The 281687-nt window shown below is 49.6% G+C and overlaps 10 protein-coding genes, 1 long non-coding RNA gene and 1 pseudogene across 17 annotated transcripts; 4 read left to right on the top strand and 8 right to left on the bottom strand.

The window, feature by feature from the left end:
- Positions 1 to 2690: 2690 nt before the first annotated feature.
- LOC310917247 (schlafen family member 11-like) lies at positions 2691 to 5471 on the bottom strand (annotated as a pseudogene). The gene is made up of 4 exons: positions 5387 to 5471; positions 4592 to 4720; positions 3797 to 4116; positions 2691 to 3014 (listed from the first exon to the last, which is right to left on the bottom strand). The product of its transcript is annotated as a schlafen family member 11-like (transcript).
- A 9235-nt stretch (positions 5472 to 14706) lies between these two features.
- Positions 14707 to 26544, top strand: MKS1 (MKS transition zone complex subunit 1). 2 transcript variants are annotated; one of them, XM_083875437.1, is made up of 16 exons: positions 14707 to 14820; positions 15371 to 15745; positions 16126 to 16223; positions 16417 to 16545; positions 16865 to 16969; positions 17688 to 17796; positions 18664 to 18720; positions 19644 to 19686; positions 20181 to 20243; positions 21304 to 21374; positions 22117 to 22180; positions 23682 to 23789; positions 24320 to 24453; positions 25131 to 25213; positions 25304 to 25401; positions 25862 to 26544. In XM_083875437.1, the coding sequence occupies exons 3-16, from the start codon at positions 16183 to 16185 to the stop codon at positions 25966 to 25968; spliced, it is 1212 nt and encodes a 403-aa protein (XP_083731563.1). In that variant the 5' UTR covers positions 14707 to 14820; positions 15371 to 15745; positions 16126 to 16182; the 3' UTR covers positions 25969 to 26544. The 2 variants fall into 2 exon arrangements, with proteins under 2 accessions (XP_083731563.1, XP_083731562.1); XM_083875436.1 differs by lacking the exon at positions 14707 to 14820 and having other exon boundaries at positions 14848 to 15745.
- On the bottom strand, positions 22130 to 34545 carry LOC310917312. The gene is made up of 3 exons (XR_014591429.1): positions 34501 to 34545; positions 31669 to 31762; positions 22130 to 22240 (listed from the first exon to the last, which is right to left on the bottom strand). It is a non-coding gene; the product is annotated as an uncharacterized lncRNA (long non-coding RNA).
- A 67-nt stretch (positions 34546 to 34612) lies between these two features.
- STX1A (syntaxin 1A) lies at positions 34613 to 106266 on the top strand. 2 transcript variants are annotated; one of them, XR_014591403.1, is made up of 10 exons: positions 34613 to 34679; positions 49636 to 49713; positions 50832 to 50931; positions 86607 to 86681; positions 89875 to 89948; positions 94129 to 94237; positions 100168 to 100241; positions 100538 to 100675; positions 102211 to 102427; positions 103019 to 106266. XR_014591403.1 is itself a non-coding variant. In XM_083875192.1 (10 exons), the coding sequence occupies exons 1-10, from the start codon at positions 34650 to 34652 to the stop codon at positions 103094 to 103096; spliced, it is 867 nt and encodes a 288-aa protein (XP_083731318.1). In that variant the 5' UTR covers positions 34613 to 34649; the 3' UTR covers positions 103097 to 106265. The 2 variants fall into 2 exon arrangements, 1 of the variants encoding a protein (XP_083731318.1); XM_083875192.1 differs by having other exon boundaries at positions 102317 to 102427; positions 103019 to 106265.
- A 214-nt stretch (positions 106267 to 106480) lies between these two features.
- On the bottom strand, positions 106481 to 112191 carry BUD23 (BUD23 rRNA methyltransferase and ribosome maturation factor). Its single transcript, XM_083874976.1, has 12 exons — positions 112129 to 112191; positions 112003 to 112040; positions 111599 to 111694; positions 111324 to 111406; positions 111148 to 111244; positions 110021 to 110117; positions 109591 to 109641; positions 108956 to 109041; positions 108697 to 108742; positions 108083 to 108141; positions 106975 to 107064; positions 106481 to 106849 (listed from the first exon to the last, which is right to left on the bottom strand). The coding sequence occupies exons 1-12, from the start codon at positions 112174 to 112176 to the stop codon at positions 106795 to 106797; spliced, it is 846 nt and encodes a 281-aa protein (XP_083731102.1). The 5' UTR covers positions 112177 to 112191; the 3' UTR covers positions 106481 to 106794.
- Positions 112192 to 112276: 85 nt separating this feature from the next.
- On the top strand, positions 112277 to 116427 carry DNAJC30 (DnaJ heat shock protein family (Hsp40) member C30). Its single transcript, XM_083875045.1, has one exon. The coding sequence runs from the start codon at positions 112311 to 112313 to the stop codon at positions 112938 to 112940; it is 630 nt and encodes a 209-aa protein (XP_083731171.1). The 5' UTR covers positions 112277 to 112310; the 3' UTR covers positions 112941 to 116427.
- Positions 116428 to 126523: 10096 nt separating this feature from the next.
- On the bottom strand, positions 126524 to 129282 carry VPS37D (VPS37D subunit of ESCRT-I; the record flags this gene model as incomplete). Of its 2 annotated transcripts, XM_083875439.1 has the most annotated exons (5): positions 126524 to 127186; positions 127268 to 127417; positions 127549 to 127631; positions 128141 to 128312; positions 129160 to 129282. In XM_083875439.1, 5 exons carry the CDS (start codon positions 129280 to 129282, stop codon positions 126914 to 126916), a joined length of 801 nt encoding a protein of 266 aa, XP_083731565.1. In that variant the 3' UTR covers positions 126524 to 126913. The 2 variants fall into 2 exon arrangements, with proteins under 2 accessions (XP_083731565.1, XP_083731564.1); XM_083875438.1 differs by having other exon boundaries at positions 126524 to 127417.
- Positions 129283 to 131790: 2508 nt separating this feature from the next.
- LOC310917364 (fibrinogen-like protein 1-like protein) lies at positions 131791 to 136272 on the bottom strand. The gene is made up of 3 exons (XM_083875520.1): positions 136226 to 136272; positions 134164 to 134226; positions 131791 to 132797 (listed from the first exon to the last, which is right to left on the bottom strand). The coding sequence occupies exons 1-3, from the start codon at positions 136266 to 136268 to the stop codon at positions 132163 to 132165; spliced, it is 741 nt and encodes a 246-aa protein (XP_083731646.1). The 5' UTR covers positions 136269 to 136272; the 3' UTR covers positions 131791 to 132162.
- Positions 136273 to 142982: 6710 nt separating this feature from the next.
- Positions 142983 to 146362, top strand: LOC310917001 (fibrinogen-like protein 1-like protein; the record flags this gene model as incomplete). The annotated part of the gene is given in 4 exon segments (XM_083874932.1): positions 142983 to 143000; positions 143002 to 143101; positions 143958 to 144074; positions 145457 to 146362. Coding segments are annotated over 4 exon segments (876 nt in total). The 3' UTR covers positions 146098 to 146362.
- A 1786-nt stretch (positions 146363 to 148148) lies between these two features.
- On the bottom strand, positions 148149 to 150421 carry LOC310917030 (fibrinogen-like protein 1-like protein). Its single transcript, XM_083874977.1, has 3 exons — positions 150375 to 150421; positions 149778 to 149906; positions 148149 to 149205 (listed from the first exon to the last, which is right to left on the bottom strand). The coding sequence occupies exons 1-3, from the start codon at positions 150376 to 150378 to the stop codon at positions 148577 to 148579; spliced, it is 762 nt and encodes a 253-aa protein (XP_083731103.1). The 5' UTR covers positions 150379 to 150421; the 3' UTR covers positions 148149 to 148576.
- A 2147-nt stretch (positions 150422 to 152568) lies between these two features.
- SPACA6 (sperm acrosome associated 6) lies at positions 152569 to 155027 on the bottom strand. Its single transcript, XM_083875293.1, has 3 exons — positions 154639 to 155027; positions 153268 to 153418; positions 152569 to 152718 (listed from the first exon to the last, which is right to left on the bottom strand). The coding sequence occupies exons 1-3, from the start codon at positions 154811 to 154813 to the stop codon at positions 152625 to 152627; spliced, it is 420 nt and encodes a 139-aa protein (XP_083731419.1). The 5' UTR covers positions 154814 to 155027; the 3' UTR covers positions 152569 to 152624.
- Positions 155028 to 193852: 38825 nt separating this feature from the next.
- On the bottom strand, positions 193853 to 269488 carry CLIP2 (CAP-Gly domain containing linker protein 2). 3 transcript variants are annotated; one of them, XM_083875349.1, is made up of 17 exons: positions 269395 to 269488; positions 253196 to 253416; positions 232744 to 233282; positions 222262 to 222386; positions 217702 to 217915; positions 216605 to 216802; positions 215378 to 215481; positions 213780 to 213840; positions 209955 to 210059; positions 207478 to 208422; positions 205035 to 205092; positions 203608 to 203691; positions 203121 to 203277; positions 202481 to 202640; positions 201380 to 201565; positions 198327 to 198389; positions 193853 to 197871 (listed from the first exon to the last, which is right to left on the bottom strand). In XM_083875349.1, exons 2-17 carry the CDS (start codon positions 253305 to 253307, stop codon positions 197860 to 197862), a joined length of 3123 nt encoding a protein of 1040 aa, XP_083731475.1. In that variant the 5' UTR covers positions 253308 to 253416; positions 269395 to 269488; the 3' UTR covers positions 193853 to 197859. The 3 variants fall into 3 exon arrangements, with proteins under 3 accessions (XP_083731475.1, XP_083731473.1, XP_083731474.1); XM_083875347.1 differs by lacking the exon at positions 209955 to 210059; XM_083875348.1 differs by lacking the exons at positions 209955 to 210059; positions 253196 to 253416; positions 269395 to 269488 and adding an exon at positions 233961 to 234060.
- Positions 269489 to 281687: the final 12199 nt, after the last annotated feature.

Raw genomic sequence — 281687 nt, forward strand, 5'->3', positions numbered from 1 at the left:
AGATAACTTCCTCTTTGCTAAACAATACTTTATTGAATTTGCTCCTCTAGCTACACAATTCTCTATTCATTAAATTTTCTGGGGTGTTTAAGTCTATGGAATAATTCCCTGCAGGTGCAGCAAGGTTACTCCTTAATTTTCTGAGAGTTTTTATCTTGTTCTATGGACACTAAATAAAACATAGGTGTCCTGGGTTGCAGTGTAAGATGTACACAAAGTATTTATTCTATCACCATCTTCATGAACTGTTGAAACCAGGTGGGCTAGTGTTTTCCCAAGCCCCCTGCCTTTTCTGCTAATGGCCTTTGGAGTGTCTTCTGCTAATGGCCCACTAACGCCTTTGGGGGTGTCTTCTGCTAATGGCCCATGAGTCACAGGTAACTCCCTCCAGGGGTTATCTCTGTTAATGGGCCATCAAGGACCCATTTCACACTTCTCATGCTATTGTGAGATGCTCTGCCCAGGGGGAGGAGCCAAGCATTCTCACCTGGATATAAGCTGGTATGTGGGACAGTGCAAGAGCACTTACCCACTGGATTCCCAGAGGACCAGAGCTCCCAGACCTTTCTACAGGATCACTGCTTCAGGAAGAGCACTTCACCTGGACTGCTTCCACCATCCTGCTCAGGTTGTATTCTGACCTTGTCAGTGATCCTTTGTGTTATTGCATTTATTTTATTTTACTTTTACCTTTTTGCCTTTCTTCTTATTAAATTATATCTCTGACTTGGAGCCTCTCACTCGTTTTGCTTTCAAACCACAACAATAGGTTTAAACTAAGAAAGCTAAAATAACAAAGACCAAAACAACATAAATTCCTTAGCTAACTAAGGGACAGCACCTTGCAAAATTTAGGGGACCAAAAGACTCCTGGCTAAATGCAATGTAACTTCTTTTCAGAGACCAAAAGAAATATAAATTATGTTCTCATGCATCTTACTTCTCAGGTTTGGTAGTACCTTCTTTGACATGCCATTTTGTTTGATTTCTGTACGGTGTGTCTTAGACCCTCCTCATGTGCCTGTGTTAGTTCTGTAGGTTCCATTGCCTGAAAGTGTATTGGGTTCCAGAATAATTCTTGTACAGAGTTATCTTATGTCCTGTGTCATCTTTGTTTATATTAGGTGCACTGTGTGTCTGCGTGCCAGTTATGCTTGGAACTGCCCTGCCCCAGTATGTGGAGGTATGATTAGGTAGAATAAGAATAACTCTCTATGGGTCATCCATTTTATATGGGTCTTGGATACAAACTACAAAACAACGTGAGACACTCTACAAGCAGCCATCCAGCACCTACAAGTTATCCCCACACCCAGCTGATTTGGAACAAAAAGGACATTGGATATCACCAGCAGGATACTGAAATACCAACCTGCCTTAGTGGAACAGAACAACGTCAGACTTAAGGCAACCACTATTTTGAACCCAGCCATGTTTCTCCAGGCTTCAAAGGAAGCCCAGAGACTCTGTACCATGACTGCCAAGTAACCATTGGACAAGTGTGTTCTGGCAGACTTGATCTCAAGAGTGATCCCATGCAAGACCCAGAACTGGACCTGCACTCTGGTTGGAGCAGCAAGTCATGAACATGGAAGATGAGCAGCTGGGTATGCAATGGTAACCCTAACCCAGGTAACAGAAGTCCAGGCTTTACTTCTTAACAGCACAAAAAGCAGAATTACTTACTTTACATTGAGTGCTAAAAGTCACTAAAGGAAAAAGGATAAACACAGGGACTGATTTAAAATACGGTTTTGGAATAATACATACCCATGGAGATATATGGGAGGAAAAGGGACTGTTATTGGCATAAAGGTCTCCTGTTAAGTACAGAGAAGAAATTAGTCACCTACAACAGAGTGTACAAAAGCCAAAAGAAGTGGCTGTGAGGCACTGTAAAGCCCATCAGGTAGGAAATGCTTCAGTTAATACAGACAATCAATTAGCTGACAAAACAGCTAAAGAGGTTGCTGAAAAAAGGTATCCTTGCATGAAAATCTAGCAGAGTTGAATGTCTTGGAATAAAAACTGAATTATAATAATCAGGACAGGGAGTTGGCCCCACTGTTAAAAGCTACAGAAAGAAACAGCAGATGATTGGTGACCTCATGTGGGCAAATAATTCTACTGCCAAACATAATGTAAAATTATGAAAAGAGAACTAAAACATCAGGAAACACATTAGGAAATAGAAAATATGGCAATCAGTTTACAAAGAAATTTAGTAAGCACAAAAATGATAGAAATTAATAAGTAATTTCTTGAAAAATATGTTGCTTGTTTGTAAAATAATCACAAGAAAGGGAGAAGGCCACCTCCAGAGCTAGTAAAATGGGAATTCACCAGGTGATTGTTGGCAAATTGACTTTGCTGAACTGCCCAGGCAGAACAGGGACTGGTGTATTTTGGTATTGGTACTTTTTCTGGATGGCCAGAAGCTTGCCCATGTTGCACCTACAAGGCAGAGGAAACCTCAAAGGTTTTGCTGAAATTAACATTTAATAGCACTGGAACTAACTCTTTTAAGGCTTAAAAGGATGTCATTATCAAGAGATCGTTGGGACTAGACTCACATGTACATCCTTTTCAACCAGGAGATCCAGTGTGCATCAGAGCCTGAATTTTGGACCTACCTCTACCCTCTGTGGGCATAGAGAGTGCAATGATAGAAAAAAGAGGAAGATGGCTGCTTACCCCACAAAACCCTTCAAGGGTTGATTTTCACAAATGCAAAGTATTTCTTCCTTTGCAGAACAGCAAAAAATGTTTTTGTTATCTCAATAATCTTGAAAGCCACAATTGTTTTCCCAGTTCCAGGAAGACCAAGGACAAATTGCTTCCTGACTTTGTGCAGGTTGTTGGTGTTTAGCTCATGTTGTTTGAGAGTGAAAAGGTTGAAAATCTCACAGCTAAGACTGTCACTCAACTACGACTTAAATCACAGCACAATTACCAGTGCTAGCAGGAGGGTGGGGATGTTCCTGGAGGTGAGGATGCAATTCTTTGGGTACAAGCTGGTGGAATCGGGTTGGGCTTCTTGCCAGGGAACATCATTCATCAACACCTATCTGGTCATTTGTGCCATTCAGCTGCAGGATTTGGGGAATCACTGTGACAGGATGTCTCATCCACCCCTCACCACTCCCCCAGACAGCTGGTGCACATGGATGAGATAACCCAGCAGACAGATGCCCAGCAGGGGTGATCTCTGGTGCCAAGAGGGAGAGACCCTCAACTACGAATAAACATCTTTGGAGAGCAAGATGTAGAAAGAGATAAAACTTAAATATCATTGACTGAAATACACTACTTTACACTATAAAAACTACACAAAATTTCATGGCAATAGAAGCCTTCTACACACTCCCCTGTGGATTTCTCCCAGAAAGTTTGGATGCATCTCTGTAGATGGTTTTCCAGAAACTGAGAGGAAGGATCCTATGTATGCCCAATCAGAAAATGGATGGTAAGATACATTGAATCCCAATCTATACTGTTTCTTCACTAGCTGTAAAATTTGGTACCTTAATCCTGCACTGTATGATATCTACTAGTAGTGTTTCTTTGTTTATTTTGTGTAGTAAGTAATCTATTGAAGTCTTAGGTCTGTTAAATCTGCCTATTAAATAAATAATCCATTTGTAATAGACCTAATTGGCCATTATTAAGAATCTGGGAATGAGAGTGGGTTTTGGGGTGCTGGCTGCCTCAATAAAGCTACTGTCTACTGCCAGAGGCCTGGGTAGAGGCAAAAGCTTGTTTAAAACTCCCTTCTCCATTCATAACAATCACACACACTCTTGAAATGTATCCCCCATCACTGACAAATTTTTGCTTTAAGGCATGAGCAGTTTCTTTCCAGTTTCCTGACGTAACACAAGAGGCATTCCTGACTACAGTCAACAACACTGGACACTCACTGTCAGCTACTAAGAGAGCATCACACACAACATCCTGTTTTTTCTGCAATCCAATGTCAACCATTCAACTCCTGGAAAGTATAAGTAGCCCTCTGGTAAGACCACGGAGTTCTTTTCTCAATAAATCCTTTAAGCCAGGATACTCTGAGAACAGATTGGTGCAGATGGCTTCTGGATTTGGTTTCATTAGAACCCACTAGGAAAAACAAAACAAAACAAAAATGAAAAGAAATGAAAAATCAGAAAAGCAAAACACAGCAAATTATTTACTCAACACACCAATTTCTAGGGGAAGATGTTATACCATGAGGTCATTAAAGTGATTCACATTGTTTTGATTCAATTATGCTCAAAATAATTTATTGTCTCTTTTTCTTCCCTGAGAAGACTTTTGAGCATAAGAGGGGTCAGACAGCTCTCAAAGCCCTGGAACACCAGATATATTCTCAGCAATTGTCTGCATGAGGGATTATACTTAGTGGCAAAAAAAGGAGAAAACATCAAAAGAGCTGAAAAATCAGGGAAATCAACATTCTTGGTGTAGTCCTGTCTTTTAAAAATACCCTAACAGTGCTTTGCCTAAAGTCTGGGATTTATTCCATGCTCTCTTCCTTGAAGTTCTGTCAAATGCAAGCTTAAATGAAGAAAGAAATCCAGAATCAGTATCTTACCTGGGTAGAGACATTCTCGGAGTTCAGCCACACACTGGAGATCAGCTTTGGCATAAACTGGCTTGACTAGAGGAGGGCCATTTGCCAAGCTGAGCTGAGTCCTAAAATTGTCAGCCAGATCTGAGAGATCTTGGGGGAAGAAAATTATGTTATACCTTCCATATGAACTTGTAACTCAACACTAAAGAGTAACTAAAATGTTTAATTTAAAACCTTCATTGCAGTCCTTCCCATGAAAATGCTGCCTACACTGTTCAGAATGATAGACTTCAGTGGTGAAGCCCTGGCATCCTGACCCCCTTGGGGGTCCAGCTGTGACTACTCTCAAATCCCTGGAAGTATCCGAGGTTAGGTTGGATGGGGCTTGGAGCAATCTGGTCTAGTGGAAGTTGTCCCTGCCCATGGCAGGTGGGTGGGACAAGATGATCTTTAATGTCCCTTCCAACCCAAACTGCCCTGAAAACCTCCGCCCACCCGCCCCGGGCCTGTCCCTCTTCCGACGCCGGCGCCGGAGGCGGCCCCGCCGAGCGCTGCTGCCGGCTCGATTTGGGTTCGGGGCACCGGGCAGGCGAGTGTGGAGAACCGGGTCTGGTCGCTGATCGACGTTCCCAGGGGAAGCAAACTCCGGACAGGTTAAGTGGGCGCGGCGAGTTCCAGCATGGAATTCTCAGTACAGTCCGGTCGTGTGCGAACTTTAAAGAACCAACTTCCCGCCCCGTCCGTCCCCGCCCCGCGCACAGCGGTAGTTGAACTTGTATTTCAAATCGTTTATTCAGTGCTAAAATAACTTCCCACTTCCTGGGGCAGCCGAGCCTTCGCCAGGCTCGATCATGGACTCGACGGGGATCGGGCTGGGGGGAGCGGGTGTAGGAGCATCCATGGACGGCAGGGAGAAGGAGCTCTGCTGACCTGAGGTACTCTAGAAACACGTAGTTTTATTGCAAGGGTCGTGGGTAAAAAGGGCTTTGCCTTCAGCCACCAGCCTGGGCTGAAGGGAACCCCAAAGAGAGGGAGAGAGAGAGGGGTATGTAGTAAGGGAGGTAAAAGAGCTAAGAGAGCTAAGAGGGGCAAGAGAGGAAGGAAGAGTGCAGGGATCAGAGCAGTAAGAGAGCGAGGACCTTATTATAATACATTTTATCTCTTTTTGTGTTGAATATTCTAATTTACAGCAACCAACTGGCGCGAGATACAAAACTTACAGACTTTGCATGCAGCCTATGAGAACTGCTATATTACCATATCATCCTATATTCTAAACTCTAAAGACTACTTTTCTTATCTACTTTTTCCCTGATGCCTTGGCAGGGTGGAGAGGTGCTGCATTCTTGGGTCCTTTTGTTTTCTGTCCTTCAACCCATCTCCAGCTAATCACTGTCTTCCTGCCTGCCGTGATCACAGCTCAAAACTGCCCTTCATTTCTATTTCACTCACAGGTTTTACATCTCCAGTATTTCTTACCAGGCAATCATATCCACAAGCCTTTCCTATCCCATCTTTCCCCACAAGCAGGATTTGGGGGGCAGCAGAGCCGTGGGGCTCCACATCCACAGCCACCAAACCTCCATTCGAGGGAGGTGCCATTGTTATAAATACATATTATAAAGTTGGCTTTTTGCAAATGTTAAGATGAATGCTGTATGTATAATTTTAAAATAACTTTGCTTTTATTTCTGCTATTAACAAAACTTAGGGGTAGTAGTAATAGTAGTTGATATAGTAATACATAAACTGTCTGTTGGGATAACATCCAGAATATATAATATAAAGACCCTGCTACTGATATGCCAACTATCAACATCTGCTGTCTGAAGAAAGTATAAACCAAGGCCCAAACTAGAAGTAATAAAGAGAACAGACTAAAACCACAGCCAAGAAACATGCATGCTCTAAAAAAGCAGACTCAAAGAGTAGCCATGCTAAACAATTCCTGGAATATGGAAATTAGTTTGTATAAAAATATAATATACATAACAGCCTATGAATATGCAACAGGCTAATGTAATGAAAAAAATTAAAGAATATGTCCAAAAATAGTAAGTGTGCTCTTAGCTAAATGCCAAGCACCCAACTGTTTAACCCCTTGCATTATCTCTGTCTCCTATTGTCTTTTTATTAAACTTTTAATTTTTTTCCAAAAAAGTAAATCTCGTTTTTCACACCCCACATCCCACTGTGTGAGAGGGTTCCTTCAATAGGGTTTTGACAATTGGAATTTGAAGAGCCAAACTGCTGATGTCACATTTGACATGACAGTAAGAATCGAGCTGTCAGCACACACTGTCTATTGCAACAGCTGGGGGCACTTCAAGCCTTTAAGAGTCCCTGTTAGAGTGAGGAAATCTTGGGGGTCCACTGCAGGTTCTGATTGTGATATTGTATTTATTGTGTGACAGCACATGAAGCCTAGTGTTGGCTCAGGATGCATGGTGTATATTGGGAGCATTCTGGTTTTGTGAAGTGTCAAGGTGGATGAGAAGCACAATTTTCCTCAATCAAATAAACATGCATTAGGTAGGTGGGTTTGAGAGGGGAGATGTGTGCTAATGTCATTACAAATAATTTGATGGGTGAAGGTATGGGTATTAACGTCTTTGAAATGGGTTTAATGTCTCTACTAACTTTAAGCAGCAGGTTTGTTGCAGAGCCAATACAGTTTGGTTCCTGAGATAGACAAGAGTCTGCACAAGGCTGAACTTCTGCACTTTGGGGTAAAATGACAGGTTCAAGGAGGGAATATGTGGAAGGTGGTTCAGGAAGGCTGTACCTTCCTGGTATCTTGGCAACGGGAAAAGGAAGAGAGCAACACGAACCCGGGAGTTCAGGATATAAAGGAGGCTGCACCCTCCAAAACCCAGAGGGAGAAATCTCTGTGGGTGTGTGCCCTGGTGGCCTCTCTCCCTTTATTCAAATTAAGTGGAAAAGATCCTCTGTCTCCTTTTTGGACATAAAGGTCTGGCGTTGGTGGATTTTCCTGACAGGTTCATGTGTATTTTACTGTAAAAAAGATGTAACTTTTAACCTCTTTTTGTGGAAACCTCTCTGCCACCTGCAGAGAAGAAACAATGTATTCTTTCTTAAAACAGATTGTGTCTGTGTTTAGTGAGCTCCTAAAATTGGCAACAGCATGAGGCTACTGGTGGCGTCCCTGAAGATACAGGGGCAGACTAGGAAGGGGGTAAGAAATACCTCAGGGAGGGGCAGGTTCAGGTGTCTCCTTACACACAGGTGTGGGCCTGGAGCTCCATCCACAGTTGCTGGAGGCCCCTCAGCATATCTCTGGGGTTATTGGTATGGGGGCTTTGTCCTGGGGCCTCCTGTGGAGGACCCCCTCACAGAGAGGCTGTGTAGACCTTCATATGGAGGGATGAGGGAGACCTTTCCCTTGGAGGCTCTGGGATGCCTGAGGGGCTGTGGGGACCCTCACACAGAAGCACATGGAGACCTCCCTATGGAGGCTGTGGGGAATCCCCCCAGGGGTCCTGGTGTGAAAAACGAGGTTCACTTTTTAGTAAATTTTAAGGAATATGTTTAATAAAATAATTAAGACAATTAGGAGATAAGAAAAAACCAAAAACGGCCGGCCGGGTGACTTGGCACTCAGCCAAGTCCACACCTTGCTTTCTCAGAGACACTTGTTAAATACCCTTCTCGTTATATCGATATAAACTAGTTTCCATATTCCAGGAACTGCCCTGCATGATCCCTCCTTGGATCCGCCTTTTTAGAGCATGCGTGTTTCGTGGCTGTGTCCTTCTTATCGCATCCAGCTTGGGCCTTGGTCCGTGCTTGCTGCGTGTGATAGATGCTGATAGTTGGTGTTATCAGTAGCAGAGTCTTCTTTACATGTTCACTGGATGTTATCCCAACCAAACAGACAGTTTAAGCAGCTGCTACATCAACTACTCCCTTTATATCTAGTCTTACCAATAGCAGAAATAAACTTATACCTTTATATCTTTACTATGTTATTAATCATATAGCACACATCTTGCGAAAAGCCAATTTTATAATACACACATATAACAAACCCCACCTCTTCTTTTTTATAATTCATTTGGCTTTGAGCCATATTCCTTGTTTTCTAGCTTCCATTATTTCCTCTTATAGACACTTACTTTCCAACCAGTCACCACTGGTCCTTAAGTTTTCCACAATTTAATATTTTCCCAATTATCTAATTTGGATGGGTTATAACAGTGACTGTCGATACGGATATGTGCAATAAGAAAGGAACCTCAGTGTCTTTTCATATAGAACTTTCAATAGTATCTGTAGCATGATTTTGCCAATATCCTATAAGGCAAAAGACAAAGAATGAGTGAAGTGACAAAAAAAGGAATAACAGAGGTCTGGTATGGCTTATACCTCCACCCTCCATGCCTATGGGGTTGCTACCCACAGCAGGAGTATATGATCTTCTTGGTGGCAAGTACAGCGGCCAACCCAGTCTTGCCCTCTATTTCCTTGTTAATTCTTTTTGTTTGTTTGTTTGTTAGTTTTCAGACAAATTGCCTTTGACCTTTTTTTTTTTTTTTAAAACCGTAATTCTCTCCACTGTTCCTCAGGTATTTCCCACTCAACAGGCACTGGTAATCCCCATTTACTGGGATATATGTACACATGCATCACTAAAAGGCAGTAAAGTCTTTTAATCCAAAGGCCAGCTGCAAAGCCTTTTTAGAACTGACAATTAATTATGCTGGCCATAGCTGCACTCCGAGTAAAACTGCATCTTTAGTTCAACTATTCCATGTCACTTCTGATACCATTTAATTTTTGAAAGCTTCCACCTTTTTAACTGTAACTAGGATTGAGGGACAGGTTAAAAAGAAATTGAAAGAGAGAAAAAAATTTACTCAACAAAAAATAACTTAAACTACAGAGTGAAAAGAAGAAAGAAGAGAAAAAAACCAACAAAAAACAACAGAAACTTCTTTTACCCCTTCTGATGTTAGAGTTTTATCATATTGAAGGTTTCTGTTGGGCCAATCCTCTGCTCAGCCTATTCTTAGGGCAGGAAGACAATGAATTCTTGCTATTCTAGAAGATTTTCCTTCACTATTTAGGAGAACTCAGAAAGATACATACACTATAAGATTTATTTCTATCTAAGGCAAACACACTCACTCAATTTGACATGCATTGATTTGAAAGATTAGATGCTCCTTAGAAACTTCGATAAGAACCCCCTTTGACAATCAACACCACCAGTTTTGTGAGCTAGGTCTTATCTGCAGCCAGCTGGAAAACTAAGAAAAAAACCTTCCAAAACAGTTTCTGCAAAATTCATAGTAACTTATCAAGCAGGGAAATAAATGAAACTACTAGAAAAATTTTGCATATACCACAATAATATTTCCAAGCAGCAAGTATCTTGTCATTCATACTATCTCTCCTTATATTCCACAAGAAAATCTGACATCTTTTTATATAAAAAAAGAAAACCAAAACACCTTCAAAAGTTTCTTAACAAAGACACACAAAGAACTGCCCATAGAAAAAGAAAAAAAACAAACAAACAACAACAACAACAACAAAAAACTTCTCAACCAATATCTACATCTCAACCTCTGTCTAAGAGGCGAATGACAAAGTTTTTCCACCTTATAAAGTTATATAATTAGTACCTTAAATTATTTTTGATCCACCCATTTGAAGAACAAATCTTTATATCCCTTCTCATGACTTCTAAATAGTAGAAGAAAAATTTGCTCTTGAGAATAAACTTGACAGAACTAGATTTCTATCAGTAATTATCTGTACCTTTTTGTGGGGACAACGCTGCCAGCGTAACTGAAGAATGTCCTGTATTGGTTACAAATGTTGTGTGTGTACACAAAGGAATCACAGCTCCTGTATTAACTTTGACACAGTACCAGTTTAGTTGAAAACTCTTTCCTTAGTTCCCACTCTGTCGGGTAGTAGTTCACCCTATATTTTGTGAGCACTAACATATCCTCTTGGTATTTCACATAGGCGCTCTTCTCTGCCCTCCTTCTTTAAACAAAACAGATTAATAAGTAATAAAATGCCTTTAAGTTAGTATGAAAGAAGTACCTTAAACACACACAAAAATAAAAAAAATAAAAGAAGCAAAAACATATTGTTTGTTCTGTAAGATATAAAACCTAAAATAAATTAGCCAAAATGTTAGGGATATGGAGCCCGTCTTCTTCTTGTGATTTTCATGTACCTGCAATATTATACAGTGGAGTGAAAAAAAAACCAATATTACATATTTCAATTTCAACTCCCCACACTAGAATTACTTGAAAGTCCATTTCCTTTGTAGCTGTGAAGAAACAGAGGTAGCATTTGACAGACCGGACTGATTTTTAGGTGTTATGCAGAGAAGTAAAACAGAGAAAGTCCTTTGTCCAAAACTTCCAAATTTACTTGAGTCTTTTCCAGTTCATGACCACTCAGCTCTGTTTAAAATTCAACTTTGTATCACCTGGTTTAGATGCTACAGTTCATTCTTGGGTTCTCACACCGGTCTCTTGATTTTGCTGACGTTGATTTAAAACTTGCAGCTTTAGTTTTTCAGCCATACCGCAGCTTCAGTTGCCTGCAATACCTGAAAAAGCATCTTCCCACTGTGGGGTTAAAGAACTTCCTCTCCCATTTTTGCAATTGTAAAGCTATACCCTCTTAACATTAATTTCTCTTTATTTCATAATTTAAACATTATCTCAAAGGGTGTTACTTTCAGGTTCCAATCTGGGTTGCATCTGGACTCCCAACATACATTTTACTCATGGCATTTGAGCATAAATTTTGTTTAAAAAAAATCCCCAATAACAAAAGATCTAATTTCATCCATAATTCCTTCTTCTTCTAATTCCTTCTTATCAAACACCAGAACTCTCACAACTCTTTTGACTCCAATCTCCTGTTCCATTAAAACTATTCCTTCCTATTTCTGAGGTCACCCCCCAGCATTTGATGTCTTATAGCTATCTCTTTAGGCAATTTCAATGCACTCCAAAAAAAACCAAAAAACCAAACCAAACAAAAACAACTTCTAAGACCTCTAAGAATTTCCAAAATTCTCAAAAAACTTTTCAAGACCTCTAACATAAGACTCTCCAAGCTTCTGTCCCACCTTCAGGATTCCATCCAGTCACTGCCTGGTCTCCTCTCTGCCATCCAACAGCCTGAACATCACCCCCTCCTTTTTTCCCCCGAGGCACAGAAAACTCATCAGCTCAGCAGCACAGCACCATGTGCTGCATAGACCATCTTTCAAAACAAAAACTCCTATTTTACTTCAGCAGTCTATATTACACATACATTCACTCAAGAACAACAATAACAACAACAATAAAAACTCTTCAAAATGAATTTCCCCATTAATCTGCAAAACTGCACCAATTCTCTTTTTAGACAGCCCTCTTGAACTTGAATTCTTCATTAATTCCCTTGCAGTTCCCCCTTTTCCATTCAGACATTTTAACCGTTTCAACAATTCACTTCCTTAACACAAATAAACTCCACAACAATCACACCTCTTCAGCTGCACTTACTTCCACTTACACAAAGACAACACAAAAAGATTGGTACCCTTTTTTAAAAAAAAAAAATTGTTAGTTTTTACTCATAGGTATTTGACTAACCCCCAGATGTTCTTAGATTATCACACTTTTCAAGCCTTTAGTATTCCTCAACCTGGCAGCCTTTTCCAAAGCCCAGGTGTCTTGGACCTTACACCTGCAAGGCTTTTTTGTGTTTCTATCCTCAATCTGGCAAAAACCCAAAAATACCTATATTTGGCCAAACCCTAAATGCTCTTGGGTCTTACGTAACCCTTTTAATTCAACAGCAAGTCTAGGTGTCCTTTGCTTTCTTCCTTTAAGGGGTTGAACCCCTTTTCCTGGGACCCCGTCCCAGACCAGGGGGTTCAAACGTTTCCCCCCAACAGTATCCCGTTTTCCCAGTGGGTTGTATAGGAAAACTATCGGCTCCCTTCCTGAGGGTCCAAACCCTCCCTGGGACCATCCCAGCCACCCGGGGTTTTTTACAACCCCTCTTTCCTCTGGGATCCCGTCCCAATCACCCGGGGTCACATTCACACTTTTTATCTTTTGCTTCACCTCTGTGCTAGTCGTTTCCCTTGCGAGATAACGAACAGCATGAGAAGCCACACCACACTCACTTCACCAGTCTGAGGTACCCAGCCAGTGTCCCATTCACACAGCACACAGACCCCCCTTTTAACCCGCTCCCCTGAGAATTACTCACAACCATTTTCTTCCTCAGGTTCTTCGTGCACGAGGTTTTTACGGAGCAAAAAATACTGCAGTTTTAGGGAGCCTTTTCCCTTTTCCTTACTTGCTTTTTTCTTTCTCCTTGCTTGTCTCTTTGGATGTTTACCTGCAATCCCCAATTCTCACCAGGAAAAACAAAGTTTTGGGCCGCCAAAAACCAGGCGGGGCGCCTCCCTCGCTCTGCTTTTCATGGGGTTTCAGGGTCGAGGTATATCCCGGCAAGAGCCCCCAAATTGTGAAAAACGAGGTTCACTTTTTAGTAAATTTTAAGGAATATGTTTAATAAAATAATTAAGACAATTAGGAGATAAGAAAAAACCAAAAACGGCCGGCCGGGTGACTTGGCACTCAGCCAAGTCCACACCTTGCTTTCTCAGAGACACTTGTTAAATACCCTTCTCGTTATATCGATATAAACTAGTTTCCATATTCCAGGAACTGCCCTGCATGATCCCTCCTTGGATCCGCCTTTTTAGAGCATGCGTGTTTCGTGGCTGTGTCCTTCTTATCGCGTCCAGCTTGGGCCTTGGTCCGTGCTTGCTGCGTGTGATAGATGCTGATAGTTGGTGTTATCAGTAGCAGAGTCTTCTTTACATGTTCACTGGATGTTATCCCAACCAAACAGACAGTTTAAGCAGCTGCTACATCAACTACTCCCTTTATATCTAGTCTTACCAATAGCAGAAATAAACTTATACCTTTATATCTTTACTATGTTATTAATCATATAGCACACATCTTGCGAAAAGCCAATTTTATAATACACACATATAACACTGGGAATCCTCACACGGAGGGGTGTGTGGGACCCTCTCTCATGGACCCTGTGGGGAATCCCTGTGGGGAACCCAGTGGCCACAGGAACTCTCACACAGAGGGGTGTGTAGGGTCCTCCTTCACACGGAGGGATGAGGGAGACCCTTCCCTGGAGGCCCTGGGACCCCCTGGGGGGCTGTGAGGACCCTCACACAGAGGCTGGGGGAATCCACCCCGGGGCCATGGGGACCCTCACACGGAGGGATGTGTGGGGTCCTCCCTCACACGGAGGGGGGTGTGGGGTCCTCCCTCACACAAAGCCTGTGGAGAACCCACCCCGGGGCCATGGGAACCCTCACACGGAGCGATGTGTTGGGGTTCTCCCTCACACGGAGGGGTGTGTGGGACCCTCCCTTACACAGAGGCTGTGGGGAATCCTCCCAGGGGCCACGGGAACCTTCACACGGAGAGATGTGTGGGGCCTTCCCTCACACCCAGGGGTGTGTGGGACCCTCCCTCACGCCGAGGCTGAGGGGAATCCTCCCAGGGGCCATGGAAACCATAACACGGAAGGGTGTGTGGGACCCTCCCTCATATGGAGGTGTGTGTGGGTTCCTCCGGCACACGGAGGGGTGTGAGGGGCCCTCACTCGCACGGAGCGGTGTGCGGGCCCTCGCTCCCAGGCCCTGCGTATGGGGCCGCCTCTCCCGCGGAGCTCGGCGGGCTCCGTGCGCGGGGCGGGCGCGGCTGCTTGGGAGGCTCCTGCCGCGCGGGGGCGCTGCCGGGCCGTGTCCGCCGGTTTCCCGGAGCGCGGCCATGGCGGGCGCGGCGCGGGGTGGGGGTAACGCCGTGTGCCGCTCGCGGGACCCCGCCGTGTACCGCTCCCGGGACCCCATCCGCAACCTGCGCCTGCGGTGAGCGCCTGCCCGGCCCCGGCCCCGCTCCGCCGGCCCGCACAGCCCTGACGCTCCGCTCCTTCCCCGCAGGGTCCGTATCCAGCGGGTCTCGCCGGCCGGGCCTCTCCTGCCGCGGGCGCCGCCGCCACCGCCGCCGCTCGCCGAGCGCCCGGGCCGGGCCGAGCGCGCCGCCGGCGGGGAAGCGGTGCCGCTGCGGGTCACGGCGGGCTCTCGCGCAGGAGCCCAGAGAGTCCCGGAGGATGAGGAGGAGGTGGTCGAGGTGGGGTGGCAGGAGAAGCTCTTCAGCCAGGTGGGTGCACGGGGGAGGGACTTCGCGGAATGGGTGAGATCGGAGGGGATCGCTGGAGTCATCCAGTCCGACTGCCCTGCTCAGGCAGGGACCCCAGAGCACACTGCTCAGGTTTGTGTCCAGCTGGCTTTGGAATAGCTCTAGTGAGGGAGACTCCACGCCCTCTCTGGGCAGCCTGTTCAGTGCTTGGTTACCGCACAGGGATGAAGTTCTTCCTCGTGTTCAGGTGGGACTTTCTGGGCATCAATTCCTGCCCGTTCCGCTTGTCCCGTTGCTGGTCCCCACGGAGCGGAGCCTGGTCCGTGCTCTGACCCCTCCTTACTGACAGACAGGGATGAGGTACCCTCTCAATGTCTCTTGAGGCTGAACAGCCCCAGCTCCCTCAGCTTTTTTATCGTAAGAAAAGTGCTCCGTGATGAATTTTGTCACCCGATGCTGAACCTGCCCCAGGAGCTCCATGTGTCTCCTGTCCTGTTCAAAACTGGACAGGCTTGGGAGAGCTTCCTGGCACCCCCTTTTCTAGACCTCACTGTGGGATTCCTTGTTTCAGGGTGAGCTACTGTGCCCAAGGCTTTCCAGGTGGGCATCGGTGGATGCTGGCTGCCACATGCCTGAGCAGTGTTGGAGCTGCTCTGGAGCTTGGGTTATTTGCTGGGATTCCCAAAGGGTCTTATCTCTGAGGTGGCTTTGGAAAAAAGCTGAAAAATACTTGTGGCTTTGCCAAAGCTGGTGAAAGGCAGCTGTTGTGCTTTACCTGTGGTGCTGTCAGTTTGAGGTGGATCTGTACGTAAAAGAGTCAGCCTGCCAGACTCCCCTGGACTGGCAGTACCGTGAGGAGATCCAGAAACTGGAGAAGGCTGGAGGTCGGAAGAACTGCCGCATCTTCACCTACACTGACCACGACCAGTTCACCAACCTAGAGGAGGTACCAGCTCTTAGTTACTCTGTGCCTGTCAAAACTTCCAGTCCTGCTGCAGAGGGAACATTTCTTGGTTCTCAGCCAGGCAGATACCCTGAGTGCAGGAGAACACATTGCTGCAAAGCAGTTTCCCCTGGTGCCCCAGACTTGGGGTGGGATGTCCCTGGTTCAGAGCAATGGTCGGGACAGCCAGAGGGACTTGGCTCTGTAGGAGGCTTGCTGGGTGGAGTGAGCTGTATTTTGCCACCAGAGCAGTGAAGGAATTCTGCAGTCATTTAGCAATTTGTCCTTACATGTGGTTGTGTGCGTGCCTGTTCCCTCCTCCAAGAGGAGAGCTGTGTTTGGGAAGGATGCCCTGTTAAGGTAGTTCCTGTCTGTCCTTCCAGCTCTGCCAGAAGGTAACTGACTCGGATCATGAAGTGCCATCGTATCTGGTGGAGAGGATGGCCAATGTGAGGAGGAGAAGACAGGACCGTAGGCCTGTGTGAGTTCAAACGCAGGCTTGGAGCTTGTTCATGCAGGTTTTGTGGTGCTGGTGCCCCAGCTGTGGATCAGCCTGGTCTGTGGGAGCTGGTGGCTTCTCTGTGTCACACATAATCCAGCAATGTGACTCCTCATTGTGGTGGGTTTGGTGCTGCTGAGGTGAGCTGTGACTGGTGCTGTTCTGTTGTTGACAGAGAAGCAAGTTCTCTGAAGTCAAAAATCATCACCTGGGAACCTTCAGAAGAATTTATAAAGAACAATCATGTAATTAACACACCTGTTCAGACCATGTACATCATGGGGGACTTGGGACCTTATGGGAAGTAAGTAAAATCCTGAAGTGATTGTAATTTACCAAAAGAAAATCCTTCTTCCCTCCTTACTCAAAACTCCTATTTCTTTCATTAGTTAAAGGGGGAGAATTCCAAGAGCTCAGTAGCATGGGCTGGAATTTCTTTCTGCCTCTTTCTTCAGTTGGGAGGTAGCTGAATGTATACCTCCAAAAGGCTTTAAACCAGTGTAGGAAAGCGTGTATGTGTTCCCTTCTGTACCCCCAAGTTCCTTTACTGGCTCTGCTGTTCCAGAGCATGAGAGTGTCCATGTTCTTTGTTTAAACTGTGTTTTCCTGGTGTCCTCCTTCAGGCTTGGTAACAGGGAGTATGAAAATGTGCTTTGTACAATCAAGGTGGATGGCAATGGGGTGATCACAGTGAAGCCTGACTTCACTGGCAACAAAGGACCCTACCGGTGAGTGGGACAGGGCTGGGACCTCTCCTGGGACTGGGGGCTGAAATGGCTGTTTCCTGGTCACCCTTTGGGCAGGGGATCAGCTCTTAAATTAAGAAGTATTTCATTTATTTCAGAGATTTTTAAGAAAATATTGTTGTGCTTACTGTGCTTAAGCTCAGTGTCACTGAGTGTGTGCTGTGTGGGGCTTTAGTGCAACTTTCTAGGGATGCAGGTTATCATGGAATCAGGGAATGGTTTGGGTTGGAAGGGACCTTAAAGCCCATCTCATTCCACCCCCTGCCATGGGCAGGGACAAATTCCACTAGACCAGGCTGCTCCAAGCCCTGTCCAACCTGGCCTTGGTCACTTCCAGGGATGGAGCAGCCACAGCTGCTCTGGGCAACCTGTGCCAGGGCCTCACCACCCTTAGAAGGAAGAATTTCTTCCTAATATCCATCTAACCCTGCCCTCTATCAGTTTGAAGCCATTTCCCTTGTTCTACATCCCTTGTAAAATTACATCATCCATATGTTGGACACAAGCAAGTCCTCCGTTTTGAGGGAATGATGCTGGCAGGCACTTGGGAGTGAGGAGAGGGCTGTGAGTGCTCACAGCCTTGTCTCACTGCTCAAGCTGAGTAGAGGGGACCCTGCTGTGTCAGGAGGGCCCCATTGGTACCCGTGCCTATTCTCTGCATGATGGGGGAGTTTTTCCCATGTGTTTTGGAACTCTGCAGGATCGAGCTGGACGGAGAGAAGCGAGAGGTGTGGGAGTACACTATTGAGAATGCATCTGCCCAGGTGCAGCCAGAAGAGGAGGAGCGTGAGCAGCGTGTGTTCAGAGATGTGAGTATTGCCCACAGAGCATATTCACTAGTTCTGAGTAACAGAGGGAGCTCAGATCGTCATGGAGATGTAACTGCGGGTGCTCTGCACACCTGAAGTGACTAAATGTCACTGCCCTGAGCCTCGTCATGCTCAGGGATCTGAGAACTACAGCAAATACTCCCTGCTTCATCCCTTATTCCTTAAAGAGACCCTGTCTGTAGTTGTCCTAACTCTGGCTGCAGTGCTTTAGGGAGTGTGAGCTGATGCAAGAAACCACTCAATTGCATGCCTTCCTAGTGTCACCTGGCAGTGTTTTTCCTTCCCTTTTGAGCACTGGGAAAACCCTTTCCTTAATCTTCCCTCCTGCTGCCTGTATATTTATTAAATGATCTCTTGTTACCTGTGATGTCCCAGGATCTTGGGATTCCATTTCCCATCTCGATTTTTCTGAATTTCCTTCTTCTCTCTTGACAGTTTATGAAAGTTTAGTTGGTTTAGATTTTTATTTGTGTATTTCCTTACTGATTTTGTGGTCACCAAGGAAATAATGATTTCACTGTGCTGATCTCTGCCTGGCCATTCCCTTGGAATAATTTCTACCTGCGTTTTTCAGAAATCATGTAAGACCTGATTCTTCAGAGCTTCTTTTCCCTTAAAACTTGCCTTGGAGAACCAAAGCTGAAGTTCTATGCAATGTTAGCAGTTATGCATCTTTGTTCTGTTAGATACTTACATTCTCCACATTTGCTGTAACAACCCCATGTGTGCTAAACCCAGTAATGATTTGAGTTTAAGTTATATATAGTTGAAGTTTGGCAGTACATAACAGCAGATATAATCAAAATGCCACTTTTTTGTTGTTGTTGTTGTTTTGTGTGTTCCCAGCTGTACGGGCGGCACAAGGATTACCTCAGTGGGCTCGTGGGCACAGACTTTGAAATGGTGAGTTCCAGAGGCACTGGCAGGGACTGGAGCTCTGTTGTCTCTGGGATCTGGTGACCTGGCTCACACAGATTCCACTTGCAGCAAAGTCTCCAAAGACTGTTTTGCTCTGGAGGGGAGTTGGCAGCTTTTACCTTGTGGTGTTGAGCAGAAAATAGGGTCAGAAGGGGCAGTTTGCAGTGGATCTGGGGTCTGCAGAGATCCATTCTGCCTGTTCAGGGCCTGCTGAACACTACAGTCTCTGTGAGGCTGCATGCAGTGTCTCAAGGCCTGTGATTTTAGTACTTTGAGAAGGAAGTAAGGTTTGTGTCTTCAGGGACAGTGATTGCTGTTAACTTCTTCAGTGTCAAACAGCTCTATGTGCCACTTTGTGCAAATAAACAGCCCCTCTCACACTCAGACTCCTGCAGTTTCCATTCTCACTGAATTATCTGCACTGCAATCTTTTTTTTTTTTTTCTCAAATACTGTGTGCCAATACAGTGAATACAAATCAGTGAAATGCAGTACAAAACAGTGAAAGTTGTGCTTTCCAATACTTTGATAGAGTGTCTCAGTGCTTCCCCCTGCTCCCTTATCTTGGCAAAATGCAGGAACATGACAGAAGCAGGACTGTGATTTGTGCAAGTGACTTCTCACTGTGTTTAATATCGATCTTGACACCTGTAAGAGATATTTACAGGACAGTAAATTCCTGCAGGCTGAGCTTTAGGGGATTTGGTCTCTTTAGAGCCTCTTTCTAGAGAGACTGTTCACTTCTAGAAGTGATAGGACAAATCATGCCTCCTCACTGGCCAGAATCGTAAATTATTCATGTCCAAAAACCTATGAAAAACCTGTGTGAGATGCTGTTGGGAAGGAATTGTTGACGTTGCGTTAGTAGCTGTTGAGCTCTTTATCTTGTTTATCTGCTAATTTTTCCAGCCTCTTCCTGGTACTCTGAGACTTTTCGTGAATGGAGAAATAGGTGAGTCCTTATTCTAAACAGTAATAGGGGCAAATGTGGGGGTGCTGGGATGGCTGAGGGTATGATCCAAGGATTCTTGAATCCCTGGATTCAAGAGGCCCTAGAATCCTTTACTTCCTCCTTCTCCTCCCTGTTTCCTGCAGACTAATCTCTTAAGAGGCATTTACACGTTGGAGGTTACGAATGCTGTAGCTGTTCTAAGAAGACCTAGATCTGAAAAAAGGAGAGCAGACTGCTATAATCTCTATTAACTTCCCAAAGAAACCAATTAAATGTGTGAACTCCCTCATCTGGTTAGTGATACAGGGACAGGGAAGTCTGGAGAAGAAATCTTCTCTGCTAGTCATCTCCTGTTGCTTTGAAGACGTATCCCAGCTTCCAGCAGTAACTGATTTTCCTTAAGGTTATTAGTGGAGGCTCTCCCAAAAACCTACAGTGAATGATGGAAGAATTTGTGTGGAATCAAACATCTCAAGTTCATTCTCTCTTCTCAGTTTCAGCTCAAGGCTATGAGTATGACAACCTTTATGTTCATTTCTTCCTGGAGCTGCCTAACCGTGAGTATTCACATTCCCACCCACATCACAGCAATTTAAGAGATGAAACAGGCTTTGGCTGGTCCATCAGACCAGCTCTTCTGGGAGTCAGCAAAAATTAATGTTGGAGATTCTAGTCAGAGGCCTTCAGAGCTAAAATGGCAGAACTCAGGTCAGGCTGGGATGTAGACGTGGTGGTGAGCAGTCTGTCCAAACTTCATTCCTTATCTTGCGGAGAACAGCCTTCCTGTGCTCCCCACCAGAGTGACCTTGTCTGATTTTAGTGCTTGCTATCAAGTTTTGTGCTGATATTAACATATTAAATGCTGATGGATAGATAAGGCTCTGAGCACTTACATGCATATCCTGCTACATGTTTAGTTCTCCTAAAGCTATGGCTTTGACTCCACTCTCTGGATATATCTGTCAAGATACCACTTCTGTTACTCAGTACATTTAGATATGGCTCTGCTTTTCTCTTGACATGAGTTGGTGCTTTTCAGGGACAGTTCAGGGTGTTCTAAAGAGCAGTGCCTGGAATAGGACAGGGAAAAGTCTATGAGGAACAGCTGAGAGAGCTGGGAGGGGGCTCAGCCTGGAGAAAAGGAGGCTCAGGGAGGATCTTCTCACTCTCTACAACTCCCTGACACGAGGATATACCCAGGTGAGGGTCAGCTCTGCTCCCAGACAAGTAACAGGACAAGAGGAAGCAGCCTCAAGTTGTACCAGGGGAGGTTCAGGTTGGACATGAGGAAGAATTTCTCTATGGAAAGGGTGGTCAGGTGTTGGAAGGAGCTGCCCAGGGCAGTGGTGGAGCTCCCATCCCTGGAGGTGTCCAAGGAATGACTGGATGTGGCACTCAGTGCTCTGGGCTGGTTCACAAGGTGGGGATCGGTCACAGATTAAATTTGATGATATTGGAGGGGTTTTTCAACCTTAATGATTCTGTGATTATCTGAATGTCAGGGTGGGGGATGTTATTTTTTACCCCAGTCATCAGGGACTGACATTCTCCTTTGAGCTGCTCTGGTTTGTGAGTTTGGCCTCACCCCAATCTTTCATCTTCTCCTGTCCCCCCCAGAGTGGTCAAGCCCCCCATTCCAGCAGCTCTCGGGAGTGACGCAGACCTGTGCCACCAAGACAGTGGGCTGGGTAAGGACACTTTCACACCTGCAGAGCAGTTTGAACACATAGTCTCTGGAGTGGAACATGTGTAACAAACAGATATATTCAGCAAAGGTCCTGAGTTAAAGGCTCCTTTCAAGACCAGAGAATATTCAGGATTCTTCTTATTCGAATTATACTTGTCATTTTTTCAAGGGGCCACTGTCTCCAAATAAAACTAAACCAAATAAAACTACTCCCAAGCATTTTCTGGACTCTCACTTTTGTATTCATTCTTGCTGATTGCCTTTGGAGCTTTAATTTTTGTGCTCTCTAGTGCTCTGAGTTAACCAAGCATGGCTCCAGCTTGCCTGGGGCAGAAATGGGCAGAGACTCTACATTGACTTAGAATTTTATTAGCTTTTAAATGTATTTTATATGTTTTCATATTACAAAAATAACTATCATACAACATTTCAGTAATACCATTGTTTGAGGTATTGTGCTTGGATAGGCTCCTGTAGTTATGCAATTGACTGAGTTTTCATTTGAGGTGTGTCACTCTCCTTTTCCATTATTTTCAACATCCCATTCCATCGACATGGCACTAGGGAGTGTATGCAGGTCCATCCTGCAGTCATGTTTGTTAGTGGGATGTAATTGATCTTTTTGGGCAGCATCACCTGCTTTCTACCATTAGTTCCTTTCTCCCAGCTCTCTATGCCCTCTGCAATGCTGTTGATGTATTCTCTTGCCCAGGAATCTGATCTCTGCCCTGTTCTTTTTCTAGGATAATGTGGCATATTTCTGCTACCCCTTCACTGTGGAGATGTTTTACACCCAAGAAGATGAAGGTGTGTTTCCTTGTTACTCTGAAATCCTTTGGTCCCACTGTAGCCATCATCCTGTCTGTCCTGTTGGAGAGGAAAAGAACAGGGAAATGTTTCTGGTTCAGCAAAAGTTCACCCTGACACCACACAGCCCCTGGACACATCCTGTGTTTGCCCTGCTGAGGAATCCATTAGCATTTTTATGGATTCATTAATGTTGCTGTGTTTACAGGCTGTAGGCAGCTTTATCTGGTTGGAAAACTACTTGGATCTTGGTTGTCTCTTAAACCCTGGTGTGCAGGGCTATGTTGCTGTGCCTGGTGTGCTGCAAAGAGCCCTGGGATGCTGCAGCTGGAGAACCAGGCAGCTTTTTTATACATAACTAAAACTCTGTGCTGAGTCTTACATTTGTAGACGTGCTCAGTGACCTGTATAATCCCTAGATAGTTCATGTCACTTTGAAACTTCAGCTCTATTTTAAGCTAGGCTTCTCTGCTGCCTGTTCCTGCTGCTTCCTCACCAATCCTATTGCTCTGTGGATACAATTGCTAGGGACAGCACTGGGGCATGCCTTGCCACTTGAATCCAATGTACACTCTGGATCTGGGTATTCAACCAACACTAATGAATTTTCAGACTAGAAGGAACACAGTGAGTTTGCTTCACTCTGGAAAATATAAATGCTTGTAGAGATGTAGGACAATCCAAGTTAATATTCCCCCAATAGCAGTGGGAAAGGTCAGAGATAAACAGGTTCTGCTGTTTGGCTTCAGATCATTCATGAAAGATTGTCTTGTCTGCTCAAAGATAATTGACAGCCCAGTCTGGAGTTGCTCTTAAAGAATTTTCCATAATTTTTTATCATCAATAATCCTGTTTTCAGTCTCAAATCAGAGGGTTCAACTTTTACAGGGGAAACTAATCAACCACAAATCGTTGTTAGTTTAGTCATTGTAGAAGAAATACAGAAAGAGGACAGTGGTGGAAGGTGCTGGAGTGTGTCCAGAGAGGGAGCAGAACTGGGGAAGGATCTGGAGCACAAGGAATGGCTGAGGGAGCTGGGCAAACTCAGCCTGGAGAAAAGGAGGCTCAGGGAGGACCTTCTCACTCTCTACAATTCCCTGACAGGAGGGTAGAGCCAGCTGAGGGTTGGGCTCTACTCCCAGAGCACAAAGGGCAGGACTAGAGGAAACCTCAAGTTGCTCCTGAGGAGGTTCAGGCTGGACACTAGAAGGGATTTCTTCACAGAATGGGTGTCAGGCACTAAAAGGGACTGCCCATGGAGGTGATGGAGTCCCCATCTCTGGAGGTGTCCAAGGAACAACTGGAAGTGGCATTCAGTGCTCTGGGCTGGATGACAAAGTGGGGGTTGGTCACAGGCTGGACTTGAATATCTTGGAGGTCTTTTCCAAGCAAAATAATTCTCTGATTCTTTGGCTTCTTATTAGTGGAGTTGGGCTTTTAGCATTCTTTTTCTCAGTGATAGTCTCCTTCCCAAAGCTGTGACCTGCTCCCCATCTTGCAGACAGCCTCCCTCAGTGGCCTGTTCTCTACTTCGAGGTCCTGTCCCTGGATTTCTGGCAGAGGTATCGTGTGGAAGGATATGGGTCCTTGGTGCTGCCAGCAAGTCCAGGTAAAGCATCCTTGGGACATGGTGTTAATTGTCTGGGAGAATGAGTTGAGTGGTCCTCTTGGCAAGTGATTCAGCCAGTTCCAGGGGTTTGGTGCACTGAAGGGAGCAGTCAGCTCTCTGGGGTGCAGCACAGAAGGATGTGAGGCACATCTTGAGTTGTTGTCCTTGATCCTTTGATACTGCCATCACAACATCTGGTGTAGTAAAGCTCTGAGGTGGTGCTGTGCATCCATCTTTACAATGGCAGTAATCCTCTGTGTCCCACATGGGATCTGGGAGTGACCCCTGTGTGTTATGAGGAGATGCTGCTACTGGGCAGAGGGTACTTTCAGCATTGTGTGTGTGACTGTGTGACTAGAATGGGCTGACTCAATGGGAACATGCTTTTAGAACATTTCTGATGCTGTGCAGTGTTTCCATTTCTAGACACTTTGGGTTGGGTCAGCAGGTATGCACTGGCCTTTGCTGTGCTCTGTGACTGAATAAATCACAGGTCACAGCGGCTAAGCTGTCCTCTTGTCCTGGGCCAGGTGTTCACATGCTCACCATCCCTACCTGGCGTCCTGTGGAGCTGGGAACTGTTGCTGAAATGAGGAGGTTTTTCATTGGGGGATCTCCCGAGCTGGAGGACTTAACCTACATCCGGATACCATCGACCTTCAAGGTGGGCTCAGCTGCAGAGTAGCCTCTTGCCAGGACATGGTGCATTTTACTCTTGGTTCAGATGTCCATGGTCAGCCTGGACCAGATTTGAACAAGGATGGTCCTGTCCCTCTCACTAAAGAAACGTCTCCTCTGTGAGTCTTGTGATTCTGAACAGAGGAATGACCAAACACTGAGGCAGAACTGTGCCTTCTGAGGGGTGAGCAGCTTAGAGAAGTAGGGGAGCATGGACCAAAGCCTTGGCTTATCCCTGCCTATAAAGTGTTTGTCAGGTCAGCATTTGGTAGCAGCTGTAGCCTTCTCCTGGGTTTCTGTGAGGAATTTGGGCTGTATTATGCCTGGAACAGCTTCCTGAAGCAAGAAGCTGATGGGTGTGAGGCAGGTAGAAACTTAATGTTCTTCAGAAAGTTGCAGAGGTGGCTGCTGTTGTAACGAGCAGGACAATGTTAGTGGCAGCTTTGTGTGGGAACAAGCCCTGATGCAGTTGTTGAAACCCTGCCCCAGCACTGCACTGTCAGCTTGCAAGTGTTCAGATCCTGCCCTCAACACAGCCTGGAACTATGTGCCCTTCCTTCCAACCTTGCAGGAAAGGGAAGACTGTGCCCTCAGGAGTTTGTGCTCTGGTGGAACACGCTTGTTTTCACAGTGGGGTTACTCTAACCTGTGCCATCCCTGCAGGGAAAGCGCTTGAGCCGCTTTGGTTTCCGGACAGAGACTACAGGGAGCATCACGTTCCGCCTCTATTGCCTGCAGCAGTCCAAGTGAGTGCAACAAAGGGAATATGAGCTCTGTAAACTCCATCTCCTGTGCTGGTTTTGGCAGCCCTGACCTGCTGGTGTGCTTCTGTGCAGAGCCTTTCTGGAGAACAGTGCCCTGAGGCAGCGCATGCAGAGTGTACTGGACCGGCTGGGAGGCTTCAGCCAGCAGAGCTCTGTCTACAATGTTTTGGGTAGGGCCTTCAGTGTCATTCTGTCTTGGTGAGCTTTGCCTCCCTTTTTACAGAGGTGGGCAGGATATATCAGGATGATCCATTACTGTGGGAGTAATTCCCCTCTCTGTGAGCTCTCAGAGTCCATGGCAGAGGTTTAATGTTCTGCACTGAGCTGCAAACTTCAGGAGACATCAGCTCTAAGCAGGCAGGAGGGATAACCACTGTGTAGGGGCACAGCCTGGACTGGGCTGCCCAGTCTTGCTTGGCACTGGGCAGAGCTGGTGGCACTAAGGCACAGGCTCTGTCTCTGATTCCTTCCATTGTGTACAGAAATCAGAGAGCAGCAGGTGGAGCAGCACCAGGTGCTTTGGTGGTGTAACCTATTCACAGGGAGATGATGTTCACTGAAAAGACACATCCCTCCCCTTCCCTGGGGCTGTCTCATTCATTGTGGCCTGCTGTCCCCTCTGTGTTGCAGAGGCTTTCCAGCGGGCGCGGCGCCGGATGCAGGAAGCTCGGGAGAGTCTTCCCCAGGACCTCATCAACACTTCTGCCTCGGCTGTGCCCCAGCCCCCAGAGCCGTGAGCGTCACCTCTGCTGTGTGAAGCACTTGGCATCCTCCCTCCAGCACAAGCCCCCACCCCTCAGCAGGAGTCCTTGTGCTGGTGCCTGGAAGCTTCAGGAGCCCTTCCTTTGTTGTTTTCCTTGGATGGGGAAGGGAGCTTGTTGTTACCCCACGCCTTTAGAGGGGCAACATGTTGTGACGTGTTGTCCCTCTAAAGGTGTGAAGTAACAGCTTGTAGCACCTCCAGACCCAGGATTTGCATTTCCACAAGTATCTATCAAGTATTCCCACAAGGAGCCCTGTTTTTCAAGCCCCTTTCTTACCAGGGTCTGACAAAACAGATGATTTTTTACATTTCTTCTGAAATACTGATGTGGAACCTGTGAACTCTGTAACACCTTTTCAGGGATTGAAAAGGAAATAATGAGAAAAATCTACATGACCTGGTAAATTTAGTTTTCTTCTTAGAGAAGAGTGTGATGTTGAAGGTCAAGGCATGGATGCTCTTTCAGATTAATGGAATGAGTAGATAACTTCTTGAGAAATACTGATAATTGTTTTTAGCTGTTGTGTACAGGACAATCAATAGTAAAATTTATCCATCCACCTCTACCTTAAGACTGATTCATTCCTCGAGAGAGAGCTCTCTGCCACATGTAATATATGAAATTAAAGCAAAGGAAGACAGATGGAGAACTGGGCAAAAGGGTTACATTCTACATTTCCTTATGTGTGCCCATGAGGTCTATCTCTGCAGTGGTGAGCAGGAAGATTCTTTGTTCAGGAATACAAATGAAAACACACCTTCCCCTTAGTTCACCACAGAGCTTTGGCTGCGGAAGGTTTGCAGACAGTGAGAGCAGTTGATAACATTTGCACAGCAGCTGAACTTTGAACTGTTCAAGCTGTTCATTCGAGGTTGATGTTTGTTGGTGGTTTGTTGTTGCATCTCTGATTGCAGAGTACTGTGGTGCTTCCTGGGGAAGCTTGTGTTGACCCATTTTCTTCTGTTCTTTTCTCAGTTTTTTCCCCTATTTTTATTTCTGTCTCAAGTTCAGAAGAACATAGCTCCCTGCAGACTGACAGTGCTGTGCTGGTTTGTTCATGAGTCACATTTCCATGTGTTTTCTGTTCCAAACAAAGGATGGGAAGAAAAATCTCAAGCTCAGACCATGCAGGTTTGAATGTGTCTGTGAGTTTAGAATTCAGAGGCAGGATATGAAATATGAATTGGCCATCCTTCTTTTGCTCTGCATGTTCCTCCTTCACAGAGAACATGAGACTTAGGGTTGCAGCCATGTGTGTGGTTATTAGAACATCCCCTTATTCCCTGGTGCTCTATTGTTTTCCTCACTCTTTTCTTGCCATTTTGATGTTGTCCCAGTCTTCAATGAGAAAACAAATTCCAAAAAGAATTTAGCAACTCTCAGAGTTTGTTTTGCTTGACCTTTGCTGTAATTCCTAGATCTGTCTGGCAGCTTGAATCTATCTGGCAATTTCAATTTTAAGGAGACTTTTGTTCACCTTCCTTGCCTGTTGCCCCTCATTTTGATGGAGGAGGCTACCAGGATGTTCTGGAAGTGTGGCCTGGGCAGCAGAACAGTGTCCTTGGCCTGGAGCTGGGTGATGTGCCTGCTGCTGATGTGGTGACTCCACATCTGGTGCTGGAGCAGCAGAACTGATCTCTGCGTTCTTCATGGTCTGTAATGACTGACCCAGGATGAAAAACATTCAGTGAGTTTGTAGCACTTGTTATCTCTTTATTTTAATCATTATTCGTGTTGTGGCCTTGTGTGTTTATCACACTCTTCTGGGTGTTTTGTGATGCTTATCAGCAAGGGCTGCATCTCTCTGAGATGCTTCTCAGGATGGAGTTAAAAGGTTATGAGAATAATTTTTTAGTCAATAATGTAACAAAATTGAGATTTGTCTTTTTAATTGAGATGATGCCAGTGGCAGATCCTGTTAGAGTGGATTTTTCTGATGAGGTTGGGTTCCTGACCAGTTATTAGGGCAGAGTTTAGTGTCCTCAGTGTGAGATGCACTAAGATTTACATAGTTATATTATTTTGCTACTTAGAACTCTGGATAGAGAAACTTGAGAGGAAAAGTTTAAAATTTAAAATTACTAAAAGTAAGAGACTTTGCAGTTCTTCACTCCCATGCTTGCAGCCTCCTTGGCCTGACAGTGCCAGTAGTGCTGGTAAAAGCTGGTTTGAAGAGACCTCTCAGCAAATGCTCTTTGAATTTGCAATTTTATAAATAAAACTAGCAAATTTCCATACACATGTACACAAAAGAAAATGTCCCTGACCTTTTAGTCACAACTGGCATTTGTGCTCTGAGCCTGCCAAGGAATCTGGCCTGGAGAGGAGGTGTACACAGCTGGAATTGGAGATCACCAAATTGATTAGAGGGTTGGAACACCTTTCCTATGAAGAAAGGCTGTGAGAATTGGGATTGTTCAGCCTGGAAAAGAGAAGGCTTTGGGGTGACATAATTGTGGCCTTACAGTTCCCAAATGGAGCTGACAAGGAAGATGGAGAGAAACCATTTACAATGGCCTGGAGTGACAGGACAAGGGGGAATAGCTTCCCACTGACAGATGGCAGGGCTAGGTGGGATATTGGGAAGAAACTCTTCTCTCTGAGGGTGGGGAGGCCCTGGCACAGGTTGCCCACAGCAGCTGTGGCTGCTCCATTCCTGCAAATGTTCAAGGCCAGGTTGGACAGGACTTGGAGCAACCTGGTCTAGTGGAATTTGTCCCTCTCATGGCAGGGGAATGGAATGAAGTGAGCTTTAGGATCTCTTCTAACCCAAACTGTTCCATGAGTCCATGATTCTATAGCTGGAGTGAGGTGGTACATTTACCAGCTGTGAGGAGATGGAACAGGAGATGGGCCCTGGGGACAGGCAGGAGGGGAGAGCAGTGTCCTCCCTGGAGCCATGAGGAGGTCACTGCATGGAAGTGTACCTACACTTCTCACTGGAGGGGTGCCCATACAGGGAAACAACAGGACAAGTGAGAGGAAGGACTGTTGTGTATGCACAAGAGCTTGAGATGGGTGGGCACGAGTTAACAAGATGGGAGCCCTGAACTGAAAGGGGGGGGCAGGAGGAGCCTGCAACAGGCACAGGCCAGGAATTGCTGCAGATTCTTGGGGGTCCCAGAGTGGGTCTTGCAGTGAGACTTGGGGGTCTGTGCATGGCTGGCAGCCCCCCAGCTCTGGCTACACCAGCTGCAGCAGCATAGATGGCTTCTCCGGGGCTTTTCTGCCTCTTCCTTTGAGCAGACTGGAGCTATGATAGGTTTTTGAGAGCCAACTGAACTTCCAGCTGAATGGGCATCTGTCCGAGGCTGAATCCAGCAGCCTCACCGGTGCTTTGGGCTTCATAGGGGCAGGACTCAGCCCAAGGATCCTCAGGGCCTTCCAGGGTCAAATTAAATGAGCTGTGCAAACAAAAGGGAATGGCAGGAATGATAGCTTGGTGGAGGAAAAGGCTGTGGGCAGTTGACAGAGCCTGCATGATGCAAATACATCCATTAGAAATTCCAGTGTAAATGTAATAGAAAAAAACCTCAAACCCTAGAGATGAATCATTCATATGATTGGAGCAGCTTCCCACCAAAGTCAGACTGCAGGAATGGGTTCTGGTCTCATTGGAGGAAGATTTGGGCTGTGATAACTCCAAACTGGTGACTTGCCAGCAAATCTCAAATGGTGCTTCAGCTTGGCCCTATCCCAGGGTTGGGAATGTGTACCAGGAGCTCCATCCTTCCTTTGTGAAGGATGCTGGGATGTAGGGATGTGTACCAGGAGGGTGTTTGAGAAGGACATTGGGATGTGCACAAGGAAGAATGTTGGAGAAGGCTGTTGGTGTGTGCACCAGGAGGGGATTTTGGGGAGGACACTGGAATGTGCACCAGGAGGGGTGCTTGGGAAGGACTCTGGGGTGTGCATCAAGAGGGATATTTGGGAAGGATGGTGGGAATGTGCACCAGAACAGGTATTTGGGAAGGATATTGGGATGTGCACCAAGAGCGGGGATTTGGGATGTGTGGAACTGCCAGCTCTGGGCAGGAGGAGTTCTACAGAGATTTGTCCTGCCCCTGGCTGGTGTGTGGGGAGGGGAGGAGGATTTTATTTGCACCACCAGGGTTTAAGTGGTTGTTATTAAATCACTACTGGAGGTTGATTGTTGGATCAATATGTTTTAATTTTAGCCACGGGATTAGAGTGGCAGAGGGAGGCTCCCAGCAGCAAAGGGCTGCTTTGCCTCTCACCCCCTGCTGCTGTTTTATTAACGCTTATTGTTCTCCCAAGGTGCAGCCCACGTTCTCTGCAGTTAATGCCAGTATTTCAATGCATGGCAGAGTAAAACTGACCTGAGCATAATCCCACTTCATTGGATCAGTCAGGAAATAAGTGTCCATGTGCCCTGCTCCTGCACTGAAATGACTGCTTTGGTTTGATTGAATATCCCTCACCGCTTTGGTTTGAGCAGGTTTTTAAGTGAACTCTAGTGCCATGTAGGCTGGAGATGCTTCCCTTTCTCTCTTATCTGTCAAAATCATTTTCTAGAGTAACACAGAATATCAGAAAGGACTGATGGAATCAGACTTCTCTATAATTTATTCACAAGTTCTTGTGCTTAAAATCAGCTGACTTTCAGAGCAGTTGGCAGGATTTCTACAATGCGTGAAAGTGGAACTTGTCTTGGAGGTGTGTGATTTCAGGTTGTTTCAAGCTTTCCAGATCTGACAATAAGAGGATCAGCTTTTGGGAAGGTGGGGAAGGTGGGTTTCCCATGATTTAATATCACGTTAGAAAGACAGAAAGGTCAGGCTGAATATCAAGGTCTAATGCACAAATTTCTTCAGGCAGTGTAACAGATGACAGATGCTCATCTGTGAAAAACCTGAGAAATGTTTTTCAACTTGTTCCTTACATAAAGACAGAGAATACAGATCATCCCTATCATGTGTTTTCTTTTTTTCTGCAGGAAATTTTCCTGTTCAGGGCATTGGCAGTGGCAGCTTGCACCTGAGTGTGTTGTCAGGCTGCTGCTGGAGGCATGAGGAGGTGGAGAGAGCCTGTGATTCCTTTTAGGTGGTTATTGTTTCTCTAGGGGGTTCCTGTCTCACCCTGCCACTCCCTGGGAGATCTTGTTCCCTGTGCTGATGTTTTTGTGAGCACCATGATGCTCTTAATGCTCTGAACATGGGATTGGGAATGAGAGATGAGACAAGGGAATGTCCACTTTTCCTACTGCTGCTGGAAATACTGAGTCCTTATAATATCTGATTTTTTTTCTATCACAGGTGTGTTCAAAAGGCTGAATTGCCTCTTCTCCTTGGTCACCTGTTTTTTTTTTTTTTTCCTTTGTTTAACCTTCTTCTGTCCCATTTTGACTTTTTTTAGCCACAGCAGCTTGGGTCTTCCCAATTTTTCCATCCCCATCCAATACCTTTCTGACTGCCCTGCCTCAGCTTCTCCAAGTCATGGCACAGTTCCCCTTCCTCCCAATGTCATTTCCCTGTTTGCTGATATGAACTTACCCCAGAGTGGGGACAGGAGTCCTGTCCCTGGAAAGACCATGCGGCAGCATCTTCCCATCCTTGGACACATGGGATTGCTGCTTGTGTTAGCTGTCCAAAAGCAACTTTTAGTGGCTGTTGGCATGGAGACAAGCATTTGGAACAATCACCACTGACATACCTGCTTCCCTTGAGTAGAGAGAGAGAACCTCCAGCTGGATCCACTTGTGCCTATGGTCATATGGACCCTTCCCACTGCTGCTCCTGGCTTCTCCCTGTGGGCATTGAGTGGGATGAGGGGTGAGTCTCCCTTGCAGGGAAGTGGTGTGGAGTAGCCCTTCCTTGCCTCTGAGGTCCTGTTTCTCCTATGCCACAGGACTTGGCCCGTGTTCTTGGCATGGAAAATGTCTCCCTGGCTCCCTCAGCACTGACGTGCTCTGTGACTCTGGTCTGTTCCTCCATGAACAGCTTCCCAGCCTAATCCTCAACAAATAACTTTCAGCAGCTGTTCCAGGATCTCTGTCTTGTCCCTCCAAAGTGAATAGTGTCCCTGAAGTAATAGCAGTGACTGAAAATGAATGAATGAGCAGCTTGAGGTGGTTTCTGATCCGCAGCCAAGCTGCCAGCTCAGGGCTGCACTCTGGATTTCCATAATGTTCACACTGTCAGCCTCACTCCGTGCCCAGCACTCGCTTTTCTCTGTGTTTCTGTCGAGGATTTATTCTGCAGCCCTTGTGTGTGTCTCAACTCTTCCATTGGCAGTTGCAGTTCTGTCTCTCCTGACAGAGACAAGTCCTTGACAATGACAGGATCGATATTGGATCTACTGCAGCTGCACCAGCCCTCCTCTGCAGCCTCTGCCCAAAACACCTCTGTAATTCCTCATGTGTCCTCGGGTTTCTGTGGTGCATTTTGGGCTGCCTAAAACCTGAAAGTCCATCCATACACAGAGTGCTGCAGGCACAGGCACCGTTCCAGCAAGCTGTGCTTCTGGCTCCCTGGATTTGCAAGCCCCTGTTGCTTGTAGCACAGGTGAGGAGCTGTGTGACCCTCTCCATGAGCCCCTGCAGCCTGGGCTGTGAGAAGAGCTCATGGGGGTGACAGCAGTGGGGGTGATGTCTTTTTTGGAAGTCCACAGTACTCCTGTCATTTGAGTGAATTCAGCCAGTACCGGTTGCTGGGAACTATCCCACTGTTGGGATGTGCAATAAAGCTCCTCTGCCCATCTGGAAGGGAGGATGGGGAGATACTGGTGGGAAGGGAGTCCAAACAGTGCCTGGCTGGGTCCCTTCCAGGACCAACCCACCCCACACAAGTCCAATCCACACAAGCCTGGGGGAGCACAGAAGCTCGAGGGTAAGTAAGGGCCTAAATGAGGGACTCAGAGGAAGAGACACCTTGCCCGGGTAGAGCCTCAGCCCACGGCCCCGGTGTCAAAGCACCATTCGAGAGAGAGAGGCTATAGCTGTCTGGAAGAATGAAATGCATTTGGCGTGTGGAGGAGTGCACAGAGTTTGTTATGGGATGTTTTACAGAGGAAGCAAAGGCGGCAAAGGGATGGATACGGGTAATTTGGGGAAGAACACGCATGGGATACTATGGGAGTATTGGGGCGGCACTGGTGTAATCCGACGATGCTGTCCCAGGGGGATGAGCTGTCCCGGAGGAGCGGGAAGGGAGCCCGAACCCCGCCCCGGGGGCAGCGGGAGTACCGGGGATACCGGATGTACCGGGGGTACCGGAGATCGGCTCCGCAGGTTCTGTCCGGAGCCGCCAGGGGGCGGCGCGCCCCAGAGCCTCGCTCGGAGCCCCCGGCGGGTTCACCTTTGGGGGGAGGGAGGGATGGAGGGGCAGAGCGGGGGGAACGGGGCAAACGGGGCTGTGCGGGGTAAACGAGGCAGTGCGTGATAAACGGGGTAAACGGGGCTCTGCGGAGTGAGCGGGGCAGTGCGGGGCTAGCAGGGTTTTGTGTGGGGCAAGCGGGGCTGTGTGGGACAGTGCGGGGTGAGTGGGGTAGACTGGAGCCGTGCGGGGAGAGGGGAGCCGTGCACGGTGTGTGGGACAGTGCGCAGTGAGGGGGCTGTGAGAGGTGAGCGGGGTGAGCGGAGCCGTGCGCGGTGGGTTGGGTGGTGTGTGGGGTGTGCGGGCCCGTGAGGTGTGAGTGGGGCCGTGCACAGGGTGAGGTGCGTTGGGTTTGGCTGTAATACCCAGAGGGGAGACCCCCAGCCTTTGCACCAGGCGTACCCCAGCACTGGGCACCCCAGGGATGCTGGACACGTGTCGGACTGCGGGCACTGTGGCCCGTGGCCCCGTGGCTGGATCCAGTGCCCCAGGACCTGCAGGAATCTGCAGGCCCCGGCTATGTGAGATCCCGCTCCCTTTTATCCCTGGCAGCGGAGAGGGAGAGGGGTGTCTCCCCGATACTGCCAATGTCCGCAAAAGCGGCAAACCGGCAGCATCTTTCTGAGCCCTACTGGCACTTCTGTGCTCCCTGCGAGCCTGGTTTTGGGGTCCTCGGGGTAGATCCCCCAACATGCCCTGCTTATCCCCAGGCTGGGGTCAGAACTAGCTCCTCTTATTGGTGCCCCCAAACCTTGCTGTCTGCTGGACCCCCCTCACCACTGCCACCGCCTCAGAGACACCCAGGGGTGACCCTGCTCTTGGGGCTGCCCTGCTGTGCATCCCTCCAGACCCTTAAGAGCACCGTGATGTGATGTCCCACAGGAATGACCTCCCCAGGTGTGATCCCTCCCGATGTTATCCCCAGATGTGACTTCCTCCTGTGGCCTCGCTCAGTGTGACTCCCCTCCAGTGTGATGCCCCCACGTGTGAGGTCCCCTGAGTGTGACCCGCAGCTGTGACACCTCATTTCCCCCCCGGTGCGACCCCCCCCCCCCCCCCCCACTCCGATGACATCCCCTTGTGACTGTGACCTTCCTCGCTGTGCGCCTCCCCTTATCCGGCCGCCTCCCCGCGATGTGACACCCCACGTGCCGCCTCCTGCAGTGTGTACCCGAGGTGTGAGTGTCCCCCCGCGTGTCCCCTGCTGATGGCCGGTCCGCCGGTGTCTCCCCGCCCCTCTCCGCAGCGCTGCACGCATGCTCCGCGCCCGCCCCTCCCCGCGCTCTGGCCGTTCCCAGCGGCAGCGGCAGCGGGGCGAGGATGAAGGACCGGACCGGGGAGCTGCGCGCTGTGAGTGCGGGGCGCAGCGGGGATGCGGGGGGTACGGGGGATGCGGGCAGCCCTCTGCCCCCATCGGGGACCGCCCGAAGCCCTCTCGGCCCCCCTCCCTGGGCAGGGGCCGCCCTGCCCTGAGCGGCGGCGGCGGCGAGGGGGTTGGGCGGGGGCTGGGAGCAGGGGATGACCCCCCTCGGCCATCGCCGGGATGTCGGGGTAGGAGTGGGAGAGTCCCCGGGGTTGCACCCTCCGCACCGCTGCGGACCGCTCCGGTTCTCCCCGGCGGCGGGCGGTGCGAGCGGCGATCTGCGCGGTACCGGGGGCCGCGGCGGCCGAGCGCTCGGGAGGACCGGATACGGACGTGTGTTTGTGCCGGTGCGGGCGGGGGCTCCCCGCGGGCGGCGGGGTCGTGCCGTGCTCACCCGGGACCGCGCCGCGCCCGCCGCGCTCCGCTCCCGTTCTGCGTATTCATCCTCCGGCGCAGCCGCTGCGGCGGGGCCGAGGAGCGCCTGCGGCCGCTGCACCGCAGTGACCCCGCTGCGATGACCCGGCTTGTCCGGGGGGCGTCGGGCTTCGTGTGCGGCCCTGAGCCGGTCCCGTGTCCCTCGGAGGCCCCGACCCCCCCGCGGTCCCGGAGCGCGGGCGGTGAGAGGCGGCGGCGGCGGCGGCGGCTGCGCGCACAGAGCGTCGGTGCGAGGAGCCTCCGGTGCCCCCCGCTGCCCATGCCCTAAAGCCCTCCTGCACCCTCGGGGCTGCCGTGGGGCTGCTGCCTACGCGTGGGGCCGAGCTCTGGGGATAGCGGCAGTGGCCGGAGGGGCAGAGCCCGAAATCCCGGAGTGCAGCTCCAGCCCCCACCCCGTACCACCCCCTGGTCTTCCCTCTAGTGCTTTTCCTTGTTAGGTTGGGTTTTTTTGTGGATTTTATGGTTTTTTTTTTTTTAATTACTTCACGGTTGGCGCTGCAGAACCGCCTAGGATTGCAAAGGGGGGGGTCTGTCCCCTGGGGGGGGGGACTCTGCCATAGAGCGAGGGGCAGTGGGGACCACTGTGGGTGTCCAGTCTGGTCGGGCATCAGAGCTCCATCAGGATCACTTGGCTGCGAGTTTGGTCTGCTCTGAAAACTGCCAGGAGGATGGAGCTGGGGTGATGCCAGCAAAGGGCTGAGGAGGCTGTCGGGGATGATGGGGTGGCTCTTGGGGTGATTGGGCAGCTCTGAATGCCCGGGGTTGGCTGTAGATGCTCAGGGGTGGCTGTGGATTCTGGGAGAGGAAGAGGCTCCCCCAAGAGCTGCCTCCCCACTCTGCCTGGAAAGCACCCAAACATGGGGCTCTGTCTCCACCACCAGCAAAGGCTGTGAAATGGGATTGGAAAACAGGCTTTTTAATAATAATAGTAAAAAGAAGCCTCATGAATGTCCTTTTGGCAGCCAGCGCTGGCTGAGAAGTGATGCCATGGAGTATTTTAAAATTTCTCTGTTCCTTTAAATATGCCTTAAGAAAAATAAAATGTGTTTTCGCCTCACTCCCGCTGCTGCTTCTTATTCATCAGCCTCATGCTGAGGGTGCAGCATTCTTCCTGGGGACTCCTGGGGATGGAGGAATGCTTTTGAGCATCCAGTTGCCCCGAATATGAGTAGATGCCCCCTGACAGGACTGCAGTGAGTGAGGCAGCGTGGATTTACACCCTTGTGGCAGACACAAGGGAGGAGCGAGATGCTGCAGTGGACACAGAGTCAGGAGCGTTTGAACTTGTTTCCTTTCTGCTGCCTCATTAATAGCCTGTGTTGGTTCTTCCCATGTTAATACTGTATCTGAATTCTGCCAGGGACGATAAAAAAGAAGGATTAATAAAAAAAAGAGCTGGCATTGTTAGAGAGGAGGAGGGTATGCAGGGCGGTCACTGCTCTACAGAACTCCATGTCTTAATGGGATTTTTTAAATGGTACTTGATATTCAAAATGCTAATCCCAGCTCTTTTCTGAACCTCAGCTCTGGTTTGGATCAGACTTTCTGGAGCTTATTCAGTGCCCTTGTGGGAGTAGTGCCCCCAAGTCTGCTCTGAACCAGGGACAGGAAATTTAACTTACAGATGAAACATGTTCTCTTGTTGTGGAGGTGAACAGCTGAGGATGGGCCGTGCAGGATGCCTTGGGTAAGGCCGAGCAGAGCTTTGTTTCAAGCTGCTTCTGTGCAGGTGTCACAGCTGTGGCTATGAATGGTCTTACCTGCCCATCTGGAGTGGATCTGGAGCTGATCCTGTTCCCCAACACCCCCAAAAGCAACCTCATGAGATGCTGTGCACATGCAGGATTGTGAGAGTCCTATAATACTCCATCCTGCCATAGAGCTGACAGCTCAGTTTAAGTGAGACATTGGGATTTTCAAGATGGGACACAGGTCCAAATGGCAGAATAATTATGAATGGTGTTTTGACAGTGGGAGGAAGTGAGGGAGATGTGCCAGTGTTATAGGATCACAGAGTGGTTTGGGTTGGAAGGAACCATCCAGTTCCAACCCCCCAGCCATTGGCAGGGCCCATTTTTTGGGGTGCGCTTGTCTCCTGTGCCCATTGTCCACCTCCAGCAGCTGTTTTTGTGTGCATTTCTGCAGTGATGTTTGCGTGTTTGTGCTGTGCCACTGCCCTCCCCAGCTGGCTGAATCCCCACTCCTGACAGCCAAGTCCCTGCTCCCGGTGCTGCCTCCTGCCAGTTAAGAATAAAGGGAGAGAGGAAGCCAGGTGGGCTCCAGGTCCGGCTCTGTGGATCCACCTCTCCCCTCCTGCAGCAGTGAAATCTGCAGCAGTTCCAGGACTCACAGCCCGACCTCACTCCATCCCTTCCTCTTAATTCCACTGTTCCTGCTGAGGCTTTCGCTCCTGGGGGCACAAATGTGAAGTCGACCACAGTTGCCGTTTGCAGAGGTCGGGTCTGGTGTGTGTCTCCATCTTTTCCAGAACCCCCCAGCTGCACAAGTCCCTGCAGACCTTGGACATGAATATATTCACTTGTTTAGATGCCATCTTCCTTTCCTTTCCTTTCCTTTTTTTTTTTTTTTTTATTTTTTATTTTTTTTTTTTTTTTTAACCCTGTTCGTTGCCATGAGTGCTTTCGAGCTCATGGTGTTGAGCCAGAAGGGTCACGTAAATAATTCATCTGTGTCCTCCGTCTCTCCCCGTCGGGAGCGGGGCTGTGACGTGCCGGTGACAGCCGGTGGCTGTGGCGCGTCCGCAGATCGCGCAGCCGCCCGCTCCGCCTGAGCCTGGCGGGGTTCAGCATCCTTGAAACGCTGAGGTTTTTTTCAGGGTGGGGAGGAGCAGGGCTGCCGTGGCAGGTCAGACATCATGGCTGCTCTCGCAGCATTCCTGGTCCCGCACGCACTGGGGCGGGGAAGCTACTTTGCCTGCTCCTTTGGGGTCGTGGAGTGGGAGGGGTGAGATGCTGGTGAATCCTCACTCCTGGGATCTGCTGGGCTGGGCAGCTGGGCAAGGAAGAAGGTGACAGGAGTGATGTAGATGAGCCCCACATGATCCTGTGTGAGCTGTTCTTGTGCTCCTCAGCAGTTGAGGGGTCCTGGGTGTCCCTGTGTTCACAGCAGTGGATGCACACCATAGTAGGGCAAGCCAAAACCTGGGAAAAGCCTTTTCTGTGCTTTAAACATGGCTGTAGGCAAAGCCCAGACCTTAGGGTCAGCTCTGGGTGGGGTGTCACATCCCCAGCCTGGGAGGGACCTGGTGGGGTGATGGGTTTGGGGTACAGACAGAACTCAGAGGGAACACCCCAGGGTCTCTTGGTATGTGTTGGGGACCTTCAGGTCTGGTGCATGGGGGTTTGGTGGTCCCACTGAAGTCAACTTGAATACAGGAATACTCTTGACCCACTGAGAGCTGGTGTCACTCTGTGGGCACCAGAGGGTGGTGAAGGTGAGACTGAGTGCAGCCAGATACATCAGCTGTGCACTGGGTGTCTGAGAGGCTGGAGCCAAAAGGGTTCAACCTCATCTCTGTTGTTTTAATGGAAGTGTCTTTGTGTGTGAGCTGCTCGGAAGCTGTACAAATGTTTGTTTTGCCATGTATCTTCCCGTTAACAAGATTTCTCAGGAAATATACAAAATTATCACTACAGGCAGAACATGTACAGTAAGGCTCATTAAGCTAAGTACTGTGATAAATTGCTTCTTCCAGAAAATTATGTATATTAGCAAAAAGGAGGAGAGTGAGCCCGGGTGGAAGACCAGGAAAACAGAGTGTGTGATGTTGTCCTGGCTCCAGGATCATCCTGAGCACACCTGCCTCAGGGGAGTGTCCTTGCACTGTGGTGTCCTCAGGATGATCCTGGAGGAGATGCGTGGGGAGGGGAGGGCAAGCAGAGGACAGCATGGGAAATGGAGATGGAGCAGTGCTGTGTCAGGACCAGACCAGGCATAAAGCCAAAGAGGCTGTCTTTGCTTAGGAAAAATAGCAAACGAGGCAACCGTGGAAGCACAAGAAGTAGGAAGATTTGCTGAACTGAGAGAAGGGGAGAGGGCAGGGGCAATGTGTCACAGGCTGCTTGCACCTCTGCACCTCTGCCCCTGCCTGCAGTTGCCAGAACCAGGGCTGATGCTGGAAATGTGGGCACTACTTTTGTCCCCCAAATCAGGGAGCAGATTTATGGCTGCGAACAGGGGACAGGCTGTGGCATGTGGTGTGTCATGGGCTCACAAGGTGGTTTGGGTTGAAAAGGACCTTCAAAGACCATCTGGTTCCAACACCTCTACCGTGGGCAGGAACACCTTCAACTGGACCAGAGTACTCTGAGCCCTCTCTGGCCTGGCGTTGAACACTTCCAGGGATGGGCCTGACACAGCAGACTGACTTCTGGGTGCTCAGGTCCCGCATGAGAGATGTTCTGAAACATCTTTAACCTTTTTCAGTGATACTCTGGGTATTTTCTGTAGTAATGCAGCTGCTCTCCCCTGGCAGAAGGGTGTCCCTTCCTTCCAGAAGTGTCAACCTTCTTTTGCAGGAGTGATGGAAGTAGTGAATGGAGCCCAGGACATCTACTGGCCAAAAGCTCTTCTTGGGGACATCCAGAGGAGAACAGGAAGTCCTTCTGCTCCAGCAACCCTGGAGAGCTCAGGCTCAAGTAAAATTTCCCCTCAGTTGCCAAGGAACCTTCAAAGAACCATATCATCCAACCCTATTGCCATAGGTTGGGGCATCTTCCACTAGGCCAGCTCCTGACTGGTTGTAGAATTCCAAATCTCCTGCCCAAATTGTGTTCATTTGCTCCTAGGCCAGCATATTCTTTCTACAGGAGAAGGTTCCTCCTCCCTGCTTCCTCCTCTTCCTTAGGCATCTGTGGGCCCCTCAGGATACACCCCAGCACAGGGGACACACCTGGCTGTGCAGCATCAAAATCTGCTGCGGGGGGGACTGAACTTTCTGCAGTGTTCCAGATTCTAGTGAATACTTGCAGACCCAGGTTTCTTTTCATGGGGAATAGCTAAAAATGAAGTTTTCTGCTCACTGTCCTGTGAGTTTTCAGGAGAGCACTGCCACTGTGGCCATTTCCATCCTGCTGTACTTCTGCAGATGTGTCCTGCAGGTTTTCCATTGTGAGCTCTGCCTTTTTCTCTGCCACTGCTGGTCTTTCATCAGGTTCTGTCAAACTTTGGGTTTGTGTATGAAATGATTGTTTTGGTTTTCCAGAGGACCTTTGCCTTTTGGGAGGATCAGTGACCCACCTGGATGGTGCTGAGGTTCTTTGACAGGGTCTAGACAAGAGCACCAAAGAAATGTCATTGAGCTTTCATGACCATGTGAGCAACCTGGTTTGGTGGAAGGTGTCCCTGCCCATGACAGGGGGCTGGACTGGAGCATCCTTGAAGGTCCATTTCAAATCAGTATATTCCATGAGTGCCTATTGGGGCACTCATGGAATGGGTAATCCCATGTAATGGGATTTGAAGGATAAACATTTTGCAGACTGTGTTAATCCCACAGCCACAGGAGTTGTGGTGCTGCCTGTGCCACCTTCTCTGCCTGAGGCTTTCCTTCTTTTTCCTCTGACAGTTTTCTAGGACAGATTGCAGTGTCACTAGTGGGCATCAACAGGGCTTGGTGACATTGGCAGACACCAAAGCATGGTGATGGTCCCAGCAGAGACCTCTCTGAGTGCTGACCCTGGTGAATGGAGTGGAGATAACAGATGAGTCCTTCTGCTGCCCATGGGAAGCTCTGGTCTGCACAGGGGCTGTAACAATGATGATGCCACTTAAAGGATGTTAAGAAATTAATTTCAGATTATTTAAGTCTGATTTTAACCAAGTAATTCTTCAGCTATGACTGTAAATTTATAAAGTACTGGCTGTAAAGTATGGGTGCTTTTCCAGTAGGTGATAATGCTGTCCACATTTCAGAGCTACAGAAGGAGGTCAGTGAGTTCAGCTCATTGCCCTCTCCAGAACTGGTGGCAACTCTCTCACCTCTGACACTTGTTCTTCAGAGTTAAGGAGAATTTTACCTGTTTGCTTTTAAAACTGAGCTTAAGAGTGATTGTGGTTTTGATAAAAGGCTTGGACTTTGTGCCAAAAGCTGGAAATTATTTTGCAGGAATGCAAACCAGCACCTAAGGACAAAACTCTTGGAAATCATGTTCTCCCTTGCGCTGCTAGTGTTGGAAATTGGAAACACCACCTGACTCATGCAGATGTTGCTGAATGCTGAAGTCATCATCTATACCTTGGATTTTTATTCATAAAAAAAGTTAATGGGAAGGTATGAGCTGGTTCTGGTGAATATTAGAATTCTAGAATTGCTTAGGTTAGAAAACCCCTCTAAGATCTAACTATTTCCCCAGCACTGCCAAGGCCAGCACTAACCCCAAGTGCCACAACTACACATCTGTTAAATCCATTCAGGGATGGTGACTCCACCACTGCCCTGCACAGCCTGTGCCTTGGCAACTGGGCTGGACAGCCCTTTCCCTGAAGGAACTTTTCCCAGTATCCAGCTAAACTTGCCCTGGCACAACTTGAGGCCGTTTCCTCTTGTCCTGTCCCTTGTTCTCTGGGAGCAGAGCCTGACCCTCACCTGGCTGCACCCTCCTGACAGGGCATTGTAGAGAGTGAGGTCCCCCCGAGCCTCCTTTTCTCCAGGCTGAGCCACACCCCCTGCCCCGGCTCCATCAGCTGCTCCTGGTGCTCCAGACCCTTTCCCTGCTCCATTCCCTTCCCTGAACATGCTCCAGCATCTCAATGACCTTCTTGTTGTGAGGGGCTCAGAACTGATCCCAGGATTTGTGGTGCCTCAGCAGTGTCCAGCACAGGGGGACAATCACTGTCCTGGTCCTGTTGGACACATTAATTCTGGTACAAGCCAAGTACCATTGGCCTCTTGGCCACTTGGGTTTATGTTCAGCTACTTCCAGCCAGCACCCCAAGGGTTTTCCCAGCTTTTCAGTGACCCTGCCCCCAGCCTGGGGCATTCCATGGGGTTGTTGTTACTCTAGTGCAGGACTCAGCACTTGGCCTTGCTGAATGTCATAGAATTGGCCTTGGCCCATGGATTCAGCCCATCCAGATCCCTCTGCAGAGCCTTCCTGCCCTCCAGCAGGTCAGCATCTCACCCAGCTTGGTGCCTTCTGCTGGGAGTGCCCTCAATCCCCTTGTCCACGTCATTGATAAAGCTGTTAGACAGGAATGGCCCCAACATTGATCCCTGGAGAACACCATTGGTGACAGGCTGCCAGCTGGATTTAATACTGGACTAGGACACAGCTGAGTTTGGGGTCAGTGTGCCGTGGAATGGCCAATTTATCATGGTGCACAGCTGTACTCTATGGTCTGCAGAAAGGGCTGAGGATGAGACCAGAGGTAGTTTAAACCATGGTTTTGGGTGGTTCAGCTCTTCAGGGCTGGGGGGCATTACCCTCTGGATGTCCTTATGCTCTGCCTTGACACCACCTCACTGGAAGGCTTCAGGAGCAGGACTTCAGCCCTGCTTGAAGGTCTTTTAGGCTGCTGCAGATGCCAAAAGCAAACCCTGAAGTGTGGGGAGGTCAGGGCAGCCCCAGGGTGGGGGACTCTTTGGTGGGTAGGAGATCTGTGGGTGCTCTGGACCTTGTCCAGGTGAGGCTGTGCTGAGCTGCCGTTGTGCTGCCAAGCATGGCAGAGCCAGGCTGGGATGTTCCCAGAAATCTGGGCTTCTGTATGTACTCCTATGTGTCCTTTAGGCTCTGTGAGATGGCTGAGATGTCAGTGCTGCTCACTGCTGAGTTATTCTGACCTTGCCCTTCCTTGCACAGCTGCATGCCAGAATGAGCTGCCCTGGGAGCTCTCAGTGTCAGCAGCAGTGCTCTGGGCTTGGGGTTTGGGTGTGGGGAACAGGGTGACTGTTCTTGGGTGTTGAACTCCCCTGTGCCACTCTGTGTGGGGACACGATCCCAGACGTGACCCAGGGCTGCTCAGAGGCATCCCCAGGAGCAGCCTGAGCATCCCACTGTGTTCTGGTCTTGCTGCAGAAAGGGCATCATTTTACAAAGCAAGGCAAGCCCAGATGGCTGGGATCTCTTCAGCTGGGCAGAGCAGCATGGAGGTGTTCGTCAATATAAACAAACAGATGCAGCCTGGGAGTGAAGCCTTGAGCAGCCTCCTGCATCTCAGGGATGAGGCCTTTCTTTGCTTCATTGAGCAGTCCCTAAAAGGGGGATGGCAGCTGGTGTGGCTTTTTCTTTCCTTTGTGCTTTTGTGAGGCTTGCCTTGTCTCTGTAGGTTGGGAGGCAGCATGGCCTGGGCCCACAGCCCCGTGGGGTGCTGGAGGCAGGCAAAGGTCACTGCCTGTTTGGACACAGATGTTTCCTAGGAAAATGTGCCACCAGGGCTTGGTAGAGGGATGTGTCTGGGTTCAGGTGGGCCCAGCAGTGACTGAGCCCATTGTTCCTCTGCTCTGCCTCTGCTGCCTGCAGCAGCTCTCTGGATGCATCTGGACATAGTCAAATCCATCTGCAGCACTGACAGGAGAGGACAGGAACTTGGGGCTGCCTGTGGCCACTGCTGGGGTGACAGAGAGCTGGTTATGCCCTGCACAGGCCACCCTGCCAGCTTTGCTGTTTGGAGGAGAGCAAGCATCAAGTCTTTTCAGATGTTCTGTGCTCCTTTGCCTCTTTCAGAAAGTGCTTGGAGAGGGACTGGGGTGGGTTGGAACCACGGGATGTAATTTGCTCAATAATGAATTTATTAGCATGCACTGGTTATAAAACCTACAGAGCCAAAGTGCTCCAGGGCTTGGGATGTCTTCCCATCCACTACTCCTGTTTGTCAGGGATGGTATCACAGTTTGTCTCTGCCTCCACTTGGCATTTTGGCCCTCGTGGAGGGCACTTTGAACCCTGTGAGGCTCCAAAAGCTGCTGGAAGAGCTCTGACTGGCCTGCCCTCCCCATCTAGCTCCCACTGCTCAGTGGCAGTGAAGAGGCAGCAGCTCCCAGAGCCATCCCACAGCCAGGACAGTGCCCACATGGTGCCACTGCTTGGGCTCTGGTGGGCTGGAGAAATAAAAACCTTAAAAAAGAAGGGTTATCCTCACCTGCCCTGTGTGGGGGGAAAAGCTTGGAAGCCCTGGCTCCTTGGTGCTGCCTGACAGTGCCTGAAGCAGAAGTGGAGAGGCACTGGGAGGATGGTGTGACTGACATTGTGAGTTCCTGGGCTGGGGAATTGTTTGCTACTTGTGCTGAGCAGCACCTGCAGGTAGTTTTGACTGAGACAGGAGCTTTCCATGGGACTTTATAAACCCAGTTCACAGCTGGGATGCATGAAGCCAAAACAGTGTTTGCTGTGTGATGCTTTATGTTTCCTTTGGAAAGTTTTGGTCTCGTTCATACTTTTGTACTAGAATTAATCATGGGGGGACACCTCAAGCTTGGGGTAGAGCAGTGAGGGCCAGAGTGGAGGGAGATGCTGGGAGCAGCTGATCCATCAGTGCCCTGCAGCCCATGAGTTCTTCTTCAGTGGCATCTCCTCTGGTTCCAGCCCAAGTCACCCATTAGAGGCTGTGGCTGCTGCTCACTGGCTCAGGGGCTGGGGGTGATGGGGTGGGATGATTAGCCTGACACTGGGGATCAGAGGCAGAATGGCACTGAGGGTGTTCCCAGTGACGTGGGTTGGACAGATGGTGCCCTTCTCCAGCCCAGAGTGACAAGTGACATGTGCCCTCCTGACCAGCAGGCTCCATCTGTGTAATTTCCTCTTCATGGGGCTTCTGGCTGGGCTCTGTGCCCCTGTCCAGTGCCTGCCTTAAATAACATCTCTGCCTGTCCATCAGCCTCTGCCCTCAACCATGAGTGCCTCTGACAAGGTTGTGTGTGGATTTGACAGAAACCCCTTCCATGGCTAGTGGGTCCCCTTCCTTTGGGATTTCTGGGTATGGCAGGGTCCAGTGGGCAGCATGGATAGGACTAGGCAGGGATGTGGCATCCTTTGGGCGGTGAGCCAGGCCTGTTTTGGATGTGGAAAGGACAAGCAAGAGGTGACAAGGAGAGAAGCATCTTGGCAGGTACCCTGCTCTCCTGCTGCTCTTCCTCTGCTGCCAATCCCTGGCCTTCCTGGTTTCCATACAAGCCTGCATTTAAAATTAACAGTGGGAATACTCTGCTCACAGGCTTCAGAAAGGGGCTCAGAGTTCTGGCAAGTTGAGATCTTGCCAGAACAATGGCAAAAAAGCTTGTATAGGCTTGTGGGGAAGCTGTGTTGAAGGTGTGTTTTTCTGTACAGGGCTGCAGGGGCTGATGGTGCTTCCCATCCTGTTCCACCCCCTGCCATGGGCCCAGACACCTTCCACTATCCCAGATTGCTCCAAGCCCTGTCCAGCCTGGCCTTGGACACTTCCAGGGATGGGGCAGCCACAGCTTCTCTGGGCAACCCGTCCTCATGGACCAACATTTCTTCCCCATGTCCAATCTGACTCCACTCTCCTCAGTCCAACACCGTAGTCCTGTGCTGGCACCCCAGAGCTGGAGGCAGCTCCAGGGAGTTTCAGGAGAGCAGAGCAGAGGGAGAACATCCCCTCCCTCCCCTGCTCCCCACACTGCTGAGGATGAGCCCAGGAGACACTTGGGTTTCTGTGCTGCCAGCACCCATGGCTAGATCACATCTCATCAGAATCCCCTGATCCATCCTCACAGGGTGCTCTCAGCCCCCTTTCCTTTGACTCCTTCCTGTAGATGACCACCCTGTTGGGCGCATGGTGAGGTGTCAGGAGCTGCAGGCAGGACATGTGCCCCTCCATCTGGGGGGGCTGGTGGATGTCCTTGTCCCTGAAATAGAGAGGCTTAGCAGAGTGGGGGAAGGAAGATCCCCTGTGTTGCAGCAACCCTCTCATTAGAGGGTAAAAATGAGCCGAGGCACAGACTTCTTGTTAAACACAGCATGAAAAGGGTCCTGGTTTATTCCTCTTCACAGCTTCGTCATCTTCACTCCAACTGTTCACTGACTCTGGCTGCAGCAAGATCCTGCTGTGGGTTTCCCTTGCAGCTTTTGACTGCTGATTATTTCCTGCTAAACTATGACTGCAGGTATGAGTTTGCAGACTGTGACTGCAGCTTTTACCCAGCTAGACTGTGACTGCAGGTTCCAACAACAGGCTCTAACTGCAGACCCAGACAGACCTTGGAGCAGTCATTCTCTCTCTCCCCAGGATCCTGCTTCAAGATTCTCTCCTTCATGCTCCTCAAAGTTCCATAACAATCCTCCCCTCACCACCTCACCCCTTCTTTTATCTCACTCATCCTTATTGGATACAGTTGTTACTCATCAGGGGTGAGGCTGTATTGGTTAATTAACACAGCTGTTACTTGTCAGGGGGGTGGTCAACTGTATTCCCTTCTACACCCTGACACACATCCAGGGTGGTGTTTACAATTGGCAGGTGCATCTTCCATCACTCACAGCGTGTGTCTCTGGGATCTGTTGGTATTATCCAAGATCCTGGGGGGTGTAGGTGGGGATCTGCATTGTAACTGCCCATCCAGTGGGCTCTTGGCATCAGAGTGTGTGATGTTTAAAATCAAGCGCAGCACAAACCTAGCAGGCATGTGGGATATGTGAAGTGGAATGTGAACGTGGATGGTGGTTTTATCTCTGTAGCAAAAGTCATGGTTCTTAGTGACCTCCTTGATGGTGAGCCCTCCTCCCATGTGCTGTGGATGCTTGGGATGCTCTGGGAGCAATGGAGCATATGTGGGCATTGCTCTGGAAGCAGTTGTTGGCCCCAGGTGGACCTGAGCTTACAGCCAAGCTTGCTGCTGGCTGAAGGAATGGCACAGTTGGCATTGGGTTTGGGATTGGAGAGTGACAGCTGTCACTGTGCTCAGATGGTTTTGAGCAAGGCTGGAGCAGTGATGACAGGGGAGGGGGAGGGTCTGGGCTGTCTGGTGGCCCTGGTGTGCAGGAAGGATTTAAAAGAGCCTGCGGCCAAATCCTGCCCTTGGCTCCAGGGAGGTGTGGGAAGTGTTGGTGTGGTCATGGATCCAGCTCTGCCTGAAGCCTGAGCTGTGCACTGGCCCTCAATGCCAGTCTGTGACTGCTGAAGGGAATGGGAGAGGTGGTGTGGACCTGGTGTGAGCAAACTGCAGAATTTTGGAAGCAAAAAGCTTCAGGGGAAGAGCTGGCCCTGCCTGATGCAGAAGGCAGTGCCTGCTGCAGGGACTGTACAGCCCCAGCCTGTACCAGCACACATGCTGCCAGTGGGACCAGGACAGTGACTGTCCCTGGGCTGGGTACTGCTGAGACACCTCAAATCATGGGGTCAGTTTTGGGCCCCTCAAAAAGGAAGACATAGAGGGGCTGGAGCATGCCCAGAGAATGGAACAGAGGTGGGGAAGGGTCTGGAGGACCAGGAGTGGCTGAGGGAACTGGGGCAGCTCAGCCTGGAGAAAAGGAGGCTCAGAGGGAACTTTCTTAACTCTCTACAGTTCCCTGACAGGAGGGTGGAGCCAGGTGGGGGTCACTCTCCTTTCCCAGGTTATTAAGGGACAGGACAAGCAGAAATGGCCTCAAGTTGCTCCAGGGAAGGTTTAGGTTTGATGTTAGACAAAATGTCTTCAGGGGTTGTCAAACCCAGGAACAGGCTGTGCAGGGCAGTGGTAGAGTCACCATCACTGGAGGGATTTAAATGTACCAACCCATCCCCAGGCTGGCAGCTTTGGCCATGCCCCAGCCTCACTGTGCCAGCAGCTCCTGGCCTGAGTGGCTGTGCTGCAAATGAGCACAATTTCAGACTTCAGGGCACAGTTTTCTGTGCCCACTGAGTGGTGGGTAAGAGCAGCACCATATCTGCTTTTCCTTGTCAGGGTGAGATTTTTACCAGATTTATGGGAGTTCTCTGATCACAAAGGCTCTGGATAACCATGAATGAGATAACTGTGTGTGAGTGAGTGACCCAGGCAAAAAGTGCCACAAGTGGCCAGCCTGAAAGCTGAGATCTCTGGATGATACTGCTCAAATCAGTCACTGTAGGGTGGGAAGACAACTTTAGGGGGTAGGATAGATATTTCATCTGGCTTATTTCAATATAAAGAGGGCTCTCTCTGGAGACTGTAGTGGCTGCCTCTCTGCAGATGCAGAGGGGCCATGGAGTGATGTGTAACTGTCTTCAAAAACTGCAATCATAATGAGATGAGCAGAGGCAGTCCTGTCTTAAATCTCCATTCCACTGGCTTTTTCTCTCTTGTGAAGATGGAGTAAGAAGAAACTTTTCCAACCTGTTAATTTTCCATTTCCCTCCGTCATGCAACTGCTTTGGATAATAATCTTTTAAATGTCTCCTTATGTGGAGGACTGTAATTTTTCCTTCCCTTGAGAGCTTGCATCCCCCGCCTTGCTGGGACAGGAGGTGTTTTCATCTCTGGTGACAATGACACACATGCTTCTGCAGACAAGGACAACCCCTCATTTGCCTGCTGTGACTTTACTAGTTCTGCTGAATTATCTGTTTGCTCCCACCTTTCCTGCACTCTGCAGCGCTCCTTTTATTTTCCCATCACAGCATCCTTTGTGTTTCCCATTGCAGCTTCCCTCGTGCTTTCCCGTGGCAGCATCCCTTGTTTTTACCATCATGGCATCCCTTATGTTTTCCTGACATGGCATTCCTCCTGTTTTCCCATTGCAGCATCTCTCATTTCCCATTGCAGCTTCCCTCATGCTTTCCTGTGGCAGCATTCCTTGTGTTTCCTGTGACAGCATCCCTCATGTTTCCCATTACAGCATCCCTCGTGTTTTCCCATCACGGCATCGCCCATGCTTTCCCCTGTGGCAGCATTCCTTGTGTTTCCCATGGCAGCATCCCTCGTGTTTTCCCATCACAGCATCCCTCGTGCTTTCCCATGGCAGCATCCCTCGTGTTTTCCCATCACAGCATCCCTCGTGCTTTCCCATGGCAGCATCCCTCGTGTTTTCCCATCACAGCATCCCTTGTGCTTTCCCATGGCAGCATCCCTTGTGCTTTCCCATGGCAGCATCCCTTGTGCTTTCCCAGTCTCAACATCCCTTGTTTCCCATCGTGACATCCCTCATGCTTTCCCATTGCAGCATCTTGGTGTTTCCCATTGTTGGAATCTGTGGTGTTTCCCATTCCTGCTCCTTGCAGAGCTGGTGTGCTCACACAGGGCTGAGGGTGCCCTTGAAGCTCCCACTCCATGGATGTGGGGTGTCCTTAGCTGTGTCCCATGCTCACTGCTGAGGTCAGGCCATGAGTCACTGGCTGCTGTGGTGTTTTGGCCGTCCCTCACTGCTGGGTGTGTTTGTTCTCTGCTCTCTCAGAGTCCTGAGGGCTTGGAGTAGCAGTGCCTGGGGTGTTCCACACTCTGGCTGGTGTTTGCCCCAGCTCCTTGGAGCAAGTGAGCACAGGAGAAGGGGAAGGTGCCTCATAGGAGCTCCTGAAATAGAGCTGTGAACTCTGCAGCAAGCACTCATTGATGCCTCTCTCTCTGTGTTGTTGCAGGCAAAGGACAGTGATGATGATGATGAAGTCACTGTCAGTGTGGACCGGGATCGTTTCATGGATGAGTTCTTTGAGCAGGTGAGAGGTTTGTTCCTCCAGTGTGGCTTTGAAGCTGGTTCAGACCTTTCTGCTGGCACCAGGGCAGGTTGTGGATGATCCTGGCTTCCTGCAGCCACTGGGAATGGGGGATGAAGGTCCTGCCCTGGCTGGTGCTGCTCAGCTGATGCTCAGGGTTATGCTGGGTGCTGAACATCAGGAATCTGGCTTCCCTGCAGGCCTGAGGCTGTGCTGCCCCGTGCATGTTTTCCTGCTCCCCCTGCTCCTCCAGAACCCAGTGAGGCCATTTCCCAGGCAGTGGGAGCAGGGAAGCCTCACATGCAGCTCTCAGGCCTTTCCCCAGAGCACCTCTGCAGAGCAGCAGTCTCTGCATGGGACTGATTTAATTTTGTGCCTCCCATTCCCAAACAAGAGGTTGTCTTCTGGCATGTGGGTGGCTGTAAGATCTGCTTGCGGATTTTTAGCACACCCTTAGCATGGCATGTGTGTGGGGGGTGTTAAAATGGATCTGTGCAGGCAATGGAGTGGGAGCTGGGATAAATCTGATGTGCAGGTGGAGGAAGATGAGCAAAGGGGTGGTGTGAGCCGAAGGAGAAGACTGAGTTAGAGGATAAGCAGCCTGGCAGGCAGAGAACACAGGAGAGGTTCCCCTTCTTGGGTGATGCGGGTGTCTTCCTCTAGCACAGAAGTGCAGGGAAAATGCCAGAATGGATCTTTTGGAAAATGTGGCCTCCCTGGAATAGGGGGTGAGGATCAAATTGGGAGTTTCTGGAGCTTTTTCTGGAGCAAGGAGCTATGGGGGTCTGAGCTGCTACCAGCCTGGCTTGTGCAGTCTCAGCAGTATTCTGCCAGAAGCTCAGAATTTGGGAATCAATCTGATGGTGATTTATATAAATCCTGAAAGTTTCTCAGTGTATCATCACAAAGAATACAGGATATACAGTCTGTATTACATTGCTGTGACTCAGAGCTGGCTGGTGGGATGGAGAAGTCTGATTCCACACTGGTGCTGTAGTTTCAAGGTGGAAAATATTTATCTAGGAGGATGTCATGGTTGCTTTGGAATAGGGTATAATAATCCCTTCACTTTCCAAAAGTCCAGGTCTGTCACAGACCACATGTCTTTTCTCACTTCACAGGTGGAAGAAATTCGAGGCTTCATTGATAAAATTTCAGAGAATGTGGAAGAAGTGAAAAGGAAGCACAGCGCCATTCTCGCTTCACCCAACCCTGATGAAAGTGAGTGAACTGTGAGCTCTGTGTGTCCTGTGGGCATGTGGCTTCACTTATGGGGTGGCTGGAGTCAGGCAGCATCCGCTGTGCCTGCAGGTGCCCATGGCTGGATGATGAGGGAGGGCTTGGACTAACCTGGTGGCTTTAAGACCTGGAGAGGTGGTGAGAGTCCAGTGAGGCTGCCAGAGGGAGATTACTGAAAGGTTGGGGCAGTGTAGAGGTTGAGAAGAACATGTGGCTGTTTTTGTGGTGGTTGGCTGCTGTCTTGGCCTGGGCTGCCTGGGAAAGTCTGTGGATAAGGCAGAACAGACCAACTGTCACCTACATGGGCCCAGAAATGTTAGAGCTCCCCTTTGAGCCAGAGGTGGGCAGTTGGGATGTTGCGTCTCTGTCCTGGGGACAATTTGTTGCTGGCTGGTCGAAGAGTCTATCCCTTCCAGACCTCTTTCTTCCCCAGCTTTGTCTTCCAGAGAAGAGGTCTGCTGCCAGGAGCTGGAGTTAGGGATTTGAGCACCCAAGGGGTGGCAATATTTGCATGTCTGGGGCATCTGGCAGAGTGAGAACTGTGAATGCTGTGGTCCCCTGTTCCCAGGTGGGAGCAGTGCTCTCCCAGGGGAGCCAGAGGAGCTGGATGTGGGGCAGGTGAGGTCAGCAGAGGCTTTCCAGCTTCAGTGTCTGCAAAGCCCTTATTGTGTAGGGGGTGGATCCGAGGGCTGAGCTGTGTAGGGAGAGCAGGGCTGAGCACTGAGGAGTGCGGCTGGAGCCTGCCCAGGCTCCCCTGCAGTGCTGGAACAACTCTGCTGCCCCAGGCTCCACCTTCAGTGTAACACTGAGCCCAGGTGGCTGTCCTTTGCCCAACTCCATTGTAGTGCTGCTGTCACAGGGGTGTTGGATGCTGCAGGTCTGACCCTGCAGGATGGCTCTGGGCAAGTGATACCCCTCATTTTGGCAAAGGTGTTGCTTCCTTGGGCTGAGTGCTGCTCATGCTCCCAGTGCTTAGAGGCTGGAGAGCTGAGACCAGGTCTCTGGTCATCTACCTTCTTCCCATCCACTTCTCATTCCATGTCTGTTTGTGGAATTGTGCCTAGAGGTCCCAGGAGGGTGCCCACACACACCCAGCCTTATGTCAAATCAGTAGATATTGTAATTACTTGAAAGGACTGGCCCTTCCTAAATTGTCCTAGGCTCTGCTTTCCTGGCAGCTGCTCCTCAGCTAAAATTTCCTTGGCCAAGCCTGGAAGCAAGGGATTTTCTCAAGGGAATTCACATGTCTCAGGCTCAATCATCCTCCAGGCTCTTGTGCTTTCACTGTAAGATGTTGCAGTGTTCTGTTTCAGAGTGTTCAGAGAAGAGCTGCTGTGCTCCTGGCTGCTGCAGTGGCATGGAGTCCACTTGGGGCTGCAAAGGGCACTCATGGCCTAAAAGCATAATAATCTATTTAAAAGTCTAAGATCTGCAGTGAACAACATGTGGTGACATTGCCATGACTTCCAGAGGCATCCAGGACATTGGAAGTGCTTCTGGTTTTGTTTTACAGCATTACTTTGCCTTGGTATTGTGGGTAAGCCCACACATTAATCTGAAATTAGTGATTGGTAGCATTGTGGTGTGCTCAGGAGGTGTGGCAGGGCTCAGCAGTGGACAGACTCAGAATCACAGAGTGTTTTGGGTTGAAAGGGACCTTCAAAGATCATCCAGTTCCACATCCCTGCCATGGGCAGGGACATCTTAAATCTAGACCAGTGGACCACTTGCTCCAAGCCCTGTCCAATGTGGCCTTGAACACTGCCAGATATGGGGCAGGCACGACTTCTGTGGGCAACTTTTGTCAGCCCCTCACCCCTTTCATAGTCTGACATTTCTTCCCCAAGTCCAATCCAACCCCACTGCCCCTTGTCCCAGCCCTTGGACCATTTGGGTGGCCACCTCTTGACCTGCTCTGCCAGGTCTTTGTCTGTGCCGGCAGCCTCACCCCCACCCTCCTGTGCTCCTGAGCCCAGAGAACCTGCTCATTAATGCAAAGGCTATTTGTAACCCAGGGCTGTGAACTTATTGAGATTAATTTGGAAATTCAGAAACAACTTCCCCTGAGGCATAGGAGGGGGATGGAGCCAAAGGACACTAAAATGTAGGTTGTGAGAGGCTAACTTTGGGATGTGCCCAGTGAGGTTTGCTGTTTAACGTGGCAAGGAGTGGCACCTGGGATGGCCATCAGGGTAAGATGTTGCTCTCTGCAGGGATTTAGGATGCTGCTTGTCCCCTCTGGAACAGCACCTTGCTTATTTCTTAGTGATCTCCAAGTACTTCAGTGTCATGCGGAACCTTCACTGCAATATGATGGGGAATGTTCCTCCAGGAAACAAGAGAATGTCACGGACTTCTCGTCCTTGTCTGGAGGCACATGTGCTGTGCAGCTTGGTTTGGTGTGGGTGTAGCTTCTCCGTCAGAGACACAAACTCCTTGAACACCACCAGTAAGTCCTTCCTGGAGCTGGAGGACTTTGGAGTGGGGCTTTAGACTGGGACAGAGCTGTGCTGGTAGTCTGGGAAATGTATGGGCAGTGATTGGCATTGCTGTTGGAACACTGAGTGAGGGATGGATGGAGAGATGTGTAGTGGCTGCTGGCGAATAGCTGCTTTTTCAGCTGTTCACTGATAGTAATAGGAGTAATTCATATTACTCAGTAATATCAATTCATATCAACTCAGTAATATTCACTGAGTCAGTAATAGAAGAGAGGGACTCCATGGGCACAATCCCAGTGGAATCTGCTTTTTAAGTGGTTGTGCTTAGGCAGATGCGAGCCCTTGGTGTTCTTTGTTTGCAGGAGACAGTGAGGTCCAGTGTCTGTGTGAGACCTGGGTTTACCCATCTGCCTGGTGTACGGAGGTGCGGGATCTGTGGCTCATGGAAGGGCTCATCGCTCCCTTCCTGCTGATCCTTCTTCTGGCTGCACAGACTGTTTTTGGATCTGGCTTGCCACTGCTGCCTGGGCTTATTTTGGAGCCCAGTGGGTGGGCAGCTGGCTGGCTTTGCCACTGCAACAGTGAGGTGACAGCCCACGGCTCGGGCAGGTTAGGATCTGGCTGCAGGGGCACCAGGAGGGTCTCCCCACCTAGCTGGACACTGTCCTGGTGGGACTGGGGTGGGCTTCCAAAGCTACGGGGCTCTGTTCCTCCTTGGGGTGGGGCCATCACTGTGATACTCCAGATTTGAGTCACAGCTCCTGGTAAACCCATTCCTAAGATCCTTCCTAGTGAGTGCTGTGACTGCTGTTTCTCCTGGCACTGGAATCAGCTGCTCCTACTTGGCCCTTTGTCGCTCTGATTTTTCAGCCTTTTGATGTTTCCATTTTCTACTGAGGCTTTCTAACCCATTGTAATATAAGCAAAGAGTGATGTTTTGTAAATCATGCATTCCTTTCCAGAAAGAAAGACAAATTGATAGACTTCTAAGTTAACCAGTGGGGTCAGAGAAGTGTTAATCTCATCCCCCAATCCCTGATCAAACTCCAAAGACTATATAAGTCAAGATCCCAAAAATAAACTTCTTTCTTTCTCGTCTTTACAACCTGACGAGTGAGTGCAGTTTTTTCATGTCCATCTAGTGACAGCCCTTGGTCCAGGCCCCATCCCAGAGGAGGTGGCTTTGGGTGGCATTCCAGCCAGCAAGAAGTGAAATCACGTTTGTTGTTTTCCTGGGGTGGTCAGGAAGGGCTTCTCTGCCATTCCTCTTTTCTGAGCATTGCATCCCTCCAGTGGCCGTGCTCTGTGGCTCTCCAGCTCTGTGTTATGTAACAAAGGCTGTTTGCTCAATGAATTGCCTCTGGGAACAAAAATCTCCAGATCCCAAGTTGTGTTTCTCAGCCTGTCAGCTCAGCCCATCTCCGCAGGCTTTGGGAGACCCAATAAATATTTCAGAGCTGGAAGCTGGTCCATAACAGCTGCACCAGGACAGAAGGGGAGGTTCACTTCCATGGATACTTGACTTCCAGCTTCATAATTTTAGCTGTGCTAGCTCAGGGTGGGGGTTGTCAACACCAGGGTGACTTTATTGAGTCTTCCTGGCTGCTGGGAGTTCCTTGGAGAGTGACCCCTATTATTCTTAGCAGACCATTTTCTGGTGAAGAGATGTGCCAGGCAGGCAAGGAGATAAGCTGTAGCTGCTAATTTCTGTCTGATGCTGTTGAGGTAGCACTGGTCTGTGTAAAAAAAACCAGTTTGGAGCTCTCTGGGTGCTGAGGTGCTGAGCACAACCTCACCTCTCAGCAGGTCCTTTGGGAGTGTGTCCCAGCGGGAAGCCCAGTGTGCTCCAAGGAGTTGCTGCTCTGGTGGTGCTGGAGGAGCAAGGCTGGGGCTGGTTCCTGCTGGAGCTTCCCCCCTCAGACATAGCTTTCTGTGCCCTCCCAGCTCCACTCACCACTGTGAAGTGATTTTCTGGGGCTACTTTCCCCTGATGCCTGGTTCCACCAGGGCAAGGAGGAGGGTTTCATGGAGATCAGGAGTTGCAGTAGTGCTGTGTTGGAGGCTGCAGGCTCAGGACTGAGATGCTCCTTTGGGAGGAGCAGTGGAAAGGACAGGTGAGGGTGACTTTGCTCTCTTGTCTTCTCTTTGCTCCTTCATCCTCTCCCAACCTCCCTTGGATGGGAAATCAGAGATAGCCCAGACTTCAGACTTTGAAGATGAAGCAAGTGTAGCCTCAGCAGAGCAAGGGATCTGGGAAAAGGTGTCTGGGCATGTCCTGGACACAGAAAACAAAAGCACCATATCCTCCCTATTCATCTTCTGCTGTCACCCTTCATCTGCAGCCTTAATGGAGCTGGGAGCTGCCCCTGCCCAGGCAGTCTGGGCCTGAAGCAGAGATGCATTCACAGATTAGCTTGGACTGGAAGGGACCTTAAAGCTCTTCTCATTCCAACCCCCTGCTGTGGGCACAGACACCTTCCACTAGACCAAGTTATTCCATGCCCTGTCCAATCTGGCCTTTAACACTTCCAGGCTGGATGGGGCAACCAGCTGCTCTGGGCACCCTGTGCCAGCCCCTCATGGTCTCACATTTTTTCCCCATGTCCTACCTGGCTCTACCCTCTGTTCAACACCACTGTCCTGTGCTGGGACCCCAGAGCTGGAGGCAGCTCCAAGGAGTCTCAGGAGGGCAGAGCAGAGGGGGAACATCCCCTCCCTCCCCTGCTGCTCACACTGCTGAGGATGAGCCCAAGAGATATTTGGGTTTCTGTGCTGCCAGTGCCTATGGCTAGATCACGTCCCATTTGTCACTCCCCAGAATCCTCCAGTTTTTCTCTGCAGGGTGTTCTCCATCCATCCCTTCATCTCTCCATCCATCCCCCAGTCTGTGCTGGCGCTGGGGATTGCCCTGACCCAGGTGCAGGACTTTGCCCTTGGCCTAGTTGGCTGTCAGAATGTGGAGTGGCTTTCATGGACATAAAATTGTGAGTGTCCCAGGGAGGCTGGATGATTCTGGTTGCTTCCTGCAGCTCCTGGAGTGGGACTGAGGCTGGAGGACACCCCAGTGCAGCTGGTGGATGTTGTGGTCCTCACCAGCAGCTTCAGTGGGGTAGGAAGGCCATAGTGTGGCAGCAGAGCCATAGCAGAGCAGGCACTCATGGGGACAGCAGGAACAGGTGCCATCTGCCCCTGTGGCTCACAGCATCCTGCCTCTTTGCTTCCTGCTTCTCCCTCCTCCAGGCAGGTTCCTAAGGGATTGTGTTCTCAGGCTGTCTTTTCACCCAGCTGTGGCTGCCCCTTATACCAAACCTAGTGTGTGATGGAGAGACTGGAGGGGTGTTTGGTGCAGGGATGGGGGTTCTTCTGCCCACTGGGGGGTCCAGGATCTTCTGAACTGTCTCCAATACCTCCCTTGGCCTGGCCATCCCTAGCAGCATAGTGCTAATGCTGTCCTTATGGTAATGCCACACTGTGCTTGGGTTGCCTCAGGTGGCTTCATCCTGTCCCTGTGTCACACAGGTACTTCTGTTACCCTTGCACACACTGCTCCAGCTCCATCTTGGAGGAGTTTTGTTTCTCCTTCCAGTAATCCTTTTTAAAGGGCCACTCTAGGACATACCCTCCAGCGGTCTTCTCATTTCCAGCCAGAATCTGTTTACAATCGATTTCCATACCACCGTCAGCCCAGGAACAAATATATTTTCCTTAAAGAGCTGTTTGTCCTTCTGGCTTCATCCTGGCAGGTTGCTGCAGCAGCTCAGGTGTTCTGTGTAGGCTTTGCACAACCCCAGCCTTCTCAGGCCCCGGCACTGGTTATAAAGAGGTGGAGGACCCCAGGGTATAAAATTTCTAGGACTTCTGACCTAGGTGCTGGTCAGCTTTTCTTGAGCTTTTCAGACTGGGTTGCCCTTCAGTTTCTCTGTGGAAGTTGGAATCTGTCTGTGTGGGGTGGGCTGGGGTTTCCTGTGTTTGGGTGGTGGTGCTGCCCTTGGGTAGCCCCAGGCAATATGTGTTTGAAGGACACGGGTAGAGCAAGGGCTGGCAAGTCACAGCCACTCCTCTGTGTGTCAGCAAGGGACTCAGCTATATGTCAGCTTGTGGACACAGCTGTCCAGGGAGTGATTTCTCCAGCCCTCCCCATGGTCTCTGGGAGCAAGGTGGCAAAAGGCCACTCTTCAGATCTAAACCAGCCCAGTTCCCCCTGGCACTGGTCCAGTGGGTGCCATGGAGTGCAGGCAGAACAGGGGCGAGTGTGGTTGTGAGTGTGCTCAGGCCATGGGTGCCAGGGTTGCCTAGGCTGTGAGTTTAGGGATGCTCAGGCCATGGGTGTGGGTGTGCTCAGGCCATGGGTGCCAGGGATGCTCAGACCATGGAAGCAGGAACACTCATGCTGTTCCTCCCCTTCCCTTTGCCACCATCAGTGTGAGGCTCTGGCAGCTGTGTTGTGCCCAGCATGGTGGCACCCATGGGTGCTGCTCACAGGAATAGGACACGTGGACTTTCTGTGCATCATCTCAACACTGCAATGAGGGTACCTGGGACATCTCTGTCCTCCTCTCTTCCTGTGCCCCTGTGGCTTTTTCTTTTGTTTCCCCTTAATGTGTTATCCCAGGTGAGATTCCCTTTTCCTATGCAGTTCTCCTGCATACCCCAGCTCCATGATCATCAGCATCCATTGTCTGCTCCATCACCCTCAGCAGCACTGGGTGACCCACCACACTGAGTGCAGAGTTAATATCAATTAGCTGGACTCTGATTCATGGCAACATGAAAAAAAAAAGCATCAAAATCTTCTGCTCTGTAATTATTTTGGGCTTAATTTAGCCTGAAGGGTTAGTGGCACTCCTGGAACCTGTGTTATTGCTGCTGCTGGAAAACTTTATCTCCTTTGGGCTGCGCTCCCTGTTGGACCCTGGAGCCTGTGGTGTGATGGGCAGTGAGGAGGTGACTGTGGAGCAGGAGCCCATCCTTACTGCTAGAGGTGCTGCTGCTCCCATCTCAGTGCAGGAGGGACCTGTGGCTCCTTGGCTCTGTGTGGCTGGCAGCAGTGTCACCCAGGACAGTACCTCAGTCCCTATTGTGTGTGCTGGGTGGCTTGGGATAGAGAGGGAGGCGAGGAGCCCTGTAGGTGAGGGGACACAAGACCATCACTGCCCTGAGCTGTGCTGCCTGTGGCACCCTTGTCTCTCTCTGCTGGTTCATCTTGTGTGTGTGTGTGAATCTGGTCCCACTCCCACTGTGGTTTCCAGCCTTGGCTGGTCCTTGAGCCCTGGCTGGGGTCCATGTAGATGGATGGGTGAGCTGAGCTGGCTGTACAGTGAATCTGTTCTCCTGAAACCTGAGTCTTTTTGTCCAGGGAGGTTACAAAGAGGGAGGAAGGAGAGAAAGGAGCCAAAACGTGAGGGGATATGGCAGCTGTGCCCCTTGCTGTCTGGACTGGCAGAGCTCAGCTGAAGTCCAGGGCTCTTCCAGCCATCACTGGATGCAGTGGGCTGGGGGCCTGCCTGTGGCAAGTGGTGTCCTCAGGCTCTCCTTGCCTCTTCCTGCTGGATTTGGAGTGGTTCCCAGCTGAGCCCTGTATACCAAGGGGAGAAGAAGAGCCAGAGATCCCTCTGTAGCATCCAGGAGCCCTGCTCTGGTGGGCAGTGAGCTGGGCTGTGGCATTGTCTCCAACAGGTGGGATGCTGGGTGGCAATGTGGTGGCATCAGTGGCACAACTCTTGGGTGTCACAGACACTGGTCTGTGGTTGAGTTGCTCTCATTTTCTTCCAGCAGCCAGGATCTCCCCCATCCCCTCCCCATCCCTTCAGTCCTCCTCATGGCATGAACATGACTGGGATTCCTCATGCTTTTCTCTCTCAGGTTTGGCATTGTCAGGCTGAGGGGAGGTTGTTAAGGGGGGTGTGAAGATCAGAGGGTGAAGAACAGAAATATGGGGCTGCTCTGGAAAGTGCTGGGAGAAGGAAATGGCAGGATCAGAAGTGGCAGCCTGGTATCTGTGAGGTGAGGAGGCCAGCTCTGCCCTGTGCAGCTGTGTCACCACAGCTGGCACACCACTGACACCCCTTGGAGCCACATCTCTGCTGGATGGGCCATGTCACCCAGCAGTGTGGATTCCTGGGGTGCTGCCTGTCCCGGCAGAGAGGGGCTGGGACTCTAAGGTGGGGAGGGTGCTCTGCAGCACACCCCCTCCAGCCCTAGCAGTGTTTCTTTTGCAGCTGAAGCTCTGCCTTCTCTTGCTGAATCACCATTGTCTTGGTGCTGACACTGGGGATAATCCCTTATCTGCAGAAACGGGTTTAGGAGGGCTGAGCTGAGCAAACCCTAAATCCTTTTGCTCTTTCCTGGGATTATTCTGACATGTGGGAGACTGGTGCTTTCTAGGCATGCTGAGAGCAGGAGCAGCAGGATCTGGTCAGTAGAGCTGGGCAGCAGCACAGGCAGGAGGAGGGTGGCCAGAAGTCCTGGGATCTCTGGGACCTCAGCATCACCCATGGAGATCTCATTGTGGGTGCACCAGGAGCTGCTGCTATGGGCATATTCCAAGAACTGACTCTACAAAGCTACAGCTAAGTTATTGAGACAGGGAAAAGTCAGGGATAGTGAGTGGAAAACTGCTGGGAAGAGCTTGAGGAGGAATTATTGGTGAAAATCCATTTGGGTCTGGGAAGGCAGTGGCTGTGTGTGTACTCTGATGTGGCAGGGAGGTATGTGGCTGTGCTTCAGGTGGGAGGAGAGGGAGAAGAAGTCAATTAAAAATAGAGAGTTCAGGCAAGCAGACTGAGGAACTGGTAGCCAGAGCAGGAAATCTGAGTGCTGAAGGACCCTGGGGGCTCTGACAATGGGTGTACAGGAGCACAAGAGAGCACAGGTGGGTTGGGTCTGGTGGAGGGCTGGGACATTGCTGGGTGGGTGCATGGGCACCTTTGGCTGGGCGGGAGAAGTGGATGGCCACATGCCAAAGAGAGGAGACCATGTGTGCAGTGTGGGAGACCTCATGTTGGACAGGGCTGGAGCCTGCCAGAAATGCCTCCTCTTACCCCTTGAGTTGTGTCATGTCTAGGCTGCATCCATCAGAAATGGGGGTTCTCTGGATTGGTAGTGGGATGCTCTGGTATGAAAGCTGCAGGTTTGGCTGCCCACGGTTTGCCAACATCAACTGATACGACATTGAGGAGAAGCTGGAAGAGGAATTGAGGGGTGGACAGCCAGGATACCCAGTGGGAGACGAGACAGCCTGCTGGGAGAACAGGTTGGATGGTGATGGGACCAGCTCCAAGACACTCCTGGAGCCCTGACAATCCTGGGCAGCAACCAGGTGAGCCCAGCTGGAGAGTGGGTCTGACATCAGGGTGGGAATGGGTGCCTGTCCCATCCCTGACTGATCAATGCTGAGCAGAACTCACAAAACCAGCTCAGGGATGAGTGACCAGTATCTGAGGGTTCAGGCTGGGAATTGGCAGGAACTGGTGAAATGAGCTGTTCTGCCTCAGCCCAGGGCAAACCTGGCACTGTGCACATCTGCCCTGCTGTGCTGTCCACTGCCCTCCTCACCACTCTGCAAAGCTGACTGCATTCCTTCAGGAATGAGGCTACAGCTGCTTCGAGTTCAGGCCAAACCAGTAATGCTTCTGGAGTGTTTCTGAGATACATGGCACCTTTTTCCTTCTGAATAGTGATAAAACAAAGACCACTGCAGGATGTCCAGTCCAGTGGTGCTGGCCCATGGCATGGCTGTGGCGCTGTGCAGCACATGGTTCTGCATCCAATGTTCTCCCCAGTGCTAAAAGCAGCACTCAGCCTGGAGAAAAAAGAGGCTCAGGAGGGACCTTCTTGCTCTCTACAACTCCCTGAAAGGATGTAGCAGGATTGGAGAAAATTTATTCACAGAAAGTGACAGACAATGGGGCAATGGTGGAGTCGCCAACCCTGGAGAGATTTAAGAGACGTGTGGATGTGGGTCTTGGAGATATGGTTAGTGCTGGGTTAACAGTTGAACTCCATGATCTTGGAGGGCTGCTGCAGCCTAAAGGATTCCATGATAATCCTGTTCCTTTTTGGAGACAGTTCACACAATGCTGCCGTATGTTTGACAAAATCACCGCAGTAATTGAGCGTTCGGCTGCCGTTCTAAATCTTTTCAGCACTTGTTTTAGGGGAAAACACTCAGACAGCAAACATCTCCCATTTCCCCTTGAACTCCCCCCAAAATCCTTGTGTTTTGTAGACTCACAGCACCACCCACACTGTGCCTGAGGCTGCAGCCCACTCTTCCGACATGCCGTGCCAGCCCCTCTCTGCAATGTCCCTGCCCACTGCCCTCCTCCTGCACCCACGGCTGATCCAAGGGTTCAGCACCAGCTGCACAGAGGGGTGGGAAATAATGATTCTCTGCATCCCAGGAAGATGATTAATCACCGTGGGGGCACTGCTGCCCATTTGCTGTTCCTGGAAACCCTGCAGAGAGCTGCTTGGAAGGGCTCTGCCTCCTGGAAGTGCCTGGGAGTTGCTGACTCGAGTGGTTGCTGCTCGGGCAGCTACCAGCCCAACCCCTGCAGGCTGATCCTTGCTGCCTGCCCAGAGCTGCCTCCCTGCCATCCAAGGGCTTGGAATCCCACTGGCAGGGCTGGGGCTGGCACACTGGTGTTCACCAGCCTGGCCGCCCACACACAAGCACATGGCCTGGACATCTGTGGGACGTTCTTGAGTATCACTTGGACCTCCTGTTTCCTGAGCTGGGCAGTATTTGGTGTCATGAGCTGCCCAAAAGCTCATTCAGGACTTGGGATTTATTTTTGTTTCTCCTCCTGGGTTGTCCCAATCTCCTGTGCCCAGCTTGAGCTGTTGGCAAAGGGACTGAGGGAGTGGAAGGACTTAGTGGTTGGCTTTGTGCATGTTCCACAGATCAATGTCAGTCTCCTGGCTTCTTCCCCACCATGAATGTGAACTCTCTCTAGCTTATCTCAGGTCCTGGGGAGGCTGTTTGCTCAGAGAGTTTGGGGTGAATAACAGCTTGTGTGGGTACTTTGAAGGCCTTGAATGGCAAAGGCTGGGGACAGTGTGAGTGGTTCTGGGTGTTAGGGCCACAGTTAGAGCTTCTACAGACAAGAGAGAGCCCACTCCAGCTTAGGCTCTCCATGAAGTCACAGCTTCCTTATGGACACATTCACATGCTCTAGCATGGCATCCTCCATGCCTGCAGGGGGACATCCTGCCTCACCATGGTTTTCATCACAGGCTGCAGGGAAAAGCTCTGCTCTGGTGCCTGGAGCACCTCCAGCCCCTCCTTCTGCACTGGCCTCAGGGTCTGCAGGGTTTTCTCTCTCACATGTTTGCATTTCTCCCTCACAGCTGCTGTTGGACATTGTCCTGTAGCCTTTATCTGAGGCACTGTCACTGATGGTCTCAGCTTTGGCCAGCAGTGTCTGTTTTGCAGCCATTTGACACTGGCTGTGCCCTGCAAAGGGGCAGTTCCTGGTGAGGGTCTTCTCACAGAGAACACCTCTGTAGCTCCCCCTCTGCAATGCCAGCAGCTCCCATAGAAATAGGTTTGGAAGTTCATGAAATCATGGATTGGCATAATGGTTTGGGTTGGAAGGGACTTAAGGGCTAATCTTGTTCCTTCCTGTGCCATGGGCAAGGACACCTTCCACAATCTCAGATCCCTCCAAGCCCCATCCAGCCTGGCCTGGGACACTTCCAGGGATGGGGCAGCCACAGCTTCTCTGGGCAGCCTGTGCCAGGGCCTCTCTACCCTCACAGGGAAGAATCTCTTCCTAATATGGAATCTAAATTTCTCCTCTTTTAGAGAACACAGAATGCCCTCCATTCCTCCATCCATCCCTTCTGCATCTTCTCCTGTTCTGTCATACCTGCTGCAAAGTGTTTTATTGGCCAGAGTTGAAAAGAATTCTAGAAAATGAGGAGAGGGTTGAGTCAGCATGTGATGGTTTTGTTCTTGTTTTCCTCAGCTTGAATCAATAAGCTGCAATGTGAAACTCTGAGCTCTGTTTCCAAGAATAAATGTCAGCCTTTGGGAAGTGAAGGACTGCACAGAGGTCACTGATGTCCTAAATCTCTTTTGGCAAATGGGACTTCAGCTGGAAAGTCCTTCTGCACGGAGCTGTTCTCCATCCATCCATCCATCCATCCATCCATCCATCCATCCATCCATCCATCCATCCATCTCTGTACATCCATCTCTGTACATCCCCATGTCTTTGCTGGCACCAGGGATTGTCCTGATCTGGGTCCATGACCTTGCCAGGCCTGGTTGAACCTCACAAGTTTCCCATGGACCCACTGCTCCAGCCTCTCCAGATCCTTCTGGATCCCTTTCCCTTTCTCTTTCTCTTTCTCTTTCTCTTTCTCTTTCTCTTTCTCTTTCTCTTTCCTTCCTCCACAGCACCACTCAGCTTGGAACCATTCACAGACTTGCTGGGGGTTTGCTTGATCTATTGCCTGTGTCCTGATGGATTTAGGGACTAGTTCTGGTCCTAGTACAGACCTTTGGGGGGCATCATTTGTTTCTTCTTGCACATTGAGCCATGCACTGCAACAATTTAGACACAACCATCCCACTCATTCCCTATCCATCCATAGTCCATTCATCAACCTCCTCTCTTTGCAATTCCAGTTTCCTCAAGTCCCCCCAGCTTTCCTTCTGGCAAGAGCTCCTCCCCAGTGCCTCCACAGCTCAGAGCAGCTGTGATTCAGCAGCCATGCTGGAAGCTGTCTTGGGTCTGCCAGTGTCTGTCTCATTTCTGTACTGGTTTGAACCTCCAAGGTCATGGCCAAGCTTCCAGCAGGCAGTGAGGAGCACAGGAGAGGAGCTATTCCCATCAGGAGCAGAGTGCTTTAGTTCTCCAGGGGAAGATTTAGCCTGTCAGATAGCCAGTCCCGGGACAGAACTGCTGTCTGCATGGCTGGGCTGTGCCTGCTGTGCTGGGATCCACTTTGGTGGGTGCTGGCTGGAGGGAAAGGACCCACAGTTGTGTGTGGCCACTATCACTGGGCTGCCTACCACAGGCCCCCCTCCTTGCGTGGTCATTATGTGGATACTAGTCCTGGATTTTGATTCTTCAACTAGAGCAGAGCTGTGGGAAAGGACCCTGAGGTATTTCCAAGTGAATTCAGCAGTCACGTATAAATAATAGATACAGGGAGCAATTGGAAAGTGAAATATCATGGAAAGGTGCTGCTATTCCAATGGGACGTTGCTGCTTATGAGCTGGAGATCATTCAGTAGGAGAAAAAACTCCCCCTGATGTGTCACTTGGCTTCTTCCCTGGCAATCTGCTGCTGAATTATCAGTGCTGGGATCCCCTGCCTGTGATCTGTGGGTACTCAGCAGTGTGTTGCAGATGCTCCCACAGCTCTGTGTGTACAGGGTGGGATGGAGCCATGAGGCTGCACCCCAGGGCTGCCCATTCCCTGGATATCCCATTGCTTAGTTGGGGCACTCAGCCTGCTGAGGCTGCTCCAAAAGGGATATTCTGGCCTGGGAATGAGTATGGATTCTTGGGATGTGGTGATGCTGAATGACTTTTGTCACACCTGACACCTTCTACCTAACATAGCTGGCTCATGGATGCAGTTCCTGCATCAGTGGAGTGCTGGGCTTCCCTTTCAGACGTGTCACATTGTTAACATGCTCCAGTTCCTCTCCAGTTGGTGATGATGATGTGCTGTGTTTGGACCAGTCTCCTCTGGAGACGGTGACATGAGGACACGTGGGCTGGGGAGGTGTGACCATAAATCCTGGCTTGTGGCTGAGACATGAGAAATGGGCTTTGGGCTGACATTCCAGACAGCCTGAATAGGAGATGTTTACAGATGCTGGCTGAGAGGGACAAAGAAATTAGTCTGTGCAATGCCTGCAATGTGTTAGTAACCGTGACAGCCCATGGCTTAGGAGGGACCTTCTCCCTCTCCACAGCTCCCTGACAGGAAGGTGGAGCCAGGTGAGGGTTGGGCCCTGCTCCCAGGGAATGGGGACAGGACAAGAGGAAACAGCCTCAAGTTGCATTAGGGGATATTTAGATTGGCTGTTGAGGAAGATTTCATCCTGGAGAGGGTTATCCAGCCTCAGCAAGGGCTGTGCAGGAATGGGGACATCCAGGAGTCCCCATTCCTGGATAGATTTAACAGATGTGTGGATGTGGCACTTCTGGACGTAGGTTAGTAGTAGTGGCCTTGTCAGTGCTGGTGGAATGCTTGGACTTCATCCTCTTAGAGGGCTTTGCCAGGCTAATTGATTCTGTGATTCCATGGTTGGGGAAATGGGATGAATTATTGGTGTTTTGGGCGTGATGGCTACGAAGGCTCTGGCTGGGCAACACTAAGGCCAAACACTCTCAGAGGAGAGTGTGGTTTATTAATGGCTCTGTCACTTCCCCTGGTGACATGTCTCCTCCTGTGCCCCAGAGCCCTTTCCCCTGATCCTGCCTCAGTCCCTGGGGTCTGTTGGAGAGAAATGATTTTTGAGAGCAGGCAACAAATCTTGAACTTACGTTTAATGCCAGCAGAGCCTGCTTAATAGGTTTATGCATCTTATCTCTCAGCACTGTTAATGAGTTTCCAGGCCCCACAGAGGTGGAGCAGAACTGAATTTTCCTAATCAAGTTATCAGTTTATTAGCAAAAATGCAAATAAAAGAGTTGCTTTGGATGCAACCAAAAAGAAAAGTGCTGTCTGGAGAAGCACAGAGAATCATAGATAACAGGATTGAGGTAAGGCCCAAGAACTGTCAGGTAAAGAAGATAAAATGCACCTGGGACGTGGCCTCTCAGATGTCTGGGACTCTCTCATGGAAGATTTTTCTTCTTAATCATGTGAAGCTCTAAATGGTGGAAGTATTTATTGAGTTACTCTGTGAATATACCCTGCTGGTAGAAGAGCTCACCAAGAGTTAATGGATGATTAATTAGCTTTGAGGTAAATAATTAATCAGGTGGTATAGAATCCAGCAGGTCAGGATTTGGCTTCTGATCTGTAAATACTGGTGTGTGTGCGGCTGAGGACCATCTTGTGCAGATATTCTTTATTACCAACCTCCTGTGAACCACTTCCCTGTGCACCTTTAATAAGGGGAGTGATCCATCATTGTTCTGCTGACTGCCAGGGGTGCTCAGGGCTGGAATTAGCCCTTAGGTAGCAGCACTTTAGATATTGGAGAGAAAATCTTCTCTGTGAGGGTGGGGAGGCCCTGGCACAGGTTGCTCAGAGCAGCTGTGGCTGCCCCATCCCTGGAAGTGTCCAAGGCCAGGTTGGGCAGGGCTTGGAGCAACTTGGGATAGTGGAAGGTGTCCCTGCCCATGACAGGGGGTGGAACAAGATGAGCTGTTATGGTTGTTTCCAATCCAAACCACTCTAGGTCCATGATTCCATTAATCTGTGAAATGCCCTTGATGCTGTTTTAGTCTATTTTGCTGAGCACCATCTCCAAGTCAGCCATTGTGTGTGTGTGTAAGGACATTTGTACCATTTCCCATAACCCAAAGGCTTCTTTTTTGGTTTCCTGGAGCTGTCACCTCCATGGTCCCAGTCTGAATCTGGTGGAAGCCTTTTCCTCTTGGGTCTGGTCAAAAGTGGTGGGTATCATCAAATCATGGTACCACAGAGTGCTTTGGGTTGGAAGGGCCCTTAAAAACTCATCTTGTTCCACCCCCTGCCATGGGCAGGGACACCTTTCATTGTCCCAGGTTGCTCCAAGCCCCATCTGACATGGTACCAGATTTGAAACTTTTCCCTCTGCCCTTCAAACTGCAGTCATGAAGGGAACAGCTTCTGGGCAAAGTTCTGATGGAAAATAACCAAATCCTGTTATGTCCACTTACCAGAATGAGTGTGTGTCAGTTCTGGCCTTTCTTTAGTGCCATGATATGAAACCATCCTTCATTCCATGCCTGTGGGCAATGGTTTGAGTACTGTTTGACTTTTTATTGCCATGGGAAAAGGTTTTGAGTTGCATCAATATTTCAAAACTTGCAAGAATCAATTGGATATTACAGCTGGACAGGTTGTGTCAAAGGGTTTCCAGTTCATTGTTTCCAGTACAAATGATTATTGGTCTTTAGTCTCTAAATGTAAGGGTTGTCTTAAAAGATTGATCATACAAAGTCTCAGGAGAAGGAGGACCTCAACCTGAGGTAAAGAGCCCCTGGGTTCAAGAAGGAGCTGACCCTGAGGAGTCTCTGGAGCTCTGAGGGCAGTTAAGGCAGCACAGGTGCATTAGCATTTATCTAGAGCAGAAAAGCAGAGGTGAGAAGACAGTGCAGTTTGTATCTGTGGTTGTTTCAATAAATCAATGGACAGAGACCCATATGTTTCTCCTGAAAAGTTTCTGGGTTGAAAGCAGAGCAGGGGCAGACTGGCTGGGAGGGTTTTTCTGTGCTCCTTTTGCCTTTGGCTTGTTGAGCAAGCTGTGATGCTGCCCGCTCTTCTCAGCTGCAGGGAGCTGCAGTTCTCAGGCTGACAAATGCTCTCTTTAAAGCTTTTTGTTGAAGAAACAAGGCTGAAGGTCCAAAGTTCTCTGTCGGCCAAAGCCACTGGTGAGAAACCACAGCTGGTGTGACCTCTGCCAGTCCTTTCCTTTCTTGTCCTTTTTAGCATAGTGAGAAGGGTTTTGAGGAGAGGTGGCAATGTTAAGACTTGAAAGGCTCCTCTTTCCATGGGAGGAGCAGCAGAGCCAGTCAGATGCTACATCTCTGAAGGCAGCAAAGCCTCGTCCTTGTGTGGTGGAGAACATTGTCCCCAATGTACTTGGACGGATCCAGAAGTCTCTGTGTCACTTCTTGTCACCCCACCTACTGTTCTGTGATGAAAGGCAATTTGAACCTCATGCTGATACCTTGTTTTTAGGACCAGCTCTGTCCTGAGCTCAGAGTTCCCTGTAAAAACATCCTCCTGTGGTGATGGTGGAAGGTGACTCCTCAGTGCGTTGGGCAGTGATGTGGAGTAACATTTTTTTTTTTTTTTTTCCCATTGAGGGCTTAAATGTTTAGAATCATGATGATAAAACCAGCATGTTGTTCATGTCTTTGTCACCACTTCCTGATCAGGTTGGGTGTGTGAGAGAGGAGGTGGGATTTTTCTGTACAGGTGTGGGCTTTCAGGAGGATGCAGCTGAGTGACTCATGTGTGTTCAGCCCAAGTCAGAAAGTAGGACACGTTTATGCAAGGCATGTTAACATCTCTTAAAAATGCCTCAGCTATAAGAAGTGCCTTATTCTTGGCATCCATCTGGGTTCTTGCAGAGACAGTGCTTAGAGTGGGTAATGGCACCATGTGTGGATTATATATCTCACCAAGACCAAAAGGAATCTGGAGCTCCCAATCTGGGAGATAATTCCGTGCTCTTGAGACTACTGCAAGGGCTTTTAATAGCTTCTGGTGCTACAGGAAAGCAGCCTGGTGGGAAAGCAAGTTGGAGAATGTAGGCAGAACATCACCCACCTTATTTTCTTCGGAATTTTAAGAAGATCCTGCTTAGTTCCTGCTGTTCCAATTCTGCAGTGGTGGAGCCACATCAAATGGAGCTGCTCTCAAGATTTAGCTGGGGAAGGATGTGTAGAATTTGCTCTTAATTGAAAAGATAATGAAGTGACATTTAGACCTTCAATCTTGTTCTTTTTTGTTTGCCCTGTTGTTCAGTTTTACATGAAAAAAATTGCTGATAAAAAGACTTGTCAGTGTTTGCCATTGTAGCTCCATTTCCAGGGTGTACCAGGTCTGAGCAGGACACAGCACCAAGGCCCTGGGGAGCTCCTCCTCTCTCACTAGAGAAGCTCTGAGCTGCTTTTTCCAGCAGCCTGAAGGGAAGAAATTAGTCATTAACTTTGCTGGCGAGGGGCTTCCTCTTGGGACCAGCCTCTGAAGCCACCACTGGTGGGAAGGTGGTCATTGATATGGATGGAGCAGCTGGGAATGACATCCCATCAGCTGTCAGCAGCAGAAAAATGGGGGAAAAAATTCCGTATTTTTATGATTGAAGTAATTTTTCATGTGAAAAATCCAAATTCTTGTGATGTCAACAGGCTTTTCCGAGCCCCTGGTGGGATCTTCTTGCAGTCAGCTCCTCTGACACCTCAGCTGTGGGGAATGCTGCTGCTGCCTTGCTCCATCTCTAGCAGGAGGACCATAATCCCACAACCCCCAGGGCTGGTATTCCTATTTTCAATTTTGAATACAGTAGGAGAACAACTTGAGTTACCTGAAGGCACCAGGTTCTGAACTGTCCAAGTTTGTCTCAAGCACGACCTGGAGTTTTACACAGCAATTGTGGCTTGATGGGACCTGGGACTTGGAAAACTCTCCTTCCTTATGTGTGCCTGGGGCTCCTAATTAACATTTCAGGATGAATGTAAATTGAAAATACCTTCATGCTTTGCATACAGGCAAAACTGTGCCCAGCAGGGCTAAAGCAGGACAGCCCCATGCTGGCTGACCCCTCTGCCCTGAACTATTCTTCCAGGCTCAGTTCCTGGTGGTGAGATGTGCTCTCTGACCTGGTCCTGCACAGGGAAATGTGGAGGAATCAAAGGGCTGGAGCCCCTCTGCTCTGGAGACAGGCTGAGAGAGCTGGGGGTGTTCAGCCTAGAGATGAGAAGGCTCTGGGGAGAACCTAGAGCTCCTTCCAGCCTGAAAAGGGCTTATAAAAAAGAGGGAGAGTGACTTTTCACATGCAAATAGTGACAAAACAAGTTTTAATCTAAAAGAGGGGAGATTATATTAGATATTAAGAAGAAATTCTTACCTGTGAGGGAGGTGAGGCCCTGGCACAGGGTGCCCAAAGGAGCTGTGGCTGCCTCATCCCTGGCAGTGTCCAAGGCCAGGTTGGACAGGGCTTGGAGCAACCTGGGATAATGGGAGGTGTCCCTGCCCATGACAGGGGGTGGACTGGTTCACCTTTGAAGGTCCCTTCCAACCCAAACTGATCCATGATTCTGTGATTCTCTGAAGGGCTGTGCAGGCTCCTGGTGCTGCTCTGGCACAGGCTCAACCTGTTCCTGTCCAAGGTGGGATGTGCAGGTCTTGCTGCATCTGGAGGTGGTGGAAGGGGGTTGGCAGGTCAGGTATCCCCTGTGTGGGGTGGTTCCATGTCCTCCTTCAGGACAACTCTGTGGAGTTCCCCAACTCCCCAGCCTGGGGCAGGCTGGAAGCAAATCCACCCTTCACTCCAGCAGCCTGTGTGGGGCCGTGGGCTCCACAACATGGGTGGTGATGCTGATCTGTGCATTGCCTGGGAGGCTTCTCCTCCTGCATCTCCCTTGCCTCTCCCTTCCTCTGGCTGCCTGTGTCAGAGTTCTGCCCTTGGCAGAGACCAAAATAGCTCCCACAGAGCTACTGAAATGTCAGGATGGAGCAGGCAGAGCTGGGCCACAGTGGTGACAAAGTGCCCTGTGCTGTGCCATGGAGATGTGGCCCCTCCTTCAGTGTCACCAGAGCGAGCCCTGGGGAAGCAGTGGATAAAATCTGCTGCAGAGCTGTCACCCTTGCTTGCTGACCAGCCTCTCACTTGGGTCAATCTAGGGAAAGCACTGGTGCTGGAGAAGGGTCTTGGCCTTTATCTCTCTGTAGTTGGGGTGTTTGGGGGCTTCATCTGTCACCTGGCATCTTCCACAGCATGAGGGCAGAAGTTCCACCTTACCTTGGCAGGAGGGAGATACTGAAACAACTGGGAAGAGCTTTGGAATGAGCTATTCAATCCTTATAGGTTCCTAATACGTAATAATTAATGGTAGCAGGAAATGGACTTGTCCCTAGTGGGATGCTGGTGATGCCAGAGGGAATCAGCTTTGTGGCCAGTGTGTCTGTGTGCAATCCTGCTGAAAGGCAGCACCAGCCCGAACTGTTATTTGTTGATATGGTGTCTTCAGTGTGAAAGACTGGGATTTCCTTCACAAAAACCTGATGGAGATTCACCTTCTCAGAGCCCTCTGCCCACAGCAGCAGCACTGCTCCAGTGTTGGATTTTGTGTTCTTGCTGCTGTTTATTCCTGGTTGTTCCTTGGTCCTTACAGAGTGTCTGGGGGAGGAGATTAAGAGCATCCTGTGTTGCAGGACATGGACAGACAGATAATTCAGAGAGAAAAGCAACTGGCTGGTGTCATCAGACATGGGTTGAGGATGGCTGGACTTCCCAACCAGACACTGCTGGTGGTCCAGGACCACAGTGCTACCTGGGCACTCCTGTGCCTTGAGCTGGGTGTGTGTCCTGGTTCTCCCTACCACTGAACTTGGTACCTTGAGTTTGACACAGGAGGGGGTCCAGGAGTTCAAGGTTTTCATAAAAGGACATGATGGACACTGCCCAGCTCTTCAGCTTCCAGCATTTCCTCCCTGTAAGGTGAGGGCAGATTGTAACAGCCATGTCTGTAAGCCACTCTATCTGTAAGGCATTTTCTCTTGTTCTTGAACAACTGTTACTCGTAATGCCACCTCCTTGCCTTCCTGGGTCTCCTCCCAGCTGCTTCAGCCAGTGTCCAGATGGGGAATTTCCCTTTGTGTGTGCCCAGCAATGGTGCAGGCTGTGCCCCTCTTACTCCAGCCCTGTTTGGGAGTGCTGCATGTCCCATTTGTTGCATGGGACAGGTGATGTTCTGCAGACCTGTGACCTCCTGTGACACCCCAAAACACAGCACAGCAGCCTCTTTTGTCTGCTCTGATGCATCACGGGGCACTGCAGCTCCTTATTGTTACACAAGCAGATTGGTTGAAGTGGGAAGTGACCTGGTTTAAGCTGGGTCACCTGGAGCAGGTTTGCCAGGGCTGTGAATATCCCCATGTGTGGAGACTCCACAGAGTCTCTGTGTGACCTGTGGTCAATCTCCATTGTAGTAAAACCCCTTTCCTTACACAACCACAGGTTGGTTGGTGTTGGCACATACCTCTGCTCCACCCCTGGAGGCTGTGTGAGCTCAAAAGCAGGAAAGACTGAAATCCTGCCCTGCCAAAGGGCTCAGGGGATGTGTCCTCCATTAAAGGGATGAGGCCTCGGTCAGTGGAGATTTCTTGACAACCCAAGTGCAGATTTGGTGCCTACTTTGGTCCAGAGAATGTGAACTTTGGGCCAGAGGTGGCTGCTTGAGAGCACAGACCTTCACTATCAAGTGGGCCATGTCCTTTGATGGTTAGTGTAATGTTCTCAGGTATTCAGTGACCATTATTGGCTCCTGAGGCGGAGGCCAGAACCCGTCACTGACCATTGCACACTGGTGTGGTACCTGGAACAACTCCTGTCCCAATTCCAGGCTGGCAGTCCTGTGGCATCCCTGAGCCTGGAATGGGAATCCTGAGCCTCCCTCAACCCAGAAGGAGGAGATTCAATAACCACAGAGTGCAAGAAGCTGGCAAGCCAAGCATTAGTGATCACCAACTTCTCGAAAATTGGATTAACCAGATCTGCTGGCATTGGGTGGCCTTGAGGCTGCTGTGTATGGGCAGCACCCATGTGCAGCAATCAGGCAGAATCTCAGACCTCCCTTGGGTTAAATCCTGCTTTCCAGACACTGTTGCACTTGATTTTCTCATGGTACATCCTTGTCTGGTCGGTGTGGGAGCACTGTGGAGACTCAGGGTCAGTGTTGTTTTAGGGGCTGGGTTTACAGACCTCATCTGAGCTTGGGGAGACTCAGTATGCCCAGCTCCTGCTCAGATTTACTCTTTTGCAAGGAAGGAAATGCCTTTGATCCCCACACATAACATCCTGCCATTGGATGCAGCCTTCCTTGGAAGGCTCCTTGGAATGGCTTCTCCCAGTGTATGAGCAGATCCAAGGTTCTGGAATTGTATTTGGCTGTTAGATTATTGTTATCCCTAGGAACCAGCTGAGACTTGTCCTTCTCCAGTATGTATGTAATTGACTTTAGCCTGGATTTGAAATTAATCAAGTGTGCCATTCGATCAGATATGTGAGGCCAACACAGCTCTCCTGTGCCACCCCTGCAAACTGGTGGGTGGGTTTTCCTCCAGTCTGTAAGCTTTTAATGAAAAACTGAATGGAGCTTGCCCCAGGATTGACCCCTGCAATGGGACTCACAGATCATTTTGTTTCTATCCCACCCCAAATCTTTAATCATCTGGTCCTTGTGTCCAGCTTGGTAGCATGGGTGAGATATACCCACATGTGCCTGGCTGCTGTATCCTGCCATAAAACCAGAGAGGCTCTTCTTTGTGCTTCTCCTTCCCTGATCATCTTGCTCTGAGGGACTGCAAATGTGAGAAAGGGTAACTTGCAAAAAGGCAGTTGTTGGGGAAAGCCTGGAGGACCAGGACATACTGTGAGTGTGGTGTTCAGAATACCCTGGGTACAGACAAACATGGTTGGAAGATACCCCAGTGCAAGATTTCCCCAAGGATTTCCCCAGAGAATATAAATCCTGTTCTCTAAAAGGTGGAAATATCAGAGTGAAGGACGTGCAGACAGGCAGAATGCAAATGGGGGAGGGGGAGGAGGAGGAGGAGGAGAAAGAGGAGAAGGATAAAGAGCTGCTGTGATTGTGTTGGGGTTGCTGGTATCTGGGGGATAGAATCATGGATTCATTATGGTTGGAAAAGACTTCCAAGATCATTAAGTCCTACTGTTTCCCCAGCCCTGCCAAGGCCCACCACTAACCCATGTCCTCAAGTGCCACATCCACACCTGTGTTAAACCCATCCAGGGGTAGTGGCTCCATCACTGTCCTGGGCACCTGTGCCAGGGCTTTTATGAACAAATTTTCCCCAGTATCCAAACTAAATCTTCCCTGACACAACTAAACTGAAACCAGGATTGGAGGGAATGGGGAAGGCAAATCCTGGTGAACGAAGGGATCTGCAGAATGAATTGGCAGAGGAGAGTGAATTGCAGTGTGAAGATGGAGCCATAATTAAAGGAGACAGACAGCAAGAGGATCCAACATAAGAATGGGGAGAAGGGCTTGGGAGGAGGCTGCAGGGATGTGGGGCCAGGACAGAGTGGGAGAGTAGATGCCAAGGGGGAAGCATGGGGAACACCAGCAGACAGTACACGAAATTATTGCCTATGCAAGAGCTGGGCAGGGCGAGTGAGCCCTTTGCAGTTGTTCTGTGCAATGCCAGACCTGCATCCATCCCCTTGCCCCCCCCTTCCCATCCAGCCCAATTGCATCATTGCCTTGACGTGCAGGAATTTTTAGCGTTTCTGTCATTTTCTGTTCATTCCAGTCGTGTGATTTCATCTTCCTTGTTAAAGATATGTTTGGGTTTTCTCCCACACACCTCCCTCATTCCCTCTGTCAGGGGTCACCTGCCCTGCCGAGAGCACGGAGCAAGGACACTGGGAAAACTGGGGTGGCGAAGAGGGGAAGAAAGCAAAGGTTCTGCAGTCCACTTGCTTTTGGGATTCCCTGTTCTCCATCAGACGGGAGCTTTCCCCTCCAGTGAATTCCTGAGTGCTGTGGAAGAGGCAGCTGATGACAGAGCGGTGACGCTGGCGGTGACGCTTGGTGGCAGGGAGGAGTGGGAGGCTGCAGGAGCGTGCCGGGGAGCACGTCGGCACTGCTGGCCTGGCCACGGCCAGCGCTGTGCGGGGCTGGAGGGGGCACAGCCCACACACTGCTCCGGCTGCACACGGCTGCCCTGGGGTGTGGGTCCTGTGCCACACAGCTCCCCTGGCATATGGGTCCTGTGACACACAGCTCCCCTGGCATGTGGGTCCTGTGCCACACAGCCCCCCTGGCATGTGGGTCCTGTGCCACACAGCTCCCCTGGCACATGGGTCCTGTGCCACACAGCTCCCCTGGCACATGGGTCCTGTGCCACACAGCTCCCCTGGTGTGTGGGTCCTGTGCCACACAGCTCCCCTGGCATGTGGGTCCTGTGCCACACAGCTCCCCTGGCACATGGGTCCTGTGCCACATGGCTCCCCTGGCACATGGGTCCTGTGCCACACAGCTCCCCTGGCATGTGGGTCCTGTGCCACACAGCTCCCCTGGCATGTGGGTCCTGTGCCACACAGCTCCCCTGGCACACAGCTTCCATGGCATACAGCTCCCCTGGCACATGGGTCCTGTGGTGCACAGAATTGCCGTGGAACACAACTCCAATGGCACACAGCTCCTCTGGATCAGATCTCCCATGGCACACAGCTCTGATGACCAACATCTTCCCTGGCACACAGCTCTCATGGCACACAGCTCTGATGACCAACATCTTCCCTGGCACACAGCTCTCATGGCACACAGCTCCAGTGGCACACAGCTGCCATGGCACATGGATCCTGTGGCACACAGCTGCCATGACACACAGCTGCCATGGCACAAAGCTCCTCTGGCATACAACTTCCCTGGCACACAGCTCTAGTGACACACAGCTCCCCTGGCACATGGGTCCTCTGGCACACAGCTCCTGTGGCACACAGCTGCCATGGCACCCAGCTCCTCTGGAACAGATCTCCCATGGCACACAGCTCTGATGACAAACAGCTTCCCTGGCACACAGCTCCCCTGGCACGTGGCTGCCATGGTATGTAGTGCCTATAGCACACAGCTCTGATGACACACAGCTCCTATGGCACACGGCTCCTTTGGCACATGGCTCCTCTGGAACAGATCTCCCATGGCACACAGCTCCTCTGGCACGTGGGTCCCATGGCACACAGCTCTCATGGTACAGACCTCCCACAGCACATTACTGCCACAGCACACAGTTCCCACACAGCTCCCCAGGCAGCCAGCTCCCACAGCTCCCAGAACATTTGACTCCCTCACCACACAGCTCCCACAGCGTGCAGCTCCCATGGCACATGGCTCCTGTGGCATCAAGCTCCCACACAGCTCCCAAAACGTGCAGCTCCTGAAGCACACAGCTCCTTATCCCACACAGCTCCTGCACAGCACATGGCTTCTGCAGTTCCCATGGCACACAGCTCCCACAGCACACAGCTCCCACAGCACAACAGGCTCATGGGGCATGTGATGCCCATGGCACACAGCTCCCAAGCAGGACCTGGAGGGTGCAGGGTCAATGGATGGGGAGGTTCTGGGCAGAGCTGTGTGCTGGGGGAACTGGGCAGAGGCTGCCAGTCGTTCAACTTGCTGGGGGAGGGAGGTCCCCAACCAGTGGCAGGTGTGTTTTCCTGCTCCAGAGCTGCATCAGGAACAAGTTGTTTCTGACTTTGGTAAATTAACAAGCCAGAGATAGAGGCAGTGAGTCACCCTTGGGATGGGGGTCATGGAAGAGGGCCCAGCACATGTAACTCACATGCAGGCATGGAGCTGGCTCACTCCTGTGTTTGGAGCCAGATGTGCAGTGGGGATGGATGGACCAAACCCTGCCCTGCTGTTGTCATCTGCAAAAAAATGTGGGCTGGACATAAGGAAGAAATATACCATGAGGATGGTGAGGCCCTGACACAGGTTGCCCAGCTGTGGCTGCCCCATCCTTGGAAATGATCAAGGCCAGGTTGGATAAGGCTTAGAGCAACCTGGTCCAGTGGAAAGTGTCCCTGCCCATGGCAGGGAATTGCAATGAGATGAGCTTTAAGGTCTCTTCCAACCCAAACCACCCTGCAAGTCCATGGCTGTATGAAAAGATTTTTGAACAAGCACCCAGCACTGTGAGGTGGATTTTTTTTCCCTTTTTGACCTTTACTGAGAATCAGCCATTTGGCTCTTTCAAATTTACAGAGCAAGCTGTGGGTTATACCTTCTTTCCAACTTTGAATTTTGGACTGTCCCATTTCCTTGATTTAGTGGAGTCTGAAGAAGCTGCCAGACAATCACCATGCAGGGATGATGGCTGCAGCTGACAGTGACTTCAGGTGACAGTGGCTTGCAGGATGTCCTTAAAGCCCTTCTTAACTACTGTGACCTGCCTGTGTGTTGTCCTCACTGGGACCTGACAATTTGAATGAAATTACTCAATTCCCTGAAATTCAGTCAGTGTTTAAAAATATAAATCACACCTTTTTTTTGGTTTGGTTTGGTGGTTTGTTTTTTTTTTTAGGAAAAAAAACTGGATTCCAGGTTCAGGTGTCTGAATTCTGTATGGGTGCATTTTGAGTCTTTATTTCACACTTGTTGCTTTGGGTACCAACTGCAGCATCTCAAGCACGCTCCCAGCTGAAGCTCTGGGAGGTAGGACTACTTCCGGTCAGTTTTTTTTCTGCCAGTGCTATAAAAAAATTTCAGCCAGAGGTAATACTTGCTCTTTATCATGGAAATGTGCAACTCTAAAAATAACCTTTCCACAATTCCCCAGCTGACTTCCTTTCTGCACAAAGCCCTGTGTCTCTCTGTCCACATGGGCTCACTGTGTGTCACCTTGTGCAGGGGTGAAGGACTTTGTTCCCTCCTGTGCTGCACCCAGTTCCTCCATCAGGGCCTCCTCCTCCCCCATCCTTTGGGATGCTCAGTCACAGGGCCCCTCATGGGCACAGACTCACTCTCATCCAGAACAATTTGAATAAAGCATTTGGGGCCTGTCTGATTTTGGAATGAGCTGTGGTGTGTCCTAGGACCTGGGGAGGGATGGGTAAAATGCCTTAGGGTACTGAAATACAGAAATAAAGTTACCAAAAGCATGAGAGCCTCACGGAGTTGAACTAGACCAAAAATATGGATCTGGGCTGGGGCAATCCCCAGTGCCAACACAGATTGGGGGAAGGATGGATAGATGGATGGATGGATGGATGGATGGATGGATGGATGGATGGATGGACGGACGAGGGATGGAGGGATGGATGGACGGATGATGGATGAGGGATGGAGGGGTGGGTAAATGGAGGGATGGATGGAGGGATGGATAAATGGATGGATGCAGAGAAGAACTGGAGGATTCTGGGGTGTGACAAATGGGACTTGATCTAGCCATGGGCAGTGGCAGCACAGAAACCCAAATATCTCTTGGGCTCATCCTCAGCAGTGTGAGCAGCAGGGGAGGGAGGGGATGTTCCCCCTCTGCTCTGCCCTCCTGAGACTCCTTGGAGCTGCCTCCAGCTCTGGGGTCCCAGCACAGGACAGTGGTGTTGAACAGAGGGTGGAGCCAGGTTGGACATGAGGAAAAAAAATGTGAGACCATGAGGGGCTGGCACAGGGTGCCCAGAGCAGCTGTGGTTGCCCCATCCAGCCTGGAAGTGTTAAAGGCCAGATTGGACAGGGCATGGAGTAACCTGGTCTAGTGGAAGGTGTCTGTGCCCACAGCAGGGTGTTGTTCTGGATGATCTTTGAGGGTCACTTCCAACCTAAATTACCCTGTGAGCCCATGATCCTGTGATTAAAGCTTGGGACAAAAAGGAATTATTTAATTCCTGCAGACATCTCTGTTTCCGAGACCAGTTAAAACCCTACAGAATTGCAATTGCTTGTCTGTGATCCCAAATTCAGCCTAGTTTGTGTTCTTCAGACCTGGAAGAAAGATTTGTTTGGATGAAGTATGAAATATCTTTGTCACAGCCTGGGAGAAGGACCCTTCAAGGGCAGGTCTCAGTACCAGGGACGCTCAGTCATCTGGATGGTCCTGTCTTGCTCCTTGATATCAAGTGCTCCCAGAATAAATTTAAAGCACTTTATCCCTCCTGCATACCTAAGTGTTTCTTACCACTTCTCTGTGCCTCCTACTCTTGGAGTTTCACTTGCCATGGATTTACATTGGTCTCTGTTTTCCCATGCGTGGTGAGGAGGAGAATATTTTCCCACCCTCTCACAGTGTCACAGAAACTGGAGCTGGGAGTCACAGGGAGCCAGAAAACCGACCTAGCAGTGGCCTGAAGGACAAGCTGAAGTTTTCTTGAGGTGCTTAAAGAAGAGTAGAACCTCTCGACCATTCTGGGGCATTAGTAAAGGAAAATGGGAGAATAATGCAGAAAGGACACAAATATATAGGAAACGCTTCTTTTTTTGGAACAACATTATGTATCTTATGCTGATTAAATTCCAACATTCCAGCAGTAAATCAGTTTGTTGCTAAACAGTTGGTACCAAAAATAGGCACTGCTGGATTCAGGCTGCCTGAAGGTATCGATCGGGAAGTTTTCCAGGAGCTGAGTAAGACAGTGCCTTTGCCATTAGTGTTGATTTCCAATAATTTCTGGCATACCTAGTGGCCACTGGGAGCTTGGGAGGTAGAAGAGAGAGAGGGAATGAGCTGGGTAATTATTGACTGATTAAACCGACCTTGAGTAAAATAATGGAGTATTCGAAGTGGAGTTTGATCGGGAGAACTAAATAAAGGAGGTAAGACAATTAGTGCAGTCAGTGTTGTAAAAATAGAGCTGAGGAGTAGTTGGTACCTGTGCCCTCAGTGTCTGTGGGAGGACTGGGGCAGCTTTGGTCCCTGTGAGCTCCAGCACTGCATTTCAAGTGTCCATCCTGGAGCTGCCAAGGGTTTGTGTGTGGCTCCAGGTAGAGTAGGAGCAGGCAGTGGAAGGATTGGTTTCTCTAGTGCTGCCCTGGAGCTAACAGGGTGAATGGAAGGGCTTGGAGGAGAGCCAACAGGAAGACAGAAGACCATGGAAAGGGAGGGGGAGTTTGCTCATCAGCCAGCTAATTGCTCCAGGAGAGCAACTTTGGGAATGATGCTGCAGGGCTGAGAAGCTCTGACAGATGGGCACGTTTGCAGCAGGTGGGGCAGCCATCCACAGCCGTTTGTTTGCATAAATTTTGCTGTCTTAATTGGGTACCCCTCGTGAAGGTGGGATGAGTCCCAGGGGGTGCAGCCACCTGCCCTCGCCCCCACTGCACTCCCTGGATCCTCTGCTTCCATCAGATCCATTGCCTGCTTTTAATTAAAAGATCTCCTGAAGCCCCTCTCCCCTGAGCTGCTGATCCTTGCTGTTTCCTGCCAGCTCAGTGACCTCCTGCTTTCCCAACAGCTGCTCCAGTGGAGCTGTAAGGTGGAGAAAGGCAGTGTGGGATGTGTTGGGCTGAGGATGCTGGAGATGAGCTGAGGGTCTGGGTTTGCTGCTGGATGTGAGGCAGGAGGCTCCATGAGCCCTCTGCAGGCAGGATGGGCAGCCAGTTTTGGGAGCCATGTTGTTACAGGAGTTGGGTTCAAGCTCATGTCAATATACAGACATTAATTTACATTTACACATGACTCTCCTTCATCCCTCACTGTTTACAAACTGTTGTTTTAGTGTTAATTGGAAAAAAAAAAAAAAAAAAAGAGAGATGCAACTTTCTCTGAAAACAGGAACTGGAGCAAGGCACTGCAGTGTCTCTGCTCTGCCACCCTTGCATGGAGTTGTCAACACACCGAGGTCCTTTGGTGTGAGCACTGCAATCCCCTCATTTGTGCTGTTGAGTTATAAACACCCAGCAAGTGGCTGCACAAGAGGCCATTGTTACCAGCAATGTTGGTACCAGGGCAGGGACCATCCCTCTGTGCCCTGCTGAGGCCACACCTCAAATCCTGTGTTGGGTTCTGGGTCTCTCACTCCAACAAAGACATCAAGGGGCTGGAGTGTGTCCAGAGAAGGGCCTGGAAAACCAGGAGCAGCTGAGGGAGCTGGGAAAGGGGCTCAGCCTGGAGAAAAGGAGGCTCAAGGGCTCTGCACAACTCCCTGACAGGAGGGGACAGCCAGGTGGGGGTCGGGCTCTGCTCCCAGGGAACAGGGACAGGACAAGAGGAAATGGCCTGAAGTTGTGCCAGGGGAGGTTTAATTTGGGTATTAGGAAAAAATTATTCACTGAAAGAGTGGTTGAATCCTGTCAGAAGACTGTGGTGGAGTCACCATCCCTGGATGTATAGTGCTGTGGTTTAGTGGGCATGGTATTATTTAATCAAACGTTTGACTTGATGATCTTGAATGTCCTTCCCACCCTTGATGATTCAGTAACTCTGTGGTTAACACAAAACACAGCTCTCCTTTTAGCCTGAGATTGGCCTCCTGTGGGAATTTTCCAGCTCTGAGGCTACTTTGGAGCAGCAGGAACAGTGGGAGGAAGATGACCACGGAGTGAGAACATCCTGAAGGTGCTCAGGGTGGCTGTCTCACCAAGAGGCTGTGGAAGGGCTGAGCTGGGCTTGGTGCACAAGGGTGCCTGTGGCCACTCTGGTGTTACAAGCCCAGTTATTGGTGGAAAACCCCCTCAGACTCTGTCCTTCTGGGCTGGACTGGCCTGGCAGCCTGTGGGGATCATGCTGGGAGTCCAGAGTTTGGGAAACGGGATCCATCACCACTGGTATTCAAGTGGTTTTATATAAATGCAATTCCACTGATGGTACCAGCTTTTAATTACTTACAAATATGTTATAGGAACTCACTTAAATGCCCCATCCCTGGAAGTGTCCAAAACCAGGTTGGACAGGGTTTGGAGCAACCTGGTCTACTTGAAGGTGTCCCTGCCCAGGTCAGGGTGTGGGAATGATCTTCAAGGTGCCTTCCAACCCAAACCACTCTGTGATTCTGGGATTCTGTGGTGTCACCTGCTTCCTTTTTAATGATGTAAAAAGTCAAAAGCTGCAGTTTAATCTGTTCTGGATCACCCCAAAACACAGCCAGGTGGATGAACAAGGGGTGTTTCAAGATGTAGCTTTCATCCCAGTAGATCCCACAAGCTCTTCAGACCGTTCTGTGCATCATCTCTGTTCTGTTCCTGTGTAAAAGTCTGGACATTTTGCACTGACCTTGAATCCTGGCAGTCTCTCCTTGCTGCACCTTTAACAGGATTTGTTCCTGGCATGCAGGAAGTTAAAAATCCTGGGGCTACTGGTCCTTCCTGACAGTACTGGTTGTCTCCTGTGCCCCGATCCTGGCAAAGGCAGGTGGATGGCCTTGCCATGTCCTGTTTCTATAGCTTGGCAGGCAGATGAAGCTCCCTGTATTGCTCCTGCATGGCTGAGACAGAGACAGAGGTTGAGCAGTTCTCCCCTGTCCCCCTCTGCCTGTTCCCCATTCTGTCATACCTGCTGCAAATAGTTGTGTTGGTCAGAGTTGAAAAGAATTCTAGAAAATGAGGAAAGGGTTGAGTCAGCATGTGATGTTTTTGTTCTCATTTTCCACAGCTTGAATCAATAAGCTGCAATGTGGAAATCTGAGCTCTGTTTCCAAGAATAAATGTCAGCCTTTGGGAAGTGAAGGACTGCACAGAGGTCACTGATGTCCCAAATCTCTTTTGGCAAATGGGACTTCAGCTGGAAAGTCCTTCTGCACGGAGCTGTTCTCCATCCATCCATCCATCCATCCATCCATCCATCCATCCATCCATCCATCCATCCCCCAGTCTGTGCTGGTACTGGGGATTGCCCTGACCCAGGTGCAGGACCTTTCTAGCCAATCTCAACACTAGTGGCTTTTAAAACAGATTTAATTTGTATTGCTTTAAGGCCATGAAACACTATGGAAGATGTTTCTGCCATAGAGTTCCTAGGAAGTATTCTTTATTATTTGCTCCCAGAGACCAGATCCTTGTGGGGCTTTCAGGTCTGTGCTTCCTCCTCTTTGCATTCACCTTTAAAAAATACTCAACATTCCAGAAATGAAAGTGCCAAGATAAACAAGAAAGGTTTATTTGTTTAAGATTTCCTTCAAGGAACTGTTCCCAGGATCTTCTTTCATTTTTTATTGAAAGAGCTAAGTCTTTGCCAAAAAGATCTTTCCAGCTTTGCCTGGTAACTCAGCTGGGAATTAGCTTGGAATTGCACTTTTCTCAATGATGTTGATTGCTTATTGTCAGTGAAGACTTGCAAGTTGCCAAGGTGAAGTTTTTTAGTCCCAGCAAAGAGTGAGTGAGGCAGCTCAAGGGCTGAGCACCTCGTAAGCAAAGTCACTGTCACCACGATGTTCAGAGAGCTGTAGTGACAGTGCCTGCACTTACCTACCTGTGAAGGGTGTAAATCTGTGCCTGCCAGTACCTGCCTGCTCTCCTGCCTGCTTTTTTGCCTGCTCCTTCCTGCCTGCTCCTGCTTGATCCTGCCTACTCCTGCCTGCTCCTGCCTGTTCCTCCCTTCTGCCAGCCTGCTCCTGCCTGCTGCTCCTGCCTGCATGCCTGTTCCTCCCTTCTGCTTCTGCCTGCTGCTGCCTGTCTGCTTCTGCCTGCTCCTCTCTACCTGTTCCTGCCCGCTTATTCCTGTCTATTCCTGTCTGCTCCTGCCTGCTTCTGCCTCCCTGCCTGCTCCTGCCTGCTCCTGCCTGCTCCTATCTGCTTTTGCCTACCTGTTCCTGCCTGCCTGCAGTGTTACCAGCCTGGGCTGAGTGTCTGCTCTCTGTCACTCGAGGGCCTCATTAGCTGTTGGTAGAGGGAGGAGGAAGAGTTTGTGCCCCTGTCTGCACCTCTGCCTGCTCCCTGCACTGCCTGGGCTCCCTCCCAGGCAGGTCACAGAAGGCCCTGGGGCTTCTCAGGGGGTATAAGACTTGACCTTGGACCAAAGACTCCTCCCTCCCAGCAGAGACTGGGGACACGTGGCCATGGGGATGGACATCTCTGCTCTCGTGGTGCTCAGTGCCAGTGGGAATGGAGCACACATCCTGGGTGGGCTGTGGGGAGCTTGACTCATCCTCTAAAACATCCCATCTGTGCCCTCAGTGCCACTCTGGCATGAAGGGATGCTGGCCATGGCACGGCATTGTTGTGGCACTTCAGCCTCCCGTGGCTGTTTGTCACTTGTTGTGAATGGTTAAATAGATCTCAGTGAGTCACTTAAACAGACACTGTGGATGTGAAAATAATTGTCTGGGCAGCCTGTGCCTGCCAGGCCGCCAAGTAATCCTCACACGGCCTGTGACTCAAATCAAGCCAGAAGGAGTGTTCTTCATGCTGCTCAGTTGGAAATATTCTGAGGGAAGGCATCCAGGCCTATTCCCTGTCCCCTACTTCCATCAGTGTGGTCTTGTCTGCTCCCTGAGTGCCCAGCATAGGGCTGTGCTCACCACTGGTTGTGTGTGTCCTCAGTGGCAGCTTCACAGCAGTGTGCCACAAAATCATAATGGGCCTTAAAGACCATCTCATATCTCATCTCATCCCCCTGCCATGGGCAGGGACACCTTCCACTGTCCCAGGCTGCTGCAAGCCCTGTCCAGCCTGGCCTTGGACACTTCCATAAATGGGGCAGCCACAGCTCCTTTGGGCACCCTGTGCCAGGGCCTCACCACCCTCACAGTGAGAAATCTCTTCTCAATATCCCATTTAACTCTGCCCTCCTGCAATGGGAAGCCATTCTCCTTTGTCCTGTCACTCCAGGCCCTTGTCCAAATTCGCTGTCCGGCTCTCCTGGAGCCCCTTTAGGCCCTGGAAGGTGCTCTGAGCTCTCCTGGAGCCTTCTCTTCTCCAGGCTGAGCACCTCCAGCTTTCCCAGCCTGGCTCCAGAGCAGAGGGACTCTAGCCCTCACAGCATCTCTGTGTCCTCCTCTGCACTTGCTCCAGTAGCTCCACATCCTTCCTAGGCTGGGGACTCCAGAGCTGGAAGCAGGTGTGCAGGTGAGGTCTCACAAGAGCAGAGTGGAGGTGGGGATCCCTCAGCCCGAATTGACAGGGAGAAGGGAAAGCACCTGGCACTGAGTTATGTGAAGCTGATCAATAGAATTGAAGGTGGATGTGGGTGGGAAGGGACCTTGGAGGCCCCTGGCAGTCCCCTCCAGCAGGTCCAGTGCTCAGCCTTTCACCCAGCCTTGTGCTGGATATCCATAAGGACACACCCCACGGCCCCTCTGCACCTGGTATTTGACCCCCATTATGGCCTGGTTTTCTTCTTAATACCTAATTTGCATTTTGCTTTTCCCAGCTTGGTCCAGCACTGCTTGTCCTCTTCCTGTGCACCTCCAAGCTTCAGTAGGAAACTGAATGTCACCTCCAAGGACCAGCTCCTCTCCACCCTCCTGCAGGGTGGTCTCAGACAGCAGTAGGAACCCCCTTGGCTTTCCTCTTTCCAGGTGGATAATCCCAGCTCCCAGCCCATCCCCGTGTCCATAGCAGCCTGTTGTCTCCAGCATTCCTGATCCTTCTCTGCATACCCAGCCTGGATGGCTGCAGGGAGTTACTCAGCCCAGGCTGGTTTATTTCTTTATTAAGAAATAATTATTAATTCCTTCTTATTACAGTTTTTATTTCTTATTATAACAGTTTCTTATTGTTTATTACTTTCCTATTATTGCAAGTTCTTTCAAGAAATTTCTTCATATTATGACTTCTTATTATTTCTTTATTTCTTATTACTACAAGTTTTTTAAGAATGGGGAAAAATAATTAGTCACTTAAATGAGAATTTAAACTGAAAACATCCTATTCCTGTCACTGCATTTGTGCCCATTCTCCAGCAAATATCCTGGGGTGAAGGACTTCACAGATATGTTCCTTCTCTCCTTTTCCCAATAATGCTGAGGCTTGTAGCTTGGGGATGGGAGTGTGTACAGCCTCCAGAATTATGGGACCTTCCCCCAAAACATTCCCATCATCAGGATTTTCTAATTATGGCTGTGACTGGCAGCTGGCATCAGAGCCATTGACATGAGTCAGTCAATAGCCTCAGCTCTATTAAACAAAAGTTTTATTTAATTAAGTCTTGATCTCATCAAAATGAAGAGGGAGTGTTGGAGTGGCAGCAGGGAGAGCTGCACTGGCAGACCACATGTGGCTGTGCCCCTGCTCCAGCCCTGCTGCTGTGTGCAGGGGGTTCCTGGAGCACAGATTGGTGAGGGGCACATCTGCAAATCCTGGTTTCTTTTAGACACACTGGTTTCTGGGAGAGGAGCCTGTATGTGATCACAGATTCACAGGATGGTTTGGGTTTGAAGGGAATTTGAAAGGTTCCACCTCCCTGCTATGGGCAGGGACACCTTCCACTATCCCAGGTTGCTCTAAGCCCCATCCAGCCTGGCCTTAGACACTTCCATAAATGGGGCAGCCACAGCTTCTCTGAGCAGCCTGTGCCAGGGCCTCACCACCCTCATGGTCCAAAATTTCTTCCCTATGTCTAACCTGACCTCATTCTCATTCAATTTAACTCTCGTGCTGGGGCCACAGAGCTGGAGGCAGCTGGAGGTCTCAGGAGTGTGAGGAGAGTCCAGCATGGAGCATGAGGTGGGACTGCTCCCAGCCTGGATTATGGGAGTGTTCCCAGTCTGGGGATGGAAGTGTTCCCAGTCTGGATTGTGGGAGTGTTCCCAGTCTGGGGATGGGAATGTTTTCAGTCACGGGTTGGAAATTCTTCCAGTTAGGGGGTTGAAGTGCTCACAGCTCTGGTCTCTACGCTCTGCAGAGCAGCAGATTTCAGTGGTGTCTGCAGCACATCCATGTTTGCTCTTTCTTCTCTCCCCAGAAACAAAAGAGGAGCTGGAGGAGCTGATGTCTGACATAAAGAAGACGGCGAACAAAGTGCGCTCCAAACTAAAGAGTGAGTGTTGGCCTGTGATGGAGCTGTGAGGCTCTGCTGGAGCTGTGGGGCTCTTCCTGGAGCTGTGTGACTCTGCCTGGAGCACTCTTCTCCCAGGCTGGAAGTACTCCCGGGGATGAGCATCACCGTCCCTCTCTGCTGTACCCTCCAGATGTTTTATTTGCCCTTTGTGAATTTTCCCCCTCGTGCCCCATTCCCAGAATGGAATTGAAGGAATGGGGCCACGAGCAGCTGGTGGGTTCTGGGTAAGTCCTGTGCCTCACCACTGGCAGGGGTTGGACGCTGGGCAAACCCCCAGCTTGGCTAAAGGTTCAGTTCAGGTCTGGTGAGTGAAGAGGTGGGATGTGGGATGTGACCTTCAGTTTCCACTATTGGGTTGACAAGTCAGTCAGTCTCTGAGGTGTGAGAACAAGATGACTGTCAACCCACTGGTGGTCAGGGTTGTGCTGGAGCACTCACACAAGCCCAGAGCTCCAAGACTGGACCCCAGGGGAAAGAGGATGGCAGCATCTTGAGATGGGAGGCAGGTCACCCCTGGCACCTCAGATTTGCCTGTGGTGGTCTTGGACATCAGCCTGGGGTTTGGTTGACGTTAGTGCAGAAGACCTGGCTATGTCTGAAGAGTAGGAGAGGAGCTGGAGCTTCCCCCAGGGTAGCAGTGTCCTCACTAATCCCAGGGTTTTGTGGAAGTCTCACAGTCATGGAAGGCTTGGATGTGTCTGGGGCCCTTTTTTAGGTAGGTCACCACTGGTGTGGCCATATGTGGGCCAGGAGACCTGTGCCTCTGTTGTTCCCATGCTCCCTTTGTCCTCCTAACACATGATCTCAACTAGAGCCAGGAAGGAGAGCCAGGGGCCATCTATTATCTATTCCATAATCCAGGGGATCCATTCCTATGGCCCTGGACACACTGGGATCCCTGGTGACAGGGTTTGGCCTTAAGAAAACAAAAATCCTTTTCCATAGGTGTTTTTGTAAGGGACTTTGAAAGCCTGAAGGATTGCAGGACAGGCTCCTGTTTCCTGCTTCCAGAAAAGCCTCTCTGGTATCATATTTACCTGGAGCAGCAGATGACTAGTCCTTGTGCTTTGTCCCAAATCACCTAGTGGCCAGCATGATCAATGACAGAAAACAGTCAGGACTGTTCAAAAACAGCATCTGCTGACAACAAACTGACTTCTTCAGGCCAGACATTACTCATGCAGGGGCTAATTCTAATTACTAGCTTCTTGGGAAAATGTGATTCCACTAATTATCAGAAATGCCCAGTGTTTGCCAGTGCCATTCCTGGGAATGGGGAGTGGTTTGTGACGAGTGTGGAGGGAACCCAGTCACTGATGAAATGTGCTGAGCTGTGCTGGAGGGTTCTGTTCAAAAACAGGACTGTTCAAAAACAGCATCTGCTGACAACAAACTGACTTCTTCAGGCCAGACATTACTCATGCAGGGGCCAATTCTAATTACTAGCTTCTTGGGAAAATGTGATTCCACTAATTATCAGAAATGCCCAGTGTTTGCCAGTGCCATTCCTGGGAATGGGGAGTGGTTTGTGACGAGTGTGGAGGGAACCCAGTCACTGATGAAATGTGCTGAGCTGTGCTGGAGGGTGAGGGGGCAGCTCCAGGGAATGGGGAGCCCCTGCTGCAGGAGGAGCCTGCCCTGTGCTGGCCTTGAGGGACCTGCCCCAGAGTGGAAGGTGCTGGGGACAGCCAGGCTCTGAGAGCTGTGGGACATCAATGTTGGGAATGGGGTCTGCAGCCAGACTCCAGGGATGCCTCCAGCTCACACCAGGTGGTTTACATGGAGATGTCTCTGCACACTGGCCAGCCTGCTGATGGGAGCTTTCTTCCAAGTTTTATGAGTCCCTGAATTTAAGTCTTTGAATTACTATGTCCTGAGCTGGCCTTGAGGTGGAGGTTTCATAGAATCCTGGAATGATGGAATGGTTTGAATGTTGCTGTTGGACACAAAAGACTCCAAATAATTCAGAAGGCAAAAGTATAGAAAAAGAAGGCTTTTTATTGTCTAATTTTTACTACTTTTTATAAGGTGTTCCCATACAGACTTAACATAATTGGTGAATAGGAATGACACCTCTTTAATGCTTTTGGTTAAACTACAAAAACAGCAAACACCAGCTGGACAAAGATTGTTTTGAGAAAAAGATTTCCTGAGAAACTTTTCCTTGGGAAAGTGTTAGCAGCTGCTAAAACAGGCTAAAATTCTCTCAGGCCCACAGTTTGAATTGGAAGAGGACTTAAAGGTAATCTCATTTCACTCCCTGCCATGGGCAGGCACACCTTCCACTACACCAGGTTGCTGCAAGCCTCGTCTAACCTGGTCTTGGACACTTCCAGGGATGGAGCAGGATTGCATTGTCCTGTTCTGTTCATCCCCCCTGTGACCTGCCCCTCCCCAAATCAGGTGGTACATGACAGTTCTCCTCCCTGCCATGATTCACAGACTTTGGGCAGGGAGGGCTTCATGTCAATTATCTTCCTCATTAAAGGGGCAGCTCCCTGCCCTGCTACATGGATGCTCAGCACAGTGCAGGGATCATGCCTGGTGGGTGTGGTGGGTACTTCCTGTGCCAGTCCAGGCAGCTGGAGGAGCTGCTGTTTTTAGGTTCCCTGGAGGAGTCTTGAGGTTTGGTATTTTACAGAGACACTTCAGCTCTGGATTTCCTCCTCCTGCCTCTCTGGTGGAAACAGCTCTCCAATTTGTTTGAATACTGGCAATCAGACCTAAGTGCCACATTGATTTTATGTGAAAATCCTGGCTCACTGGCCTGGGGGTGACAGTGCTGCCCTTTCACCTCAAATCACAGCCACTGGCCAGGCACCAGGTGCTTTGCAGTCATGAAACAGGGCTCTGCTGCCAGGCTGAATGGTGGAGTCAGGATTTGGGAGCTGCCCAGTACCAGCTGCTCCTTGATCCAGTCTTTCACAGTCCCTTTGCCAAACAATCTCTTTCCTTTGGCTAAGCACTGGAACAGGTGCTCTGGCAAAGTGCTGAAGTCACTATCCCTGGAAATGTTCAATAAATGAGTATTTGGCAGTGAGGTTTAATGGGCTTGAGGTAGTTGGTCAGAGGTTGGATTTGATGATCTTGGAGGTCTTTTACAAGCTTAATAATTCTGTGTTTGTTCTCCAAACAGCACAAAATAACGCATTTTCCCTTCTCCCCTGACCAGGCATTGAGCAGAGTATCGAACAAGAGGAAGGACTGAACAGGTCATCGGCCGACCTGCGGATAAGGAAAACTCAGGTGAGTTTGCCCTGGGGCACCAGGAAGGGGAAAGTGGCAGCTCAGAGATCCCAGGAAATGCTAGGGGAGGAGAGCTGTGCTTGGCTGTGGAGTAGATTTATCTGTGTGCAGCTCTGCCCTCCTGCCCAGCCATGCAGAGCTGTGTGTAATTTTTACCTTCTGGTGATGCTCTGGTGAGAGAGCACCTGGTGGGATGCAGCCGATGCTCCAGCCTGGAATCTGTCCTTGCATCACTGCAGAGCTGTGTCCTCTGTACTGAGGGATGTGGGTGAAGACAAGGCATCTCAGAGCCTTGCTCTGCAACCAAGAATGTGTTCTAGCAAACCATTTGAAGGGATGAAGACAACAGGAGCAGCCAGTGCTGCCCTTTATCACCTGGGGGGAGGGATCCAGATGCAGATCTGTGGCTCTCACAGGGAGTTTCACACACACTGATATCTCCATGCTCTGTAGTGGTGCTGGAAGAGTTTTGGCTTTTGTATTTTATCTCCTCCTCAGCCTGGGAAGCCACTCAGGGAGTTGCTCTCCCATCTGCAGTTGGTGCCAGATCAATATCTGGCTCCAATGCAATGGCAGCAATGGTAATGGATCCAATGCTGCCAATGGATCCAGTGCTGCCAGTGAAGTGGCAGCAATGGTAATGCATCAGCTCTGCAGATGCAGCTCCCAGCTGGAACCCCAGCACCCTCCAGCCCTGCAACAGCAGGGAGATGCTGTCCCAGCTCAGCCTGAGGCTGTGGGGTAGCCATCCTCTCCAAAGCTTTGGCTCTGCCATGCCCCAGCAATTCCCTGTCCCTCCCACCCTAGAGACACAAAGCTGTCCTGTGGCAATGGGAAGCCATTCCTTCTTGTGCTCTCACTCCAGGCCCTTGTCCAAAGTCCCTCTCCAGCTCTCTGGGAGCCTCTTTAGCATTGGAAGTGACTTCAAGGCCTCCCCAGAGCCTTCTCCAGGCTGAAAAACTCCTTCAGTTAGAGAGGTGGGAAGTTTTCTTGCAGTCTGGGCATTTCTGAGCATTTCCCAGGGTGCAGGGGAGCACCTCTGGGCCATGGCACAGCCCTGAGGTGGGCAATATGACACTGCTCCACTTTGGAACTTTGGCTTCTGACCTGGCTGGTCCCTGACTCTGAGCTCCTGCAGGTGTTTGTCTCCCCAGTATCCAGAGGGATGGAGACACCACAGACCAAGGGTCCTCTGGGCCCTGGTCCAGTGTTTGACCACTCTTGTGAAAATTTCCCCCCGCTTAATATGGGAATTCCGTGTTCCAGCTTGGTCCCTCATCTCTTTTCCTGCCCCTGTGCACTTCCAAGATGAGTTTTGCTCTAGCTTCTCTCTTTGGTCTTTCTGGGTCATTGTAACAAAAGGATCTCTCTAAGCTTTGTCACCTGCAGCTGACCAGACCCTGCTTCTTTCAGCCTGTCCTCACTTGTCCTGTGCCCCACCTGGGATCACCATCACCTTTGTCCTTGTGCAGTGACCCTGACCAGTTCCAGACGCTCCTGGGCAATGTGGCTGTGTGTTCCCAAAGCCTGGCCTGCTCTTGCCTCCCTTCCCACATTCTGTATGAGATTTGGGATGACCCAGACTGGAAAGCTGATTTAGACATGCATCATGCTTGAAGCTTGGTGTTCCTGTAGGTATTTGTGCCATCTCCAGTTTGTATGGACTTGGTATTGACAAAACACTGAATAAAAGAAGGAATGAGGAGCCAATCCCCCCTTGTTAATGTGTTGTAAACCAGGAGTAATTGAGCATTAAGATTATGGATTTATATTCTGGCTTTGCTATGGTCATCTCCAGCCAGAAGAGTCTCATCAGGTCTGGACCTGCCTGCAGCAGATCCAGGTACAGGGAGGGGGCTTGGGGTCACAGTTCCTTGGGGCATCTCAATCCAGAAATGTGGCCAATGATGCAACTTCCCAGAGGTCTCGACTGTATTTTCCACATTTCTGTATGTAAATATAAGTATCTATTTTAAATATAAATATAAATTTTATGTATTACCCCATGGGATAAACACTTCAAAAACATCATCCTGTAAATCACATGAAGGACAAGAACCCCAGTTTCAGTGTGCTTTTTCAGGGGCTTTCAGGGCCCACTCTGAATACCCAGAAGCTTTTATCAGCTCTTTGGAAATCCACTTTGGGCTGCTTTGCCCATGTTTGGAGAGTGAAGAGTTGCTAGACCTGAGTGAAACAAATTCTTTTCCTAACTTGAGTTAATATTTTCTGTTTTAATGAGTTCAATCACAAGGTATATTTTTATATGCTTTTTATTTGCTCTGAATATTCAGATAGGTTTATTTAATCTCTGAAAGCCATTTAAGATGCTTTTTTCCAGCCAATTTTGCAGAAAACTCTGTGTTTTTCGAAAATCAAATGCATATTGTAGACGTGTGGGATGCCTATGGGAACATAAAACAACAATCTGAGAAAATAAACACTGAGTTAAATAACTTCTTCAGCAAAAGAGGTGTAGCATGGTGTGCTGCTGAGCAGGAAGGGTGTCACTCAGCGCCCAGGCTATATTTGGCTCCAGATCAACATATGTTGATAGTTTTTCAGCTGAATGAGAATGAAGTGGATTTTAGGAAAAACAGTTTCGGAACAGCAGAGGAGTCGCTTGGATGGCACGTCATGTCATTGCTGGATTTTGAGCTGAGATGTTTGGGAGCTGTTCTGACCTTGCTCTGAGCCAGCACCTCTCGAGCAGAGGATGGAGCTGGAGCTGCCAGGGGCGTCTGTGTGAGGTTGTGGTGGAGGAGGGAGATGAGCTGAGGCTCTCCATAAATACTCTGCTGTTGCTGCCTTAGAATAGCAGCAGAGCCAGTGCAGGCATGCCCTGGAGATGTCTCCAGTGTCATCTGGAGGTGGGGCTGTGCTGGCTGGGGCTGCTCCAGGTGTACAAATACCAACACATCTGAGTGCTGGTGGTTCCAGGGTCTGACAGTCCCTGTTCCCTCACTGTGCAGAGACTGCAGAGATGGGAACGGAGCTGGGGAAGGGTCTGGAGCACCAGGAGCAGCTGAGGGAGCTGGAGGGGCTCAGCCTGGAGAAAAGGAGGCTCAGGGGGGACCTTCTCACTTTCTACAACTCCCTGACAGGAGGATGCAGACAGGTGGGGGTCAGCTCTGCTCCCAGACAAGTAACAGGAGAGGAGGAAGCAGCCTCAAGTTGTACCAGGGGAGGTTCAGGCTGGACATGAGGAAGAATTTCTCTGTGGAAAGGGTGGTCAGGTGTTGGAAGGGGCAGCCAAGGGCAGTGGTGGAGCTCCCATCCCTGGAGGTGTCCAAGGAATGATTGGATGTGGCACTCAGTGCTCTGGGCTGGTTCACAAGGTGGGGATTGGTCATGGCTGTGACGTGATAATCTTGGAGGTCTTTTCCATCCTTAATGATTCTGTGGTTGTGTCTGTGAGCAGGGCTGGGTACTGTTGCCCCCAGCATTGCAGAGTGATCCCTGTGGGTCCATCCTGTGCATGTGCAGGGTCTGGCATGTCCTGGCAGCACAGCAGTGGCAGGCAGGGCACAATCCAGGGCACTGCTGTGGCCTCACCTCCAGGATTTCTAGGCACAGGTAGTGCAAGGAGGGTGCTGCCAGCCTCTCAGGGTGTCTTCCTGGGCTGGAGCCTGTGCTTAGGTCAGGCTGGATGAGGAGTGCATCTGATCCACCCCCTTGGGGATGTGTCACCTGCTGCCACCTGCCCCCCTTGTGCTCTGTCACACTCTCTGGAGCAGCATTTGGGCTGGAAATGCTTTTGGGATGGTTGGAGGTGCAGGAGGTGCTCAGGGCTGAGCCTTCCCTGCTGCAGGGGTGATGCTGTTTTGCACCACAATAACACAGACTCTGAGCTTCAAAAGGCTGAAATGACTCCTTTATTTTTGGGATGTGTCTCCCTTTTATACTATTTTACACAGACCAATTTGATTGGTCACACAAAGGCAAAACCTCTTCACTCACATTGGTCAGACCAGAGGGACATCAAGAAGAAGGGAATTAGGGAAAGGAATGAATAACAGTTACAGTTACAAAAACATTTTTCCTGTTTACAAAAAATTCCCTGGGAAAAGAATTTCAGAAAACCAAAACATCTCAGGCATGAAACCAAGGCTACAAAAGGGTAGCAGGGCTCTCCCTGTCATGGAACTCTCAGCTCCCTCTCTCCTTCTCTCCCCCTCAGCACTCCACTCTGTCACGGAAGTTTGTGGAGGTGATGTCGGAGTACAACGCCACGCAGACCGACTACCGGGAGCGCTGCAAGGGCAGGATCCAGAGGCAGCTGGAGATCAGTGAGTAAACCTGCAGTGGGAACATTCTGTGCTGTGCCTGCCATGGGGCCACATCCTGCTCTGGCTCCCAGTGGATCAGAGCTGCTCCCACAGCTGGGCAGAGCTTCCCGGGAAAGCCCAGGATGCACAGGAGCAGGTGGGAGTGTCGCTAGAGGACATGAAAGAGCCACACTCACCCGTCTAGTTGGGAAGTGAGGAGAGAAAGAGAAACTTTATTATGATTTGGGGTTTTTGTAGAGTTTGGAATTTGTTCAGGTATTGGGGGACGAGAGTAACACCTCTCTGACCCCAGTGGTCAACTCAGAAGTCCATCAATTTGTCCTTCCCCCTGGAAGGAATGTGTTATTTACAAAATATCAGTCTTTGTTTTTGTTACAAGCGTGAGAAAGCTCCAGTAGAAATGTGAAACAATCAGAAGGCTGAAAAATCAGGGCAACATGGGAGTGACTGGAACACGGCTTCTGTGGGACATGGGCTGGTACCTTGAGCTCCACTGGCAGAGTGCATCCAGCAAAGTGCATCCCAAAATGCTGCAGAGAGAGCACAAGGATCACAAAGGGAGGAACTTTTCCTGTGTTTGCAGCTAATTTTTAATTCAAAGAAGCTCATGGGAATTCCTGATTCCTGTGTGTACTTGTTGTTCCTCAGGGTGCTCTTCTTCATGGATGAACTGAGCTAAACATGAAAACAGAGGAGGGAATTAATGAGATGGGAACACTCCCTGCTCCTGATGGTCTCTCTTGCACAGGAAGAGCAGGAGTCTCAGTGCTGCCCCAGGCACCTCTCTTAGCAGCCATTATGTTGTGGCCAAGGGTGACACCTCTGAGGCTGGTGACACCTCACCCAGGTGACACTACTGTGGCACTAGGATGTCTGAGTCATCCAGAGCCCATCACTTAGAAATCCAGTCCTGCCTGTCTATAAAAACACTCTTCTTATGGTTCTTCTGGGCAGTTAGTGAAACTTGGATAGTTTAGAGCAATAGGGTTATCTCCCAGCAAAGAAGAACCATGTAATTAGGGGAATAATCAAGGGGAAAGTCAGGGCATGCAGAGATTAAAGGAGATTTTTGCAAATAATCTCACTGTCAGACAGGCTGTGGGGTTTGTGCTCAGAATGGAAGGCTCTGAACTTAGTCCTTTTTTTTTTTTTTTTTTCCTAACAACTAATTGATGTTTTTCTTTCCTCCAACAATTGACTGTGAGTAATGACAGGAGATCTGTGAGTCAATCTGGTGCCCTTGGTGGTCACCTGTGGGAATGTGCTTCATTGGTCTGAGAATCTATGTGCTGTGGGGTGTGAGAATTTCTGTGGAGGGCTGGAAGAAGACACAGTTGTGCAAACCTTAATCTTTGTTCAGAGTAGTCTTTCTGATGTCTGATACTAATAGGTCTGGATGGGGAAGCTGACTGACACGGGGCTCAACAAGAGCTTGCCAGTTTGCTGTAAAGCAGGATGTGTCACTGCTCCAGCTGCCTGACTCATCCCCCAGCCAACATCACCCTGCAGTTGACAGCTGAGAAGTGACTTGTCATGTGAGCAGGAATTTAAGGCGTCCCTGTGCCTCCCTCTGAGAGGGGAGATTTGGAAGGACTCAGCCATGTCCTTGACTGGATGCAGACCTGAAGGAAACCTTCCTCTTGTTTTCCCACTGGATTTTGGGAGGGCTCTGCTGCTCTGCTTAAATTCTGAAGATACAGTTATTCTTGTATTGCTCTGTTCATCCTGCCAGGTTGTCAGTGCCTGACAGAGCAGGGAAAGGTCAGTGCCTGATGGGTGCAGGGAAAGGGCTGCTCAGGAGTCCCCATGGAGCAACGTGTGGTGTAGGGGAGGTGTCCCAGTTCCTGATAGCAAGGGACTCTGGTTCCCTTCAGGATGGAGGTGTAGGAGTGTGGGAGAGAAGTGCATTTCTCATTGCTACAGAAGAGATGCAGAGATGGGATGGGGCTGTGCTGGGGAGGGATATAATCCTCTCCACAGCCCTTTGCCAAAGCTGAATTCCCCTATCGGGAATTTCCTGGCAAAAAGACTCATCAAAAGGAGCAGCTTAAGGGTGTTTTACCAGGACAGGGGCTCTGCTTGGCCTGGGGTGTCCCAGGCAGTGCCTTCAGTCCCAGCTGTTCCAGGGGCTCCTGCACAGGCTCCTTGGAGCAGAGCTCAGCTGGGATGTGGCGACTGCACAGATCTCCTCAGCATCCTCAGCTCTCCTTTCCTGCTGGGGAGTCCAAAGATAGAAAGTGCTGGGAGCTCTGACAGCAGAGCCAGTGAAGCACTTGGGTTTTCAGAGTGTGAGAGCAGGAACTTCTCAGCTGCTCTGGGCAGGCTCCCCAGCACCCAGCACGTTTCTCCATCCTCACCACATCTGGCTCTGCAAGTAGGACAGTGGCAGAGTTGGTAATGTAGAGTCACTGCCCCGGGCTGTAGCCACCCCCTGGGGCTCCCCACAGCCCTCTCAGGATCTGTTCCCTTCTTGTGTAGGCACTGCTGTGTCTATGTGTGCCAGAGGTTGTGCCTCAGTAACTATCAGCACCACGCTGCCCACCCAGGAGCTTTTCTGAGGGGATGAAGTGTATTTAGGTTTTGCTCCCAGAGAATTTAGGTTTGGAGCTTGGAGGAGCAGCTCACCATGGTGGGTGTGCAGCTGAAGCTGTGGAGGTGCTGCACAGATGCTGCTTGTTTTTAGGGACAGTTTTGTTACGTGCAAAACCAAGGAGACAAAAATAAAGTATCTTCTGTATCTGAGGGCACAAGAGATTTCATCAGGCCCTGCTGTGCCAGACCAAGTGAGCTGGTGTGCAGGACAATGAGCTGTGGGTGCATCCTACCCTGAGCCAAGAGAGTCTGGGGGCTGCTCTGGCCCTGGCAGCTCACCTGGGCCACCCCAGAGCTTATTTAGGATTCCTGTAGCACTTTCATCTCAGGAATGACCATGAGATTTACCTTGAGTGCAGATGCTGAGGGACAAGGAGGTGGGTGGCACTTTGTGATATGCTGAGCAGGGTTTTATAGCTGAATCCTTCTCATCCTGATACCAGCATGGGCAGTGCCAGATGTATCTGAGCTGGGTGACAGCCAAGTGGGCCAGTCACTCATATCTGTTACCTCACATGCAGGTGGACAGGACAGTGTTATCCATCTCTCCATGAATTGTATGGATCTGTGTCTAAAAAAATCTTAAAAGCCAGCTCCAGGCAGAGGATCCCAGCCTTGGAAAAGTTCCTTGTCTTCAGCATGTCCAGAGTGAGCCCAGCTGTGGCTCTGCAGGTGCTTGTGCAGCCCTGCTGCTGGGAGGAGGAATGCTGCCAGCCCAGGGATGCTGCCAGCCTGCAGAGCCCAGCTGAGCCTTGTTTGGCCATGGCATATTGGACTCCTTCAGCCCTGAGCTACCTTCCCTATTTATAGACCCTCTGCATGCAGAATTGGATAAACTGGCATCCAGTGTCAGCTGGGCTGTGGGACTGAGCTGTGGCACCAGAAGCTTCCCTGGGAGCTTCCCCTACACCCTGACAGGGTTGCTCCTGCCCCATCCCCTGGGAGCTGGTCTGTGGGGATGGTCACTCTGTCCAGCTGGGCATAACAGGGCCAAGGACTGTGCGTTGAGGTAGGAAGTCTCCTCAGTGGCTTCATGTTTGCCTGTCCCAGAGTTTCCAATGGCTCTGCAGCAGTGGGACCTGGGCACTGTCTCTTGCTGGTCTCTCCCTGCCAGCTTAGGGCTGAGGTTGCTTCTCCAGCTTCCTCCATGCTCTGGGCTTCTTGTCTCATTGGCAGAGCTGCTTCTCCCCAAGAAACTAATTGCTGGAGATGCCAAGAGGCAGATGTGCTCTGGAGCTCTCTGGGGAGGCACAGGTCCAATTCTCAAGATTTTCCAGTTTCACCAAATTTCAGGGCAGGAGTGTTCCCCCAGGCTTTTCTCCCTTAGTGCTGCCTTGCAGTGGCTCCATCCTTTCACTCCCATTTTTAGCCGTGCCATGGCCCTGTGGGAATGTGAGCAGCACATCAGGAAGGTACCCAGGACACCTTGAGCAGATTTTACTGCTGTGGAGGAGCTAATGACAGAGCAGGAAGCCAAACTATGAAGCCTGGTTAGGAGGCAGTGGCCTTCCTGGGAAGACCTCTGAGGTCCTGCAGGTTGGTTGTGTTGTTGGCAAGTGCTGTACTGGGCAGCCAGGGTGAGATGCAGCCTCCATGCCCCAAACTTTGGCTCAGCATTAAGGCAAGTTCTTCCTGAGCAGCTGTGGCCCTTGGCCAGGCCAGCACTGCCTGCCAGGTGTTAATCCATGCGATGCCTTTGCTCTTATCCCTCACCTTGCCACAGCTTTTAGCAGCTCTGTGCTCTGCATTAGGGGAATGAGGCAGCAAGGACAGGATGAGGACATGTATCCCACATCCCATCCCACCTGTGCCCAGAAGAGACATGGCATCTCCTGGAGCTGATCCCACTGCTTGTACTTGAGGGCTGGCATTTGGCAGAGCAAGTGGCTCTCCATGCACAGCATTTTGCATGTTCCTTCTTATCACTTGGGCTAGTGACTGCTCAGAGCTGGGCACATCAACAGGAGGGTGTGTAAATTTGTGCTGCTTGGTCCCTTGTTCTGCCTTTTTGGGAACAGGGCAGTGTCAGCCCAGAGCAAGGAGCCAACAGGCAAGAAAAGCTGGCAGGGGGTGTTGTGGGTCATCCTTGGTGGGGATGATGCTCTGTCACTAAAACATGAAATGGTGTCTGGAAATGGGCTGTGGACCCTTCTCAGAGGTGGGGACCCTGGGGACCTTGATTGATCCTGAGATCCATGAGTACACAGGTGGCAAAGTTCCATCCTCACATGTATCTGTGAACCCCTTCAGGTTGTTTTTATGACTCAAAACAGCAGCTTCTCAGGGCTTTGGGGTCACTACCAGGTTGTAGTTGTCTAGATCATCTTTCACACAGAACTCCAGCCTCTGCCCACACATTTGAGAGCTGTGCTCCACTCTGCCCCATTTCCTTCACTCTGAAGTGCCCTGGACTCATCCTGGAGGATGCTGTTGTCCTTTTCAGTACCACTGGCTGCAGGCAGCATGTTACAGGGGAACATCTACGCACTCCAGCCCTGCTCTGCAGGTTTTGGTTTCATCCAGCTTGGTGGGGTCACTTCATTAGCTGTTCCTGCCTGACTGCCCTGTTTGCACCAGTGGGGTGTCACTTCCCCTTTCTCAGGTGACCTCCCCATCCCACTGAGCAGCCCCAGTGCCCTGCCCAGCATCTCCATCTGTTTGGCTGTGATTCCATGTGTCCCCACATGGCTGCTAGCCCAAGAAATACACTGCAGTTAATGAATGCAGGGGTCAGGGCCACCCGTGCAGTGATCAGCATCGCTCTCCACTGTCTGGGGTGGGGAAGGGAAGAGAAGGAACCACATAGTGTGTGTGGGTGATTTGTTTTTAGAGGAGCCATGGGGCTGGAGGTCCCCAGAGACATGGAGGGTTTTACCACAGGGGGAAGGACAGAGCCTGGCTTCTGTCCCACAGCAGCTGAGCCCAGTGTCCTCATGGCACTGAACTGTCTGGGACAGGGTGTTTGTCAAGAACGTACCTGCTTGTGGCTTCTTCCTCATCCCTCCTCCTTCACACACACCATGGATGCTGGTGGCTGCTGGTCCCTTAGCACTGCTCCCTGCCCCACAGGAATGGTTGGTGTGTCCAGGAGGGACAGGTGGGCATTCCTGTGTGAGCTGAGCCAAGCTGGCAGCTTGATGTCCTTAAAATGAGGGGTGTCTGAACCAGGCTGTGAGAGGGCAGCCCCTCAAACTGCCCTGATGCTCTTGGGGCTGAAAGCTTTGCTCTGTTGCGCTCATGGGAAAAAATACCATGGAGCCAGCAGAGCCCTGTGGTCGGGCAGTGGGAGCTGTGGTGGGGATAGGGGGCTCTGGGCTGACCTCTGTTTGTGGTTGCAGCTGGCAGGACCACCACCAGCGAGGAGCTGGAGGACATGCTGGAGAGTGGCAACCCGGCCATCTTCTCCTCTGGGGTAAGCAGTGCCACAGGCTGCAGCTCAGCCAGCCCCCTCATCCCAGGGGGTGGAATGTGCTGCCACAGTGGCCTCAGCAGGGAGTAATGGACACACCCCATGTAGGAGCGGGGTCCAGGGGCTCCGGTCTGCCTGAGGATGCTGTTAGAGCAGAGTCTGAGTTCCAGCATCCTGCTGCAAAGTTGGGGTGGGTGGAGGGGCTCTGCAACTCCTGCTCATCCCTCTCTTGGTGCCTCCAGTCCCAGCATCAGAGCTGGGTCTGAGCATGGTGCTCAGTGGCCTTATTTTCTCTGCAGATCATCATGGATTCAAACATCACCAAGCAGGCGCTGAACGAAATTGAGACACGGCACAGTGAGATCATCAAACTGGAGAACAGCATCCGAGAGCTGCATGACATGTTCATGGACATGGCCATGCTGGTGGAGAGCCAGGTGGGGAAATGGTGCAGCCCAGGGGCTCACCTGAAGGGGTTGGAGGGTGATGGGGCTCCCTGTGGTGGGTGGGGAGGCTGGAGAACAGTGCTCCCCTGCCTGGGTGGGTGCTGAGAGGATAAACCACATCTAGGACCAGCATGGCTCCCAGTGGGGCTGAGCTGGGCTCCCCAGGGCTGGAGCCACTCGCCTGCACCTCAGAGCTGGGTGCTGTGTATAGGGGGTGGGAGGTTCAGTGAGGGGCTCAAAAGGAGGGCAGTGGGTGGCTGCCATGCAGGGGGAGATTTCTTCCTCTTCCCTGGAGCACGGTGAGCTCGGGGTGCCCCCTGGGCTGAGCTGCCAGCCCATGGCACCAGTCCCTTCAGCCAGGCACGTGCCCCTGTGTCTTTGCTCACCCCCCTTCTTGCCCGCCATGCTGCCATGGCCCGAGGAGACATCACTGGCAGGTAAAGGCCCACTGGCCGAGCCCCGTGGTGCTGCATGCTCTGCTCTGCTCTGCATGGCTGCTCCTGCATGGCTGCCGCTCGTGTGGTGGTGCTGGAATGGCCAGGACGGCAAAGGTCATCAGGGCACGGTGGTGTTGGTGGCCTGTCCTATCTGCAGTGGGGGTCATTTGTGGGGAATTCATGATTCCATGCCCTGCTGTAAGGGCTGGACAGTGCCAGCACCCTTGTCCTGTGGGTGAGAAGCTTGGAGCTGGTGGCACTGGGAATACTTCTGCTGGCAGCTCTGCTCTGCCCCAGGCATGGCACAGGTAGGAAGAACAAGCAGCAGTTTTATGCCACAGGGAGCAGTGGGTGGAGCTCAGTGCTCAGTGCTTGGGGCATATCTGGGCCCCAAGGTTTGTCCTCCCTGTGTTCTCCAGCATTAGGTTGAGAAATGGGCATTGCAGAGTTGCTGGCTATGAGCCCGTGGGTCTGTGGCCTCAGTTTGCCCCATGTCATGCAGGAGGACACCAGGTTTCAAACCTCCCACTCTGCCAACCCTGTCCAGCTGCTGCAGGATTTGGCTCTTCCCCAATCATGATGGGGCCAAAGGAGGTGAACAAGGCTGGAAGAGCTCACCCCAACCCATGTGTCCACACCACAGGACCCCACAATCCCAGCCTACCCCTGCAGCAGGGCCAGGAGTCCCTGCAGGGCTCTGCAATCCTGGCTGGCCTTGTTCAGGACCCTCCTGCCTTGGGTGCAGTGCTTGTGTGGATTGGAGCAGTGGTCCCTGGTCCCTGCATGTGCATGGTTTCCTGAGCATCCCTCATGGTGTTACTGGTGCTATCCTTGCCCCCTGCCATGCCTCCTGTTTCAGCTGCATGCGGTGTGGTGCTGGTGTAGGTCCTGTTGTGGCTTTGATGTCACCTGAGATATGGGACAGGTCAGGACCAGGATTGGGCTGGGAACTCCCTTGTCCCTCGCCCTTGCTTGTCTCACTGTTGGGATGTGCACAGAGATCCTCTGGGATGGGGCATGCAGTCCAGAGCTCGCACCCCAGGGAACACCCAGTGCCCACAGCAGCTGATAGTGCTTCTCTCTGTGCAGGGCTGCTGGGCAGGGCAGCGTCCACGCGGAGCCAGGGAGCAGCAGAGCAGGAAGGAGCTCAAGTCTGCATGCACGTGGGTGCGGGGGCTGTGTCCTCCTCCTGCAGGGAGAGATGATTGACCGCATTGAGTACAACGTGGAGCATTCGGTGGACTACGTGGAGCGGGCTGTGTCCGACACCAAAAAAGCCGTGAAGTACCAGAGCAAAGCCAGACGGGTGAGTCACAGCTCTGCCCCTGCCTGCCCTGCTGACACCCCCATCCCAGGCACACGGCCTGGCTGGCACCTTGCCTGCCCCAGGCTTTGCAGGGGCCACATTACCCCACACCACTGAGAGCAGCCCAGTCCTGAGGGTTGCACAGCTGAGGCAGAGCTCCCAGCACAGGCTGTGTGAAAGCTGACAATGAGCCATAGGGCAGGGGTGCTGCTTGGGTGGAGGAAAAGAGACAAGGTGGATCCCTGGACCAGGCATGCTGTGAGAGCCACATCCCTTGTAAAAAAATAGGGAAAGATCATGGCTCAGCTCAGACTGTAGCACAGTGCCAGCTGTCTGTCCTGCTCCAAACACCTGGTCCTTTATCAGCTTGGGGACCTGAGGGGCACCAGCTCAGCTCTGCCAACCCAGAACAGAAGCAGGAGCATGGGTGTCCCTCCCTGCCCAGAACTGCCAGAGTCCTTCCGGCTCCCAAGGTGCTGCTCAGAGCCCACCACGGGCCAAGGGGAACAGGACAGACTGCTGTGCCAAACTCCTGGGTCCATCCTGCCCCAACACTCACCATCCCCTCTCCCCTTTCTCCCTACCGAGCAGAAGAAGATCATGATCATAATCTGCTGTGTGATCCTGGGCATTGTCATCGCCTCCACCTTCGGCGGCATTTTCGGCTAGACTCACCCCACAGGACTGTTTGTGTGCGATGGACGGAGCCGCGCGTGCCATGGGGCTGCAGCCACACCGGAGCCACCCGCGCAGCCCCGGAGCCTCCCAGCAGCATTTCAGTTTCTAATGCATGGTTGTTTGTGACGCTGTGTGTGCGGTGCGGTGCGTCTGTGTGGAGGGAGCTCCAGCCCCGGGGTGCAGGCGGGGGGCGGGCCATGGTGATGGGCGCAAGGGGGACCCTGCGGGGGAAACCCGAGCTCTCATCACTGCTCCGGGCTGGGCGGCTGGCTGGGACCGGGTATGGGGGCAGAGGTGCCCTTTGGGCACTGCTGCTCATCCTGTGATGGGCAGCCTGTGTTAGTGACAGCTGAGGAGGAGGGAGGGATGATGGGTGTTAGGGGTCCTTGGGAGCACGGTGCCCAGCCAACCTCCCAGCTTGCCTATCACCTCCAACTCTCATGTCTGTCAACCGCATCTGTGTTTGCAAACACCTTCCCTCGGGCTGCTTCTCTTCAGGGCCCTTCCCCAGGGGTGTGCTCTGCCCAGCCCTGCCTGGCCAGTGACACTGTCTGGTTCTGGGGCTCCATCCCTGCCACTCCTCCTGTGGCAGGGCTGTTCCCTCCCTATGCGAGCCCTCACCCCAGTAGGGTGCCAAAGGCTGGATGTGCCACTGCAGGTGGTGGGTGCCTGATGGAGCAGTGTGGAATAAGGAGTTGCTGCCTGGGGCCAGCACAGTGGGTAGGGACAGGAATAGGGTATGTGGGGGCCAGTGCTGCTCCAGGATGCTGGCCTGACAGGGCAGGATAGCACGGATAGTCTAAAGCCAGTGAATTTCACTGGCTGTTCATCCTGCACCACAGCCTCATCACAGTGCTCTCAGCCCTGGCACAGGTCCTGGCTCCTCTTGCCCACAGGCCTGGACCCTGCCCACCAGGGTTTGGGGCTGTTGCTGATGTCCACAGCCTGGGGCAGCACTCATCTGCAAGCAGGGCTGCTCCAGCCTTGTTTTTCATACCCATGGCCAGGGGTTAGAAGCAGCTGGGCTTTCTCCTGTTGTGGTTCCAGGAGCAGCCCTTGCTGCATCCAGCCCCCTGCAAGCGAGGAGTAGCAGCCTTCCTCCTTTATTCAGTCTGGTTCTAAACAGGCCAGTGCCTGACTGCCTGTTTGCCACCTCCTGGCACCCTGCTGCTCCTGGCACCATGCCCTCCTGCCCAGCCACCAGTGAGGCACCTGCTCTCAGTGGGGTGCTGTGGGACAACCTGGGTGCCCTGTGCCATGCCCATGACCCAGATGCAGCTGCTGTGAGGTCCAGGCCCACTGGCAGCTCAGAGGGGTCCAGTACTGCCATTGCCTGTTTCCCTAAGGTTAGGGACAGGGCTCTGCCCTTACCTTCCTCTGCAGACCCCAGGGCTCTGGCTGGCCTGTGCACATGCCAAAGCACCACAGAGGAGTCCCAAGGTAGGCTTGGCTCACTGCCACACTGGGACAGGGGCTGGCTGTCAGGTGCTGGTAGCAGAAAAGGACACTTGATGGCAGCCAGTATTCCAGCCTCGGGCAGTGTCACCTCACAGCTCCCACCAGCACCAGGACAAGGCTGCTCCACAAGCTGGCAGGGTGCTGTGGCTCAGGCACTGGCTGTGTGTGGTGCCCCTGGGTACAGGAGGAAGGCAGTGGCTGCAGGCACAGTGCTGCCTCCCCCAGGGCCAGCCCTGCCCAGCAGCAGCCCTGACAAGGCTTCTCCTCTGCCACTGTTAGCCAAGGTCCCCCCACACAGCCCCTTGTTGCATACAGCTGCCCTTAGGAAGTGGGTCCAGCCTGGTTCCCCACACTGCCCAGTCCAAGCCCCTCAGGGTGCAGCCATGGGAACATCCCAGACCAGAGCCCCCTTCTTTCACAGTCCCACACCAACTGATGTGAGCTCCACCACTGCAGCCTGCGTGCACTGAAGGGCTTGGGGCATCAGGACCATGCAGGCAGGGGTAGGAGGCAGGCAAGGGCAGGGTCTCTGCTCCAGGAGGACATGTCTAGCTGCAGGAAAAAGGAGTGGCCATGCTTCTGTCCCTCAGCAGCTCCCTGCCACTGCCATCCCTGCTTACTCTGCCAGGCCAGCAAGAGCCCCAGGGCCCCTCCAGGAAGCAATAACACTGGACAGGCAGGAAAACCCTCCTCCCAGGCTCCTGCCCTGCAGCCATGTTCATGCCCTGCGGCCATGCCCACTGCTAGCACAAGGTGACTCTTTTTTTTCTTCCAAGGCAGCGGCTTTAGTGGCACAAGCTCACCTGAGATCAGGGCTGTGGCATCCCTGTCAAGGCACAAGGCCAGGAACTGCACCAGGGGGGGATTCTTGGCCCTTGCTCCTTGTTGGCACCACCACTGCCAGCAGCCCCCACAGCAGCAGGAGTGGGATGGGGTCAGTCAGGGCCGCTGGCACTTTGCTGGGATCCTGTGGGCAGCAGCAGTGCTGGGCTCCAAAGCAAGGGAGACAAGGAGCAGGCTGCCACTGCTGCCCCACAGGCAGGCTCACACTGTCCTCGCTGTGAGGGGAGGGTGTTTTGGTGCAATAATTACCCCTGCACTACAGGAAGCCCCACTGAGTTCCTTTTCACCTACCTGTCGTTGCATGTACAGACCAAATCACCGAGTGTGGTTGTGCTTTGGGAAGATGTTTCACCTTTTCTTTCCAGCCCCCGACCTGCACCCGCTTGTCCTTTGGGTTCCACCACCTCTGTTCCAAGTGCCACCCGCCCTCCCCACGCCGGGAGCGTGTCGATGCAGTATTCCATGAGCAGTGTGGGGCACGCACAGCTTGCACTTGAACTGGGGATTGGGTTTTTTTTGTAATTAATGTACTTGAAGGCTTTCCGAGCCCCCCGTGGAGTTCTACTGTTGCTGTACTGTGAGCTAAGTGTCCTTGTTTTCTATGTGGATCTTGACCCTGGCTTGCTCTGTCTCAGTGGGCTGGATGACACTGTATGTTGCCTCTCTTCTCCTCTTCCCTCTTTCCCTCCCTGCTAGCATTCCTTTCTTCTCCCAAGGCTTTGGGTGCAAAACAGCTTCCCATTTTGTGGAATTTTTATGTAGAATAAACATTTGTAACTGTAAAGCTCCGGGTGGCACCACTCCTTGTTTCCAGAGAAGGGAAGGGGCGGGGGTCCAGTCAGCCGCAGCACCCTGCAAGCAGTAATGCAAACAGGGTGCATTTGGTACCAAGCACTGACAGGAATAAATGGCTTCTGGAATAACACTTGTGCCAGGAGCAACTTTGTCCTCATGGGTCTACACCTTGACACTGGGGATCCTCTGCAGGTAGAGGGGAAGCTGGCAGGGTAGGAGGTACCATATTATCACCTCAGTACTCCCAGCACCAAGGGAAGGATGCAGGACACCAGCAAACACTTCCAACTCTTTGACTCTTTAGTGAGGAACTGGATATCACATCCTGGGTTACCTGCAGCTCAGCTGGCTCACTGCACTTGGGAAGGTAAGAGATGGCACTGCAGACCCCAAGTGCACTGTCTGCACCTCCACCAGGGAAACAAGGCTGGAAGTTTTGTTGTTTGGCAGCATCTGAGCCAGTCTGTACCTTTAAGAGCCACAGTGACCAGTCCCAGCAAGTCCCCAGGCACGGGGTGCCATCTGTGCCATCCACAGGAGGCTCTTGGAGGCACCCACGTGCCACCTTCCATGCCAGCAGTGTCCAGAGCAGTTCAGAAGTGAGGACGGCGCTTCCGGCCCGTGTATTTGGTGTCTGGTCGCACCTCCCTGTGGGAAAGGCAGGAACAGCTCAGCACCACCTGCAGGTCACTTCGGGAGGGGAAGGAGCAGCTTTGTGGCAGCAGTTTGGACAGGCCAGCCCAGCCTCTGAGGCAGGACTCAGCTGAACTCACTTGCCCTGGCGTCGTCTACGCTCCTTCTTCTCCAGGATCCAGTCCCGGCTTTTCTTCACAGACTTGCCCTTGACATTTCTGAACCGTGTCCTGTGGGGAAAGTGGACACCAGCTGGAGAGGAACTGAGGTGTGCGGGCACGTTTCTCTGCCCTAAAGGATTGTCACCCAGAACTGGGTCACAAAAGTAGTTAATTTCCCTCCCACCAGCCCTGGGCAAAAGGCTCAGCCAGCACTGGGGCAGATGGACAAACTCCAGACACACTGGAAGAGGAGGAGGAGGGTGATTCCAGTCCTGGCTCGGAGCTGAGGGATCCTGACCTATGAACTCCAGCAGTCCAGAACACCCCAATGCCATACCCTGTGTCACACAGCAGCATGCTGCACTCTGGGACCTCAGGGGATGACAGGCTCATGCACAACCACCTTCCCCTTGTCTGTTCTACTGCAAACAGGGCAGATAAAATCAGGCTTCCTACAAAGTTCCCAGTTCTGCTACTGCCCTCCAAGACCAGATACCCTTTAGACTAAATGAGCAGAGAACAGCAATGTAAGAGGCAGGAAAACATGGCAGCCACAAGCTCCTGGCAGCCACGACAACTTTCCTCTGGTTTTTGTTTTGTCTCTCCCACTGGCTGCAAAAGGGGCTCCTCCCTGCACCACTGCTGTGGGAAGAGACCTGGCCAGCAGCAGAAAACCCCAGACCACAGCTAAACAAAGCTGAGCAGAGACCTGCACAGGAGGAAAAAGGGAATGCCAGGACTCAGGCATAGCAGCCTGTCTCCATGGCTCCATCATGAGCCCTGTAAACATTCCCTCTCCCACACCACAGCCCTCAGCTGGAGAACCCAGTGCTGGACAGAAAGCACACCTGATTGCTCAGCTACAGCTCTAGGATGAGCACCTAGAGCCCCATGGAAGAGCCCTGGGAACTAACTAGTTTAGTTCCCTGTGTCCAGGTCCTTGGGAAGATAAAGCAGTTATCTCCTGGGCTGCTGAGTCCTCCCTGTCCTTCCCCTCCCATTGCTTCTCACACAGCAGCAGTGTGGTCCCCAGTAAAACTCAGCCCTCAAAGCCCCCCATTCCTGCAGCCTCACCCCCACACAGTACCTCTCATTGGTGAACTTTGCCTGCTGCAGCTCTTCACTGGCACACTCGGTACCAAGGCCCTGGAAAGCAAAATTGGGAAGTTGTGTTCCCCTCTGGACCAGGCACAGCTGTTAGTCAGCCCATCAAAACGAAGGGGAATGCAGGGATCTGCAAGGGGAAGGACCAGAGCAGGAACAAACTGGTCTTCCAGAAATCATGGCAAAGAAAAACAGATGTCAGAAAAAAAAGCTTTAAAGAGGGAAGGGTTAGATTGGCTATTGGAAGAAATTCTCCCCTGTGAGGGTGAAGAGGCCCTGGCACAGGTTGCCCAGAGAAGCTGTAGCTGCTCCATCCCTGGAAGTGCCCAAGGCCAGGTTAGAAAAGGTTTGGAACAACCTGGGATAGTGGAAGGTGTCCCTGCCCATGGCAGGGGGTCGGAACAAGATGAGCTTTAAGGTCCCTTCCAACCCAAACCAGTCTGATTATGTGAGAGCAGGGCTTGGAGACTGGCAGAAAATGTACAAATGAAGTCACATCTGCACTCACAGAGCTCTTTGGCTCCCACACTGCCCACAGCTCTCCCACATCACCCAGCAGCCAGAACAGCAGCTCTGCTGCCCCATGGAGGCCCTCACCTTTGGTAATGTGCCAGATGTCCCAACAAAGAGACAGAGGAAGAACCTGAAAGAACAAGAATAAGGAGCATGAACATGAGATTCAGCATGTGAGTCTCAGTCCTCAGGCAAGACTGAGATGGTTTATAACAGAGTCAGATCTAAGCTTTAACCTCGGTCCAGGACTGGATAATGGGAGAGAGAACAGCTCAGGGGAAAAAAAAAAATCACCACTAAACCCGGGCCTCACCCCAAACACACACAGAGATCCAGGACTCACTTCTTGGCTTTGGCACTGTTGGGGTAATCAACCACCATTCCCCCTGTAAATCCAGCTTTCATGGCTTGGGCTGTGATGAGTTCCAGCTGGGAAAAGCAGCAGGTACAAAGTTAATTAGCAGTCATCCATCCCCCAGGAAAGCCCAAGAGACCTCTTGGAGGACCCCCTGACTGGGCATTCCCAAGACAGATTCCTCCTCCTGCTGCTAAACCCTGCACCTATTTCCTGGTTCTGCAGCACCATCCAGACACCAATTCCCTGCCTGTGTTGGTTCTCCCTGCTCCTCAGTCTAGCCTGGGTTAGCTGGCACAGCAGACTCTCTAGGAGAGGGATGCTGGGTGTTCCAGACCTGAGTTAAAGTGCAGTGCTGATAACTACAGCCAGTCTTCAAACTGTATTCAAACTCATATTGTGTCCTGCCACTTTAATTTGAAGGCTCAGCCCAAGACAATCCATGAAACAACAGAAATTGCACAAGGCACCCTCCTTACAGGTTACATTTTGGGGCTCTTGAAGAGCTTTACAAGTGGCAGGCAGGGCAGAGGCACAGAGCTGATGTGGAAGAGCACAGTGAGCCCCAAACAGTATATGATTTCCCTGCCTGTAGCCCTTCCTGGCTGACTGATGGGCTGTACCTGCTCTGAGTTCTCAGGGTACAGCTGCAGCACAGCTCGGGATCCTCGGGCCTGCAGGAAACAAAGCTGATCACACACCTGCGCCAGTGCAGGCAACCCCTCTGGGGCAGCCTTCCCCAAAGGTCTCCCTCCTCCCCAAAACCCCCAGGACAAAGCTCCCAGGAATGCTGCTCAACCCACAGAGCCAGTGAGGCATAGGGGGAACATCAGGTACCACAGAATCATGGAACTATTAAGCATGGAAAAGACCAAGACCATCAATGCAGCCTTGGTGAGAAGCAGCACCAGGCAAGAAGGGAGGCAGTGGGTGCTCCTGCCAGCCTTTCTTCAGGGCAGCATTGACTTAAAGCAACCTGAAGTATCTTGCTAAAAAAGCCCCAGCAAAGACATAAGAGCAGCAGAGACCTGGCTGGCAGAGGGTGGCACTTACCAGGGCAGTGTAAAGAGTGGAAAAGAATCTGTAGAGGCGTTTTGGGGGGCTGTGTGATTTCTTGTCAGCGTTACAGAGCCACTGCACTGCAGAAATACTGAGGAGGAAAATAAGACCCCCAGGACACTGAATCATTGGTTCCTTCACAGAGCCTGACACCTCCCTCTGAGCTCAATTCCTGCACTAGGCATGTGCTGGGCCTCAGGGAAATCATTTAATTTCCTCTGTGTTGCTTTGCCTTCCGTTTTGCAGTTACACAAACCCCTCTGGAGACTCACTATGCCAAAACTTAACAAGGTCCATAAGGACAAAAGCATCACCAAGCATCCCCTTTAGTCTGAGTGCTCAAATCATAGAATGACAGAAGGGTTTGCGTTGGAAGGGACCTTAAAGCTCAGCCTGTTCCAGCCCCTGCTGTGAGCAGGAACACCTCCCACTATCCCAGGCTGCTCCAAGCCCTGTCTAACCTGGCCTTGGACACTTCCAGGGATGGGGCAGCCACAGCTGCTCTGGGCAACCTGTGCCAGAGCCTCACCACCTCACAGGGAACAATTTCTTCTGTGTATCTCACCTAAATTTTCCCCCTTTCAGCTTGAACTCCTAGTCCAATCATTACAGCTCCTGATGAGAATTTGAGAGCTCAGCTGTGTCCCTTGCCTGGCCAAGCTGGTTTTCCCAATGAACAATCTAAACCAGAGCTTTTGGCTCAGCAATGGACAGTCCCTGCTTCTTCCCAGCTGCTCTCTAAGCAGATAAGTCCTTCTGTCCCCTTCATCCCAAAACCAACCATCAAATCCTTGATCCAGGGACTGACTTTCCTAAGCAATGCCACATACTTTGTTCTTCTCCTCCTTGGTGCAGGTCTCAGCCATCCTGACAACATCCCCAGCTTTACTTTATTTTCTCCAACAAAATTCCCAGCTCACCAGCACAAAAGGACAAGCACCACTTGGGAAACAGTTGTCACAAGCTGTTTCTACCATCCAGAATTTTGGAGGTTTGTCCTGGAGTGATGGAGAGTGGCTGACAAGGCCAGTCCCTCTCACCTGTGACTGACCAGATGTGCACCAGGTGCACTGCGCAGTTCTGTGGGCCACAGCAGGACTCAGCCCCGGGCACAGACTCACCTGATGCAGCCATCAAACATGCCAGGCCTGAAGGGAATGCCATGACCCACATCTGCGAGGAGAAGGTCTCCTTCCACCTCCCTCTCCACAGCCACATCTGCACAGACAGAGCCCAGATCAGGCAACCAGCTCCCACCTTTGGGGCCCCTGAGGGCCTCAGGGCAGGCAGTGCTCACCCAGCATGGCAGGGCTGATGTCCATGCCAATCCAGTAGTGACCCTCCTCAGAGATGTAATCCCCACTCAGCCCTGAGCCGCAGCTGGAGGGAGGAAAAAGATCAAGGGGCTGCTCTGAGGCTGCTGCTGGCCAGACGCAACCAACCTTACAGCAGCCTGTCCCTCTTCTCCAGCCCACTAAAGGCACTGTGGGTGCTGTGGGACCTGGCTGCCCCTGTGCACCCCCCAGCCCCGGGTGCTCCGTGTGCCAGGGACCCGGGCAGAGCCCCGCTCACCCCACGTCCAGCAGGAGGCACGGCCGGTCCTCGGGCAGCCCCAGCAGCTCCACAGCGCGCTCCGACATCTGCGACTGGATCTCCACCACCCGGGAGCTGAGGCAAAGGCAGAGCGTGGGCGACGGGCGGCCACCCCCCAGCGACATCCCCCCACAGCGCTGGATTTGAAGGCACAGCGCCTCACCTGAGCACCCCTGGCCTCAGGTCAGAATGTGACCCCTCCCCTCCACCGCCCCCACCCCGCCGCTGCCACACGCCGGACCCCCAGACCCTCACGGCACCGGCCCCACCACGCCCCGCAGGACCAATCCTCCATCCCCGCTGGGTCCCGGCATGTCCGCCCCATGAGGAGAGCCCTCCCCGCAGCCCCCCTGGGGCACACCAGGGAACCGGTCCCGCCGTACTTCTGGGTGTACTTCCGCGCCTCAGCCTCATCGTAGAACTGTAACGAGAGAGCGGCGGGGGCGGTGAGCCCGGGCCCGCGGGCGGAGCCGCCCGGAGCACCCCGGTTCCCCCCGTGTCCCGCTCACCAGCTCAGGCGGCCCGCGGTGCTCGGGCCGGCGGCCGCTGCCCGCCATGCTGCCGCACCGTGACGTCACTGCCCAGCGACCACACAGCCCCGTGACGTAGAGCGCTGTGGGGTTCCTGGTGCGTGACGTCACTACCCCGCGCCGCCCGCTCCCCATGGCGGCGGCCGGGCGCTGAGGCCGCCATGGAGCCGGTCGTGCTCGGGCGGCTGCGGCGGCTCCTCCCCGCGGCCCCGCGGCCCGGCTGCGCCCCGCCGCCTTCCCGCGCCGCGCGGACGGGCGGGCCCGGAGCCCCGCGGCCGCGCTCCGACCTCTACGAGCTGTTGGGGGTGCCGTCCACGGCGACGGCGGCGCAGATCAAGACGGCGTACTACGAGCAGTCGTTCCGGTACCACCCCGACCGCAACGCCGGCAGCGCGGCCGCGGCCGCTCGCTTCGCCGCCATCAGCGAGGCTTACCGGGTGCTGGGCTCCGCCGCGCTCCGCCGCAAGTACGACCGCGGGCTCCTGAGCGCCGAGGAGCTGCGCGATGCGCCCCGGCCCTCGGGCCGCCCTCCTGCCGCCGCCGCCCCGCCGCCGCCCCGCTCCCCCGCCGCCCGTCCCGGGCCCGTCCCCCTGCCCTTCGACTTCGACGCCTTCTACCGGGCTCACTACGGGGAGCAGCTGCAGCGGGAGCAGCTCCTGCGGGCGCGGCGGGAGCAGCTGCGCCTCCGGCGGGAGGAGGCCGCGACACACGGACGTCTCAGGGCCCTCTCGGATCTCTCCATCGGGCTCTTCTTCTTCCTGGGTGTTGTCATCCTGTACGGCCTCAAGTGACGGCGGGCAGCCCCCGGGCTCCCACCCGGCTGCTCCACAGCCTCACCGAGGGGGGGGGAGTTGGCAGCGAAACCGCGTGTGCTGTTGAGGCTGTGACATTGCACTCTGCCCGTGTGACCTTCAGGGACGGTGTGTGACCAGCAGGATTCACAGCTGAGATCTGGCCCCTCTGCCAGCGTGACCTTGAGGCACACAGTGCCCCAGGCTGGCACAGGGTGTGGCCTCTGGGTACCCTCGGTGCCCTCTGCCCACAGGCAGGGCTGGGCTGGGCTGTGCCACACTGCCTGACCTCGCAGAGGAGCTGCAGGAACTCTGCCCCCTCAGCCAACACCCCCTGCAGACACAGTGCCTGACGAGTAAACACAGTTCCTGGATTCTGGACTGGGCTGTGTCCCCTGCTTTGGCACAGCTGCGTGACCCTGGTGTGCCCCAGGTGCCTGTTGTCAGGCACAGCAGAGATTAAAGGCTGTCAGAGGTGTGTGTGCTATGTGTTTTCAGGGCTGCACTCACTCATGGCTCAGGTGGGGCTCTGGTTTCTGCTGATCCCACACCTGCCCCCTCTGTGCCACCACACCTGCTGGGACTAGAATACCAGCATCTCTGGTATTCTACATCTCTGGGGGTCTTTTGATGTCCAGACTGCACCACCCTGCCCAGAATGGTGGGTGTAGGAGTCTTAGATTCAGATGTGAAAAATGACACTGAAGCCCAGGGTGGGTCATGCCCTGCTCAGTGTGTGACATTGCCTGGAGATGCAGCCAAAACCTTTTGGTGTCTGCAGTCCTCTGTCCTGTCCAGGGCCTGCCAGGAACTTCACACCAGCCCCTTCCTCTGAGGCTTTTGGCTGTGGTGCACTGTGAGCACCGAGTGCTGCTCTCTGTGTTTGACTGATCTGAGCATCATTTGCACACGTGTATTTGCCTATTTAAATGCTGAAGTGTTCTAAAAACTAAAGATTGTGTTTCTCAGAAGCTTCTCTCTCCTTGGGTGAGGATTCACCTGTGCTGCTGCTGCTGCCTGGAGGGAGAGCAGCTTCATGGCACTGCCAAAGGCTGTGTGCATCACTGGATTTGCTCTCAGGGGGTGAGCAGGACCCCAGCCCTTGTTCCCTCACAACCCTAGGTCATGTTTTGTCCCAGCACAAGAATGTTAAAAGTGGATTCCCTGTGTTTTCCACTATGGATTTGTGTGATCCTGTGGGGAGCGTGAGGCTGTGGCACAGTAGGGCCCACCAAGTCTGCTGGTTGTGCAGGAATTGTTCTCTACCTGCTCTCAAAAGCCTTGTCCTACTTCCAGCTGCTCACCAGAGGAGTAACCGCAGCCCAGGGGCAGAGGGAGATTCCCAGGATCCTCACTGGCTGCCAGTCTGTCCCTTTAGCTGGGATTACAGCACTGGAATGTCATTGTGGGAGACACAGGGAAAGTCTCTGCAGTTGTGGCTTTGGCACTTGCTGATGCATTTTCATGCTTATCTTCATTCTGTAAACCAAATCACTCAAAAGATCAAAAGTAGCTTTTTTTTTTTTTTTTTTTTTTTTTTTTTTTTTTTTTTTTTTTTTTTTTATTTGGTAGGAAACATTACTTTCCAGGCTGGAGAAGCTAGTGCTGTACATGGGAAGCAGAGGGCACTAGGGAGCAGTGGTTCGGGCAGTTCCTGCTGCTAGTTCTTCCTGCCCAGGTCTCCATGATGCATCTTGAAGATTAAAACCATCCAGCCATAAATTGGTGACAAAATGACACATCTTTCTTTGGGTGGGCATGGGGGTTAAATATTCCTTGCACTTGCTGGAAAACAGGGCTGAGGGACAGGGAGGTGTTTCACATCCTGACTTCAGCCAGTGCAGAAGAGGATAGGGAGGAGAGTTCTGTTTGCCTTGTTGGGAGCAGCCTGCAGGGCAGGGTGGCCTCTCTGGACCCCATGGCCTTCCCAGCTGCTGATGGAGGTCCTGTTCTGTGCTGCCTGACACCCAGGGGTGGCTGTGCACTGGTGACATCCCCTGTGCTCTGCCTGGACAGATGAGGATGCCCTAAAGCTCTGCAGTGTCACCTTTACCCCTGGTCAGGCCTGACTGCTCCTCTGCTCTGGGAAGGATTTCAGGAGCTTGGGCTGGAGCTGGTCCAAGTGCACAGCATACCACTGTTCTGCCCCTTTTTCTCCTTGTGTCAACAGTGTCACTGTGTTCTTGTTGTTCCCCAGTTGTTTCCCTGAGGGAGAAGTGCCAGGAGCAGCTGGGTTTTGTCCCTGTTAGGGACATGAAAGAACCACACACTCACCTGTCAGGTTGAAGTGAGGAAAGAAGAAGGCAGTTTATTATGATTTGGAGTTTAAATAGGATTTGGAATTTGGTCAAGGATTGGTAGATGAGAGGAACACGTCTCTGACTCCAGTGGTTAATTCAGAAATCCATCACAGAGAGGTATGTGAAAACAATCTACTTGTTTATGTTACATGTGTGAGAAACTCCAGTCCAAGAATGTAAACAATCAGAAGGCTAAAGAATTAGGGTGACAGGATTTCATGCTGCTTTCCTTTAGCCGGGTAAGCACAGCCTGTGCAGGTGCCAGGGGCTGCTGGTGACAGGAGTGAGGTGGCAGGGGCTGTGAGCCGGACACAATGGGAAGATCAGCAGAGGGTAAAGCTCAGTAATTCCCTGTGGCCTTCACTGTGTTACATCTCAGGAACCAGGACGTGTCCTTGGGGATGCTGACACACAGAGGGTTGTTCCTGTGAGAACAGGGGGCATAGCAGGGAACAGCTTATACTCACTCCCAGGTCCTTTTCTTCCTTTGAGGATGTGTCCAGTCCCTACAACACAGCTCAGTAACACACTGCAGCAGCAGCTGTCCACAGCCCCTCCTGGCCCGTGCCCTCAGGGGAAGGTGAGGTGGCAGTTTCAGCTGGGGACATCACCATGAGCATCCTGAGGCCTTTGCTGGGAGGAGTGTGATGTTCACAGGAGGGATTTCTTCCTCCTCAATCTCCAGCCCACTGGGGCCATTTTTACACATATTCTAGCACATCCTGCCCCTCCCTTCCTCCCTCTGTGGCTCCTCATCTCATTTGCCTGCAAGTGGTGTGTTGTATCCATGTTGGATGCTTACCCCTCTCCCTGTTTTAGGGCAAATTTGGGAGGAAACCTCCCAATGGGATCCCTCTGGGAAGCAAACTCAAACGGCCCCTCCCTCCAGCTGGACCAGGAAAAGAATTTCCTTGGAGGAAAGTGGAAAAAACCTATTTATTTAACAAACAAACTGCCCACAAGCATAAAGAATTGTCTTAGTTTGAAAAGACAGGAGTCTGTAAAGGAAGGCAAAAGCCTCCTGTGAAGTGGAAAAGGTAAACCCCCTCCCTCCCTCCGAATTACCACAATTTCAAAATAAAAAAAACAGCTCTCAGGCAAAGGTATGGGAATGGGAATAATAGTTATTTACTAGAAAAACTAAAATAAAAAAAAAAGAACAACACATGTAATTAGTACAAACAAAACTACTGATACAGTCAGAAAACCTGACACCCTGAGGAGTCAGGGTGTTGGTAAAAGTCCAGTTGGATGGTGGCTGTGCCTCCTGCAGTGGCAGATGAAATGCTGCTGAAGCAGAGATCCTGTAGAAGGGTATAGTTCTCTGTGAAGGTCTGGTGATAGAGTAGATGGGCCTGGTCCTCCTCTGGGAATCCAGCAGGGAAGAAGCTGCTTCTCTGGGAATCCAGCGAAGATGGCTGCTCCTCTGGGAATCCAGTGAAGAAAAAACTGGGGCGATGGCTTAGACCAAGCTTATTTTATGCAGGTAGGAATGCTTGGTTCCTCCTTCTGGGTGGAGCATCTCACAATGGGATGATGTACCTTATCAGTCATGCAGTGAGTCACTTAATGGCCCATTAGCAGGAGACATCTCCCCGGAGGGAGACATTGTTCTTGGAAGAGATAAGATAACTGCCCCCCACCTCCAACAGATGGCAAATAGAATACATTCTTATCTCACAAATCCAGGACATTATCCACCCCTTATTCTATTTCCATCTGCATCACAATGAAATCTTACACCCATTTCTCACTTAAGACTAGGTTTCCTTGTGGTACACAACGGGTTTCTCCATCTTTCTGCATTACCCACCAAGTATAACCAGGTCCTTGAGCAAAAACAATCCCACGGATGGGTTTGTCTTTGCCTGAGGTGGGATTAATCCAAACAGTTTTTCCTAAAATACCTTTCATATGTACCACAGGGACTTTATCTCCATCTACTGTGTGCACGGGTTCAGACTGGGCAGGACCGGCTCGATTGATGGACCCTCGGGTGTTGACCATCCAGGTTGCTTTTGCCAGGTTCATTTCCCAGTTTCTAAAAGTTCCACCACCAAGTGCCTTCAGGGTGGTCTTAAGGAGTCCGTTGCACCGTTCAACTTTGCCGGCAGCTGGAGCATGATAGGGAATATGATATATCCATTCGATACCATGTTCTCTGGCCCAGGTGTTGATAAGGCCGTTCTTGAAATGGGTTCCGTTGTCCGACTCTATTCTCTCAGGGGTGCCATGTCTCCACAGGACTTGCTTTTCCAGGCCTAAGATGGTGTTCCGGGCGGTGGCATGAGGCACAGGGTAGGTCTCCAGCCATCCAGTGGTGGCTTCCACCATGGTCAGCACGTAGCGCTTGCCTTGGCGTGTCTGGGGCAGTGTGATGTAGTCTATCTGCCAGGCCTCCCCATACTTGTACTTGGACCACCGTCCACCATACCATAGGGGCTTCACCCGCTTGGCCTGTTTGATGGCAGCACACGTCTCACAGTCATGGATAACCTGAGAAATGCTGTCCATGGTTAGGTCCACCCCTCGGTCTCGTGCCCACTTGTAGGTGGCATCTCTGCCCTGATGACCTGACGCATCATGGGCCCATCGAGCCAGGAACAACTCCCCCTTATGGTGCCAATCTAGGTCTATCTTTGACACCTCTATTCTTGCTGCCTGATCTACTTGCTCGTTGTTTCGGTGCTCCTCATTAGCCCGACTTTTGGGGACATGGGCATCTACATGACGGACTTTCACTGTTAGTTTCTCCACCCGAGAGGCAATGTCTTTCCATATATCAGCAGCCCAGATGGGTTTTCCTCTGTGCTGCCAGTTGGCCTTTCTCCACCTTCCCAGCCACCCCCACAGAGCATTGGCTACCATCCACGAATCGGTGTAAAGGTAGAGCCTTGGCCACTTCTCCCTTTCAGCAATGTCCAGGGCCAGCTGAACAGCCTTGAGCTCAGCGAGTTGGCTTGATCCACCTTCTCCTTCGGTAGCCTGTGCAACCTGTCGTGTGGGGCTCCATACGGCTGCTTTCCACTTTCGGTTTATCCCTACGATGCGACAAGAACCGTCAGTGAAAAGAGCGTAGCATGTTTCCTCTGCTGGTAGTTGGTTATATGGTGGCGCTTCTTCAGCCCTTGTCACTTGTTCCTGTTCCTCATCATCAGTGAGACCGAAGTTTTCACCTTCCGGCCAGTTCGTAATTATCTCCAAAATCCCAGGGCGATTCGGATTTCCAATATGGGCACGCTGGGTGATAAGGGCAATCCATTTGCTCCATGTAGCATCAGTGGCATGGTGGGTAGTGGGAACCTTTCCTTTGAACATCCAGCCCAGCACCGGGAGTCGGGGTGCCAGGAGGAGTTGTGCTTCCGTGCCAATCACCTCCGAGGCGGCTTGAACTCCTTCATAGGCAGCCAAGATTTCTTTCTCTGTTGGGGTGTAGTTGGCTTCGGACCCTCTGTAACCTCGGCTCCAGAATCCCAAGGGTCGGCCTCGAGTTTCACCAGGCACCTTCTGCCAAAGGCTCCAGGACAAGCCATTGTTCCCGGCTGCAGAGTAGAGCACGTTCTTCACCTCTGGTCCCGTCCTGACTGGGCCAAGGGCTACCGCATGAGCAATCTCCTGCTTGATCTGGGTGAAGGCTTGCTGCTGTTCAGGGCCCCAGTGGAAATCGTTCTTCTTGCGGGTAACCAGGTAGAGAGGGCTCACAATCTGGCTATACTCGGGAATGTGCATTCTCCAAAATCCTATGGCACCCAGGAAAGCTTGTGTTTCCTTTTTGCTGGTCGGTGGAGACATCGCCGTAATCTTGTTGATGACCTCAGTGGGAATCTGGCGGCGTCCATCTTGCCATTTCACTCCAAGGAACTGGATCTCTCGGGCAGGTCCTTTGACTTTGCTCTTCTTAATGGCGAAACCGGCTTTCAGGAGAATCTGGATGATTTTTTCTCCTTTCTCAAACACCTCTGCCACTGTGCTCCCCCACACAATGATGTCATCGATGTATTGCAGGTGTTCTGGAGCCTCACCCTTTTCCAGTGCAGTCTGGATCAGTCCATGGCAGATGGTGGGGCTGTGTTTCCACCCCTGCGGCAGTCGGTTCCAGGTGTACTGCACACCTCTCCACGTGAAAGCAAACTGAGGCCTGCATTCTGCTGCCAGAGGAATGGAGAAAAACGCGTTAGCAATGTCAATAGTGGCATACCACTTTGCTGCTTTGGACTCCAGCTCGTACTGGAGTTCCAGCATGTCCGGCACGGCAGCGCTCAGCGGTGGAGTCACTTCATTCAAGCCACGGTAGTCCACAGTCAATCTCCATTCTCTGTCGGATTTGCGCACAGGCCAGATGGGGCTGTTGAAGGGTGAGTGAGTTTTGCTGACCACCCCTTGGCTCTCCAGCTCACGAATCATCCGGTGGATGGGGATCACAGCATCTCGATCTGTCCGATATTGCCGGCAGTGCACTGTCGAGGTCGCAATTGGCACACGTTGCTCTTCCACCCTCAGGAGTCCTACTGCAGACGGGTTCTCTGATAATCCAGGCAAGGTGTTCAACTGCTTAATGTTCTCTGCCTCTACAGCAGCTATTCCAAAAGCCCACCTGAGTCCCTTTGGGTCTTTGTAATAGCCGTTCCGGAGAAAGTCTATGCCTAGAATACATGGAGCGTCTGGGCCGGTCACAATAGAATGTTTCTTCCACTCCTTCCCGGTCAGGCTCACCTCGGCCTCCACCAGGGTCAGTTGCTGAGATCCCCCTGTCACACCAGCAATGGAAACAGCCTCTGCCCCCACCTGTCCCGATGGTATTAAAGTACACTGCGCACCAGTATCAACTAAAGCATCATATTTTTGTGGCTCTGATGTGCCAGGCCATCGGATCCACACTGTCCAGAAGATCCGGTTTTCCCGTGCCTCTCCCTGGCTAGAGACAGGGCACCTCTAACACTGGTTATTATTCCCTTCCTGGGCATACATACTAGAGGTTCCTTCAAGGGGATCTGACACATCATACCCAGCAGTTCGGTCATGGGAGGTCGAGGCTACCTTCACCTTGGTGGAAGTTCCTCGGTTAGAGTTTCCCTCTTTGAGCTGACGCACCCGTGCTGCCAGGACAGAAGTGGGTTTCCCATCCCACCTACCCATGTCTTCCCCATGGTCACGCAGGAAGAACCACAAATTGGCCCTTGGGGTGTACCCTCTGTCTCTAGCTGGGGAATGTTGGGCACTGAATTTGAGGCCTGTAACTCGCACAGGGGCTGCATTAACTTTCTTCATCTCCTCCCTCATCTCCCTCATCTCCTCTTTGAACTCCTTAATCACAGCTGAGATATGAGCCTGCATTGGGCCATTGATCATGCTCTCATAATTCCTCAGCTTGTTGGCAACAGAACCCACGGTCTCTCGGTTAGTATCTGCATCAATTGTTGCAATAAAAGTGGTGTATTGAGATGGCCCAAGGTTTGCTAGGCTCCACAGCATTTGCCCTGTGCACCTGACTTTGTCGGGGTCATTGTCATGCTGTCCATCCCTCCCGAAGAGTACCTCCAATATTGCTACTTCCCTCAGCTGTTGGATCCCTTCCTCAAGGGTCTTCCAGCGCATCCTATGGTGGTGCTCCTGCATTCTTTCCCTGTGGACAAACCTCTCTCTGACACTCATTAAAAGCCGCTCCCAGAGAGAAAGAGACCCTGGCTCCCTTACAAAAATCTGATTCATACCTGAGTCCTGGGTCAAGGGTCCCAAGTTCCTTGCCTCACCACCATCCAGCTGCACGCCTGTACCCATAAGATCCCAGACCCGGAGTAACCAGGTAGTATAAGCCTCACGTCCCCGTCGCACAATGTCTTTGTGCAGATTACGGAGACTTTCGTACCTCAGGGACTCGGTGATGATTGCAACCTCTGGCTCCCCTGTGGGTTGTGAGGTTCCTCCATTCCTATCCTTATCTGGGTGCTCAGCTTTCATCTTAGACCTCCTTGTTTCTACCGGGGCAACTGCTGCTGGCTGTGACTGCCTTTGTGGTTCGGCTGGACCCTGGACAGTTGTAACACCTGTGGGTTCCACTGCTGTACTATTTGGCTGTCCCTCTTGAAGGCAAAGTGAGGGTTTCTCAATAGCTGGGGAAATGCACTCCTTCAGCATCTGACTCATCTCACGTATCTCCTTAACCAGAACCCCCACCCAATCTGGGTGGTTCATTTCTGAGACAGACTGTGGGGCAGGGTCAGGCTCTGGAACAGCAGCATCTCTAGTCTCTGGGGCAGGTGTCAGGGTAGTTCTCCATGTTAATCTTCCCTTATCTCTGAGTGCTAAATATAACAGGCATATCAACAACACCACCCATTGTATGACATCATTAGCATTCAGAGTGGATCTTAACCCTTCAAAAACTGGTGGAGCAGACCCAAAAAGATGGTTAAAAGGTTGGGAGAAAATCTCCCCTGGTGTCATTTCTTCACAATAGGTACCATTATTAAGGTAACCCCAAAAACACACAGTTAGTGTATGATAGCTCTGAATCCATGTACCTGCCTTCCAGAGGAAGTTAAAGATCCATGAATTCCTCACCTTATTAACCCATAAGCCAAACTGGATAACAGCCACAGTAGCCTTAGTTATAGGACCCATATCTAGATAAGGGCCTGCAAATGGGAGAAATACAGCCACGATCACGTGCCACCCAAACCAAGGTAAGCTAGACCACATGGTGACACTCAAAGATGTTTCTATATCAGTACACACAATTAGATTACTTAAGAACTATTATTCCCTTTTTCCTTTCAATGCCCTCGAGCCCCACGTTGGGCGCCAAGATCTGTCTTAGTTTGAAAAGACAGGAGTCTGTAAAGGAAGGCAAAAGCCTCCTGTGAAGTGGAAAAGGTAAACCCCCTCCCTCCCTCCGAATTACCACAATTTCAAAATAAAAAAAACAGCTCTCAGGCAAAGGTATGGGAATGGGAATAATAGTTATTTACTAGAAAAACTAAAATAAAAAAAAAAGAACAACACATGTAATTAGTACAAACAAAACTACTGATACAGTCAGAAAACCTGACACCCTGAGGAGTCAGGGTGTTGGTAAAAGTCCAGTTGGATGGTGGCTGTGCCTCCTGCAGTGGCAGATGAAATGCTGCTGAAGCAGAGATCCTGTAGAAGGGTATAGTTCTCTGTGAAGGTCTGGTGATAGAGTAGATGGGCCTGGTCCTCCTCTGGGAATCCAGCAGGGAAGAAGCTGCTTCTCTGGGAATCCAGCGAAGATGGCTGCTCCTCTGGGAATCCAGTGAAGAAAAAACTGGGGCGATGGCTTAGACCAAGCTTATTTTATGCAGGTAGGAATGCTTGGTTCCTCCTTCTGGGTGGAGCATCTCACAATGGGATGATGTACCTTATCAGTCATGCAGTGAGTCACTTAATGGCCCATTAGCAGGAGACATCTCCCCGGAGGGAGACATTGTTCTTGGAAGAGATAAGATAACTGCCCCCCACCTCCAACAGATGGCAAATAGAATACATTCTTATCTCACAAATCCAGGACAAGAATGAATAAACAGCATAAAGAATTAGTAATATGAAATGATAAAACCTCTCATTCTGGAGTGAGATGGCAAATTGAGACAGTCCCTGCCATGGGTGTAGCTCGGCTCTCTCTCAGTCCCTTATTCATCCTTCCAGGCCCGGGTGGGCCACAGGTGTGAGCCCTCGGTGCTCCTCTGAATTTTGCAGTCCAGAGCAGGTTTAAACAGTCCCAAGAAAAAGGGAAAAAAAACAGTCGAGGAAGCTTCTTTGCCTCAGCCAGCTAAACTAACTAAAAGCAGTAAAAGATTTCTGTCCCGCTGCTGTCCGTGCCTCAGATGAAAAATACCGTCCCAAGAAAAATGCAGAGGAGTGAACACTGTTTTTCAAAACAAACTTCTTTCTTCACGCACGCTTCTTCTTTCCCTGCTTTGCTCTCAGAACCAGTCTGAAAGGCACAGAACTCAACATACAGCACACTGTAGAACAGAAGACTGGGGATACAAGCATCATAAAGTCACCCCAGGACACCCTCTTACCCCTGGCAGCAGGTTTTCCCAGCTGTGTGTCACCAAAATGAACTGTCCGAGGGTGAGTTTGTGGCTGGGGGGTCCTCAGCCATCACCCCATGCCGACCCATCCAGACCTGGACTACCCTACCCTGCACCTTCACCCCAGGGGTTATTCTGGGTTCTTGGGTATTGCTCATCCCCACCCTTAAATCACTGACATCACACATCGAAGGGAAGCACCGAGATCTGAGTAGTAAACAGCTACTTGGTAATTCGATGGTGTGTCAAACTAAGGAAATTAAGGCTCCAGGGAAACTTAATCTGGGTGAAGCAGTGCTGAGGCCTCCCGAGCTCAGCGCAGACCCCATTCCTGCCCCAGCCCCTTTTCGTGGGCTGACGGCCCCATAACTGCAGGTTTGGGGTGCTGAGCTGCTCCCCTCAGCTGCTAGGTGCTCAGCCTGGGACTGTGGGGTCTCAGTGCCTCATCAGGGCCTCCTCCTGGGGTAGCTGACCTACTCTTTGGAAAGGAAGGGGTCAAACCTGGCTGCTGGCAGATCTTTGTTCTGGGGATGTGAGGGGCAGGAACAGGGAGCTGCAGGGAGCTGGGAGAGCAGAGTCCTGACAGCAGTAAGGGGTGGCCATCAGCCTCTGCCCCCCAAAAGGGGCTGGTGTGGCAGGGATGGGGGTGAGGGAGCAGCCCCTCACCTGTGTGGGCAGAGCTCTGCACCCCTGTCCTGCTGCTGTTGCTGGCTCTGCCCTCCTGGGGAAGGGCTGCTACGGTCGGCAGCACCTGACAGGGGGCAGCTCCCCCTCCTTCAGCAGCATCCCCTGCGGCCACTTCTTGGTTAATAGAGTTAATTGTTAATCGACCTCCCTCCACAGCTCCGGTGCTGGCTCTGGGGGCCCGGCTGGGGCACACTGGCACCCCCTTCCTGGCTGGTCCTAGTGCAGGTTTGTACCCCTTTTGCACGCCTTTGCCTGGGGGTGATGCTCAGGGCATTTCCCGGGGCAGTGGGGGACATCTCTCTTCTCCCAGCTCTTCTGGCTCTCCTGGGCTGGGGGCTGCTCCTTTCCCAGCCTGGCTTTCACAGAGCCAGGGATGGGAGGCACCCTCAGCTCCCTGCCCAGGTTTGGCTGCACATCAGCTGGCAGGGGCTGGGCCCAGCAGAAATGAATGCAGGTGCACACTCAGTGGAAACCTCTCCTCTTCCTCCCCAGGGTGAGCAAGATCACCTTTACCCTCCTTGACTTCATTCTGCAGGGCAGGGACAGGCAGGGAGAGCCACTGTGCAGGCAGGAAGGGCAAAGGGGGTCACCCTGACTACTGTGAGCCAATTTCCCTGCCTGCCCTGTGCAGCTGGCCTATGAAGGGCCTGGATCTGTCAGTAGCCGTGGGCAGGCAGATATCCCTCAATCCCCAGGGAAACAGGGTGCACCTGTAGGACACCCCCTGCCAGAACCACCACAAGTGGGGTGTTCAGCCACCCACCTGGGGCCAGCCAGTGTGTGCTCCAAACTGGGCAGGACCAGCTGCAGGGCAGGAGGAACCTCCCCAGGGCAGGGGCTAACCTGGCTTGGCAGCTTCCCAAAGGATCCCAAAGTTCTCCACCCTAAAGGGGTTGGGGGGGGGGGATGGTGGTGGCCAGCCCAGCAGGACCATGGGGCTGCCAGGGCCTGCCCAGTGTTTCCTGAGCAGGCTGGGTGCCTGGGGTGCTGCAGGGCTCCTATGGACAGACCCTGGCAGACAGGCAGACAGACAGACAGACCCTGGCGGCACAGCTTACCTTGGTGCTTAGACTGTCACTTCTGGTGCTGCAGCTCTCATAGGACACACTCACCTTCCCCTGGCTGCAGCTGCTCACCCTGAGAGTCCACACTCTTGGGGCCACTGGGGTGACTCAGTACCTGCACGGGACCAGGGAAGTTTGTCCTGGAGCTGGTGGCAGACCCACACAGCCCTGGGGAGCCATACAAGGCAGGCAGTGCCTGGGGAGACACACTGGTGAGGCCTGGCTGGTTTTTGGGTGACTTGGCTCCTTGTGCACCATCTCCTGCCTCAGTGCTGTGCCTGGTCCCCTGTGGCAGGGCAGTGACCAGCCTTGCCTCTGGCTGGAGCTCAGCCCAGGCAGGTCCCTGGCTGTGGGCTCACACAGGATGAGCACTGAGCCTGACTGGCAAACAGCCCTTTCACTGACAGGCTGAGCCCAAAGTGGGACTCAGGAAAGCAGCAAGTGCTTTGTGAAACTCCAAATACTCCAGTGACTACCACCTCCTCATGTGCCAATAAAGCCACAGTGGCTGATCCCTTATCTATCCTAGTTTTAAACCTGCTTTAACTGGTAATACTGGACTCTTAGCCATAAATGGGGGCTGAAGTTTGGCATAAGGCACTGCTAGTTAATGACCTGTATTTTGGGGTGTTTCATAGCCTGAGCCAGGGCCTTCTGCTGCTTGGGATGATTTCCAAGCAGTCTACACACCAGTGGCAAGATGCATGTTGGGCAGGCAGTTGGGAAAGAGGAAAAATACTGCCAGACAAGGTCTGAGAGCACAAGAAGAGTCTGAAATCAACCCAAAAGCTAAAAACAGCACAATGGACATTCCAGCAGGGAACAAGCACTCCAGGATGGCCAGGAGGCTGCAGCTGGAGGAACCAGGCTGTCCCCTGGGGGATGGGGAACACCACCCCTTGCACTCACCATCCATTGTGTGATACTAAGGAAAGGAACAAAGAGCCTGGGATGAAACAGGGTGAGAGCGTAGGCCTCCCATCACTTTTTCCAGTGAGGGCTGGTGGAATGGGGGAGGTGGATAAGGAATGACAAAGGGCACAATGGCCCTTGAGGGGATGAGAAAGGTGGACACAAGTACAGGCTGATGTGACCCAGCTGTGAGCAAGCCCAGCTGACCATAGGGTACAACCCTCCATGGAGTGAGGGCTTTGCTGCTGACTCCAGGCACCTCTGGGCACCAAAAGCCTTCCCCATGTGCAGAGCCAAACTGGTCCCTGGCACCTCTCTTGAGGGAAACACACTCATGGCAGGCTCTGCAGCCCTTGAGGAACTCTCAGCATCCCCAGGGAAGTGATGTCCTGAGCCAAGTGCAAACAAAAGGTCTGGGGGCTCCTCAGGCTGGAGGGCCCTCCTTGGCTGCCAGTCACCTCCAAGTGACTCACCTGGCAAGTGCTCCCTGGTAACCCTTTCCTGCCTGCCTGTCCCATCCTGCTGTTCATAGCCAGAGCCAGAGCATGGAAAGAACACACACAGAGCATGGAAAGAGGCTTTATTCAGGAAGCATGTGGCACACCCAGTGCTCCTATGCCCTTTCCCTGCCATCCCTCCCAGCTAAGCCCACTGACATCCCTACAAGCCACCCACCTCCACTTCCTGTCACATTCCTCGTGCTGTGGATGCAGAAACCTCCCCCCCCGCCGCAGCTCCCCAAATGCAGGACCCCCTACCCAGCCATGGCACCTGCCCCACCCAGGCACCTCCATCCCTCTGTGAGCACCCCCCCATGTGCCTGCCCCACAGACCCTACAGCCCTTTGGAGCTGTGCCCACACCACCCCCCACCCCTCACATTCTCAGCCCACGGTGCTCCTGCACAGCCTCCCTGGAGGCACAGGAGCAGGGACATCCCCCAGCCCTGCCCTGCTACCGGTGTGGAGGCTCCTGCTTCTGGTGTTGCGGCTGTGGCTGCCCCTGGCCGGGCTGGGGGCTGAGCAGGGGGATGTGTCCAACGAGGCACAGGGGAGAGCCCGGGCTGGGGTTTTCAGAGCAGGGAGATGCTGGCTGCTGTCCCAGGGCTGGGAGATGGTGCTTGGGAGGTGCAGTGGGCACAGGAAAGGGCACGACAGCCTCCGAGGGGATGAGGAAGGCGGGCACAAAGCCGTAGGAGAGATCAAAGGCTTTGGGGGCTACTCCGCTCTGCAATGGGGCAAGGCGGGCTGATGCCATGCTGGCTGGGGCACCTGGGCACCCCGCAGGGCCCACGGGGTCCTTGCCCACCTGGTCCTTCTGCAGCCTGTCCTTCTGCAGCAGCTCCTGCAGTTTCTCCAGCTGCGTCCGGCAGATGTGGGAGCGCATGCGGCTCTGGCAGAAGGACTCCAGAAAGGACTCCAGGGGCAGCTCCCGGGCCAGGAACTGCTTTATCTGGGCCTGTGGGGAGGGCAGTGGGACTAGAAGGAGCCTGGACTCTTCTGCAGGCCCTGGCATATGGGAGGGCATGGACAGCACTCCGTGGCCTTGGTAAGGAAGGGATAACAGCACAGGGGTCTCAGCCAACTCACCTCTGACTCTGCTTCGGAGGCATCAAGCTTGGCTTGGAGCTGGCCCAGGGCACTCTGTGGGCTCCACTTCTCCAGGTAAGCCTCTGTGTGTCACAAGGGATGGGGCTGCCAACTTTCCCCTGGATACCCCAGCTGCTGGGGTGGGGGTGTTGTCTTCCCCATCCCCAAGCATCAGCTCCCCTCCTTCCTTGCACTGAAACACCCCCAAACACACCCCTGGAGCCACATGCACACCATGGCTTCCACCCCTGAAAAGAAGCAGAAGCTATGGATGCCTCATCCTTGTAATTGTTCAGGGCTAGGCTGGACTGGGCTTGGAGCAACCTGGTCTAGGAGAAGGTGTCCCTGCTCACAGCAGAGGGTGGAATGAGATGATCTTTAAGGTGCCTTGCAACCCAAATGATTCTGTGATTCTATGACTGGTCCCAGCTATGGATTTGCTGTGTCACAGGGAGCATCATCTCCCACCACTCCTGATTATGGCTGAACCATTTCCCTGGGGTAAGTTCAAGAGCACTAAGCCCACCTGGACCCTGATATTAACAGGGGTTGCTATGGATGTGCCTGAGCCCAAAGGCTGCACCTCACTCACCCAGGCGCTGCTGCTTGTCCCAACAGGCCTCTCGGATCTCCTGCAGCTCCTGGTACTTGATGGCCAGGGAAGCCTTCCCATCCTCCAGCCGCGGGCGCAGGGACAGATTCACCCTGGCCTGGGTGCAGTTTGAAGCCAAACACGTTTCCCGCTCCAGCTGTAGACTCTGGAACTGTGGGAATGGGATTGGGGCCGTGTGTGTCAGCAATGAGAGAAAGGGGCAGAACCTGTCAGATCCAGCACCTTGCTGGGCGGGGGTCTGTGTCGATCCGGGGGTGAACCCTCTTTCTCTGCACTGTCTCCATCCCTCTGCTTTGCCTGGACAGGGAGTGCATCCCGGGGGAATGGAACGGCAGGAGCCGGGCTACGCAGGGTGGCCAAACCTGACCGTGGCAAACCTCAGCGCCGGCTGCCCGGTCCCTCTGCAGGGAAAGGGCTCGGCAGGGGACGTGGATGTCACGGAAGGGACACGCACCCTCCCCTCGCCGCACACACACGGGCTGCACTCGGGGCCACCTGGGGAGGATGCTGAAATCGGGCCGAGAGCCATTCCACAATAACCCGCGCCCGTTTCCGCAGCGGAGCCAGGAGAGCGCGGGGCTCATCCCGGCTGCGGGAAACGACACCAGGGCGGGCGAAGGGCCGGGGCCTCGGCACATCTCGGGGATGCGGAGGCAGAGGACGGGGTTTGGTGGCCATGGGTTTGGTGGCCGTGGGTTTGGGGGCCCGAGGCTTCAGCACGGAGAGCCCCGCGCAGCCGCGGTCGGGACGCCCGAGCGAAGGTTCCCCCGCCCCGCCGGTGGATTCTGCGGCTCCTCCGGAGCCCTCGGCATTACGGGCATCGAGATAAGGGCAGCGGGCGACGGAGCCGCGGGCGATACCCGGCCCCGCAGCGCCCGTTCCCGGGCCGCGGGCGGCTCCACCTCGCGCACCGGGACAGCCCCGGAGGAGCGAGCGCCGCCCGGCTGGACCCCGCCGGCTGCGGGACCCCAGCCCCCGGCCCCCCGCCCCGGCCGTACCTTCCTGCTAAGGCGGGCGGCGCGCTGCAGCCGCGACTCGTCCTGCAGCAGAGCCCGGAGCTGCGCCGTGCTGAGCGCCCCGAGCCGGCCCGGGGAGCCGGGCGGCGCTGCGGGCCGGGACATGGGCCGGCTGTGGGGTTGGGATCGGGATCAGGACCGGGATCGGGACCGGGACCCCCCGCCCCCGCCGCCGGGAGCCGCGCGCGCCGCCCCGCGCCCGCCGCCCCCGCCGGTCTTAAAGGAGCAGCAGCGGAGCCGGAGCGTTTCCTGCCCGCACCGCGCCGCCCCCGGCGAGCACACTGGGCTGCTCCTGCCCCGCGCACCCTGCGCACCCTGCACCCGCTGTGAGCACCCTGCTCCCGCTGTCCGCACCCTGCACCCGGCTGTGGGCACCCTGCACCCCCTGCGCGCAACCTGAACCCTCTGTGCGCACCCTGCACCCGCTGTGGGTACCCTGCTCCCGCTGTCCACACCCTGCGCCCGCTGCGCGCAACCCGAACCCTCTGCGAGCACCCTGCACCCGCTGTGCGCACCCTGCAGCCCCTGCGTGCACAACCCGAACCCTCTGTGGGCACCCTGCAGCCCTTGTACCCATCCTGCACCCGCTGTGCCCACCCTGCTCCCGGCTGTGTGTACCCTGCACCCTCTGTGGGCACCCTGCACCCGCTGTACGCACAACCCGAACCCTCTGCGAGCACTCTGCAGTCGCTGTGAGCACCCTGCTCGCTGCTGCACGGATCCTGCACCCCGCTTGGTGCATCCTGCGCCCCCAGTGCACACCCTTTGGGCCCCGCGGTTCAGCCCGCAGCCCCCTGTGCGCGTCCCGCACGCCGCTGTGCGAGTCCCTCCTGCCGCCACCGCGGTCTCACTGTCACTGCCCAGAGCCGCCCTGTAACAGCCTGGTGGTGCCCTGTTACCCACTGGCTCAGGAGAGGTGGGAGCCGTGGGGCACCCTGTCCCTGGGGCACCATGTCCCTGGGGTACCCTGTCATTGGGGCACCCTGTCATTGGGGCACCCTGTCCCTGGGGCACCCTATCCCTGGGGTACCCTGTCCGTGGAGCACCCTGTCCCTGGGGTACCCTGTCCCTGGGGCACCCTGTCACTGGGGCACCATGTCCCTGGGGCACCCTGTCACAGCAGGTCTGTGCAAGTCTCTTTGTCCCCTGAGGAAGGCTGCCCCTCTGGGACCAGGAACTGCTGCCACAAGGTCATTAAATTTTTGCAGGGATTCAGAAACCTAGAAGGAAAATCCCGGGACCCCCCCTAACAGCCATGTCTCCTTGCTCCACCAGCTTCTGACCCTGGCACAGGAGAGCTGCTCCTCCAGCCAACACAAATCCACCCTGGAGCTGCCCTGTGGATCCCCTCCCTTTGCTGTGGGGCACATTCCAAGGCAGGCACAGGCTGTACATGGAGGTCCCATAGTCCTTCAGGCTCTGTTCTGGGGGCTAAGTGCTTGGTGCTCAGTGGAGCAAGTACAGCCCTGAGAGACACTTCCAGCAGGAGCAGCCTTGAGCTTTTCTCCTCAGACATCCCCAGGTGCAGGTGCCCCTACTCTGCAGTGCTGAGGGCCTTCCCAGGAGCAGTGTCAGGCCCTTTCTGTCTCAGACACCCCCCACTGCTCATTTTCCTCAGCATTTTCTAATTTCTCACACCTCTCTGGATGGCTCCCAGTGCCTATTGGACTCTGCAGCTGGGGGGCCAGGGATGGGTTTTCCCTGAGTCATTGGTCCTGGAAGTGAAACTCATGGTTGTTACAGTGCTGCTGCAGGACCAAAGCAGACAGGGTTTATGAATACCAAAGTGCTTCTCTGACAGCCTGTCCAAGCAGTACTGGAACAATCATGGGACAACAGAGCTGTTAGGGACCCTGTCCTGCAGCCTTACAGCATTGGCTCTGTCTGGTCTTTTCCTGGCAAAGGTTTATCTAAATCTAATCCATCAGAAACTTGGATATGGTGGTCCCATGCCTGAAGTTAGGTCTGCCCTCATTAGTCTCTCCTAATTCAAGTGGAGAATTCTTCAATTTCTAACACCTAGCCTACTTCTCCTTTGCTTCCATTTGAGTTCATTGCTTCATAATCACAGCAGACAGATCCACTGATGGCTTTGAAATCCTGTTTCTGCAGGATCAAAGCATGGCAGTACAGACAGCCAGGCAGCACAGAACACATCCTGACAGGTTCAGCTTCCTAGAAGGAGTGGGACCTTGTTACCAGGACATTGCCTCAACTCCTGACTAATGACTGTGAGTGTGGTGATGATGTAGGATCAGTTCTCCCACGTGCCAGGTCCCTTCTGAACTCCCCTGTGCAGACCACATGGCCTTTATCACAGTGTAACTGGGTTTAATTTTCTTGTCCAAGAGAAACACTCAAGGCTTTCTCTCTCCAGGCTGAGTAACCTGGTTTAGTGGAAGGTGTCCCTACCCATGGCAGAGGGTTTGGAATGAGATGGGTTTTAAGGTCCCTTCCAACCCAAACCAGGCTGTGATTCTATGATAAGCCTCAATACTCCAGTCCTGGCACCTGACATGGGATTTCCTGGGTCCCAGGGGAGAAAATCAGAGGTACAGAACAGATTACTGAAGAGTGAGCTCAAGCAAGCATGTTTATTGGATGCTTTATCAAACACTGCAGAGAGGCTCAGAGTACATGGAAATTTGGGGCATGCAGCTTTTTTGCTTTCTGTGAGTTCTCTCTGATATAACTCCAGGGCTGAGTGTCTTCCTCCTACAGAGAAGGTACACGTGGAATCCACAAATTTCATAAGTGTTTTTTAAATTCTTGATTATGAACACAATAACAAGGAATCATTGGCAAGCACAGGGGAACGGAGCTGAGCAGAGGGGAGTCTGCAATTGGAGTGGGGGATCATAAAGTGGGATTCCATTAAAGCCCTGCTACCCTTGTGCTCCTCACCCTGCTCCAGAGAGGCTCACACTCTTTGGCCATGCAGAGCCTTTGCAGAGTGCCCACTGTGGACAGGAGGAGGAAGAAGCACTAACAGTATGAAGCTGGTTTGATGAGGATCATGGAGGATTTGCAGTTCCCCTTGCACAGGCTGCCCCATGACAGGCCTCCCTTGTAATTCAGCCGCACCGAGTAACATGACGAGTACCACCACCCTCCCTCATAGCTGTAGGCACAGTTCTTACTGTAAGTGTCCTGGTCCTTGTCCTTGGTGGAGAATTTCATGTTGTCATGCATGTTGTTGGGGTTGTCTGAGGTCATGGCATCCCCGGCCGTCCCATTGTAGGAGCCCAACCGGAGCCGGTAGCCCTGGGACTCATCCTCCACGCTGAACAGGTTGTAGTCAGCAAAGCTGAAGCTGTCAGCAGAGTCCTGGATGACAAACCTGACCTGGTAGACCTTCTGCTTGGCGATCTGGTGGATGTACTCGGTGCCCAGCCAGTACTCGGTGCGCACGTTCCCAAAGCCAAACTTGTAGGTGCTCCAGGACTCGGCCCAGGTGACGGGAGTGTCCCTCTGGTTCCTCTGGATGACGGTCCAGCCCCCGTGGGTCACGTTCATCTCGCAGTACACCACTAGGTGGTGCAGCCCTTTGGGCTGGATGATGTAAACACCACTGTGGCTCCCACGGGGAATCTCACTGCAGTCCTTGGGCCAACCTGGGGCTGGGAACAAGTGTCGTGGTAGGACGTGAAAGAAAGATGAGAGACTCCAAATATTTCAGAAGGCAAAGAGCATGGAAAAAAAGACTTTGTTGTCTAATTCTTACTACCTTTTATAAGGTGTTCCCATACAGACTTAACATGGTTGGTGAATAGGAAAAACACCTCTCTAATCCCATGGGTTAAATTAGAGAAACAGCAGAACAACACCTAGAGAAGGATTGTTCTGAGAAAGGAGAGTTGTTTGCCAAGGTGGTTTTGAGAAGAAGCTTTCTTGAGAAATTTTTCCTTGGGAAAAAATTAGCAGCTGCTAGCAGGCTGAAATCTCTCAGACCCAGAAATATCAGGCCAACAAACAAGAGCTGCTTATTAAATCCCCCTAAAAGTGGGGCATTTATTTTGTGTCTGCATCCTTTCACACACACAGTCCTAGGCTGAGCTCCTGCCATGTGCTCACAGGAGTAAATCAAAATCTTGACGTGATCAGTGTAAGAGTTGAGTTTCACATCTTCCTAAAATTGGATTCAAACTGGTGGGGACACATTGTGAAAATGTCTGGTGTTGAGACATTGTTGTTGGTGAGACCAAAGCAGGGACTGCTGTCTCCCAAGGACCCTCACCCAGGGTGGGTTCAGTCTCAGTGATTTCTCTGTGTCATGCAGATGATGTATGACCACAGACCAATGCAAATCTGGGGGACAAAGTTACTTGCTGGCACAGCACAGAAGTTTAGTGCTTTGCCCCAGAGAGAGGGTGATCATGACATCCATATCTCTGACAATTAAATCAGCCCTTGAGATCTCAACAGGGCAAAGCCATTGTTGTTCTCTAGCCTTACCCAAGCAGCTCTTTAGAGACTTCCTGACTTGTTGGATTTGATTATGGCCTTTCCATGCTCCAGAGTGTCTGCACCTCATACAACAACCAGCTGAATGTACCTGCACACTGCTGGGAAGGAATTTGTTCCACTCCCAGCACTTCTGTCACCAGTTGTCCCCACCCAGGTAGGACCTATCTTTGGCTTTATGGGCTAATGTTGACCCAGCCAGTTCAGAAACTCTGCCAGATCCAGTCTTCTCATTGACTGTGTAGTGAAAATAGGAAAATGACTAATCACCAATCCCCAGTAATGAAGCATCACTTTCCAGTTTGGACCTTTATCTGGAAAATTCCCCATGCAAAAACACCTCATCAAGCACCAAGCCCAGGACACAGCAGAGTCCCCTGAGGTTATTGAGCTGTGGCACCTCTGCAGCCCATCAGAAAATTTCTGGGAGGAGCCAGTGCATGTGTAAGACATGGGTAAGTTGTCTGAGAGCTCTTGGTGAGCCCAGTGATGGTGAAACCTCCCAGGCAGGTGCAGACTCACCGTGGCTCGCCGGTGGGTGGTGGGCGAGGTCTCTGGCCTGTCGGACATGTCCATCACCATCATCTAAATTAACACAGGAGACAGCAGTGAGTGTGGAGAGTAGACATGTCAAATGCCTGCTAGGAGAGCTCAATCTTCTCCGGATGATATTCCAGGTCTTTTTCTGTTGCTGTTCTTAATTCCAGAGGAATTTACCAATTTCAGACATCAGCAAGTTGGTAATTTGGGGGAATTTAAATGGTGGTGTTAGAGTGAGGCTGATGCTTTTTTTTTTTTTTTGGTGGAAAGGATTTGGGCATTCTGTGTAGGGGAAAACCCCCTAATGGTGGTGGCAACACTGGGAAGATGGTTGTTAAAGTGCAGCAGCAGCATTTAGGGACTTGGGGAGAAGAGGGATTAAAGAGTAGGGGAAGAAATGAAAGAGCAGACACAGGAAAACTGGCTCAGGTGTCAGCAGTTGGGAGAGCTGTCTGCTCAAAAGGGAATTTGAAGGGTGTGGCTGGAAGAGAAGATGGTCTAGAACTGAGTTAATGCAATTCTTTTACGAGGCTATCTCTGTATCCACTGATGGCTGTAACACAGAGGGATGAGTCACAGGCTTATGGAATCACAAAAGCCATTCCTGTCCCCTCTCTAAAACAGACAATTAACCCTGCAGCTGCTGCTCTGACATCCTCAAATACCTGCTCCCTGCTTTCAGTCTCAGCTGGCACTGTCTTACCTCCTTGTGAAGTGTTCAACTTAAACCTCTTGCCCTCTGTATAAGCCCATTCCTGACAGTCTGCCTGCCAGACTTCTGACTGTCTGAATTTTGATACTGACTCTCTTTTTGACTCCCTTTGACTTTTGTTACAACCTGAGCCTATGTGGAGTGGGAAACACTCCTATGGCATGGTCTGGAGGACTTTCCTACCATGGCATTTACTTTTACTGCAGCCATATGAAGCTGTTCACTCATGTTTGTGTTGTAAGGCAGTCTGCCTCTGTTCCTTTCTGTCCTCACACCCCATCCCTTTGGAAGCACTCCTCTCCAAGTCAAGGCTTTGGAATCCTGGCCTGTCTTTTCTGGTGTCCTTCCCTGCCCACCCAGCACGGATTCATGCTGCTGATGTTTTCAGAGCATGGTACCAGTGCTGCAGGTGACAGATCACAAAATCATAGAATATCCCAGGTTGGAAGGAAACCACCAGGGTCATCAAGTCCAACTCTTGGCCCTGCACAAGACATCCCAAAATCACACCATGTTCCTGAGAGCACTGTAAAGCCCAGAGCACACATTCTTTCTCTACTCAGACTTGCAGCTCTTGGTGAACTCTTGTCTCAGGCTCTGGTCTCAGTCATGGCACTCCCTGTGCTGGTAGTTTTCTGACAGGTGATGTAAAACCAGCACCAAACTCTTGGACCTTGAGCTCTTCTGCTGAGCACACTTCCTCATCCCTTGGAAGGGAATCAGCTCTCTCTGTTGTGCCACATCCCACCCACAGCCCCTGGGGCTTTTCCCAGCATCATTTCCTGAAGGTTTCCTCATTCCTCCAGCATATCCTGGCACCTGTAGGTTAATCTGTGCCATCACCTGGCTGATTGCCCTGTGCCAGTGCTACTGCTTAAACTCTTTGTATTAACTTCATTTATTTCCTCTTGGTATTGAGGTCTCCCTTGAATTCAGTTCTCCACTGACCTTGTGATTTCCAGAGATGGGAACTGTCCTCCATGTTCTCAAAACACACTGTGAGCATCTTTAACCCTTCTTCTCCAAGGAAGAGCACATGGCCCACAAGACTCTGGGCTTGGTCTTGCTGCAAATGAGGCCAAATTGTCCTTTCTCCTGGGATCCTGTGAGCTCTGAGCTTTGGGCTATAACTTCATGCCATGCAGGAGATGAGGCAGGCAGCAATCAGAGGGGGACCCTAAGGTTACCCTTGTTCCAGTGAGACACCCACAGATCAGTATTTAGTCTTCCCTTGGTGAGACAGAGGTGTGGGCAGGCTGGTGAGGATGTAGCTGTGTAGGATCTAACTGACCAGGACCTTGTTTGCCTCTCCCATTGCAGGGCCATACTCACCGAGCTGGGAGGAGTCTGGGGGAGCATTCATGATGTCATCCATTGTGCCATTGAGGAGGTACAAGTTTCTTATGTCAACATCAGGAAAAGATGCTGCCAGGGCCAGCAGGCAGGTCAAAAGCAGGAGACAAAGGCACTGGGTAGCTGAAATGGGAAGAGATTGGAAGAAAGAGATCATAACTTTTCTATTGGAAAGCCACTAATCCCATTCAGATTAAAACAGGAAAATAAAACTCTTTATAGAGCTCCCTCAGAGCCATGAGCCCCATGCAGATGAGTTCATTTAGATGAGCTGTCGTACAGACATTAGCAGAAGTCATTAGTGGTGGCACCTGCTGTAGTGGTACTTGAGACCAAAGAAGTGCCAAAACCTTGACAAACCCAAAGTGTCCATAATCAGAAATCCCTATAAAACTCAAGAGGGTGAACACAGAGGGAGGAATCCCCTTCCTTCCCAGCTGCCATCATGCTCCCATGGCACATTCATGACTGCCCTGGGTGTCTGGGTGGGAACAAGTCTCAGGCAGGGCTCTGTGTGTGCAGGCAGCATGACAAAGGCAGCACAGACCTTCAGGAGTTGGAGTAGCTCTAGGGTAAATTATGCCCTTTTTGTGGTTATGTTGGTTATGTGGCTACTTCAAGATTTCCATGTGTGGGCAGCTGGTCTGGTCCGCTTTGATTCAGAGCATGAGATAAAACCAGCACATTTCTTGCAGTATTCAAGCTAAGTAAAATAACAGAAAGTTTGTCATGATTCCTAAAGAATGGGACATTGTGGAGATGCCTGCCTATGGGTAATTCTGTTCCTGAGAAGACACATACAGCTCACCTGGCAGATTATTGATGTGAACCCCTCACTGTTCAAAACCAAGCAGAGCCAACACCTATTGCATTTCCCAGGGGTAGCTGGGTTTGGCACCATTCTCTGGGATGCCTGAGAAGGAAAATGATCGTGGATGCCAGCCTGGAACCACTGTGTGGGATTCCAGCCACCCTAAACACAAACACCCCTTTCTGGGAATGCTCAGAGGTGTCCCAATCATTTGTGCTGGTTACAGTTTTACAGCAAGTCTTTTAAACACACTTCAGTCCAACTGATTCACTTCTCAGTTCCTATGTAACATTTGGTGTGCTGATATACTAGGGACATATTTAAAGACATTTTTTCTTGAGGCCCCCAGGGAAAAAATGCTCCCCCCACTGCCAGCCCTTCCCCTGGGACTGGTCATGAGAAGTCTGCATAGGAAGGAGGTGCAGGAGGAGGATCAGCCTCTTGTGGGTGTTCTGCTGGGGACAGCAATGTGCTTTTGAGTATCTGACCTCCAAATCTGGGTACCTGTTCATTATCACACAGTCAGCAGGAAAATCTAAAAAATCCATTTTCTAGTCTCGAGTATTTAACACATTCCTTGGAGAACTGAAAATTGCAAAGAATGGTAAATACAAAACTTTTAAAATGGTCTGTGTGGCACTTCAGGGCTACAACCTGGAAACAGCAGAGCATGTTCCTGCCTCATCTCCCAGCCCAGGACAGAGCAGGCACAGATGTACTCAGCACCAGGATATCCAGGGTGTGGGGAGGACAGACCCTGCAGCAGACAAAGTGCTGGGGTACCCTGTGACCTGCAGTCACACATAGAGGTGCCCATCCCATCCATCCCATCCCATCCCATCCCATCCATCCATCCCATCCCATCCCCTCCATCCAGCCCCACACTCACCCATGCTGTCTCTGCAGGCACCCTGTGGAGCACAAAGCTGGGTGGTTTTGGCCAGGCTGGAGGGGTGTCCAGCCTGAAAGTTATAGGGTTGAGCAGGTGAGGGGGTGGAGGCATGAGACCCAAACCTGGGCACTTGTCCTCTGCTTGGCAGCAGGACCAGTGGCTTAGGGCTTATTTGCTCTTCACCATCAAGTGATCAGTCCTTGGACAAGTCTGTGTGTCACTCAGGTGAAGAGCTTTCTTCAGTGGCAAAGCAAATAATTTGGTGCCAAAAAGCAAATGGCTTAAAATAACCACAATTCACTGTGCAGTGTTTCCCCAGGGAATGACGTTCTTGGGGCATCTCCACAGAGCTCAACTGGTGAGTAAATACCCAGATGACTTTCATCTCCTGGATGGAAATCAAACATCGAGCATAAATCACTCCCTTCAGAGTTGACATTGAGCTCAACAGCCCCTAGGAACCCCAGAGACCCTTCAGGGAAGAGGTACTCCAGTGTTCCTGGGAAACTGTGCCCTGAACTTCAGAAAGTTCCACTCTAGTGCCTCCTGACACCCCTGCCTTGCCACTGCCATGCTGCCCCTTGTACAACACACACTGTGGTCACCTGGCCACCATGGTGGCCCTTGCAGCAATCACAAGGCAGTTCTGGGCATCATGAAGTGCCTCTGACGTAAAATGGTCTCACTTCAAGCCCCTCTCTGCTCTAGGAGTACTTGCACCATGGATGTCTACAGCAAATGCCAGACCTCCCTTTTCCCAGGGATGGATGCCTGCAGTGTTCTGAGTTATGAGGGCTCCTGTAGCCCAGCAGCCACCCTGGGCTGGACAGGCAGGGCTTTTTGTCACAGACTGTGTCCTTGCAGTGTGGTCATCTCGTCATGGACACTCCTGTGCCTGTGCAGGGACAGGCAGTGACCCTCACCAGGGCTTCTCCAGCAGCTTCCAGCCAGCTTTCAACAGGAGGCTGTGGCTCATGTGAAGATTGGGATGAGCAGAGCAGGCAGGGGAAAGGTCACAGAAAGGGATTCTCCAAACACCCAGCTCTATCCTGGGCTCCAGCCCCTGTTCAGGGTATTTCATAAAAGCATAGAATCCTGGAAAGGTTTGTGTTGGAAGGTTTCTCCAAAGATCATCTTGTTCCATCCCTCTGCCATGGGCAGAGACACCTTCCACTTGCTCCAAGCCCTGTGCAACCTGGCCTTGATCAATGCTCCATACTGGAAGAGCCACAGTTCTGTTTGTTGCTGCATTCCAGGCTGCATCTGCAAAAATGCAGCCAGGAGGGTGAGGAAAGGGAATATTCACTGCCACAGGTGAGACAGCAGCTGGAGGGCTGTGTGGGGGTCCCCTGTGCAGGGCAGCAGCTTCAGCTCCAGAAGGATCCAGCTCAGTGCACCAGGACAGTTGAGGCAGGAGTGCATGGCATGTGTGGGAATGATGAGAAAGATGGGTTTGCCCAGCCTGGAGAAGAGAAGGCTGGGATGAGAACTTGTGGCTGCCTAGAGACACCTCCTGGAAGGGTGAGGAGCAGGTGGAGTCAGGCTCCTCAGAGCACTGTGTCTTGCTTTGGACCCCTCATTGCAAGAAACAGACTGGAGCAAGTATGGAGCCCACTGGAGGCCTCCAGGCTGGTTGGAATCCTGGAGCTTAGACATGTCAGGACAGTTGGAGAGTGTCAGAAAAATCCCTTTTCTGACCCAGAGACGGGGCTCCTGAGAGGCCTTTTAAAAGATTTTATTCCATTTTCAGTCTCATGTGAAGGGTCAGACAGTACAGATGTTACAATTCACACCATCATAATCAGAAGCCAATTATCTCCTAATTACAATATAAGATGAGTGTTTTTGGCCTATCAGCTTTTGCCACACAATGCTGTTAATGCCTTAAAGCCAGTCATCTAAAAATACCTCACACAGATCCTACTACAATACATTTTTCATAGTTCTATTTCTTCAAAATATCTAGTCTTATTTGCAAGGTCATAATTTGAAACTTGTTTCTAGTTCCACTTCTCTCTCAACAGTGTCTGTCTTATTTCCTGGCCTTTCTAAGTCAGCATTTCTTATCTCAGAGATTGTACAGGACTATGTGAGCCTTCTGGCAGGCTTTGAGAATTCTCTGCAGATCCATTTCCCACAGGAGACAACTGGGCTTGCTCCACCTAGAGAAGAGCAGGCACAGGAGGGGTCCCATTGCTGACAGCAACCATCTCATGGCAGGACACAGAGAACATGGAGCCAGATTTTTCAAGGAGGTCCATGATGGTGGGATGAGAAGCAATGGATCTAAGTTGGAATGTGGAAATTGAAGTTAGAACTAGAGCTTTGCTTTAACATGAGCTTGATCAATCAGTGAGACAGGTGGCCAGAGAGGATGTGGGATTTCTATTCTTAGGGATGTTCAAGACTTGACTGGACAAGGACTTGCTTGAGCATGGTTTGGGCCAGATGGTCTCCAGAAGTTCCTCCCAACCTAAATTGTTCCATCATCCTGTGATTCTGTGGCTCTCCTTGGAGGTGCACAGAGAATAAGGAGAGCCAACAGACACAAGGGGAAGGTAGGGAAATCAGATTTTTTAAAAAATCAGCTTGAGTGTGTTCAAAGATGGAAAAAAAAAAAAGTTACAGGACCTGCACTCCTTGACATTCACACCTGATCAGATGTGACCCTAAAGCCCATTCAAGTTTTCACTGTTTTGGTGCTGAGGCCAAACCAGAGGCACCCAGAAGTCCTCCTGATCTTGGATACCCTGTGTCTCCAATTCTCTGAAGACTCCCCAGCCCCAGCTCTCACATCTCAGTACTGGGCCCCACACAACCAGCCCAGCTGAGGGGTGGAAGGGCATCTGTGGATGGCAGGGAGAAGGAACTCTGATGACCTGAGATATTCTAGAAACACGTGGGTTTATTGCAAGAGTTGTGGGTAAAAAGGGCTCTGCCTTCAGCCACCAGCCTGGGCTGAAGGGAACCTCAAAGAGAGAGGGAGAGAGAAGGTGTGAGGTAAGGGAGATCGCAGGGGTAAGGGAGACAAGAGTGGTAAGAGAGGTAAGAGAGCTAAGAGATCGAGGACTTTGTTACAATACATTATATCTCCTTTTGTGTTGAATATTCTAAGTTACAGTGACCAACTGGTGTGAGATAAAAACTTACAAACTTTCCATGCAGCCTATGAGAATTACTGTATTACCATATCATCCTATATTCTAAACTCTAAAGACTACTTTTCTTATCTACCTTTTCCCTGATGCCTTGGCAGGGCGGAGAGGGGCTGCATTCTTGGGTCCTTTTGTTTTCTGTCCTTCAACCCATCTTCCTGCCTGCCATGATCACATCTCAAAGCTGGGCCCTTCATTTCTATTTCACTCACAGGTTTTACATCTTTAGTATTTCTTGCCAGGCAATTATATTTGTAAGCTTTTCCGGTCTCATCTTTCCCAACAGAGGGGATTTGCCCTTTCAGGGTTAACAGCTGTTGTGGCCCTCGTGGCTGGTGGCCTGTCCCACCCAGGACCTTTCCCTGGCCTGTGAGGTCAGTTTAAACTCAGCCCCAGACTTCCAGTCCTCATCTGAGCCACACTGGGAGCACAATGGGGGACTCCAATCCCCTCTCTGTCCCCACTTTTTCTGGATGGATCTCAGACTTACTCTGTGAATGGTTTATTTCCTGGATGGACTGCTCACACCCCTGCTGTATCACATTTCCAGCCCTGCCCTCTGCCCTGTGTCCCTTCACCAAGGATCCTGGATCCAGCTGACTGTTTGCTTCACATGGAGCCCACACTCAGCTCTTTCCACCCTGCTTGGACCTGGCAGGACAGAGATCTCCTCCTCAGCTCACCCCTGGCTCCCAACCTCTCACCAGGCTAGCAGAGTGACATTGAAGGGTCTTGATGGAACTTGATCATAGAATCACGGAATCATTACTTTTGGAAAAGATCTTTATGATCAGTAAGTCCAACTCTCACCAACAAACCATGTCCTCAAGTGTTACATCCACATTTTTTGAATGTTTTCAGGGATGGTGACTCAACCACTGCCCTGGGCAGCCTGTTCCAGTACTTGACAACCTTTTCCATGAAAAATTTTTTCCTAATCTCTAATCTAAAACTTCTTTGATGCAACTTGAGACTATTTTCTCTCATCCTGTCAATCCAGGAACCCCTTACCAGGGATCTCCATTATCTTGGAGAGGTCTGGATGCCACTGTCCATCAAGGCCTGCAAGTGGCACTGCTTGATTTCCACACCATGGAAACTTTGGTGGGAACCTCAGCTTGACCTTGGATTGCTGTGAACAGCAGGTGTGAAGCTGTGCCATAGAAAAAAAAGTCTGATCAGAAAACAACACAGAAGAAGAAGGTAGAAAGGCCACATCTTTATCTTCTTAAAATTGACTTGAAAATGTTATGCAGCTTCCTAGACCCTCTGGCAGGAAGAACAGCCCTCCCAAGGCATTTGTCCAGAGAGCATTTTGATCCAGAAGACAGACAAACTCCTGGTCAACATTTCTGGGACTGAAAGTGGATCTGTAGGGGCTCACCAGGCTCAGGAAGGGGATTGGGAAGGAGAGTGGCAAAGGGACCCATGGAGACCTGTCTGTTAACTGGAGCCCTTGCTCAGAGCATGCCGACTGGGGTGCCAGGGGACACTGGCTCCAGCCCAAGGAGTGATCCCAAAACCTGCCAGTGAGAGTTAGTGAGCAGGCACTTCTCTTGAGGACTCGTCCTCAACTTTCTGAGGTCACACTTAGGACTGGTCACACAGACCTCTTCTCCTTTGCTGGTTTCTGTGTATCCTTAAAAAGCTGGGTCTCTCCACTTCACTTCAATCACAGCTCTCCAGATTGTGCTCCAAGTGTGCAATTCACATGTAGTGTTTATATAGGGACAGTCAATAACCGAAATTGCTCAGCACAGGAGGCGGTTGTTCTGTACCTCTGGCTGGAAGGACATGTGTCCCTCCCCTCAGCTGTGCTGTCATGGGATGGAAACTGCTCGAGTCACACTCTGCAAGTGCCTCCTTGTGCCTGTGCAAATGATGAGTGTGAGCACACGTGGGTGTGTGCAGGGCCTATAAAGGCAGTGTGGGCAGCTCAGCATGGGAGGGTGCACTACTGGGTTCCTGCTCTCTGCACAGCTGTGCTGGCGTGATGGGTGAGTTTCCTGCTCAGCTGCACCTCACTGCAGTGTGGGGCTGGGCTCAAACGAGACCTCAGGGGGTGAGTATGCCAAGGCACAGAGAATGATGAGCAGCACAGCAGCTGTGAATTTCCCTGGGAGCAGGAGGGGGGGCAGAGCAAGGCACCAGCACCAAACAACACCCGTGCTTGGTGCCAGCCTGTGCTTGCCCCAGGCTACCTGTGCCATGCTTTATCTCAGAGATTGTACAGGACTATGTGAGCCTTCTGGCAGGCTTTGAGAATTCTCTGCAGATCCATTTCCCACAGGAGACAACTGGGCTTGCTCCACCTAGAGAAGAGCAGGCACAGGAGGGGTCCCATTGCTGACAGCAACCATCTCATGGCAGGACACAGAGAACATGGAGCCAGATTTTTCACGGAGGTCCATGATGGTGGGATGAGAAGCAATGGATCTAAGCTGGAATGTGGAAATTGAAGTTAGAAATAGAGTTTTGCTTTAAGCTTGATCAATCAGTGGGACAAGTGGCCAGAGAGAGGCTGTGGGATTTCTCTTCTTAGAAGTGTTCAAGACTTCACTGGACAAGCACTTCCAACGTCCTGTCAAGGGAGGTTAATGTGGAGACCTAAACTTCACCCTGGTCCTTTCCCTACTTGCCCAATGCCTGTGGCATGCGTAGTTGCTCAGGGATCCTGCCCAGGCATGGTGGTTTCTCCCCCAGGAGCTGAGTGAGCACAGGGTGTAGGGGGTGCTGTTGGTCAGCACATAGGGTTTGTTTGGGCTTGTATCCCTGTGTGGGCCAGGAAATTGCCTCCAGTCTGTTTGGGAGTAGTGCTGTAGGACCCGTGCTGATGGGCACTTTTCTCCCCAGGGCTCCAGGCTGGGACTCCCTGGCTCCAGAGGGACCTTGTCCTCCTGCCCACCGTGGTGGCAATGCTCCTCCTCTGTGCCAGTGCTGGCCCTGCACCCACTGCCAGCTCCAAGAGTGGTGAGTAGAGGGTGGGTGGGGGGCACTGCCTGGGCACCGAGGGGCAGAGCAGCACACTCAGGTCTGCTCTGGGCTAGGGAAGGTGAGCAAACTCCCAAAGGGATGCACAGCACGGGAAATCCTCACATACACAACCCCTGGGCTTTTACAGCCTGACTCCTGCCAACTCACCTTCACCCCCTTGGTGGGTCTGTGCTGAAACCAACAGGTTTTTCCCTGAGCTTGGAAGGATTGCTGTCCCATGTTTGTGAGGCTCAGTTCTAGGAGAGATCCCCCTAGCTATCTGGCTTTTTGTTTAGCTCCTGTTGGATTAGGAACATCCCCTTCCTCCCTTTAAGAGAGGATTGCAGTACCTGCAAGACCCCAGAGTTCCATGGGTTGAACTGAAATTACCCACAGCAAATTGTCTCCCATCAGGCACAAACCAAGGAAAACAAATTAGATGGCAAATTAGTTTGGGTTGTAAGTCATGAGAGATCAGATAAATTATAACAAACTGGGAGAAGAGACTCCATGTTATCTGGAGGAGGTGGGGGAGGAAATAGGTCTTTGTCTTCCCTTGCCTGATTTCTAAAGGAATGGTTGAGTGTATCAGGTTGAGCATAAGACCAAGGCAGAACTCAGCCTTCTTATCCAGTGCCATGAACCCCAGGGAAAACATAATTTTTCACGACATATCCTCACCCAGTGGAGTATTTTGGATACTTCTGGTCCCTGTAAGAGCTGCAGCTCAATATATTGAGGGTATATGGGCCAGACATACTTGGAGGACATAATTTTCAATCCTGGAGATTTTTTCACCCTTCTATGGTTGTCATTGTAGGACACGAAAGAAAGATGAGAGACTCCAAATATTTCAGAAGGCAAAAAGCACAGAAAAAAGGCTTTATTGTCTAATTCTTACTACCTTTTATAAGGTGTTCTGATACAGACTTAATGTGGTTGGTGAATAGGAATGACACCTCTCTAATCCCATTGATTAAACTAGAGAAACAGCAAACAACACCTGGAGAAAGATTGTTCTGAGAAAGGAGAGTTGTTTGCCAAGATTGTTTTGAGAAGAAACTTTCTTGAGAGATTTTTCCTTGGGAAAAAGTTAGCAGCTGCTAGCAGGCTAGAATCTCTCAGACCCAGAAATATCAGGCCCACACTATGCTTAGCAAGATGCATTAGAAGGCTCCAAATGAAACAGCAAATCACAAGAAACAGGTTCCAGAGCTCTTACAGAGGCCACTGGCTCAGACACCTTCAGCTTCCCTGAGGACAAGCCAGTGGAAAAGCCGCAGACAGAACTCCTCCTTTTTGCCCTGATCCCTTCTGACCCTCAGAAGCCCCTTGTTGTCCTGACAGACTCACAGACCTTCTCTCTCTCCCCATTGCAGCCACAGGGTTCCCCCCGGACTGCAGCCGTCTGCGCAAGAACAGCCCCAGTGGCGTGTACGTGATCCAGCCGGCACGGTCCCCCCCGCGTGTCGTCTGGTGTGACATGGACACCGAGGGCAAGGGCTGGACCGTGGTCCAGAGGAACTCCCATGACACTGAGCTAACGTGGAAGCAGTCCTGGACCACCTACAAGTACGGCTTTGGGAACGTGCACAGTGATTACTGGCTGGGCACCGAGTACCTGCACCTGCTGACGCAGCAGGGCACCTACAAGGTGCGCTTTGTGATGCGGGACAAGGGCAACGTCACCCACTACGCTGAGTATGACATCTTCAGGGTGGAGAATGAGGCCAGTGGGTACCCACTGAGGCTGGGCAGGCACTCTGGGGATGGGGATGACTACCTGACCCTCTACCACCCCAAGAAGGGGGGAATTCATGACAACATGAAGTTCAGCACGGTGGACAAAGACCAGGACCAGTACAGCGGGAACTGCGCCAAGAGCTACGGGGGGTGGTGGTACAACAGGTGCCAGAACGTCCTGCTCAATGCCAAAAACTACATTGTTTGGCCTGGATTCTGTGATAACGGTGACTGCGCGTCCTCCCTCATCCTGGTCAAACCCACAGATGTGTGCTGAGCGTGCCCAGCCCCCGGGAGTGGGGGGGTGCCACCATCCCCAGCTCAGTGCCCCCTTCCCATGCCAGTCCCAGTGCACATCCTGCTCTGCCCACTGCTCCTGTTCCGTCACCAGCCAAAACACAGCAGCTCTGGGGCTCAGGAGCCATCGCCCAAAGCGCTGGGCACAGGGGCAGCTTTGTCCAGTGCCAGGATGCTGGCTGGCACTGGGGCACAGGCACTGGTTTGGGGTGGGTGCACCCGCTCCCATCCTGGGGAGGAGGACATGGTGCCAGTTCCCTTCCCCTGCAGTCAGTGAACCCTGCTTTGCCCAGGTCCTGCTCCCTCCCTGGGCCCTGCACACCCCACAGCTCTGCTACCCACGGTGGGAGGAATCAGCTGCAATAAACCCTGGAGCCAGACTGTGCTGCCTCATGTCTACCTGCACACAGGTGTGGGGGGATCACTCTGTACAGTCTTCAGGGTGGCAGACTTGGGGGAAAGTAGGTGTGTTAGGCAATATTCCTTTTAATGGCTTGTTCCAGCCACTGCACACTAGACTGTGGCTGTAAGGTTATAATAAGCCAACAAGGCCAGCAAAGCCCTGATCATGCAAAACTCTCACTCATAGTTTGCCCCTGTTCATGGCTGGGTGGTTCCTCTGTGCTGGGAAGGAGAAGAAACCACCACAAGCTGGAGTGTGGAGAGGGCAGTGGGCACCCTGAGAGTGTGGGGAATGTGGGTAAGTCAGTGCCATCATTCCCTGCTGCAGACAGGGAACGTGTCTGTCAAGTCCCCTTGTGATGCAGGGAAGTTTGAACTTGGGGCTTGAAAGAATCCACTGCTCCTCTCCTCATTCTGTGGAAGGAAAGCTGAGCTCAGGGAAGATTTGTGGCTCAGAACGCTGAACAACATGGAATCTGGAGGAGCCAAAGTCTGTGACCAAGGTCCCAGGGGCCCCTGCAGAGCTATGGCAGTGCATTGTTCCTGAGGAGCTGTCAAGTTCTCAAGGAGCATTCTTTGGCAGTCTTGGAAGCACCTGCAGGTGGGCAGCACTGCTTCAGGGGAAGATGGAGATACAAAAGTGCTGCTGGTTGAGAAAGGCTTCCCAGTTGGAGCTGACTTGAGAGCAGCACTTCTGGACTAAGAAATGTGTCAGCTGGTTTAAAAGGCATTGGTGCTCCAGCCTGGATGCACAACCTGACACAAGGGGAGAGGCTGGGCAAAGGCTTGGGGCTCCTGGTAAACAGCACTCCACCCAGCAGCCAGCCCTGAGTGATGCTGAGCTGCATTCCTGGGTCTCTGTTGGAAAGAGAATAGTTGCACTCAATGATCCTTGTGGGTCCCTTCCAACTCAGAATATTGTGTGAGTCTATGAGTGCAGCCAGTGGGACACCTCCTGCTCTGGTCAGCACTGCCAGACCAACCTCGTCCCTCTGCTCAGCATCAGGAGAACCACATCACAGTACCGTGCCCAGTGCAGAGTTATCCCCACCCTGGAGCACTTTCATACAGACCCAAGCTGATCCAGAACCTTGAAATCCTGCCATGTCAGGTTGTCTCAGCTCTCACACCAGCCCAGACAGACCAACCATATGGTGCTGTGTGGCCTTGCAGTACTGCTGTACTTTTGTGGTGTTGCTCCTTTCCACTCTCCCAGTTCCTTCCCAGCATCCATAGGTTAAGGAGGCAGGATGACACTGGCCTGGCTTTCCAGGTCATGGCTGGCAGGGCTGAACTGACCTGATGCTTCCCTTGAACCCTTCTGATTGCTGTTGGCTGTATGATGCCACATTCCCTTTTTGGAAGGTCCTCACCTCGGAATGCAGCACTCTTCTTTAAGTGAAAGTCTTGTCTCTAATGCCTCACTTCAGTTGTATGAAAAAATTTTCCTTTGAAAGCTTTTTCTTACTGCACCAGAAGCCTCAGATGTGCTTCTGGCAGGAAACAGGCAGCAGTTGTAAGGAGTTTCCACATAAATGAAGGACACTATGCAGGTCTGAAAGTGATTTTATTCTGCAGGATGAACACAGACTGCAGCAGGGATGTGTTGTGGACATGGCCTGCCCTGGGCTCAGTATAGCTTAGGTTAGGTTAGTATTAGGTATTAGGTAAGGTTACCTATTAGGTTAGGGCTTAGTATTAGGTATTAGGTTAGCTGCTGCTGCTGGATATTTTTCTGCTGAAAACATCAGTACCCACAAAGCAAAAAGAGCATAACACCATGCTGATCAGGTGGGTTTTAGGTTTCTGAGCACTGAGTTCTCTCCAGAAGGAACATGTTTGGATACTGCAGGGTTTATAAAGATGCATTGCCCCCCAAACCCCATCACAGGTGAATGGCCAGATACCGAGCCAGGAGCTTTGCTACTTTTTAGGACAGGAGAAAAACAAAACAGTTCTTGATGTAGAGGAACAACCCTATTCACCCCCTCATCATCAAACTCCATCAGGGCACTGGCCTGGCCATGTGCTACCTGTGGACAGAAGGGGGAAGAGCTCTAGTGGTATGGAATCGGTTTGATGAGGATGGCTGAGGCTCTGCAGTTCCCCTTGCACAGGCTGCCCCATGTCAGGCGCCCCTTGACATTCAGCTGCACAGAGTAACAGGCTGAGTACCACCACCCGCCCCCATAGCGTGAGGCACAGTTGCCTCTGTAGGTGTCCTGGTCCCGGTCCTTTGTGGAGAACTTCATATTGTTGTGCACTTTCCTGGGATTGTCTGAATCCATGGCATCCTCTGCTGTCCCCGAGTGTGCCCCCAGCCTCAGCCGGTAGCCCTGGGACTCATCGTCCAGGCTGAACAGGTTGTAGTCTGCAAACCTCATGTTGTTTGCAGCGTCCCAGATGACAAACCTGACCTGGTAGATCTTCTGCCTGGTGATCTGGTGGATATACTCGGTGCCCAGCCAGTATTCAGTGTGCACATTCCCAAAGCCGTGCTTGTAGGTGCTCCAGGACTCGGCCCAGGCGATGTCCGTGTCCTGCCGGTTCCTCTGGATGACGGTCCAGCCCCTGCCTGCCCCACTCATCTCGCAGGACACCATGATGGGGTGCAGCCCCACAGGCTGGATGATGTAGGGGCCACTGGGGCTGCCAGCTGGAACCTCGCTACAGTCCCTGGGCCAAGCTGGGTCAGGACAGAGGGGGATAGAACAGAAGCCTGGGCATCAGGACAAGACCTTGGGCAGGAGGGAGATTCACCTGGCCAGGGCACATGGGGGATCACCAGCTCTCCCAGCCCAGAGAGGTCTGGAGGTGAGAGTGGGTTGGCCTCAACTATCTGTTCCTTTTCTGTATGGAAGACCAACAGGAGTCAGCCCCATTGAAAGACTTCAGAGTGGCTGAGCTATGCTGATATCAGTCCAAGAGACTGAATATGGGCCCCAGTGGGCTTCTTTGGGTCTCCTGAAAAAGGGGTTGTGCCACTCCAGCAGGGCCATGCTGGGAGGAAGGTGAAGAGGACCTAGCCCCTGCCTGTGACTAAGGGAATGGGGAAAAATGATCCCTTCAAGCACAGAGCCACCCTTCCCAGCCAGCACAGTGCACACTCACACAAACATACACACACAGAGCACTGCAGCCTGCCCTGGGCTGCATCCACCATCCTCCATCCTGGAGCAGAGCCAGGGCTAGGGACAATCCTGCCCTACCCAGAGCTGGGTGAACATGTACACACAACACCCACAGGATGCTACCTACTGGTTCTCTTCAGAACACTCGATGAGGTGTTGGAGGGAGATTTCTTGAAGGCGTTTAGGGTTTGTGTGTACACAGAATGGCCTGGTGCAGCCAAGATGAGCAGGGACGCAAGGAGCAGAAGACACTGAGCTGGTAGAAAGGGACAAGAAGAAAAGAAGAAAAGAAGAAATGTGACCATCCTTCCCAGCACTGCAGTTAACATGAGCCTGTGAGGTGCAGGAGGGCACCAAGCATGTTGGGCAGCACCAGGCTGCTCCCTGCAAGCTGCAAAGCTTGCCAAAGGGGTAAACAACCTCCCCTATTCCCCTTGATCTGCTGTGGACAAATTAAACCTGGGGTAGTTTTGGGCAGAGCAAAGTACCCAACCGTTTCACCCCTGGTCCCTGGAGCAGGGGCCAGGATGGGGTGAGCCAGAAGACAGAGGATGAGCAGCTGGTGCTCAAAGAGGTGGCAAGTGCCCCTAAAGGACACCAGTGCCACTGCTCCCGACCAGTGTGCAAGAACCAGTGCATGGAGCCTCTCCCTCTTCCTGAGCTGCCCTGCTTTTGCTCTCCCCACTGCTGGCAAGGAGCACCCACTCCCCAGCCCTGTACTCACCCATTGCTGCCTGTGGAAATGCCCTCTGGAGCACAGAGCTCTGCAGGGGCTGGTGGCACAGAGGGATTTGTAGTGCCCTCTGCACTGGGCGGGCTGGGTGGGTCCAGCCCCCCTTTTCTGCTGGAAGAGATCAAGTTGGTTTCCTTTGTGCCTGCAGAAAACACCAGCTGAGGTGGAGGTGCCTGTGCTTCAGAATTGCAAGGAAAATAATTCCTGTGCCAGCAAGAATCCTTGGAATGGTCTCTTCTGTGAGGCTTAGTGACTTGGATGGAATTTCCCCTGGGAACAGCATATTTGAGAACTTTGAAGAGCATTGCTCAACAAACACTTGGATGCCACAGTCAGCAGCCAGGTGGAGAGCAAACATAGGTCTGTCCCTGCCTCCCACCACTGCAGCTGGTTCTGCCAGGTCAAGGGGTTCTTGTTTAATCTACTCCAGCCCAGCCTGGCTTTGGCAAGAGAAGCCTTGACTCCCCAGTGGGACACAGTCCTAACCTGAAAGGAAATCAGCTGAAGGGCCTGGTGAAAGGTTTCTGTAAGGCAGATGAGACAGCTGTGGCCTCTGGGCACTGGGTTTGGGAGAGTGGCCATGCAGGATGAGAGGAAAGCAAGTGGAGTGAAAAAAGCCCAGGAGTGGAGTGAAAACAGGTGGATTGAGGGCAGCAATGGGGATCTGAGCAGGTACAGAGGGGATCTAAGCATGCATGGAGGAAAAACAGAGGGGTTTGAGTGTGCACAGAGGGGCAGTGAGGGATATCATGGTGGAACCCATAGGAACTGAGCACCCACAGAAGGGACAGTGGGATCTGAGCATCCATGGAGGTCAGCAGAGGGAATCTGAGGACACCTGTGAGGATGCAAGCTTGCCCAGGGGAGAAAAGTCAGCACTAAAGAGATGCTGAAAGGACCGAAGAAGATCTGAGTACCCAAGTAGGGGAACTGATGTGATCTGAGTGTACACAGAAGGAAATGGAGGGCACAAGAGTGTACAAGGGGAAAAATGGTGATGATCTGCTTGTACAAGGAGAACAACAGAGGGGTTTTAAGAGAGCACAAGGGGAATGAAGAGGATATGAAATCAGCTGGATAGGAATGGAGTGCATCTGAGAGTGGCTGGAAGTGAAGAAAATGAGTAAGAGGGGATCTAGAGAAGCACTCAGAGGGAACAGAGGGGATTTGGAAATGTGCAAAGGTAGAACAGTTTGGTTGTAAGGCACTCAGAAAGGATGACAGGGACAGGCAGTGCACAAAAGTAGATCTGATACAATGCTTGGCACAATAAATCTGGCTGTGTTCAATGGGAACTTGTGAGATCACAGGTTCCTCACAGTGCAATTTACCAACAGGGTCTGGCCCAGTTGAATAAGAACTTACACAATCCAGGTTCACAATTAGTGTGGTTTAGGGAAGGAACAGGAAGGCAGATTCAGGACTGTTGGTGATAAATGCACTAACTATGGAGTGTTAACATGCATTATGACATGAACGGATAGTAATAGGGATCTATTAGCTATGAATATGTGGATGTGTTTTAAAAAAGACTGGATGTGGCACTTGGTGCCATGGTTTAGTTGAGGTGTTAGCGCATGGGTTGGACTCGATGATCTTGAAGGTCTCTTCCAACCCAGTCATTCTGTGAATTCTGTGATTCTGTGACCCAGTTATATACACATAACTATTCCCAGGTCTGCTCCAATGCAGTTGGAGGTGTGAAGCTCAACCAGAGGCATCCCTTCAGGGCAGAAGGAGAGACACTGTCCATCTGCTGATCTCAAGCAAGCAGAGACAATTTCCCCTCCTCCTTTTGCCCTGAGATCCCACTTTGATACCATAATTTTTGGCCAGCTTTGCTCCAGACACTGTTCCATTGTTGGTCCTTGCTGGAGTCAGGGGCAGCCAAGGGACCCATCCCTTGTGTTTCTCAACCAGTCCCATTGATTCTTGACCAACTTAAGGCAGCTCTAAGCAAGTCTGTCAAGTTAATACCCTTCTCCCCCACCCTGCATCATCACTATCACTGACATCTCTGCAGCTCCAGCTGGAATGTCCACTCAGGGAAAGGAAAGGATGCTCAGTACCTGGTTTTAATGTCTGGAAGCCCAAGAACCCAATATTTCTATCAGAAGCATAATCCAGGTTTTCACAACTCTGTATTTCTGTTTTAAGACTATTCCCATTCAAATGCCCAGCACAAGAAAAGCAACTGCAGAAATTTTGGTCCTCTGGGGTGGATCCACGTGCTAAAGTCCTCTACACTGACTCCAGGGATATGGAATCCTCTTGGGTAACCTCCTGTCCAGCTCTGTGTTGTGTCTGATGGGCACGGAGGCGCTGCCAGATGGCCCTGGGAGAGAGAAGGAGGAATGGGGAGCAGGGAGGAGACCCCATTCCCATTAGGCTGTATGTGGGAAGGACAGGGACACGAATGGGGCATTTGGAGGGCTCAAGGGACAACTGGAGAGGTCCTTGGAGCAACTGATGGGCCTAAGGGTGAAGCTATGATGTCCTGGGGGCAACTGGAGTAACTGACTGCAACTGGTGCCCCCAAAGGGACAGTGAGGGTTCTAGGGAAAACGGGAAAGTTTCAGGGTTTCAGGGGCAATTAGGGAATCTGGGGGAAGCAAAGGCAGCCTGGAGTGCTACTGGGTGCAAGGGGGAGATCCTGGAATGGGCCAGTGGGCAAAGGGAGTCCCAGGAGATGTGGAGGGTCCTGTGAATTTAGGAGTCCTGGCAGTCTTTGGCCCACCCTTGAATACCTGGCTTCCCTTGTACTTGCAGGGAATCCCAAGGGACTGAGAATCCAGAGGGGATGAGGAGTCCCATGCTGGTCTATGAAGACCTCCGGAATCATGAGAATTTTTAGAGTGCAGTTGAGCAGGTCAGGAGTACTCACACCAGCAGCAGGACGAACACCATGGAGCCAACACCCAGAGCCAGCCCCATGACTGGTGTGTGGGGCACAGGGGTCTTGTCATCCACCCAGTGCAGCACAGTGCCAAACACAGCCTGGAGTCCTTTCTCTTCCTCCACACTTCCCTCTGACACTGTGGGGACCCAGACCCTCAGGGCATGGGGCCCTGTAGGAATGTGCCCCCACACCCGAGCAGGTGTTTCCATATAGGGGAAGATTTAAGACTCACCCCAAAACCTTTTAAGGGAAGGACACTAGAAGTTTCTTTGCTCTCCTGAACTGGCCCAGTGCCAAAAAGAAAACACCGATAGGTCTCTTTACCTGTTCCTCAGATAAGCAGCTATTCTCTAATGGGCTGTTTGCCATGAAAACCCACCTAAATCATCCAAAACTTAAGGGAGAGCAGGAGGCTTCTCAGTGCATTCTCAAGGTGTTGTAGCAGGTGTGTGGGACCTGTCCCTACACTGTGCTCAGCTTTTTTCTTTGTTTTTTGTATTATTGTCTTCTTTTATTAGAACCTGTTTGCTTCTTCAAGACATACTCGACCATGCAGATTTGATATTGATTTATGTTTATTTTCTGTGAGGTGCTGGACACCCTCAGAGATATTGAGAGATTCAATAGGGGTCTGAAGCCAGGGAGCAGCTACCCCTGCAGCTCTTGCCCCACCACAGACGCGGCTGTCCCCAGTGACCCAGAGCTCTGGGGGTCCCTGCTCCACCCCACATGCTCCCAGAGGAGTCAGAAACCAGGGAACATGAGCTCTAACCCATCTGCCCACCATGAAGCCAGGTGTCCTGGTACCCTGCTCACGCCCTTCCCGTGCACCCAGGTGTCCCAGCTCTGCTCCACTTTTTGAGGCTTTTGGGGTTTTTTGGGAGGGGATTTTTTGGAGGATTTTTTAAAGTTTTTTGGGATTTTTAAAAGATTTTTTGGGAATTTTGGGGTTGGTTGTGTTTGTTTGGGGTTTTTTTGTTGTTGTTTTTGGGGGGTGTTTTTGGTGTGGGTTTTTTTTTTTTTTTTTTTTTGAGGGTTTCTTTGGGGTTTTTTGGGGGGGTTTGGGGGATTTTTTGAGGTTCTTTTGAGGATTTTTTGGGGTTTTGGGGGGATTTTTGAGGGGTTTTTTGAGATTTAGGGGGGATTTTTGGGGGAGATTTTTTTGGGAGGGATTTTTTGGGGATTTTTTTAGCTTTTTAAAAAACTTTGGCGGGGACTTTTTGTGGATTTTGGGGGGATTTTTTGAGATTTTTTGGAGGGGGAATTTTTTGAGGGTTTTTTTTTTTAAATTTTGGGGGATTTTTGGGGGGGTTTGCTGCTCCCTCCCCCCAGGGCACTCAGGTTCCCTGGGCTCACCGTTGAGGTAGAAGAACTTGCGGATAATGGGCTTGGAAGGTTCCCCCAGGCGACAGGCCACGGTTCCTGGAGCAGGTTCCTCAATGGTCAGGCTGAAGGGCTTCTCTGGATCCCCCTTCACCTCCTTGAACAGGCTCATGTCCTGTGTGCGCAGCTGGGGCACAGGGGGACACATCAGCACAGCCCAGAGCACCAGGCACTGTGCACCTGCATGCCAAGGCACCTCTGTCCTGCTCTATATGTCCCCTCCCTGCTTCTTGTGCTCCTTGCTGGTGCAGGTGCACACACACCTCCCATCCCACAGGCACCAACACCCAGGGATGCGCAGCCAGGGTTTACACAAAATTCACTACCTGCACATGCAGGAACAGCTTCTTGTTCCCTGTGGGTGTGATGAGGGCCTGTGCAGCAGAGCATCTCATCCCCTACAAGAGCTCATCTGTTGTTTGTTAACTCAAACAGGACAATCTGTCTTGTAATGAGTTATTTTTTGCACCACTGGGTTAGCACTGGTCTGTGGTGCCAATTAACCCAAGTGCCAATAAACATCTCACAGATGAAGTAAGATGTGGAAGACAGCAGGATTTCTGGCTGACAGCAAGTCACTTCACAGCTGTTAAAGCCACAGCAAACTTCTGCAAAGTAGAAAGCTTCTATATACATTTTCCTGGAAATGTGTGGAGTTTCTCACCTATTTCCCAGTTAATCCCTCAGGGACTGAGTGAAGGAATCTGTGTGCATTATTGTCATTTTGGTGGTAAGTTACATTTGGCTCCTATTCAATAATATTTCTTTTGCTGGCTTTAATATAAATACCTTGATATAGTGCACTGTTCTATATTGTGCTGTAATCTACTAGTAGTTCTTTTAATTTTATATTGTGTAGTAAGTAGTTCTGATTAGGATCTTTCATCTGTTTTGCCTGTTCATTTGTTTATTAAATAATTAATTTTTATAAATATATCTGATTTGCCATCATTAGGACTTTTGGGCCAAAATAATTCCTAAGATATAAACTGTTGCCAAATTCTGAGGCTAAGGGAGGATTTACCTTCATCTGAACCCATCTCTCCGTAAAAGCTTAAATACAGAAAGGAACCCTTTCTGAGCCTCAGACTCAGCAGCAGGGCTTCATTAATAAATTTTGTCTGAAGCTTCACTCTCCCATGACACCCTGGCACAGGTTGCACAGGTAAGATGTGGCTGCCCCATCCCTGGAAGTGTACAAAGCTACGTTGCTTGGGTCTCGTCTAGTGGAAGCTGTCCCTGCACAGCTTCCAGGGGATTGGAATGACATGAGCTTTAAGGCCTTTGTCAACCCAAACCACCCTGTGATTTTATGGTTCTACACGTGCACACATGGATCTGTGAGCACACATCTGCCTCCTAGTCAGTTTGCCCCTCAGTTTAGGAAGGACATTGAAATGCTTGAGTGCGTCCAGAGGAGGCAACAAAGCTGGCAAAGGGCTTGGAAACAAGTAATATGAAGAACGACTGAGGGAGCTGGGGTTGTTTAGCCTGGAGAAAAGGAGACTCAGGGGTGACCTTATCACTTTCTACAACTTCCTGAAGGGGGGTTGTAGACAGCTGGGGGTTGGTCTCCTTCTCCAGGCAGCAACTGACAGAACGAGAGGACACAGCCTTCAGCTGTGTCAAGGGAAATATAGGTTGGATATTAGGAAGAAGTTTTTCACAGAAAGAGTGATTAAATACTGGAATAGTCTGCCCGGGGAGGTGGTGGAGTCACCATCCCTGGATGTGTTTAAAAAAAGACTGGATGTGGCACTCGATGCCATCATCTAGTTGAGGTGTCAGGGCTGGGTTGGACTCAATGCTCTTGACGGTCACTTCCAACCTACACATTCTGTGATTCTGTGATACTCATGTGCACCCTTCACACGAGCAAGCATCCTGTGCATGCTTACACAGCTGCTGTTTCTAGCACAGACAGCTGCTGTGGCAGCAGTCACCAAACCTGCAGCAGCCCCCCTTAGAATGTCCACTCACACCTTTACAAGACCACATGCAACTCACATTTGGGACAAACATCCATGTGACAGGCACGCCAGCAGGGATGGAGAAGGGCACACTGCAGCGCAGCATGATGGTTTCATCCGTGTAGGTCCACAGGTCCTGCACTGGGAGCATGGACAGGCTCGTGAGCTCGCATCTGCACATGCACTGACACAGGGGATGGGGTGGGCCTGAGAGGATTTTAGCCTGCTTAGCAGCTGTTAATTTTTCCCAAGGAAAAGTTCCTCAAGAAAGCTTTTTCTCAAAATAATCTTGGTAAACAACTCTCCTTTCTCAAAACAATCTTTGTCCAGCTGGAGTTTTTCTGTTTCTCTAGTTCCTATTCACCAATCATGTTAAGTCTCTATCAGAACACCTTATAAAAGGTAGTAAGAATTAGACAATAAAGAGCCCTTTTTTTCTACACTTTTGCCTTCTGAATTATTTGGAGTCTTTTGTGTCCAACAGCAACAGTGATGGTGCTCCTGGAGCTCCTGCTCCTGGCTGCAGGGATGGGCAGAGCTGCACTTGGGCAGTAATGCTCAGAGGGGGACCATGGGTGAGAAACATGGGGAGTGCCCAGAGATTTTTGTGGTGGAATCCTGTCTTTTGGATCAACTTTGCTCACTATAATCTCATTATAATACTGAACACACCTCCATCCCAAAAGCTACCTGCCCCCAATGTATGACCACCCTTGCTGAGCACATATTCTGCATTTTTCTAGCCCAGACCTTGAAAAGCAAAGTTAGACCATTTGACCTCAATCAGCACCAGAAGTGTGACTGGAGTCACTCAAGTGCCACCAAACATAAAATATAGTACAAAAATAGCCCAAGAATGGGGGGAAGTGGAGGAAGATTTCCTTACCCTTAACACATCAGTCTCTCATGGCCCCATACCTGGGCAGTCCAGGCCAAACTGACAGTCCCCAAAGCTGCAGGAAGCACACCGGAATACACGGGCAGCTGGTTGGTATCCTGGGAAAGAGAGATTTGGTGCTCCCAGGGAAGTGGGAGATGTACTAGGAGACAGGGGGAGGGTGAGACAGAGGGACAGGCACTCACCACAGGGTGGGATGCAGGCTGGAGCTGGTGGGGAGGAAGCAGCATTAGACTGGGCATCACTGGGGACCCACACCCTTGTAATGAGCTATCAGGACTCAGCCCTTGTCCAGCCCAGATGGGGTCCCTGGGAGTTTTTCTAGGACAGGGGTTCCCAGGGTGGTCCCATACCTTTCTCCAGCCGGCTCAGCTTTGCCCAGATTGTGTTGACAGCTTCCTGCAGAGACTCACTCAGGGACTCTGGTGTGTCCCAAATGACCAGGTAAGACAATGTGCCCTGCCCCTGGTCCCCATAAACCTTCCCCATACCCCACAGATCCCTTATACAACTAACCTTGACTCCCTATATCCCTCCTGAAGTCAGATATATTCCCAAATATCCCTTCAAACTCCCCAAGAAGCTGTATACATTGAAACCCATACACCCTCAGGATTCCCCAAATATCCCTTTACAGCTCCCAGACCTTCATATATCCTATATTTCACCTCCACCCCATCCCCCTTCAAATCCTCCACATCCCACCCTGCCTTGGCCTGTGTTTCATGTCCCATGTCCTGTGTCTCATGCCCCCCACTCTGCTCACTCTTTCCACTTTTCTCCTCTACAGAATATAGAGCATCCATGACGATTTCCCGAAGTTCCTCACGCTGTCCTAACCCTGGAACCAGTACAGGCACACAGAAATCAGTATAGGGTTAAGGCTGGAGTTTCAGGGATGGGAAGGTCCAGTAAGATCTGGGGGTTTCTGGGGTTTTCTGGAGTCCTGAACAAGATTTAAGGGATACTGGGAAAGGTCAAGTGTCCCTGTGGATTCCTAAGGTCCTAAGTAATGCCAAGGTCCCCCCAGTGAGTCCTTGGTCACGGTTGGGTGATTCTCAGGGTTCCAGGCAGATTTGGGCTTCCCAAAGGTCCCTGGGGGCCAAATCAGGACTGAGAAGACCTTGGCATGGTTGTGAGTCCCAAGGACACTTGTTTGGGGTGGGTCCCTAAGGACCAGTGTCAGTGTGAGGGCCTTGGTTGAAATGGGTGCTGTACAGGGTGGGGATCCCCTTTGGGAAAGGAGGGACTAGTCAGGACAGAGTGCCTTGGGCAGGATCCCTGTTGGGTTTGGTGTCCCTAGGGACTCATGACATACCTACAGTGATGGAGGCAAGTGGTTTAGAAGCGTTAACAATGGCCCGAAGACATTCTTTATGTTGAGGGTGATCAACAAAGAGCCCAGTAATGTCACGGCAAAGCCGTGCCCGCTGAAGGGCGGACCCAAAGCAGAGCAGGCAGGGGTGCACCTCAGGGAGGTACGACATCAGGACCCACAGCCACAAGCCAGGGTTCCTGGGGTTCCAGGGGGCTAACATCAGCATCAGGGCCACAAACCACCACCTCATGAGCCCAAACCTAGCACACAAGTGCCTGAGTTCCCCGGACAAAGGCAGGGTTCCAAGGCAGAACCTGGGTGCTTGGGTTGCCAGGGAACCAGATAAGGTGGGAGGCCACACTGACCTCTTACCAGCCAAAGGTATGGGCAGAGCCCAGCAAGGAATGTGCAAGCCTCATGTTTGAGCAGGAAGAACTGAGCCAAGGCTGCAGCAGCATGGCTGCCAAACCTGTCTGGGGCTGTGCAGGACACAGTGTTTGTATTTGTGTCCTGAGGAGATTCTTCTGCCTCTCCTCTAATATTATATTCTTGAGTAGAGAAATACACACCTGGTGTGATGCAAGGTATTAGATCGTTCAGCTCTCCAAAACAGAGTGAGACAGAGAAAGAAACCACAAAATATTATCATTAGCTACAAAGCAAAAGACTCAGAAAGCAGCTGTTGGATTTAAAGGGACAAGAGTTCCTAATGCAGGAAGCAACACATGAAAGTGTTTGCAGGTGAAAAACAAGCATGAGACTGATTTGTATGAAACCCCAGCTTCACTGAATGCAGAGGATGCTGTAAGAGCTGACTTGGCATGTGCCAAAACATTTAATAAATGCAAGTTGCTATTTCCATCCAGCTTGCAAATGTTCACTCTCATACCTTTCCTGTTAATGAGTGCTGGGATAGTGACCCATCACTGGCAGCCATGGTCACTGTGCGGGTGTCTGACAAAGCACACGGTGACAAAAATGAAAAGATGGCCCAACAGCCAATTCAAACCCAATGTTTGCCAACTCTCTCCTGCAGAGTAGAAACTAAGGTGAACGCAGGAAATGTTGGAGACCTTGCCAGGTCATGTAGATGCCACAACACCTGCATTAGCACAGACCTTCCTGAGCTTCAGCTGGGCTTGGAAAGGGATTTCCTAAAGCCTTTGCCCTTCCCAGCTGCCTCAGTATGCAGCAGTGCAGCACTGCTGAGCAAAGCAGCACATGGAAAACCAGCCCTGGTTGATGGCCCTGAGCCATTGGCACCAGAGTCCAAAGGATGAGTCCAAAGGCTGTTAAACTCCAGACAGAAGCACACCCCTGACTGCTGAGGCAGAGCAGGCAGCACAGTCTGTACTGCCCCACAGTACTCCAGGCTGAGATTTCAACTATCAGAGAAAAAAAAAGTGATGTAATGAGGTTTTTTTTATGATGCTGGGAAGGCAAAATTGATGGTTGGGACCTATTCTAAAAAGGAGGAAGGTGTGTCCTCTTCTTCTGTACTTACTACAGAGGCACATTCTGTACAGGAAGAATTCCCTTCAAAAATCCAGTAGTTCCGAATTGAAATTTGCATGCTTTTATTTGATCTGAATTTTTTGACCTGCTTTCTATAATAGATGTTCCCACAACATTGTGGAAAAATTGCAAACTCCAGAACTCACTTTCTTGTGTGTTTATTTCCCTGTAACATTCTGAATCTTAGACAATGAGCTAGTCTGCTTAGCAGGGAAAAAAACCCCAACCAAACCAACAAAAAATTCAAGGGAAAACAGCCAACTCCCCCAAATGGGACTCTGAACTGGTCCTAATCCAGTGGTTTGTGATGTGGACCAGAGGGAATGCTCTGTACCATGCATCCTATTACAGAGTGGGTAGAAACAGCTGCTTTGGACTTCCAGAGCTGCAGTTGACTCTGTCTCCCAGGTGTTTGTCTGGAATATTGTTTGGGCTCCTCCATTGAGCAGTCCTAATGCAGCCTCTCTTGGCAGGTGGGTCTGTGTCACAAGAGGACACGAAAGAACCACACTCACCTGCCAGGTTGTGAGATGAGAAAGAAAGAAAACATTTATTTTGGTTTGGGGCTTAAATAGGGTTTGGAATTTGATCAGGGACTGGGAGACCAGAGTAACACCTCTCTGACCCCAGTGGTCAACTTAGAAGTCCATCAATTTGTCTTTCCCCCTGGAAAGGAATATATTATTTAGCAAACATCACCCTTTGTTTTTCTTACAATTCCAGAGAAAGCTCCAGTTCAAGAATAAAAACATCAGAAGGCTGAAAAATCAGGGCAACAGGTGTGGGATTTTTAGATAATCCTTTTGGGAAGAGCTCCAGGGGTTCCGTGGCTCCAGGGCACCACCCCACGAGGTCACAATGCATGGGTGGGTGCCCAGCGCTCTGTGCTCTGTCACCACACAGCTGTGGTGGCCAGAGTGGGTTTGTCCTGGATCCTCTTGGGCAGCACCTCAAGGCAGAGCTTCCCCAGTGCCCTCAGCCAGGTCAGGCCTGGCAGCCAGTGTGTGCTCAGAGAGCTGAGGCTGAGCTGTGACTGTGGGGCCATGTCGGGTGTCCACTACAAGTTCTCCTCCAAGCTGAGCTACGACGTGGTCACGTTTCATGGCCACAACATCTCCCTGCGTGACCTCAAGCACCAGATCATGGCCCGTGAGAAGCTGAAGGTGGCCAACTGCGACCTGCAGATCCTCAAAGCTGAGACCAGTGAGGGTGAGTGGGGCTCAGGCCTGGGCCCTGGGGCAACCCAGGGGCAGCCATGCAGTGCCACAGGCTGTGGGAGGCATACTCTGCCCCGGGGACAAAAGCCAGAGTGAGAAAGCACAGTGGTGCATCTAAAACTGGCTTTTACAGCTCTAAAGGGATTCTATGATGTGCCATGTAATTCCATGTCAATATCCATTCTTCCCCACTGAATTGTACTTTTTCTGCATTTGTGTTGTTCTCAGAATACTCCGATGATGCACAGATCCCAAAGAATGTCTCAGTGATCGTGAAGAGAGTCCCAGCTCGAGTTCCGTGAGTATCCATGAAGCACTGGATTCCCTGTGAGGGATGTCAGGGTGTGAACTTCCTTCATGGATATGTGTGGGAAATATTAAAGGTAAGGAGGCTTTCAGAAAGCTGTGAAAGCAGGCCCCAGAAATAGCAGAAGAATTTAGAATTAGCTGCAACTGCAAAGCTTGAAAGTAGGAAGGGTTACAATAGCACAGCAAGCAAGGACATGAAACAATAGTCTGAGTCTTAGGTTTGGGTAGCATAGATCTTAAGACTGTAGAAAAATATGCTTAGCAGGATAGAAAGTTTTAAGCTTAATAATAGAATATTGTTTATTGTTAATAGCATACAAGCAAGCATTGTTTGAAGCAGGTGTCCGTGTGCTTTCAGTGATTGGTTAGAACAAGTGTCTGTAAGCTTTAGCAATATGTTATTGGCAGGAAAACTTTTAAAATGCCCTGTAACAAAGAAATCTTTGGCTGCTGCTGGCAGATGTGAGATGTTGCCATCTTTGAATTGTGTAAAACCCTGTTAGGAGACTGATGCTGCAATAAAAGCTCAAGGAACATCTAGCAGTAGTCCCATCCTGTTCGTGTACAAACCACCAACACAGATATGGGTTTACAGAGGCACTTGGACTTGTATCTGGCCAAAGCTGCTGTTAAATTCTTTTTTCATGGGGTAGATTTTAATGTATCTGCTCCAAAGCAGACTCACATTGTTAGGTTTGCAGGGATGTGGGGTTCAAACTCCAACACTGATAAATCCTAAGGTGATTCTCTTGGTTTTGTTCTTGGGATGATTGGGCTGAGAACGAAGTCACAGATCCTGTTTCCTCTGCATGAGGAGATTCCAGTTCATATGTGTCTCCTTTTATTGGTTTTATGGTAATGGCAGGTACACACTGTAACAATTACATATTATTAGAAATAAGCTTTTAATGTGTTCTCATCTGAGAAGAGTCTGGTTGTCAGTACTTGACTAGTTCTTGCACTGGGGAAGGTGTGTTTGGGGACTGAGGTGTATCTGGCAGGTATCTTGCACCCCAAATTTGAGGCTTTTACACACTGTCTGTAGAAGAGAGATCAAGAATTCTGTACATCTCCGCATTGTGCTTCTAAACATGGCTTTGGTTTGGGGTTAATGGAAATATGGATGCTTCATGCTGCTCTGCCCCAGCATCCTCCCTTTTGGGCTGGATGGCACCTCACCTGGTGTTGTGGTGCTGCCCTGCAATGAGAAGATGGATGCAGGTAGTATTCAGATCCCATCAGTTCCTGTGAGTGACAATCACAATACAATGGCTCTGCAGTTGCAGTGATGGCAATCACCCAGGCAGAGGAGCTTCCTGTCCCTCTAGCTGGAAAACACAGCAGAAATATCTGGCAGAGTGGCTGATGTGTGGGAGGGATGAGGATCTGCTGCCATGGGGGTTGTGTGTCTGATTTCTGAGTACCCAAATCAGACACAGATCACTGAGTATATGAAACCTCAGCAAGTTTGCAAATGTAATAAATAGCTCCTAAAATATTGATGCATTTTCAAGATCACCTGAAAGGAAATTCTGCCTATTAAGACTCTTTTTCTTTTTCCCCACAGAGCTCCTAAATTCCACCAACCCCTAGGAAAGGCTTCCAGGTGACCTTTCTACCAGTATTTGTAGGCACTGTAGCATCTGTAACACACTGGGCACTTCGGCCCTAGCATGGCTTAAGGATGGCAGAGATCTGAGCACAGGGCTTGGGCTCCCACAGAGAAACACCATTCTGCAGATAGAGCTGCTGACACTTCTGGTATTGCTTTGGCAGAGGAGGGATTATTTTTCACTGAAAGAAACCTGCACTCCTGAGTGTCTACACTGTTACTGTTCTGGCTAAGAAACTACACCCCTGCGTAACTGGTGACACTCTAAAAATGAGATTTTGGGGTTTGGCCTTGTTTTAGTTGCATTGAAGGTACCAAGAGAGAGCTATCAGAACACAATGGTTTGATGCTCAGGTGTTCTTGTTGGTTTTCACTGCTTGATGCTTCATTTATAGTTCTATTTTAAACCTCTATTAGAGGTTAGAGAATTAGTTCTATAAACCTCTATTTCTTCTACCAGGATCCAAAATGAGCCAGTGAGGGAAACATCCAAGGCAGTATGTAAAACCCCAGCCTCACACTGCTTCCTACACACTGCACTTCAGTCATTAATACAAGGTGCAGCCTCGTATTAATTTTCTGGACATTGAACTTGAATATGGCTTAATTCTTTTGTAAACAGATTGCTGATTCTTCTGTCCCTCTTTCTCTGGCCCAGCTCATTAAGGTATAGAGATATTCTTTGTCAAATACTTTTAAAAAGTCCTTTGCTTAGTCTTTTTAAATCTTATACTGTGATCTACAGTTGGATAGTTGTGGTAATGTGATCAAAACTGTATTTTTAGTAATTTAAGGTGTTTATTGTAAGTTTAAAATGCATGTATGTTGTGATGCTGTCCCGGAAAGAGAAGTTCCCAGGTTGGGAAGAGGGAAGGGGAGCACCTTATCAGCCCCAAGGTAAGGTTGCAGCATTACTACTCTTCAAGACCCAAAGCAGCAGCACTTCAGGACCTGTTTCCCATTTTGTATCATCAGTTTTGCACTGGAGACTAACATTTTGTGTTGTACAAATGTGTACAGAAGAACTGAACTGGCTGTAAGTTATGGACATTTCAGGGAGGTTTGCAGCAGCCAAAACAAGCATTCCTGGAACAAGAACACTTGTGAGGCTGGAAGTGTGAATTTCTGGCCATGACACCCATAAGTCCATTCTTTGGTTGCCGCACTTGCTCACAAATTGGGGTCTGGGGACAGTGGACAACACAATCTCCTTTGTTTGATTGCAGACAGTGTAAATGATTTTGGTATCATTATTATCTCGTAAAAAGAGCAATATTTGAATTTGGGTCTATTCCTAGACATGTTTTGGTGGGGTTTGGTTGTGTTTTGTAAACCATTTGGGTTCAAATAGGCTGGTCAAGTGTCTGTAAATTTCTCTGTAAATGCTGATGGAAATGATTCCAGAGCCCCGGATCTGGATCATGTTCCTGTACAGAAAAACACTGTCAGTGAAACACCCATTTATTAAATCTCTGAACTGGCTGCTTTTGTGAAGGAATATCTGTGAAAGCAAAACCTCAGGAGGTTGATCTCTCCAGGGCTGTGGAGGCCGTTGCCTTTGGCCGTGGAGGCTCAAATGTGTTCTTCGTGTGTATGTCCAACCCCCTCCTGTCACACAGACCCCCAACCTGGCTGAGGCCAATGCTGCAGAAGAGGACAAGATCAAAGCAATGATGATCCAGTCCTGCCGTTATTACAAACCCCTCAAGTAAGTGTTGGTAAGGTCAAATCTGGTTCTGGAAGAATATGGAAAAATCACAGGTTAATCTCTTGTTTTAACAAGGGACACACACTCCCACCTTCCTTTTTTTTTTACCCCCAAAAACTTGCAGTGACCTGAAGCCACCCTTGGCTCCTGCTCCATCATCACCTACCAGCCCTGTTCCCAGGCTTAAAAGGAGTTCAGGAATTCCCATGAGTTTTATGGTGGAGGTGAAGGATCCCAACACAAAGGGAGCAATGCTTACACCCAGTGGGAAATATGCCATCCCAATTATTAATTTGTAAGTATGGAATTAATTGCACTGACCAAAAGTAACCAAGAGAAGCCATGTGAAAACATCTGAGTGGCAAAGCCACCACACTGGCCACCACCTGTCCCCGCAGGGCAGGGAGTGTTGCCACTCTAGCTGATCCATCCCAGAGGTCATCCAAAAATCCCAGGTTCCATAAGCAAGGAAATAACAACTGCAGGACAAGAACAGGACAAATCCATTGTCCTGAGGCAGCAGTGCAGGGAGTCCAAAATCCATCCACAGCTCTGGAAGTTCACTGGGCACAGGAGAGTGGAGAGAGACGGACCCTCCTGGATGCTTTTGCACTCACACAGTAGCTACTCTTCTGCCTTGGCAGCGGGAACTTTTCCATGGTGTCAACTTCTTCTGTGGGCAGCAGCATTATGCCAGCAGCTGAGAGATGCTTTGATAGAACACTCAAACCAAATTTTGGAGGAAAACAACTGGGGAGAGGGACAATTTTGAATTAACTTCATCATGTCCTTCTTTCACCCATACAGAAGACAACATGAACAGCCAAAGTCTCCAGATGGAATGGAGCCTCCAATGAAAAAAGTGAAGAAGGCAGAGAAGCCAGTTTAATTCATATTCTTCATTCTTCATTCATGTTCTGTATTAGTGTTTCTACTTATCTGTTCTTCTCTCTTGTTCTACCTTCTTATTCTTATTTCATTGTTCTTTATTCATTGTTCTTATTTCATGTTTGTAACTAATTGCTCACCTATTGCTCTTAGTTCTTCTTCATTGTTCTTATTTCACCTTCCTACAATCTCTTGCAAGACATATTTGGACAATAAACAACATAGCATTAAAAGGAATTTACTTTGCTATACTTTTCCCTAGATGTGCTGCTTATTACAAGCCTTGTCATGTTACTGGAAATTAACTAGATTGGTCACTACTGCAGACAGTGCCTTTGGCACTGATTTTCTTTTTCACACTGTAGGCAACAAAAAGCTCAAGAAAACAGGGATAAGAAAAAACCTGGAAAGGTGAAAAAAACAGAGAGGCAAGAGTGATTAAAGACATTGAAGCTAAGAAGATGTGCCACAGAGGAGTTGCAGGAGTCTTCCTTATTGACAAGTCTGACAAAGAAACAGCAGAGAGTGGCTGACAAGGTCAGGATGCAGGAAATATATTCCCTTTCCATGTTGTCAGGTTTCCCAATCCTTGAAAGCAGATTTCAAAGTCCTCTATGGATGACTTCCTTTGCTGGCTCGTAAGTCAGCTCTGGATGCCCTCACCCAAACATCACTGCCATAGAGCTTTGAAATATGAAGGACCAGAGGTGAACAGAGCATGTTTTGGGAAGGGGCAGGTGGGGGTGGATGGTGGGTGTTGAACAGAAGAGCTTTGATTGTCTTCCCCCACAGTCTTGGGGACATTGGCAGGAGAAATCATTCAATTGTTTCCTTTATGGACTCTCAAGCTGACATAAAACCCAACTGGGAGGAAATTGCACAAAGGCTTCACCCATGGAGACTCTTTGCCCTGAACTCCAGAGGAGAAAGGAGTCTGTGCCTCAACAACCCCACAGCTCAGTGAGGTGTTCACAGGGACCCTCCTGCACCTCTGGCATGAGGAACAGCACCCACTTCTTCCCTGGCAAAGGCTGATCCCAATGGATGCTCCAAGCCAGCCCTGGGTTTGCAGCAGCAGAGGAACTGCCTTAGATGTAATGCACATCTTAAACTGATTAGAAGAAAAACTCTGAGGCTGTGCTCTCCTCGGAGACCTTTGAGCACTTTTCAGCCAATTAAACAACTCCAAAACGGGCTGCAGGTGGAATTTGCACAAGGGCCTGGCATGGGAATGACTTCACAGGGAGAGAGGGGAGAGATGGGTGGGATATTGGGAAGAAATTCTTCCCTGTGAGGGTGGTGATGCCCTGGCACAGTCTGCCCAGAGAAGCTGTGTCTGCCCCATTCCTGGAAGTGTCCAAGGCCAGGTTAGATGGGGCTTGGAGCAAGCTGGTCTTCAGAAAATGCTCCTTCACCTGTCTCTGACAGGGGGTGAAATGAGATGATCTTTTAGGTCCCTTCCAGCCTAAGCCATTTCATGATTCCATTAATCCATGTCTTTATGGGCCTGGGACCCACTGGTTCAGTTCCCAGGAATGGAGTGGGGGGTGTTGCCTGGCAACGGAAGTTGTGATGAAGAGGGGCATGAGCAGTGCAGGCTCCAGTCCTGCAAGGGATGAGAAAAGAGGAAGGAGGAAAGGAGCCTGCTGGCTACTCATCTTTTTGATCATTGCTTTTGCCCATAGCTTTTACCATTGCTTTTGTTCATCCCTTTTATCATCCGTTTTGCTCATCCCTGACAGACCCAACTGGGCAAGAAGGCTTGTGACCAACCAGGGACAGAGTGTGTGCAGACATGGCAGCAGCCCTGGACACACTCAGCCTCTCCCAGCTCCTGGATGTCTCCATTGGGATGCCCAACAATGCGGCCGTCCATTTTGCAGCCCTGAGAAAGCTGCTGCAGGCTGTGCTGGAGCACCTGGACGTGCAGTACCTGACCACCGAGGAGCCATGGCCGGGCCACCTCAGTGGGCCCTCACTTTCTGACTTGGCTAAAGAAATGGAACAGATGAAGAAGGAGATGGAACTCTATAAGAAGGTAGAGGCTCATCCCAGCTCCCTGAGCATTCCCCCACCATACAGCCTCTCCCCAATTCCTCAGGGAGCAGTACTGGCAGAGGCTCTTTGCTATCGGGACGGGCTCCAGCGCTCCGGCTTAGCCAGGCTGGGACAGGCGGCACCGGGACCTGCTGACCCGGCTGTGCCACGGGCTGTCCATGTCAGGGTGGGGCTCTTTGGGCTGTTGCTGCCCTGGCCATCACCTCTGATATCCCTGTTTCTTGGACTGTTTCACAGATTCTTAATAAGGAGATTGGTGCGCTAAAGTTAGATATTTCCCGCATGTCAGAGGACATGAAGAAGTTCCAGGAGGAACAGGTCTGTGCAGAGCAGTGTGGTTCTGAAGGTCCTATTTCCCACACACATTCTCCATACTCTTCTCTCTGACAACATTTTCTTCTAGACCACAGCTCTTTCCAAACAACTCCAGGAGATTGAAAAGTTAAAGAATGGCCACCGTCATTTGGCAGAGAACATGAAGAAGGTCCAGGATTCGCGGGATGAGGTGAGCTGCTGCTGGCAGCAAGCCACAGGTCTGAGACAGCAGCCACTGCCCCCGGCTCTGCTGGCTGGAGGCTCAGCACCTCCATCCCTGCTGGATGAATGGGGAGTGCTGCCTGCAGGGCCCTGACAGCCTGCCTGAGCCTGGTCTTCACCTTTCCCCCAGTGCCCTGCAAACCACAGCAGGGGTCAAGGCCTTGCAGGTCCCCATTGACCTCCCCAGAGTCTCACTGCCACCACTCCTCTCTCCTAGGACATGAATCTCATGCAGGAACTCCGTGAGGAGATTGACAGGCTAAGGACAGCCCAGAACCAAACGGAAGCAGACATAAAGAAGATAAAGGAAACCCTTGTCTTAGTGAGCTGTTGGGTGGTGTCATCTTGGGGCTCTCATGGGGAACTTCACTGTGACTCCAAGAGAAGTGGTTTGGGGTCAGGGTCTCGGGACTGGGTGAGGGCCCTGAGTCTGCCCATGCAGCTGAAGGGCTCCCATGCTGAGACAACATGATGTCTGTGCCCTGACTCTACTGTCACTGGCCTTCCCAGATGAAGAAGCTGGAGGAGGACATTAAAAAACTGAGGGAGGATGCAACTAGGTGGAAAGAAGAGACCAGGAATGAGATATCTCAGAAAATTGAGTAAGAGGACAGAAATGTATTTCATACTCTGTGGAGCTGCAGGGGAGCCCAGGGGGTCTGGGAACATCCTGGTTTGCAGGCACAGGACAGTGCCCAAGCAGCCCTGCAGGGCTAACCCTGCCTTGCTCCCATCTTGCTGGCCAGGGCTGTGCTGCAGGAGACAAAGCGTGAGCTGCAGAAGATGGAAGACCAGCAGAAGTTCAAGAATGCCATGCTGGAGGAGCTGATAAATGAGACAGCCAACCAATTGAGCGAGCAGGTGAGGTCCTGGGGGAGCACTCCCACCACTCACTGACTTGGTCCTGTTGGAGGTCCATGCCACACCTTCATTCTGTGTTGTGCTTTGCTGTAATGTGGGGGAGACCCAAACTGCTTGTCATTGGCCTGGATCAGTCAGCAGCATGGACAGAAATTAAAGTCTTGATGCAAAAGTTCCTGTTGGTATTGAGAGCTCATGGCCACTGGCCGAGTAATGCGGGTGTGCCCCTGTGGAGCAGGCAGACCCCTTTGGTCAGCACCATATGTTCTTCCACCCCGGAGCAGGACCAGGAGCTGAGCAAGCAGATGGAAGCCAAGTTTTTGCAGATGCAAAAGGACTATGACAAACTCAAATTTGCCTCAGGGAGCCTCCAGAAAGACTCTCAACAAAAGCAGAGAGCAATCGAGGTGTGTGGCTGAAACCCATTGGAGTCAGAGCATGCCCCAGAAAGACTCCAGGCAGGGGACCAGAAAGGATCTGTCTCCCTACCAACCTGCTCACAGCACTGTGCTGATTGCAAGTGCCTTTCCATGAGGTTTTCTGGGTAGGGGAGGTGGGATGTGCCCTCCGGGCCAGGAGACAGCTCCAACCCTGTTGTGGTGACACGGGTTCCTTTCTGTGCTGAAAGATGCTGCTCGAGTCTGTGGAGAAGCTGCAGAAGGAGAAAGCAGATCAGCAGGACATGTTAGCAGCAATGGACCTGGTACAGTCCGGAGTGGCCTCTGTGCCAGCCCAGGGATTTCTGGGCAGGGTGAAAAATGCTCTTTGTCCCTTGGGGGCTGGTGACAGAACTGGCCTGGGGGAGGGAGGATTTCCTGAGCGTGTGGGGTCCCTCACCCTTCAGATCATGGGGACAACCTCAGCGGGGTGATGGGGCCAAAGGGGTCAGAGCACCCTGAGAGGGGCATGATGGCCTGGAGGAAGCACTTCTCCCTCTGCCCCTCACATGGGCTGGCCCTGCCTGTCATTCCTCATCTCTCTCCCCACTGCTCTCCTGCTGTTCCCCTCTGCTAGAAGGCGAACAAAGCTGACTTGGATAACAAAGTCAATTGCAGCCAGTTTGAAGAGAGCATGGAGCTGATGGATGACAGGATGCAGGATTTGAAGAACCAGATTTCAGACCAGAACCAGCACTGGAACAAGGTGCAGCAGCAGTTCAGTGATGCACTGGAAGAGAAGGTGAGGGTTACCTCATCCTCCACCATGAGAAACTGGCACCTTGGGGCTTGACAGCCTGAGGCAGCATCCCTCTGAGGATCCCCCTCCAGCTTTTCCCTGGACAGCTGCATGTCCCATCCTGGGGCAGCTGGCTGAGGCTGTGCACCTGTTCACAGCTGGATCGCCAGGAGCTGAAGGCGTTCCGTAGGCGCCTGGATGAAGCCTGGCTCAGAAACATTGAAAATCTTGAGAAGAGGTTGCTGGGCGACACTGGTGCTGGGATTAAGAAGTGAGTGCAATAGAGATGCTGATGGCTTTGGAGACACCAATGGTCCCATTCCCTCCAGCTGTCCCACCCACTGCCCATACAGTCCCCTGCCATGGGACCGATTTAGCTGCTAAATGAACCGTGGGGATGCTGATGAAGCAGCTGCACCTTCTCCTTCCACCAGCAGCAGGTTTCACACAAGAAAGGAGACACAAGGAGGGGGCACCTGCAGGATGGAGCCCTCCCAAAGCAAAATGGGCATGTGGGTGCAAAGGCTCCCAGAAGCCAGAGTGGGAAAGGGCAACTGCTCCTGCCAGGCAGGGATGGGACACGCAGTTACATCCCAGGGTTGGGTCGTGCCCTGCCCTCCTGGGCAGGCACACGGGGGACTTTGGTGCCCAGAGAGGGGCTGAAAGGAAGGGCTGGTTGGGGTGGTGACGTGGGTGCCTGTGCCCTTCACCTGGCATCAGCCAGCAGGCTGGGGATGGGAACAAACAGGCTCGGCAGCCCAGGCTCACCCTGCCATCGCCAGGACTCTGTGCAGTGACGTGCCCCTGGCTGTGCCAACCAGCTGCTGCCTGTGTGTGGGCAGGGCTGTGGCCCCAGGAGCTCAGCCAGCCCTCTCCTCTCACCCTCCTCAGGCAGCTGCCAGTCCCTTTCACCTGCCTGTCCTGTGACCGCATGCTCACCATGCACGTTCCTGGCCCGTGAGTAGCTCCACTGCATGGGGGGCACTGGGGGTGTGATGGGGGGAGATGGTGCCAGCAGTGACCCTCCGGGCTGCCCACAGGGCTCACAGTGTCTGCCTGGGGGGCTGAGGTGGGGAGACCCCTCTGCAGCCCTGCCCATCAGCAGGGGCTGCAGGGACTCATCTCAAGGGCTACAGGCAGTGGGATGCCATGGGGTACAATCCTATGGGTTTGGGGGTGCTGCCTCAAACAGCAACAGGTTGTTTGTCCCCTGTCACACACCTGTCACTCCTGCCCTCCCCAGGTACCCCGAGACACTCCCATATTTGCAGCCACTGCCCCCCAGCAGGGACCTACAGCACAGCCAAAGGTAGGGGCTTTGAGGACACATCCCTGGCTCCCGGGATGCAGGGGAGCCCTGCCAAGGGCAGAGGAGACTGGACAGCACATGTGGAGGGTCAGTGCTTGTGCCAGCTCTGGGGGGTTTTGCAGACCCCACCTGGTACTTCCCTGTCTGGCTCACGTCTCTGTCCCAACGTTGCTGAAAGCACATCTGATGAGCTGTGTCTGATCGCATTCTGAGCTCAGGCTTGCTGGGGAGGTGTGTGCCTCTTTTGAAAGGAGTTCCCAAAACCAAGCCCTGCAGCTGGGACAGCCCAGCTCCTGCCAGCTGGAGTCCTGGGAACAGGGACCTGCCATGGACATGGCCAGCTCACCTGGCCATGCAGAAAGAGCCAGCAGATCCAGCCTGGTGTGATGGGCTTGGGACTCCTGCAGCAGGTGGACAGGAGCTGGGAGGGACATGGGAGCACCACCAGTCCCCTCCCTGGAGCCCTCCCTGACACAGCAGAGTGAAGCCAGACATGCCACAGGGCTGGGCACTGAGGATCCTCTGCCCCATTCCACAGGAAGCCACTGGTCCCTGGCAGTGTCTCCCGTGTGCCACAGAGCTCTGGGGACCATCAGAGCAGCAGCTCCACGCTGCAGCAGTGGAGCAGTGCTTCACCACTTACAAGTGCAGCAATGATACACCCCAGCAAGGTAGGGATGATGAAGGTGGGGACACAAAAGGGTGATTTGAGGCTCAATGACATTGCTCAGTATATAGGGGGAATCTGTGCATTCAGTGCCCAGGCAGAGCTGGGTTGGGAGGATTGCTGGGGAATGCTGAATTGGGCCCTGCATTGCAGCCAGCTGCTCTCTCCTCCTCAGCCCAAAGTGACCCAGCTGGCAGACAGTAGTGGACAAATCTCGAAGGGCCACAATGATCAGCCTCCTCTGATGATCAGTATGCAGGATGAGTCAGGTATGGCCCTGTCAGGGCATGGAAGTAAAGGAGGAGAGGGGTCTGATTGTCTGCTGGGTACAGGCTGGGGGATGAGTAGGGCACTGTGGGCAGAGCTGGGCAATGTGGCATGGATATTTTGCATCTGGGGAAGGGAGGAAGGAAGGGGCAGAAGCAGAACAGAGCAGGACCACTGGCACATGGGGCAACTAAGCTTGGAGATGGTGTAAGGTGAGGTAAGGCCACAGCCAGGGTGGGACAAGAGCTTGAGTGGTGGTGGGTGGAGACAGCACTTGGTTCCTGGGAGTCTGTGGCCGGGCATGTCACACTCCTGCTGGCTCCATTCTGGCCTGGCAGAGTTGCTCCAGCCAGGGGCTGCCCCAGAGAAGTGGAGACTCACCCCTGCTCCTCAACCCCCAGGCCCTGCACGGGATCAGCCGCCCAACACAGCCCCCCGACACGTCTCCTGGGCACCAGGGCTTGCCCAGCCTCTCCAGACCCGCCGGACATCAACCCAGGACTCAGCACCCAGTGACCCATCTGGGACAACCTGACAGAAGTGAGAAAAGTCTGTGACAACGGTCATCAGAAACATGACTTTATAGTTGCATTACGTTAATAAAAATCCTTAAAATTACAGGCATAGCCTTGCCTCACCAGCCTCTCTCTTCCCCGGCCTCCCTGAGGCTCATTAAGCTACTTCCCCGCCGCTGTGGCTCTGCCAGCAGGGTGAGCAGAGCCCTGGGGCCGGGCCCTGAGGATGGTGCTGGTCCCGGGGCGCTGCAGGGCAGCTCTGAGGATCCGGGGCCGGCTGTGGAACCAGGGACAGCGGTGGAACCAGGGACAGCTCTGCAGAGGCCGCGGCCCCGGTGGGCTGGGAAGCCGCGGCCACATCCCCACGGTACCGCGCTGGCGAGCCGGCCTCGGCTGCCGCCTGAAATCCTGACAGGCAGCCCTGACACCGCCTCAGGAGCCGCCTGCAGCCGTGCCCGAGGGCTGGCCCCGATCCCCGAGCGCAGTTGTCCCTGAATCTCTGCACCGGGAGATTATTCCAAGTTCGTTGGGGGGCAGCTTCCTCCTCCTCTTCCTTTCCCGGCGGGCACATTAGGGGCTGGCCCAGCGGGTTTCCTCCCTCAGGGCGGGCGGTTCCGTGCCCTGAGCTCCCTCAGCACCGCTCTGCAGAGCTGCTTTACACCCCCGGCAGCCTGGGGCTCATCTTGCGCTCCCTAGAAGGGGGAAGACATGGGGGCACGGAGAACACACGGGGACAGACGCCGGGCACCGCTTCCCACTGTCCCCATTTCCTCAGAGCCGCGATGTCTCCCATGGGCTGGGCCGGACCCGAGCACAGAGGAATGTCTGTGCTGCGACGGGAGAAACGTCACTGCAGGTGTGTGGAAGAATTCACAACGCCAGAGGTTTGTGCCCAAAAAGGAGACTGAGGAGTCTTGTAACTTTATTGAAATAAAGTCAGAGGCCATGGGGCAGTTCCCATGGGGACTCTCAAATTGTTGGGGGACAAAGCCGACTTTTAATCGTAATTTCTTGGCTGCATCACCCTCTTCCTTTCCTCACTGGCTGAGGTACTTGTACAGAGTTCCCAAATCACCTGCTCTGTGCATCCACCCCCTTCCCGCTTTTCTTTTTCTTTATATAACAAAACACTATTCATATTAAATCTTTGTTTGTTTGTTTGTTTGTTTGTTTTTTAATTCAGCAATTTAACACAGCCTTGGCTGAGGTAAAGTCCATGTCAATTAGTAACACTTTCCGGAACTGATGATTTCTTCCATTACTTCCTTATCTCTAAATTGCTGGCTCTATCTACGAGCAGATTCACACAGTCTCTTTGTAAAGACACATTCATCTTACACCTTCCACAGGGATGCTCCTCACAGTGTTGTTTCACTATAAAACCTTGCTGAAAGTGCTGCAAATGATGCAAAAGTGGCAGTTATGTAACAGTCAGTGGAACCCTGAGAGCTCCATAACCACGAAAGGTGGCCAAGGCAGGTATGGGGCTCTCTGGCCGCCTAAAGTGGAATACATATATATTCTTGGCTGATAAAGGCTTATACCATCTTGAGGCGCGCAAGATGAGCCCCAGGCTGCCGGGGGTGTAAAGCAGCTCTGCAGAGCGGTGCTGAGGGAGCTCAGGGCACGGAACCGCCCGCCCTGAGGGAGGAAACCCGCTGGGCCAGCCCCTAATGTGCCCGCCGGGAAAGGAAGAGGAGGAGGAAGCTGCCCCCCAACGAACTTGGAATAATCTCCCGGTGCAGAGATTCAGGGACAACTGCGCTCGGGGATCGGGGCCAGCCCTCGGGCACGGCTGCAGGCGGCTCCTGAGGCGGTGTCAGGGCTGCCTGTCAGGATTTCAGGCGGCAGCCGAGGCCGGCTCGCCAGCGCGGTACCGTGGGGATGTGGCCGCGGCTTCCCAGCCCGCCGGGGCCGCGGCCTCTGCAGAGCTGTCCCTGGTTCCACCGCTGTCCCTGGTTCCACAGCCGGCCCCGGATCCTCAGAGCTGCCCTGCAGCGCCCCGGGACCAGCACCATCCTCAGGGCCCGGCCCCAGGGCTCTGCTCACCCTGCTGGCAGAGCCACAGCGGCGGGGAAGTAGCTTAATGAGCCTCAGGGAGGCCGGGGAAGAGAGAGGCTGGTGAGGCAAGGCTATGCCTGTAATTTTAAGGATTTTTATTAACGTAATGCAACTATAAAGTCATGTTTCTGATGACCATTGTCACAGCTTTTAGCTGTACCTCTGGGTGGGAGTTGCTGATGTCCGGCGGGTCTGGAGAGGCTGAGCAAGCCCTGGTGCCCAGGAGACATGTCGGGGGGCTGTGCCGGGCGGCTGATCCCGTGGGGTGGCAGGGCCTGGGAGTTGAGGGGCAAGGGTGAGTCACCACTTCGCTGGGGCAGCCCCTGGCTGGAGCAACTCTGCCAGGCCAGAATGGAGCCGGCAGGAGTGTGACATGCCCAGCCACAGACCCTTAGAGATCCAAGCTCATCTGTCCCATGTGCCAGTCCTTCTGCTTCTGCCCCTTCCAACCCAGTCAAGAGTCCAAACCCCCATCCCAACCTGCCCATCTCTGCACACAGAGCCCTGCTCGTCTCCAGTGCCACACCGAGCAGATAATCAACCTCTTCTCCCCTCTGACCTCCATGCCCTAACAGGGCTATACCTGACTCATCCTGTGTCTTGTTCCCCACAGGAGGCTGGTCATCACTGCCCTTCGAGATTTGTCCACTACTGTCCAGCAGCTGAGACACATTGAGCTGAGGAAGAGAGAGCAATTGGCTGCAATGCAGAGCCCAGTTCAGCATTCACCAGCAATCCTTCCAACCCAGCTCTGCCTGGGCACTGAATGCACAGATTCCCCCTATATACTGGGCAGTGTCATTGAGCCTCAAGTCACCCTTCTGTGTCCCCACCTTCATCATCCCTACCTTGCTGGGTATTGTCAAGAAGACTGGGGGCTGCCCAACTCTCTGTAGGGAAGCGTTGATGTGCTGCAGTGTGGTGCTGCTGATCTGATGGTCCCCAGAGCTCTGCGACACACGGGAGACACTGCCAGGGATCAGTGGCCTCCTGTGGGATGGGGCAGAGGATCCTCAGTGCCCAGGCCTGTGGCATGTCTGGCTTCACTCTGCTGTGCCAGGGAGGGGACTGGTGGTGCTGCCTGCAGGGGCATGTCCCTCCCAGCTCCTGTCCACCAACCACTGGAGGCAAAAGCCCATCCCACACAGGGAAGAGCCCTCCCTCCTATGGCAGGGCTCCCCTGCACCCTGGAAGCCAGAGATGTGTCCTCAAAGCCCCTACCTTTGGCTGTGCTGTAGGTCCCTGCTGGGGGGCAGTGGCTGCAAATATGGGAGTGTCTCAGGGTACCTGGGGAGGGCAGGAGTGACAGGTGTGTGACAGGGGACAAACAACCTGTTGCTGTTTGAGGCAGCACCCCCAAACCCATAGGATTGTACCCCATGGCATCCCACTGCCTGTAGCCCTTGAGATGAGTCCCTGCAGCCCCTGCTGATGGGCAGGGCTGCAGAGGGGTCTCCCCACCTCAGCCCCCCAGGCAGACACTGTGAGCCCTGTGGGCAGCCCGGAGGGTCACTGCTGGCACCATCTCCCCCCATCACACCCCCAGTGCCCCCCGTGCAGTGGAGCTACTCACGAGCCAGGAACGTGCAGGGTGAGCATGCGGTCACAGGACAGGCAGGTGAAAGGGACTGGCAGCTGCCTGAGGAGGGTGAGAGGAGAGGGCTGGCTGAGCTCCTGGGGCCACAGCCCTGCCCACACACAGGCAGCAGCTGGTTGGCACAGCCAGGGGCACGTCACTGCACAGAGTCCTGGCGATGGCAGGGTGAGCCTGGGCTGCCGAGCCTGTTTGTTCCCATCCCCAGCCTGCTGGCTAATGCCAGGTGAAGGGCACAGGCACCCACGTCACCACCCCAACCAGCCCTTCCTTTCAGCCCCTCTCTGGGCACCAAAGTCCCCCGTGTGCCTGCCCAGGAGGGCAGGGCACGACCCAACCCTGGGATGTAACTGCGTGTCCCATCCCTGCCTGGCAGGAGCAGTTGCCCTTTCCCACTCTGGCTTCTGGGAGCCTTTGCACCCACATGCCCATTTTGCTTTGGGAGGGCTCCATCCTGCAGGTGCCCCCTCCTTGTGTCTCCTTTCTTGTGTGAAACCTGCTGCTGGTGGAAGGAGAAGGTGCAGCTGCTTCATCAGCAACCCCACGGTTCATTTAGCAGCTAAATCGGTCCCATGGCAGGGGACTGTATGGGCAGTGGGTGGGACAGCTGGAGGGAATGGGACCATTGGTGTCTCCAAAGCCATCAGCATCTCTATTGCACTCACTTCTTAATCCCAGCAGCAGTCTCACGCATAAACTTATTCTCCAGTTCCTCGATTTTCCTTTTCCAGATCTCCTCTATCTGGTCACCGAAAGCATTCAGCTCCTGGCGATCCAGCTGTGAACAGGTGCACAGCCTCAGCCAGCTGCCCCAGGATGGGACATGCAGCTGTCCAGGGAAAAGCTGGAGGGGGATCCTCAGAGGGATGCTGCCTCAGGCTGTCAAGCCCCAAGGTGCCAGTTTCTCATGGTGGAGGATGAGGTAACCCTCACCTTCTCTTCCAGTGCATCACTGAACTGCTGCTGCACTGTGTTCCACTGCTGGTTCTGGTCTGAAATCTGACTCTGCAAATCCTGCATTCTGTCATCCAGCCTCTCCATGTTGGCTTCAAACTGACTGCAATTGACTTTCCTGCCCAAGGCAGCTCTGTCTGCCTTCTAGCAGAGGGGAACAGCAGGAGAGCAGTGGGGAGAGAGATGAGGAACAACAGGCAGGGCCAGCCCATGTGAGGGGCAGAGGGAGAAGTGCTTCCTCCAGGCCATCATGCCCCTCTCAGGGTACTCTGACCCCTTTGGCCCCATCACCCCGCTGAGGTTGTCCCCATGATCTGAAGGGTGAGGGACCCCACATGCTCAGGAAATCCTCCCTCCCCCAGGCCAGTTCTGCCACCAACCCTCAAGAGACAAAGGGCATTTTTCACCCTGCCCAGAAATCCCTGGGCTGGCACAGAGGCCCCTCCAGACTGTACCAAGTCTATCACTGCCAACATGTCCTGCTGATCTGCTTTCTCCTTCTGCAGCTTCTTCAGAGACTGGAACAGCATCTTTCAGCACAGAAATAAACCCGTGTCACCACAGCAGGGTTGGAGCTGTCTCCTGGCCCGGAGGGCACATCCCACCTCCCCTACCCAGAAAACCTCATGGAAAGGCACTTGGAACAGGCCCAGTTGTGTCTCTCCATAGAGACAGATTCTTTGTGATCCCTGCCTGGGGTGCCAAGAAGAGCCTGGGAGATGCTCTGACACCACAGGAGTTTCAGCCACACACCTCAATTGCTTTCTGCTTTTGTTGAGAGTCTTTCTGGAGGCTCCCTGAGGTAAAGCTGAGCTTCTCACAGTCTCCTTGTATCTGTACAATCGTAGTCTCCACATAGTTCAACCTTTCCTGTTGCTGGTCCAGGGAAGGAAAAATGTAGCACTGAGCAAGAGGGGCCTGAGTGCTCCACAGGGACACACCCCCATTACTCAGTCAGTGGCCAGGAGCTCTCAGTGTCTACAGGACATTTGCATCAAGTCTTTAATTTCTGTCCATGCCAGTTTGGGTCTCCTCCCCACTACAGCACATCCAGCTGGGGGATGTTCTCCATCCCCCTTGCTGCCAACTGCCTACCTGGCCCCAATTCTTAATTATCCTCTTAATCTTGTCCATTGCCATATGCTGTAACTCCAGGGAGTCCATCTGCTCCTGGAGTTTGTCACAGCGCTGAAGGAGATTCCCCAAATACACTCTGACGTTGAAGGTGCAACTAGTGCAGTCTCCACTCACTTCCTCCTCCTCCTGTTGGCTCCCAGATGTATCCGGCCCACTGCCAAACTGCAGGAACGGCAGAGGGAATTGGCTCAAGAGATGGGATGAATGGAATCAACAGTGCTGGGTGGCCCTAGCCAGTCCAGAGAATATGGCTGGGAACCCCACCTGGACTCCTGCACCAAGTCAGGAGGTGGTGGGAGTGCTCCCCCAGGACCTCACCTGCTCGTTCAGCTTGTTGGCTGTCTCAGTAATCATCTGCTCCAGCATGGTATTCCTCATCTCCTGCTGCTCTTGCATCTTCTGCAACTCACTCTTCATCTCCTGCAGCAGAGCCCTGGCCAGCGAGATGGGGGCAAGGGCAGGGTTAGCCCTGCAGGGCTGCTCGGGCACTGTCCTGTGCCTGCAAACCAGGATGCTTCCAGACCCCCTGGGCTCCCGTGCAGCTCCCCAGGGTATGAAACCCCCTTCTGTCCTCTTACTCCATTTGCTGAGAGATCTCCTTGCTGGTCTCTTCTTGCCAAGTGGCTGTATCCTCCCTCAGGTTTTTAATTTCCTCTCCCATCTTCTTCATCTGGGAAGGCCAGTGACAGTAGAGTCAGGGCACAGACATCATGTTGTCACAGCATGGGAGCCCTTCAGCTGCATGGGCAGACTCAGGGCCCCCACCCAGTCCCGAGACCCTGACCCCAAACCACTGCTCTTGGAGTCACAGTGAAATTCCCCATGAGAGCCCAAAGATGACACCACCCAACAGCTCACTAAGGGAAGGGCCTCCTTTGTCTTCTTTATGTCTGCTTCCATCCGGATCTGTGTTGTCTTCATTCTGTCAATCTCCTCATGGAGATCCTGGATGGTATTCGTGTCCTAGGAGAGAGGAGTGGTGGCAGTGAGACTCTGGGGAGGTCAATGGGGACCTGCAAGGCCTTGACCCCTGCTGTGGTTTGCAGGGCACTGGGGGACAGCTGAGGGCCAGGCTCAGGCAGGCTGTCAGGGCCCTGCAGGCAGCACTCCCCATGCATCCAGCAGGGATGAAGGTGCTGAGCCTCCAGCCAGCAGAGCTGAGGGCAGTGGCTGCTGTCTCAGACCCGTGGCTTGCTCCCAGCACTTCACCTCCTCCTGCACCTCCTGGAACTTCTTCATGTTCTCTGCCATGCGGGACTGTAGGAGAAAATGGTATCAGAGACGAGTGGGCAAAACTACCTTCACCGCCGCAGTGGTCAGCACAGACCTGTGCCTTGTGGATCTTACTAATATCCTCTGAGACGTTGGAAAGTTCTGCCTTTATCCTAGCAATCTCCTCATTAATAACCTGTGAAACAGTCCAAGAAACAGGGATATCAGAGGTGATGGGTAGGGCAGCAACAGCCCAAAGAGCCCCACCCTGGCACGGACAGCCCGTGGCACAGCCGGGTCAGCAGGTCCCGGTGCCGCCTGTCCCAGCCCGGCTCAGCCAGAGCGCTGGAGCCCGTCCCGACGGCAAAGAGCCTCTGCCAGCGGCTCAGCCCCTGCCTGGGCAGTGAGGGCAGCGCCGAGCACGGCTGTCTGAGGAAGCGGGGAGGGGCTGTATGGTGGGGGAGTGCCCAGGGGGCTGGGAAAAGCCTCTACCTCGGACATGTGTTTCTTGCTGTTTTCAATATCCTTCTTCATTTCTTTCAGTTCAGCAGCTACATCAGCGAGTGAGGGCCCACTGAGGTGGCCCGGCCATGGCTCCTCGGTGGTCAGGTACTGCACGTCCAGGTGCTCCAGCACAGCCTGCAGCAGCTTTCTCAGGGCTGCAAAATGGAGAGCCCCCTTCTGGGGCGTCCCAATGGAGACATCCAGGAGCTGGGAGAGGCTGAGTGTGTCCAGGGCTGCTGCCATGTCTGCACACACTCTGTCCCTGGTTGGTCACAAGCCTTCTTGCCCAGTTGGGTCTGTCAGGGATGAGCAAAACGGATGATAAAAGGGATGAACAAAAGCAATGGTAAAAGCTATGGGCAAAAGCAATGATCAAAAAGATGAGTAGCCAGCAGGCTCCTTTCCTCCTTCCTCTTTTCTCATCCCTTGCAGGACTGGAGCCTGCACTGCTCATGCCCCTCTTCATCACAACTTCCGTTGCCAGGCAACACCCCCCACTCCATTCCTGGGAACTGAACCAGTGGGTCCCAGGCCCATAAAGACATGGATTAATGGAATCATGAAATGGCTTAGGCTGGAAGGGACCTAAAAGATCATCTCATTTCACCCCCTGTCAGAGACAGGTGAAGGAGCATTTTCTGAAGACCAGCTTGCTCCAAGCCCCATCTAACCTGGCCTTGGACACTTCCAGGAATGGGGCAGACACAGCTTCTCTGGGCAGACTGTGCCAGGGCATCACCACCCTCACAGGGAAGAATTTCTTCCCAATATCCCACCCATCTCTCCCCTCTCTCCCTGTGAAGTCATTCCCATGCCAGGCCCTTGTGCAAATTCCACCTGCAGCCCGTTTTGGAGTTGTTTAATTGGCTGAAAAGTGCTCAAAGGTCTCCGAGGAGAGCACAGCCTCAGAGTTTTTCTTCTAATCAGTTTAAGATGTGCATTACATCTAAGGCAGTTCCTCTGCTGCTGCAAACCCAGGGCTGGCTTGGAGCATCCATTGGGATCAGCCTTTGCCAGGGAAGAAGTGGGTGCTGTTCCTCATGCCAGAGGTGCAGGAGGGTCCCTGTGAACACCTCACTGAGCTGTGGGGTTGTTGAGGCACAGACTCCTTTCTCCTCTGGAGTTCAGGGCAAAGAGTCTCCATGGGTGAAGCCTTTGTGCAATTTCCTCCCAGTTGGGTTTTATGTCAGCTTGAGAGTCCATAAAGGAAACAATTGAATGATTTCTCCTGCCAATGTCCCCAAGACTGTGGGGGAAGACAATCAAAGCTCTTCTGTTCAACAGCTACCTGCCCCTTCCCAAAACATGCTCTGTTCACCCCTAGTCCTTCATATTTCAAAGCTTTATGGCTGTGATGTTCAGGTTAAGGGGGGGTTGCAATTTTATAGCATTTAAATAATTTTTAGCTTAGTCTTTAGCAGTGGAAGTTCAACTGTTTGCCAGCAGGTAGCTAAGTTTCTTTTCACAGAGTGTAATTATTAGAGTTTGGTTGGGAAAATCTGGGAAACCTTCAGTTTTGTTAAACCAACCTTTAAAAGCTTCAGTGAACAAAACCCAGTGGATCTGAAAAGTGGACATGTAAAATGCAGATTTTATAGCCCTCCAAGGAGTTGCTGCAGAGACCAGAAAACAAAGAACAGATTAATAAGTATAATCTGTACAGCCTGGAAAACCACCTACCTTGGAAAAAGATAATAAAAAGACTGAAACATGGGCTAATTAGGATGAGAAGCAAGAAAGCTCTAACCAATAGTGGTTAGAATACTAACTAAAGAAGAGAATGATGTGATGCAGAATGGATGAACATTGATTTCCTTTTTTGCTAAAAACAGATAAATAAGTAAAAAGCTTTGTGCATTTGTGTGGCTGGAACAATCCACTACACACACCCTGACCAGCATCAAGTAACGCCAAACTCACTAATACTGAAATCACACTGATGGAGTGTTTCATTTATCCAGGTTTTGGCAACAGTTTCTGGTGACCCAGATGGAACTTTCCTCCTTTTGCTCCATGGATTCATAGGATCATGAGGACTCCAGTGCACACCAAAGATTTTTCAGGGAGATCCTCCGATCCCCTAATCCACTGAGTTCAAGACAAAGACCCCTGGGATTTTATTAGGGTAGTTTCAGACACAGCGTTAACTCCAGGTGGAGGAATTGTGGTAGTGGCAAATGTGGGGGAAGAGACTGAGAGAGGGCATGCTCAGAATGCTCAGCAGGGAATGGTGGATCAATATTTCCCTCCTGCAGATTCCTGGTGGGATCCAAATAACCTGGCTCAGACAATTATTGATTCAATATCAAAGCTTAGTTATGTTTGGGATAAAGCATGCCATTCCAAATGCTGCAGACACATCATAGTTATTCCAAGTGGTTCAAGGAGAAGGTGAATCCCCTTCTGATTTTCACCAGTGACTCACTATGCTGTGGCCAGAAAGTAGAGAGACCTGCACCCTGCAAGGGAGGGAGATGCATTACTGTTAGCAGCATTATTTGTGGGACAATCAGCTCCAGATATTAGAAAGAAACTTCAGAGCCTGGAGGGGGATGATTTGAGGAACTGAAATGGATTATTTGAAACAGCTTGGGAAGTAGACAACAATGTAGAGAACATCAAGGAAAGCAGGAATAGGAAACTCCTAGGAGCTTTAATCAGCCCAGGGCAGGAGTTGTTGGGAGATTGAAGAGCCAGGACTCATTGCTTGATGCAAGAAGTCAATTTATTGACTTACAGGGCTCAGCTTATATAGCCTTGCAGCTTTGATAGAATATTCTACTGCCAAGCAATAACCACAATGTTCATGTTTCTTATCAATATGCTTAACTACAATCTTTGCAGGTGCAGTTTTACATGGCTATCTAAAAACAAAACACAACATTCGTTTCCAACTTCCCTCAAATCTCTGTTAGAATCTCCCATGGCTTTTAGCCTACCATGTTCAGAATGTCCAAATCTGTCACAAGTTCAGCAGTACTCTGAGTCCTGCTTTCTAGCTGTATTACCACAGGGATTTATGGAACAAGAGATGGAGGGCACCCAAGGATCTGTTTGTGTTCTACCCATGGTCCTCTCTGTTCTAGGACCAAAAGGAGGCCCCTGGTTAGCCCCAAGCTGAATGCTTAAGTATTAAGTTGTCCTGTTGGATCAGGATGATGTGGAACTGAAAACAACTACTTTGCCTTGCAGCCAGCCCTGTTCCTGGAATCTGTTCCAGAAAGTCAAGAAGCCTCACAACTTGACTGTCCTCTAAGTATGGAGCAGCTTTACTCCAGCAGAGTAGATATTCTCTAGCAGAGAAGATATTCTGCTAGAAGATCTGGACTGGGAGTTGTTCACAGATGGGAGCAATTTTGTGTGCAAAGGAAAGCAGAAATTTAGGTGTGCAGTAGGGCCCAGTCAAAGCCATCCCTAACCTCCTAGCACCTCTGCACACAAGGCTGAGTTCCTCACTTTGTGGCAGCCTGGAATTGTCTCAGGGGAAGAAAGGGAACATATGGGCTAATTCTAAATGTGCATTTGGAGCAGTACATGCCCATGGAGCTCTCTGGAACAAAGGAGGGCTCCTTTCAGCACAAGCATCTCCTGTCAAAGGTGGAGACATTATCAGACAACTACTAGAAAGTGTTCAGTTACCAGCCAAAGTGTCTCTCATGCTTTGTAAAGCTCATCTGTTTGGAAATACATCAATTAATGTAGGAAACCGACTGGCAGATAAAGCTGCTAAAGAGGTGGCAGAGAAAAGCATCCTAAGAGTTGCTGCACCAAAATGTGTGACCTTTCAAATGTAACCCCAGAATACCAACCCTAAGATAAAATGCTGGCAAAAAATGAATGGCCCTGGATTTAAAATATAGTAAGTTTTGCCAAAAAGTTTTATTAAGTAGTGTAATAGTAATTATTGCATTTTAGTGTCTTAAGTCTTTCCAAATAGTCAACATTAAGTGGAAATAATCTTCAAAGAAATAATGAAGATCACTTTCAAAGGGGGGAATTGTTGGAAATTATATAATTTCCCTAAATCACTATTCCAATTATTTGTTTCCTTAACTCTTTTAATAACTGCTTTAATTAATCATAAGCAGTGCAGTTTTGCACAGGAGCATGTAGCAAGGTTTTCTACAAACTGCTGTTAGTGAAACACCATTTTGGAAAATCACTTTAAACTTTTAAGTTCTGCTAAACCAACCTTGACACGCTTCAGTGACCAAAGCCTGGGGTAGAGAAATGGTGCTGAGAACTGAACACCAGGAATGCAGAATTTGTGGACTGTGAGGACAAGTTGTGGGAACCAGACATAAAGAAGAAACTAACAAAGAGAATTCAGCTTTTAATGTATTGAAAACTCTATCTGGGAAAAAATAAATAATAATAAAAAAAAAGACTGAAAAGTGGACTAATTAACATGGTTATCAAAACCAGTAAAAAACAAACACTTTAGCTTTAATATTAGGGATTAGGCATTCTTTATTGTGATGCCAGATGTACAGGGGATTGCTGCACATGGTGTACATGCTGAGTACAGGAAAAGACCCTGTTTAAATAAATTCTAAATATGATGTAAATTCTACATCATATTCATAACTTTTCTCAGAAGAAACATACATATGATAACAATTTCCCCAAAGTAATTAACATTCCCTCCCCTTAGCACATGCATCCTTCTGCCCTGGGAGTCTCTTTGGCAGTCCTGGATGGTTGGTGAACCCATAGTCATATCTGACCACCTGCTGAACTGGTGCTTCTTTGCAAATGAGGAGAAAAGTTGGTATAGCTGGCCTAGTTATTTAATTTGCAAAACCTTAGATCAATGGACTGTAGTTTTACTCCCTTCCTTGGTCAATGTTTCTCCTGCTTTTGATGGTGTGGTTCCATAGACCAATGACTTGGCAAAATGAGCATAGGATTATCTCGCCAGGAGCAAGCAATTCTTTATCTGGCAACAGCATGAGAATTGAGAAATCAATAACAAACACAAGATAGAATATTAATTAATGAAGAGAATGATGTAACTTATAGCCAATAAGCAATAATTTCCTTGCTAAAAATACATAGTGAGAAGTCTAGAAAGTGGACATGCATGCTGAGTGCTATTCCCTTGCACTCCAGTGCTGGAAATAAATGCCTGATTCCTAATACTAAAAAAAAATAGTGTAAGACAGTTTGATTTATCCCAATGTTTTCAGTGACAGTGGGCAAAGGCTCTGCTTGTATTTTTTGAAGGTTTATTTAATAACTTTATAAAACAAAGAAGTTATTTCTCTGACAGCCATTGTCACAGACGTTTCTCTCTGCTGAGATGACGTCCCTGGTGGGAGCATTGGGTTCCAGACCTGTCCAGCTACTTGAGAGCTGTCCAAGTCTCATGGGGCTCAAGTGGCTGGACGAACCCCGGGGCCCTGGAGATGTGTCGAGGGATTGTGCCTGGTGGCTGATCCTGTGAGGCCACGGCCTGGGGATGAGAGGCAGGGGTGAGCCCACACATCCCAGGGGCTGACCCCATCTGAGGCATCTCTGCCAGCCCAGGATGGGGCAGCAGGAGGGTCATCTGCTTGGCCAGAGATCCCCAGAGACCAGATGCAGACCCAGCAGACTACCAGGGTCTTCTTCCCCCTGATCCCCATGCCCTGACAGGGCCACACCTGGCTCATCCTGTGTCCTGTTCACCGGAGGAAGGCGGTCACGGCCCCTTGAGGTATGTCCACCACTGCCCAGGAGCTGGGTCCCTGCAGGCTGGGAAGGAGAGAGCAGCTGGCTGCAACGTGGGCCCCAGTTCAGCACCCCCTGCACCCCTGCCAAGCCAGCTCTCTGCGGGGAAACTGGAGGTACAAATTCACCCTGGATACTCAGCACACCCATGACACATGCCATGGGCATCATCATCCTACCTTTCTGGGGAGGGCCACCAAAGTCCTGGGCCGAGGGGACTCCGGAATGGGTGGCAGAGTGAAACTACTGCTCTGATGGTCCCCAGAGCTCTGTGACACACGGGGGACATGGGCAGGGACCGGTGGCCTCCTGTGGAATGGGGCAGAATGGGGCAGAGAATCCTCAGTGCCCAGCCCTGTGGCATCTCTGACTTCACTCTGCTGTGCCAGGGAGGGGACTGGTGGTGCTGCCTGCAGGGGCATGTCCCTCCCAGCTCCTGTCCACCAACCACTGGAGGCAAAAGCCCATCCCACACGGAGAAGAGCCCTCCCTACTGCGGCAGGGCTCCCCTGCACCCTGGAAGCCAGAGATGTGTCCTCAAAGTCCCTACCTTTGGCTGTGCTGTAGATCCCTGCTGGGGGACAGTGGCTGCAAATATGGGAGTGTCTCAGGGTACCTGGGGAGGGCAGGAATGACAGGTGTGTGACAGGGGACAAACAACCTGTTGCTGTTTGAGGCAGCACCCCTAAACCCGTAGGATTGTACCCCATGGCATCCCACTGCCTGTAGCCCTTGAGATGAGTCCCTGCAGCCCCTGCTGATGGGCAGGGCTGCAGAGGGGTCTCCCCACCTCAGCCCCCCAGGCAGACACTGTGAGCCCTGTGGGCAGCCCGGAGGGTCACTGCTGGCACCATCTCCCCCCATCACACCCCCAGTGCCCCCCGTGCAGTGGAGCTACTCACGGGCCAGGAACGTGCAGGGTGAGCATGCGGTCACAGGACAGGCAGGTGAAAGGGACTGGCAGCTGCCTGAGGAGGGTGAGAGGAGAGGGCTGGCTGAGCTCCTGGGGCCACAGCCCTGCCCACACACAGGCAGCAGCTGGTTGGCACAGCCAGGGGCACGTCACTGCACAGAGTCCTGGCGATGGCAGGGTGAGCCTGGGCTGCCGAGCCTGTTTGTTCCCATCCCCAGCCTGCTGGCTAATGCCAGGTGAAGGGCACAGGCACCCACGTCACCACCCCAACCAGCCCTTCCTTTCAGCCCCTCTCTGGGCACCAAAGTCCCCCGTGTGCCTGCCCAGGAGGGCAGGGCACGACCCAACCCTGGGATGTAACTGCGTGTCCCATCCCTGCCTGGCAGGAGCAGTTGCCCTTTCCCACTCTGGCTTCTGGGAGCCTTTGCACCCACATGCCCATTTTGCTTTGGGAGGGCTCCATCCTGCAGGTGCCCCCTCCTTGTGTCTCCTTTCTTGTGTGAAACCTGCTGCTGGTGGAAGGAGAAGGTGCAGCTGCTTCATCAGCATCCCCACGGTTCATTTAGCAGCTAAATCGGTCCCATGGCAGGGGACTGTATGGGCAGTGGGTGGGACAGCTGGAGGGAATGGGACCATTGGTGTCCCCAAAGCCATCAGCATCTCTATTGCACTTACTTCTTAAGCCCAGCAGCAGTGTCCCCCTGCTTCATCTCATTCTTGACCTCCTCAATGCTTCCCTTCCAGATCTCCTCCATCTGGTCACCAAAAGCCTTCAGCTCCTGGCGATCCAGCTGTGAACAGGTGAACAGCCTCAGCCAGCTGCCCCAGGATGGGACATGCAGCTGTCCAGGGAAAAGCTGGAGGGGGATCCTCAGAGGGATGCTGCCTCAGGCTGTCAAGTCCCCAAGGTGCCAGTTTCTCATGGTGGAGGATGAGGTAACCCTCACCTTCTCTTCCAGTGCATCACTGAACTGCTGCTGCACTGTGTTCCACTGCTGGTTCTGGTCTGAAATCTGGTTCTGCAAATCCTGCATCCTCTCACCCAGCCTCTCCATGTTGGCTTCAAACTGACTGCAATTGACTTTCCTGCCCAAGGCAGCTCTGTCTGCCTTCTAACAGAAGGAAACAGGAGGAGAGCATTGGGGAGAGAGATGAGGAATGACAGGCAGGGCCAGCCCATGTGAGGGGCAGAAGAAGTGCTTCCTCCAGGCCATCATGCCCCTCTCAGGGTGCTCTGACCCCTTTGGCCCCATCACCCCGCTGAGGTTGTCCCCATGATCTGAAGGGTGAGGGACCCCACATGCTCAGGAAATCCTCCCTCCCCCAGGCCAGTTCTGCCACCAGCCCCCAAACGGGGTGGCCCCCAAAGGGCATTTGTCACCCTGCCCAGAAACTCCTGGGCTGGCACAGAGGTCCGTCCAGACTATACCAGCTCTATCACTGCCAACATGTCCTGCTGATCTGCTTTCTCCTTCTGCAGCTTCTTCAGAGACTGGAACAGCATCTTTCAGCACAGAAAGGAACCTGTGTCACCACAGCAAGACTGGAGCTGCCTCCTGGCCAGAAGGGCACATCCCACCTCCCCTACCCAGAAAACCTCATGGAAAGGCACTTGGAATAGGCCCAGTTGTGTCCCTGCATAGAGACAGATTCTTTGTGATCTCGCTCTTGATACCACAGGAGTTTCAGCCACACACCTCAATTGCTTTCTGATTTTGTTGAGAGTCTTTCTGCAGGCTTCCTGTGGTAAAGCTGAGCTTCTCACAGTTGCCTTGTATCTGTAAAATTGTAGTCTCCACATGGTGCAACCGGTTCTGGTGCTGGTCCAGGGAAGGAAAAATGTAGCACTGAGCAAGAGGGGCCTGAGTGCTCCACAGGGACACATCGCCATTACTCAGTGACAATAGGATCTTTGCATCAAGGCTTCAATTTCTGTCCATGCTGTGCCTGGTTCAGGCCAGTTTGAGACAGTTTGGGTCTCCCCCCCCACTATAGCACATCCAGCTGGGGGATGTCCTCCATCCCCCTTGCTGCCAACTGCCTACCTGGCCCCAGTTCCTCATTATATTCCTGAGCTTGTCCACGCCCATCTGCTGTGATTCCAGGGAGTCCACCTGCTCCTGGAGTTTCTCACAGCGCTGGAGGAGCTCCCCCAAATGCTCGTTGAGGTTGAAGGTGCATTTGAGGCATTCTGCCTTTGCTTTCTCCTGCTCCTCCTGCTCCTCCTGCACGCCTCCCACTATCTCCTGCATCTCAGCCAGCTGCAAGAAGGGCAGAGGGAATTGGCTCAGAGATGGGATGAAGCCAACCAACAGTCCTGTGTGCTGTGGGCCTCAGTGGCCCCAGCCCAGAGAATATGGCTGGGAACCCCACCTGGACTCCTGCACCAAGTCAGGAGGTGGTGGGAGTGCTCCCCCAGGACCTCACCTGTTCGTTCATTTGGTTGGCTGTATCAGTAACCATCTGCTCCAGCATGGTATTCCTCATCTCCTGGTGCTCTTCCATCTTCTGCAGCTCACGCTTTGTCTCCTCCAGCACGCCCCTGGCCAGCAAGATGGGAGCAAGGCAGGGTTAGCCCTGCAGGGCTGCTCGGGCACTGTCCTGTGCCTGCAAACCAGGATGCTTCCAGACCCCCTGGGCTCCCCTGCAGCTCCACAGAGTATGAAATCCACTTCTGTCCTCTTACTCTATTTGCTCATAGATCTCCTTCCTGGTCTCTTCTTTCCATTTGGCTGTATCCTCCCTCAGCTTTTTAGTGTCCTCCTCCAGGTTCTTTATCTGGGAAGGCCAGTGACAGTAGAGTCAGGGCACAGACATCATGTTGTCCCAGCATGAGGGCTCTTGAGCTGCATGGGCAGACCCAGGGCCCACCATCATTTCCCCAGCCCCTCACTCCAAAGCCTGGGCTCACATAGCCTCACTAAAATTCCCCATGAGAGCCTAAAGGTGACATCACCCTGTAGCTCACCAAGGCAGCCAACTCCTTAATTGTCTGTGCGTTGCGGGCCTGTGCTGCCTTTATCCTGTTGATTTCCTCATAGAGATCCAGGGGGGAAGACATGTCCTAGGAGAGAGGGCTGGTGGGAGTAACACTCTGGCAGGGCCCTGCAGGCAGCACTCCCCGTGCATCCAGCTGGGATGAGGGTGCTGAGCCTCCAGCTGGCAGAGCCGAGGGCAGTGGCTGCTGTCTCAGACCCGTGGTTTGCTCCCAGCAGCAGCTCACCTCCTCCTGCTCCTCCTGGAATTTCTTCATGTCTTCTGCCTTGGGGGGTGTAGGAGAAAGTGGTATCAGAGACAGAGAGTGTGGGCAAAATGACCTTCACCACAACAGTGGTCTGCACAGACCTTTGACGCACTCATGAGTCCACCGGTATCCTCAACAGGAGCCTGAGAAACCATTTTGGAAAAAAGGGATATCAGAGGTGATGGGTAGGGCAGCAACAGCCCAAAGAGCCCCACCCTGGCACGGACAGCCCGTGGCACAGCCGGGTCAGCAGGTCCCGGTGCCGCCTGTCCCAGCCCGGCTCAGCCAGAGCGCTGGAGCCCGTCCCGACGGCAAAGAGCCTCTGCCAGCGGCTCAGCCCCTGCCTGGGCAGTGAGGGCAGCGCCGAGCACGGCTGTCTGAGGAAGCGGGGAGGGGCTGTATGGTGGGGGAGCACCCACAGGCCTGGGATGAGCCTTCTTATAGACTTGCATCTCCTTCCTAATTTCTTTCACTTCAGCAGCCACATCAGCAAGTGAGGGCCCACTGAGGTGGCCCGGCCATGGCTCCTCGGTGGTCAGGTACTGCACGTCCAGGTGCTGCAGCATGGCCTGAAGCAGTTTTCTCAGGGCCACAAATTGAATGGCCCCCTTCTGGGGCATCTCAATGGAGACATCCAGGAGCTGGGAGAGGCTGAGTGTGTCCAGGGCTGCTGCCATGTCTGCACACACTCTGTCCCTGGTTGGTCACAAGCCTTCTTGCCCAGTTGGGTCTGTCAGGGATGAGCAAAAAGTGTAATGAAGGTGGTGAGCAAAAGCAATGATCAAAAGGATGATCAAAGTGTCAGCAGACACTTTCCTCCTTCCTTGTCCATCAAGGGACTGGAGCCTGGTCTGCTCATGCCCCTCTTCATCACAATTCCCGTTGCCAGGCAGCGCACCCCACCCCTACGAGTCAGTGGGTCATAGACTCATGAAGTCATGGAATCATGGAATGGCTTGGGCTGGAAGGGACCTCAAGGATCCTCTCTTTCCTATCCCCTCCCATGGGCAGGAACACCTTCCACTAGACCATGTTGCTCCAAGTCCCATCCAGGCTGGACACTTTCTGAAATGGGACAGACACAATTTTTTTGGGCAGCTGTGCCAAGGCACCATGACCCTCACAGGAAGAATCTCTTCCCAATACCCAACCTAACCCTGCTGTCTTGCAGGGTTAGGTTGGGTATTGGGAAGAAAATTCCCCCTTGTCCTGTCATTCGAGGCCCTTGTACCAAGCCCCTGTCCAGCCCTTCTGGAGTCCCTTTAGTGACTGAAAGGTGTTTGAAAGTCTCACATGACAGGAGAGGCCTCACTGTTATTCCTTTCATCAGTTTAAGACTTAAGTTACAGCTAAGCTTCATCTGCTGTGTCAGTGTCCTGTTCTATGGCATCTCGTGTTCTTAGTTTCTTCTTGCATTGTGGAGGGGGCAATAAGCCTCCTCCTCACCTGCTTTGCTGTGCAGGTGAACTGTCAGTGTGAGTTGCCATGGGCAGGGCACTGCAGCAACCACAAAGCCCCAGATGAAGTCCAAAGGGTACATTGATGTTTGTTTCCTCACCAAGAGAGGGATCCCCAAAGCAGCACCCAGGCAGAGGCTGCAGGTAGGGCCAGCAGCCCTAGAGAGCTCAGTCCCTGTGAGAGAATCACCAAACCTGCTGCTTTCACCTGGGTTTCAGACATTGCCTACTCGCTGGTGTGACGCAGCAAACCCAGGACTGGCTTGGATCATCCACTGGGATCAGCCTTTGCCAGGGAAGAAGTGGGTGCTGCTCCTCATGCCAGAGGTGCAGGAGGGTCCCTGTGAACACCTCACTGAGCTGTGGGGTTGTTGAGGCACAGACTCCTTTCTCCTCTGGAGTTCAGGGCAAAGAGTCTCCGTGGGTGAAGTCTTTGTACAATTTCCTCCCAGGGGGTTTTATGTCAGCTTGAGAGTCCATAAAGGCAACAACTGAATGATTTCTCCTGCCAGTGTCCCCAAGTCTGTGGGGGAAGACAAAGTTCTTCCATTCAACACCCACCATCCACCCCCACCTGCCCCTTCCCAAAACATGCTCTGTTCACCTCTGGTCCTTCCTGCTTCAAAGCTCTATGGCAGTGATGTTTGGGTGAGGGCATACAGGGCTGACTTATGAGCCAGCAAAGGAAATCATCCATAGAGGACTTAAGCAGTTGGCAATACTTTCCTATAAAGGAACTACTGCCCCTGGATGCAGGAAAACACGGCAGGAGGAGATGGATGTTCCATTGCTATATGGGCAGCCCATAGGCAGCCAAGGGAAGTCCCAATTGAGATGTTGTACCATGAAGAAAGCACCAAACCCTGGCATAAATCCATCCAGTCCTGCCTCATAGGTGACAGCACAACTCCATGATACTCAGAGCATCCTTATGGACATGTGGTGGGAACACAGGGACAAGAGAGGCAGGGGGCTGGGGGGTGGCAGTTCCTCCTGGACTGATTCACTGTGATCCCCATTTCCATCTGCTCTGGTCTGTGGCAGATGACCTGGAAGGAATGAGGATGACCCAATCTATGCAAAATGAAGGTGGCACTGCTCAACAAGTATGGATCAGTGCTGAGGTGCAGGGAGGTGAGCCTGGCACAGCACCTTGCAACACTCCTTAACTCAGGGCATTGTGGATATGTCAGTGAGGGACTGGGGAGACAATCAGATGGAAAATAAACATGGATTAATAAACAGCACAACCACTCCGAGGCTTGGGAGATACTCAACAGCAGGAGCTGCCCAGCCAGGAGATGGTGCTGGGCTTGGCCATCCCCACCTCTGGCATGGGGTGCAGAAGAGCAAATGCTGCTGTGCCTCAGCTCAGCTCATCCCCAGGGCAGCTCTGCAGCCTCCCAGCCACTTGCAGAGCCCAAACACAGATGGCTCAAGGTCACTGCTGCGGCTCAGGGCAGGGGGATGGTGCCACAGCCCCGTGTCCCAGCCCCTTCCAGCTCATGACAATTTGTGCACTGCAGAACACCCTGAACACCCAGCAGCCCCAGGATGCCCAACTTCAGCCACAGAGTTTATTATTTAGTAGGAGCTCACCACACCAGCAAGCCAGGACAAGAGGGATGGTACATGAATACAGATGTGGAGGAGTTACACAGAAAGATTTGTACAGCTTTTGTACAGAGGAAGAAAATGAATCAAATAACAAAATAGACATTAGCAGTCAAAGCCTTTTTTTTTTTTTGTCTTTTTTTTTTGTATCATACTAACAAAATCTGATAGCCAAAAAATGACTAAGCTACAAAATTGTAATACATACTTTATGGGTAAAAGGTTATCATCCATTTATACATCTAGTATCATCTTTTTTTCTGGTAACTTACAGGAGGCCTATAGGATCTTAGTGTATTAATAACTCCCTACAGATGGTGCTGAGCTGCTAAAGCTGCTGAATAACAGAATACTGGAATTTTCATTAAGACTCTTACAGTGTCATTTGCATCGTTTTGTTTAATGGAACCCTTATGCATCTCTACTGCAAGTCAGAGGAGCTGCTGGTGGCTGGGGGGAGGCAGGAGCTGTAAGGCCTTGGCTGGCAGCTTGGCACCTGTCATTCCAAGAGCTGCAACACCCAGGCAGCTTGGTACTATCATTCCATAGGACACCAGCATGGTGCTGCCCCTTGGTCCAGCTCTCTGGATGCTGCAGGAGGGATGAAGTTGACATTCCCAAGCATAACTGATTCTTTCCCCTTTGGTCTTGAGAGTTAGAGAAGAAATCACTCCATACTAAGTAGTCTCCATTCCAAAGGCTGTTTTATCACTGGATAAGGGCTCAGCTCTCAGCAGAAAAGCATCACTAACTGTCAGGGTAATGCCACTGGCTGTGGGGGACAGTCCTTCCCTCAGGGCCCAGGGCTCCAGCAGCATTGTCCCCTCCTGCTCCCCACCCTGCACCACCGCTCTGCTCCATCTGCAGATGGAAAACCAGCACAGCATTCTCAGGCTGGGAGAAAGGCTGGGGAAAGCACAGCCCTCCCTTACCAGCTCTCAGGGGTCGGGGTAAGAGCAAGGCTGAAGCCAAAGCGGGAGTGAAGGCACAAACAGGAACCAGCCCGGATCAACAACAGGACAAGGGTGCACCACTGCCCTGGAACTCTCTCCCAGAGAACCAAGCCAGTAAGACCAAGTATCATGAAGCACTTTATACACCACCACATAGGTAAAAATAGCACTTAAACTTACAAATAAATAGAGGGGCTGGGGAATCTCCCCCTTGTCCTTTCCAAGTTTGTCCCTAGTGTGGTCTCTTACCACCTCAGACGGGCAGCTGGTGCCCTGGGGAAGCCTGTGCTAATTTTGGAGAGGGAGGAAGTGAATGAGTCCAATCTCTCCTGGCCCCTTAAACAGGGTTGAGCTGAAGCCCACATGAGCACACAACAGCATATCCTGTTGGCATTGTGGATCATCTTATTTGGGAGCAGCTCCCACAGACCTGCACTCCAATGGGTGGGGGCTTCAACCTTCAGCCCTGCAACACAGTGACCACACAGCCTGCACAGGGAGCCAAGCAGTGCCAACAGCTCCTGGCTGATCCTCAGGGACCAGCACAGTCATTTACAGCCACAGAAGACCATCAGCACTAACTTGGAACCTGTCCTGAACTCATCTGTTCCTGTTCTGCATTGTCTCCCAAGCTGAATGGGAAAAAGCCACAGGTCTGAGCTGCTCTCAGGGCATGGTCCCCAGGAAGAGGCAGGAGCCAGAGACCCTTCCAGCCTGACAACCTTGGATCTAATCAACAGAACCAAATACATGGTCCCCATAGCCAATCCCAGGAAATCCCACTCTGTACAAAGCCAAAGGGAGGTAGAAAACACAGGTATCTCTGCTGTAGCTGAAGGCAGCTGGTCACAAGTCACTCAAAGACCCATAATGGAAAATAAATTACAAACCAGAATGGGGCCTCCCTTTTGCAGGTGCCCAGGAAGCCCAGGGAAGGCCACAGGTTTGCAGGCATGACTTCAGAGACCATCCTGCCAACAGGAGCATTCTGGGAATCATCAGCCCTAAATTCTTAAAAACAGCAGTGAGGTATTCACTGTTGAGGGCTGTAGCAAACAAAAACTCCCTCTGGGACTTTGCAAAATCACTTACGAGATGAACACTCAGCCAGGAGGGTTTTGGAGACCACTCCTACAATCCCTTGGGGAACTCCCAGAGCTAGGAAGAGATGTGGCAATCTTCCTGGTGATTAGTAAGAGCTGAAGAAACACTTCTACAAGGCAGGATGGAATCCTACGTGAATTATTTCCAGGCAGTTCAATCCCACACTCTGCCTCCTGCTACCATGTGCAGATTTCCGCTGTGACTTCTGACCTGCTTTACTTCCCTGAAGTCCCCTTCCTCTCCCTTGTTCCTCTGAAGGACAGGAGGTCACCAACCCTGCATCAGGTGAGGCGGGTCAAGTATTCAATGTCATCCTCCTCATGGCAAGATTGCAGCCATGAAACTCAAGTCTTTCCCAGGCTGCTTCTGGCTGCCCATCCCTCAAAGCAGCAGGAGTCTGGTAACCCACAAAGATGAAGTGACACAACTTTGTGTGACATCACGGCAAAAAGCAATGGAGCTGATGTGCCACCATGTTCACCTCTGGGGTCTGGCTCAGATCTCCTCTCCCATCTTATCCTTTCACAGATGCCCCATCACAGCACAAGAGCTCATGAAGGCTGGGGGAGTTGGGCAATGACTGGAAGAAGCCTGGAAAAATATTGCTGTGACTGTTCCCTGTGCTACTGAACAGTGAACCTGAGCTGGGCTCTTTCACACCTTTAAGAGCATGTTGTCACCTTCCTCTGCCCTAATATTGCTTGGGAGCTGCGGTGTGAAGTTAGAGTAAAGCCTTGGGAAGAAAGAACAAGATCCTCTGCTGGTACAGGCACAATAGCTGTGTGGGCCCCAGTCTTAGACTGCCTCTGCTCCAAATACACTCAGGTCATCACAGAGGATTGCTGAAGCCATCAAAGTCAGGCTCACAGCAGCACCTTCACCTCATCCATCCCAGGCAGCAGGGGATGGGCGTCACACTGAAGAGGCAAGGACAGCTCTGGAAAGCACCAGGCAATCCACAGTTAGTATTAAATTAAACAGGCAAGGAGGGAACCATTTGCTCAATGCATCTGCCCTGCACTGACTGCCCCCAGCATGGAGCTCCAAGGCCAGGACACTGAGATCCAGCACCTGTGGAGTCCTGAGTTCCAAACAGACCTGATGAACCCCCAGGAGGGAGGGGGACCAAGCTGGACAGCTGGCTGTGGCACAGGACACCAGCAGGCCTGCTCAGAGATCTCACTGCAGGAAGAGAGGCCAACTACACCCGGGCAAGGTGGGCCTGACCCCAAACTTGGAGCCACCACAGCTTCTTCCCCAAATGGCAGGGGAGAAGAAACAAAATAAATATCCCTCTGAAATTGGATTATTTCCCATGACATGCTATAATACAAGAACTCTGCTCTAAAACAGTGATGTCTTCCACAAGGGGAGGAGGGGAACACGTCCCCAAACCTCACATCATCAGTCCAGCAGGTTTCACTCACTTGTGCAGGTCCTCAGGACACCAGGGTGTGTGGGAGGGAAGGGACAGACCCCGTGGGAAGGGTGCAGCCCATGGGCAGATGCTTTGAACACCACAGGCAAATCCCTTTGCAGCTCCTGTGGGGTTACTGGGACCTGCTGACACTTTAGCCACAGGTCAGGGCAGATGTCATCCAAACCACGTCAGCTGGTGGGACAAGGGCAGCTCAAACAATACAAATTCCACAGTCAAAACCAATACAAGTAAGAAACCAAACCCAGAGAGGTCTTTCTGCTCCCTCCTGGAACAATGGCTGTCTTGGAAAAGTGGACTCTGGGATTGTCCTGATTACATCAGTTAGTACATTATAAACATTGTCCTGCTTTAAAGTGAAAATACTGTGTGTGGTCTTTTGGAGGTGCTAAAGTCAGATGTGGTGTTGTTTTTCCTGACTGTGCAGAGGAGCTGATACTGGCATGAAATGATCCTTTTCACCTCTTCTCTATCAGAGCTTCTCCTAGAAGAGAATAGATTTTGTTAGGCAAAATGAGGACAAGCACAGAGACTTTTTTTGGAAGAGGCATGGAGTGGAATGCCCACTGTTTGCATAGATGCAGTGGGCTTTCATCTACCCATACCCACAGTATGGGGACGGCAGAGATCTGAGGCTGAGCAGGTTCTACCAGGGGCTGCCAGGAGAAAGGTCACACAGTCACTGACCCAGGAGACTGTGGGGAAACTCCCTCTGCACTGTACCTCAGTGTGCCCCTCACCACCACCTTCCCCATGGCCTGAGGTTCCCACCACACTTGGGAACTGGAGTTGTGCAAAGCCTCTTGCTTTTGCTGTGGGAATGATACAGTCAAGCTGTGCTGGCAGAACTACCCCCATCCAAGTGTTGTCCCCACCACAGCAGGCAAGAAACCACACAAAGCAGATACTGTTTTAAACAACATTCCACTCATAACTTACCTCTTGCTTGAGGGATTTATCCTGCTGGTGAATCCCGTTAGCAGATCCAGAATTTCCAACAGTCTGCAATGGAAAACAGACAATGCTCAGTGAAGAGGGACACAGATCCTGGCGGGTTTGCTTACAAGCACTGAAATTTGGCAAGACTGCCCTGTCCTTCCTCAGCTGCTCACTCCACACAAGGAAAGGGGGATGCAAAAACTCCACCCCACTTCTGGCAAGAATCTTCCTGCCCTCTGCACCCTGGCCCAATCCCCATGTGCCAGACTGCATTCCTCCCAGCCACCAAACATCCCCCAAGCTCGTTATGGACACAGACCCACTATGCAGCCCAATTCATAAATGCCAAAAAACAAATCCAGCCAAGGGCGGTGTTAGGTGCAAAGCACAGCACACTGAACATCAAGCACTGAAAAGGACATTTGCCATTCCCCATTTCCCATCTCTAGGGATGAGTCTGGCAACCAGGACAGGTTGTTCTATCTTTAGAAAGCACAAGAACTTTTAAACATTTATAATGTTTCTCTAACAGAGTAGTATAGAGCTCTTCAGCTTCCCAGTGACAGTACAGACAGCACAAGGAAGAGAAGAAGGCTGCAGCCTTAAGCTCCAGAATTCCCAATGCTGGGTGCTTGGGCCTTGGCAATCACATTTGCTGGTGAGCTCTGATGGCATTATGGGGACACAAGACTGGGTTTAAGAGTCCCAGTTTCCATCCTCACTGTGACCACAATGGTGCAGAATCAGCCCTAAGGACAGAGGTTTAATGTGATCATGAAAACCAGGCAGAAATTCAAACTAAGCTCTGATGAGAGACTGAGCTGTTTGCCAGGCAGTGGATCTTACCTGGATGACAAGAATAGTGCTGCTGCCAGGGCTCAGCACCCCCCAGCACAGGCAATTACCTGCCTGCAGCTCACCCAATCTGGGCACTGACCAGACAGCTGATATCAAAAATCAGATTTGAAGTCTGGTCTGAGAACATGGTCATGATAACAGAGTGGTGCAATTTGCTTGAAATGAAATAAAAAGCCTCCCAGATGAATCACTAAAACTCTTCAAGAAAAACATCTTAGTGCCAAACCCTTGTTTTTTTCTGCAGAGCTGTGGGTCAGGCATTTCCCAACATAAGGAGAAGGCAAAGATTTTCTTTCTGCCAAGGCAGATACGTGGGCAACAGCTGCTTCCATCAGAGAGGAGACAGGAGGCTGGAAGGTGGTGCAGAATGAGTATCAGTGGGCATGTGGTTTCTGGGGAAGAACCATCAGTTCCCTAACTATTGCAGAAGGATTTGTTTGGGCCATCAATGTCCTCAGCCTGAAAGCCCCTGGTTAACAGTTCTCCTTCACAAGGGGAAGGGTGAACAGATTTCAAACCGAAACTAGGAAGCTTTGATCCAGACTTCCCTGCAAATAGCACTTAAAAAACCTGACATCAATAGAAATTTGAAGCCTGCCTTCCCACAGTAGTCCTCTGCTTCTTTGCACCTTGGATTGTAGTTAAAGACATAATGCTGTTCTGTCATATCTCTACATTTTCTGAAGCATGAATATATCAAACTAATACCAGGGATATCTTAGCTGACCTTGCAAGGTCTGTTCCAATTGACTTCAGGTAAGATTAGTCATTTTCTAGAACTGGGGAAGAAATAATTACCACCTGCACAGCTTCTGGAGATGGGAATGCAAAAGGGAAGATTTCCCTATCTCAAGAGACTGTGCATTAAAGCAAACAGAGAATAGCTTTCCCCTCCTGTAGCTCCAAGAGATGAGACTGTCACGATGCATTTGCATTTGACACATAGCAATAACAGCAGAAGTTACTCTGGAGCTACTGACAGGATTATAACACATCTTGGACTGCCACAAACATGTCCTCATGATTCCACCAAGTCCTGCTTGCTGCTTGCAGATGCTGCACTGCAGGATAGAGAAACTTGTGTGCAACACACGGATGTTCAGTGAGCCAGCAGATCTTTCAGGGTTGCAGTTTTTACCTTGCTGACCACCTCCATGCCCATACCACTGCAATGCAAACAGTGTTTGATGTATCCAAAAGAGACTGACATGACAGGAGAAGGCTTGAAAACCCCCAGATTACCTAACACAGCATATCTCCACCTGCATCAGTTAAAAAAAGGCTCTCTGCCCATTCTGGGTCTAGTGGCTTGTTCTGTAGACATTAGGTGTCAAGCAGACACCTAATTCACCCTAAGGTGTCTTCATGGAATGCCAGTTGCAACTCACTAGTGCAGGATAAAGACATTCTTCAGCTGAGAATTTAAATGAGCGAGTACATGAGAAATAACAGTCCATCTGAGCTCCAAAAGCCACTGCCTATTTGCAGACCCAAGAGAAAACACAGCTAGAAGAACATTCAAGGACACGAAGCACAAAGCTTGGCACAAGGGGCAGGTCACTTTGCAGGAGGAATCAGTCAGGGCTGAGACTCCACAGGTATGAGAAGGAAAAGCCAAGTGTTGAGAGTCAAGCTATTTGTACCCTTCAGTTTCATGAAGAAGGATGTAAGACAGGCAACAGAAGCAGCTTTTCTTTAGTCAGAAGAAATAAAGAGAGACCAGAGGAAGTTGGGGAGAAAAGACAGAAACTGGAATGGGAACAGTCAGCAAACTCACATCAGAGACCAAGGTAGTAAGAGGGATGGTAAGAGAAATGGAAAGAATTTTTCCAGAGTGACCTGCAAAGGTTCTGCTTAGGGACCCACAGATAAACCTCTCAAAGAAGAGAGATGCCAGAAAAACCTCCACCTCCATGTTATGAACACGTGCAGCCAGGTAATACTGTACACATAAAGAACAGTTACTCACAGTTCAACTTCCCCAAACCCCCATGTTTAGCAATCATTCTGATGAGCACAAAGGCATCTGTGATTACCAGCTAGAAGGGATTTTATAGCATTAGGCTACATCTGACAGAACCAGCCTTGTCAGGCTGTTCCCAGCAAAGAGGGGACCCAGCTGACGGCATCACCCCCTGAGCAGCACAGGGCAAGATCCCAGGGAGTTGATGAGGGCCTGTCCACTGATGTTCTACCTGTGTTTTCTCAGAGGAGAGTCTCATTGCCTCCATCAGCTTCTCCATCTGGTGTCCCTGCTCCAGGGCGTTGCGCAGCACATCCTCGGTGCTGACCAGGCGGTGCTGCAGCCGGATCACCTCCGACTCCGAGGAGGGGTCGATCAGGGAGTATCGCCTCTGGTCCATCACTGACTTCTCCTTGTCCTTAAAACGGCAAAGGGAAAACAGGAGCTGTTTTGGTTTTGATGTTATATCAAAACCAACAGCTGCAGGAACTCGAGGTAGAAATTCACATAATGCCCAGAACCACTCTGTGATTTCAGCAGCAGATGGGAGCAGAGCACAGCTCGCATCAAGTGACCAGAGGCAGCTCCGGTTTGTTCTCAGCAGTTTCAAATCAATTATTTACATCTCAGCCACTGGAGGACGCTGAAGTACACGGGAATTTGAGGACACTGCTCCTTGGATCAGAGAATATGTAAAACGCATGGGGTAGCTGAAAGACCTTCAGTTTCTCCCACAAAGTGTAGCCTATTTAGCCATGGATCAAAAACCTGTGGGAACAGAAAAATTCTAGAGAAGGACACAGCAACCTACAGCTTCCTCATGAAGGTAAGCAGAGAGGCACACACTGATCTCTGCTCTGTGAGCAGGGACAGGACCCAGGGAATGGCTGGAGCTGTGTCAGGAGAGGTCTAGGTTGGATATCAGGGAAAGATTCTTCCTCCAGAGGGTGCTGGGCACTGACCAGGCTCCCCAGGGAATGAGCATGGCCCCAAGGCTGCCAGAGCTCCAGGAGGGTTTGGACACTGTCCCCAGACATATGTGATTGTTGGGGTGTGCTGAGCAGGGCCAGGAGTTGGACTTGGGGATCCTTGTGGCCTTTCCAACTCGGGATATTCTGTGATTGTATCACATATGGGTATCTTTGCTAATGAGGTGCAGCTAAGCCAGGCCTCAGCTCAGTCGTTGTCAAGAGAATTCCCATCAGATGCTCAGCAGCACAAAAGAAAACACAAAGACCTAGAGCAAGAGTGAAGGGCTCAGACCCTCCCCTCAATGCCCTCAACAGGACAGAGCCCTCCAGGCCATGCCCAGGAGGGGTTTTAGTGCCCTCACCAGCACAACCAGTTTCTCTCGGAGCCCCTTGATGTCATCTTTGAGCTTCTGTTCCTTGAGCCGCCACTCGGCTTTGTGCACCTCCCGGCTGAGGTCGCGCTCGGGCCCTGGGGAGTGCCGGTTCGCCTCCAGTAACAGCGCCCTCAGCTCGTTCAGGCTCCTGGAAACAGCGGCAGGAAGAGGTGAAGACATTCCCAGAGCCCACACACCACTGCAGTCCTGCTGTGCTCCCTCCCACCTTTGCTACTGACCCAAGGAAAGGCCAGTGAGCGAATGTGACCCGACTCCCACCAGTCTGTTCTTGTCCCACTCTGCCAGCTCTGAGCTTTGGAGCTGCACAGGGCACTCCGGGGAGCAGCCGGCTCGGCTGGCTTGGGGATGACTTCAGTCAGCATCTACAGGGAACTGAGCTGTCTTGCAGCTCCTGGCAAGCACTGAAAGGGCACTGCCTTTTGGGAATTCACAGCCTCTCATTCTAACCACATTCACACATCAGCATCTCTAAAGAACGGGAAAAGCTTTGGGCAGGATTTCAACAGTACAACCCTACATCTCTTCTAGTGATGGATGACAGGACCCGGAAGGAACATGAATATACACAGAGCCCCTCTGTCTCCAGCTCTGTCCTTTGCACACCGACCTTTCCTTCTTGAGCAGCTCCTGGCTGATCAGGACCAGTTGCCCTGAGGCATCATGTGTTTTCTTGGTCAAGGCTTCCAGCTCTCCTTCCAACCTCTTCTTTTCTTTGAACACTGTGTCAGCCTTCTTTTCTGCTGTTTTGCATTTATTTTCCAAAGCTATGAGAAGCAGAGGATTGAGGGGAAGAAAGGTCACTTACTCCTTTACTTATATTCCTGCCTTTTGCCTTTTCTCAAGTCCTACTCCTAGAAGCACAGACCTGATTAGCTTTTGACTGGCTGTACACATAATCAAGTCCAAACCCTCCCTCACGGGACACAAATACCTTCTGCAGTTTGTGTTCAACTCCTGTTTTTACCAGCAACAGCCATTCAAAAACCAGCAGCATCATGTTTTATATCAGCCTATTTCACTCTGGGCTCTTGTTCAATGCCAGGACAAGCAGGGAAACATTGCAATCCCACCAACACTGGATTAGGGAAACTTACCACTTACTTGGGCCCTTAGAGTTTCAGTCTGGGTCACCAGAGATGACACCTCCTTGTCTCTTTTACTCAGCTTGTCTTGGAGGTCTGTGGGGGAATGAAAAGCCAAGGATTAAAGGGTTGGAAAATGCTTTGTGCAAACTAGGAAGGTGTCAGGTGCCCAGCATGGTCAGGGTGCAGTGGGCACCAAGGTGGGGACACTCCTGGTGGCAGAGAAGCAGCAGGACACACTGCATCTTGCATCTCGCCACACCTGGAGGTGGGATGCACACTGGGAAGTTGTGTCAGACAGAGTTAAGAAAGCAACCACAAAGGAGAAGGGGGAAAAGGCAATAAAACATTGATTTAAAAAATCCTAAAGGAGCTTTTAGCACATTTCTTTGTGTCACCCCTGACAGTGGAAGGCAGAGACTGTTTCAAAGGATGTGTTTTCTGAACTGATGTATGTCCACATTCAGAGCTGTAGATCTGAAGTCTGATGCTTTTGTGGCTGAAATCTGACCTGGCTGTTTCCAGTACATCTTTCCAGGGTTTATTCAGTGTGGAAACAATGCACACATGGCCTGAATGGCCATTTACAGCAGTGGCTGCTGGATCTAGTTAAGCTCTGCCATCACTAGGCAGGAATTACCTACCAATCAGCAAACAATTTGGTGTAGAAACATAGAATAGCTGGGTTTGGAAAGGAACTTAAAGATCATCTTGTTCTGCTTTGGGCAGGGACATCTTCTACTAGACCAGGTTGCTCCAAGCCCTGTCCAACCTGGCCCTGGACACTTCCAAGGATGAGATACAACATGAATGTGCTCTACATAATCCCAGATCTGCAAAGGCAGATGAGGCTTATGGACAATGCCTGGCTTGCACTCAGGGCAATGGAATAGGACAGAATACCTCTGAATCCAGCTCTGCTATTGCTCAGACCCAGTGTTACAGCTCACCCTCTGTGAGGGGGCTGAGTACAGTTCAAGTTGAAATACATTTTATACGAGTTTCCTGAGTGTATTAGTTTCACATTTTGTTAAAAGGATGGATCTGATTTATAGTAAGCCTAATAAAAAGTAACTATCATTATTTGAAGCCAGTCACATTAATATCTACCATTATCACTCATCTCCTGTGAGCAAATATCATTTTAATGTCTGAAATTTACCTGCTGTAAAAAGCAGTGATGGTGTGGAAATGCACCTGTTTCCCCAGATCTATCTCCAACCTGCACCATCTGCATGGAGAGTATTAACACAGGTAAAAGCATCCACCCCTGCATATGCTCAGCTTGATTAGAAGGAAAAAAAAAAAACAAATCCAGACAACAAATGTCACCCAGCAAATTTTGGCAGATGAAATGACTTCCTAAACCCCTGCAAGACCAGAAATTTAGAAGAAGAGAAAGCATATGAGTCACTAGAGTAAAAACAACAGCTTCATACCTTCCATAGTCTGCTTCATCTTTATCTTTTCTTCTGAAATATCATTAGTCTCAATCATCTGGAATAAATGTAAAATATAAGATATAAACCAACCCTTTACCCAAAGATTAAACGCAAAAGTTAACAACCACAAAGCCCTGTCCATAGGAAGGTATCCCATGTCCAAAATGTGATGTTTTCCATCCTTCCCAAGAGGGAAATAAAGGCTTTTGTGAGGAGCCACTTGTCCAGCTGGGTACTACTGAGGCTGACCAGAGTGCCCACACACAACCCACAGCTGAGCACAACAGCAGGGAGGGAACAGAGCTCAAGGTTTTCCCCACAAGTTCTGGTTCCAGCTCTGCACACACAGAGGGATGGAAGAGCTGCTGTCCCTCAGACCAGGCACCTCTGGTCAATCACAGCAAATATCCAACTGCAAATGCTCTTCAGCTTGAGACCTACCAGTCAACAAGTTCCTCAACTTCTGTAGAGCCTAGCTGTGTTCAAAGTTATAAAATATTGTTGAAATAATAATTTATTAGAAAAGTAATGCATTCATAAAAATAAAAACAAGCAAATGCCAGGTCCATACAGGGGATTCTGCTTTTTTCCCACCCTCTTTTCTGTATTGCAATGAAAAGCCAGATCCTACAGAGCTTTCAATGCCAAGCTTTCTGTGGCAGAGGCCACAACTGAGCCCTTCACAGCTCCTCCCATCCAGCAGCCTTTGTTGGGACCTCAGCACATGCCCAGACCCAGCAGCGGCTGTGGCCACCACAGACAGGAGCCCCAAGGTCAGTTCTCTGGAGTCTGGGCTGTGGGATAAGTCAGAAGCACAAGCACCCCCAGAGGAGAAATATGCTTCCTAAATTACTTTTGGTATGGAAAAAACTATTTAATTACTCCTGGGAAGCACAGTTGTGGTTTTCCCTTGAAGGTCCAGGAAAGACTGTCACAAGACATCTTTGCTTGTTTAAAATACTTGGACAGTGAATACTGCAGTCACTTTAAGTTAACTAAGACAATTTTAAATAGAACTTGCCCCATGATACTCAAAGGCTTTCCCCCATGCATTTCTTCCCATATTCTCCTGATTTTAATTGACACATAGCTGAAATAATTATTTCAAGACTTCCCTGGTTCTAATCCAGTATCAATATTCCCCAGAGCCCTTTCACTTGTCTAAAGGGCTCTGGAACAAGCCTCCAGCTTGAATATTGGCTATAGTGTGTTACATGTTGTAATAACAACCCCTTTCTCCCAGGGTCCTGGCTGTACTTATTGTTCCCAATTGTCCTTACTAGATGAAACATCCTGGAGCAACCCTTCAAACACTATTAATGCTGGTGATTCCTCCTTGACCTTTGCCTCTGTTGTCCTCAGTGTGCCTATTTCCAAGGTGTGAAGTTCTGACTTAGACAACAGGGAATTCATGGGCTTGACTTTGCTCCCTGGAGGTGCAACTGGTTTCAATGGGGCTGTTCATGTTGGGAAATTAAACACAGTCATTGAATTCATCTCATTGGCTTCTCTGTCTGGAACAGAAACTATATCACCAGTGAAATTTCAACACAGTATTCTTAAAATGTGCACATTTTACAGCTTCTTTTCATTTTCTGCATGCCCACAGGATGTAAATTGGGTTCTCCCTCATTTTTCATGCAAAATCCAAACACAAATAGAGGCCCAGCCCAGAGCCATGAGTAGCAATCTCCCTGCTCACTGCAGTACAGAACCAGCCACAATTCCTTGTGCCGTGCACAAAGGTGGGATGATGCATCCTGTGGCAAATAGCCCAAAAAAAAAAAGAAAAAAAAGCCTTAAAGAGACTCAAAGACCACAGTAAACTGACCCCTTCATATTACTGCTCTTATTTCAGCCTTCCTTGGTCTCATATTTAATCAGGCATTTTATTTCCCCAGCCTGGTGCTATTCTGACCCTTGCTGGCAGCTTTTCCCCTCTAATCCTCAACATCAGCATTTCCCTGTCTCCCATATGTGCTGTGCAGCCCCTGCCCTGCTGGTGACACACCCCCACCCCATCCGCACAGTTCAGCCATTCACTGCACCTCTTGTTCCAGGTGCTAAGCAAGGTTGCCTCTCCTTCCGCCCTATTCTCCTAGCACCCCTGTATTGTAGAAATTATGGTTTTCCTGCTCAGAACACTGCTTGCTCAGGATGAGAGCCCACCCTGACAAACCACGGTAGCCCTAGTCTGCTGCCACAGCAGCCTCCAAACCCAAACGTGGCCCCACTTGCTCCTTTTTCCTAGTTTTCCCACTGTATTGGCTTTCTAGAGTGGAAAGACACCTTCAGCATGGAGATGCAGTGCAGAAAAAAAACACTTTCAGTGCAAGGAAAAAACATCCAGATATTTGAGGCCTCAGAAGACTGCAGAAGGCAGAGGCTGAGGAGTTACCAACAGTGATAATAAACAAACAAAATGACCCTGAAGTCATACATTTGCATGCTGAGAAGGATGCAGGGCCTCCATGGACTGCAGCTTGTTCTCTAAGACAAGCACTTTTTCCTGCAATCTTTGGATTTCCTGTTTGCTGTGGGCTTCTGTTTTTTGTAATGTTTCATAGTCCAACATCTTCTTTTCAGCCAAAGATATCTGCTCTTTCAAGAAAGCTATGGCTTCTGTCTGATCTGTATATTCACTATGCAGTTTCTCCAGTTCATGCACCCTCAGCTCAGCATCTCGACACTTGTCCTTCACATCTTGGAGCTCAAGAAGATGCTGACTGCTTTTGGTTTCCAGTTGCATTTTCCAGTCACTGTTGCTTTTTTCCACTTCATCCAAAGCCTCCTGCAGCTTCAGTCTGAGACTCTCTTTCTCCTTTATATGGACAGCTGTCTCAATGTCATGCTTTGCTTTCAGGTTCTCCAGCTCCAGCTGGTGCTCCAACTTTATGCTCTCCACCACTGCCTTCAGCTCCACAATCTCCTTGTGCTGGGTGTCAGGGCCTGAGTTGAGCGTGGCTTTCAGGTCCTCCAGAGATTTCTGGTGGTCAGAAGCTAACGTGTCCAACTTGGACTTCCAGTTGTCCATCAGCCCCATGTTCTCGTTGGTGGCTTGCTGAACTTTCTGCTTCAGGTCAACGATCTCCTGCACGTACTTCTCATTGACGGATTTCAGCTTCTCCATCTCCTGCTGGTATTTCTTTAGTGTCTTCTCGTACTTCTCCTTCAGCTGGCTGCTCTCCTTCTGGTGCTCCTTATTGGCAGAGAGCAGCTGGTCCCGCAGCCTCAGAGCCTCTGACTGCAAGCCCAGGTTGTGCTCGGGGGTCTCTGCCTGGTGGGAGCTCTGCAGGCACTGCCGGAGCTCGTCCACCTCACTGCGCCTGAGGCTCAGCTCCTCCTCCAGCTGCAGGATCCTGGACTTCTCTGCCACTGTGGTTAGCTGCAACACGACAGAGAACACAGTCAGTGCAGTCTCACCCCCACATCTTTCCCCTTTAGTAAGCATTCTCCAGTGGAAATGAATCCAAAACACATTAGTCAAAGTTCAAATAAAGAGGCAAAGAGCACCCGGTACCCTCCAACCTGAGCAGAGTTTTGCACCAGGGTAACCAGCACTGACAACTCACAGTTATGTCTGTGCCAACTGCAATTTATTTTGTCCTAATACAGACCTCTTGCTTTCCACAGAAAAACACCTTGGAAATAACCCTTGAAATTCACCAGGGAGCAACAGTGGTTTATGAAAAATAATGTCCTGGAAGGGCATTATGTTTCCAGACCAGGCATCTTGCCAGATGATGCACAGAGATGTGACTGCACATGCAGGAATTTCACAAGCATCAAAACCAGCATTAAGCATATCATGTTTCCTTTATTGCTCAGCAATCCTCAGCCTGCAGAACCTCTCTTCTGTAATGGAATTTGTTTACCCTGGTGTAAAAAGGAAAAGGGATTTTTACATATGAGTACTTGTTAGAGTTCATTAGCAAAGTCAAAATAACAAAGGAGGCTAGAGGATGCAAGACAATAAATCAGGCCATGGTACACATTGAGCTTAAGGGCTATGGATCCATGTTTTGCCATCTGAATGTAACCTGGCAGGGCTGAACTCCCTGCAAGTACAGGAAGTACAGGGTGCTGCCACTATGGATGGAGAAGAGGATGAAATATTAGAAAAAGGCAAAAGAAAGAAGGAAACCAAGCAAAACTCCAAGAGATCGATTTCACACCATTTCAATTGCCATTTCCCCAGCAACCATCAGCCCTGCTGGAGGCTGGTGGTAATTATTTTAGATGGGCACAGGGGGCTTCAAACCATCCTTCTGGAGACTCTCACATTTGTGTTTTCTACAGCTCTCAAATGCATTGCTGCTCACTGCAGCAACTCTGCTGCTTCCCACACCACACCAGCATGAAAAAGCCCTTTCCACATCTGGCTGATTTTAGGATTCCTCTGGGCAACCTGTCCCTGTTGCAGGCACAGCCAAGGATCAGAGCAGGCCCACCTGCATTCAGCAGTACCTTCCCCTTCAGATGGCAGCTCCCACAATTGGCAGGGGAGACTGGGATGTTGATGGCAATGTTATTTCCTCTTACAGCCTGGGGAGGGGCCTGAAAGCAGAATGAACTGTGCAGGGTGTGGATATTATTGGGATATGTTAACTGAAAAATGAATTGTAGGAGCTCATGTGTCAGATGGTGGCACGGGGCAGAGAAGCAAACCCAACCTGAGAAACAAGTCCCCCACCAGAGAAGCAAAGCTAGAAATCATATCATATCATATCATATCATATCATATCTTTCTGGGAAAGAGAGCAAATGAAAAACAAACAAAATCAAGAAAGCTTAAGTTCAAGCCAAAATCAATCAACCCCACAAAAAAAACAAAAGAAAAGAACCCAAAGCAAGGCATCATGAGCACCAGGGCAGTGCAAGCGCTGTCTGCAGGCAGGGCAAATGAGGGTGCATTACCCTGGTGTCCTCTAATTCTCTGAGGAGTTTTTCAGCCTGTGCCTTCTCAAACAGCAGGCTCTGCTCGAGCTCCCGTATTCGGGCATGCTCCAACTGCGTCTGAGTCTGCTCACACAGAGGGAGAAAAGAACAGTGGAGATGGGAGATGGGGAAGGGAGGGAGAGAGAGAAAGAGAGGGGAAAGAGAAGGCTGCAACATCATCTCCAGCGTACAAGACAAGGAAAGGCAGTTCACAACAGGAAGAGAATAAGAAACCCAAATGAGGAGGAAAAATCCAACCAAACAGAAAATGGTCCCTGCGGGATTTTACATGGTACTCATTGTGGCTCTTCACAAGGAAATGGAATCTGTGATGAGAAAACATCCTTCTGCATTAGAAACCTGCTTCAGTCTTTTCCTGCATCAACTGAAGACACTTCCTAAAAAAGCAAAGCTCCCACCAGTACAAGGTCCTTGTACACACAGAGAATGCAAAGGTGTTGCAATGAGTCTCCACATCTTTCCCCAAGAAAAATCACAAGCTAGACTGAAAAGAGTTGGCAGTTCCATCCTCTTTTTGCTCTGGAAACAGTGTGAATCCTACGCTAAGTGGGGAAAAAAAGCCCAGGTCATACTGTACGTGGCATGTTGTAAAATAAAAAATACACTGCACTGAAGAGATCAGGGAATTGAGATATCCAACTGTTCTATAAATCAGTGCTTGGAGTTTGAACAGGCCTGACATGAATTTCAAAAATGATTTTTGTAAAACTCTACGAATTTTGGCACAAGAAAACAGAACTTTTTTGGCTGGTCGGTTGGTTTAGGGACTTTTGGTTGGTTGGTGGTTTGTTTTCAAGGGGATTTTTTTTTGACAAATTATTCAACTCAGCACAAGAAGTTCATGTAATCGACCCAAATCCAGGAGCACTGGCTCTGGGCATTGCCTCAGTGCCCTTCACTTTTAAAGCTGAAGTACCACAAAGCTGCACTTGGTGGCAAAGCTCAGTATTCCACAACCACCACTGTAATATCATGTAAAATTCCCTATAAATAAAAGAGGAGAGGAGGCATGGGAAGGTGCATGCACACTCTGGCCTTCACATATTTTTTAGCTTACAAAACTCACACATTTTCCTTAGAATGAAACTTAATCAATCAATCAAATTAAAAATTAATCTAGCAAAAAGCAAACAAACCTGCTCAAAACCATTTTTTACCCCCAGCTTTCTGTTAAAAAAAATATGAAAATAGAAGAAAACAAACAAAAAAAAATGAACAAAAAAACATGGAAAAATAGATTAACTGTTTTACAGTCCTTCAATTTTGGATTTACATTCAATTCTGCATCATTTTATGTAAATTGGTTTGCTAGTACTAGCCAGTGTGAGTCAGAACCTCAAATCCAAAGTTCTCCTGCACTTTGAGAAAGCCCAGAGATGAATTTCAGATTTAATTGTAGCTATTAGCCTTAAATTACCGTTCACAAATTATAAACTGACTTCCCACTGGCATTCAAGGCATGCTGCAGGATCCAGGAGATGAGCATGAGAGAGTTCCTTGATGAGGATAATATTTCCTGTAAACCATGGTCTTCCACCACCAAAAAAAAAAAAAAAAAAATTCTTTCCTGAAAGCTTTTCCTACATTTGGTTTTCATCTTTCAAAGCCCTTGAAAGCTTTCCCTGCATTTGTTTTTCACCTTCCAGATCACTACAGCATCAGCTGCCAACCAGGATCAAAAGTAGGTTTAATTCATAGCTAGATTTCAAGGCTAAATCCACAGCTCCTCTATCAGAGGTCGAAAACCTTGATCTGTATCTTCAGGCCGCCAACACGTGGATTTCTTTTGTCAAATTGCTTCCAAGGATGGTGTCTGCTGTGCTCAACACCCAAGAGCCCTGGATTTGTTCAAAACACACATGCCATTGGGGCAAACATCAGAGGATTTAGCCAAGCCTTCAGCAGAAACCCCAGGGCAGCGAATCTGTTCTTACCATTGCCATCATGTCTGTTACTGGCTGTCAAAATAAACACTCCCCTCTGAATACCTGGAAGAGCTGCTGGTGTAAGAGGACTACCAAGACCAGAGGAAAGCAGACAACTATCACTGGATTTTGCTTTTGGCTAGTTCAGCCTCAGAGAGGGATGCCCAGGGCTGTGCTTGCAGCTACTGCATGACTTTGTTATGATTTTACACAACGAATGTCAAGAAAACCATTTCCCAGGAAACACACTGCAACATGAAGGAGCATTTCTCCTCCTGATTTCAAATAAGGTTTTTGGGGTATTTTTTTTCTCTAAGTTAATTACTTGCTTCTGGAAAGCTTAACTGTCTCCACAAGAAAGCAGGAAGGTGAGAATTAACTCTAGTGGGTCAATCATTCAGTCTGAGCATGCAAATTAGGCAGAAAAGATGTAAAAACTGGCCCCAGCCAATCCCTCTACCTGTGCTGGAACTGATGCTGGACTCATGGAGAACATGCCAGTTCCCTGGATCAGAGGAAATCAAGCATTCCAAAATTATTTTTTCTTTTGTACAGACAAGCATGGAAGTGAGGACAGAACAATAATGTCCTGCTGAAAGCTTGGCCACATCCCCATTGCAAAAACAATTTCTTCCCAGCCCAAAGGAAAATTAAATCCAAGACTGCAAGTCACAAACTGAGAATGGGAGCCCTTATCCATAGCAGCTTATCATCTCGCTAAGCATGGTGGCTTAAAAAAAAAAAATATATATATATCTCCGAATATACCATCTGGCCAACCCTGGTCCCATTACCATAATTACACAGCCAGGCTTAAACACTTGGAGCTTACAAAGGGACAATTCACTGCTCTCAAAGGGAATGATGCCTGGATCAACCATCCTTCTCTTCTCTAAAGCACTCTGGGAAAGCTGTCAGCTCAGTAATGAACAGATATCTGATTTTGCACCCACACAACAGGCAGAAACTGCACTTGTGCTTCTGCAAAGGTCTGCTGTCAGTGTACTGCTAATTTACACCCTGTCAAACATCTCCTTCAGCTTCTGCAGGAAGAAGAAAGGTTTATGCCAACAGGATCACAGCCACAGCAATGTATATATTTCCTAGTTTTCCCATTTTCCTGGGCTTTCATTGCTATGAGTGACAATGAAGAACAGGACCATTGACATTTCTGGCTGTTACTAACCTGACACTCTGGCTAAAGAGACAGAAAACTCCCTTGATTTATTTACTTTAAGAGAGCAGAGCTTTGCTTTTACAGAAAGATTTTCTTTTCCTTTTTCCCCATGGAAAAGCCTCCCACTCACAGGCCAACATCCCTTTATCCCAACATCATTTCCAGTTTGCACAATGCTCATTGGAACAGCATCACTCTGAGCAACAGCACTTCCCAGGGACAGGGTGTCAATCCCAGTGTCAAACCCACACTCCTGGGCAGTGAGCTCCACATGAGGATACCTCAGCATACACAGAATTTTGGCTGGAATTAAATAGCATCCAACCAGGAGAGTCCATGTGCCCATTAACTGCTAAGGGCAGGACACAGCAGGGACAGGAACTGAACTGTCAATTCATTCCTAGAGTGGGAAAACATATGTTTCAACACATTCAGATACAGATTTTAACGTGGCTTGGCAACTCAGAGTGACAGATTAACTCCAGGCAGCTCCAAGTGTGAACTTTCATTGGGCACCACACCAAAGAACAACCCTCACAGTTTACACCATGGTGTTCACAGCAGGTCCAAAGCCACCAATAAAGTGTTGTTAGAGGGGAGCAAAAGGTGGCAGAAGTTGCTCAAGTGAGGCCCCATGTGCAACTTTGGACCCCACATTTTGGCAAGATCATAAGGAATTACCTCCAGATCTCCTTTTGTAATGGATTCTTCCTCCACACGGAATTGCAAGTCCTCCACTTTCCTGGGGAAGGAAAGGGACACAAAGAGCAGTCAGGAACACTCAGCTCAGCACCTTCTGTCTAAGCAGCCACTGCACATGAACCTTTTCACCATTAATCAAGTTTTATGGATTACTGCAACCATCAATGGAGTGGTCATCACCAACAAATGGAAAAGCTGCCCAAAAACTACTGATAAGCTTTTTGTGTTCTGAAACCACCCACTCAGTATTAAAAAATCATGTCATGGCCTGCAGAACCAAAGTCTGAGAGGGGAGGGATATAGACCACCTTTGGATACAAACAGCTCAGCAGAAACTGAGCAGCAAGACCCCATGGAGCAGGACAGTTGCGAGCAGCTTTTCCCACACAAATATGGCCTTTTTGCAAGGTACATCCTCTCAGACACACAATTACTGTTCTCTGACACAGGATCCCGAAAACAAGCAAACCACAACAAGGTTTCACTGACTGGATTATTTAAACCTTATTACCTTGCAACTGAGCACTGGGCAATTCCTGTGCCAAATGCACAGGGTCCATACAAAATATTCCAAGGGAATTGGATCCTCATTGCCCTCCTCTGTAGGGAGTGGGCAATGTCTAATGTTTCCACAATGTGGAAATTGTGAGCTATCCTGGCAGACAGAGGAGCCTTTCCCACAGATTGTACAGGCCAGTCATGCATAAATGAACATAAAACCACACACATTAGCAGACATGCTGAGGAAACTCTTCTCTTTTGGAAGAGAGAGGCCAGTAACAGTAGAAAATAATTCAATTTTCTTCTAGACTCACCCCTTTTTTCTCTTTACTGATTAAAAAAAAGGCTGAGGATGTTTAGCTAACAGCCAGATGTAAGGGCTATGATTCTGTTACAGATAAAAATAGCTGTGAGTGTATATAACTAACTTCATAAACAAGCTTCCTTGTCTAAACTGCCTCTAATTAGAGGAGGGAGGCATCTGTTGGTATTTAGGGGAAAACTCAGCTGTCTTAGGTTAAAGGGCCTCCTGGAGCTGGGAAAGTCAGCTGCCTACCAGGAATATGGGGAGACTTATGTATGGAAGAACATTTCATCCTCAGGAGAGGCATTAGTCAACTGAAACCAACACTGTTTTCAGTTATTTAATACACAGAAATGTTGTTCTATTCCCAATGAAGATTTAATTATAGACATGGAGTATCTGGACTCCAAGAATGACATGCAGATCTTCACTCTTATCCAGAGAGGAAATGTATCCACCATGATACAGCATGGATAGGGCCTCTGGGATGTGGGGAGATGGGGAATCACACTGCAGTCAGCCTGAACTCCAGTTTGGCTTCCCTTCCTCACAAAGAGTGTCCTCAAGATCAGCCCATCACAAATGGAGGGCAAGAAGGGGTCTAGCAAATAAATCCAGGTTGTACAGGAAGGTCTGTGATGGCCCAACGTGCATATGCCTGTTTATGATCCAATTTTTATTTCATCCTGTATCCTTAAGCCAGAACCACCTGAAGGCTTTATCACTGTCCACACGACTTCACCTCCCTCACACCCATCCACTCCTGCTTTACCTCTTCTCCTCTTCCAGCTGGTTCAACAGCTCAATCTTCTCCTTCTGCATCCCATCCACCAAGGCTCGTGCTCGCTGGAGGTTTCCTTCTGCCTCTGTGACATACTGGAGAAAAAACAAGCCCAAGACACAAAAGTTAGCCATGTCTGAAGTAGTACAAAGCTGTTTTAAAAAGGGTCAGAACTAGGAAACAGAAAGTTTTGATGATCTGTTTTAGAGGATGTTGTGGTAAGATCACATTTTCCAAAGAGCTTAGGATGTAGGGATCAAGACAACAAAAACTGCTCCGTCTCCAGCAGCTGTAAGAGATCCATGCTTCAGTGCCTCTCTGACCTGACCCTTTTGGAGAATCCAGCTCTCATAAGAGTTAAGAACTTGAGGCCTGAAAAGTTCTGAAAATCTGGTCAGAGGTTACCAGTGCAATTCAGCTCCAGTCATGAAGCAAGAGAGATATTTCAGACTTCCGTTAATTCATTTGTTACTGATAATTACTGGAAAACACAATACACAAGAAGAATGTCAGCTTGCAGTTGATTTCCCAATTTCTCCTGCATTTCTGACAGGCAGGTGTGACTCACTACACAAACATACAGTGCCCACATCCCTGATCCCAGGCAACTCACTCACTCATGAGTAAAGAATTTAGGACAATAGCAAATGTTGAAGAACCACATATTGACACACAGCACAAACACAACTCTCTTTAAGCATTTTAATACATAAAATATCCTTCTGTACAAATGCTTGTGCAAAAAACAAGCAAACAAACACCAACTTAATATGATCAGCCTGTTTTCCTTTCAGATTTCCTGCCTTTATTAATGTTATAAAAACAGCCTCTCTGGTGGGAAAGCAGTGGCGTATGAACTGAGCTGATATTCTCAGCACCATAAAATCACTGCAATGCAGTCACAGCCACAGCCAAATTCAGTGGGAACACATTTGCCTTCCACTTGCATTTCAGCATTGAAATGTATTGATCCACCAGACACAAACTATGTACTGCCTCTTATCTGGCACAGCCGTGTTCTGCTCCTGGCTCAGGGCAGAGATGTGACACTGGGAGAGTGGAGAAAGAGCCTCCCACATACAGCTTAACTCACCACATAACAGGCAGAAATTCAGAGCCCGAGTTTCACACACAGTGGTAATGATCTGACACTTTCAGGGGATATGAAACATTTAGATATTTGAGAGATAGTGATAAAAAGCCCTCATCACCTCCTACCTGTTCGTGTTGGGCCTTCATGATGGCAATCTCCTTCTCCACCTCACAGATGTGGCTGGTGGCTTTGGCCACCTCTGCCCTCTCCAGGTCACGCTCTGCCAGCAGCTGCTCAATGTGCTGCTGCTTCTCCTTCAGAGCCTCCTGGAGAGCTGTGGTGCCAGAGATCTTCCTGGCGTATCGAGAGGAGGTCTCTGTCAGCTGGGAAAAGAGAGAAAAAGAGATGGGGTAAAGCTGTGTCCTTTCCAGTCCAGAATAGCTGGAGCTCCCTGTTAAATCTGGAATGCTGCTCACCTAATGATAAATTTATTCAGCTGAACCAGAGCTGCAGTTCCAGCTCTGGGCCCTACAGGGGAGGTTAAATCTGAGAAACATCTGGACAATGCTCACAAGCTGCTCTTCTGCACTGCAATGAAAGCACCATTTCCCAAAGGACAGAACATGGGTTGGGAACTGGGTCAGGAAAAATCAGCATGCATTGTATCATCTGCCTTCTTAGATATACTTTATTGATGAAATGCCAAAAAGTGAGCTCAGCTGGGTTAGACAGATCTCCAGTGGAGATCAGTATGGGGTTGTTCAATCCACCCCCAGGAATGACACTGCACCCTTTTCCCCAGCCAAGAGTGCTGTGGGTGTTCTGCAGCGACACCACAGCAGAGCCAGAACTTTTAATAACATCACTGCCTGCTCTGCTTTCTGCCTGCCTGAGCACCTGCCAAACCCCCAGGCATAGGAGCCAGGACATTGCCACCCTCCACAGTAAGACAGTCACAGTGGGAGCTTTGCACAGCTGGTCAGTGGAGCAGCAGGACCATGTGAGACTGGAAACAGTGTCCTTTTCCTGCAGGGATCCCTTATAAACCTGCCCCTGACAGCAGAACTGAGATTGTTCCCGCTGCAAATTGCACTGCAATGGTCACAGTTGCTTGGTGTCTGTTAGCTGGGGCCGTGTCCATGGAGGGAGATAACACCATGGGATAACACCACCTCACACTCCATCCCCCTCACCTCATGAATGGTGAAGGAGCAGCTGCACTGGAAGAAAACCCCAACCCTTGGTGGACTGAGGCTGCAGAGACCATGCAGGAGCTACTTACCAGCCCACTACGGCTGGGCCTGCCCCCCACTGATGAGGCCACAGAGCTGACGGAGCTGATGGAGGAGCTGCTGGGGCTGTGGGTCAGGGCTGACACCCCCATGGCCATCCTCTTGCTCTTCTTTGCCTTGGCAGGGCTGGTGGAGGGGAACCCAATCCTGATCACCTTGTGGATGGGAGCAAAGAGGCCAAACTTGGGTGGGCACTGAAAATACCTGGAATACAGGAGATGCACCAAGTGAGGAGTGGCAGGGCAGCCATCCCAGCCAAGCCTTGCAGAATGGCACTGCCAAGCAGCACAAAACCCCAGCCCACAGCTCATCCCTGGATGCTTTGCTGTGGCATTGTTTCCTGGAATATTCTCCTTTCCTGCTTGTAGTGCTGGCAATCTCTATGTCTGTATTTGCGGCACTTTAACAGGGGCACCTGAGGTAATTGCCAAGCACCAGGTGCTGTGCACTTTGATGATGCCAGGAAAGGCACAGCTGGTAGCCTGGAGAGCACAAATCCCAGAACATAAACACAGCCACAGCACGAGCACTCCTTCCTTACCAACCAACCTTCCCAAAACCTGGGTGTGCTCTTTACTGCTTTGAAGACAGTGATGGAGTAAAGAGTGTCTGCAGGGAGATGTCAGAAGATGAACAAGGTTCTGCTCTGTAAAGCTCAGCAATGAGACAAGAGGCCACAGGCAGGAAGTTCCAACTAAACACGAGGAGGAATTTCCTCCCTGCACAGTGACCAAGCCCTGAACAGGCTGCCCAGAGAAGGTGTGGAGTCCCCCCCCACTGGGGATATTCCAGAACCTGCTGGACACAATACTTGCTATGTGCTTTGGGATAACCATTCCTGAGCAGGAAGGTTGGACTGGATGACCAACTGTGGTCCCTTCCAACCTGACCCACCCTGTGACTCTGTCAAATAAAAAGATCTGAACCACACAGTTCTGCATAAATGTTCCACAGGGTAAAAATCTTTCCTACCAAAACAGGAGAACATGCTCAAACCTTTGAAGCTAAAAAAAACATAACAACAAACTCCAGCATGTGCCACCTCCTTCAGGTGGCAGAGAAACTGTTTCCTATGCAAACAAATTTGGAAAGATGAAAGCGTGGAAAAAGGAGGAACAGATAATGACAATGCATGGTCTCTTCCACAACTGCAACAAGCCCAGTGATTCTGTCTCTCCAGAGCCCTCTCCCAGAATAAAAATGAGCCACAACTCAGTGTCAAACCCTGGGAACTCCCTCAGGCCTTGGCTGACCAGCACAAAGCAAGGGTCATTTGCTGCTGATCAGTTGCACTGCAGCAAGAAAAACCACATCACCTCCAGCATTGTGTCTCCTGGTTTCAGGGGAGCAGCCAACACAAAAAGCTCCTGTAAGAGCTTTCTCACAGGCTTCCCAGCAAGGACAGGACTAAATACTGGGTCATAAAACAATCTGTCCTATGTTAATATAAAAAACCAGGCTCTAATGACTAAATTACACAAATTCAGTTTTACTAGCACAAGTTTTCTCTCTCTCCAGATGTGAGCAGCTGTTTCCCCAACTCCCTTTTATTTTTAAGTGCTGGCAGGCATACAGCTGTGTCACAGGCAGACCTCTATGTGCTTGGGAGGCCAGGGAACAGCCTGATCTCCAGCCAGATGAGAATAAAATTAATTTTTAAACATCAGCTCAGATCTATTTTTTTTTTTTTGTAAAAAACTTTAAGCAACTCCTCTATAACCCCAAATCTCTCAGCCTCCTCAACGTCCTGCCAACACAGGCCCTTGGGTTTGAAAAACCAGGCTGATCTCCTGCAAACCTGCCAAAACCTTGCTCAGCACCATTTTCCCAAATTCCACTAGGCACAGGCAGGCCAACAGCCCCTTCCACAGCTCTGTCTGGTGTAAGCACAGACTGGTACTTGTGGCTGCACAATAATCCCAAATCCCTTAGAAGCCTTTGACAGCTCTTAGCAAGTGCAAACTTGCATCACTAAGCCTGCCCATTTTCTTTCAGTCCAGACTGAAAGTGGTTGCAATTAACTTTTATAATTCAGAAGCAGGAATGGATCCAAACCACTTGGCAGGAAAAAAAAAATCCACCTGAAAGCCAAGAGCTGCTCTCACTGAGTGTGGTGGAGCTCTGTACTCACATTACAGAGAGGAAACAGAGCAGAAAAGTGGTGGTGTGAAGGCAATGCAAACTGCAGGTGCAAAACAGCACAGGAAATGTTGAAATAGATGGGAAAATCTTCAGTGTCCAAGGCTGACAAACAATGCAAAAGTAAAAGGTCTGGGCAGTTTAGTGAGCAAGGACTCCAACTGGAGCACAGAGAGAAGGGAGAACAGTGAAATAAGCAGGTGACATTGAGGTGAGTACATGGAGCTTGCTTGGCTTTGTGGAATTGACACCAAACCACAGCAGCACCTCTCCAGTCTCCTGTGCAGGCAGGAAAGCAGATGCAGCAAACCTCAGTGCAAATCAGCCCCACCTGATGTACAGAGAGGCTCTCCACAGTGATACTGTCCCCTGGGCCACTGCTGCTGATCCACAGCCTGCAGGCAGCCTGTAGCCTGTAGGAGAGCCACAGCTGCTGGGAAAGCCCAGCCCTGGGGCCTTCCCTTGATGCACATCCACACCTGAACCTGTAGGGGAATCAGTGACTCATCACAAATTCCAGCCAATTCACCACCAACTCAAGTGGAGCTGCCTGTGACAGCAAAGGTGGACAATGTCACCAAAGGCTCCATGCTACTGCTTCCACCAGCTTCAGTGTCTTGAGCTCCAGTTTTGGTTTCACTCTCCTTCTGCAGCTGCAGCAGGCAGTGCTGGGCTTGGCCAGGTCAGAGATGCTCACTAGATGGCAACCATCACCAAAGCACAGAGTGCAGAGTCCTGCACAGCCCTGCCCAGGCTGATCCTGGCAGGACAAGATCAGGAAGGATTCCATGCTGCCACAGCAGACAGGGAACACTGACTGAGGGGTGCCTACCTGCACCAAGGGAGTTGGGTTTATGATTTTGGCTTCTCCAAACCACTGCTGTTGGAAGGGGCACATGCTACAAGAAAATCAAAAGGCTGGATGAAGGCTGGAAAGGACAGACATGGACAATGCTGCAGCCTTGTTCTGAACAGTGTGAGACAAAGGAGAAGCCTTTGCAGACAGGACACACATCAGAGCAGCCTCAGCCAAGATGCAGCAGTTTCAGAAGACAGATGACTTCCAAAAGTCGGGTTTTCACAACACAGCAAAAGAGGATGAGAGGCAGACAACACTACACTCACATCTGCCTTTCACACCTTCCACATGCACAGAGACAATAAATAATTCCTAAGCACTCTGAAGATTAATCTTCCAGATAGTTTGACTTGCATGATAAAGAAAGCAGGGACTAGCATTCACTCCATGATTTATTCTCTGCTATCCTGGTTCTTTTATTTTGATAACAGGCTGAAACTCAGCCATCTGCTGCCAACCATTTGCTGCTTTCTTGCCCTGACCTTGAACAAGACAGCTTTTCTCTTCATTTAAATGAAAGCACATGGCTGCTGGACAAAACAAGGCTGACACAACATAAGAAACCTTTATTACAGAACCTGAGATCTAACAAGGCAGGAACTCTCAGCTCCTCAGTTTCAAATTTACAGGTCGGGCTTGATGATATCAAAGGTTTTTTCCAACCTAGTTAATTCTGTGAAAGATAAATCTCACCTCTAAAGCCAGACTGCCTTCAGAAGCTCCAAGAAACCAACAGTATTTCCCACTTAAGGAACTTCTGCAGGACAAGGAATCAGTTGCACCTGTATTTGAAGCATGGTCAAAGAGCTGCTGCATAATTCAGATTTGAACACCATCAAACTCAAGATCCAAGGTCTGGGTCATTCCTTTAACTAAATTCCAGATGAACAGAAAGAGCTTCTCAGCAAAGCCTGTGAGATGTCCCTGCCTGGTTTTATAGGTACTAACAAGATCTTTTTTGGAAAAGAGTTGGAAGTGCCCATGGAGTCAGTAAGATCAATCAGCAGACACCTATTGCACCACAGAATTAGTAGAAGGAGAGAAAACAACCACCAACTGTTCTTTTAGTTCTCTGGAAATTTGTTCCCAGAAAGAACAGAATAAAATGTTAAGCTGAGGAGGAAATAAAGTAAAATCTTTGTCTTTTGTAATTCTGACAGGGTGACTTATGGCACAAGAAGAGAGTTTATGACAGGAATGTGTGGTAGAAAGCAGAGCTAATACAATCAACAGAATCGATTTCTAGCAAAAATTAAATCCCACTGTAAGTTATCTTCTCTCCCTACTTTCTCCTGTTTCCTGAAGCCATTCAGGCTCCTCCTTCACAGAAGTTATCTGACCCTGCTTTAAAATGGCTCAGTGATGAGGTTTGTATTGATCTCCCTCGCAAGGCTACCAAAAGCCTAAAGGACTCAAAACCAGACTCTCCCTCCCAGCCCACAACATCCAACCAAACAGAGCCCTCTCTCTGCCCCCAGCTCTGCTGGCCTTTGCCCCCCAGGCACCTCAGGAGGTGTGCAGGACCTGGGCTGGGGTTCAGAGCTCACAGTACCTTGTACCAGCCACTGCCCCATCGTTCTTCCCAAGGGGCTCATCCAGCTCCACACCACACCACTCTCCTTTGGCAAAGTCTGTTTCGCCCACGTAGCGAACCACTCCTGTCTTGGTCCCACCGACCTGCCAGAGAGAACATGCTGAGGGTTAGAGGAGATTAGAGAGGATTAGAGAAGGCAGCACCAGCACTGACACAAGGGGACTGCAGCTGAGACAGGTATTTAGAGAGGGGGACAAGACATCTGTATTTTCTGTTTCAGGTCTGATGAAATCAGAGATAATTCTCACACCAAATCCTCCCAGCACCAAGGCTGTCTTTCCAGTAACTACAAAGTGATTTTGGGACTGCCTGCCTGGAAGATATCACAGTAAATATAATGAAGACATATTTCAAGGTGTCAACTAATTTACTTGTGAGGCCACAAAGAAGTTTATCTCTGCAGGCACAGCTCATACCTTGCCTGAAGAACCATGACCTGCACTGACAGGTTTGCAGCCCTGTGCTCTCCCAGCCAACAGTTTTGGGCAGGACAGCAAGAGGGCAGCTGAGCCAGGAAAGCATCCACTGCTCCTCACCCTGCTCCCAGGATGTAGAAACTGCTCAGAATAGAGGTGTTCCACTTTTATCCACACTTCCTACAGCAATTCCCAGTGCTGACAAGTTGCATGGGAGTGGGGCTCAGCTCACTGCCAGGCATCCTCCAGCACAAGTTTCTTCCCCCACCATGGAGAAATAAGAATAAATCACACATTTTTCTCCTGAATTTACACCTAAAGTTCTTAAAGTTTGCAGCTTAGTGAGGAGACTCAAGGAGGGCAAGTCAGGAACCTTTGGAGCTGAGTTTTGAGCATTGCTCTGAGAGTTTGTGGCACTGAGCAGCAGCTGCCTCTGCACTAAATGCTCCCACTTAGACACTTGGGCTGAGAAAAGGAAGATAGAAAAGAAGGAGGGTGGTTCTAAGGTTCATACTTCAAGTTCATATGGCCTAAGCCTTTTTAGCCTATCTCTGCTAACACCTAAATTCAAGGAAGAGAGCTTAAAAATAAGTTTAAAATTAAATTTGCAGCTTCATCCTGAATGACTTGCAGTTCTTAATTTTCTTAAGACTAAATCAAACCTAAAAAGGTATCAATGGAGTATTATTTTCCTACAAAAAACAGTGAGAGCCAAATGCAGAAATTGTGTATCCCAGGGTAGGAATGTTAGTTTTACCAGTTCTAAATCCCTAAAAAATTGCTTATGCAAAGGAAAAAAGAGTTTTCCCAGAGTAAAAATAACTGCTCCTTTATGGACTAAATGTTTATGTCCATATGTTTATGGACTAAACAGCACCAGCTCTGAAGTCTGGGTCCTACCTCAAGTCCTGGGAGGATGCAGCATACAGCTTGAGTTAGTTCTCTGGAATTTCTCTCACTGGGGATTCAAAGCACTGTTGCTTATGGAAGAAAATCTTTGGGGATGCTGTTCTCTTTGCTACAGGATAGAGTAAAATATTTGCCAGCAGGAAAAGGATCATAGGAAAGCTTTCTGGTTCTACATTGTGACCAGGAGGAAAAAGACAATTTCAATAAAAAATCAATTTCAGTATTATGTACCTGGCAAGTTACTGATTTGAACAGTTGCAGTGAATTCTTTACCTAACACTCACAGTCAAACGCTGATCCCTATTTTAATTGATGTGAGTTTATACAAATTTAGCCTCTTAATATTAATGTAACGATTTAATACCATTCTAATACATTTCTTTAGCTGCAAGCTGAACTCAACATAAGTGTAATTAATCTTAATGTCATTCATAAGAACTCACCATTGCTGGTGTGCCCACTCAATTTTATTTTTATTGAGTTTTATTTCCAGATGCTGAGTCAGATATTTCCTTTACCAAGCCATATGACCTGGACAGAGTCTCATGTAAGCCTTAAAAAAACAATGAACTCCTTCCATCAGTGTGACTGTGACATCTCCTGCAGGATCCCAACCTTCCACCCACACAAAGGACCACTCAATTATGTCCCCATCAGTATTACTTATTTGAGAAAGCTCTTTCCAACCTAGAGAGTAAAAAACTATCCCTACTGACCTGATACACATATTATTTATGCCAGCAGTAAAACTCTGCAGTAAGAGTGCAGGTCATGCTCCCACCCAAAAGCCCCATGTCAGAGAAGACTCTAAGCACAGCTCAGGTCCAGAAACTCCCCTGAATACCCAAATTATCCCCTCCTTCCAGAGTAGTGTACTCTGTTTTCACTTTTGAGCTTGAATTATTTCACCATCCTCTCTGTAAAACACACCCTGCTATAGAGCATCACGTTCTCCTCCAAGCCAAGGTGGACAAATCTGCTCTCCAAGAGCCTGGGCTCCTCTCAATCCATCTGGCAGGGCAGCCAGAAGCCAAGATCAGGCTCTACACTTGCATTCCAGTGCTTGAGCCTCTTACTGAACTTCCCATCTTTTGGCAGGCATGCAAAAACTCTGGTGGATGGAGAGTCCAGAAAATTCACCCATCTCAGACATGCAGATTTGCTCAGCTAATGCTGCTAAAATAAATAATGCTTTGAAGAAGCCAGTCAGCAGGTTGTGCCTGTATATGAAATGGTCTCACCAGAACAGAATGTTTGATTCTATCAGACCCTGCAATAAATCAGAGGTATCACCTTGGGAGAGGATAAAAGGCAGCCAAGGAAGTTAGTAATGGCATGGCATAACTTATGGGAGCTCACAGCCATCCCTTCTGCCCTTCTGGCTTGGACACCCCCATCTGTAATCCAGGTGTGAACAGCAGCTGGACATGGATGGCTCCTGTGCCATGGAGACCACAGGATTTCAACCCACAACATCCCAGGCTGATGTTGGCCCCAGTGCCACTCCAAGTCATGGATTTCTCTACAGGGAACTTGTCTGCATCTCTCAGCCTGGCCCCACTGGTCAGTCACAGCCTCATCTCCAGCATGCCCAGTGTCTGCAGTGAACCAAGGACAAAGTGGAGAGGGCAACCCCTCTCTTTGCTAAAGCCTGAGACAGCACAGGATTACCAAGGCTGCCACCAACCTCAGTTCAGGCATGTCACAACTTCTAGAGTTGACAAATTTCACTCAAAAATGAACAAAACTCCCAAAGCTTTTCTGAGAAGCCTTTAACAGTTACCTTACCAAAACTATTGCTGAGATTATTCATGCCCAAGAGAATGGGATTTTACCAAATATAAAGTGTTACTGCTTTTACAGTTGTTTTGGGAAAACGACAACAAAAACCAAGCATAAAGCAGCTAAAAAGAGCTTTTTCTGGAAGTTCCAAAAAAATGGAAACAATATCGACACAGTGATACTAGATTTTTTCGTTATTTTTTGCTATGGAGATTATTTCGACCAGTGTCAACACTCCAAGTTCCTCCACTTCAGGTAAAAACACTTTTGGTTAAGTTTAAACAAGCTGGTGGTAGCCCTTCCTCTCCAGCTGGAATTGAGCCTCTGAGCAACACATCTTGGAGCTCCTGGAACATTCAGCTCCAGACTGAAGGTCTCTGCCCCTTTTTCACACCTTTAATCAAAGACTATCTTGCTGACTGGTCCCTTCCCCAGTGAAACATCACCAGCAGTTTCAAGAGACAATCTTGGGCTTGACCTTCACAAGAAAATGAAGCCAAGGATATTTAGCCGGTCTGTATTTACTGGTGAGTCAGAGCAGCATGGAAGGACATCTACACACCTTCCCTGCTAATTGTGGTATCACTGACATCACACTTTACTATGCTTTTCCCATCACAATGACAAAATGGGAGCCAGACCAGTATCCCAGGGCTGAAAGGACAATGATGCTAATCCTTCCTGACACAGTCTTCAACAGAGCCTAACAGATCATTTAAACTATTAACCAGATTAGCAGCAGGACAGATCTCAGTCTGGCTGCTGTGAGTAACACCCCCTCCAGCCTGTGTTCCTCTTTGCTCCTCCTGGCCCTGCTCATCCCACAGCAGTTTCTTGCCCTAAGCAAGAACCTCTTGGGAGCTGCCCTCACCCTATGGCCTGTGGACATTGCTCTGCTGACAATACACTCCAATACTGCTCCAGAAGAGGAAAATAAAATTCTCTCTGCCTTTCAGGCCAACAGGGACTGTCCCCAACCATATAATACACATTCAGGGGTCAGCAATGGCTGAGACACCCACTTGATGATATTCCCATATCATCAGAAATCCAGAGATAACACTGTCCTTTCTGCTTAACATTCTAATTTACCCATTTAAACTGATTTTCAAAGTGTTTCCACAAGCCAGGGCTGCTGAGCAGAGGGTGGAGGTGGGAACATAAAGCGTTCCCAAAACAAGCCTCCTCTGCAGAGCTCCTGTGTCCTATGCTGGGTCCCAGCAGAACCCTGAGACTCTCCTGGTGCTCATCTGTGGAGAGAGGAGGGAAGGGGACAAGAGCACACACAGGACATTTGTTCACACTCTGAGGACCTTCAAGTACTTTTTGTGTGCAGCACATCAGCTTATTCCACTCTGTTACCAGATGATGCCAGCAAGAACTTGGTAATCACCTTTACTGGACAAGTGCAGCTTGTTCTGGTTTGAGCTGTACCTGCAGCTCTACCCAGCCTGTAAACTGGAGCAATCACCCTTTCCCTTGGGGATAAATGGTTTATTTACCCCTCCCCATACTCATCCACCTGCTAAAGGATCTTATTTCCACCCAAGCTGAGAGGCAGGAGCTGTGTTTTCCCATCATACACAGTTAACTCTTCCAAGCATTGAAAATCACTGTACAATAACACTTGATTTACAGAGGGTGCTTTTGGCAAAGGCACAGGCTGTGGGTCCAGTTACTACAGATCAACTAAAATAACGACCTGGGAATGCAAGGGGGTAAATAAATGTGTGCACCTATGGGAGATGTGGCCATCACTCACTGGGGCTGTGCCTCAGCTACAGCTAGGGCCAGTGTTCAGCACCTGGTGAAACGTGGAGAACTGGCTTGTGGCTCAGGTTTATCTGTAAATACAACACACCTCCATGTGCCATCTGGCCATCAGCAGCTTGATCTGATCAGATAAATACCATGTCATCTGAGAGTGCCAGGACTGGCTTTTAGGGTAAGGGGAGAAAGACAGCCAGCAATTACAGGCCAGTCCTCTGTATGTGAAGCTGCAGGAATTTTTATAGTTTATTTTCATCCAACCACTTATCTTTGTGCCTTAGCCATCCCCACAGCATAAGTCAGCATTGCACAGCAATGAGTCTGACAGCACTGCTGATGCAAGACATTTCTGTGCATTTATCTGTCAGGCACCAGTGAGAAAATAATATCCTAGGGAGGTGGTGTAAGAGGAAAGCCTGGAATTACAGAATCCCCTCCTGAGGCTGTCTCCAACACCAAGTCTGCCCTCATTAATAACACAGTTTGCTCCACCACAGCCCACTTACAACTCCTATTTAACTGCAGATTCTGCACCCACAGCCAAAGGGCCAGGCAGTGCCTCAGCCCAAATGAATGGTTAGGAGGATGTGCACAAAGAGCCTCTAAGGGTTAATGTGGCAGCAGGGCAGGGCAGTTGCTTTGGGCTATTTATTTCCCTCTTTGTCTCACTGCTTGGAAACAGAATGGTTTAGGATAGAAGGGACCTTAAAATTCATCTTGTCCCACCCCCTGCCAGGGGCAGGGATGCCTTTCACTAGACCAGGCTGCTCCAAGCCCCACACAGCCTTGCCCTGAACACTTCCATGGTTGGGGCAGCTTCTCTGGAAAACCTGTGCCAGAGCCTCACCACCCTCATCGGGAAGAATATTTCAAATTTATCAAATCTAACCCTACTCTGTCAGTCTGAAGCCATTCCCCCTTATCCTGACACCACACTCTTGTCAAAAACCCCTTTCCAGCAACAATCTCACATAGTGAGAAAAGAGCTCCAGCTAAGAGTCCTTGATGATTTCTTGTGTCTTGAATCCTGCAAACAGCTGGAACACTGCACTTCCCATGGCCTGTCACAAACTTCCATAGGGACAGAGATCCATTGTTCCCACACTGCTGTTCTGCTCCACTCTCTAGTCATGACACCGCAATTGCTGGTCTTATGGATGGAAGTCTAAGCAGGCAGTGCAATACTAAGAATCCTGCCTTGACAGAGCTACAGAATGGGATCCTTCCTTCTTTTCTGCCTGGTTAGCACTAAGGGAACATGCCTGGTGATAGTTTGTCTGGAAAATGCCACACAGGAGCACTGCTGCACCTCTAGGACTCCACCAACTGGGAGAGCTCCAATAGTTAACCAGGAAAATAAAGAGCAGGAATCCTTCCTTTGTGCCACTTTGCACGAGGCTTCAGTCTCAGGCACTGAAATGGCTCAGGGACTTGGTGGCAGCAGAGCAGTGAGTTGTCTCTGCCCAAGGAGAAGGGCTTAGGCTGCAATTCTCCTGCCCAGGCAGCTTCTCAGGAAATTATTTCTCACTCAGGAGGCTCAATGCTTTCTGCAGCTCCAGGCTGGCCAGGCAGGGCTGTGGAGGGACGTGTGGGGGGATACTGGAGAAGGAACTTGGTGAGTTTATTCAGGAGTGCTTTCTGTCATTTGCCAGGAGCCAGGGGCTGCAACACACTACAGGCAAAAGCAGTTTGCAGCAGGCAGACAAGATGATTAAAGCCACAAGCTCAGGGGGAAGGCCAGGATCCATTTGCAGCAGCCCAGGCAGGCTCCACACAGTCCTGTCCAGCCTCACCTGAAGTGCTGCTTCATTGTCTCTCCCTGTGAGTGCTGCTGCTCCAGCACTTGCACTGGCTTCGAAGACCTGCAAGTTCCAGCAAAATCACACACCTGGAATCCATCCAAAAGGTATCTGGGGCAATACCCCATGGCAGCTGAACCAGGCACTGGGATGTAACCTGGCCTTCAAACAGTCTTATTTGTTACTCCATTTCAATGCTGAAGTGCACAATCTCAGTTAGGAAATACAGGCATGGCTGAAGGGCAGAATACCTATTAGATGAGGAAAGTTTTTAGTTTAAATTATTTTTTATTTAGGCTGCCATATAATAAAACTACCTACTTCCCCCTCTTCTTCAAAAAGTAATGGCAGCTAAGGGGGAACGAGTTCAGCTATTAAGAAGGCCTCTCCACAAAAAATGCAAAATACATTTTCTTAGGCAAAAAACCAAGCAGAAATTCCTCCCAAGCAGAAAATGCTCCAGTGCTCTGTTCTCATCCCTTCTTTCCCCACAGAAAGGCAATAAGCCAGCCTCACATTAACAGAACTTCAGCAATTATCCCATTTCAGGAAGCTCCACTGTCACTAAAGCAAAGGTTAATTGTCCCACATTTACTTGCCAGACTTCAAGACATGAATTCTACAATATTAGGGTGGATTTTTCATCTCTTTAATGCAATTTTTACATTTCTGGGAAAGAGTCTGCCAAAGGCAAATATTATCTAACTCTTCTAATGGAAAGCTTCTAATGGAAAGCTCAAAGTCACTTTCTACAACTGCTGGAGAGTCAGAGGGAGTCTTGGAACAAAGTAACTGAAAAGCAAAAAATGTCTTCAAGCTACAATGGACTTTAATGAAGTTAAAGAAAGGCACCATCAGGAAACGGCCGGAGTGCAGAGAGCCAAGTGTCCATCTGGCTGACCTGCAACCTTGTGCTCCATCACAAGCAATCACTAAAAACACACCCTCCCTCATTTGAAAAGCCTTTGGTGGATCTCATGCAGCTAAAAGCCACTCTGAAATAAAAATATACTCTTTCAGAAAAGGAAACACTAAGAGTAATAACAACAGCTAAAACTGCACCAGTCCATAGAGAATGAGCAAAGATTTGCTCAAGGAATTTGAGGCAACTCAGGTTAATTCAGAATTATTGTTTATGTATTCCAATACCCAGCATGATTAACTGACATCTCCCATAAGTAAAATAAAAGCTCCCAAGACAAGCACATGTGAATGAACCATAAGAGCAAATTATTTCTTCTTGTTATTATCTGCTTTTTTTTTCCCCCTGGAACTCTATGACTGTGTGCAAACAATTCCTGATATTTCTGTAGGCTGAGCATTCCTGCTAGAGCCAGTGAGAGACAAAGCTTATTCCAGGCTCGCTCTTTTGGAGCTACTTATTACACTAAAGAGTCATAGCACAAACTTTACCTAGTAACATCTGAGGTGGATAAATCAGCAGGCAGGGAGGGCAGGCTTTTAAAGATGCACCCTCATTAAAAACAAATAAAAAATCCCAAAACACAACTCAGCAGAAGCCCAGGGCAGAGATGCTCCCAGGTTGTATTCTGTGGCTGTGCCAAAATTCACCCTGTGTGGGCCCCACTGAGGTGAGCAGAGTGTTCAGGGAACAGGTCTTGTCTCAGAGAACTTATGGTCAGGAGGAGAAAAGGATAGAACAAGTCTGGAGAACATAATTCCATTGCTTGTCTGGTTCAGAAAGAACAGAGCCAGGTCTACCATAGATTTTGTATTTTGCAGTTTGCTTTCTGTGACTGCTGATTATAAAATCCTAAGTTCCCACCTGAACACTCCCCCCACTGTCTTGCAAGAAGGAGAAAATAGGAGCAAATTAACTCATCAGGAGGACAGATCCTCAGGTTCATTTTCCCCATGTGTGGCTGCTGTAATACACCAATATGAAGCATCAATGCTTGTGCAAACAGAAGAGCAGGACTGTCCCCTTTCCCTGTCCCTGTCCTGTGACTGCAGCAGCTTTGCTGCCAGTAGGAATGGGGAGGGATGAGAGGCCAACTACTGAAATCAGGAAGCAGACAGAGCCTTGAGCAAGTTCCAGCTCCTCTGCACATTTTGGGGAAAATCTGAGAAAAAAAAAAACTCTCTCAACTCTACAAACCTACATATTCACACTAGGTTTACTAAGCATCATCCAGTGAACACAAGCAGAACCAATCTTCACTTTCCCACCTCTGAAAATAACCAACTTTACATTATGTTTCATATAACTAAAATAAAAAATATTTGGACAACCAAACACTAGTCCCAAAAGGACATTTGAGACTGGCTCTGTCAGTCCCTGCACACACTCCTGATTCACACTGACTGTGGTGCCAGTTCTACCAAACACCTGTCATTAAACAGATGTCCAGTCTGTCTGCCCTCCCCCACAACCACTGCTGGAGCCTGCTGCAACACTACATGGTTAACTTTAAATGGGATTCAGATTATCCAGGATGTGCAAAGACTGACCCCTCTGCTGTTGGTCAGAGGCAGCTTTACCTTTTGGATCCAGAGATATTACTGGGGATACAGTCACAACAGATCTGTGCTCAAATGCTTGGCTCTTCCAATATTTGATATCACACTATGTATTACACGCACAGTAACAAAACTAAACTCTCTTACAGAGCTGCAGGACAGAACTCAGTCTTCCTGTCTTTCATACCATTCTTTCCCTTCTCCATCTCCTTTGCTAGGACACAAATTATGACAAACTAGGTGGCAAACTTACAGTAACCCATTCCTAGTACAAGTGTGGCTTTTTGGCTTAGTCATCAGGTAGGTAGTCTCTTGCAAATAATGAAAATAACAACAGAAATCAGATGTGGAGAACTCATCCATCCCAGCAGTGATCTCTCCCAAAGTCCTGCCATCTTCTAAAAATTACTAAAAGTTCTTTTCTGTACAGGAAAGGAGTTTGTGTCACACCTGACATAAGAAAACAACCACCAGAAAGAGTGACCAGCAGGAGAGGTTCTTGCAAGTCCTTTCAGACTATGCACAGCCACATGCAACAAGACACTGCTGCAAATTCCTTGACAGCCCAAATAATACACTCTGTTATGGAGTATCACTAGATTAGAACAGAATAAATGATTTTGCTTCTATTTCCCTCATATTTCAGTTGTTCTCTCTCTTATACCTTCCTACAGCTCAGGACTTGTCCTGTGGGCCTGGTATTTCTGGGTCTGAGAGATTTTACCCTGCTGGCAGCTGCTAACTTTTTCCCAAGGAAAAATTTCTCAAGAAAGCTTCTTCTCAAAATCCTGGCCAACAACTCTCCTTTCTCAGAACAATCTTTCTCCAGGTGGTGTTTGCTGTTTCTCTGGTTTAATCAATGGCATTAGAGAGGTGTCACTCCTATTCACCAACCATGTTAAATCTGTATGGGAACATCTTATAAAAGGTAGTAAGAATTAGACAACAAAGCCTTTTTTCTGTGCTCTTTGCCTTCTGAAATATTTAGAGTCTTTCTTTCATGTCCTACAGCAACACTTGTCCAACACAAGAAGTACTATGGAATATGTTTTCCTGCACCAACATGAAAGAGAGACACAGCCATAAGACACAGCATCCCCAATAACAGTGAGGACATTTGACACCTACTCAGCCCAACCATCTCCCAAGCCCACACTCCCCCCCACACCTCACCACCAACCCTGTCCTCCTTTTTGCCTCCTCCTAAAGCTGACCAGGAACACTCATCAGGGGGACAACCCCTTGTCCTTTGCCATCCCAGGGGCACCCCACCATTGACTCACCAGCACACGATCTCCCAGCCGTAAATCCTTCTCCCCTTTTTTCACCGACCCGCTGTCCGACAGGTTGGACCCGGACTCGTTGCCCGTCTTCATGGCGCTGTTCAGGACGCTCTCCCTCAGCGGGATCACGCGGCTGGACAGAGGTGGCGTGGCTGTCCCCGAGTGCAGGGACAAGTTCTGGGCAGTCAGGGAGTCCACGGAAGGGGCGTCGCTGCCTGAGCCCTCGGCCACCGGCTGCCGCGTCAGCTTGGACGGTCGCGTAAAGATCCCTTGCAGCGGCTGGCACTCGAAGTAGCGCACTCCTCCCACGGAGCCGTCATTCTTACCCACAGGGTCATCCAGAACAACCCCTGCCCACTGGCCTGGAGCAAACTGTGTCTCCCCAAGGTACTGGATCACGCCCGGCTTCACTCCGTTCACCCAGACGCGTTCACCCACCACAAAGTCTCCCAGGAAATCATCGCCCACCTCAGCGACCTTCGAGCCCGACTTCTCGGCGCTGCTGGTGGACGTGGGACCCTGCTTGTGTAAAGGTGAGCCTGTGGACCAAGGAAAAAGAGAGTTTGGTATAAGGAGAAATCTAGAAGGAAGCCAGAACACCAGGAAAAGGTGTTTACAGAAAGGAAACATCTAGGACAACTTGGATTGCAGGTGTATGCCCTGTGGAGATCAAACCTGAGTGATGCCATTACTCACACACTTTCCTCAGCAGGAAAGGAATCTGCACAGAATCTCCATCTGCTGCCCAGTGTCTGCAGGTCTCACACAGAAGATAAAGAAATGACCCCATGTCTTCATCCCCTTTACAAGACCTCAGCCCCCTTCAATGCCTCAGAGGGGCTGCACTGGTGTGGAAAAGCTCAAAAGCACAGGAGTGGTGGTGAGTGTTTAAGGACCAAAGGGAGCCCAATGAACTGCTGCTTTACAGAAAGAAGCCAAAGTCATCCTCTTGCCCCCAAAAAATAAATCATAATATAGATATTTAAAAAAAAATAAGTGTGAGGCACTGATGTCTCAGCACTTGGCACTATGAGAACCCCATTGAGTGTCCCACCAATGGCACTAACAGCTTGTGGGACCACACAGCAGCCTCCACAAATTCCCCATTTTTCCCAGCTGGTGCTGTGCCCTTTGCTGGAGCAAATGCAGCAGCAAGCAGACACCTGGGGTATGTCTAATATAAACAGCATCTCTTTAAACAAGAGGTATCTACAAACCTTCATGCACAGCCTTCCAGGGCCACACAATGTGCATGGAACTCACTATAACTGGCAATAAAGTGTGTCCTTTTCCCAGCATCAGCCTTCCAGCAATTCTCTGCTGCCTGGGGAAGGAAAACTGCAGGTAATGCTGGTATTCACTGTTCTGCTCACACTCTCCAGCAGAGTCTTGATCAGCCAAACTCTCCATAATACAAAAGGGGACCCTTAAACACATGACAGGTGCCTGAATGGGAACAGAGTCAACCCAATCAAACAAGACAGCAGTGACCCAACACTTGCTGACCCCATTGTCAAACCCTCCTAACACAAACTTTCGGCTTTCAGCCTGGGCCCCAGGCAACAAATGACAAGGACATGTGGACTTCATTAAAACTCTCTGAGGGTTAAAGCAGGAGGTTTAGTAAAGCCCTAAAAGAAACCATAACACAAATGAGGAAATAAGCTTGCAAAATGAGATCCAGCAAGTCACATACCATGGACCTTTAGCCATCCTCCGCTCTCATGAGCCCTGAGGTCCCAGGTGTGGTTGTCCCACACAGCTGGTGTAGGGGGTGTTTGCAGGAGACTTGGTCCTGTGCTCAATGAAAGTTCCCTGAACTCTTCAGCCAAACTTTCAGCTGAAGTTTCTGGGTGCCACCAACCAGAAAAGTCTAAAGCACACCCAGGAAAAAAAAATTATTTGCTACCAGAGAAGGCTGGCAGAGGACACCCTGAGCAGCTGCAGAGACAAGCCAAACTTGAGTGCTTATGTGTAATGAACTGTGAAACTTGTTCAGCCTCAGCCATCACTGTGGCTCAGCCCACAACACTTCTACAGCTCTTTCACCAGTAATGGGCCTGACAGATCAGGCTCAGCTCCTAGAAAGAGTGGAAAACATAAAAGCTCTCAAAGCAAGATACTTCAAACCTTCGCTAGAGGTCCAGCAAAGAGGAAAGAAAAGAGCACCAAGGCAAGAGCATGAAGAACTTAGTTTCTGCTAAATCATGTGTGTTATGAAGGATCAATTTTGACGCTTTGATTCTTATTAGACTCCAGAGTCAACACTTGACAAATTTCCATGGCCACCAGTTTGGGGCCGCTGGAAGCAGAACCTCTGCCTGGTCTGAACCTTATCTGGACAGGAAGAGAGCAGCAATTAAAGTGTGATTGTACAAGCTCCTCATGAACAGAAATATTTTCAAGCAGCTCACCAGGCTCAGTGGGCTGGAGCTGCAACAGCTCTTGAGAAGATCAGTCAAAGGGGACATGGACAACATAACACATGGGGAATGTTCAAGAAAATCCCATGATGTGCACAGGAAGGACAGTAAATACTGTCCCCAGCTGTGTGAATACTGTGTCCAACTGAAAATGTTGGTGGCAACAGAGACCATGGAGCTCCCAGCAGAGCCCAGCTCCCAGGGAGAACCTTCTCCTGGCTTCTGGACCCTGCCTTGGAAGTTTCCTCAACCTCATGTGTGCATATAGAAGTTTTGGAGATTCTTGGGCGAATTTCTGGCATTCAAACTAGTATCACTCTCAATTTTGTAGAACAGTACACCAAGATGAGCTCCATTAGACAGCATTATATCCAAGAACCAGTTTCACCTTAAAAATGTTAAAACCCAAAGACTATAAGGATGCTAAGAGCTTTTGATCTCTACAAAAGACTTTAAATAAAAAAAAGAGTGAAGGAAACAGGGCTCCATCCATCTGAACTACAAAAACAATTACAGACAGAAAATAAGGCCACTATTGCCATTTCAATGCTTCAAAGCAATCAGATTAGAAAGTTACATTTTAAGAAGATTCTAAGCTAAATAACCAAAACTGGCTACAGGGGTTTATCACCACCAAGGTCTGTGATAGGTAGGAGAATAAATTAAATTAGAAACACAACTTACAGCCAGGTTTCATGCTCAGCAGAGCACCCTAACACACAAAGATCATGCCACTGACCTGTCTGTGCACATGTATGTACCATGTCAAGGACAGTCAAACTCAACCTACTGTATAGGCACATAAAATTTTGGGGGCTCTGCTACTATATTGAGAAGAGATCAAAATGGTTTTTCTAGTCTTACTGGAGCCAGAGTTTCAGCACAGCTCTTGATTTTGGGTGTTAGTTAATGGTCAAGATACAGGTCACATTAACTCTCACAAGCACCTCTGCAATGTGGCTGGGATAAGCAAAGCCTTCAGCAGCAAAGCTCAAGCAAAGAAAGGCAGGAAGGCTGCCCAAGGCTGAACAAACAATGCAGCAAGATTTAAAATTGCTTTTAGACTCACTATATTTCACTGCAAGAGCAAACACCTTCAAAACTGACTCAGATCAGGAAAAAAACAAACAAACAAACAAAAACCAGTTCATTGGATTCCTGGTGCAACACTGTCTTCCCCCAAAAGCCAAAATTCTAGTGGAACTTTACACACTCTTGCTCATTTTAGGTGCCTGCCTGATAAGGCACTATGCTGAACTACAGTAATTACATCTCAGGGAAACAATCCTATTCCAGGCTCCTGAGCAGTGCAGGCAGAAACATCATTATCCTTGAGCATGAGGTGAATTATTCAAAAGTACAGGATGTAAATAAGGATCTGCCTGAAGGTTCACCTTGTTTATTATGGCCACAATGTAGAAACTTGTGTTTTACATGGCTTTCATTACTCACATATGAAATAATAACCACAGAGCAGCTAATGGGCTTTTGAGCAGCAGGTTTTCAGAGAAGCCAAGAGTAACCATGATCAAGTTGAACTCACTTCTCTTGGCTTTTACTAAGCCATTAACTGGATGGTCAGACAGCATCTGGAGTAGTCCAAGCCCTGATCCTCCCAGGCAGGAACCTGGTCACCAGCCTTTCAGAAGGCAGATAGTAGCAATGAGTAACTTTAATCCCAAGAGTATCTTAGGATAGCCCAAAGGTGAGAGCAGCTGATGGCACTGCCCTCAGAGACCTGACAGTGGCATCACCACTCTCCAAGTACCTCTTAGAGCTGAAAGGAAAGCCACCCAAGAGGATTACCAGGAAAGATTCCTGAGCTCTCCCAGCCTACAGGCACCTAAGGAGTTGTCTATTGGTCTCTGTCACTTCGATTTGCTGTTTTGAAGAAGAAAAGTCTTATTGTTCTAGTCAGACTCCCCAGATAAATGCCAACAGGTTCCAAAAACTCACTAAGAAAAAGGTTCCAAGAAACAGCAAAACAAGAGTACAGATCTCAGGTACGAAATTGAGAAGAGTTACACAAGAGAAACACCCAGTAGAACAACCTGGATACTTTCTACTCCAACCCTGCCAGTACCAGGCAGGTACTGATGCTGATGTCAATCAAGAAGCCACAGGAACTCTCTGAGTGTCACTACCAGCCCTCTAACCCAGAAGCTCACCTGGAAGCCAGTGACGAGGAAGGCTCTTCCTGCTTGATCCAAGGGGATCTCCCTGTGCTGCTCTGTCCAGCACAGACCTCACTTGTGAGTCAGGATTCAACAGCAGCGACTGCCTCCCTCCTCTCACTGGGAGCAGGCTCCAAGACACAACAAGCATAGAGCAGGATCCCTTCCACTCAGGCTTTCCAACTTCACAATCCCATTGTGTTCATTAGCTGGCTCATTCTTTTGGGATTAAATGGGCTTCCTGTAGGTCACAGCTTCCAGGGCTGAACAACAACTTGTAAAATAATGTCACACAGAGCATCCACTAAATATACATCTTATCCAGCCCCAAATCTCTGCTTTCCCTCTGGTCTTCACAGAGCCTGCACATCAACCACCACTACAGCAAACTTGGTGCTCAGAGCTCTTTCTGCAAACTCATCCCATCAGTTTCAGGGACTCACACGACAGGACACACCAAGTTCCTACCAGCCAAGAGCTGGAGAGGTTAAAAGTTTAACTGGAGTTTCAGCCTGTTCACGGGGCTCTTGTTACCGTGTCAATGAAAGCCATGTGTCCAAAATCCCTCCAAGCAAAACGGCTTCTGCAAAAAGGGCATGGATTCTTCCAGCTCTTGGAAATTGCTGCAGGAAGGGGTGAACAGAAGCTTTGTACAGTACAGTACAGAATCAAGAAACACCCCTCAAGACAGCTCTGGAAACTGAAGTGAGAGGAAGAGAGCACTTGCTCTGCAGCATCAGCAGGAACAACTTTCCCTGCAGGACCCCTGACAACATGCTCAGCCTTGTGCCATGTTAAAGTCACATCCACTGAGCCCATCCATCCCCTCACTCCCTTCACATCATCTGACCTCCCACAGCACTCCAGTTGCTCATTTCTTAACACCAGGCAACTGAAACAAAGGGAGAAGGAAACTTGTATCCAAAGGGGAGGAGGGAGAGGAAGGGAAGAGCAGTTTAGTGTGAGAAGCAGAGCACAGTGAGTGTTGCCCATGTATTTCCTACTCCCTGCAGAACCCTTTTGTAATGTGACTGCCCCCAATACACATGCCAGGCACCACAACTGCCAAAGGACTCAGAAATGCAACAGCCTGTTGTGTTGCTATGGGAATCAGGAGACAAGCGGTTAATTGATAAAATGGAGGCACACTAGATTTCAAAGAAAAAGGAAAGAAAACAACAACAAACCAAAGAAAACCCCAAAAAAACCCCAAAGAAAACTCCAACCAAAAAAACCCTCAACAAAACCAAAAAACCCAAGACAAAACCACACACACAACCCACTCCAACCAATCAAATAATAATTAAAAAAAAAAAAAAAACCAAACACCAAACCCACAACCAAACAAAAAAGAGAGAATTCCAGAGTAGTGTCTTATGTCAGGAAGGAGGGAGAAATAAGCACCAACATTATATTTACAGAAGAGCTTTACAGTGCCCCTAAAAGAGGCCTTTTTCCTTTTCTACTTTAATTTTCAGAGGATTTTCCCTCAAACACCACATCACGAGACAGCCTGACATGCAGCACAGAGCTGCCCACCCACTCCTGGCTGTGTTCCCTCTCCACGGTAATCAATAAACTTCTCATCCACTACTCAGCAACAAAAAGTGCTGGGAGAACTGCCACTGTCACAAGGCTGAAGACACTTCACCCCCATGTCACTGGCCCCTGCTGTAGAAGCCATTAACCTGTGATGGGGCAGCAACTTGTGCAGTCTGTGAGCATCTTCAAGTGCAGCCTTGCAATCAGACTGGTCAAAAAAAACCCTTTTGGTACCAGCTCTGCTCCTCCCAGCCCGGGCAGGGCTTCAGGACAGTCCTGAGATCAGGGGACTGTAATGCCTGTTTGAAGCCAAGATTTTGTCAGCTGGAAAACCCTACTGCTGGCCCACAGGCTAAAAGGGATAATATCTGGTTTTACGGCCACAGGGATTGTGCAAGAGCCTTGGAGGCATCAGAGCAGCCTGGCTCACTGTTTCGGTCAATGCTCAGATGAAGAGGTGGGGATGACAATCAGACACTATCCCTGCTCAGGCTGCAGGCACCAAATGTCTGTGGTGGATGATTCTACCCCATCCAAAGCCCACCACATTCCAGTGTGAGCTGGGGGACAGCGTGGTCTTGTCCTCACAGCCACACAGCTGTCAGCTCCTGGGGCAGTGGTTTTCACTCATTATTTATACTGTAGTTACTATAAGCTTCTCTGGGTCTGCAATGCCATTTCATCTCCAAGCATAACATTGCAGAATTTCACTGATGGAGAACTCAGCAGAGCTTCTCCTCAGAGGACAGTCCAGAGCATCTGCTCCCCACCACCTGCAGCAGCCAGTCTTCTGGGCAAGAGAGCGGGATGCACAACCTGCTGCACCTCCAGGAGCTGCCACCTGTGCAGGGAGACAGGGATCCTTCCCTTGGCAGCACCAGCAGCAGCCACACAGGCACAGAAAAGGGGAGAAGGGCTGGTGCCTGCTGCCTCCACAGCACTCACTGAGGTGATCTTGCCACATGGAATTTCTAGGTTCCCACATGGGGATTTGAGCTTCTCAAAGCAACCTGGATCACATAAACATGATGCTGTTAGCAATCAAGTGAAAGCCAGCCCACTGCTATATCAAAATTCACAGTAATGAAGTAGCTGCTTTCTGCAGGATTTATCACAGCCCTTTCAAACTGCAGGATGAGGCAGAAACAGAGAGGGAAGAGGTGCCTGGGAGAAAAAGCAATACTTTGCAGACAATAGCCAACTGCCTGGCAGTACATTGTGGGAGGAAGGAGCCCTGGAGATTTATGGCTGACTTGGAAACAATAACTGAAAGCTCTGCAAGTTCAAAGTTGAAAAGTTGGGGCTGTGATCTGGCACAGAGGCAACTCATTTACTCTGCATCTGGCACCCTGAAAATCTATTGCCTCTGCTGCTCCCAGGAATAACCCCAATGGAGTGGATATTAAGATCTGATACAACGTCAGCATCCCTATGTTTAGTTCCTTTGAAGAGAGGAGGCATATCCAGAAATAAAGCTGCAATGAGGAGGAAGACAACGAGAATTATGAATGAGAAGCAAACCCAGTAAGGACCATGGCAAAGATGCCTGGCACTGAATGGAAGGAGATGCCCATTGAGACAAATATTTGCCTCCAGAGAGGCAGCTGGGAAGGGCAGTGAACCTCAAACAGACATCCTAAACAAAGGCTTTCTTATAAAGGTCTCATTCAAGATGCTGACTGGTACAAAATCTGCTCTGCCACAGGCAAGACATTCTTGGTGCCTGCTGGAGATGGGAGGGCTGGAGAAGCTGGGGGGGGGTTACCAGCTACGCTAGATCAAATCTAGTAAAATTCTGAAAAGAAACAAACAGCAAAGCTATATATTTATGTGGGAGGATTTAATTTTTTTTTATTTTCAAATAAACACCAGTATTCAATGGAATATGCAAAGCAGATTGGTTTTGGCAGTGCAAGGCACAAGGGAGGCAAGTGACTAGGAGAAAATGCACAAGGTTTGTTTCACTGAGGGATAATTACCTTGCAGCATATGGATGGTTCTATTCATCTCAAGATTGCAGTCTTAATTTTACATAATTATTATTTTTAAAGCCATATTCTTCCAACATTCACTTTTCAATACTCTATTTAAGATTTTTGAGCTGTAAAACAGGGCCTATAAATCACACCTCTGGAGAAGCACCATTTTCACCAAAAATAATGAAAACAAAAATCCCACAGTTTTAACAGCTTAGCAAGTTTAACAAAGATTGGAGCACCCATATCTGCTTTCTCAGCATGTGCCATTTCTCATCTCTAGAAATAACATACAGACACATTTGCAAAACTAGAATTTAATAAATTCCAGGTTAGTATGTTAAAGTAACCCAGGGTGTACAACAAAACAACAGTCTCCATTCTTCCTTAAATAAACAATAAAATCACTTCAACTAGAGAATATTCCACACAGAAGCATTACTCACTTTATTTACCACAGCTTATTCTGACAAGAAAATGTAGTTTTCCATCCAAGGAAGCCTTTAGCTCCAAAGACTCCCTAAGTTTTGTCCCACTGGCCAAACTGGATTACCTCACACAGACTGCTGCAAGTAGTAAAAGACTAAAGAGCAGAAAGGAGCTTTAGAAAGCAGCCCAGGGTAACCTATGAGATGCAAAAAGACCAACTGGGGAGGAGGGAAATACTTACAAGGCTCCTGCCCGGCACGGGGAGTTTCCTTCCCGAGTGTCACACAACTCCTGCGAATGCCCCACTCACACACTGCAGAGCTGCTGTCACACCCTGGGCTCAGTTCTCCATAAAACCAGCACTGAGCTGATTTCTTGCAATCTTTTCTGTTCAAAGAAGCACGGAGAAGCTGGAGAAGGAGCTCAGCCCAAAGCAAGCCCACAAACCCCAGCACACACACACGTGTGCACAGTTGTCTGCTGTTTCCTCACTGTGGGAATCTGTTAGGCACAAGTGTGGTTTGGGGGCTGCTGTGATGGAAGTGAAGACAGCTGCTCTCAGTGAGCTGATCCAATGACAAAAAAGAAAGAAAAGGAGGCAGACACAGGTCTTTAATAAGACATTTATAAACGATTTCCCAGGCAGAACACTGGCATTAGCACAGAGAGAGCAACAGTCTTGGGACTGTTCTGAACTGGAGAAATTTATCTTGAGCACCAAGCACTATAAAGAGCAGCCAAGTAAAGCATAGTGCTTCCCACCACCAGAAGTAGTAATTGAGCAGCAGAGTTTTGAAATTTCATAGCCTTTTTCACATATTGGAATTTTGCTCAGGCATCATTCCCACACAAAACCCACTTGGATGGGCTCAGGGATCATTCCTACAGCACCAACTGAGATGAGCAGCCAAGCAGTACATTGCTCAAGCAGGTGCACACAGAAAGGCCACTGACTTATTCATTCAGAAATTATAGCATTAGATCAGTCCCAATCAAATGTACAATAAATAGAAGGTACCAAAAAAAGAGCCTAGCTTTGTCTGGAGGGCAATTATTACTTTCTGATCAGACTGGAGCCAGTTTAGGGGATCCCAGCAGCTCCCTGTACTGGGAATAAGAGGCAGGAGAAGTTGCTCTGTATGCATAACTCAGGTTATTTACTCATAGCGGATAACCTGAGCAGCCATGGACAAGCAGACTGACTGCACCTCTAACAATTCACGGGAAAGAGAAGTTAAATGACAGGAGACAGTCTAGTTTGACCCCAGCTTTGGCACACACTGCCTGTGGGCACAGTATTTACTCCAGCTATGGAACCAGCATTATAACCCCCCATATATCCTCAAGAGTGCTCACTGATCTGGTTACCCCAGTCAGGGCAGACTTACTCGAGTGCAGTGCAGTGTTTTCCCTGGTGTGACAGGTGATGAGCTGTGCCACTCGTACCTGTGCTCCTACTGCACTCTGAGCACTGCAGAGGCCCACACCCCCCAGCTCAGGCTTAAAGCATCCTTTATTTGGTACAGTTGTGCAACTGGAAGCTGCAAGCTAGTGTTCTGCTGGCACCATGGAATCTCCCCATGATAAAAGCTAGACATGTAGCAATACAGCACAGCAGTAAGATCTTCCTCACTCCTCCTCTCTTGACAGGAAACCACTTCTCATTTTTACCTGCTGAATCTCAGAAATATTTCTTTGGCTCAACCACAAGCTTTTCTCTGACTTTCTAATTTTACTTTGCTCTGCTTCCCTCTGGCAGGAGTTGGGATAATCTTCACAGCAACTGCTCTTTACAAGAGCTGCCAGCCTGCAGCCACAAAAGATATTTCCTCATGCCTGCAGCCACAAAAGATATTTCCTCATGCCTGTCTGCGGCTGCTCTTGAGGGGAAAAGTATAAAAACTTAACACCTGACATATAGGAATGAGGGAGGAGGCATTGTTAGCTCCTTATCTGCATGCTGAGGGGCTGGTTTTCAGTGTGACCAGCTATGCTGAAAAACACAGTTTGAACCACTGGGATAGTACCAGCACACAGGCAAGCACCAGGATTTCTCCCTTGTATGTTGTTTTTGCCCTTCCTCAGTAGAAATATGACATCAGTACAACTGCACCATCTCTTTGAGTCATCCCCCTGAAAGAGGGAGATTCCAGGGGCCATCTGCAGCACCCCAGGATCCCACAGGAACTATAGCAGAGGTAAAGACAACCACCTCAGAACTGCCAAGCAAACTTGGGCACAATCCTGGGACTGCACTGTGCTGAACACAGCTTTGATTCATCCCCCCAGCCATTTATTCCCCCAGCCATACATCCATGCACAGAGCAGGCTGCAGAGCACACCATGGACTGATTGTGCACAGCCCCACACTACACAGAGTTTGCTGGGCTGGCTTTGCTTTGCCTAATCTAACAAAAAGGATATTTGAGAGCAGATTAACACTGAGTCATCTACTTCACTCCAAATACCTGGCTTAAACAGCTAAGTATCCAATTCAAAAGGCAATTATCTGTACATGAACAGGCATCATTTGCAGAAAAGCCAAGTCACCTATTTACAGTGGATGTCTTTTTTCTTTTTAAATAAACATGACCATGATCCAGATCTGATCCTAAAATGTATCAGCTATAAACACTGACCCCCACAGCAAGCGTTCTCAAACCCAACAGATCTAAGTGACCACCAGAAATGACATCTTACACCACTCCAGGAGTGATGGTGGGCAAAGTCAGCAGCCACCGTGGTGGTGGGGAAATTGATGATGCAAAGTGACAGATCACAGATAAAACCTAGGATGAGTTGAGCTGCCCTGAAGACTGAGCCCAGGGCCCCACCAGACACCCTGAGCACACACCCATTCCCAGTACGCCTAACTGATATCACAGACTCACATGTGGACTATGACTCTCAAGCCACTTCTTCAGATGATCAGTTTTAGGCTTGTATCTTCTGAACACCCAGCCAGGACAGAGTCAGTCACTGAGGATGATACCCCCAAGCCCATTTTAGGGTTCAGAATTTTCTCAACACCATACCATCTTTACCTGAAATTCCTCTGTTCAAATCTTCACCAAACCCTTCTAATGTCTGGCAAGATTTTTTTTTTTTTCCTGAGCAAATACCTCCAAATAAAATATTCTGTAGAAAGTATTTCTGTGAAATAAGTTATGCAGCAATACAAAAGGCTCCTGTCATCTTCAGGGACACGAATCCTAAAGAACTGTTCAGATTTAAGTGTGAAATAAATCAAGCATGTGCAGGACAGAAATTTACCCTACAGCTCAATGACTGCACAGCCAAATTCCAAAGGCACTAATGTTTACAGACACAACACCTCAGTCAATGGGAAGGATAAGGGGAAGCAGCATCAGAGAGGGAAGCTGCTGCTCCTGTACCAGGACTGGGAGGACAAAAGGCCAGAAAAATCTGCTGGCCAAGAAAACTTCCACTCTCACCTCTGACTTACAGGATGGCATGGGCAAGACCTACTTCTTTGTCTTTTTGTGTAAAAACATGGGTAATACTGATCTTTGTCATAGCCTTCAGGCTTTACAGGAGGTGCTGATGCATTCAGAGTCTTGAACAGACAGGTTTCATGTGTGCATAGGAGGCTTATAATTACAGAAAGCGAGAATGACTTACAGCTCCTGCTTGTAGGAATTCCTCAAGCATATTGGGAACACTTCTGTAGCAGAGTTAACTCCTGCATAATGCTGCCCTACAACCTGACAGTGCACTACATCACACAAATTAACTCCTGAACCTTGCTGCAGGTTCAGCTTGTAAGTGGTACTCATGGCTAAGTTCATCACTGCCTCCCTCTGAGACCATTTAAAAATCCCCATTCACAAACATTTCCTTTCTCACAAAGAATTCTGCAAACACATCCATGGAATGAAGTGCTCTGCTGCATCCTCCAGTCCACAATCCAGATGCAGCACCCAGGACACACATTTACCGTGCTGGAAAACAGCCTTGCCAAATGCATTTTGTAGCAGAGACACCATCAACTGTATTTTGAATAGAGCTGCTGAAGTCACAGACAGCTCGGTTTTGACAACTGTTATTAGTTTAGAGTGAGTGTTGTGATAAACACTGTTTTTTTACACATCTCACTCCTGCATAAGAACCAGTTTCTCTCTTTTATGGGAATAGGATAGTAATTTACTTACTAGCATCTTCATTAAAAAGTAATATCCTACTGAATTCAAAATAAATAGAGAATAATATTTGTATTCTAAATGTTTTAAGGCTTTTGTGGAAATCAAGTGACCTACTTTCCTCAAGTCACCATCTTTCCTGCTTTCAAGGAGGATGCTCACATGCAGGGTCAATGTGTGATGGGTAATTCCAACGCATGGCAAATATTATGTCCCAACAATCTGATGCCACTTTAATCCTGTGGACTCTCATCCCAAATCCATCTATGCCAAAGGGAATCTTTCCTTTAATTTCAATGAATATTGGTTTAGGCCTTTAATGATTAATCTGCTCTTGCTGGATTAGTGCAATTGTTGGAGGCAGAACATGCAGGAGCAGATCCTGCCCTGAAGCTGCATCCCTACTCTGATGGGCACAGCCACAGTGCTGCTGCTGCAGACTTGACACCAGCCCAGCTGAATAGGATTCAGTTCATTATATTCCAACCTCCATAAGCTGAGCATCTGTGAGAAGCAAATTTTCTTTCCCTGCTGTTCTGTGAAGAGCTGCAGACAGAGAGAGCAGGAGGGTGTGTGACCTCCATATGCCTTTGGTGTGTGCTCATGCCTCACCCACAATACAATGAAGGAGCTGAATGTTAAGGATTAACTACATCAAATCCTTCTAAGAGTATCTAATCATTAAGACAATTAAAATCAGACTCACAGTTATCTCTGTATGTTACCTGTAAAGCTGATTAAACTAAGGAAGATTCAATGCCCTTTTACATTGCTTGGAATGCATGGAATCATTTCCTGGGAGAGGAATGCCACCAAAGGTACTTCCCCTCAGGAGGGGAACCAGAAAGGGTGGAGGAACAACCACCTTCAAAAATCCCAGCACAAAAGGTATTTGAGAGTGAGGATAGCAGGCAGAGCAGCTCATGAAAGACACATGTGAGCTGGTTACAAGCTCTGTGCAAATAGTCCAGTGGTTGGTCTACAACCAAGCCAGAAAACTTTGGCATAGGATATGTCATGAGGATGAGAACAAATATGCAGGGTCTCATTACAGCATCTGTGTCTGTGAGTGACTGGATTTGTACTGAGGGACACAACCTCCACACGGGGCATTTCAGTCAGACCCACAGCAGCAATGAGGGGATGCACTCAGGATCTAATGATCCCTCAGCAGAGCTGTTCCCATGATTGCTTCAGCTCCCACTCCTCAGCTGTACCTCAGCCCAGGATCAGCAAATCAGCAACTCTCATTTGCAGTTTTTCCTGTTCAGCCCTTGAAAACAATCTTGTTTTCTTTCAGATCCCTGTGAACTCTTTGACCAGGTGACTGCCTGTGCTGGATCCCACAGCTAACACTGCTGTTAGTGTCTGCTGACACTGTAACAGAGGCATTTGATCCTCAAACACCTCCCTGGCATCTCAACCTCCTAATTCCCCGAGGAACTGAAAACACTGTGTACACAGAGCCATGAACATAAAGCCAGAGCTCATCAAACTCCACTGCCACCAATGACACGTTCCCAGCAGGATCACTAATCCCACCCCAGGGTTGCAGCGTGGATTTAACTGAGGACAGCACTCAGATGGGAGCTGACAACACCCATCCCTCCATGAGGCCTGATGCAAAACAGCAAAACCAAATGTTTGCTAGAAATAACAGCAGCCTCTGGCCCCATGATGTGGGGTCTTCCCTCTCAATTCACCAGCACACAACACCCCAAGTTAATATGAATCAAGAGGCACAAAGCCTTTGAATACACAAGAATTAGGTTCCTATGTCTGTGCCAGTCAATCTCCTGCCCTGAACATTACAATCCTATTTCTTTTGTTGCAGGTAAAACAGTGGTTTAGTGTCTTTAATATTTATTTGGAAATTAGAATTAATAGATTGATACAAATTAAAGAGCCTCAGCAGTTTCTTGCAGCTTTACAAAAAAAGGCCTGTGTTAAGACTCTACCAAACTACCAATAATTACCTGAGCTCAACCTCCCCAAGTTCTCTCCTATTACTGAGGCATAAATTCCCCAGGAAGGACACCATCCCTCCCTCTGTTTTTCATCACAGAAAATTCTAGAAGCAATAGAAATTGCTTCTTACTGGTATGCATCCAGCCAATTTAACTTAAAAAAAGCATCCTGAGAAACTCAAGGGGCAAACAATTGATTTCAAGTTAATTTACCAAGATGTTGCTCTTAACACTGTGGCAGATAAATAAAAAGGAATGAAGATTTTTCCACTGGGAAAGGCAAGAGCAAGGCAGTAAAGGCATAAAGTAAAGACAAGAGACATAAGGTGCTGGTGAGTTTTAGGGTCCTCCAGCAGAACTGAGGCAGGTACAGATCAAAAGAGACTTGGCCACAGAATTGCTGAGTCTCAAACTAGAAGCAGCTATCAGAACATAATCACATTTCTAGAAAAGAATATTTTTTTAAAAAGTTAACCCCCTAATGCAAACTGAGCAGTAACTGTCCCCCAGGAGGGACCAGCCTCAGCCCATCAGTACCCAAAACCCAAATAAAACTAACCAGGACCCAATCCCCAGCTCAGCCTTCTCAAATCCTCATTACAGCATATTTTAGTTTAATTCCCCTATGGAGTCACTCATCCCATTCTCTTTAATGGCCCTGGGAGCGTTCCAGTCTGCTTCACTCTTATTTTTAGTGAAAGAAAAGCAACACACAGTATTTGCAGAAGCAGACATTATGCCAACATTATCAGCCTTGTGCATTTATTCTTCATCAAAAATAATGCATGTTACACTTATATGAAAACAAGAAGGCATTGCCAGGCTCCCAGCAATGTGCTGTATAGTTTAGCTATCAAAGCATAATTTTTGGCAATAAAACTAGGTAACTGCTGAAAAACAGTTTTGATATGGTTAGCCATGCCTGAATATGAAATTCCTGTGACAGAGAGTTGCACTTGCCCATTCAGAAAGACAGGACCCATCTGTAAAATCCAAGGTCTGTGCTGGATTCTGACAGGATGCACAGAAGTCTCACAGAAAACTTAATAAGTTTGGGCTTTTTTGCCTCCAGCACTGAAATCTCAATGTTGCCCAGCTCTTTGTATTTGTAAATATTTTGTCTTCTGTCTTTTGCTAGAATTTTTTTAATTGAACAAGAGATTTAAGAACCATCAACAAACACTAGAGCCAGCTGACAGCCAAATGAAGTATGAAAAGCAAACTTCTCCAACCACGTTACTCTAACACTGCTCTGAGCAGACAAAACCCACTCTGAAATGTGAATGCTTCTCTTCCCAGCAGTTTTCACCTGTTCCACCAGCTGGGAAGGCTCTGTGGGCCCATTCATCACAGCTTCCATTCTCTTTCCATCTTGTAAAAGCAGCCTTTTCCAGGAGGAGGGTGGGAAAGAAACTGAGACATGAGCTTTGTGGCAAGAAATCCAAATATTATATTGAGCCCTTTGCCTGTGACCCACACCTTTAGCACAGAAACTCTCTTGAATGGGGGGTCAAGAACAGTGATTTTCTCCACTTGAAACATGGGAAATAAGCCAACACATTTGAGGGAAATCTTCTCCTAAGGCAGCTAGAGATGAATTTTCAGTCTAGTTAAGGAAAACAGTTACTGCAAAGCAGCAGAACTTATTTTTTTCCACTGTTCCAGCTTTATAGGAGAGAAAGGAGAGGGATAGCCAGCATGGACACCACTCAAGGCTAATTTCTTCCAGGAGTCCATGTCAGCTGCCAGTTCCCCACTGACTTTCAGTTGAACTGGCAATTTTTGATTTTTTAGAAAAAGCCCACAAGCATAGCAAGGCAATGCACCCAACCCAGACCACCAGCACAAAAGCTCTTACACCTAATGGCTCTGTGAGAGCACTAGCTCAGGTAAGGAGACACAACAACTCTCCACTCAAGGAAAGTTGAAAGAGGACACAGGGCATTCATTCCATGAGCAGAATTGACTCTGAGTATGTTTTCAAGGAAAAATAACTGACAGAGCATGTGTGACAAGCTGGCTCAGTGTGACTACAGCACATCTGGGCTCTAGAGAAACCTGCAGCCAGGAATTGTGAAATCCTATTGACATGTAAACACAGCATCAACCCTCCTTCTGGTTCATAAGATCTGAGTTGACAAGAGAACATGGAAATGTTGAAGAGGAATCCCCACGCCTAGGAATGGAAAAGACAAATGAGAGAGTGATAAGAGACACTCGACTTTGTACAAAAGAACATGAACAGAACACTGGGGAAAAGAGAAAGGAGAAATCAAAGCAACTTTGTGCATTCCAGAGTAAGACTAAAGGGAAGTACCTCCACTGGCACTTGTGCAGACAAGATTGATAAACTTATGGGAGGGGAAGAGGATCAAAGTGTGAAGATTTTAAAAATTCATTTGCTGCTAATGAGTCTGACACATATTAGGTACAACTGGAGAACAGGCGACTTCTCTTAACACGCAATCTGAAAGATACAATCCCCATTTGGGGTCTTTCTGAGCCAGCCCCAAGCTCCCAGAGCCAAGGAACACCTCAGAGGCAACAGACTGGGCACTGATGCAGTTTAATTCTGTGCTTTATTAGATTTATGGTTCTCTTCTGCAACTACATTTCAGGATTTTGAGATTTCTATCCTCCACCGAGGTAGGAAATTCATATAGATCAGTGTTGCAGCCCTGTATTTTGTAACCCAAACCACTCTGGGTTTCTTCCATCAAGCTCCAGAAAATGCAGACGTCTCCTTTGGCTTTTCTGGAAAGAGGCAGGCAAGGGCAGAGGCAAGGAGTAAGGCAGGAGCTCAGGGGCATGGAATGAATTTTTGTGGAGTCAGGAAAACCCTGTCAGCCTCCCAGGAAGCACTTCCAGTGCTCAGACACAGGTCACAGAGCTCACGGTTTCTGCAGGGCTTCTCAAACATCTCACACAGAGACTCCTTCACTCCTTCAACTTTAAGACCTCATATAAAGTCTAGTGGCCCAGATCTGATTAACCCTGGGAAATGTAATGAAATCCACATTCCATGGCCATCTACCACCAGATTCTTTGGCTGCAGGCATCCCCAAAATTCACATCAGTGCCTGCTATGGTTAGGATTTCAGTGATGTGGACACTTGGCTCTGGAATAGAATTAAACCACCTTAACACAAAAAAAAATAGTTATTTTCTCTTGTAGTTTTCCCCTGCCAAAGACTGAATCCCATGACTGTGCTGTGGCTGGGCCCCACAGATGCTGCCACTCTCAGGGAAGGGCACACAGGCAAGTCAGCAGGATTTTGGGATGCACACTGTGCTCACAGATTATCTTTGGAAAGCAGAGGAGCAAGAGGCAGCTGGGCAGACTTCTGGAGAGATTTGCAGGGGGAAGAGCAGGTACAGCCCATGCAGGGACACAGCAGCAGCTCTTGAGCAGGACACTGAGTGAGGAGGTGTCAGAGGTAACACTACAAACCCAACCACTGTTACACACCCATCCCAGCTGTTTAACCCCACTGTGCTCTGGTCTCACCTTCCAGGTAGGAATTGCTCAGTGCTGCGATTGCTCCAGCAGCTCCACAATCTCCAAAAGCCTCCAGCACTGCCCTGAGAGGCAGAGGAGCAGCACTACACCTGTCACACAGTGCCAACCCACCATCACAGGACCTCTCCCCTTCTCCATGCCCACTTTTCTCCAGGAATAAAGCTGAGAACTCCTCTAGCAAAGGGCAGGCTTCATTAGGAGCAGCACAGGGCACTTGGCTGCACATCCCTTGGTGACAGATGGCTGGAGCTGAACAAGGCACAAAGGAGCTCCAGTGAACAGGCACTGCATTCAGCCTGGAGGTTGCCTCGACCCTGCCACTGACTGACCCTTTCATACCACAAGACTTGCACCAGCTGTGCCTGCTGAGAAGTCACTGGGTGGAAGAGAGGCCTCAGATCTTTTCCCTCATTTTGATGTTTTTTCCTGTGATTAAAATCAACTGAAAGCAACTCCATGGCACGCTGCAATCCAGATTGAAGCACCTTGAGAGAGTCACAACAGGGAGTTCTATAGGGACATCACTGGAGCTCAGGTTCATTTCTCAGTCACAGCTGAGGGCATGGAGAAACAAGGAGGAAATTCAGAAATACAGGGTCAGAAGAGTAACTTAAAAATACACAGACAAACCTATCAAACTCTTCCTTTGTCAATTTATGCTTCCCTCTAGCAAACAAGTAAAAGGATATTTCAGTATCTTAGATCTGGGCACAAAATAAAGAAAGCAAGCTTTTTACTATTAAAATCCACTCCCACAAAACTGCAATCCAAATATTTGTTAATATCCACATAAAGGGCCAAGCCCTCAGCAAGGGAAGAGCAGCACCTTTCCAATCTCTGCAGTGCTGTATCACACCCATGACCTCAGGCAGTGATTGGCCCCTCAAACAAGACCTTGCAGATGTGCAAAAAGCCAAGTTGGAGCTGTAGCTTTTACAACAGTTTGGGGAGAGAATCTGCAGTGGCAAAGGTTATACATACACTGGTGGTCACTGAAAGAAGAGACAGCTCAGCTGGAAGAACCCATGAGCAAAGCACGGCCCCTGATGTGCAATAAGGGAGCAGAATCAGTGCCTCAGCAGCAAAAAGAGTTTGTGTGTGAACATCCTGCGCCTGAATCACCATCCCAACATACCCAAGCAAAACAGGAATCTCGGAGATGTCTTTTTGTTTTGCTTTGATTAAATAATTAACACTTTTGCATTACTCTGACAGGAGACAGCATTGTCTGGTGTCCCTCATTTTGCATTATCATTATCCCAGACTAATTTGTGTGAGCATGCCAAAGCAAATTTTGACCAATATTATCCCCTTGATTAAAAACACTGTCTGAGAGGTAAAAGGCTTTCCTGATTCTGCTAAATGTTCTTTATCTTGGAGACTCAAACACACAGCAAAGTAACCAGGCATGTAGGAAGTGGCCTGAATTATAAGGACAAGAGGTTGACAGATCCAAAGAAGCAACCAGTGACCTTCTCAAATGAAAGCGTAATATAGTGAAAGTACAAGTTTTGATAGGATATACATCATCCTGATGTGTTTCCCCTGAAGCAAGAAGAAAGCCTTTTTTAACAAAGTGAAATGAAAGACATGACATACAAAACTCCCATCTTGAATATTTACTAAATTATATACTATAAAAAAACAACCCACCAGTCAATAAGGCAGAAAAATGAATCCTAAGCAAAATACACCCTCAAGTGCTTCTGAAGTGTTAATTATCCTGATAATTGCAGTCTGCATAGCTTATCTATACACTGGATATAGATCAACAACAAAAGGCATGTGTAGGTATGTGAAGGGAAGTCATTATTCAAATCCTAGGGCTTCAAATGTTTCTGTTTAAACAAAGGCAGTAATTTGATGTAAACCACACAGGCCGAATCACCTTAAATGCTCAGTTATTACTCCTACATCCTCACAGGCCAATAGCAATGGCTACAGGGCAGTGTTTAAGGTCATGGGGGAGGTTCCCATCTGCCTAATTAACAGCCCTTCCCATGTCAGCGTCTGTACAGGCACCTCTGTCAGCCCTAAACATCAGGGCATCCCTCTGTCTCCCACCCACTCCACCACTTGCCTGTTCTGTGCATCACTTGGGAGAGGCAGCCCATTTATTCACCCTGTTACACTTGTTTTGATCCATCAACCCATATACAGATGGAGAATTTCCCATCCCACAGAACACTGGCTCCACTAATCCACTCCCTCCAAGGCAGGAATCACCTGGCTGAGCTCCTGCCCCTGCATGGAGCCCTTACCTTCTTTTGAGCCAGTGGTGACAGCAGCTGCCGTGGTCCCTGATGCTCTTCCCATGGGGCTGGAGTGTTTCCCAGCCCTGCCTGGGATTTTAAGTCCACTTGGTTTCAGCATGATTGCTGTCTCCTGTATCTCAGGCTCCTGTTGCCAGTGTCTCTAGAGCTGTCCTAGTGTCACTGCTCAGGCTTCTTGATGGTGCACCTCTTCTTCCATTGTCACACACCTGGGAGAGAAGAGCACAGAGAAATCAGATTGAGAATGAATGAGAGAGCATGGACCAGGCTCCCAGAAAGCTCAGCTCTGTCCTCACAGCCCCAGAAGAATCAGAACATTTCATTTAGTCTCCTACAAAGCAAGGGTGATCATTTCCCTCATCTCCCATCTTCATGTTGCCTTTTTTTTTTCATCAATCTCGGAGTCCTGGGCCAAAGCTGAAACTTCCCAGAGCCATTAAACAAGAATTTAAATAAAGTTTGGGATTTGAGCAACTGAAATAATTTTGACTGGTTTTAAATTCTAAAGCCTCAGTTCAGCACCTGCCAAGCCTCTGTTGTGCTGTCAGAACCCTGACAAAAGGCACCACCTTTCATGCCACCCTTCAGAGCAGCCTCTCCAGACTGGCAGGGGAAGGAAGAATGAAGCCAGGGTCTGAGATGGGGTTTTCAGCTCCTTTCCTTAAACACAAACCCAAAAACTTATCACAGATAAAAGGGCATTTGACCCTATGGATCTACAAGAAAATTTGAAAAAAAAACCAAAAAGCCCAAAATTTCCTAAGCACAACTCTACCAACTATTCATTAGTGAAGTCACAACCCTTCCTTATGTCATTCCCTTCCCAGTAAGCAAATGGAATAAAACCTCCAAAATCCTTGCAAGGATGTTGCATCAGCAACCACAATTTCATGAGAAGAAAGGAAAAATAAAGGAAATTACTAAGTTGTTAAAAAAAAAAAAGCAATAACATTCCTAGTGGATAAAGAAAAGCAAATTAAAAATTGAGCCTATCAGCCCAAAGGAAACTGAGGCTGGGAGTCAGCAGGGTAGGATGTGGAGGAAAAAAAGTGACAGCAGAGTAAGCCAGGGACAATGCCAACCTGACAGCAAGGAGAGCAATCCAAAGACCAGCCAGAACCTGGGGACACTGATTCCTGGGCAAAGGAAGGAGGCAGCACCCCTGGGAATCAGTGCAGCAAAGATTTACAGATGCTGCAAGGAGGGAATTGCAATAATGGGGTGGGAAATGATTAAGGCATAAGGAAGGACTCCAACACAGGCTGGGTCAGAGCGAGCAGGGGGCTGGCAGGGCTCCAGGAAAAGCTGCAAGCAGACACAGAGGAGGGAAAACCACAAGGAGAATTCCAAAGGGCTCACAAATACCTAAAACACCCAAGTGCAGTAAGAGTCAGTCATCCTTCATCAGCCCAAAGAGACAAAGGAAGAAGGGATCAGTAGAGACATCCTGGGGAAGGAGCCTGAGCAAAATCCTGAGATCAGGGGCTTTTCCCCAAGTGCCCACAAAGGTGTTCAGTCCCTGGGATGGATTCAGACACCTGCAGATATTCACCTCACACAGAAGTCAGGGCTGGCTACAAGAGGCAGGATGCTCCAGTCACATCACCCACAGCAGAAATAACACACAAGAGCAAGAAACTCTTCTTAAGGAAGAGAAAAAACAGCCCTCCTGCAACAGAGCTGGCGAGGAACAGCTCTCAGAGCTGGACAGGAGCCTACAGCTTCCAGCTCTGTTTAGCATAAAATAGGGCGACAAGGAACTGAATCTGCAGGTGAGAAACATTGCTCAGCCAGGCTCCTTTTATCTGTCAAGCCATCAGATGTGGCATATCCCACCCACTCCATCTTGTAGGACACATTTTGCCCAGATCTGGCTTTGATTTTACACAACAACCTGATTTCCAGCTCTTCTGCTGGCAGGTTGATGTACTTTACCTGGAGATCTCAATCCATCACCTTCAGTTTGCCCTCTTCACAGCATGACCTTACTCCTGAATTTACTCATTATTTGATCCTACATTTTGGTTACAAGGTTTGATGTACTCAGGATTAAGCAATGGTGCTTCCACACAGCTGGCTGAATTAACCAGGAATGCGGATAAGAAGATAAAAAGACACAGGGAAGGAAAAAAAACAGTAGCAGAGAAGAATTTAAGCAGAAAAAGGGGCCAGAAGAATAAAAAGATTTTTCAATTTTTCTGTTAGAGAGTGTCTCTGGATCCTTAACTTTGCAGCCAGAATCCCACAAACTTTAGGGGAGAGTGAATTTAGTGTGTTCCTCTATTTTGCTGCTTGTCTTTGAGGAGACAGGAACTTCAGTTCATTCTCTCTCCACATCTCATTATCCCTAAAGATCAGCTGTCCACTCCCATCACAGGATATTGTGATTTCCTGCTTCTTCTCAGGACAACTGGATATTTTTACACTGAGGAGAGACACAAGAGGAAGTGTATTCCCACCAGATAAATATTTCTGCCAGAAATATTCACACAAACACATTTGCTTTCAACACACTAATGCTAAAAACCAAATGAATTCCACAGGCTGCTACTCATGCTCCCCTTGGCAGAGATGGATGCTTTTATCCTGAAATACAACCCCATAACCATGGCCATGTACAACAGACTCCAAAACCTCTCAAGTGGCAGTGGGAGTCACAGCAGATCCCCTGGCTGTGTCCAGTCCATGTCAGCTCATGGGGAGGGTCTGACAGGGGCAAACTCATCCATTTAAAGTGTCACTGTCACAGTCTGACCACAGCCAGGGACAGCAGCCCAAGCACATTCATCACCACACAGGGAAACAAAGATGATCTGGAGTAAATTTTACTAGAAATGCATTTTGTCAGTACTACACAGATAAAAATAAACATCTGGGAGGCTTTTAAAGAAGCCTGTGCCTGTTGCTGGGGACAGACACTCCTCCTCTGTCACCAGTTTCTTCTCCCCCACTTCAACACAAATATGTATGAGAAGATTTTTAGGAAGCTCTGAGCACTGAGCATGGAGCTCTTCCAAATGACACCATTAGGTCATCTTCACCACCCAGAGCCATCCTAGTCCCACATTAGCTCCTGACCAAGTGATGCAGCTTTTATGCTGCAGAAATATCCTTGGCCTGGGACACAGGCCAATCTCTCCACAGGGCACTGCCCTGCTCCATTAGAGATAACAACATGCTCTGAGCTGCCACAGAAAAGCCTCAGCCTCCCAACAGGTTCTATTAGCAGAGCCCTCCTGAAAAACCTGTCTCCAGCTCTTCTGAAAAATCTGTTTCCAGCAGTAGAGGCTGAACACAGACAAATCTGTGGTGTAGGAAACACATGAGCCATCTCTCTTCCCTGATACTGAAATCAGCCAGAATAGTCTTTAAGCTCTATCCAGAAATTCCAGGGGAACTGAATATTTCTATTCTCTCTGTTATTTATCATTTCTACTCCCCATATTACCTGCACAAGCTGTGTGCTTTGCCTTCCTGCAAAACTTCAGGGAAATGTGACTTTCTCCAGATACACTGTAAAGAAAACCCCATCTACTCCTCTGGATACTCCAGTGCCACCAGCTCTGCTTATTTTGTTTTTATTTCTTGTACAAGATATGACAGAAAACAAGCATTTTGTAGATCCCTGCTAGATTCTTCCTGCAGTCTTTCCACACTGGGATGAATGGTTCTGTCTGTTCCCACAACCAAGAAAAGCATCCCAGGAATGCACAATATGAAGTCCTGCTTCAAATGACCAAAACATTCTCTTCCCCATCTTTCCATCAGAAAAGGGGACAGCTGAGTGTGAGTCACACAGGCTCAGATTCAGAAAGGGGAACTGGCTTGGGGTGATTTTATAAAGATATTTCTTTCCCTACTCATCTGCTTTATCCTCAGAAATGTCTGTGGTATCTTTTAAGAGGAACCAGGGGCAGGGCTGGAGCCTGGGAGCGCTGGGTGCAGGCTCTGTTCAATCTCTCTGCAGGGTGCTCTGGACACTGTGGATTGGGGATGTTCCTCTTGTTGGATCGGGGTTTTTTGCTAGCTTGAAGCAAGAGGTTTTTTTCACTTCCCTTCCCCTAGCCTGGAGGCTGTACCAGGAATCCTCTTGGTGATTTTTTTTGGTTTTTGTTCCCTTGAAGTGTTTTTGGCTCGGCTTGTTTTTATTTTTGGCCCATCTGGGGAGCCAGTGGGACCATCCCAAACCTGAGAGCTCAGAGGACATGAACCAACACAAGAAAGGACATTAAAATCCATCAGCTTTGGCTGCTGTGAGGAGGAGACCCACACCAAAAATTCAACAGGTTTCCCATCTGCTCTGTTTTGGGCTGCTAGGGGAGTTCCTCTTCCCCTTCCCAGAGCCCAAGGGACCACTCCCCATTTTGCTTTCCACTCCATGCAATCAGCCCGTGTTTTTCTTCCCTGGGGATTTCTAAGTTTTGTTGTTCTGCTGTGGGTGAGTGTGTGGGTCTGTGGAGGGTAAGTTTCTGGGAGTTCATATCTAGCATTTATTCCATCCTTTTTTGTACCTTGTGGCACCCCCCTCCCTTTTTTTTTTTTTTTTTTCCTTGTTAATAAACAGTTTGGGGTTTTTTTCTTCCACATTCACCTGCTAGTATCAATTTCTCTCATTGGCAGAAGAAAAGGGAGTTATTGAAGCCCTTTTCTCTTTAGAGGAAATGCTCATTCCAGAGTGTATTCTCCTGAAACTTGTCTCCAAAACTGAGACAGGAACTGTTCTCAACTAAGTACAGATGTACAGCCAAGAAAAATGCTCATTTCACCAGGAGCCATATATCTGGATATGCCTGGCCAGCATCATGGATGATTGCATCAGGGCAGAACACGTCAAAAACAAACAATTGGAGGTGCTTAGATTCAATTATTTCATAAATGTGGTAGAGAAATAACACAAACCAGGGACTGGAAGAAAAAGTCTTTGGCAATGCAGCTTATCCACAGCTTCTCTGCTCCATCCATCCCTCTTCCCTCAAGAAGGCACAGGAGTACTTGCTTGCTAGATGGAATAACATCCTATTCAGGACAGGCTTAAGCAGCAAAGCAGACACTGGGACCCAGCAGACTCCTGGAGGAAAGCCCTCATGGGTAAACACAAAATAAGGATCTCTTCACCTCCACTTACTGAGTGCAAGACACAAGAACATGTTTCCAGACACCAGACTGAGCTGGCCTGAATCCCACCCTGTGCCTGGTGCTTCCTTCTGGCTGGATCTGGATGTAAGAAGTGTTTTACTCAAATGACACCCTGGGCAAGGCACAGGGATTTCCCTGTAAGGGCAGACCCATGTGGAATTCCAACCAGCTGTATCTGAATACTGCTCTAACAGTTTGGTCTAGATTTAGGTTTCCAGGTTTAGGTTTACTGAGTTACTAAATTCTCATGTAAGAAGTTAAATTTGAATTTTTCAGTCAGAGATGCACACACCTTTTCAGGGATAGGGCCCATAGGGAAAAAAAGTAAAGAACAGCATTTAATTATCAGGCTGAGAGAAATCAACATTGTCATGTTGTCCAAAACGTTAATGATAACGACAATGCAGAGAAGCAGGACAACACTTTTGTCTTTAATAATTCTGACTTATGCAAATAACCAGTGACTTCAAACACAACTATTTGGATGGGGAAAGGTTAGCACAAGAAAGTCCCAGCTTTTACCTAATCCCATTTAAGACAACTTTGTGAGAATCAATTGCTTGTGCCATTATTTAAACACTATTCCATCTTTCCTCATGTCCATGCTACAGATGAGGAACAACACTAGGCTTTGGGATGCAGCACATTTGCAAGCAGAATTTCAGCCCTTTTTTTTTGAGCTCTCATGTGGCTCAATCTACACAAAGATTCTTGCATTAGCCTCCAAGAGGTTTCTGGGTTTCAGCCCCTCATCTCTGTCATTCTCTTCACAATCACCGGGTTTCATCCCCTGACTTCTGTCAGACTCTGGATGAGAGCAAACCCACCTTAGAACAGCCCAAGAGCCACCCCTGTTGCCCCCCTGCAAACACCACTAGTGAGGGCACAAACCTTCAGCATCAGGCACTGTAAATGGTCAAAACAGCATGTGAAACTCAACATCTCCCTGAAAATAAAATGCTGGAGAAGAATTTGATCGCCTGATCACTGCAGGAGCTCTGCACTCACTCCAATAAGCACACAGAATAAAGGCAAAAAGCTTTCAAAGCGAAATCTGGGATTCCTTCATTAGGCCTTATATAAAACCTCTACTGACCTAAAGATGCTGATTTTTTTTCTTCTAAGTTAAGTTATTTTATTTCTTGTTTCTGAGCATTTGGTTGCATCCACTCCATATTTCCAAGCTTTTTTGCACCTTCCCCACTCCCAGGAAAATGAGATTTTCAGGCAGCAAAGCCCCATCTCCTGGAGTTCTTCCTCCTGGATATATTACTGCCAAGTGTCCCATGCCAGGGACAAGAGCAAGTAAAGATTTTGTCCCCCAGGCTCACAACCTCACAACACTGTCCATGCTACAAAAATGGCTTAGGGACTTCAAGAACAGAATTTTGCCTTGAAATCCAAATCCAAGGGCCAGACTTGAAGGGCTCAGTCTGGTGTGAAAGGGACAGGAAATGAATCCCATCAGAGACAGGATATGATAATGCCAAACTGCAGCTTTGCTAATAGAGACAGAGATTATGCTGAGAAGAAAAGGCAATTTTATCTTTTAATTCCTTAAGATGCTCCATCCGATCCAAGGTAATCACACCATCGCCTTCTCTTCTCTCTGATTAGTTATTCCTCCTGACGAACCACCAGGAACCATTTCTGAGGCACGTGGCAGATTAGCAGCAAATCCTTGCACTTAACTGAAGTACAGAGGAAATGAGAGACACTCATTTTTAATTAAGGTCAGACTCCTCTTGCAAGAAAACCTTCCCTTCTCCCATAGAGGGAATGGAGACAGAGCATTGCAAGAATGAAAGGAGCACACTGCTTCCAATACATGTAGGGAAAATCAGGGAATCCTCTGTCACCCATCAGGTTTTTTTCTCTCTTGCAGCTGAGAATTCAAGTAAGTTTTCAGCCTATAAAGTTCTGTTGTCACTACACCGTTTCCCTGACAAGTGTAAAGTGTTGTCCACCTCAAGAGAAGGTGTGTTCAGTCTTCTTTCTTGCTCACTCAAGTTTTGTAATAATTAGCTCAGAATGCCAAGAGAAAGCCTAGCGGACTTTTATTTAAAAGCACAGGTACTTTTAAAACTAATTCTAACCTCTATGATAGACTAAACATCCTGTGATTTACTTCTTAAACAGGAATTTTTAAAGGAACAATGTGCAAAACCCTCCTATTGCACTCTAAAAACCACAATGCAAATCCTGAGGCAGAGTGCAGAGAGAAAAAGCCAAAGCACATTGAAGGAAGCAATCACATAACCAGTGGAGTAATTTATGGGCTGGATGAGCTTGTGCTCCTCACACTGGCAAAATGCCTGCTGAGGACTAATACAGTAGATAGCAACAATTCTGTACTAATTGCAGAGCAAAACTATCTCTAATTAGTGGGAAAAATCCTGGACATGGTCTTGGTTCTGCAGGAGTTTCTGCTCCCTAGAGCTTAGTCCTGGGGGCAGGGACAGTGTCCCTACAGAGATTTATCAGGGGCAAGACACTAAAGCTGAAGGCTCACAAGGGAAGGCAACAGGATGTACACAGAGGTTCCATCACTGCTGTCTTGCAGGTCACTTCAGACTTGATTTATCTCCGCTCTATTCCATTAGACATTTCTCTACAATTCACAAGGCTTTGATAAAATCCAAGTTCCCTATTCACAGAAATGATCTTATTTGTCAAAAACAGCATCTGGAAGAGAAACATGAGGAGAGCAAGGCCGAGTGCAGGAAACACAGTGATACATGACACATAAATTCCATTATAATGGCTTGGTATTTTCCACTGGATAAACAATTTCTCTAATTAAATACGAGCTATACAACAACCCAGCCATGCTGTGCAGAGCTGCAGAAGGAGCTGAACTTTTGGAATTTCCTAACTTTTGACTGCTGATTTAGCATAGCACTAAAGTTCACCCTGGCACTTTATCTGTTACTAACTGGAGTTTAGATTTATATATATATATATATATATATATATATAAATTTGGGCACGTCTATAATCTAACCCCTGTCCTGAACTTTGATTATGAAAGAAAACCAGGACTTGGATCCCTTTTGCCCTGATTTTTATCCCCCTTTTTACAAGGTAGGCTCTGCAGACCAGCCTGTCTGATGGCACTGCAGTTGTACCACTTTAAACTTGCAGATTATGTGGTTAATAAGACTAGGATGCAACAAGTTTCTGGTGTGCCTTGGGACACTCTGGGCTTGTTCCTAAAGTCCTCACTAATGCTGTCCAGTGTCTACACACACTCTCAAGTGCACTACGAAAAGGCATCATGTTAATGCAATCCCTTTTGTGCTGGATTCCTGGTCATCCCAGCAGGAGCTAAACAGAAGCCTTGTCCTGGGCCACAGCCCCTGCAGCTGTAACATCTGCTGCAGAACCTCCTCAGAACAACCCCAGTGTAAACACCATGGGAAACCTGACCCTGTCTCTCCACAAGCTGCCAAAACCTCAGGCAGGGATGCAGGATAGGAATATGCAACCCTGCCCCTACTGCAGCCCTTTTCCATTCGTTATGGAACCACTGCACAAGATATTTCATTCCCAGCAGTTTCAGCCTTTGCTGCCCACCAGTTGCCAGTCCAGATTTATCCAGGCCAACTTCCTGCCCACGTATCTCCTGTGCCCTTTGCACAACTCTGACACCCTCCCATTGTGCCCAGCTCCCAGCAGACAGCTTTGTCTGCCTTCTCTGTGCCATTCTGAGCAAGCAATGCTCTCCTTTGAGAGGTCCTGAGATATGAGACTCACCAGCTCCCAGCTGACCTTCTCCAAGCCTCCTCACTTGAATTCAGTCTGTTCTAGCCATGGGTAACCCAAAGTGCATGCTGCCTCCCAGGAGATGTCTCACCAGGCCAGGGACGAACTTTATGCCAAATACTATGAGCTAACATAATCTCTTTCCTTCAAACAAAGCAACTGTACCCAAAAGTTTAAAGAATAACTAACCCACCTTCACACTCTGGGTGTTACAATACAACAGAAGGGAAATTAAAAAATAAATAGAGGCTATGGCAGAACCAGCTGGGTTGGAAGGGACTTCTAAAGATCCAACCTCTAATCACCCCATAGCTAAGATACAGCACTGACAGCCAGGATTTCTGCTTCCTCCTTTCACAGCAGTCACTGGTGTCCTTGCTCCACACAGATGGATGGTAGCAGCACCAATCTGTCAACTGAGGGGGACAGACCAGCAGGTTACACCACTGGTACCTCCTGAAAGATCTGAGCTCACCAAACCAAAGACACTCAGCAGCAGCAAACCCACTGTCCCTCTGGGACACCAAGGGCAAACCCCATCCCCTCCACCCACACAGGAATCCTGCTTCCTGTTCTGATGGCAACAGAGCAATGCTGGACACAGTTGCTCCCAGAAGCACCCTCCTCCCTGCTGATTCACCAGCCCAAACTCAACCTTCCATTTAAGCAGATGACCTCTGGGCTATGTGCATTAATTAATATGTGTATTAATTGCTGCTTTCTCCTGAGCCTCTCCACAAACACTGCCAGCCCTCACTCACACTGACACATCCACACCACAACCAGTGGTGCAGGCAAGGAGAACAGTAATCTGGAGAGTTTGCTCTCAGTCAGTATGCGTTAATCATGGAGTTTCCTAATTGATCACCTGTAACCTCACTCATCTCACACACTCCTCAAACAACAGGAGTTTGGGTAACTCATGGACCTTAAAGTACAAGAAGGAACACATCTTATTCAAATTACACCCTTATCAATGACCAAAATCTTAATTTTAGCAAGTTATAATATTGACAGATAAGCTCCAATTTGATATGTTATCTCCTCCTGCCACACAGATCCTTCTTCCCCACACCTCACACCCTGCCTTGCAAAAGCCAATGTTTACTCTGGATTGCACCACATGGAGAGAGGGAAGATCCCAGCTCAATGCCTCTGGGCACTGAGGCCACCCCAGCTCCAGAGAATGGCTTCCTAGCGTGTAACACATGGGGAGGTTGGGGATTGCAGTTTCTAGGGAGTGAGAAAATAAAAACCCTGTGCAGTCAGATTGCACAGCTGGTGTGGAGACTGAACATGCTCACTCCAGCAGGACCTGCTGGGCTGGCAGGAACAGGCAAGAGAGGCTTCCACTCTGGGCCAGGCTGCCAATCCCAGCCTCCTTCCACAGCAGCAGAGACCCAGCAGGGGCTGGAGTGCTCCACAGCCTGGTTTCAGTCAGCACCTCCATCCAGACACTGCCATGCCAGTGAGAAGCACACACAGCAGTCCCTGATGTGCAGATGCCAACAGCCAAAAGGAAAGGGTCTGGACAGACAGATCAGTGCTTAAAAATAGGATTTAATTGTTGGTATCTCTGGAGATAAGAGCAATGAACTCAGCCTGCAAGCAGGTAGGCAGGACAGATGGATCACCCACGCCACTTCTGGAGTACCACTGCACTACGTGTTCCAGCTGGAGCTCTAGAGTCACCACGTGTCCCTGGCTGCTCCTTCACTCCTCACACAAACAGCCTGTTTCTACACCATTAATGCAGGCAAAGCCCCAATCATGATTCTGTACAGAGATCAAGATATAATCTCATCTAGCCAAGAAAGTACACTGCCCTTACAAAAAGCAGCTTCCCTGTATCACAGTGCACATCTCTAACACAAACTGGTTGTGTTTCAACCAAAAAGGAAAAGCAAAAACTGAGTTGCCACTTCTAACAATGGCAATCAAAGTTACTGGCACCCCAAAGCAAAGTGTATCACAGCCCTCCATATACCTGAATCATCTGAGCACCAAAAAGTCCCATTTGACTTTGACATTTGCATGTCAGTGTGCTGGAAGTGCTCCTACACCTTCCTGGCACCTACCTAATGTGCTTTGAGGAGATTCAGCGATTAAAAAAAAAGGAAAAATGCGTGCAGATGCTTCAGAGACATCAAGATTAAGCTTGCAGGAGGCATTGATATTCCCAATATTGTTTAGTAGATATATACATAAATATATGTACACATATAAACAAAGTGTTCCTATGGATGAGACTCAGCAGGTTCAAAAAGCTCCTACACAGGCCCCAGTAAATGCCCACATAAACACACACATAAAAGATGAACAGTGAGAGGCAAAACATCCTTCCTCCAAAAGGCATCTTCTGCCTCACCAGTATATTCCACAAAAGGCCTGCCTTTTTGTGCCATATTGTCCATCATTAAATCTCCATTAGGGGTGGCTGGCGGATGGGTCATCAGCTAAACATGCCAAACTTACCAGCTGGGAAATGAAAGTCCAGAGGGAAAAAAAAAAAAAACAAAAAAAAAAAAACAAAAAAAAAAAACCACCAAAAACCCCACACAAAGGCACTTATGCAAGGTTGCAGACTGACCTGCTCCAATTAGCATAGTAAGGATTTCAGTTATAAAACAAATAGCTAAATGCTAAATATAGCCAAGGAGGAGGCTTTATTCACCAGGGCCAACTTCATGCTGATAGGAGCCACAGAGGAGCACAGTACACAATATACAAAAGGCAAATATGAGGCTACAAAGCTCATTAAACACAACTGGAGAGGCCTCTGGTTTTTTTAGGGAGGTTTTTTCCACAGCCAGGATAGTCCCTGCATCCAGGGGAAGCACTTGCAGGTCACGAATGAGAGTGTTCCCAAAGCACGGGAAAGTGTTGTTTGTTTGTTTCCACAGGCAGCTGCTTTTTGTGCCTGTCAGGCAACTGAAAAGTTTCCAGTACTAATTACAGGACACAGAAGTTGTCAAAGTGTGATGCAACAGATAAATAGGGGAGGGAAATGCCAAAGGAAGAAAAAGAAGAGATCAGCCAGAGAAATCCTTTGTCAGTGACTGTGCCAGAGGCTGGTGCCTCAGGCTGGGAGCCTTCCCTGTCCCACCAGAGGATGTGCTGCAAAAGGAATTGTGTTGGTTTTTGTCAGTGAAACACTTTTGTCCTTTGTACAGAAACAGGCAGATAGGCAAAGTGACAATGACAACAACAACAAAACAAAGGGGAAGAAGAGGTGCACTACAGAAAAGAGTTCAAACTGAGCCAGACTACCCAGAGAGGCTGTGCAAATTCCTTCATTGCTATGTCATTCTTTGACAAATAAAAAAATCTCCAAACCTCTGTCTTGACTGGCAGGTGAAGACAGATCCAATCTGTAACAGACAGATGCATCAAGATGATTTCTTGAAGTTTCTGTGAAATCTTTCCAGAGTAACCAATACCCACGTGGTCTTTACTACACTGTGCAAGTTATTCAGTAAAATAAAATAGAATTAATTTTGACCAAGAACTCTGGCACAGACAATACATTTTAATTTGCATGACCTTTTTAAAGGAAGCATGTGTGAAAGCACAGAAAAGAGATTTATAAGGAGAAAAAAGGGATTTGAAAGCTCCAAGATCCACATACCCAACATCCCCAGAGCATTTCATTCACAAACCTCAAAGGAGGTCAGAATTACTCTTTTGTACCTGGGAGAAACAGATAGAAAGGAACAATTTTTCTCAAAACTTCTGAAAAAACAGGGGCAGAGATGGCACCACTATCTCCCCAAATATCTCACCCATCAAAGCACTTGGGAAGTCCTTCTGAAGTGTTTAGTTTATAGACAGACAGTAAAAATATTTTCAAAAATAATCATTTGGCTTTCATAGGCACAAACAGAGTTATCAAGGGAGTCAACAGCAGAATTCAGAGCATAAACTCTCAAAATAAACCAAAGTTTAGATTCCCTTTGTGCTCCAGCAGACTGGGATGAGGAGATGGAGCCTCCATGACAGGCTCAGAAATTGGAATGTGGAATTTTGCCAGTCTGTGCCACATTCCTCTGCAACTATGCAGGTGACTAAACATTAGCTCAATACAAATAAATAGCTGAAATTAAAATAGCATTTAATTTTTGTGCCAATCCAAGCCAGCATCAAATCTAATTCCATCATTCTGAAAAAAAAAAAAAAAAAAAAAAGACAAAGCTTGGCTTTATTTCTTCACACATCTTTCTTTGCTTATGCTGCATCTGAACCAACCATGGCTGTTTTATAGAAACAGTTTCATTTATTTATAATAGGATAATAAAAACTGTACCAGTGTAAGAGAAGGACTTCCAAATAGTCTGAGGCAGAAACGTTGTGAGTTTGCTGTAGGTTTTACTTAAAAGGGGTTTCAACAGGATCTTTTTTTTTTTTTTTTTTTGGGGGGGGGAATATCAGAAAGTATCAGTCACATGCAATGAAGTAATTTTTCCACAACAAGAGCTACTGCACAATCATATAGGAGCAAGAAATTAAATCCAGCTATGAGGGAAGTGGATTTGCTTTGTCCTGTTTAGCATCAGCACTCAGCAGAGCACACAGACTGCTCTCAGCAGAACAGGGAAAGGCTCCAAGAGCACGGGGGTGCTGCAGAAAGAGACTCTGTACAATGATTCACTGAGAATTCTGTGTGTCCCCATCAGTGTCAGCCACGGAGACAAGAACTTCCACGTGGGACAAGACAGGAAGGAGAAGACAGGAATAGAGCAGGACACAAGAAAGACCAAGCCCAATTCTTTACTCTAATCTGGGCTTCTGGAGTGAATATTGACAGTTTGTCTTTATCCACCAACTTAATGGGGTTGTTTCATAAAACTGAGCAGTAAAGCAAAGCCCAAGTCATGCTGGAGTCTGACAAACAGTCTGTACTGCTGGACGGTACAGCAGTACTGTTATCCAGTCCCTGGCTAACAAGATCTGAAATTCTATCATAAATACCACAAGAACAGTAATTAAAGAACAACAGCCAAAGGCTGATTATTGGGGGCATTTAAGTCAGCAACAGAGGAAAAAATAGTGCTCTCAACCCATGTCAGCAATTTCCTTGGTCATTCTTGAGCCCTTGGGAGATGGAGAGAAGAGTCACACAGTATTTATAAAAGGAATCCATGAAAAAATTGATCTCTCTACAAACATCTACAGATATCTCTATAGATCAGTGCACACCAGATATAACACATGCCAGCAACAAGTCACATTCAGGTCTTGCTACCCATACCTGGGGCTTTCCCAGAGCTTTAAAAGTATCTAAACCTTGCCGTGCATTGTGTACTCTCTGCAGCCATGTACCTGGGGTATGGAACTTATGGAACTCACTTACTCACTTTATACATTGTCTCCTGTCCTCACCAGATTAAAAAACACTCTCTCAAAAAAAAAAAAAAAAAAAAAAAAAAAAAAAAAAAAAAAACAAAACAAACAACCCCACTCTCAAAAAAAAACAAAACAAAAACCAAAAAAAAAAACACAAACAAACAAAAAAACCACCCAAACAACAACAAAAAACATCCCCAAGTTTCATGGACAGAGGCAGCATTTTGATAAATAAAACCAACAACCTTAATCAGGAGGTGGAACACATGCTTTGATCCATTTTAACCACCCAGTAACACAACAGAAGAATTAGCCTGGATGTCCTTACAGAGCCACATCTCCTGGCACCAGAAATGCCCCCTCTGCGTTCTCCATCACTTTTTCTGCCAAACCAAAAAGCACAAGTGGGGATAAAGAGGAAATACACCAAGAACTCCTTGCTACAGTGGATTATGGCAGCCTCCAAGGCTAGAGAAGCACATACCAACCCTTGGCCTCAATAGACAATCCCATCCATCCTGATCCTAAGAGCACCCCCTGAAAAAACACCTGAGGTTTCCCTTTACTGAAGGCAGCCCCACACAAGGGCTCCTGAGATGACAGACAGGCTCCAGCACAGCTTCTCCCTGCTGTGCTGCAGTGGCTGCTGCTAATGTTGTCACTTGTGCCATGTCTCAGAGCTGAGCCTTTGAAGTCCTGTACTCCCAGAGATTTCTGGTAGGCAGTGACAACTTTTGTGAGAACAGAGCTGTTTGATGCAGACTCCCTCCTTCCTAATCCCTGGCAGGCTATAACAGCAGACTGGTAATTTCTTAAAATGCTGTATCTCAGACCCAACTTTAATATCAGGAACTGCTCTGTGTTCAAAAGCATCACCACGCCAGCAATGACAGAGCTGTGCTGATTAATGGGGCTCTCCTGGAGCACTGATGGGGAGAGGAATGCTGTTAGCAGAGGCTAAGGCCAACAAGCCTAGCCAGGCACCCCAAATACATCTCTATCCCCATGCACACCAGTCCTTGAGCTGCAAGTCACCCCCAGGGAAACACTTCTATCCAGCAGTAATGGGGGGACTGGTAAAACTTGACATCCATTGCAGCAGGATGAGTTCTCAGACAAGGTCTGTAGGCCTGTGAGACTGATGCTCAACAGAGCAGCAAATAACACTCGGTGCTGACACAGTGCTTTGTCTCCCAGCGCTTCCAAAACGCCACTGCAGCCTGCCTGGATACTGTGGAGATAACAACTCATGCCTCTGCCTCCATCCCTGGATGCTGCCCCAAACACTCTTTGCTGTTTGGTGTCAGGAGAGGAAAGGAGCAGAGCCCTCCTGCTGCTCATAACCTGAGCCCTGTGCCAATGCCAGCAGCTCAACCTGGGCCTTCCTCAGAAGCACATCTTGCAACAGACAAAAAACCCACATCAGATCCTGCAGGATGTGGTTCATGTCAATATCTGGATCGTTCAGCAAGAAAAACTGAGCGAGGACACCGAGCCCGGAAAGCAGTCAAGCTTCCCAAAGACAAAAGATAATTTTTCCTCCCATTTCAAACCTCAAAACTCGCTCGGCACGGAGAGGTGGATGCTGACACCCACACCCACCTCGGTCTCCATGGCATCAGGCCGCGGCGTTTGCCGTGACCCGGGCGCACGGCGAGCGCCCACCCGCACCCTGCCCGGGGCTCTGGGTGGGTTCGCACCCCCCGAGCCCCTCCCGGTGCCGGAGCTGCCCAGCGGAGCAATCCAGCCGGGATGCCGGCCCGCCGAGGATGCTCGTCGCCTTTCCCAGCCCAAGGACAATGTGCTCGGCGGCCGAGCCTCCCAACGGTACAGAGCGGCGCATCCCCGCCGCCCGCGCTCCTCCCGCACCTTCCCCGCTCATCCCTCCTTTGTTGCGGCCGGGGCTGGCCGGGCGCTGCCGCCCCTCCCGCTGTCCCCCTTACCCTGGCGCTGCCCGGCGGAGCGGGGCAGAGGGCTCGGCGCCAGCGCAGGAGGCGACCCCGGCCGAGAGCCGCCCTGCCACTCCCTGCGCGGCCGCGGCGGGCGGAGGGAGGCGGGAGGAGGGATCTGGGCGGCGGCTCCGAGCGGCGGGGGCGGAGGAGGAGGATGCGGGGCCGGCACCGCCGCTCCCTCCGGCCCTCGCGGCTCACGGCCGGGCCCGCACGAACAAAGGGGCCGGTCCGGGAGTCCGAATCCTCCTGGTTGCCGGGCCCTGGCGCCTCCCGAAATGGGGTGAGAGGGTGGGAAGGGAGCGAGGAGGCTCCTCCTGCCCTAAAACCCGAAATAATCCGAAAATCACCTTTTGCTCGCTGGAGCCGCCGCCTCCCTGCCCGCGGTATTGGGGAAGGGGCTCCGGGAAGGAGGAGCTTTCTTGGCACACCTGGATTTAGGTGGTTGTGATTTTGATTGATTCAAGAAGGGGAGAGCAGGAGGAGCTGGCGGTGCTTCCTGTAAAAAAAGGAGGAATCCCTAATTCGCCGGGATTTAACGGGGAATGCAGCAAAGAGAACACAACTGCAGCCTTGGAAAGGCGTTCATTCAAAGCAAGGATAGCCGGGCTGAGGTGGTGATGAGCACTGGGCCTGCTGTTCTCTCCCAGAGCCGTGCCTGGGCTGGCATTGCACGGAGATACAAACGAGAAGGCCCTAGAATCATTAAGGTTGGAAAACCCTTTTAAGCTGATCGAGTTCAACCATTCCCCCAGCACGGACAAGGCCACCACTAACCCATGTCCCCAGGTGCTAATTCCACACAGCTGTTAAATCCCTCCAGGGACTGTGACTCTGTCCTGGGCAGCCTGTGCCAGGGCTCCACAGCCCTTTCGATGAGGAAATCTTCCACAACATCCAATCCAAACCTCCCCTGGTGCTCCTAGAGGCTGTTTTCTCTTGTCTTGTTCCCTGAGATCAGAGCCTGACCTCCACCTGGCTGCCCCCTCCTGTCAGGGAGCTGTGGGGAGTGAGAAGGCCTTCCCTGAACTTCCTTTTCCCCAGGAAAAGGAGCACTCCCAGCTCCCTCAGGCACTCCTCACCAGACTTGTGCATCAGACCCTTTTCAGCTCTGCTACCTTTCTCTGTACATGTTCCAGCACCTGCCCTGGAACTGCATCCCTAATTTAGAGAGGAATGGAAGTGCTCTGCACAAGGACCATAACTCTACTCAGTGTACTTTACCACCTCTACAGACACCCCACATCACCCAAGGGGCAGCCCAGGATATTTGGCACATCAGATGCTATGGTGGAAGGCCCCAGGGTATACAGAAACAGAGGAGGCTCCCACTCAGCAGCAATCCTGAGATTTGTTGCTGTGACTCTGATCTGTTTTGCCTGCGGGGACCCAAAATAGCAGAGGGGAGATAGAAAAGAAGGAGGTGCAGGCACTAAAGCAGAGAAGAATAGAGCTGAGGTCAACTGAGCATCATCCAGAATATGAGATTTGACAGCCCTGGCTTTAGCAGGATGATCCAGTCCCAGGAGGCAGCTGTAGGCATCCTCATTTTTCATCTTGCAGAGGGGAAGCCAAAGTAAGAAGTGAAATGGCTGGTCCAAACCAAAAATAGAACCTAAAGCACCTGACTTCAACGCCTCTGCTTCAACTGCTAGTTCACTCTATTTCCCTGACATTTTCCTGCATCCAAGCTCAAGTCATTGCTTTGCAGTTCTGTATACAAGAATTTTTGTCTCCTCTCTAATCTGTAGTTGCCTAGGGAGACAGTATGGTGCCAAGAGAAGAGCCAGATGAGAAGGTGCCTATTGAATCAGGCTTGGACTCCAACAGAACTTCTCACTTCTCCATCCAGTTCCAGTCCTGTTTTGCCAACTCAGTCAGTCCTTATCTTTAGGTCCAAGTCTCTTTCCTTATCCAAATGGTGGTACAGCAATGATTGTGACCTCCCTCTGTGAGACTAACAAGAAGCATTATATGCAGTCATGCATTTGGTAAGGAGAAGTGTAAATTTAAAGCAGTTCTGGAAAAAAAAAATCCTCTTTAATATTTTCAGGTGCTTCAGGGTTGGATTTCAAATCAGGAACTGCTTAGAAGTTAAACCTCATTTTTGATCAATTGTACAATTTTATGTTTAATCTTATATATGTTAACTAGTTCTTAGTAAAAATAACTTCCACATAAATGTTTAAATTACAGCCCAGTGTCTACAGGATGGCAAAGAAGGTCTGGGAGGAGAATCAAGCCCACTGGCTTCAATATGATGAAGCTAGAAAAGAGTTCACAGCTCTTACAGTCATTTCCTTGAATCATTTTGACAAATCTGCCTCTCTGACTAAACTTTCTTAGGGGAATTTCCAGGGAGAGCAAGAAAGATCATCCAGGGACAGAGCTCTGACAGTGATGTGGCTGAAGTGCCTGTAGACTTGAATTTGTGTCTTCTATCAAGTGCTCTCCCACAAAGTTGTCCCTCAGCTTTTATTGTACCTGCTTGTCACAGCTTCAGGAAGACTATGAATGTTGAAATGTCATCATCCCACAGACACTACTGTTTCCCAGTAATCATTCATTTATTCACAGGGGTTTGTGGGCAGGCAGAGAACCCTGCACTGATGTCCCAGACATGGGAGAGCACACAAAACACTTGAGTTTCAGTCTATGAAGATGTGAGGACTTGTTAATTTTACACAGGTAAGCAGAATAATGACTTTAATTAAACCATTATGTGTAGAGAGGCGGTATGTGATCTCTGACATCTCTGGGATATCACATTTGCCTGATAATACTCTCTACTACCCTCTTGTTTTCTGTGATATGATAAATACCTTGTTTTGAAAAGTGGCTTCTCAGACTGGCAAAACTGTCTCCACTTGACTGATCCATTACTGTGATTTGACAAGTATTTGCATTAGCTGTTGGGATCTCTACAAAACTTCACTGCTGTTATCTTTTAAATTATTCTGCAAACAGAAACATTACATAGACAATGCAATGTAAAAACCAAGGGAATACTCCTGCCTGCATCTAGGGAAACAAATAGAGCAATCATTTTGTGTTTTGCTGTTATCTATATTGTTTAAATAAAGACAGCCAAAATTCACCAGCATCAGGAGATAAAGCACCTCTCTGCAAAGAGCTGATGAGATGCTCAACTTGTCACATACCAGTAAGTTACCCACCCTGATGCCCCAGTCCTTCACTTGTTCCCCAAAGGCAGCAGCCTTTTAAAGATGACAGTTCACATAAAGGCCACATGAAGAGGTGACATCAAGACCCAGATGCCAACAAGGGCTTCAGAGTTGAATCCCTTCCTCCTTTTTCTTACTACAGGCCTAGAAATCCCTGCCTATAGTCTGTGGGAACTGAGTGGTGGCAGAAATTATATTTGAAAATATTGCACAGCTTCATTACTGTCAACTTTCAGTTATTTCCAACACCGCAAAGGTGCAGCTGCAATGACAGTGTAAGCTTCTACTGTTCTTTCAGGCTGACACTATAAAGAGCCTTCTGCATCTGGGGGCAGAACATGAAATTCCAGCATTGGTGAGAGGAACAAGATTAAAGCAGTGATCTAAAAAAAAAAAAAAAAAAGCTGTTTTTTTCCTTTGATTACAGAGCTGCTGAAAGACCTTCTTATCTTGAGGATCAGTGGATGCTTTAGGCCTTACTCATTCTAGGCCAAGACTAAAGTTCAGAAACTTCTTATAAACAGTCTTTAAGTTAAAATTAAGATCTTGTGTGGTTGCGATGATTCAGACAAGTGGTGACATGTTCTCAGGCATTTGTTATCTGACCCAGAGCCACCACAACGCCTCTAATATCCAGCAGATTCTGTTGTATCTGGATAGGTGAGAGAAACCTCTCATCTTCAGACATTTATATCCAAGACAACTGTCTAGGCTTTCTATATACTGAGTGCAGAGAAACAGGCACTAGGGTAGAATTCCCCTCATCCTACTGCAGATACCCAAAATGGATGAATTGCTGTCTAATGATGCTCCCTTCCATGCATGAATTAGAGATTTGAGAATTAGCCACATGAGATGTTTAAAGTTAAGTGACGAGAATCACACTCATCTCCCTTCCAGAAAAGCTCAGCACAGCTGATGGTGCTTATTTGGGTACACTCTTGTCTGAAGGCCTCACTTCGTTCTGTTTCACTGGAAGAAATTGGCCAGGATTCAACATGGGTAATATCTGGCTCCAGGACCCTTTGGGGGAGCATCCGTGGCTTGTGCAGTGGGCTGGAAAGTGCTTTGTGAAAGGCTTTCTACCAGCTGACTTCTGTGAGTTCCTGCATATTTCTTAACATAAAAGGAAGTGTGGGTAGAAATATGTTGAAGGATCATGGCAGTTCTCATTAATTATGAAGATCAAGAAGATCTTACTGTTTTTTTTAGTATATTTCCTATACTGAAATTAGTGCATTAGCTGTTACTTAAACTCCAACCATCAGTATAATTTAATCATTAGCACAGTCTAGTTCCTGTTGTTCTACATTTTAGAAGTAAACTACCTTGCTGCAGTAGCAATGATTGCAAGGAATGTGGGACAGCAGTCACACAAATACAAAACAATAAAATGGATCACACTGTTGAAGAAATAGTGCCATTTTCATCACAAAGGCTGCTTCCTGCCCATGAGCACAAAGGCAAGTGGATGTTCAGAGAAATTCAGCATCCATTAAGAGCAGACCTTCTGAACTTCTGTCCTCTGATACCATGTTTGTCCAAATGCCCTGTGCAAGTTCACACTGGCAGTGGAGAACTTGGAACAGCTCTTTTATTAAGTCAGTAGAATATTGTCAGTCTTTTGTCTGAAGATGAAGCTCCTCTTTACAGATGAAGTAAATGAATCACAGAGAGAAGAAATAAAATCTGTGGACATATCTGTTCATTCAGCTGAAACAGAAATATTTTGGTTGACATCTGCATTTTAGAGTCAAGCATCTACAACTAAGTATGACTGAAAAATAGTAATACAGGAGGATCAGAGCATGGAGAGACTGAAGGGAGATCTGGCAGTAATGAGCATAACATCTTATTCATGGGTGGCAGGGAACAACACAGCAAAAAAACAGAGGTTAAGTAGTGAACAAACCATTCCACATATTTATTTTCCCTGTTATTGCCCTAAACCTTGTTGCTTGTCTAACTCAAGACTGAAGAGCAGACTGTCCTTTACTTAGTGCATTTTCAAAGATCAGGGCAATTGCCAGTTGCACTTACCCAGGCTGGCACAGAGATAAAAGAGATTTGTAAGCCTCCTGACTTCAAAGGAGAGCAAAAACCACGTTATTTTGTAGACTTGGAATCAAATTTGAGAGTATAAGTTTATTGTCCAAAGGCCCCTCTAACACAGAGAATCCAGGTAACGAGACCCTGAGCATTATCATGCTCTTCATTGAGGTCATGCTCTTCTCTTCATACACATTCAATTCAGAGAAGAGAGCTGCCTTAGGGCTCGCAGAGTGGTGTCCAACAGTCTATTGATTAGGTGAGGCATAGCCTGTTTTATAAAGCCTCTGGTAATTCTCTGTATAGTTCCATGTGTCCTCCAAAAAGCAGGGAGACAGAGATCCCCCATAATGGGGCAACTCTGCATTTTTCCAGTTGTCAAAGCATCATGGGCATGCCTGCAAACCCTCCAAGCTCAGTGTCTGTGCATTGCAAACCAAAATTCCTTCTGGATCAGTATTTTTCATTGGATGTAAAAAAAATTATTCCTCTCTTATATACCTTTTCTTTTTGTCACCAGGGGTGTCAGATGTATTGTGTTCTCTGACCTCGTCAAACAAGTTCTGTAACAAACTGGAGCCAGCCTGTACTTAGTGAGAAAAAAGAAAAAAAGCTATTTATTTCCCTGTTGTTTGGGCCTTGCCACAAAGACTGTTTTAGACCCAAGAGAAGCACCAGATGTTTTCTAGCAGAGCTACAGAATGTACTGTGAGAGGCAGGAGAATGCTGTTTCCTTTTCATGAACTGGGGCATGTTAGAAGATCAAAGCTGAGGGACAGGACCCAGGATGAAAAAGTTTCCTGTCTCTGTCCAAGACTTCAAAAAATATTTCAGTACCTACAACCAAAGCTGTGTTTAATGGGGAAGGGGAGGGAAATGAGGCTTCAACTTTGACACTTAAGAGAAAAGCCAGGCTTTTAAAATGTCTTCAGCAGCAGTGCCTGGATGTGGTTTGGATTGCTGCTCTGGCTGTGGGCACTGACGACTGAAACATCCAGTTCAGTTTCTCAGCCTTTAATTCTCCAGAAAAGCAAAACTATCCTTAAAAAGGCTCTGACACTGTAATTTAACATAGGGAATGCTTTTCCAGAAGATCCCAAGGCACACAAGAAACAATCTTTGTAACAAGTTGCAGATGAGAAAAACTGGAGCATAAAGGCCCAGAGTCCCACACAGTATCACCTACAGTCCACTGATTTCCAGTCACTAAAGCTGGTCCCAGACAGGTTTGTGTAGTTGGTGTGATGTAACTCTCACCATAATGAGCTCTGCCAGAGCTGTATGTGAGATATGGAATAATAGCAATATTCCTGTGTAAAGCAGGAGGAGTCTGGAAAAGGTAGGAGGCTATTAACAGTACAACTCACTGCCCTCTGCTTCCTGCGAAAAAAGGTGTGCTTTTAATTAAGGAGAGGTTTCAACCAAAGACCTAATTTAAATACCACAGTAATGGGCAGAGCACAAATGCACAGCCAAACCCTCAGCACGCCATGTTTCAGTACTGATGGACTGTTATCCTGTCACCAGGAGAGCACTGGAGAACCATCCACTGGTCCCTGCTGTCAGTTCTCAGTAAGATGGTAACAGGTTTAAAGGAAAGGTTTATAAAAAGGAGGTTATTTCTTTATGCAGAAATACTATGTCCTGTGACAGGAGAGTAGCAAAATGCCCCAAATGACCTCACTCACCAGCTGGATATTGCTGCAGTGATTGCCATGAGCAAAGAACAGCCTGGACTCCCAGAAATCCCAGCTGTAGAAATGTTGAGAAAACTTGATCCTTTGCCAGGTGTTCATTTTCATTTTAGAATGTTTATTACAGAAAATCCTTTATAACATGGATTTTGGCTGTCAAATGCCACGATATAACCCAGATCCAGGAACTTGCACACAGTTCTTCAGCTTCCTATCAATTTAGCTGTATTAATTGCACCACATACACTACATATGTTCCAGTAGGAAAGAATCACTGTGAAAATGCAGCCAGTGTGGTGTTCTATAGAGCAACACATGAGAATTGGATCCTAATCCATTTTTTGGTTTTACTGCTGGTGTAAAACAGAAACTCCCTCCATCCCAACAACTGCTTTCACAGCAGCAAAAGAGAAACAATGACACTGACCTGATCTGTAAAGTGCTTTGAACTCATCAGAATGAATATGGAAGGCACACATTAAAACAGCTAATGCTATTAATCCTAAGTACTGACAGACAAGCTCAATATAATGTACAACAATACTAAGTTAATAAGTGAAAAAACCCAAATATAAAGCTAACAAGTGGGAATATGCAATTAAGGTAAATTATCCTGAGGAATCCAATGCCAGAATATATTAAAGGTAATTAACATTGTTATATTGCAGCAGTAACAATGTTAATTCTAATTAGAATTTAAAAGTATGAGACAACTCAACTCTTGAAGAGAAGTAAACTTCTCTGAACAGATTCTGTGATTGGTGTATATCACACTTAAGGTTTGTTTCTCTTCCTTTGAGCCTGTGGAAACAGTGATCTTCTCAAAGGGGGTGTTTGCCTGAACAGGCATCTGGTCTGTTCCAGTCACTAATTCACCTGTACCTTTCATTTCACATCCTTTGCAATACTTCTAAGAATGTTTGTGGTAACAACAGAAATAGCTGGTTACTATCTGAGATGTTTATTGAAGAAAGGAAATAAGAAATTAATAGAACCTCTTTTTTTATATATAAAACACAAATATTAATTAAGCCATGTAATGCCCATTTAGCATGCTAAGAAAACAGATGAAGATACAATCTGGGCTTGAAATGTCATGGAAACAGCTGTCCTCCCAACAGACTGAAATTCATTTATTTGTTGTATCCAGGCAAGTTTGGCAGAGAAACCCACTGCATTTGCACCTATGTATCACACCACAAGCTGTCATTTTAAAGCAGACTATAAATACCAACCCAAACAAACAATTGTACCTTGATGGTTGTTTTTTGTTGTTGTTGTTGGGGGGGGGGGGAGGGGGGGGTTGTTTGGCTGGTTGGTTTAGGTTTTTTTGTTTGCAAGTGAGATAGATTTAAGAGATTATTAATACTTTGTGACATCAAGGTCATAAAACAAAGCCATATTGCATTTCCAAGAGAAAACTGCCTTGCAAATGACATACTGCTGTGACTTTCAGGTCCCAGTAGTCAAGGAGTTGGAGTCTAACACTTTCACCACTTAGAATACCTGGCTCATGCAGATCCTTCTTCACTGGGCTGATGTGACTGAATCCCTAAAGTTGTTTCCATGGAACATAAAGAGGATATAAGAGATAACCCCTGTAAACAGCACTTCAAACTTGCACAGCAGTCTCATGCTCCCTATCCCCACGTGGCAAATCAACCATATTGTTATATTTAAAGACCAGTTTGTGTCCCTGGTAGATCTAGAAGTACATAAGCAGGTCAATCTGGGCAGCAGATGAAAAGAAAGTAGAACCTTGTTGGGTTCACTCCATGATTGCTGCCTTGGGACTGTGCTGTTCTGAGAGGTGTCAAGTATATGAACAATCTTGTCAGCCTGTATCCCAGAGGCAGATTGAAGAGTGAAATACTTCTCCTGTACCAGTGTGGGCTTGCAGGAGGCAGGTCCCAACACAAAACAAGACCTGCCCCACAACAATTCTGCCATTTGTTTCCACAGGAAATATGCCTAGAGACTGCCAAAGCCAAGGCCTCAGCAAGGACATGCTGCTACCCAGCACTCCTGGAAGTCCCTGATCTCTGCAGCAGCAGTTTGCAATCATTTTTCAGCTTCACAGCCTACATCCCACAGCTGGCTGTGGGCATGTCTCAGTGAGAGAGATGAGTTTGTCACCCATTGCCGTGAAACTTCATCCAAGCACCCCCAATGTGCTCCCAGCCTGCTGAGTTCAGCAAGGAATCACAGCCCAAATTTAGCAAAAGTCATAAGGGCAGGTTTAATTCCACCTACAGGAGCTATCTCCAGGAAATCAATCAGATTAATCACACCATGGAAGTCAGCCCCACAGCAAGTCTGCACTGCTGTGCTGTGGCTTGCAGGTGCACAGGTCCCTAATCAGGATCAAGCCTTTCCCAGTGTTATATTTCTGAGGTGCAGTGGGATGACATAAAGAGACAGCATAACCTTTTAGTTTCTAAATCCTTCATTTCTTCAAGGGAGATTCACTTTGCTGCAGCATATGATTTTCTAATTATACTCTTCCCTTCTACTCTGTTTTCCAGCTGCATAAAGAAGTCAAATACCTTGCTTACACTGAATGATGTACTGGGGAAATAAAGTCTACTTTTGGCAGCTATCTTTTCAATCATTCATTTCCATAAAATTCCAGTTCTAATAAAATTATTCGTAACCTACAATCTAGACCAGGTGAGGTGTATGAGGCTCGTCTGTACACCTTTCACTGGGTGTGCCTGTGTGCATACAACATGCTGTAGCACTGTATCCTGAGGTTATTTTCTAGAATTAATAATATTTCCATTCTGAGATGAGGTTTACTAGGCACAGTTGTGATTATTACAGTGCACTGAAACAAGGGAAGTTCATAAGGGGCACTTTGCTGTATTCTGGTTGTATTAGGTCAAACCATCCACTCACAGTTAAGCCCAGCGAAGCTTCTGGCTGATAATCTGTACAATCAACCCCATTTTTAAAGCTGTTATAGATTGGCATTTTACAACAAAGGTTGTGTTTGCAGCTCTGCATTTCTCTATTCCACTCGAACAAGTCTCCTAGAGTGAAGGAACTCAGTGCAGGTGTCATGTGTGTTGCTGTATCACCCATCAACAGGAGATGAATCCCTGCAAGGCAGAGAAAGCAGCAGCTCAAGCTCAGCTCACATTCACCCTAATGACAATATGTAACATTTTGTGACCTTTCAGCACCTTTATCACCTCCTATCATGGCATTTCAGGAGGTTTTAAAATAGAATTCACTGATCAGAAAAAAAAAGATGTCTCTGAAGAACAGTATAGTCATAGAGGACTTACAGCACACTTTATAGAGCTCTGCTGCTTGGGAAGCACCTTGCCTGACTAAGAATCCTCCTCTAGTGTAGCAATAAACCATATTTTACATTAATAACAAGTGAAATACTGAGCAAACATCTTGAACAACTTTGTTTAATTTAGCAGAGGAGTGGATGAAATAACCAAATAATCACCAAATATCCATTGTAGAGGTAGAGGAATCTGCATTTTATGTTTATAGATTTAAAGTAATATTCTTCAAAATCTAAGACCTTTTTCTGATCAACTTGTATTTAACCAAACCTATACAGTGTCATACACAAATACCTTGCATGTAAAAACATGTAAATACATGCACACAGACATGCTTATTAATATGCATAAACCCTGCACAAATGTAATTGTGTAAGTCATTAAAGCAGGATGTCAGATGTGCTCAGTGTAGGGAATAAAGGCCACACTCTCAGGCCAAACCTCTCTCTTCTTGGGCAAGACATTTCAAACTTTCCTGATTTAGTTTTGCCACATGTATACTGGCAGCATCTTTTTTCCAGTAAATGTGCTGCCTGGATGAAAGAAGTTTTTAGTCTTCAGGTAAAGTTTCTATCAAAATGTCACTGACAAGTAGACATGCAGAACTGGAAAGTTAAATCCCAGAATAGACTTGGAAACAATTATGAAAATGTATCTATCAAATTGGCCTGTTCTTAGCTGAAATGAGTACTGAATTCTGGGACTGTCTTGGGAGAATTATTAAAGACGATCCAGAAATGGTGTGGAAATCGCCATTCTGGTACCAGGATAACAGTGAAAATAAATACCTGCATGAAAAGCTTTCCTTGGCAGCCTGGAAATCTCCAGGACAAATGAAGTTTAGGGGGTAACAGTTCCTAAAGCCCATGGTAAATACTTTTGGTATTTACTTATATGGGTAAGAAAATAGTATTTGACATCTCTTCACTTCATCCATTAAGTCTTCAAAGTAGGAGCTCAAGCACAGTAACCAACAGGGTAAATGCTATTATTTAATATTATTGCTTGCATATCCTGTCTATTAAGTCTGAACAAAGTGCCAAGACAAGAGGAGCTGCAAGAAAAATTAAGCTAATGCAAAAGTATCTTGATAAACTCTTGGAACTGATAGAAAAATCAAGGTGTGATTCACCTATGACAAGAGATTGTACAACTCTACATTCGTCTGGACAAATAATAAAATAACAAGAAAAAAAAAGGTGGGGAAGAGACTGAAAGCCAAGCATTATTCATGTTTTGAGAAAAAGATAATAAAAAATTTCAGTTCAAACTGAAATGTTTTCATTTCTTAGTTACAAATTGCTTGAAATAAGGTATTACAGAGTCAGCTGTTCCTCAGTATTGGCTCCAGACAGCACAGCTCACACTGCAAACTCACTGGACTAAACCCTAGAGCCCTTTCCTCTCTCCTTGTCAGGGAGGCCAGAGGCATCAGCAACCACAGCAATAAAAAGCCCTGGCAGCGGTTTCCTCCCTTCGTGGCTCCAGAACAGCTCATATTTTATTCATGAAAAACGAGGCCTCTGGAGGTCTGGCAAGAAAAACAGGAAGCAAATATTTCTTGGAGACAGTTGGTCACGGGCTGGCAAGTGTCCAGGACATCAAGAAGGAGGGGCAGGGGTGCAGGATGGAAGCATGAAAGCTGCTTTCCTTCCAGCCTTCCTGCCAGGGTAGGAAGGAGGATCACAAAGGGCAAAGTGCACCCAGAATGTCCCTGTGGTGACCCAGGAGGGAACAAAGTCAGGGAGATCCTGCAGGGGAGATCCTGCAGGGAGTCACTGCCTGAGAGGGGGAATCCAAGATGTGCAGTCAGCACAGATGCATTACAGGATGGGATCCCTCCAAGTTTTAGTTGGGACAGCTTAATATTTACCTCAGTCACTTGCACAAGTTCTTGCTTTGAGTTCTCAGGGTAACTTCTCTCCCCAGTTTGCCACAATCCACTCATGTCCCAAAATTACATCACTCTAAAAATTGTTTTGCAAGTGCCTTCAGAGTAGGACCACACCTGAGCCCAGAATAGGCACCTTCATGGGAAAAGAGATCTCTTCCCAGGT

Source organism: Zosterops lateralis, assembly GCF_965231275.1.
Source record: "Zosterops lateralis genome assembly, chromosome: 19".
NCBI lineage: Eukaryota > Metazoa > Chordata > Aves > Passeriformes > Zosteropidae > Zosterops > Zosterops lateralis.

Bases quoted from the DNA above. Each gene is read 5' to 3' on its own strand.
- BUD23 (XM_083874976.1), bottom strand. From the start codon at position 112,176: ATGGCGGGCAGCGGCCGCCGGCCCGAGCACCGCGGGCCGCCTGAGCTG. The intron at 111,407-111,598 runs GTGAGCGGGGCT...TCCTCCCTCCAG, and splicing joins TGCCTCCTGCTGGACGTGGG to CTGCGGCTCAGGGCTGAGTG. The intron at 108,743-108,955 runs GTGAGTCCTGGA...TTGTTCTTTCAG, and splicing joins AACAGTGCCAAAGCCAAGAA to GTTCTTCCTCTGTCTCTTTG.
- MKS1 (XM_083875437.1), top strand. From the start codon at position 16,183: ATGGCCAATGTGAGGAGGAGAAGACAGGACCGTAGGCCTGT. The intron at 21,375-22,116 runs GTAAGGACACTT...TTCTTTTTCTAG, and splicing joins CCACCAAGACAGTGGGCTGG to GATAATGTGGCATATTTCTG. The intron at 24,454-25,130 runs GTGGGCTCAGCT...CCATCCCTGCAG, and splicing joins GGATACCATCGACCTTCAAG to GGAAAGCGCTTGAGCCGCTT.
- LOC310917364 (XM_083875520.1), bottom strand. From the start codon at position 136,268: ATGGATGACATCATGAATGCTCCCCCAGACTCCTCCCAGCTCG. The intron at 134,227-136,225 runs GTGAGTATGGCC...GTGTTAATTTAG, and splicing joins CCCAGACTCCTCCCAGCTCG to ATGATGGTGATGGACATGTC. The intron at 132,798-134,163 runs GTGAGTCTGCAC...ACTTGTTCCCAG, and splicing joins CCACCCACCGGCGAGCCACG to CCCCAGGTTGGCCCAAGGAC.
- LOC310917030 (XM_083874977.1), bottom strand. The intron at 149,206-149,777 runs GTAGGTAGCATC...GTCCTGACCCAG, and splicing joins GAGTGTTCTGAAGAGAACCA to CTTGGCCCAGGGACTGTAGC.
- DNAJC30 (XM_083875045.1), top strand. From the start codon at position 112,311: ATGGAGCCGGTCGTGCTCGGGCGGCTGCGGCGGCTCCTCCCCGCGGCC.
- CLIP2 (XM_083875349.1), bottom strand. From the start codon at position 253,307: ATGCTGAAACCAAGTGGACTTAAAATCCCAGGCAGGGCTGGGAAACAC. The intron at 222,387-232,743 runs GTGAGTCAATGG...TCTCTCTGGCAG, and splicing joins GGCTGGGAGATCGTGTGCTG to GTCGGTGGGACCAAGACAGG. The intron at 205,093-207,477 runs GTATGACTTCAG...CATTTATTCCAG, and splicing joins ATCCTTCTCAGCATGCAAAT to ATGATTGAGACTAATGATAT.
- SPACA6 (XM_083875293.1), bottom strand. From the start codon at position 154,813: ATGTGTCCCCCTGTGCCCCAGCTGCGCACACAGGACATGAGCCTGTTC. The intron at 153,419-154,638 runs GTGAGCCCAGGG...GGGTCCCCACAG, and splicing joins CAAGTTCTTCTACCTCAACG to TGTCAGAGGGAAGTGTGGAG. The intron at 152,719-153,267 runs GTGAGTACTCCT...TCTCTCTCCCAG, and splicing joins GTGTTCGTCCTGCTGCTGGT to GGCCATCTGGCAGCGCCTCC.
- STX1A (XM_083875192.1), top strand. From the start codon at position 34,650: ATGAAGGACCGGACCGGGGAGCTGCGCGCT. The intron at 100,242-100,537 runs GTAAGCAGTGCC...TTTTCTCTGCAG, and splicing joins CGGCCATCTTCTCCTCTGGG to ATCATCATGGATTCAAACAT. The intron at 102,428-103,018 runs GTGAGTCACAGC...CCTACCGAGCAG, and splicing joins ACCAGAGCAAAGCCAGACGG to AAGAAGATCATGATCATAAT.